Source organism: Hyperoodon ampullatus, assembly GCF_949752795.1.
Source record: "Hyperoodon ampullatus genome assembly, chromosome: 2".
NCBI lineage: Eukaryota > Metazoa > Chordata > Mammalia > Artiodactyla > Ziphiidae > Hyperoodon > Hyperoodon ampullatus.
Window position 1 is genome coordinate 156,535,973 of NC_136915.1, and position 288,358 is coordinate 156,824,330.

Genomic DNA, 288,358 nt, shown 5'->3' on the forward strand with positions numbered 1-288,358 from the left:
TCAACCTGTCTGTGGGCCTGCTTGAGTGACATGAAAAGACAGATAGCTTCTCTCAAAGTAAGTGGTCTAAGAGAGGAAGTAGGACTGTAATTAACGTGGCTTTTGGAAATGGGTTTTTGAGTTTATACAGTCTTGGTACTACTAAGTTGCTTCGTTTCTTCATGCCTGTAACAGCCACTATAGTTGGCAGTAGTGTGGACTTCACAAGAGTGACTAACTTGCTTTAACGTGGGAAGCAGATGAGTCCATGTTGGAAGATGTGGAAGGTGGGAGATGGCTCTGGCACTGAAACCAGGAGAAGTCTTAAATAAATGACTATTATACATTGCTGAAAGCAGTGGTAAATTATCCTTTTTTAACATTTGGGATAGAAGGATTTGAGCACGTGTTTAGCCCAAACCTTCCATTTCAAAGATGGCAGTTGAGGGCATGAGAAGGGTAATTTTACATAAATATTTCAGAGTATTTGTATTTAAAAGAGTCATCTATCTTTAATTAACCTTTGTTTGTGGGTAGATTATTACAGTACAGTATAGATAAGCCATCTCTGGAGTTTCCAAGCTCATTGTGAACAAAGACAAGGTAGTGGCTGGCAACAAGGAAACCAGAACTATGATTCTTAGCAACCTTTGAGTCATGTGAATCTGAATGCAGAAAGAGATCAAGATTATAAACCTAATTCTCCCACACATGAGTGGGACAATGGATTGTTGGGAAATTATAAAGAAAGTTTCTTCTTCTGAGACTCAAAGCTTTTAGAAAAATTAATAGAAAATCTTGGGTAACTTACTTAACCTTGCTAAGACCCATTTCCTCTTCTATCATGAGGCTGATGATAGCAACCCTATAGGATTATTGTGATGATTAGAAATAATCTATACTAAGTGGGTGTTCAATACATGGTAGCTGATTTTAAAATATTATTATTACCATCATATTTTTTCTTCAAGGCATTAAGCTCATAACCAATAGGCTAGGAGAACCTAGGAGAACTTTATCCCTTTGGTTCTCAAAACTGCATCAAGGTATCTGAAAAGTGATGGTGGGAGAAGGGGGAGATGCTCCAGTTTACTGCAGCCTTGTGAGGTAGTGTTTCCCGAGACCACTTGCAGCAGAATTACCTGGTTGTTTGTAAAAAATTCAGATTCTTGGATCCTGCCACAGATCTACTGAGTCAGTATATCTGGGTTTGGAACCATGTAGTGTGCTTTTTAAACAAGCAACCCAAATGATTCCTATGCCCACTAAAATTTGAGAACCACAGCAAAAGATGTTTTGAAACCCTTATGGAGCTCACAGAAGGCAAAGCAGCTGAATTGATCTTAACCAGAAGTTTCCAACTTTTAAAAAATTATGTACCCCATCAATAAAACCTTTTGTATAATGTAATCCTAATGTTTGTATCTTTATACTTTTATTCATAAATTATTTACATGTACCTCTATGCTAAATATCCTATACATTATAAAACAAAATAGAAATTTTTAAAAAGATGATATAAAAACTTTCTGGAGCTTCCCTGGTGGCGCAGTGGTTGAGAGTCCGCCTGCCGATGCAGGAGACACGGGTTCGTGCCCCGTCTGGGAAGATCCCACATGCCGTGGAGCGGCTGGGCCCGTGAGCCATGGTCGCTGGGCCTGTGCGTCCGGAGCCTGTGCTCCGCAACAGGAGAGGCCACAACAGTGAGAGGCCCACATACCGCAAAAAAACAAACAAACAAACAAACAAAAAAAAAACTTTTTGTATAAATTTTAGTATTTTCATCCCATATCCTAGTGGATCATATGGTATATCCTTTGGGATTCATACTCCCTAACCTGGAGACCAGCAGCTAAACCAGAAGTTGTCCCTATGGTTGTGTTTATTCAATCCCTTATTAAGCAAACATTTACAGTGTTCTTTCCAAATGCCAAGCCTGTTCTAGGCTCAAGGGCTCACTGTGAGTGATCATTTCCTTCTGTCATATTGAAGCAGTAATAACATCACTACCTCACCGTGTCTAAACACTTTGTTATTTCCAGGTTCTGTGGTTCAGAGCGTTCAGCTCATCTCCTCCAGGCAGTAGAGTGGTGCTGCATCTAGTTCAAGGCTATATTCAAGGTCACAAATATATAACTTAGAATATTTGGGATTGGGGGAAAGTCCAAGACAGTCATGGTAAGCCACAAGTAAAGGGGGTAAAGCCCTCCCTGAATTAAACAGAGCACCATCTTTGGGAAGGTTGTGTGGCACTGTGGAAAGAATACTGCATTTAGTTCCGGAAGAGCTATACATCTGGGCTTCATTCCTTACTGGCTGCATGACCTTCTGTAAATTATTTACCCATTGAGCTTCTGTTTGCTCCTTTGTAAAACAAGGATAATAACACCTTTTCTGCTTACTTAACACAATTGCTATCACAACCAAACTCTTCTCATCTTTGATAATAATCCTGTTGAATGCTAGGCTTGATCAATCAGTTGTCAAACACTATGTATTACTGAGTGCCTGATGGATATTCCAAAGCATCACCAAGTAAGTAGAATTTTACTTTTCCTGATTTTACTAGAACAAGCAAGTTCTTATTCTTCTGAATTTAATAACTACTCACCTTCCATCTGTCACCCTTCCACTTCCACAGAGGTTAAGAGAAGTGACTTCAAAGCCTGGCTTTGCCACTTTGACATCCCATTTCCTTAAACATAGTTCCCTCATCTGTAAAATGAGGATAATGATATTTACCCCCTAAATTACTGTGAGGGTTAAATGGGATAATTTATGTAAATGTTTGGTACAATTGGAACATAATACAAATTGAATAAATGATTGAAGAGGTGCTCTTTCAACAAATATGAAGAGGTACTCTTTCAACATTTTGGTAAATGCAAACTACAACTTGATACATCCATTCAGAAATGGATTTCACTTGGTGATTCTGAAAAAAAAAGTGATTTGACCTTACATCTTTTATATGATTAACCTTCTTACCCTGGTTATTGAGGATGAAGTTAAAAGATAGATTTAAGATTCAGTTGGAGAATGAATAATGACTAGCTTGACAGAATGGAACTTTTTACTATGTTTTAGACTGGTCTAGATTTAAGAACTGCCCCAAACATGAAGACTTAATATTTACTAGAAATAAAAATAAAAGGAGGGCTTCCCTGGTGGCGCAGTGGTTGAGAGTCCGCCTGCCGATGCAGGGGACACGAGTTCGTGCCCCGGTCCGGGAGGATCCCACATGCTGCGGAGCGGCTGTGCCCGTGAGCCATGGCCGCTGAGCCTGTGCGTCCAGAGCCTGTGCTCCGCAGCGGGAGAGGCCACAACAGTGAGAGGCCCGCGTACCACAAAAATAAATAAATAAATAAAAATAAAAGGAAAACGTATTGCTAATAATCTTATTACAGTGAGATGTGATCATGAAGTAATGAGCTGGTAGTCTCTACTATGTGTCACAACAAAGCTTTTTTTTTTTTTTTTGCAGTATGCGGGCCTCTCACTGTTGTGGCCTCTCCCGTTGCGGAGCACAGGCTCCAGACGTGCAGGCTCAGCGGCCATGGCTCACGGGCCTAGCCGCTCCGCGGCATGTGGGATCTTCCCAGACCGGGGCACGAACCCGTGTCCCCTGCATCGGCAGGTGGACTCTCAACCACTGCGCCACCAGGGAAGCCCCACAACAAAGCTTTGATCCTGACTTTTAAATTATGTGATACAAACCTTTCCCTATTATTTAATAACGGTGGATTTTTTTCTTGTTACACAAGCTATTGACATAGCTTAAATCACTTACTTAATGACTCATGATGTAATAGACTGGCATTTCCTTCATCCTTACTTATACAAAGATGATTTGATTATATAGGCACACTTAGCTGTTCATAACTTACCTTCATAATAGGCCTGCAGTTTAAAAAAAGCCCAAAGGACAGACCAGTATTTGTTCCTAAGTGAATTTATATGCCAGTTTCCCTTAAATGGCCTAAGTATAAACCTAATCTTTAAAACAAGGGTTCTTCTCCTCTTGCCTGAGTTTGAGGTTGATCTTCTGTTTCTAATTTCTCTTGATATCTTAGTCTGCTTTCCTGATCATTGTAGACTCACAGGAGCACTGGGTATTTGAACAGTGAAGAACCATAAAGATTTTCTGTCTATTTCCTCATTTTTTAGAAGTGAAAACCATGACCCAGGCAAGTCATTCATTTTCATCAGCTTCAGAGTAGAGAAGAGACTCCAAGTCAGGACTCTCAGCTCTGTTCCTGGTTTATTTCTCCTCAACTCAGCTTCTTTCAGTTTCCCTGACTCTGATTTGATTGTTTTGTTCAAATGTATAAAAGTGTGGTAAAATCAGATTAATCTGAAACATGGTGTTCATTTCTTTCCCTAGAACAAGCCTTGATGTGTGAGTGGAAACACTGGTATTTCCAAGTTCTAACCAGTGAGGTGTGGCAAACTGGGATATGGATGAGTCCCGGGTTCTGGCTGCACTCATCCCATTATATCTTTAGTATTGTGATTCTTATAAATTGGGTATAAAATTATCTACATTGTTAGTGAATATTCACATTGAGAAATCATGTTTATTTCTCCTTTTCCACTGCAGTGTGACTTAGATGAAGTATTCCTTAGTGAATTAATTACACCGGAGTCCCCCAATCAACTTCAGGATTTTACATATTCTAAATAGATTTTTTAAAACCTAAAGTACTGATTTATAAATCAGATACTAAAGAACCAAAACTCATTATTGAACTTTAATTGAAGAGAGGTACTACAAATGCTAATCTGATATCCTGGGAGTTGTAAATATTATATAGTAATAGTATATTTTATATTATTGAAACAGAAAATCTATTTAACACAAGTAAAAGTAATAAATTTAGCAAAAAAAGAAAAGTAGGTGTATGAGTGTGGCATCAGAATAATGGAAGACAGGCTCCCAGAATTATCTGTGTTATAATTTACTGGTGTATATTCATGTATTGCTTAAATACCTTTCTTAAAAAAAATCACACTGTTTCAGGACACAGAGAACTACAATTATATCTGGGTACTCAGTTCATTAGCATCTTTTCACCACTGGCCTTAATCAGTTTTACATCAGTAGGAGTTAAGAGCATAACAGAAATCTAACAAGTGTATGAGGATCATCATGTGGCCTGATTTTAGTCAACAGAGAACTGAAATTGTGCCAATTCAACTGAACCTGTGGCCACATTCTGTGTTTACTCAAAATAGATCATGCATTTGTAGTAGTTTCTAAGGAATTGTTTTAAATAAATAACACTTACAGGAATTGATTCTCTTCTCAAATGCACATTGAGTGATTTTTTTTTCAACTGACTTAGTATAAGAAAAAAAAGTAAGAATGAAAGACAAATTATTTTTTTTTAGAGCCCTTGATAACAAACATCCTTTCAAAGTAACTTTATCCTCCCTTTGTTCTGTGACTAAAATTTCTAAAATGGTATATGTTGATAAAAAGCCATGTTCTGGTGTATGTTTCTCTTTTCCTTCCTCACTTTTGAGCTCAGCACAGCAATGCATCTACCAGCAATACAGGCAGAAATTATTTTCTCCTTCAATTATTCCCACCCCAAGGAGGTAGACAAGGTATTCAAAGTAAAGAAAAATATAAACCAGACCAGGAAAGGACCACTGAAAACTTTGCTGAATGAAATTGGTTTAGGAAAGAAACAATATCCGAAATGTATTTGTTTTAGGGTTAAAACGTTTTCTTTTCTGTGTATTCATTCATTCATTCTGTGTGAGGAAACTACCCTGGAGGCCAGAGACACAGAAATGGAATGCACACATCTAATGTTCATATTCAAGAAGAGGAAGCAGATGCATACACCCAAAATCATAGTTCAATATAAAAGTGCTGGAATGGAGATAGGAAGAGAGCTATGGGGACCCATGGGATTGACCACCCCAGAAAATGGGAGGCAGGAAGGCTTCTGTGAAAGGGTCCATGGGACCCTTGAAGCATGAGCAGAAATTTGCCAGAAAGAAAAGGGGTTGGAATTCCAGAGATAGAGTTAATAAAATGTGCAAAGTCCCTGAGAGATAAAAAGCTATGGTACCGGGCTTCTCTGGTGGCGTTCGTGCCCTGGTCCGGGAAGATCCCACATGCCGCAGAGCGGCTAGGCCCGTGAGCCATGGCCGCTGAGCCTGTGTGTCCGGAGCCTGTGCTCCGCAATGGGAGAGGCCACAACAGTGAGAGGCCCGCGTATTGCAAAAAAAAAAAAAGCTATGGTACCTTGAGGACAGTGAGAACTCCTGTACTACAGATTAGGAGATAGGATGGGACCAGGTGGTTAAGGATTTTATTCACTATAGTAGAGAATTAGGACTTTATCCTGAGGGCAATCAGGGGCTGATAAGGATGTTACCAGGCAATGAAGCATGTTATAAACCATGGCCATTTAAAAATAAAAACATAACTAAGGAAAATTGGGAGGAAAAAAGTAGAAAATGAATACCTGTGCTAATTTCCTCAACTTTCATAGGAAAGGAGTCAATAGGTATATCTAAAAGTCAGTCAGAAAACAGAGGCCATCTATATTGTCTAGTCATTCCAGGCAACCTCTAGAACTGAATATAATGCTAGAGGTAACAAATATCAGGAGACAAAAGACAGTAATTTAGATAGAAGGTTCTATGAGAATTCTTCTCATCCTTTACAGCAAGAAGTCAGTACATATGGCCCAGAACTGATAAATCAAGAAATAGAAATTAACAGCAGAACTTAAAATAGTTGCCTCTGCAAAAGGAGGCTTGTCTGGAAAATACTTTCTGTTGGTTCTGATACCTGGAATCCCCTGTATTAGGTACAAAAGGCAAAAGGAGCATAGCTGCTCTTTCTTTCTCTTTCATCACTTTCTCCAACAGGGTATTTACTGGAGAAAATAAAGGGTATTACCTTTACAAGGCAGCTTCTTACCTCCTCTCTCAGGAGAAAGTCTCCAAGGGGATGTTTATTACTTTTCTATTCTAGGGTCAGTCAGTCTTCAACCCTATAATGAGAAAAACAGCCTTTAGCCCATGCACTAACGATAAAATACAGGCTCTTAAAGATTTCAATGAGCTTAAAATAATTAGTATTATTGTCGCTTCTCTACTTTAGATACAGAAAACCTAGGGAATAAGAAATGTAAAGCCAGGGCTTCCCTGGTGGCACAGTGGTTAGGAATCCACCTGCCAATGCAGGGGATACGGGTTTGAGCCCTGGTCCGGGAAGATCCCACATGTCGCGAAGCAACTAAGCCCGTGAGCCACAACTACTGAGTCTGCACTCTAGAGCCCGCGAGCCACAACTACTGAAGCCCGAGTGCCTAGAGCCCGTGCTCTGCAACAAGAGGAGACACCGCAATGAGAAGCCCACGCACCTCAACAAAGAGTAGCCCCTGCTCGCTGCACATAGACAAAGCCTGCGTGCAGCAACAAAAACCCAACGCAGTCAAAAATAAAATAAGTAATATAAATAAATTTTTAAAAAAGGAAATGTAAAGCCTTTAATCATAAGTTAATTGAGAAAAGACTATTAGTCATACCATAGGTACTAAATTAACACTTAATTGTTTTCTATTTCTTCACCACTTTTCATGATTACAGAAGGTTCAAACCTTATTAAAACTGTCTTAATGGCTTAGGATAGAAAAAATGTCAGGAAGGTTTTAACTTTCTCTTAGAAACAAAATCTTTTTGACAAAAATTCAAGCTAATTTTTTAGAAGCCACATTTAAAAAAATTCTACAACAACCTGCTAGAAGATTATGCTACAAAGAAAAGAGTCAGTATCCCTACAAAAGGAAAAGGTCATGGCATCCATCATTCCTCAGACAAAAAGAATGGCATCAAGTGCACTACACACAAAGCCAGTTTTTAAATATTCCTCATGGTAAGATCACCTACAAAAAAAATCAAGGCATAACCAATAGGCCTTTCTTCTTCTCATGCAAAAAATTATATTTATGAGGCCATATTCTATAATACTTAAATGTATAAGGTTGACTCTATAAGATCTGGGTTAGAAGCTCAGCTCTGACACTAACTGGGTGACCTTGGAGAAGTCATTTGCTCTAAGCCTTGGTTTCTTTTTTTTTTTTTTGTGGTATGCGGGCCTCTCACTGTTGTGGCCTCTCCCGTTGCGGAGCACAGGCTCCGGATGCGCAGGCTCAGCAGCCATGGCTCACGGGCCCAGCCGCTCCGCGGCATATGGGATCCTCCCAGACCGGGGCACGAACCCGTATCCCCTGCATCGGCAGGCGGACTCTCAACCACTGCGCCACCAGGGAGGCCCTAAGCCTTGGTTTCTTAATAATACTTGTTTCACAGGGTTGTGGTGAGGATTACCCTGAAGAACTGATGTAAAGTGCTTTAATACAGTGGATAGCACAATGTTAGCTATTCTAAGTAGTATTTTATTTATTTAACAGAAATATCTCCTATTTTTAAAAGTACCCTTTAACAGAAATATCCCAGGCTGGCAGTTAACTTTGAATAAGTGAAAAATCAGAATTTTGTTTAGTTAGATGCTATGGATCCAATAAGGGATACCTAAACAGTGTCCTAGAGAAGACATCTAGAACCCAGGAGGCAGGCTATGACATCACCCCGCCCCTCGCTGACGGCATGGTCTTTATCGGGGCCATCTCCTTCTGGAGGTGAGCCTCTTCCCAGGAGTGCCTTTTCATTGAGAAGCTGTTTTCTGACAGCAAGAAATAATTTGGTTGTCATCCATTACAGTGAAAAGAGTGGTTATGTGATCAAGGGTAACTCTTACAAAATACTTTATAAATCCAAATGCCAAATGCCAACAAGATTTTTCTTTGATGGCTTTATCCTAACATGTTGACAATTCCAGGGTCAGGCAGTTTTCTCTGGGCAGAAAGTGGAGGTGGTGGGGCAGAGGAGGTATGGAAAATAACACACTCACATGCAGACAAGACATGTGATGTGCAAAGTTGAAAATATCTGCTATCTGTCCCTTTAGCAGGAAAAAGTTTCCCGACCCCTGCTGTACAGTCTAAACACTAAACTTTGAGAAACTCTGCCTTAAGGACTTCAAACTAGAAGCAATAAATGAAAACCCTGATTTGTGCACAACTAATGATGTGACCATGTTCTTTTAGTTATGGTTCTGGGATATTGAATAGAAAAGGATATTTTCCTTCTTGCATCTATTTGCTTGAATTATTTATATTTATAGATTAAGTCATTCAAAATTAAATGATCGATTTATTGGGCGACACTGAGTTGTCATTCAATCAGAATCATGTATCATTTGTTCTATCATTGGGGTTGGAACTCCGAACAGGAACAGGAACTTTCCTGAAGTCAAAAGCCTTCTGGGTCATGCAGCACTTGAGTGTTACCACTCAGCCACAATAACACCCCCAGGCGAGGAGAACAACTCAAAATCTCTGAAAACCAACTTTTCCCATGCTTTTGGCGTCAAACTTATTTTTGTGGAAAAACCTGAATGGAACCTATGTGGGCTGTTAATGGTCCGTATCCTACCCAGCATGACTATTCAGAATTCTCTCTGCAGAAGTATTGACATGGTTGGTCAAGTCTGCCCGAGACTGCTGACTATGTAATGAATAAGGAAGCACATTCTACCTTCTAAAACCTGGGGTGAAAAGTCTGAATCCTGAACCCAGCTTCCTAAACGTTTTCAATAAAGAACTGTGGACCTATATTCTATTTGATTATGATTAAAGCAAAAATGGGAACTGTGTGCAGGCAAGTGTCACTACTGGTACCAGTCCCCGGCTTGTTAGGAGCCGGGCTGCACAGCAGGAGGTGAGCAGCGGGCGAGCGAAGCTTCATCTGCCGCTCCCCATCGCTCGCATTACTGCCTGAACCATGCCCCACCCACCATCCATGGAAAAATTGCCTTCCACGAAACCGGTCCCTGGAGCCGAAAAGGTTGGGAACTGCTGGTTTAGAGCACATGATGAGGCTGGGTACTGAGATTTGGAAGTGGTCAGCACTGACAGATGGAAAGAATTTTTTAAAGATTGCATGATAAGTCATTCCATCATATATTACAGTCATCCTATGTAATATATGGGGGCAAAATATACTAAATATTTTGGGACAAATTTATACTAACAATTTCTTTTGTTTTTCTGGAATTTACATTTAATTTGGCATTCTGTATTTTATCTGGCAATTCTAATCAGTATTCAACTGCCCTGAGAAAAGAGGCAGATACACCAGTTAGGACACAACGACAACAATCCAGGCAAGAGGTGAGGAAGCCCTAAAATTAGTGTTTCATAAAGGATCCTTTGCTTGCCTAGTATAAATGCAAATTTTAAACTGTAAAATTGAATCAATTAATTTGAATTGATTAGAAGCATAATGATTTCCTATAGAGGAACTGCTCCCTCAGGGTCAGGATTATACCTGTGTGCTTTGATTCATGAGGGGCCCCAACATCTGCTGTGGCTCAGCTGGGGGCTGCAGTAGCTCACCGAACACTTACTCCTGGAGAGGGAGTGAAGAGCTAACACCCTGCTAGGCTGTCCTAAAGGAACTTATCTGTAAGAGGAAAGTTCTATGTGCATCTTCGCTTCAGTAGAACTTGTTTACTGTGTTGAACTTGACATGAATAAGAAAACTGAAAGTCCCTATTGATAGTTGATACAGCTTTCCTTCAGGAAACGTTTTTTTAAACCACACAAATTTTCAATATAGACTCATGATTTGGCTTTAAAAATAAGCTGATGAAAACAAACAAAAAAATAAATCCAACAGGGACTTCCGTGGTGACACAGTGGTTAAGAATCTGCCTGCCAGGGCTTCCCTGGTGGCGCAGTGGTTGAGAGTCCGCCTGCCGATGCAGGGGACACGGGTTCATGCCCCGGTCCGGGAGGATCCAACATGCCGCGGAGCAGCTGGGCCCGTGAGCCATGGCTGCTGAGCCTGCGCGTCCAGAGCCTGTGCTCCGCAACGGGAGAGGCCACAACAGTGAGAGGCCCGCATACCGCAAAAAAGAAAAAAAAAAGAATCTGCCTGCCAGTGCCGGGGACACGGGTTGGAGCCCTGATCTAGGAAGATCCCACATGCCGTGGAGCAACTAAGCCCGCGAGCCACAACTACTGAGCCCGCATGCCACAAAACTACTGAAGCCCGCGAGCTTAAAGCCCGTGCTCCGCAACAAGAGAAGCCACTGCAATGAGAAGCCCGCGCACCACAATGAAGAGTAGCCCCAGCTCGCCTCAACTAGAGAAAGCCCGTGTGCAGCAGCAAAGACCCAATGCAGCCATAAATAAATAAATAAATAAATAAATAAATCCAACATATCAAAACTATTTCAAAATACGAAATATTTTCTTCTTTCAGGGCAGCTGTATTCCTCATGCATTATACACTATACACTGAATTCCATAGGCCTTGATCTATCTTCAGCAAACACTGAAGACCCCATTGTCCCAGGGCTCTGACTCAAGAGGGCTCCCGGGAGAGGAAGAAGCAAGCAACTGTATATGCACATACACATTCTCAAAGTGGACTGGTAGACCCTACACTGAAAGTTGCTTGGTTTTTCTTCAGGCTCAAGTTCCAGGATCAGATATATCTTTAATGGCAAATAAATTCTTTAAAGCCTGTAAAGAGATGTATAATAGAAATATGACTAAAGAAACATGAGTGACATTCGTGTCATTTAACTATAGGACATTTTCAACACCCAGATTTGAATGTAACTTGAGTGAGGGTAGTAATCTTAGTCTGTGCTCTGTTTGCTAGTGTGGTTCGCAAAAAGGGGGCAAGATGAAGAATCTGCAGCAGCCAATCATTATGTTCAAGGGGATGTTGAAATCCTTCAAAGCTTTTCATTTCTAAGCTTGTTCAAGAGCAGTTCAGTAACCAAAGGCAGACATTTCAATTCTTTCATTCACTCAATAAATGTCTGTTGAGGACCAATAAATTGCCAGGCACTGTGCTGGGCTCTGTGCTTCAAGAACAGAAAAGCCATTCATTTGTAAACTGGAAGAACTGCAGTGTAGAAATCTGCCCTTTAAAAAGGTGACCCTGGGCTTCCCTGGTGGCGCAGTGGTTGGGAGTCCGCCTGCCGATGCAGGGGACACGGGTTCATGCCCTAGTCCAGGAGGATCCCACGTGCCGCGGAGCGGCTGGGCCCGTGAGCCATGGCTGCTGAACCTGTGCGTCCGGAGCCTGTGCTCCACAATGGGAGAGGCCACAACAGTGAGAGGTCCACATACCGCAAAAAAAAAAAAAAAAAAAAAAAAGGTGACCCTAGATGCTATCTAAAAAGAAAGTTAGTATATTAAAAACTACTGGGGGCTTCCCTGGTGGCGCAGTGGTTGAGAGTCCGCCTGCCGATGCAGGGGACACGGGTTCGTGCCCTGGTCCTGGAAGATCCCACATGCCGTGGAGCGGCTGGGCCCGTGAGCCATGGCCGCTGAGCCTGCATGTCCGGAGCCTGTGCTCCGCAACGGGAGAGGCCGCAACAGTGAGAGGCCCGTGTACCGCAAAAACAAACAAACAAACAAACAAAAAAAAAAAATAAAAATAAAAACTACTGAATTGTACACTTTAAAAGGGTTAAGCCTATGTGAGTTATATCTCAGTTTTTGAGTGGAAAAAATAAACAATTAAAAGTAAAAAAAAAAAGTGGGAAATTAGAGTATAATTAGATACTATTCCTTTTATACCCAACAGGATAGAGGCAGTAAATCTAATAATTTTTCATTAATAAAAAAATTTTAATTAATTTTGAAAATGAAAAAATTTTTCATTAATAAAACTCTAGAAATTGCCAAGTTAGCCTAAGACATTATCAAAAAAATAAGCAATATAGTTTAAAAAATTTAAAGACAAAAGTGAGTGTCTTTCATTTCAAAGTAAAAACTGATTTCTTACTGTCCACGATAAACAAATAAAATGACTGATATAAGAGAAAAGAAAAGCAAAAGGTAGGGAGAGTCTCTAAAATGAAGAGTTTTTCTGGATTCTTGGCCAGCTATTTTTAAAGGGAAATGATTTTTATAATATTTAGGAGTAATTCGGATACAATTGATCTTTTTTTCAATAAAAGCTATTTAAGAGCTGTCAAATCTTTTATTCTACTACGTAGTAAATTTCAAAAAGACATTAGAAAATTGTTCTATGAATTAACAAGTCACTGTTTTATGAGTTATATCTGATTAATATAATATTATGAAGATTTCTCTAAGTAAATCAAACTGCTTCACAAGATTATCTAAAGCCCTACTGGAATGTTAAAGAAAAAATTATTCATGATACTTGTTAAAGACAGTAAGGAAGACTTTATTCAAGGTGGGCTACTACAATGGGTTTTTTTTAGTAGGGAAGAGACATGGGCTCCCAACACAAGGAAAAGCCAAGGAGCAGAGAAAGAGGTGGGAGTAGAGAGCAGGGGAGGATTGGTGAATGGAAAGGTACTAAGAGGAAACATGAAGGGTTCAGGATTCTTGCTGCAGGCAGGCCAAAGTGATGAGATATTATGTGGGGTGGACGGAAGATGAGGAAAATAATCAGAAACAGTTTATAAAGGCTGAGGTTTCCTTTTTAATCCTTCCCTTAATTCACATACTCAGCTGACCAAGTCTCGTACAACTGAGAATGCTTTTGTGGTAGGGGGGACAAAAAAAAAAACACTAAGAGAACTCCACTCTGGTTCCTGGGTCTTTTGCTACGTGACTTTGGATGGCACAGTTAATTATCTGTAACAAGATCTCCAGGAAGATAAACTTAGGTAGCTAAGTTGACTGGTACATTGCAAATATTCAATATTCAAATTTCCAGGCCTAAGTTAAAAAGAGCAATCAAACCTACCAGCTGGGGTGAATAAGGGGGTGTAAGACAGTGGTCTTCAAACTGGGGTGCCCATAACTTAACTGGGGTATGTGTGGACACATAGACACACACACACACACACACACACACACACTCACACACTTTGGAGGGTTTCACAGGCAGGGATTGCTTGAACAGAATCAGTGTTCAAATCCTGAACTCCGGGCTTCCCTGGTGGCGCAGTGGTTGAGAGTCCGCCTGCCAATGCAGGGGACATGGGTTTGTGCCCCGGTCCGGGAAGATCCCACATGCCGCGGAGCGGCTGGGCCCATGAGCCATGGCCGCTGGGCCTGCGCGTCTGGAGCCTGTGCTCCGCAGCGGGAGAGGCCACAGCAGTGAGAGGCCCGCGTACCGCAAAAAAAAAAAAAAAATCCTGAACTCCCACGTGTCCTCTCATAACATTGGTTTACTGAAGAGAACACTGCAGTGGCATGGCCCGTGTTTCCCTTTTCCACAACCCCTTTCCCAACCAGAGGCCCTGCCACCACTTTACAAAAGAAAGTGAAAGCAAAGCCCCACTGTGCAAATAACCTTTGTGTGTTTGCTCCAGGGGTAAACAACTCCAGGCCACAAACCCAGGGACCATGAGAGAATGGAGATTTCCTGAGGAGATTTCTGGAGAGAGAGAGCAAAGCAAAGAAAGACACCAGAATGCTCCAAGCCTTCTCTCTCTCAACTTAATCTTAACTTGAATTAAGGAGTAACATTGCACAGACATGCATTTAACCACACTTACTTGCAATAAAAAAGATAAAAATGAAGTCAGCCTTCTCCTGACCAAAAAAAGAATCATTCTACTTTGGCCAGATAGTTTGCTCTCTCATTTTACAATGAATAACGTCTGACCTGAATGAGGCAAACCTGCAACTCCAGGATTTTGAGGAAAAGTATTTAAAGAATGAAGATGTTATAAAATAGATTCTTTGTACAACATGTTCAGATGTTGACTTGATAATGCATAAAGAGATACAGAGTTTTACAAAAAGTCTTTTAAAGCTTTTGAGAGCAGAAAGTTTGAAGGCCAGTGGTCCAAGGACCTTAAGGAAAGAAGTTCTATGCCAGTCTATACCCATGCTTAGAAACAGGTCTTCTGACAGAAAAGGTGATTTTGAATGCAGTTGAATTGTTCCCAGCCTGATCCTCAGAAGCTTTTGTCCATCCTCGGGAAAGGACACCTGCAGTAGTACCGGGAAACAATAACCTGGGGCCACATTACCCAGACCTCATAGTCCACTGTAAGGTGGACTATGACACAGTGAGGAGTGAGGTACTACGCTCATGATGGTGTGCATCTCAGGAGTCTCAGGGCACTGGCTATATCTGAAACTACAAGGCAGCCAGAGAGACCACAGAAATTCCAAATCACTTGTTTGACAAACCTTGGGGACTTCCTGCAGCAGTTGCGAGGGGATTCGGTGGCGGGGGGGATCTCTCTATTTCTTCCAGTTTGTGGGATGATCATCTCATTGCTGGTCTCATGAGCCCATTGGGTGTTGTCTGGGGAAAGCAGGGAATTCTTTAGATAAATTATCTAGAATTTATGAAATATGAAATCCCTTTCTTCACTGTCGCCACCTCCAGCCTTCCTCTCATCCCAATTAAAAATATGAGGACACTGGGCTTCCCTGATGGCGCAGTGGTTGAGAATCTGCCTGCCAATGCAGGGGACACAGGTTTGAGCCCTGGTCTGGGAAGATCCCACATGCCGCAGAGCAACCAGGCCCGTGAGCCACAACTGGTGAGCCTGAGCGTCTGGAGCCTGTGCTCCGCAACAAGAGAGGCCGCAATAGTGAGAGGCCCGCGTACCGCAATGAAGAGTGGCCCCCTTGGGCTTCCCTGGTGGCGCAGTGGTTGAGAGTCCGCCTGCTGATGCAGGGGACACAGGTTCGTACCCCGGTCCGGGAAGATCCCACGTGCCGCGGAGCAGCTGGGCCCGTGAGCCATGGCCGCTGAGGCTGCGTGTCCGGAGCCTGTGCTCCACAACGGGAAAAAAAAAAAAAAAAAAAAAAAAAAAAGAGTGGCCCCCGCTTGCCGCAACTAGAGAAAGCCCTCGCATAGAAACGAAGACCCAACGCAGCCAAAAATAAAAATAAAATAAATAAAATTAAAAATTAAAAAAAAAAAAGAAAAGTATGAGGACACTGAGACCCAGGGAAGGTGAATTGTCAAAGTTTCTGAAGTAGTGCCTGTTCAAGCTGGGAAAGGCACAGAGAACTTTCCATTTCTGTCTTTGCCTAGTCTGTACTCAGCTCTCCTAATTTCAAGTCCAGAATTTTAGCCACAGGCTAGACACTACTGGAAATAAACTGTCTCAAAAGGGCATAACTTTCTTTATATTTTCCTCAAGTTGTTTTTTATGTCATTTGGCTAAGAAACAGAATTGGCTCCGATTTGGGCAGGAAGCTGGGTGTGAAGTTGTAAGGGGTCCTGACTCACCAGGTGCATCACTCCACTTGAGTAGCAGCTTGTCTGCCAACAGGGCAAGCCCCCTGCCCCTGCAGGAGATGGTGGTCAGGATATGTCTGGACTGTGTGATCAACAAGGACATACTACTGTTTTCCTTCTTTATTCCCAGTGAAATATCCTTCCCTTTGACAGTGTCACCCATTGCAGGGACTGTGGGATACCTGTGGGTAACAGAGGCCCCATTTGCTAAAGGAAAGAAAATCCTTAACTCTTTATATTGAGAATTTCATTAAGGATTTACAGTCCTGCTTGGCAAAACAGAATAATGAACACAAACTCAATGTACTCACAGAAAAGACCAACCATACAGCCTCCAACAGAAATTTGCATATAGACACTAGATTAAATTTGAAGACTTGCACATCATGCGGTAAAAGAGATTTGTAAACTTCCTTGTCAAGGACCCCTTTCTATGGGGTCCATTGTTGTATCACATTTCTGCCAAGTTCACATTTTTAACCTCCATCAATGTAATATGGTTCTCTTGGACACCAGCTTCTTCCAGACCTCTGGGGTTACATACATTGAATGACCTGACAAGATCTTTTTTTTTTTTTTTTTTTTTGCTGGTTAAAAAATATCTTTTATAAAAATGAATAGTTTTCCTACATACAAGTGATATTGAGAGAAAAAATAATTAAACAATATCTCAAAAGAGCAAAACAAAAACAAATAATTAGGAATCATCTTAAGAGTGAATGATAAGATCTTCTGAATCATTTTTAAATAGCCTATATTTCTCAAATAGTTGTTTCTCATCCAATCCAGCTTACCAGCACACTTTATGACCTAACATACCTCCAAGTATGACTTCAAAAGTGGATGGAGACTCTCAACTCTTCACAATCTAATACTTCAAGCAACACTGCCGACTAATTGGAATTGACATCTAAATTGAAGTCTATTTGCAATTCGAGGGTTAGATTAAATCACTAGAAAATCTATTTTTGAGAGGTTTTTTTGAACGTCCCAAGTTTTATGCCTGGCAACCTAATGTCACATTCCCAAAGGTGATGTTCTTTAGATGACTCCAAAATTCCATTTCTCTGTTAAAACTACGCATTAGAATTCTAATTCCCTCTCTGAGTTTTGAATTGCTGTCAGGAAATATCTTTATGTGGAGGGATGAGGGACAGCTTATCTATTCCCTGTTGTCTTTTAATTTTTTGAAATGAGTATACCTTTGGTTTCCTGAATTGTCTACTAAGTTGGCCCTTAGGAGGGGCCAAACTGGCGGTCCAGTGGTTAAGACTCTGTGCTTCCACTGCAGGGGGCACAGGTTCGATTCCTGGTCAGAGAACTAAGATCCCGCATTCTGCGCAGTCAAAAAAAAAAAAAAAAAAGTTGACCCTTAGGATTCTAGTTTGATTTGAGTTTAAGGCCAGCATATATGCTCATATTTTATCCAATTATATCCTAAAAATAAGGGATCTAAAAAGTAGTCATTGCCTAGTTTTTATTAAATTTTGACAGACTTGCTTGAGAACTGTAAGATCATGGACTTGTAATGGATAAACACTCTGGAAAAGTAATTCCAAGTCTTAAATACTTTTTAGGATTTCAGAACCTAAGGGAAAAATCTTAGAGTTGGTAAAAGAATCAAATATATCTGGTTCATTATTTTACCAAGTGTTCTCTTTAGAACAGAAGACCATAGGGGTCCTGTGATAAATTAAGTTTGGAAACCCTGAATCCAATGTCCCACTCAAAGATTCACAAGGCACATTAGCATGTTAAAGGCTGTAAAAAGTCCTACAGCAAATAGATAGGCCTCTCCAGCGCGCCCAAGCCAAACTTTTGGAGAGCAGTAAAATTTTGTTTTCTGTTCAAGGAACATCTACTAACAACTCTTCTAAAGAACATACTTTAGGAAATCTCAGCATATGTAACCTCTTGCCTCAAACCAGACACATATTTTAAAATGTGAAAGATGACCATCCTTTATAAAACATCTTCAGGTCTTCACAACCTCTGTCTTGACCACAGGGTCAAGTTCTTTGTCTTATCGAACTCTCTCTTGCAATGATTCAATCCTTTTATCTCATCTTTTTCCTTCTTATTCTCTCTTGTGGATATGAGGAACTCATTAGCTTTTTCCTTATGAAAACACTCCACAAAGCTTTTTTTAATGCAAATATGATAATGTTCCTCCCTAGATTAATATCCTTCGGCCACTCCCCATTGCCTTTAAGACAATTCCAAACTCTAAAGAATAAGGAGTAAGGTAACTGCTTCTCTTCCCACCTTCATTTCGTTGTCCAGTCTTCTCCCGTCTTACTCCCTCCCTATCATAATCTACCCAGGAATCCTCAGACACACTTTTTATTTTGCATATGCTTTTTAAAATGTCCTTCCCTATCCACCAGGAAAACTCATACCCATCCTTCAAGTCTCAGGTCAAACCGCACCTCATGAGGTTTCTCTGGTCGCTGCCTTTACAGGCTCACCTGCTCTTCTTCCAGACTCCCATAGGGCCTGGATCCTCCCTCACTCCCTCAGCGTTATTACAGTGATTATAGTCACTTATTTCATTGTCTGTCTCCTACTCTCCAGGATGAAAACTCACCATAGCGCCTGGTAGACAGTAAACATGTAATAAACATTTGTTTAATGAACTAATTTATAAACAAGCAGACATAAGAATTTGAGATCAGGGCTTCCCTGGTGGCGCAGTGTTTGGGAGTCCGCCTGCCGATGCAGGGGACACGGGTTCGTGCCCCGGTCTGGGAGGATCCCACATGCCGCGGAGTGGCTGGGCCCGTGAGCCATGGCTGCTGAGCCTGTGCGTCCGGAGCCTGCGCTCCGCAACGGGAGAGGCCACAACAGTGAGAGGCCCGCGTACCGCAAAAAAAAAAAAAAAAAAAAAAAGAATTTGAGATCAGCTTTTCTTTTTCAGTAAAGAACCACTGGATCTTACTTTACCAATCCTACCCCACAATCTTTTCCTGTTTTTCTTAGGAACCTCTCTGTTATCTCCACATCCTATCAGAAGGAGGAATCCAAAACTAGACCCCGTGTAGTATTTTATGTTATCTGGAGCTCAAAGTTCCTTCTTTGGGGTGAATCTATAATGAATTTGATTTCAAATTTCCTCTCAATTTTTGGTACTTCTTCCCATAAACACTTTCTTTTCAGAGTAAAAACAGGAAATTAAAGTTAGAACTTTGGTGGGTGTATAAAATCACACCCTGGTTTTTATCACACTCTGAATTATGGCTAAAATCTGAAATTAGCAATAATTTCTGATTTCTTCCAGAAAATTAATTCTCCCAACAGCAACATTGCTAAAAATTCTCAAAGATGTAAACCACATTGACTGGGTTATATATTACTTTATAAATCTCTTTATTAGAGGAATATGTCTCAGGCACTAGGGAGAATAAATGAATGTTAAAGGACTTTAAGTTCCTTAAAGGATTATAGTAACTTTGGAGTTAGGTATATAACTCATATTTGAATATAAAAGATTAATAACCTAAAGATATTTGTATGCTTTATCTAAAGACTAACTAATGCAAATGATGATTACCAAGAAGATGAGCCTACTTTGTTGGATTATTATGGAAAATAAATAAGAAAATATTTTCTTCAGCCATATGTCGGGCAATATAATTCAGAACCGCAAACACAACTATGCATCCAAACATAGCATTACTGAATTTGTCAAAACAATTACTAACAATATTTCTTCTATTGTGCTCTGTGGCCAGAAGAATTCGAGAGTGGGACATTAATAAATCCTTTCAATTATCAGCACTCCCTGGGAAAAGTCCAACTTGAGAAAATATGCCAGGAATGTAGCAACTCTGATGACAATACACAGGCAGCAGTTTAAGTAAAGAAATGGCATGGGGACAGCCAGGACTGTTGGGTGGCAAGTGATGAAAAGCCAAGTCACCTGGCTTAAGAAAAAAAGAGAAATTAATTGATTCATATAAAAAGTCCAGGCATTGACTTTAGCATGGCTGGATCTAGTGGCAGTATCACTGCATAACCAGTTTTAATTGCTTTTGAACTGTGTAAATGCCTAGGTTCCTATTTCCTAAAAATTGGACATCCTGAATCCATGGAGCCTCTTGCTCATATCACAACGGTTACCTCAAGTTCAAATGTTCTCTTTGTGTCAATTAGAACACACTAGATTGTGAGAATGTTCTTAGTTAACAGCATGTTGAATGAAGTTTTACTTTTCATCTCTATATCTGAGCTGAAGTCCCAAAGCCGAGAATAATAAGAGACAATTGCCCCCATGTTCTAAAGAGAGTGCCTGACACATCCATGGCAGACTTAGTAAAAGAAGACAGATCAGTCCAGTATCTATGAAACTCTCACTTCCAGCTTCTATACCACAAGACCGAATTGTGAAAGTTGGTTGAAGAAAGTCAAGGAGAACAGGAATTCAAAGGAGCAGAGAGCGTTTTGGCTTTTCTTCCACTTCTTCTCACAAAGAGAGAAAGCTACACTAACTCCTGACCTGCCTCATAAAGACAGCAGGAGGGGAGATCCCAGCAGAAGTGTAATTTATCAGATGGTGAGATGAGAAACATAAAGCAGAGTAAGGAAGTGATGGGTGTGGGTGTGTGTCACTCGAGATAGGGTAGTCAGGGAAGCCTCACTGATAAGGGGACATTTGAGCAGAGGCTTAAAAGTGAGGGAGCAAGCCATGCAGATGGCTGGGGGAAGAGAGAAGAAGAGAAATAGGAAACTCAGGGCCCTTGGCAGAAACATGTTTAACATGTTCTGGGATGCAAAGGAGGCCAATGGGACTGGAGAGAATTGAGCAAGAGGGCACACGACAGGAAAACAGGGCAGAGATTAGAATGGGCAGAGATTACTCTCTATGCAATGGGTAGAGAGTAAAGGCAGAGTGAGAAAAAGATCACACTCCCTCCTCACGCCCACTGTGGGCGCCTGAGCCTTGGATCAGGCCTGGGCTGGGGGTGGGGAAGGCCAGGGGAAACTCTGAACTACATGTGAGATTAGATGTAATTGGATTAGAGAATTCAGTGTAAGGTTTTGATTTAGACTGAAATGTATTTGTCTTTAATACCTGAAAGTAAGCTTTAAATACTAAAAAGTGACCAAAAAACTATAGGATCTATCTGAAGGGTTACCTATAATGAGAGAATCCATATTTGAAGGTTAGAGAAAAATAAACCCATTCCCTATTTATAACCCCACAGAGTTTACCCCCATTCAGTAAACTGATTATTAAAGAATCAAAACCTTTACAATCCATCTGTGAACTCACTGTATACAGCACATGTTTTACACTTTATTATGTGTAAACTCAGTAAACATTTGCAGTTAAACATCAAGTAGGCTAATATGCCATTTGGCAGAATAAAAATGATGTGGCATTAGATCAGTGGTCAGATAAGAGAAAGCTGAGGTAGGGCCTAAAGTTCTAAATTGCATAATTCAAAACTTGAGGTTATTTGTAGAGTTTACATGTGGCCTCCTGACCTTTCATCAGAGTCACCTACAAAGGACTTACTGTGAACTTGTTAGATAGGATCAGTAACCAAACAGTCTATGACATAGAAATGATGTTTGCTGCTTGCTAGTTTCAAATGTGCAGCGTAGGTTCCAGGAAATATAAACATCTGCAGTATTGTAAAATGAAATAAATTGGACAGAAACAGAATAACACACAGGAGGGACACTGTTGCAAATGATGGAAATCACTAAACTGGCTATTTCCACTTCCACTTTTGGCTTAAACAAGATGGAAGTTTGTTATTCTTTCACACAGAGTAATTCTAGAGTTTGGCAGACCAGAGCAGGATGGCAGCTCAAAGGTCATCATCAGAAGCTAGACTCTTCCTACGGCACACTGCTCTGGCCATCCTCGACTTTTCCAAAATGGCTACTTGACTTCAACCCATCACATCTGAATCCCAGTCAGCAGGAAAAGGAAAGGCAGAAAGGTACTCCTTTTTCCTTGGAAGAGCACTTTTATGAAGTCCTCACATTTCAGTTTACCATAACTAGCTGCAAGGGAGACTAGGAACTGTGGCCTTTAGCACCGTGTTTCTAAGGAGGAAAAGGAGAATGGATGGACAACATAGGCAACCAGCCATGTTTGCCTCCCCTTGTTTCTCTTAGAGACCTGTTCACAGAGTTAGGTTAATGCTGTTTATCAAGAAGGGTTACTCCATTTCTTAGGTCTGCCTGCCAAATTGGTGTGTCTGCAGCTCTAGGTACTGGTTACATTGTGCTTCTGATTATTCTTAGTGGCTAATTCCACTAGCACCAAAGACAAATTTCAGTTATATAACCTATCAATATCCTCTCTGTTGACCCTTCCCCTAGATGAATTAGTTGTGCTAGCTGATTCGTTTGTCTCCTATGGAAATTAGTAATAAATCAATTTAGTAAACGTGTACTGAAAGGCAGGGTGTGGTGGTAGAGCAGGGGTAGGCTTCAGATCAGACTCTCCTGGATTGAACTCCTGGCACCAACATTCAAGTAACATGACTTCAGGCAAGCATCCCAACATCTCTAAATTCCCATTTCCTTACCCATAAGAATGCTAATATGTCTTCTTGAGGCTGTTGTAAGAAGTGAATAAAATAACATCAGAAGTGACTATATGCCCCTATAACAGTCAAAATTGCTATTCCGTAACTCCCTCAAGCATCTGCTATGTGCCCGGCATCATGCTTGGCACTGTGGCTGTTAAAATCTGGAGAAGACATGCAAGAAGCGTGTGATATAATGGAGGAGCTTAAGAAACCCAGAAACAGGCTCTGCAGAGTAGGAGGGGCTTCTCGTATGTGCAACATTAGAATAATGAGACCTCCCTCGACTGCTATCAAAATTGTGGATACATTACTTTCCAGAAAATGAAATGACTCAAACTGTTAAGAATTTGTGTGCTTGACTTGCTGTTTGGTGACTAATGTTGACATGTGGGCCATAACATGTAGGTAAACAGAGTCACATCAAAGGCTTGCAGTGGCCCCACTGATGCATTTTTCTGAAAAGTGACAGAGAAGTACCTACATGGTACTTCTTGACTACAAGCTTTGTGAATATCGTGTATTATTTTAGGTTAGAATTTTAAAGCTAAAACGAATTGATCATCACACTACAAAAATTCAGGCAAAAGTCACTTCTTGTCTTGTACATTTTCATGTCTTCAAAGCTCAAGGCAACAACAATAATGCATACCTTTCCCTTCTTCATTTGCTGTAGTGATGTGTTTTGAGGATCTCTACATGCCTGGCCCAGGGTAGGTACTGAAGATATGACGATGAACAGGATGGCATCTGTCCTCCCAAAGCATAGTATACAGATGGGGTGCCTACAGGTGGTACTTTCATTACTGTGTGATTCACGCTACAAAGAGGGGAGATGTCCCAGGATATCGTGTGAGTTCATAGGAGGGACAGTGGCCTAGCCTAGGCCCATCCAGGAAGGCTGCGTGTAAGAACTGAGTTTTCTACAGTTCTACACTGAGGTTTGGAGGATGAGTAGAAGTTAACCAGGTAAAGGGTGCTTCAGTTGGTGCCATGGTACACCCAAAGGGCATGGTGTATTAAGGAAGGGAGAGGCTCAGTGTGGCTGAAAAGGAACTTGAACATTGAGATTTGCTAGGGCCAGATCTTACGTCCTGGCATAGATGCACACAGGGAAGAACCTTGACCCCCACCGTGTTTCAGATCATAGGCTTCTCCTAATTTTCTAGGAAATACGGAGCAAAAATCAGGATGTATTTTGTTATGGCAAAGAATAATTTTATGTAAAAAATCTGAGAAACAGCTACAGAATGACACTTTTCCACTTGGAAGAGACACAGGAAGCAGTATTTAGGATGTTTGTATACACACTTCCCTAGGTGAAGGGAAGATGGAGTTGAGAATCCTACATCCCCTTCAGCACATTGGAGACCCCTTTGAGAAAGAGAAAGGAAATCAGCCAAGGAGATCCGACGTCCTTGTTCTGCCATTTGAGGTGCCTTTATTCCCTCTGGTTCCTGATATGCCTCAATAACCACTTCCGTCCTTATTTCCCTAGTCCTCTAGCATTCCAGCTTCCTCTAGCACTTATCTTCACTATTTGGAAACATCAGTCTGACAGAAAGAGGCACGAGAGGCACATGTGGTTTAGACATTCATTCATCCAACACTTCAAGGTGTCTGAGGGCAGAGGAACAACCTGCTTAAGAGCCTGGGTTGCTGCTATGCTTCAAACCACTCATCTCTTAACCCTGCGAGCATAAAAGTACCCCAAGGTAGATTAAGAGACAAATGAATTTTATAAGTGATGTGCCAGGGTTCAGGGAGATGGGAGAAAAGTCATGTATGCTGGAGTAATTGGAGGAGGCTTTTAAGTAAAGAAATATTTACTCATTGCCCACCATGTGCCAAGTATAGAATTCTGTGAGGCAAGTATTATTGTTCCCATTTTGAACAGTAGAAAACAGAGTCACCAAGAAGACAAGAGATTTTCCTTAAATAGTTAAGTAACAAAGCCAAGATTTGGACCTAGACCTCCAAGTGCAGCACTCTTTCCATTTATCTGAGCCCACTTCTTAGAAGTGGCAAAGTGCTGACTGGGTCTTGAAGGATTGGTGGGTACTGAGAGGAAGGGTATCTTACGCATAGTCACCTCTAAGGGCACTGGTAGACTACGTCACCACCAAAGTTTTTTCTTTCACATTTTTCTCTCTAGTAAGACATTAGAGATGACTGGGAAAGATAGCATTTTACTTGATAATTCTGTTCCCTAGGGTACCAATTTTGGAGAATTGTGGCCAGGAGGGATTACTCTCAGGGCAGGAATTCTTAGATAACAATTTTATGACTTTCCGTCTTCAGTAGTTTCGAAAGCCCAGTTCACAAGAATCTTGTAAAATTTCATCATTTTCTCATTGTACTTCACTCTGGTCTCCTTCAGACAGTAGAAAGCATTATAGAAGAAGGGAGAACTGATGTTACAACCCCACTGCTTTATCCTTTCTGATTTTTTTGAAGTAGTCTCTTGACTTCATATGTTAAGTGATCAGTTTACACTAGCAACAGTTGGCTGGCTAGTCCGGCTGAACTGTATTGTGTAACTTTCCTCCATCAGGTGTCAAATTTTGGATGCAAATGCCACAAAAGATCTCTTTCTGGATCGAACTGTACAGACTGTGCTATATGTTACCACACTTTTGTTTATACGTTTGATTTTAATATTTATATTAAAAACTCAGCTTAGTATAAAGGCTGCTTATTTCATGCCTTGCTTATTCTCAGCAATCGATTAAAAAAAAAAAAGCAGAAAAGGCTTTTTGGATGAAGCCTTTTGGAAAGGTTAGGTTGCATTTTCGAATTCAAGAGCTGAATATATATATGATTGCTGGCCACAAAGAGGCAGCTGGCTTAAAGGTCATATAACGTCACAGAAAGTATGTTTGAATGACATGAGAAGTTTTAATTCCTAAGAAATTGTTGAAAGAGAAAGAAACTATTAGGGGATTCTGGTTGTTGGAACAGGAGGCTAGAGTTGTTCTCAAAATTTTAGCAGTGATGACTTTAGAAAACTAGCGAAAGTAAAATAGTCAGCTTGGATAATGTAATAGCCAGTAAGGATAATGCAGGACCAAAATAATCTGATTTTATAATCTCTGGATTAAATAAATAAATAAATATATATATATATATATATATATATATTTCTTACAGCTTGCCTGTTCTCTATGGAAGTTTTATCAGGAAAATGGAAGATTCTCTCTAAAAGGGGATATTTAAAACAATTTTTTAGAGAGGCATCAAGTTCTCAGTTTGTCATACATTGAAATATATAACAGTGTCCAATGACCTATTTTTTTTTTTTTTTTGCATTACGTGGGCTTCTCACTGCCGTGGCCTCTCCCGTTGCGGAGCACAGGCTCCGGACGCGCAGGCCCAGTAGCCATGGCTCACGGGCCCAGCCGCTCCGCGGCATGTGGGATCCTCCCAGACCGGGGCACGAACCCGCGTCCCCTGCATCGGCAGGCGGACTCTCAACCACTGCGCCACCAGGGAAGCCCTCCAATGACCTATTTTAATGGAAGTTTTAAGATTTTTTTCCCTGTGCTTCTTGTGTCTTTTATGACTCTACCATTTTCTTGTTTCTGCTTTTAAGGCACCACTAATGTACCCTAAAAATATTTTCAAATGCCAGAAGTAAAGAAGAGAAAGAAATTGAGAGAAGAGCAGCATGACTGCAAGGGATGAGAGAAATATATGAAACAGACAAGGCAGGCACTCTGAGTACAGGAGAAACTAGTGGACTGGAGGAGGTGCAGCATTGCTTTGCCAAAGCCAGAGATTGGCAACAATTTTCATCAAAGGGCATCCAGAGGATGTAGACAGTTGACCCAAAATAATGTAATATGGTATAGAAATTTTAAAATAGAAACAAGTTTCCAGTACAGGAAGACATATAAATTGTGTGAATTGCTAAATTGTAATACTTAATTAGATTATCTTATCATAATTAGCATGGCTAATAAATAAGAGGGGTAACTAATATCTGGAACAAAATGGAGCATGCACATATGCCTAGAAAAGGTTTTTGTATATGCAGTGTTTCTCAAACTTTAGTGTGGGTAAAAGTAGTTGAGATGCTTGTCAAAATGTACGTTTCAAGGCCCCAGAGATTCTGATTTAGCAGTTCTAGGTTACAGTTTCTTTTTTTTTTCTTTTGCAGTATGCGGGCCTCTCACTATTGTGGCCTCTCCCGTTGCGGAGCACAGGCTCCGGACGCGCAGGCTCAGCGGCCATGGCTCACGGGCCTAGCTGCTCTGCGGCATGTGGGATCTTCCCGGACCAGGGCACGAACCCGCGTCTCCTGCATCGGCAGGCGGACTCTCAACCACTGCGCCACCAGGGAAGCCCTAGGGTACAGTTTCTTAATCTTGGCCCTGTTGACATTGGAGGTGGGATCATTTTCTTGTTGTGGAGGACTGTCCTATGCATTGTAGGGTGTTTAGCAGCAACACCAGTAGCACCTCTCCCCAGTCCTGTTTCCAGACATTGCCAAATGTCCCCTGGGGGCCAAAAAAATCACTCCCCTCCTTTGAGAATCACTTGTTTAGGGTGAAGCCTGGGAACCTTCATTTCTAATAAGAACATCCACGTTATTTTGATAAATGTGGTCCACGGACCAAACTTGGAGAAACACTGAACTAAAGTGGGTATGAGTTGAATTATGTCCCCTCCAAAATTCATGTTAAAGTCCTAACCCTCAGTACCTCAAAATGTGACCTTATTTGGAAATGGAGATTTTGTTAAGATGAGGTCATACTGGGTTAGGGTGGGCCTCGAACCCAGTACGACTGGTGTCCTTATAAAAAGGGAACATTTGGACACACAGACAGGCATATAGGGAAAATGCCATGCAAAGACTGGAGTTACGGTGCCACAAACCAAGGAACTACCAGAAGCCAGGAGAAAGGCTTGGAACAGATCCTTCTCAAGTGCCTACAGGGGAATCAGGACCCTACAGACGTCTTGATTTTAGAAGTACAAACTGTGAGACCATAAATTTCTGTTGTTTAAGCCACTCAGTTTGTGGTACTTTATTACAGCAGCCCTAGCAAACTAATACATAAAGAATAAAACACAAGCCAGAGTTTAGGAGTGGGACAACATTTAAAGCAGGATCAGAGAGGAAAACAGGCAGATTGCAGGTTGGCATCAATCCCTAATTTATCTTTCTCAGTGCCTGACATAAAATAGAAGTTGATAGTTTTTATTTTTATTAAACACTGTCCAAATATATCTTGTGTAATTAAAATATTGAGTGAAATCTTATAATTTGTTACTTTACCGGGTTGAAATTGTCCACGATGTTCCATTGTTAAATTTTCATCTGGATTATATAGTAATTGGAAAGATAGGCTTAAATCTGGAGTTGCCTGGAAGACAAATGGAATGCAGAAATTTTCATTATTCATAGAGAAGGTAATATGCAAATGTGAAATTCCATACAAGGCAAAAATGCATTGACTGATCACACTGTAGCTTTAAGAAAGTGGTGACTATTTCAGGTCACAGAGGCACTATTTAGAGTACAGTGAGTGGGACCATGTGTCCAGCAGGCCACAAAGTCATGTGCCTACCTGAAGTGGGCAGTTCATACTCTCTCTCTGGAAAGATGAAGTCTATGGTATTAAAGGAATGTAAAAGGTATGTACTTGAATAGTTTCATTTGCAATAAAAGTGAACACTGCTGTCAATTATTAGCAGAAGACAAAAACAAGAGGCCAGTGGCAAATGTCAGTCTTTTTCTCCTTAAGAAAGGTATAAGAATTATAGATATCTTAGATGCTGTTTCCTTCCACAACTGAATTGGAAACAAAACAAAAATCTCCTTGCCTCAATATTTTAGAATAAAAAGTTGTAAAGCTTCTATTGCAGATGAAGGGCCCCAACATTTTTCCTGCTCCCATAAGCATATACGAAATAGTTAATGATAAAGAATGGTGGGGAGTGATGACAAAGAGCTCCTAGAAATATGTCTACTAATTAAGCAGAGGGATCAGATACAAACAAGGTCAGGTGTAGATGGCTTAAGCGCCCTCACCAAATCAGGCCAGGCTAACAGGACATTAACCTGGAAGCTTTTGCCAAACTCTAAACACTTTTACCTCACAAAATCCCCTCACCTTCAATCTAGGAAGCTTTCCAGTGTGCCCTTCAGAGTCCCATGAAGTTGCTGTCAGCCTGCTATACCCCACGCTCCCCATGAACAGGTTTGTCTTCTGGGGGCAAGGTGGGTGAGTGCATGGGGATAATTAAGGTTGCTATCTGGTCTCAAGGTTATTTTCTTTTTCCAAGAGGGCAAGCCCAGCAAAGAGCTGACTCAGTGTCGCCGAGAGGAGAGCTGCTCTCAGACAAAACAAATCCCGGGGACGAAAAGTAGAAGTAAACAGTTTTTCAGAGCAACACTGATATAATATTAGGCCTTCTCTGACCTCTCCAATTGTTTTCTCGAAGTTACTGAATCCTCTCACCCCTTTTCGTCAGCGTGCCTCTGCTCTTCCTCACAATCACCACGCTTCCTCCTCGCACCACCCTCCTACAAAGGTGAGGGCAGACGGGCAGCTACGGACTCTTAGGTCCACTGCGGCCAGCTCCAGTCCTAGGGCTGCTGCCTAGATGTACATTTGACGCCGAAAAATCTAATCTCTCACATCTAATCTCTCTGGCTATATTGTGCCTCCAGGGGATGGCAGAACAGGTGAGGGCGGCTGGAGGGAACCAGTTCCCGGACTGTCTGAAAGGGCGAGGGCCGACGGCGCGACAAGTGGCGGGCCCCGAGCACCCGCTCTTCCAAAGATCACCTTGCTTTGACCTAGTTGAGCTGCGCAGGACGGAACCAAACAAGGCGGGGGAGAAGGGTGGGGAGGGCGGGGGGAAGGGTGGGGGCGGGGCCAGCGGTGGGCGGGGCCGCGAGCGCTATATTGCTGTGCTCGCTCGTCATTTGCCGACGCTTTCCAGCCGGAAGCGTCGGGGAGGTGTTGGCGGCGGCTACGGCAGCGGCGCACGTGGTGACGTGCGAGGGGGTGAGGCGCTAGCGGGCGGCGGCGGCGAGGGCAGTGTCTCCGGGACGCGCGTGGAGGTCGGTCGCTCGGAACTGCTGGGCACAGTTTCGCCGCCTGCGGCTTCAGCGCCGCTGTGCCAGCGAGCCTGCCAGTCCCCGCGAATTTCCGGTGCGCTCCCCTTCCTCGCAGCCTCCGTGGGCTGTCCGCTCGTCTCCCTGCTCGGCCGCTCCCTCCTCGGTGGCCTCGAGGCGCTTTCCGTTGGGCCGATTCCCGCCCGCTTCCTCCTGCTCCCCTTTGAAGCTCCAGAGATGAGTTTTTCCATCTCTTTAGAGATGAACCAGGTAATACGCGCCGGTCCCATCGACGGTGGAGGAGGAAGAGGGCGCAGCCAGACTGCGAACTGGGGGATGGCGCGGAGCGGTGCCGGGTGCCGGGAGGAGGATGCCCCAAGCCGCGGCCGCTGCCGCCGCCGCTCTCTGGGGGCGAGGAGCTGCAGCCGAGCGGCCCTCGCGCTCCCGGTGCTGCTGTGGTTGCCGGATCGCGTTAGCGGCCAAGGGCGGCGCGGGCCGCCTCGGAGAGCGCTGGAGTCGAGGAAGCAGGGCGTGAGGAACGAGAAGTTTTTGCACGAGGGGTCCTCGGGGGCCTGGGTCAAGACGCCGCGCGCGGGCCAGGGATGACCTCCCGGAAGGAGGGCGCGGGAATCTCAGTTCCTGCTGTCAGGAACCGATGCCTAGTGTTGGGGTCGGCCCGGGGTCTGGACTCTCTTCCGTGAGCCTTTCCAGGACCCGGCGAGTTGGGGCGGGGAGCTGGCCCAGGGCCCCATCGGTACCCCGGGCCTGGGGTAGGGTGGCACCGCGCCCCTGATCGCCGTGGGCCGCGGGGTCCTTTGTTCCCGCTCCACGTTGCCCGCTTTTCTTGCCAAGCGCGGGGAGAAGGGGGCGGGAGGAGGGAGGAAGGGAGCGGCCGCCCTGACGTGTCGCGCTGAATGACTGCGGGGCTGGCCAATCCTGGGCGGGGGTGTGCAGACGCTGGGCGCTCTGCCTCCCAGCCTTTGGAGTGGGCTCCCGCCCCGCCGCGCGGGGATGAAGGCCTGGGACTGCAGGACTCTCCAGTCACTCTGGGGCGCTCGCCACTTTGTTTTTGCCAAAGAAAATCGGCAGAGAGGTTTGCTTTTTTTCCGTCCTTCTGCGCATCTTGCAAAGGGACTCTGATTGTAAGCTCATGATGGTAGGAAGGTAGCAGGCAGTATCAGATTGAGGATTGACCGTAGGGAAACTTGAACCACAAATACTTTAGAAATAGATTTACTTTTTCCCCAATACAAAGTAGACAGATCTATTGTTTGAGGCCGCTGACGTTTCAAAAACTAGATAAGTAGAAATCAGAGGCCTAAAGGGTTTATTTTTGTTTCCTTAATGTCTGTTGTCAGTCATGGAGGATTAGAACACCCTGGCATCAAGCTGTTCTTTGAGAACTTGCGTGTGGTGATCTTCTGTCTAGTAGTAAATAACAACCCTGTAAGCATAGTACTACTCTAAACAGTTCAACAAGTACAGCATGGACTAGACTACCAGAGGCAATATTTTCTTTTACTAATTCTAGCACTGGTGGTTGTTTAAGGATAACAGTATACTGATGAGTAGCTTTAGGCATAATCATGCCAAAACTTCTGTCTGAAAGATGCTGAAGGAGCAGTTATTCTTTGTATATCTGGAGATGAGGTGTACATTGACTGTTTAGAATTGGATTGAGAATACTATAATTTAATACCAGCTGGCAGGCTACTTGTCAAATGTCTGTAATTTGGTAGTGAGAGGTAAAACTTGACTAGCATCACTGACCTAAAGGAGACCCAGAATGGTTTTTCCTCTGTTTTCCTAATAGATGAAATCTCTATCATTAGTTAATATTAATTTCTTAATTATCTTAATTTGTAGTTCTGTTGTTCTGACTTTTCTCCCCAAAACAAAGTGTTCCAGGTTTTGGTTTTAGTTTTAAATTAGTGTCTTTTTGGCCTCCCCAATACTTTGGAGTGGGGTTTTGTTTTTTCTTGATTGAAGGATATTTTAGGTGGCGATTGAATGTGTTTCACAAATAAGTGTTGTTGTTTTTTTTTTTTTAATGCAAAATGTTTTCCTGTTGGGGAACTGTCTTAATCATTGATATTAAGATGAAGTACCCCTAAAAATCATTTCATTGACTTTTCAACAGTATGATTGTATAGTCAAATCTACAAGAAGGTTGGGGAGCCTCCTACCTTGTGCTAGAGTGTAAATGGAGGAATTAATGAATAAAGGAGTATTTCTGAGTTTTTGTTAGAACCACTTGTAAACTTCAATTACCGCCTTGTAAATGATTTATAAACCGATACATCGCTCACTATCCTTACACTTTTGGTATCAACCTGGATGCCCAACAGGTACCTCAGCCTTATAATGTCCCAAAGCAAACTCCTCTTTTCCTTCCCAACTTTAAGCATGCAGCAAACTAAAAATGTCTCTATTATGCTTTTTGGAATTCTAATTTTGATATTGATGCCGCATATCTACTCTAAAATATCCTTATTACCTTAGTTAGGATAAGCAAGGGTTATAAATAATTTCCCTGCATCCATGTTTTACCCATTCCTCCAGACCATCCCCTATATTTCTGCTAGTGTCCTATGCCTCTGTGCTAAAACTTCTGCTCTGTTTAAACCTTAATGTTGATCTCTTTTACTTCCTCTCCTACTGTTTACCATATGCATTCTGCAAACTACAGTCTATTTAAACAGAGATTGCTGCAGTTTCTGGAATATGTGTGCTTTCATACCTTTTTCCCCTTTTGTTTGAACTGTTTTCACTGCTTGGTTTGTCTTTCTGATTGGTCTGTGGAGTGTTCAAGGCTGGGGAATGGAGTTAACTCCATTGTGTTATGAGCATCCCATTCCAAACTGTGCCTGCCATATGTTTGGAGCCATAAATGTTTGTGGGATATAAGAATTACAGAACAATGAGGTTAAAAGCATGGAGTGAGTGAGTGAGTTTGGTGAGTTTTGATATAGATGGATCGTTTCAGACATTGGGAATGTATAACTTCTGGTTTTTAAAAGATTCATTGACTTACTTTGTATTATAAAGTCTGTCCTTTAAAAATGGAGTTAGTTACTATTTTGTGAGTTGGCTACCCTCAAAAGATTGCCTTGAAACTTAAATAATACTTGTAATTTGCCTTGAGGTTTTAAGGATTCTTTGAAAGTTTGATAACATTTTATCTTGCTCTTACTGAAGGCCCAAGAAGAATTTGGGGGCAGGTCATATTGTGCCTACATTTTTTACAGCTACTTGATAAGGCTTACTGAATTGTATTTGGGTTCAGCTGATCTTTTGGGGGGCTGTGGTAACATGTGAACTTCTGGGTTTTACTAAAGCAATTCAATTACTCATTTATAAGTCGTCTGTATCCCTTTTCTTGCACTGGCCATATTAAGAAACTGAAGACTGTTTACCAGAATATATTGCATTTGATCTCAGTTTTAATTTTAAAAGTGGATTAGTCGAATGTGTTTTTTAAATATCAAAATTCTAAATTTTGTAATTTTATGTAAGCCTGGGATGTTGGGGCTTTCGGTTTGGCTTTTCAAAGATAAAAAATTCTCCCCACATTTTTATTCCATCAGTCATTGAGCTTGAGTTTCATAGAACTGAGATCTGTGACTCTTTGGAATGGCTTAAAACTCAATTTGTCCACACTAACTGTAGTGAAAGTGAATGTGAACTTTGAAAGACATGGTTTTGCAGGCAGAAGTTGAGGTGACCTCCTCCAACTTGGGGGTGGGTGAGAGTAGGGGCATATAGTATATGAGGACGGTAGTTAAATAAAGTTTGTTGCATTAACTTAAATGTCGAGTGGACTTGAGCTAGCTTTTGAAATCAAGTAGGGTTATACGGATCAGCAGGTGTTAAAGAGATGAGGTTCATGTTAAGACCTTGCTGTACGAGAAAATCGAGTACTAATGTAGTAGTACTCACTCTATTGCAAAACTAATAGTATTGTACAAATTTGTATGGCAAGAGTTGCTCCAAAAGTTCCCCAGTATTTTCTCCCAAAGGACTGAAGTGATTTTAACCATCCAGGTTTTTGTTGTTCTTGTTGTTTTCCAAAATAAATTTAAGGTAGAACTTTCAATTTATCAAATACACCCACAGAGATACTGTGAGTTTGGTTCTGGGCCACTGTGGTAAAGCGAGTCACGCCAGTTTTTTGGTTTCTCAGTGCACATAAAAGTTATGTTTACACTCTACCGGAATCTATTAAGTGTCCAAAGCATTATGTCTTTAAAAATAACATACATACCTTAACTTAAAAATACTTTATTGCTAAAAAATGCTGACCATCAGCTGGCAACTCAGGGTTGCCACAGACCTTCAATTTGCAAAAAAAAAAAAAAAAAAAAAAAGAGGTAGTATTTGTGAAGCACAAAAAGTGAAGTGCAGTAAAACGAGGTATGTCTATATGTTTATAGATGCCATTTTTATTCTTGGTAAGCTCAAGGCTAGTTTACAAATAAATACTGAATAAAACTGGTCAAAGTTTAAAATACTTGTAAATCTCCCTTTGTTTTGGTTTTCAGAGGGCATACATTTTAATCATATCCAACATAACTTGCATGGAGGGGTCCACCCTTTCACCCTTGTATAGATTTTCCCAACTTGAGCTAGGTCTTGGCTGAAAATGTTTGAAGGTTTCTTTTGGATAGTGTGTTCTCTCTGTACATAGAATTGTGTGTTACTTGGAAAACATTTGTTTTGTTAGAACCGGTTTCTTAAGAAAAGCTGAATTAACTAATCTGGATGCAAGTGTATAGCAGAGGAAATCAATATTACATAAAGGTATGAAATAGTTTCATTGAAGGAGTAAGCATTGACAACAGTCCCAACCTGAGTCAGAATACTCAGGTTTCCTTGAAATAACACCTAAGCTATGGAGAAACCAGTGAAGGCATACGGGATAGAGATTGTGCATGTGTTGCACTTAATACAATAGCTTGTTGAAATGGAACTGGACTAGCCTTCAAGTGGGTTCCGGGGTAAGGGACCATTCACATTAACATAATTGTTAGATTTAGAATTGTGGGCTTGATTGATATATAAGGAAAATACAGGTAATTTGAAGATGTCCATTTTAAAAAGTATGCACATCTTTCAAATAATTTCTTATTTAGTTCTGGTTTGCTGAATTAGTAGTGTAATAGCAGTTCAGATGATTAAAAAATAAGTACCATCTGACTTTGACACTTTTAGTTAATGACATGTGAAAATGGGGGGAGGACTGAATGTGATTTCCCTGAAGATTTGATTTGAACCAGAATTATTCCGTTGGTAGTTTATTACTGTATATGAGAAAAATGATCATACAAAGCATAGACATTAATATTTTCCTTTTTGTTTATTTAGTTCATTTCAACAAATTACTCATCTTTATATTCAGGTTTCTAGGCTAGTTGTTTTGGTGGGGGGAGATGGGAAGGATACAAAGATAAAGAAAACAGAGGCTCTGCCTTCAAGAGGCCTTGAATCAAGGAAGATAAGCCAGAACAGACCAGCTGGAAGGTCACACACACACACACTTTCAGAGAGGGTTCAGTATGTGGAGGATGGGGAGGAACTACTCAGCTGAAGGGATTTGGCAGGGGCTCTGGAGGTAAGATTTCAGCGGGCAGAGGCTGGGTTAAGGGTATTCCGAGAGAAGGAAACTTGAAGTTACAGAGGTGGGTAAGTACAGAGCACATTTTGGGAAACAGTGTATCTGGTTTGACTGTAACATTGTATACATGTCGGGGAATAATGATGGTTGCTTGCTGGCTGGTAACACAGACAGAACACATGTTTGTATATTAGTTGGAATCTAATAGTAAAGAATATTAGGATTAACCGATATTTATATTTTTCTCTAATTTTGTGCTTGTGTATCTCACTTAAATGAAAAAGTTACTAGCTCCTTCTGGGGAGGGATTTTATTTTTTTTAATCACCTGAGTGGTTGCAGGTTAAATGAAAATGCTTATGTATAGTTGCATTCGTGTTATTTTCTGTATTGTGCCATTTACCTCAAAATGTCTCCAAGATCAGGACTTTGCATGATCTGATCTACCTAGATCAATGGCAGTCTTTGATCATTCTGAATATCCAACAATTGTCATTATTACAGATTATGATGCATGATTATCACAGAAGAAGTTCGTGTCTATAGCTTTAAAGGACTTGATTACATCATTTTCAAGCCTGATAAGTTTTGGAATCACCATTAGAGCTTCAGACACCTCTGCCTTCACTTCAGCCACCTGTCTTCATACCTCAACAAAGTGCTGAGTTTCCTTTGTCCTTGGATTATTTAAAACACCCCGGAAATACATTTCTCACCAGTATAGTAGGTAAGTGGATAGTCAGTGCCCAGTGCACACATTTTTTGTTTTCTGAAGACTGTGCCAAGTACACTAACAGCCTTTCATATTTTTTTTAAAAGGCGAAGTCAGTAATATTCGTAGAAAAAAATTTTTGCTATATTTTCCTTTCTATAAACTATTTTGAATTTAAATAAATCAGTTACTTCAAACTGAAATCTTCTATTACCACTTTTTAATGATGCATTTTGTGTAGCCATTAGTCACTTGTTCACAGGAAACGGTGAAATGGAAAATTTTTTAAAGAACATACATTTCTATCTTGTATGTTTTTGAGATAAGTGATTTAAAATATATGAAACCTGCAAAGGGAACAGAATTTTTAAAATATTTTTATTTTATTGGCGTATAGTTGATTTACAATGTTGTGTTAGTTTCAGGTGTACAGCAAAGTGATTCAGTTATACATATACATATACAGTTACACATATATTGATTCTTTTTTAGCTTCTTTTCTCACATAGGTTATCACAGAATATTGAGTAGAGCAAAGGGAACAGAATGTAAGTTAGTCGTATATATCAGTGAGTAAAGGAATGACTGCAGCCCCAACCAAGGAATCTATATGTGATGATGATGACCACTTCACATCCTTCCAGGCTTTTCAGTTGCTTGTTATATGGGTTTGGGCAGGGCTGGGTTTACATTTTTTTTCCCCTTCACAATGAGTGTACTAATAGGAATAGAAACCTGGCCAAAATTGCTGGGACACTATAACACTACTGTATGAATCCTTGAAAAGACTTAGGACCAAAGTATAGGGGTACAAAGGCTTAGACGTTCAGTGCCAGTGGTGTTTTAGCAATGTTTTTGTATGATAAAATTTTTATGTGTTGTTGATAGGATGAAATTTGAAAATTAAAGATACTGCATTACTCTTTAAAATGTTATAAAAATCACCATTCATAAGTAAAAGTAACTTGGCTTTCTTTCTGCCCTTTAGCCAAATTATAAGGAAAAATGATTCCCAATGGATATTTAATGTTTGAAGACGAAAATTTCATTGAGTCTTCTGTTGCCAAATTAAATGCCCTGAGGAAAAGTGGCCAGTTCTGTGATGTTCGACTTCAGGTATTTAAAACGTAATTGGAAACTTACAGAATTGATCTTTCATTACTAAAAAACCATATGTTCTTGGATTGGCTTGTTTTGTTTTTCGTAGGAGGCATTTAATGAAATAAGTTTAAAAAAGAATGATTTACCCAGAAATGTAAGATGAAGGATACGATGTAGTAATTAGCTAGAGAAATACATAGTCCACAATGCTTCTAATATTAATTCCTCACTTTGCAGGTCTGTGGCCATGAGATGTTAGCACACAGAGCAGTCCTGGCTTGCTGCAGTCCCTATTTATTTGAAATCTTTAATAATGATAGTGATCCTCACCGAGTTTCTCACGTTAAGTTTGATGATCTCAATCCGGAAGCTGTTGAAGTCTTGTTGAATTATGCCTACACTGCTCAGTAAGTTCTTGAAAGTACATCATATAACTAGAGAATGAAATTCCAAGTCCCTCTAAATTTATTTAAATTAAGTATCTGTGTTTCAAGGCCTTGGTATGATAAATGATAAAGAACCTTTTTTCTAATAGGTTGAAAGCCGATAAGGAATTAGTCAAAGACGTTTATTCTGCAGCAAAGAAGCTGAAGATGGACCGAGTGAAGCAGGTAGAGTAACAGAAGTAATATACAAGGAGTACTGTTACTAGGGGGTCTTATTTTATATGATTAGTGTGTACAATTTGTTATAAGACATCTGTTGGACTCAAGAACTTGAAAATGTCCCTTTTTTTCCCCTAGAGAACCGAATATTTATGTAATTTTAACTGTTTAGCCAGTGTAACACAGCAGGGTCACACTTCCTCTCAGATAATTCAAGCTACAATCTTGCTCTTTCAATAGTCTTCTCTGACAGGGTAAGTCTTGATTTTCTCAGTTAATCATATAACTCATATCCTTAATTCTCCGTTCTTCTACACTTCTCGGTTGTTCTTTAGAAGTATTCTTTCTAGAATTTAATGCCACTGAGAAGTGCTTAATAATTTACAGGAAAAAAGGCATTTAATCCTCTAATGTGGGAGTCAGAAAACTGCAGGCCTGAGGCCAGCTGCCTGCTTTTATAACATCTTATGGTAACATAGCTTTCATTTACATACGGTCTATGGCTGCTTTCCACCTGCTGTGACAGAGTTGAGAAGTGGTGAGAAAGTACGGCCCACAAGCCTAAAAACTTTCTGTCTGGCCCTTTGAGAAGAAGTTTGCTAACCCCCTCACTCTGCTTAAAAATCCTTTTGTGGTCATAGCACACGTCCCTCAGGTTAGAATTCCAGGCTCTCCCTAATATAGTTGCTGTTCTTCCAAAACTATTTCCTGATTGTCTTATCTTTTGTTCTGGCCAAACTAAATTGTTGCAGCATCTTCCCTAGTTTCTATGTGCATTCAGTGTCATCTCCCCTGTAGAGCCCCATTCAGATTACTGCCTTCATGAAGCCTGATCTATCATTCTAGTTGGAAATACTTGTCCGAACATTTCATGTGCATTTTCATAGCATTTCAGTTTGTTTCATTTTTCCTTAAGCATCCTATATATTTGAATGGCATTCTTTGATGTTTATCATTTGTATACATGTATTCTTCCTACTGTTAAACTTGTTCTAAGGCAGTGATTTTTGGTTAATCTTTATATATTCACATAGTACTTACACACTGAGTATTAAATATTTGTTAAATAAAATGTATGTAAATGTTGGCACTCGTGTATTTCTTTTCCAAGGTTTGTGGTGACTATTTACTATCTAGAATGGATGTTACCAGCTGCATCTCTTACCGAAATTTTGCAAGTTGTATGGGGGACTCCCGTTTGTTGAATAAGGTTGATGCTTATATTCAGGAGCATTTGTTACAAATTTCAGAAGAGGAAGAGTTTCTTAAACTTCCACGGCTAAAGGTAAAATCTATAAAGATGAAAGATGTAAAGGTTAAATAAAGAGGTACATACTACTTAGTTCCAGGAATGTAATCTTTCTTCATGTTTCAAGCAAGTGAGTAATGGTTATGAAAAAGACAATACATTGAAACCATATGGTTATTTTTAGCAGTGTAATGGTTTTCTGCCTACCAGTTTGTTTACTTTCTTTTCTTTTTCTTCTCTCTCTTTTTTTTTTTTTGGCTACTGGTTTCCTTAAAAATTAGAGTAAACGTATGGAGTGCAGTTGGGCATCTATGACCTCTTTATTATGAAATTGAGAATTAGAGGCTCAACACTGATCCATGTGTCTTTGTTCTTTCCCAACTCTAGTTGGAGGTAATGCTTGAAGATAATGTTTGCTTGCCCAGCAATGGCAAATTGTACACAAAGGTAATCAACTGGGTGCAGCGTAGCATCTGGGAGAATGGAGACAGTCTGGAAGAGCTGATGGAAGAGGTTAGTTTTAAAGTAAATGGGATTCAACAATTATTAAAAATTATTTTGCTATAACATGAAGGATTCCCTTTCACTTTTATTTTATAACCATGACCCTAAAGAATTTAAATTTTGCTATAGGTACCCCTAAGCTGAGAAACAGGGGGGGTGTCCAGGTGAGCTGAATGAACTGTTCAGTTTGGTCTTCTGCTTTTCTTTTTTTATTTCTTTGCTTATTATGTGCTGTTAACTTTCTTTAAAGTAGCATGTAATTTGCTTTAGAAATGGGAGGTGGTACTGAAATTTTCTGTAGATTCTTAATTTTTCTTCACAGGTTTTTGCTTTAAATTGACAAGTAGGTAAAAGCTTCTAATGGTTGTTCCTCCCCATTGATTTATCTCCCCATAGGTTTATTAACAAAACTAGGATACCCAAGACTGAAGAAACAAGAAGAATCCTCAAGTGTATTGACACGTAAAGAAGCAGCAGTCCTGCCCCAGTTCTCCTAAGAAAAATCCGCTGTGGGCAGAGAACGATGATGATTTAATGGTGTTTACTCCTTTACAGGATTCTTGTCTTTAAAGCTTTGTGTTTTTCAATGGTGTTGTTCATACATATAGTCACTCACTTGGGCTACTTTTTGAAAAATACGCAAGAAAAAAATTGATGGAGAAATGGTGGGAATTAAGCATGCAGATGGAACAGTGGAGTGACCTTGAGTTTATCCCTCCACTTAAGCCTTTCGGATTCACTAAAGACTTACCAACCTGTTAGGCCTTTAAAAACACAGTTATCATTATGCTCTAAAAAGGCTAACAGGTGATTTTAAAATTCTATATGTTTTCCCACTTGAAAATCAGATGCATTAGCCATATGTTTGCATCTGTTAAGGGAGGTGTCTCTGAAGCTTGTTTGAATTTTTGCACTTGTTTTTTATCTGTTTTTCTTGACATTGCTTGCGCAGGACAGAAATATGTTTATGCACATTAGACCACTTACTCTTCAAAGGTGTAAACCATATTCAGTATTTTATTATAAATATGTGTATTCTTTAAGAGCCTATATATTGTAGTAGTGCCTTTTTTTCTTAATGCTGTATCATAGAAGCTATGAAAAAACGAAGATTTCTTTCAAGCCACCCAAGCCAAGGACTCTTCAGCCAGTATTAGAAGATTCTGTATCTTATTTTTGTTTTTTACATTTTTACCACCATGACATGTATTTTCTTTACTTTGGGATCCTGCCAGAGTAAGATGTCAAGAAGCTCAAGAAGCACACTGGAGGTTACCTTGAGGCGTTTGTGTGATCTGCATACTAGTGGAGTAGCCATGGAGACAGTAGCCACATGGGTGTTCTGTTGCTGTTTTGCAGGTTCAAACCTTGTACTACTCAGCTGATCACAAGCTGCTTGATGGGAACCTACTAGATGGACAGGCTGAGGTGTTTGGCAGTGATGATGACCACATTCAGTTTGTGCAGGTACACATTGCACATCTGAGGTAACCTCAGGTTGAAATTTGATTAGAGCATTTTATAGCATACTGAGATTTTCCTTTAATAAAGGAAAGTGGAAGAGCTTCACTGGTATAACTGGACAGAAACACTTGTGGGAGAAAACAAGCATACCTTTCATACCATTACTACCATTTTTGCCACATAAAAAGAAATTAACAGAACAAAGTAGGAAATCCCACTTAAGATTTTTTTCTCAAATAGGATTTACAAGTAGTAAGAAAAAGGGCCAATAAGAGAAGATGAAGCAAAATAGAAATTATTTGTTATTTTGGTCAGATTATAAAAAATAGTTGTTTGTAATGGGAATAACTGTTAGACCCAATTTTTTTTAAAAAAATGTCAGGTATAAACTTTTTTAGTTTATGGATAAATAACAGAGAGAAAAGAATACAAAGAATAAATGTCACATAGTGAACCCACTGGTTTAAACACTACCTGGGTCAAGAAGAGACTTCTAGCATTCTGGAAGCCTTCCTCTTGCTGCCTTCCCAGTCACTGCCCTACACTACCCCAAAGGAAGCCATTATATCCCAACTTCTGAAGCATTAGATTAGTTTGCCTGTGTTTGAAATTTATGTAAATGGTTATACAATATGTATTCTTTTTGTTTGGCCTTTAGCTCAACATTGTATTTGTGAGGGATAACTATAAAGTAGGCTGAATCGACACAAGTTAATGGGTGTTTTCCTTTAATAATTAGACGGTAAATGATAGACTCAGAAATAACGTGTATGGTGATACTATCAGGTGTTCTGTATTTTCACAAAAAGCTTTTGGTGCTGAGTTAGTTGAGAATTTTGTTCATGTTTGTGCATTTTGAACACTGAGGATATTTTCCCTCTTATCTCTAAACATCTCTAAACTGTAAGTTAATGGTTTTTTAAAGTACTCTTTCAACAAGCAGTGGTTGAGTGCCTGATAAGTGGCAGGCCGTGGTGTTAGGTAAGAGGGCCCAAAAATGTGTAAGAGACAGTTTCTGCTTCCGGGACCTTACAGGAGTGGGTAAAACGGAACAGACGTATACGAATTACCTACGGAAGACATTAAGGGGAGGGTGGAACCAAAAGGAGAAAAACTAGGGAAATTTCACAAAGGAGGCAACATTTGAGCCATCTGAGGATGTGGAAGAGTTTGCATAGCAGATAGAGGTGTGTCAGATAGCAAAGGATACCTGTGAAAGGATGATACTGTTGGAATTGCAGGTCACATGACTGGGAGAGTAGGTAAATAACATCTGATCGGGGATCATACTTTATTCTACAAGTAGTGTGGGACTTTCAAAGAATTTTAGACAAAGGAGTGGAGTGATCTGAACAGATATATTTCACAACTTTAATAATAGTGAAAAACTGGACAAGAGTCCAACAGTAGGGGGATTGGTTAAATTATGGTATTTCCATACAGCAGAGATCTATATGTTCATTATCATATTTTAGACAGATAGTTAACTATCAGGTGGCAGTCTCTGGGTCGTGGGATTCCAGCTGATTTGAGGGGTTTTTTTGTTTGTTTGTTTTACTTTACTAAATGCATCGAACCCTTCTATTTTTATGACCAGGTACAGAGGGTAGATTAAAGCTTGTGAGACCAATTTGTAGACTATTACAAGCAGTAGTTCAGGTGAAAAGATGAGGGCTTGATCTAAGGACGAGAAGGGGAAAGGGTGGACTCTAGACATTTATAGTTGCAAAGGTCTTTAGTGATTGTTTAGATTAGGAAAATTAAGGAAACGAAGAATTTGAGGGTGAGTAGGACTCTGACCTGTGTGACTTATTCCAGGGAAGTGCCATGAATAGAGATGATGAAGTAAAAAGGATGAGGAAACACTAAGCTTCAGGAAGAGAAAAAGTTGAGAAGCTGCCATTGGAATCAAATTGTGTTGTACAAGCTAGCTAACATAGGAGAAGAAAGTTTGAAGGAGGACTAGATTGTTAACTGTGTCAGATCATCCTCTGGGAGGTCATGTAAAAGAAGATTAGGGATATCTCTTCTACATTGGTTTTAGGAAGCCACTTTCTAACCTTTAGTGGGTATAATTTCCAGAGAGTATTAAGGTTAAGAAACGCTTAGCTTGAGAAGTGATGGTGGCTGAAAAAGAAAGAGCTACCAGGGACCACCCCTTGGGGAGGTCAGCGGCAAAGAAAGTGTGGGCCAGTGGGTGGGCTGAGTGGGAGGAGTTGATAGGGTAAAGTTTGAAAATAAAGGAGAGTAAAGAATTAGGCTTGAAAATGTTCTGGAAGGAACATAAAAGAGTTAACCAGCATTTCTATAGAAGGCTGGTTAGTTACATAACACTAGGTAGTCTTCATTGTTACTGTGCTTTTTTTTCACATTTGATTTTCTCTCAATTAAAGCCATACATTAGAACAGTTTTCTTACTACGGTAAAAGCTCTTAAGCATCATCAACTTGTGTTACTTTGGATCCCTTCTTCCCACAGATTGGGATAGGGTTTTATGTACTTTGTAATTCCTAGTAGCACAGGACACACAGACTGTCATTGTATAAAAGAGTGGCTTTATACTCAGAATTCCTAATCCTTATTTTTCTTGCATTGCCTTAGGCAATGCATATTTTCTCTCTCATTTTCAGTATTTTTACCTATAAAATGGAGAGATATATTGCCCTTACTGGATTAAAAGAGACAGTGTGAATAAAGTGCCTAATATAACACCTAGGTACATAATAAATGTCTAAATGGAATGTAATTATAACCATTAGCATGGTACATTCTCTGCCTTTTCTCAGAATAGCCTACTTAAGCTATAACCACATTTGCTGAATTGCTTACACCAAACTTGATAGTTTTTTCACAGCTTCAAGTAGCTACCAAAATCTTTTTCTCTATTGTTTCATGGCCTTTTTCTTCCACTCGAAACAGAAATTTCCATTAGAGATTCTGTCTACCCATGAGGCTGTGGCCCTGGGGATCAAAATAAGTGGATGAGCAAACTTGGCCAGGTACTGAAGGTGGTACCTATTCATTCAGCAGGCAGTTCCTACCAGGGTAATCTTGACTCTTCTAATGCCATGTGATCATATCCTTTGGAAGTGTCAAGAGCTAAAGTAATTGGAAGAAAACCATCAAAGGGAACTCATACACGAGGGCACAATGTAATCTTCTTACAGTCATTTGAAAATTTGTAGCTTTGCCCATTTCTCCCTCTTTCATGTTCTCGTGTATTCGTTTAAAAATGTTTGGTTCTTTTAGTATTATTTCTTCATTAACCTCTGATTACCATTTTTACTTCTGTGTTTTGATGTAGTTTTACTTGTCTAGAAAACCACTCTATAATACCTTTAAGGGAATCCTAGAGAAATATACTTGTAAATATTTCTTGTAATTGCCACATTTTTTCCTGTAAAATAACTTTCAGAGAGATTGGATGGATATATATCTGCTAATATGAAGGATACCAGTACATACGATTTAGTTAAGTTTCACAGTTTCATGGAGATAGTGGGTTAAATGTATTCTCTCAGTTAATTCATGCTGTTTTAGATTTATAACATTTTGGAAGATTCTATACTTAATATAAAGACTATGTGGATTATGAAGGAGGAGGTTCCGTTTTTTCCTTTCTTGACTATTCTAATACTTGGCCCACAACATGTTTTTTTAATTGTTGAACTTTTTCTTGACCAGGGTAGGTGTAGTTGTTTCCTTATTAAGTGGAGATGGAAGAATGCCAGTGATGTGTGTCAGTCAGAAAGTGTTGTTTCGTGTTAAATCTAGGTGTGCTATAAATGTCATGCACAAGTGGAGGGTACTAAGGGTTTTCTCAGTGTTGTGGAATAGCTCAGGAGCAAAGGTACACCAGGTATGGTCTTTGGCTAGGTTTCTGTAGCTGCCTTTTGATTTTGCAGAAAAAGCCACCACGTGAGAATGGCCATAAGCAGATAAGTAGCAGTTCCATTGGATGTCTCTCTTCTCCAAATGCTACAATACAAAGCCCTAAGCACGAGTGGAAAATTGTTGCTTCGGAAAAGACTTCAAGTAAGTGTATTACACTTGTCAGATTGCCTTCAATTTATTTCTTTTTTAAGAAGGAGTTTTAAGTGGAACCATATAATACTTCTAAAGTGATTGAGGAAAAAACTCAGAAGCAACTAAATTTGAAAAAGAGTAGCAGGTCATCCCCTGTCTGGAATCTGTAGTCCAATTCAGGATCACACAGCAACCAAAAGTAATAAAAACTGCATCTTTAAACATGGAACTCTTGTGCTTACAGATAACACTTACTTGTGCCTGGCTGTGCTGGATGGTATTTTCTGTGTCATTTTCCTTCATGGGCGAAACAGCCCACAGAGCTCACCAACAAGTACTCCAAAACTCATTAAAAGTTTAAGCTTTGAGATGCAACCAGATGAGTTAATAGAAAAGCCCATGTCTCCTATGCAGTATGCACGATCTGGTCTGGGGACAGCAGAGATGAATGGCAAACTCATAGCTGCAGGTAAGAATAGAAGGATGAGTGACTTATCAGAAACCTTCAACTGGCTAAGCCTCTATAAGTGGACGTTTATGCTTGCTTGTGACATGCAAACTTTGGAAGACAGGGTTTGTTTAATATTCCTTCTTCTGTGGCATTCCACTTTACCACATTCTAAGAAGACAGAAATAAAAAGTCAATACTATAGTATTGCCGAGCCTTCAAGTTAATGTCTGTCTCTAATTCTTAAAAAACTGTGAAGTGGGTAATTGTTCTCTCCTAATTTTCAAGTCAAGACTAAGCAATTTACTTACACTCATAATTTTGTCATTCAGCTATTACAAGCACTTAGTTAAAACATCAACTAATGTGGTCTTATTAAGTTTGTGGACAAAGATTCTTTTTCTCATTTGTACAGATTACTTAAACCATTCTAGACCAGAAACCCTGGTCCAGTTTAATATTTTAAACATAACTCTTTGTGGTTCTTGTACCAGGTGGCTATAACAGAGAGGAGTGTCTTCGAACAGTTGAATGCTATGATCCACATACAGATCATTGGTCCTTTCTTGCTCCCATGAGGACACCAAGAGCCCGATTTCAAATGGCCGTACTCATGGTAAGTGCACTATATTGCAGGAAGAAGCAGCCCACGTTTAGCTTTTTCTAAGAACTTGAGAATGGCGGAAATATTAATCTCGCTTTTGGCATAGGGCCAGCTCTATGTGGTAGGTGGATCAAATGGCCACTCAGATGACCTGAGATGTGGAGAGATGTATGATCCAAACATAGATGACTGGACTCCTATTCCAGAATTGAGAACTAACCGTTGTAATGCAGGTAATACTTTTCTGCTGAGATCATCAGTATTTAAGTATGATAATTAAGTTATCAATTTATAACCTTATTTTATACTCACATAGGAGTGTGTGCTCTGAATGGGAAATTATACATCGTTGGTGGCTCAGATCCATATGGCCAAAAAGGACTGAAAAATTGTGATGTATTTGATCCTATAACAAAGTCATGGACAAGCTGTGCTCCTCTTAACATTCGTAAGTTGATTTTTTTTTTTTAAGTTTTTTTTTTTTTTAAGACCTCTGAATCAATGGTATGTGTAGTGCACACTTACAGTTTTGGGAGATAGAATAATAATTTTGGTTTGACTTGATTTTATAGGTAGACACCAGTCTGCAGTCTGTGAGCTTGGTGGTTATTTGTACATAATCGGAGGCGCAGAGTCTTGGAATTGTCTGAACACAGTAGAACGTTATAATCCTGAAAATAACACCTGGACTTTAATTGCATCCATGAACGTGGCTAGGCGAGGAGCTGGAGTGGCTGTTCTCGGCGGTGAGTGTTGGGATTTGGGAGAGTTGAGGAGTAGGTAGTAGCAAGAGTTTGTTCTAAAATTCCAAGAGAATGTCAGTGGTAACTATCCACTTGTATAATTAAGAATTCAGAACCAGCCTTTTCTGACACAGTGGGGATTGGTGGTTTGTCTTTTAGAAATGTCTTTTCTAATCACTCAGTACTGAATATATAACATAAATATATTAATTCATCTTCTTCCATAAATCATACTCATAATGCATCATCTTGGAATTTGAGTTTGTTTCTTTAGAGCAAGAATTTTTAAAAATTTGATTTGTAAAACAAAAGAGATGCAAATCATCTAAATCTAGTCTTTTCTAATTGTCTACTCCATGCCTAATATTTTTAGATTATTTTTAACAAGTGTTTGCAAATCATCACATATAGACACAGCTTTCTTTTCACATCCATTTTATGGATTTACATAATGTTTAATTACATAATTACAATAATGAATTCAGTTAGAATTGTTTTTAAAACAAAGCTTGTGGCTCAACTGGCAAGAGCCTAAGTGTGTAGGCATGCCAGTAAGTAGCCTACTGGCCTGCAACCCCTGGCCTACTATGAGCCTTGTCGGTTCTTTTATGGGTAAGTACATGGATGCAGGTAGGCTAAGTGACAGTCAGATGAGAAAATAATGAATTCGAGAATCACTAATAAGGTTTTCCTTAAGCTCCAGAGAATATTTAATGCTAACATTTTACTTGTCTGAAAATAATTTAACTATTAACTGTCCTGCATGTATATTTGAAAATAGTCATAGTTCAGTCTGTTTCCAAGAAGAAATTGGAAATGCCAAAATCATTTTATATAGTTGGAGAGCTCTAGAAAATGTTCAGTTATCTGAAACCTGCTTTCCTATAACTTACTTTGAATCTTAGTTCTTATGCACTGCACTAATAACAGAACTTCCAGTGCACAGAACTACTCTGGTTTGCCACTTACTAGTTGCATCTCTAGGCAAGTTGTCCAACTTCTTTGTTCATTATTTCTTCATCTGTGAAATGGCAGTAATAGAAACAACCACATAGAATTGTTGTGAGAATTGCACTGTAGTTAGATGGTGCCTCCCTTCCTTTAAATTGCCTGACGTAATACACACAAAGGGGTTCTTTTCAATTCTATTCCGTTTGTATCCCCAGCTTCTAGGGAGTGCTTACCACATTAGTAGGCATTCAGTAAATACTTTCTGACAGAATGAACAGGCTTTTCTACCAAGAACCACTGTTTTAGCAAAAGATCAATTTAAGGGTTTCTTTCTTAGCCTCTCTAGATTAACCTTGTCTCGTTTCTCTTTTAGGAAAACTGTTTGTAGGTGGTGGCTTTGATGGTTCTCATGCCATCAGTTGTGTGGAGATGTATGATCCAACTAGAAATGAATGGAAGATGATGGGAAACATGACTTCACCAAGGAGCAATGCTGGGATTGCAACTGTAGGGAACACCATTTATGCAGTGGGAGGATTTGATGGCAATGATTTTCTGAATACGGTGGAAGTCTATAACCTTGAGTCAAATGAGTGGAGCCCCTATACCAAGATTTTCCAGTTTTAACAAATTGAAGACCCTTTCAAACTAACAGGCTTAGTGATGTAATTGTGTTAGGTAGAGGTACACTTGTGAATAAGGAGGGTGGGTGGGTATAGATGTTGCTAACGGCAACACAAAGCTTTTGCATATTGCATATTATTAAACATGCTGTACATACTTTTTGTGTTTATTGGGAAAGGAATGCAAAGATGAAGGTCTGTTTTGTGTATTTTTAGGGCTACTTTGGTTATTTTAGTTTTTTGGAAGTTGATATTGTAAAAGAATAAACCAAGAATTGATTGGGCACATCATTTCAAGAAGTCCCCTCTCCTCCACATTTGTTTGCCAATTTGCACATTAAATGACTCTTCCCTCAAACGTGTATTATGGGGCAAGAGAGAGGTAGGGTTTTAAGATATAGGCAGTTGGGTTTTTTAAGGGCCCTTTTTCAATAACTGGAACACTCTATAACAAAGAGACTTATTTAACTAGATGACAATGACTATTTTTGTTTTTATTAAAAGAAAGCTTACATGCCTACCGAGGTTTAATCTTTTATGATGGCCTTTTTATAAATTTTTGTATTCTCAGCAGACTGCTTTACTTGTTGAAGTAAAATGTGGCAGGTTCAAATTACTGAAGCAGAGTGACAGTCTTAAAAGTATGCAGTGAGGTGTTTTACACGCCCAGAATGCAAGCTTCAGAGAGCTCTTGCCTCAGCTACAATTTTTTTTTTTTTTTTGAGAATGCAATACCAATGTTTATTGGAATGGAGTTGCTGAACAGTAACATGGCTGTGATTTTTATTTGATACACTGTTTTTAAATACTTTGACTTCTTGGGAGTATATTTTATATAGCAAAACACTCAATATTATATTAATAACAGTAAAGAACAGTGAAGTATTTTATCTTCTAAATAATTCCTATTTTTTATTTATCATTAAAAAAAACAATCCTAAATGGCAGCCCTCGATTGTAAAAAGAAAAAAAAAAAATTACCTTAAACTGTATTGGGTTTATGAATGCAGCCTTTATCAGAACTATGTTTTTGTTCAGTTTTCCTATTCATATGGATAAATACTGGTTGGGGTGGTGACTTGGTATCTAATGTGTAATGCTACACATATAACTTACGGTGCCAAAATTAGAACATCCTAATGCTTGCTGTTGATGCAAACATATTAAAGGTACTTTGCAGGAAATCCTTGCACCATGGGATTACTATCCAAATGTTGTTGTGTACTCATTCATTACTAAAAGTTTTGGGGGGAAATTTTTTTTTTCCAGTAAAAATGAGCTTAAGGTATTTGTGGGAAAATAGTTAACTGGCATCTTACATCTGAAATAAGGACTGATGTAAAGGGGGTTTTTTGGTTTTGTTTTGTTTTCTCTGGGAAGACAGAGGCACACAGGAATCTAATGAGCCACCTGGGACAACATGACTATCCACTGGCTAACCTGGGTGAGAAGAAAATTAGGTATTTTTTTACAAATGTTCCACTGGGACTTTGACACCTTATTTCACTCATCTATCCCACAGAGAACCAACAAGAAAGGAAATCAGTTCGTCTGGTGGCTGTGTAGTTCCTGTCACTGGTTTGGTTCTGGACTAAAACTGGGTTGGCAGATTTGAATTTGCCTAATACGATGAATATTTTTAAAATAGATCTGTATATGTTCTATTTATTTAGCACAAGGAAATAAAATTTTAGTGGGGGGAGTCAGTGTAAAGTCTTTGAAATCACTTCTCAATTCCTATGTAACATGCTTAATGCAATGATATGTGGGAATACTTTGGGTCAAAGTTTACCTATAGTACCATTGATGCCAAACAGGTAGTTTGGTAGCTAAAATTACGTTAAGTATGTTTTGAATATAAGAAGGTTTCATAAAGAAAAAAATAGTGCTCAGTGACCAGTTCTGTTTATCCACATTTAAGTTTTTTTTTTTTTTTTTTTTTTTTGAGGGAAGGAGAAAATGGCATAGCCTCAGCATTAATTAAAGAATTTTTTTTTTAAACCAGTATGGGTTTTGGAATAGTTTAGAAATGATATTGGTAATAACCCCTCTTGCAATCAACAGTAATAATGCACAAAACACACTAGACTAAATCCCTAAAAGAGTGGCAAAACTATAAAATACCTGTTTGAATTAACAAAACAATTGATTATACTCAAGCATAAATCACAATAAATTCTTTTATTGTGATTTTCAAGGATAGGGTTTTGATTTTTGGCTTCTAGTATGTCTTAAATACTTTACCATTTCAATGTTTTAGAATTCCTTACATAATCATATTTTAGGAAAAGACCTGGATTTGGGAATATAATTAGTGCTTAATATATTAGGTGTACACCCTATAATCCCTCCAGATCTCAGAATTCTTAACTTAAAACTGAAGTAGGCAAAGGAAAAAGTCTCTCTAGGACATTACTGTAATTCCAGAGTTGCCTTTAGAAGACTGAGTCACAGAAAACATGGTCTCTATAGTATTAGTCAATTTTTTGTACCCTACTTTGTTTCAAAAAAGGATTTGAAGAGTCTCTCATTGAGACTTAAGATACAGGGTAAATTAACTGAGTGAAAAAAGAGGAGGAAATACCAATATATGAATCGAATATATCAATCTCAAATACTTAGTAAGGCCAAGCCACAAATTTGGTCCTGTTAACAGGAGTCCTATTAAATAAATTATCTGAAGGTTAAAAAGCAATTACTGTGAAGCATCGGTTTTCTTAATAAGACCAGAAGTTTCTTAAGTCTTAAAAATGATAATGATACATTGAGCAGTAAGTAGAGTACATAAAGAGAGGGATGTACTCAAGTGCATATCATGGGTTCTTTAACTTACTGTTACTAGCACAATGGCCAATAAAGTACTTAGGCTTCACTGTTAGGAGCTCAATGCTCTGTTGGGGGTTTGAATAAGGGTGAGAAGCAAAAGCTCAGTTATTAAGCTGAGTATATACAGGGTTGATATCTTGTGGAAATACAAGATATTTGCTCAGAGAGAACAACAGGACTAATACAATTTTAGCCTGGAAAAAGGCACACAGAATACCAAACTTCAGTGAGCGAGAGACTGAAACTTCTTAAGAGATGAACTGAACTGTCCTGCAAGTTAAGAGTTGCCAAGTTTGAAGGCATCTATCAAATGTAATGGTGGTCATCCAATCAATAATTAACAGGGCCAGCTATCCATTAAGGCTACTCTCAAATCATAGTAAGATCTACCTTCTGCATTATGCAAGTGTTCTGTCTCTATCTTAACCAAAAGTGGTGCCAAATCCTTACAAGGTACAGGCTTGAAAGAAAACATAAGGGATTTGCATCCAGAGCTCTCTAAGCTCAATAAAACCAGTTTTCAAATGGGCAAAAGGTTTGGAACAAGACACTCCACCAAAGAAGATAAATGGAGTCAATAATAACATGAAAACATGCTTACTGTCATAGATTAGGAAAATGTAAATAGCAAAATGACAACTGGAGCTCTCAAATTGCTGGAGGAATTACAAAATTGTAAGGTCAGTTTGGAAAAAGTTTGACAGTTTTTTATAAAAAATATCCTATGACACATTAATCCCATTCCTAGGTATTTATCCAAGTGAAATGAAAACATGTTCTTACAGAAACCTGTGTATGAATATAGCAGCTTTACTCATAATCACCAAAAACTGAAAATTCAAATATCCTTCCAACTGGTGAATGGATGGAAGGGTACATCAATACAATGGACTACTACTCAGGAATAAAAACAGTGAAGTATTTATTGATAAAACAACATGGATGGATCCTCAGAAGCATCATGCTAAGTGAAAAGCCAGCTTCGAAAGCCTCCATTTGCATAGCATCCTGGAAAAGAGAGCTACATGGATAGCAGACACATCAATGGCTTCCTGAGATGGGAATGGGAGTTGGCTACAAAGGGGCACAAGGGAACTTCGAGGAGCAATGGAACTCATTACTTGAGTGTGCTGGTGATTATGTGATTGTGTTTGACAAAACTCAAAACTACAGTTTTACACTTGAAAAAGTTTTGTCTTTCTAGCTTAACCAAACCTTTAAAGGAAAAGCCTTTTTTAAATAGTCTAGGTGGGCTTCCCTGGTGACGCAGTGGTTGAGAGTCCGCCTGCCGATACAGGGGACGCGGGTTCGTGCCCCGGTCCGGGAAGATCCCACATGCCACGGAGCGGCTAGGCCCGTGAGCCATGGCCACTGAGCCTGCGTGTCCGGAGCCTGTGCTCCGCAATGGGAGAGGCCACAACAGTGAGAGGCCCACATACTGCAAAAAAATAAAAATTAAAAAATTTTAAAAACCTCTAGGACATGTCAATATTTTACCTGACTAGAAATCACATCAGGGAACCATTCATCCCCACTGGCCATGCAAGGGTTATGTACTGAGTTAATGTAGTTCAGCCGATAACAGTCTTATCAATAAGAGTTGCGAAGGCTAGGATATTGAATTTGGTTTGTAGTTAGGAACACTGAGCCATGTTGGTAGCTGAAATTTGAGTGTCTTATTGCCTTACCTTCTAGGTTCATAGCTGTAAATTCTGCTCAAGCTCATGGAGTTGCTTATTTTCACTGGAGTGGGGTTTTTTGTTGTTTGTTGGCAAAATAGCTTAAAGAGCCACCAACTGGGAGGGAGACTGGACTGTCAGTCCAATCTAAATCAGAAAAGGAGTATGGGTGGCAGCACTTCCTAAGTGGAAGATGCATTTCATTATTCAATAGTCAGGTGTATTCCCTCTAAGAAAAAGGTAACTTCACCCCAACTCACACGGTAGGGAGCTAAAAGGCTCTAATAGATAGGTGGGCGTGGGGAGATGTCACATCAGGAGTATGAACAATAAAAGCTAGGTTCTTAAGGGAGACCATGACACTAAATAATTGTGGATCAACCCTGAAAGAGTGAAAGAACTTATGTTTTAAGATGATGGCCAAAAGATCAAGGAAGTAAAGTTTCAGGTTTGTCTTGTGTCCCCTGTCTTTCATATGACAGGCAAAGACAATGATAGGAAAGTGAAATTACCTCATCTATGAAGTTCCAATCTGTGCAGTCCCAACTGCTCACTGCAGGTCCTAACAGGAGGACCCAGTAGGGCACAACAGACTCTAAGTCTTTAGCCAACTTTTCTTTGGCTCAGAGTGCTGGAAGAGCTGAGGCCTGGCTAAGCCAGAGGACGCTCCCTGGTCCCTTCCAGAAGGAAATGGACTATCTTGTGGAAGTAAGCTGGAAAAGCCTAGTGTAAAATGGTTCCAGGAACTTTGCTGTCAAAATCCTCAGGGATGCTTCTCAGGAAGTTATCACCAGCTCCTCACTAAGGCAAGACTTTATGTAGAGAGCCCTTGCCCTCATGTGACTTTTCCCATCAGTCCCTTCTGGCTCATGGCATGTTTATGAAGCTTCTGCCCAAAATATAATAGCTATGTATACTGAATGGAGATTTTAAAACCTGAAGTTCTAAAGATATGATAATTTCCCATGAAAACAAACTTATCAAGGTGGGGCTTAGGATCCTTATGTCAACTGAGTTACTCCAATCCAGAGGGGAGACCCAGAAAAGAAAGAGCAGGGGATGGGAGGAAAGGGATCCCTCAACTCCCACACTGTACTGTTAGAAAAAAAGTATAAATTAAAGTTTCAGGTAAGAAAAGAAGGCAACAAAAAGAAGAAAAAAACCCAAAAAACCCCTGACATTTCAAAGAAATAAACACTAAAAAAAATTTAAAGAATGTCTTCTAAAGATAAAAATAAGACTAGAAAGTTAAAACATTTTCACATATCAAAATAAATATTTAAAAAAGGTTGAAAATTGACAACGCACAAAGTGAAAGACACATAGATTAGGATAAAATTAAAATTCACATGTATAGGGTGAAATAGGTAGAAGTATTCAGATGATAGGAGTGAAAAGAAATTTCCTAAAAAGTATAACATATTGAAAAGATAAGAGACAAAAAAAAGGGAGGTAATGAAGCACAGCAGGGAGTTCCCTGGCGGTCCAGTGGTTAGGACTGTGCGCTTTCACTGCAGTGACCCACGGTTCAATCCCTAGTCAGGGAACTAAGATCCTGCAAGCTGCGACCAAAACAACAACAACAGCAACAAAAACAAAGCGGAGCAAAACTCAGTAACAACTAGAAGCAGCTGAGGGATAAAAGTCTGAAGAAATCTTTGGTAGGGGGAGGGGATGGAAAAGGAAAGAGGCAGACAGCAGAGGTGCTCTGGAAGCTTCTCCTTCTACCCAGGCTCATATCCCTGAGGGCACTTTGAGCCCCAGGAGGAGGTGTGGCTTTCTAAGCAAACAAAGCTCATTGGATCCTTCTTCCTGCTAGTGGGCATCCTGCAAAGTTCTCTTTCATTGGAGGTTCACTTTTATAATCATACCTGTATGCAGTTCAGAAACAAAATTTGGAAGTAAAATGAAAAGCAAAATCACTAAAAATAATTCGTTGCTTTTTTAAAAAAATAAATTAACATTTATAATAGAATGCCAAATTAGATTTAATCTAATGTATTAACAAAAGCATAATATACTTTAGTAAACAAGGATTTCCAACTTATGGTATAACTAAATAAGAAGTCAGTTAAACACCTGGTTTAGCCAGGGGCAAACATCAGCCACTGCTACCTGATAAATCCATGCTGTTTCACATTTAAGAGGACACTGAGCAGAGGGGTCTCCCTGTTTTTCCCATGAGAAATGCATTGAGAAGTGACAAGGCCAGGGAAGAAAAGAGGCTACTGTAGCAAGTTGGAGCTGAAGTCAAAATTCTACTTCCCTTACCTTGGGGGAAGTGGAAGGGATACGTATTACTTGATCAGGTCTACATGGAAGACAGTTTGATCATAAAACAGCCTAGGGGTAAGATTTCTCCTGTGGAATATGGTGAGCATGGTCATGTCCTAATTCTTTCTTGAGGTTTGGAAACGTCTCTGGTCACATACCCATATTTATTGTTGAGAGAGATGCTAACATTGTGTCCTGGGCCTTCCTCAGATGCCACAGTGGCTCTTGCCCTAAGATGACCAAAAAGATGGCTCTCCTTTCCTTAGACACACTGGCTCAGTATTAGGAGTAGAGGTAGGGAGGTAAAGTCAACTTCAGACGAGTTGAGTTCACAGTTTACCCACAATGGATGCATTAGAACCTCAATGAGATTGTCGGTAATAGGCAATCATCTTTTTGTATATATGAGACATTGACATTTGAGACATTTCTGGAGACATTTCTTGCAAGTCTCCCGGGTTTGGCACAAAAGGTTGAAAGCTACTCTGTTGTTCCTGAAGACAGATGCAGTTCCTTCTAAGTTACAAAATCAGCACTTAGGTTCTATAGTTGAGCATGTCTTCACACCATCCCCTGTTTTTGGCCTCCATATAGACGGAGGCATTGCACTGTTGCATGGTATGTTCCATCTCAACCAGCTGGTGGCATCCAATGGTTAACTTTTCCCTAGGGGATAAAGAAATTTTATATCACTACAAGACAGCTAGTCAGATAAATGAAAAAAATATTAAGACAACAGGAAAACACTGGGATTTGAAATACATTATTTGATATTTGAGAGCAAAAATGCCAAAGTTATGGATCCTTAGCCCAAACCAAACAACATAGGAGGATAAGCACTTAGCAGCACGGGTTCGCAGACAGTCAACATGGAGATGATTTTGGTGCAATTTCTTAATTCAGGAATAAAGGTGCCCATGGCAGACCCGCTGTCAACAAGAATGCTGTGGAGCAGATCACATATTTTTGTTTTCTTTGGCTTGGGAATTAGAGAACAGGTAAACTGGAGGATACTAAGAGGGTGCACCTCCAGACAGGGACAGACACTGGCGAGGGGATAGGAAGTTGACAGAGCTTCAACTCTTAAAGAGAATTGTCAAGATAGGTAACCTAGCCATTAACAAATGAATACTAGATAATTACTCTAAACCAGAGGTGGGGAAGCAGGGAGTAAAGGCCTGATACTTGCCATGACTACTCACAAGTTTATCTAAGATGAAGCCTGGCTGGACTCTCAAAAGCTGACAGGAGGCCTACAAGCTGTGAGGTCTTCAGGTTACTGGTTAGAGCACCAATCCATTATACATGGTGTCTATAGAGTTCAAATCTCATGGAAACCTATTTAAATCTACTGAGAGATGGTCTACATAAGTTCACGAAGAATACGCAGTACCCAGTACAGCATCTGGTATATAAGGTGTTCAAGAAATGGCAGTTATGAAAATTACACTGTTATGACTTCTTTGGCTTCTAAGATTGCTCTGAACCATGTCCAGAGTGTCGGGGAGGACTTCCAGCTACCTTTGCACACTGCCCCTCCTCTGCCCCTCCACCCTCACGGATCCCTTGATGTAGGGTACGAAGAAAAAAGAAGTCAATCAAGAGCTCAAGGACTAGGATGAGAGCTAGGAGCCGCAGCCAAGTAAATACACTGTATTTTGAGCAGCCTCACTGCCTGAAGACGTGTGGCTTCCCTGGGGCTGGATAAAACCTGACTTTTGGCTTTGTGTTACTCTAGTCCTGTTTCCTGTATTTGGAGTGCTTAAAATCAGTGTTATGTCGTTGCCAGTTCTTTACAACTGCTCAGAAAATGATTTTCCGAAGACCCTAAGAGGTCCAAAATTGGAGAGATGTAAAATGTCTTCTTATAAACTTGAAAATGAAATAAAAAGGGCAGGCCCCTATTCCTGTTCTTGGTTACTTATTCCACATGTGGAAGAAAATTCCTTTAGTAACTAGACTTTTAATCTATTTTGATGTCTTTTCTTTTTCTTCTCCTCTGATTTCCTCCTCTCAGAGTTAAGAGGAGAGCCCTATCCCCTCTCTTCATCCTAATGGCATTTGGTTTTATTTGTGGGAGTCAGCATTCTGACAATGGATTATCACCTACAGATTTTGTTTCCTGCATCAAGTTGTCATTGCTGGCTGAGGAAAGTACCAGATGTTTTTCATCACATGTGTTGGGTCTATACTAGACTATGAAGATAGGAATTCTTGAGTTCCTTTTCCCTGTGGATTATATGTAGAATGGCAGAATATTAGATATGGCAGAATATTAACACTTCTGTCTACCATTCTGTGGCATCCCCAATGAATCATCTCACCTTGGCTTTCACCTCTTGGTGATGAGGTATTTACAACTGAGAGAAAGGTCATTACATATTTTGATATCTCTTAATTGCTAGAAAGTTCTTCCTTTACATTGGGCCTTAAAAAAATACCTATCTGACCTGTCTGCCTAAATTAAAACAAAACAAAAAGTTGTTATCCTTATTTCTTCCAATAGTACAAATATTTTATGTCCCTTATAGTGACCCTATTTCTCTTTTCCAAACTGAACAATCCCAACTCCTAATCCTTTTTGGAACAAAGCTCGAGACTAGAGGTTGCTTCTAGTTCTGCAATTCTATATTGCTCATGAAACTTCTAGAGAACTGCCACTGTCTTTCTAAATTGTCCTATTATGAGTATCAAACTTAATTTGACCAAATCTCAGATGGGTCAAAATAACTGGAAATTTGATCAGATCAATTAAAAAATAATTCCAGTGGTTATCTGACTCATTTCCTTCGCTAGTTTTGTCAAAGTGGCATGGCAGTATTGAATTTAAGTGCCCTAACTCCAATATTTGATGCAGTTTTTCCAAAATCCTTTTTAGGTACAAGAAAAAAGTCTACAATGGATATCTGTTTTACAACTCTCTCAATGTTTATATACATTTGCAATGTGCATCTCAAATAAAGGAAAAATGGAATACAGTGTAGTGCATATAAAAACAGTATATAAACAGTTTCTGATTCAGAAGGTCTGGGCTGGAGCCTTAGAGTTTGCATTCCTTGCAAGTTCCCAGGTGGTGCTGACACTCGGGTCCAGGAACCACAGCTCTAATGTAATCTAGAAGATACTACCATGGAGCCAATTCCTGGAGTCAGAAAGCAGTAATCCCTGAAAGCACCTGCTGGAAGGAAAACAAAGCTGCGCCTGATACACATGCCTCAGGCGGCATATCATCTGGATACGCCAGGTACTTTATGGAGCTGATGTCACAAACTAATGTGCATTTCACATAGAAAAAATGACCTTAGAGACTTGTCTTGCAAACATGCCAGAACATTCTGTCAAACAAAGTGAATTAAATACTGTTCCTAACTTATTTCTCATATATGTAGAAGATATCACACAAGATATTTGTTTGACAATCTTGTTATAATTTACCATTCTGGATTTTCTGAGCAAACACCTCATCTGCTCAGGGTAAGCAGTGCTCAGACCCCACTGGCAAGAGCAAAAGCTATAACAAAGAACCTACAAACTGCAGAAGACAGAAAACACTGATTTATACATATAAACACCAAGGTTCTACTGTGTCATGGAATTCAACTTTTGATCAAAGCTACTACTTTCAATCTGAAACCTTAATTACTTGCTTTATCAGAACCTAAAAAATAGTTTTCTGTTCTTGAGCTACTTAATTTCCTCCCTATTGCAATAAATATGGTGTTGGGCACATCAATAGCCTCTTCCTTCACAAGGAACACTTTACAAATCAAAAAAAAGATTAGCAAATTCAGACAATCTAAGTAACTGTCTTTGCCAAGTTAAATCATTCTTCTATTTTCACCTCTGAGTCACAGGGAAACTCTGCTACCTCGTATCTATTGTGTTTGGCTCTGTGTCTAGTATAAACTACTGAAACAAAAAGAACCTCTGTCTTCTGGCAGCTTACGTGAGCTGTGGAGTACACCAGAGGCCAATATGGGAGGGAACATTCACTGAAGATATGGCAAATAATTTGAAAACAAACAACAGAGTAACAAATCTAAAAGCTAATAACCAAAAGCCCATTGAACAGCAATCCCCATTTTCCAATCCATTCAAGATATTAGATGTATTTGATTTCTCTTAAAACTCACACTTTTAGGATATAAGAGGGAGCTTATTAATTAATCATAATTCAAATCCCTGGCATAGTAAGTGGAAGGAAAACAAAGAAGAGAAAAAATGGGTACTACCACTTTAACTTTGAACATTCAAGCTTGACCCTCGCACCCCTCCCCCCTGCAAAAAACAAACAAAGAAACAAAAAATAAAAACCTCCAAAGTATTTAAACAGTAAGCTGAAGTCAAAATAATTTTAGACATTTGATTGAAACCATCCTGCAAGGGACTCTGCCCTCCAAGTTATATATGGTGAGCTTTCTACACCTTCAAAAGTATCACTAAGGTTGGAAGACATTATATTTTTGATACAAATCTCATTTTGATACAAATCCCTTTAAATGTGGGTTATTTGTAAAGATATATAAATAAGAGTACAACTGATTAATTGAGAGTCTGAATATCAGGGTAAAAAACCATTTTCACCCCCAGCTACAACAGATAATGCATGCCCCACTGGCTTCAGATTTTCTGAGAAAACTTATTTTAATCTAGTGAGTGAGTGAATTTTCATAGTTATGCTGCCTAGTAACAATCCTAGTGTCTTGATATCATCAAATATATTTATCAATCTAGAGTTTTACCAGTAGAAGCACCTTGATAATTAACTTTGTCACCATGTCTGCTCATACAATTTTATAGCTACACAAATGTATCTGCAAATTACAAATGACAAATAAACTGTGGTTTAGTAATACAGTGGCACATTACATAGCAGTGAAAATACCATCAGTTCTGTTACAGCTCTTGTTTAGAACACAAGAATTTGTTGCAACACCATTGATACATTGAGGAACAATCTGAGCACAACAAAAATTTCGTATTTTCTTAAACAGGATTTCAACAGTGAAAAATGCTAGATGAACAGAGAAAACTGCACCGCAGCTGAACCAAACTGCTTAGGAATACACACAATACACACATGCATGTACTTCAAATATGTACCAGTTACCTCAGCTTTACTCCTGTTATGAGCCACAACTATTCATATCTGGTGCTACACCCTTATATCCAATTTCAGATTCTACCCCATCACACTAATCCACAGGCTACAACCTTTCCTATGATCACATCCATAAGCAAACTTCACCTTCTTTTAAAGGTAAAGTGTTAGATTTATTTTAGGACTTATGTATTTTTTAACCATTTAACATGTGTAATACTGTGATACTATTTAGATTAGGTTCCTGTCTTTTTTTCAATGTCCCTTATTAAGTTGTTTTTTTTTTTTTTTTTTTCGGTACGCAGGCCTCTCACTGTTGTGGCCTCTCCCGTTGCAGAGCACAGGCTCCGGACGCGCAGGCCCAGCAGCCATGGCTCACGGGCCCAGCCGCTCCGCGGCATGTGGGATCTTCCTGGACGGGGGCACGAACCCATGTCCCCTGCATCGGCAGGCAGACTCTCAACCACTGTGCCACCAGGGAAGCCCTCTTTTTAAGTTTTTGAGTGATGTACCCCAACTCTACCTTTTCTGAGACCCGTGGCTTTTATTGCATGAATTTGCATAGTTCAGTATGCAGTATGCAATCTGCATAACAGTGATACTTAGGAACACATATGTCACGTTATAATAGAACTGAGTGTAAACTGACTATTGCTCCATGCCCCAACATGGATGAATCTCAATGTTGAATTAAGGAACAATACGAAGAAGGCAGACAGCAGAAGCAAGAAGAACAATTCTGCAGCCTGTGGAAGGAAAACCACATTCGCAGAAAGACAAGACAAAATGGAAAGGCAGAGAACTTTGTACCAGATGAAGTAACAAGCTAAAACCCCAGAAAAACAACTAAATGAAGTGGAGATAGCAACCTTCCAGAAAAAGAATTCAGAATAATGATAGTGAAGATGATCCAGGACCTCGGAAAAAGAATGGAGGCAAAGATCGAGAAGATGCAAGAAATGTTTAACAGAGACGTAGAAGAATTAAAGAACAAACAAACAGAGATGAACAATACAGTAACGGAAATGAAAACTACACTAGAAGGAATCCATAGCTGAATAACTGAGGCAAAAGAATGGATAAGTGACCTGGAAGACAGAATGGTGGAATTCACTGCTGCGGAATGGAATAAAGAAAAAACAATGAAAAGAAATGAAGACAGCCTAAGAGACCTTTGGGATGACATTAAGCACAACAACATTCGCATTTATAGGGGTCCCAGAAGGAGAAGAGAGAGAGAAAGGACCTGAGAAAATATTTGAAGAGATTACATTCAAAAACGTCCCTCACATGGTTAGGAAATAGCCACCCAAGTCCAGGAAGCGGAAAGAGTCCCAGGCAGGATAAACCCAAGGAGAAACAGGCCGAGACACATAGTAATCAAACTGACAAAAATTAAAGACAAAGAAAAATTATTGAAAGCAACAAGAGAAAACGACAAATAACATACAAGGGAACTCCTATAAGGTTAACAGCTGATTTCTCATCAGAAACTCTACAAGCCAGAAGGCAGTGGCACGATATATTTAAAGTGATGAAAGGGAAGAACCTACAACCAAGATTACTCTACCCAGCAAGGATCTCATTCAGATTCAACAGAGAAATCAAAAGCTTTACAGACAAGCAAAAGTTAAGAGAATTCAGCACCACCAAATCAGCTCTACAACAAATGCCAAAGGAAATTCTCTAAGGGGGAGACACAAGACAAGAAAAGGACCAACAAACACAAACCCATAACAATTAAGAAAATGGTAACAGGAACATACACATCGATAATTACCTTAAACGTGAATGGATTAAATGCTCCAACCAAAAGAAAACACAGGCTCACTGAATGGATACAAAAACAAGACCCATACATAAGCTGTCTACAAGAGACCCGCATCAGACCTAGGGACACAAAGAGACTGAAAGTGAGGGGATGGCAAAAGATATTACATGCAAGTGGAAATCAAAAGAAAGCTGGAGTAGCAATACTCATATCAGATAAAATAGACTTAAAAATAAAGAATGTTACAAGAGACAAGGAAGGACACTACATAATGATCAAGAGACCAATCCAAGAAGAAGATATAACAGTTATAAATATATATGCACCCAACATAGAAGCAACTCAATACATAAGGCAACTGCTAACAGCTATAAAAGAGGAAATTGACAGTAACACAATAATAGTGGGGGACGTTAACACCTCCCTTACTCCAATGGACAGATCATCCAGGCAGAAAATTAATAAAGAAACACAAGCTTTAAATGACATAATAGACCAGATAGATTTAATTGATATTTATAGGACATTCCATCCAAAAACAGCAGATTACACTTTCTTCTCAAGTGCACATGGAACATCCTCCAGGATAGATCACATCTTGGGTCACAAATCAAGCCTTGGTAAATTTAAGAAAACAGAAATCATATCAAGCATCTTTTCCGACCACAACGCTATGAGATTAGAAATCAATTACAGGGAAAAAAACGTAAAAAACACAAACACATAGAGGTTAAACAATACGTTACTAAATAACCAAGAGATCACTGAAGAAATCAAAGAGGAAACCAAAAAATACCTAGAGAAAAAAGACAACGAAAACATGATGATCCAAAACCTATGGGATGCAGCAAAAGCAGTTCTAAGAGGGAAGATTGTAGCAATACAAGCTTACCTCAAGAAACAAGAGAAATCTCAAAAAAACAATCTAACCTTACACCCAAAGGAACTAGTGAAAGAAGAACAAACAAAACCCAAAGTTAGAAAAAGGAAAGAAATCATAAAAATCAGAGCAGAAATAAATGAAATAGAAACAAAGAAAACAATAGCAAAGATCAATAAAACTAAGAGCTGATTCTTTGAGAAGGTAAACAAAATTGATAAACCTTTAGCCAGACTCATCAAGAAAAAGAGTGAGAGGACTCAAATCAATAAAATTAGAAATGAAAAAGGAGAAGTTAAAACAAACACCGCAGAAATACAAAGCATCATAAGAGACTACTACAAGCAACTCTATGCCAATAAAATGGACAATCTGGAAGAAATGGACAAATTCTTCGAAAGGTATAACCTTCCAAGACTGAAACAGGAAGAAACAGAAAATATGAACAGACCAATCTCAAGTAATGAAATTGAAACTGTGATTAAAAATCTTTCAACGAACAAAAGTCTAGGACCAGATGGCTTCACAGGTGAATTCTATCAAACATTAAGAGAAGAGCTAACACCCATCCTTCTCAAACTCTTCCAAAAAACTGCAGAGGAAGGAACACTCCAAAACTCATTCTATGAGGCCACCATCACCCTGATACCAAAACCAGATAAGGATACTATTAAAAAAGAGAATTACAGAACAATGTCACTGATGAATATAGATGCAAAATCCTCAACAAAATACTAGCAAACAGAATCCAACAACACATTGAAAGGATCATACACCATGATCAAGTGGGATTTATCCCAGGGATGCAAGGATTCTTCAATATATGCAAATCAATCAATGTGATACACCATATTAACAAACTGAAGAAGAAAAACCATATGATCATCTCAATAGATGCAGAAAAAGCTTTTGACAAAATTCAACACCCACTTATGATAAAAACTCTCCAGAAAGTGGGCATAGAGGGAACCTACCTCAACATAATAAAGGCCATATGTGACAAACCCACAGCAAACATCATTCTCAATGGTGAAAAACAGAAAGGATTTCCTCTAATATCAGGAACAGGAAAGGGATGTCCACTCTAGCCACTATTATTCAACATAGTTTTGGAAGTCCTAGCCACTGCAATCAGAGAAGTAAAAGAAATAAAAGGAATACAAATTGGAAAAGAAGAAGTAAAACTGGCATTGTTTGCAGATGACATGATACTATACATAGAGAATCCTAAAGATGCCACCAGAAAACTACTAGAGCTAATCGATGAATATGGTAACGTTGCAGGATACTAAATTAATACACAGAAATCTCTCACATTCCTATACACTAACAACAAAAGATCAGAAAGAGAAATTAAGGAAACAATCCCATTCACCACTGCAACAAAAATAATAAAATACCTAGGAATAAACCTACCTAAGGAGGTAAAAGATCGGTACTCAGAAAACTATAAGACACTGATGAAAGAAATCAAGATGACACAAACAGATGGAGAGATATACCATGTTCTTGGATTGGAAGAATCAATATTGTGAAAATGACTCTACTACCCAAAGCAATCTACAGATTCAATGCAATCCCTATCAAATTACCAGTGGCATTTTTTTACAGAACTGTAACAAAAAATCTTAAAATTTGTATGGAGATACAAAAGACCCCGAATAGACAAAGCAGTCTTGTGGGAAGAAAACGGAGGTGGAGGAATCAAGACTCCCTGACTTCAGACTATACTACAAAGCTACAGTAATCAAGACGATATGGTACTGGCACAAAAACAGAAATATAGATCAATGGAACAGGAGAGAAAGCCTAGAGAGGAACCCATGCACCTATGGTCAACTAATCTATGACAAAGGAGGAAACGATATACAATGGAGAAAAGACAGTCTCTTCAATAAGTGGTGCTGGGAAAACTGGACAGCTACATGTAAAAGAATGAAATTAGAACACTCCCTAACACCATACACAAAAAAAACTGCAAATGGATTAAAGACCTAAATGTAAGACCTGACACTATAAAACACTTAGAGGAAAATATAGGAAGAACACTCTTTGACATAAATCACAGCAAGATCTCTTTTGATCCACCTCCTAGAGTAATGGAAGTATAAACAAATGGTACCTAATGAAACTTAAAAGCATTTGCACAGCAAAGGAAACTACAAACAAGACAAAAAGACAACCCTCAGAATGGGAGAAAATATTTGCAAACGAATCAACGGACAAAGGATTAATCTCCAAAATATATAAACAGCTCATGCAGCTCCATATTAAAAAAACAAACAACCACTCCAAAAATGGGCAGAAGACCTAAATAGACATTTCTCCAAAGAAGACATACAGAAGGCCAAGAAGCACATGAAAAGCTGCTCAACATCACTAATTATTAGAGAAATGCAAATCAAAACTACAATGAGGTATCACCTCACACCAGTTAGAATGGGCATCATCAGAAAACCTACAAACAACAAATGCTGGAGAGGGTGTGGAGAAAAGGGAACCCTCTTGCACTGTTGGTGGGAATGTAAATGGATACAGCCACTATGGAGAACAGTATGGAAGTTCCTTAAAAAAACAAAAATAGAATTACCATAGGACCCAGCAATCCCACTACTGGGCATATACCCAGAGAAAACCATAATTCAAAAATACACATGTACCTCAGTGTTCATTGCAGCACTATTTACAATAGCCAGGTCATGGAAGCAACCTAAATGCCCATCGACAGACGAATGGATAAAGAAGATGTGGTACATATATACAATTGAATATTACTCAGCCATAAGAAGGAATGCAATTGGGTCATTTGTTGAGACGCGGATGGATCTAGAGACTGTCATACAGAGTGAAGTAAGTCAGAAAGAGAAAAACAAATATTGTATATTAACACATATATGTGGAACCTAGAAAAATGGTACAGATGAACCGGTTTGCAGGGCAGAAATGGAGACACAGATGTAGGGAACAAACGTATGGACACGAAGGGGGGAAAGTTGCGGGGGTCGTGGTGGTGGTAGGATGAATTGGGAGATTGGGATTGACATGTATACACTAATATGTATAAAATAGATAACTAATAAGAACCTGCTGTATAAAAAAATAAATTAAATAAAGTTCAAAAATTCAAAAAATAAAAACAAAATAAGCCTTGATTCCCCATTCATATCATCTGCGAGGGTCCCTTTAAAGATGGAGGCTGATGGAAAATTTGAAAATGGCTATCACTTGTAGAATATATGACCACCATTATTGTATGTAATTTTTGTTTGTTTTTTGGCTGTCTTTCTTCCCCATGCACCAGCCCCCTTCCCCTCCTTTAACATGAGCTAAAGGGCAGAATGGTGTGATGGGAAAAAGATAAGAAAAATATTGGTAAAGCTAGTATTTTGATAAGAACCCTAAATACTTCTTTATACATTTAATCTTCTGCAAAGGAGGCAAGAATATACAGTGGGGTAAAGACAGTCTCTTCAGCAAGTGGGGTTGGGAAAGTTGGACAGCCGCATGTAAACCAATGAAGCTAGAACACACCCTCACACCATACACAAAAATAAACTCAAAATGGCTTAAAGACTTAAATATAAGACAAGACACCATAAAACTCCTAGAAGAGAAGATATGCAAAACATTCTCTGACATAAATCGTAGCAATGTTTTCTTTGGTCAGTCTCCCAAGGCAACAGAAATAAAAGCAAATATAAACAAATGGGACCTAATCAAACTTATAAGCTTTTGCACAGCAAAGGAAACCATAAACAAAATGAAAAGACAACCTACAGAATGGGAGAAAATATTGGCAAATGATGCAACTGGCAACAGCTTATTTTCCAAAGTATACAAACAGCTCATACAACTCAACAACAACAAAAACCAACAACCCAATTGAAAAATGGGCAGAAGACCTAAACAGACATTTCTCCAAAGAAGACATACAGATGGCCAGTAGGCACATGAAAAGATGCTCATCATCCCCAATTATTAGAGAAATGCAAATCAAAAGTACAATGAGGTACCATCTCATACCAGTCAGAATGGAAATGGGTGTGGAGAAAAGGGAACCCTTTTACACTGTTGGTGGGAATGTAAATTGGTGCAGCCACCGTGGAAAACAGTATGGAGGTTCTTCAAAAAACTAAAAATAAGAGTTGCCATATGATCCAGCAATCCCACTCCTGGGCATACGCCCAGACAAAGCTATAATTTGAAAAGATAAATGCACCCCTGTGTTCACAGCAGTACTATTTACAATAGCCAAGACATGGATACAACCTAAATGTCCACTGACAGATGAATGGAGAAAGATGTGGTACACACACACACACACAGACATACACACACACACACACAATGGAATATTACTCAGCCATAAAAAAGAATGAAATAATGCCATTTGCAGCAACAGGGATGGACCTTTTAAGTGAAGTAAGTCAGAAAGACAAATACAGTATGATATCACTTACATGTGGAATCTAAAATATGACACAAACGAACATAACTTTGAAACAAAAACAGACTCACAGATACAGAGAACAGACTTGTGTTTGCCAAGGGGGAGGCAGGGTGGGGGAGGGAAGGATTGGGAGTTGGGGGTTAGCAGATGCAAACTATTACATTTAGAATGGATAAACAACAAGGTCCTACCATATAGCACAGAGAACTATATTTGATATCCTGTGATAAACCATAATGGAAAAGAATATGAAAAAGAATATAAATATATATGTATAACTGAGTCACTCTGCTGTACAGCAGAAATTAACACAACACTGTAAATCAACTGTACTTCAATAAAATTATTTTAAAAAACCAATATGGGTTGGGGGTTGGGGGCAGGGGGTATGGGACTGGAGGGCAACCCTGGAAGGGTTAAATGGGTATTTAATCCTCATGAATTTGTCTGACTTGGCCCAGGATTGAAGGGCTTTACACCTATACCCTGTGCGTACCAGAATCAGATTTATACTACTTCCCCCTTCTTATTACAAATGAATGCTATAAAAGAAACCATATATACATATATATATATATATCTATACACACACACATACACATACACACACACACATATATGTCCTCACTAAGGAGAAAATGGGAGGGAGGATACAAATAAGGGTGGGTAAAGGTCTATTTTATCAACTGAATGGCAGGCATATGAGTATTCTTTATACCAGCTGTTCTTCAAAACATAGACTGGGGAATGTAGACTCTTTCAAAGGGTCTGTGAGGTCAAAGCTATTTCCGTAAGACTAAGATGTGATTTGCCTTTTGAATTCTCGTCCTTATGAGAGTGTACAACAGTTTTCCATAGATATGTAACATGGGATTATTGAGACTAAATGCAAAAGAAGCTATAAGAATCTACCTGTCTTCTATTAAGTCAGACGTTAAGAGATTTGCAAAAATCTCTTGCAATGCCATGCTTGTAAGTAATATTTTGTGTTTGGGAAAAATTATTTTCATAATTATGTTACTTATCATAACATGTAATTAGCTGTTATTTTTAAATGAATAGTTTTAAATTTCTCAATTCTAATTTCTAATACAGTAAATATAGATAGATAAGACCCACATAAACAAAAGCTCTTAGGGGTCTTCAGTATTTTTTAAAAATATAAAAGAACCTTGATGCCCCAAAGCTTGAGAACCACTTTAAAACTTAAACTTGCTATGTGCATACCTACATACACACACAGCTCTTACGTATGTATATCTCATATTTAGAAAGGTTAAAAAAAAATCATAGTTTAGTGAAGACATAAAAAGAACCCTTCAGCACCACCACCAAGTAGTGCTATACATGGTAAAAGCGTATTACACTGATATATCTACACACAGATATGACTTACCGATACTCAGCCTGTGAAACACAATCATAAAGTTCCTGGGCAGTAAATCTGACATTTTTATTTACCTGAAAAGAACCAAGATATAGCTGTTTAAAATGCATATTAAGTCAAATGAGTGGAGAGAACACAATTAGAATGGCCCATATTCTGAGGAAGCAGAATGTCAAGTTTCTAGTTTTTGCATAAAAAGGACTAAATAATAACAATTAGAAGATCAGTGACCATAATACTAACACTGAACTATGTGTAAAAATATTAGTCCTATTGTTACAACTTAATCTGTTCACAGAACCAGAAGAAGTGAGATGGTCCTGGGGTTAGTGGGAATCTCAACAAAGCAGATGATCATTTTATACATCAAACGGACAGAAAAAAATGTGTAGTACATGAAACACTAAATTCTACCACTACTGGCTCTTATCAACAGATTCATGCATCAATTAGCCTAGCCCTAATGTACTTATTCAATATTTATTTTCTGGGAAAAGTAAATAAATTGTTAAAAAAAATTTTTTTAACAGCTGTACTTAAAAGACTAGAGTAGATTTGGGGTTCCATAGGTAGACTACTGTAAGCAGAATCAGTCAGCTCTTGTTTATTTCATGAACAATAGAAATAATGCAAGCTGAAAGAAAAAGTTAAATATTCAACTCTAACAACATTTGAATACTATGATTGACACTTCTGAAAGTTATTACTAAATAACTTTCATTTAAACACTAAGGTTATAAACTGTGTGGAAAGATCTACCTGTTTAGGAAAAAGCCTGATTTATAGACATTTTCTAAAGAAATGTGTTTTTCAGACTACTGAGGTCTAAGTATTTAAACTAATATGTTTAAGTTTATAAATATTATAATTCAGAGATAATTTACAACACTATAAATATAAAAGTCCTTCATCATACAAAAACTTGTTGTGGCACACATGTGGAGAACACACTGAAGGAATCCTGTATTTCTTGCGACTTACCACTGATTTAGACAGTATTCTACTTAAGTTGAAAGGTAGAATCTGGAAATTTGTAGAAGGAAATTCTTTTTATCAGATTACTCAAGATATAATCTAGTGTCTAAGTTTTTAGAAATTCTGTATTAGTGAAGGGAAACTGAGACTATCTTCTATTCAATTTACTTTTAAAAATACTCAAGCTATTATTAGCCGTATGCAGTTTTTTGATGAGGAAAAATGCTCCTACTCAGATTTAATTAACACTACTTTAAAGATTTATATCATGAAAGTCTTCTATAGATTTTAGGGTTTTGCTTATTTGCAAAAGTTGTATGAGCTTCCTCAGTATTTTCATAAGGTCACCGTATTTGTATAGAAAATGTTCCATTCACTGAAGGTTAAAAACACATAGTTTTTAAATATAACATTTGAAATGTATATAATCCTAAATTTTCACTTAAAATTAGGATTATATATTTATATACAATTTAATGTTATTTAATTATACATAATATTTACTATATTTAATGGTTTATGAAATTGGTATATAATTGATGATTAATTTTTTAAGTACTTTATAATTTTTATTAAAAGAATCTTCCAAAAATGTTCTAAAATATACATTTAGAGTTAACTTATCGACCAGTCCAATTCCTATTTCTTTATATGTTCTGCCCTGGTCTCAAGGGCCTTTGATATTTTCACTATTGCCCCAACATCCTAGGACCTATAATGTATCCAAACTTAGGCCAGCAAATTTCAACAATCAACACTGCAGATCTTTGATCAGAAGATGAATGGAATAATCTATTCTCTATCAACTGCTAAGAAAAATCAGCTGAAGAACTGATTTTGAACCTGATATAATATGAATACAAAATAGTTTTTGAAGCCATTAGTAGATTTTTAGCAAAAAGTATCTAGATTTATCTTTACTTTAAAAAACAATCATCCACGTATATTTAGACACTTATCCCAGAACGTGGCTGGAGTGTAAGTGTGATGTGGCTCCAGGTTACAGCAGATGACTTATAAAGTAGGCAGTTAATCTACTACTAATAAAGGAAAACTGAAACACAAATTCATGACATACATCACAGGTTCTAGCCTGAAATATACCATTTCATTCTATTCGTTAATTTTGATACAAGACATTCTAAATTACTCATATTGGGACATTTTAAATTACATTATTAAATATCATTTAATAACTCCCAGAAAACAAAGAGCTAAAAGATGCCTCCCCGTCAGTAAACGTTAGAGTTGTGATTGTAAATGGATTATGGAATTGGTGTCGTTAATTCTTAGCTGTACTATTTACAGTGAATGCCAAATATCAGAAATGACTATATTATTTTTAATTCTTAAAAAATCAAGATCAGAAGGCAAAGGTTAAGTATAAAAATAGCCAAACATCTTAAAAATTTTAAATGGTTGTATCACTGTTTATGATGTGAGACAAATATATCCAATGTAGTAACTGGTATTGGGGAGGAAGTTGTGCTAAGAGAAATACTTTCAAAATCTGGGACTCAGATCCACATATTCTTATAAATAGCAAGTTGGATATTTTCTCCTAAGGCTCTCAGCAACAGAAAGCACTAAATCCAAAGAAGACCTATATATCAGATTTTTTCAGGATATGTGATTTTAAAATTGTCCCCATTGTTTCCACAAATATATTTTTATTGAATTTGAAATTCAGAAAGTATAAAGAAATAATTATTTCACTGAATCATCTCAAAAGAGATGATTTTAAAAGTACATGTAACTTTAAAAAAGTACATGTAAACAACCACTCTTTCCTTAAATAAAATAAGTAACACTTATTGAACACTTACTCTGTGCTTGGTACTGTTTGGAGCACTTTATATATATTAAGTTATTTAGTCTTTAAAGAATAGCTGTAGTTTATCTACTTATGTTATTCCCATTTTACAGATGAGGCAACTGAGGCAAAGAGAATTAAATAACTCATCTAAGATCATACAGTTAATAGGCGGCAGAACCAACATTTGAACATGAGTAGTTTGACTTCAGAGTCTCTGTTCTTAGTCACTAGGTTCTTAATGTAAGATGTGGCATAAAAAAGTTAAATAAAGAGCTAACCAGGAATAAAAGTGAAGAAATATATTTAAAGAAGTTTGACTCCATAAGAAAAGTGACACATGAAAATATGTCATATTCCTTTATTTAGAGTATTTTAAAAATTAAACACACACACACTTAAAAAGAAAGAATATATGGGCACATGAGTAAAGAACTTTAGGCAAACAAAAACTTAAGATCAACAGAATACTTTCCTTGGATCAACAAGGATAAGAAAAGCATGCAGATTAATTTACAAAATACACTGGAGCCTCACGAGAACTTTAATTCCAGGGTCTATGCTGCTGCTATGGAGGAAACTAAATTATAGCTTTCTTTTTCAGTAATCAGTAGTTCTCAACCGGAGGTGGTTCTTCCTCCCTAGGGGCCATCTGGGTATGTGAGTGGGGTGCGGTGGGAAGGTATTTTTGCTTGTCACACTGACTGGGGGAGCTACTGGCATTTAGTATCTGAGGAGCAGAGATGTTAAAGCATCCTGCAATGTTCCACACAATGAAGAAATGACCTGTCCAAAATGCCAACAGCACCCCTGATGAGAAACAATTCTGTGTTGGAGAAAGTGTATTATTATAGGTCTCTACTGTATGTTTTTACTTAGAGAATGAAAAAAACAAAAAAAACAAAAAAAACCTGACTATCACTGGCAAACTTCTGCGGCATTCAAGAATTTAAAGCAAATATCAATTAAATAGCATTTGATTACATTTTAGAACACCTATGTTTGTTTATATTAAAGCTTGATTATAATGGAAATATGATAAACATTTAAAAATATTTCTCCTACCTCATACTTGATTAGGAAGTTATAGAGGGTCTCAACATCTTGATAATCACTATTGGGTGCCAAAATCCTAAAAAATAAAATAAAAACAAAGGAGGGGGAATGAATGATTTAAGAAAAAACAATACCTTGAACTTTTCTCCCAGCACATATTCATACTGTGAGAGATACCTTATTGTATAATAAGCTTATTAAAATGTTTACAACCTTTTGGGGGTTTTATTTATCAATTACAGTTATAAAACCATGAGCTTATTTCAACAAATATCGATTATCAATTGATATCAAATATCAAATTATTAAAAGATTTTTGTTTGCTTATATTAATATTTACATCATCAGTTAATCAACAACCATTAGCATTCTAACATGAAATTATAGTTCACATTTTGAGTTACAATGATATAGATTTTTCAAAAGGTAGGTAGAAATGTGAAGTACCTTTACACTCCTTATCTTTTTTTTTTTTTTTTTGTGGTATGTGGGCCTCTCACTGTTGTGGCCTCTCCCGTTGCGGAGCACAGGCTCCGGACGCACAGGCCCAGCGGCCATGGCTCACGGGCCCAGCCGCTCCGCGGCATGTGGGATCTTCCCAGACCGGGGCACGAACCCGTTTCCCCTGCATCGGCAGGCGGACTCTCAACCACTGCGCCACCAGGGAAGCCCTACACTCCTTATCTTTTAAGCTGCAGATAAAGCTTAAAGATTTTCCACAAAAATGTGCAACCAATCCAAGTGGACAACTGATATAAACTATCAAACACATAAAAAACAATCCTAATAAAGATTTTGTGACTAAATTCAAATAATACTGTTTGAACTAACAGCATAGCAGTTGATGAAAAAGCATTAGTAACCAGACTATGTCAGTTGTTAGAAATAACACTGACTCATAAAAATAACATAAAAACAGGGCTTCCCTGGTGGCGCAATGGTTGAGAGTCTGCCTGCCGATGCAGGGGACACGGGTTCGTGCCCTGGTCCGGGAAGATCCCACATGCTGCGGAGCGGCTGGGCCCATGAGCCATGGCCGCTGAGCCTGCGCTCCGCAACGGGAGAGGCCACAACAGTGAGAGGCCCGCGTACCGTGAAAAAATAAAAATAAAAAAATAACATAAAAACAAAAAATGGAAACAAGAAATAAAAAGAAGGAAATGGAAGACCATGTTTCTCCCTCTAGCGGTAAAGTATTAATTCTCATTTTCTTATACTAAGTATTTTTTTTAATTCTTTCAAGATGATTTTTTTTTCTTTCCAAAAAAGGGAAAGAAAAGGAAAGCAGTCCTTTCATTATGGTAAAGTGGTTAAGAGCAATGTCTGCCTGGGTTCTGTGTTCTTGAGTGAGTTCTGTGCGACTTATTTTCCTTATGTGCTAAATGAGGATGGTGATAGTCTTTACTTCATAGGATTATAGTGACAATTAAACAAGTTACTGTAAAGTCTTTATAACAGTGTCTGATATACAACAAGTACTATATATATGTATATATAAAATAGTAACAATAATAACTATTACCATCTAATGCCTAATAGTCTCAAGCCACAGAATAAGTTCATGATGATTTAACTAATGAAAAATCAATCCACCCCAATTAATTCTTAAATTCCAAGTGGCTTTTAATTACAACAGTGTCTCGAGGTTCTCACATCCTTGCCAATGCTTGATGATGTCAGATATTAGAGTTAACTGATCTCAATAAACTTAATTAGATCTTTAAACAAGTTGGCCCTCATCAGACTTGTGGGAGAGCTTTTATAAATAATTTCTCAGGATATAGTCAAATTTTTAAATGGGTCATACTCTTTTGGAGGAGACACATACAGAATATCTTTAAGAACATACAAATACCTGCCTATGGGTCTTCCCTGGAGGTCCAGTGGTTAAGACTCTGTGCTCCCAATGCAAGGGGCACGGATTTGATCCCTGGCTGGGGAGCTAAGATCCTGCATGCCTCACGGTGCAGCCAAAAAAAAAAACAAAGAAAAAAAATCTGCCTAAAAATGTTTCATAGAAAAAATTATTCTCCCAACAAGTAATTTTAAGACACAATCTCAATACCAAAAAAAAGAAAGAAAAAACAAGAGGATAAATACATTGGAGAGGGTCCATAATTTGTTTTCAAATATGAGAAGAAATCTATATAGATAAGCTAAACCAACCTTCTAGAAAAGCAATGGAAAAATAGTGTGTTCCAACTTTGTAACCTAGTGTAAACATACTATAAGCAATGTAGAATAATTTACACCCATTCTTTTTTATAGCTTTGGAAATAATCCAAACTGTCCATAAAGAGGGTAAAAAAATAGATAAAACAAGATGTTTTACAAGAGAGGCTTATAAATTTCAGGCAAAGTACACTCTTTGCCAGAGAATAAATTTAATATTTCTCTGTCCTGAAATACTTTGCAAAGAAACTAGTTTTAGGTAAGATAGTCATTTATCTATAGCAACAAGTCATAGCCATAGTATGAAATAAAGAAAATAATTACATCATCCTAGTTTTCCAATTAGCAAAAATTGAAAAAATTTTTAACTCCCAGCATGGTTTTATTTTTTTAAGTCTTACTGTTCAAGACTGTAAAACCATTTTTTAACAGTCTTACTGTTTATTTTTTTAACAGTCTTACTATTCACTCATTTTAACAATTCAGTGACTTCTATAAATAAATTTACTGAGATGTACAATGATGTACACTGTACAAACTTAAATACTTGATTATTTGACAAAATTATCACAGAATTATATTCTAACGAAAAAAGGCTTACTGAGATGTCAGCATCATTCACAAATATATTACTATTATAATCAGAATAAAATTGTACATGTTATTTTTTAAAAGAAGGATACACATTATAGGATTTGTTATAAAATTTGCTACTCTTAAAAATGTTTTGATTCACTGTACAGTAGAAACACAGCACTGTAAAACAACTATACCCCAATTAAAAAAAAAATGTTTTGAGGTAAATTGAGCCCCAAAGAGACTAGACAATATTTATTAAAATACACTCAATTTAGGGTTGAATTTAGACTTCATTATGTCCAATGAACTTTGAGTTTATGAGAATGGAATTTGGCCCGGTATAAACAAAAACTGCCAACTTTTACTAACTAGAAGTACAGCTTGTTGAAAATACACAAAAAAATGAAATGGAGAAAAATGGTTTATGGACTTTCATGCCTTAGTAATTCCCCACACAAAAATTCTTGAGAGGTCAGCCTTCTCTATAGCTTTCTCATTTCTTTTTAAAATACCAGCACAAAGACAAAAGACTCTTAGAATGAAAGTCCTAAAATTACCCTTCAATGGCAACTTTTAAAAAGAATAATAGAAAGAATTAGTCCTTAGAGAAAATGGCCATTTTTTAATTTATAAATATATCCACATCTGTTTTTCAAGAGAAATTCCTAACAATCAGTAAGTATATATCAAATGCATAATATTCTCTCAAATGTATATGATACTAAGAGCTATGGAATATGAAAGAAAAAAGACATGGTTGCCTATCTTCAAGTTGTTATAATCTTGAAATTTCACTTTAGAATTTTGGAATCAGAATTAGGAAATAGACTGAAGTAGGATTTAATCTGCAGCTCGCAGATTATTTACAAACCAAGTTGATCAAGTTACCTACTTTTCTGTACCCCAGCTCCTCACCTGTGAAATGAGGAGAAAGTAGTATTTACTGAATAAGGTTATTATATGAAGTAAATAAAATAATGTATCTAAAATACCAAAATGTTTATTAGCACAATGCCTGGCACATGTCAATAAATATTAGGTGCTATGAAAACCAGTTTTCAGATGTAGAAACCAAGGCTCAAGGTTGTAAAAAACTTGCCCAAGATTACAGAGTGGTGGTGGGTACCTAAATCTCTATTGGTTTGACTCTGGAGTCCATGCTTTTTCCACTAATAAAAAAGGATAACCCTCACATCTTCTTGCCTTAAATGATTTTATGAAATCAAATGAAATAAAGTTCTTTAAAATCTTTTAAGAATTTCATATGTAAGCAAAAAAAACCTCTTTAATTTGCCTTGTATCAAATGCTTCTGGCAAACTATTCTGTGTATGTTCAAACACTAAACCTTTGTAGTTGTTATATCTTTTTCAAAACCACAGAGGAAGTCAGTAGCAGAACCAACAAGTCCTGACTCTTAACCATATAAGCACTTTGAGTTTTCTATTTATTTACGAGCAATTAACATTAAGTAAGCAACATGTTAATCTGAGTTAAACAAATTTCATTTCCATCTCATCAATATTAGATAAATATTAATGTATCTCACCAAGAAAAAAAGACTATGCTACTCAAAAATTTTAAAAAGAAATGAAAGTTAATATAATCTGACTAAAATTAAAAAATCAAATAATGCATTAAAATGGACTAATTTTTAAATAAGGATTTAAAAAATTGAAATAAAACTTTTCTCCTATATAGGAGAAATAAAGCACCAGACTCAGGAGTGGGGAAATAAGTCTAGAATATTCAAGTTTAATATCTAATTCTAGAAATTCAAAAGAAGAGAGAGCATATTCTTGGGTATTTATAAGTCTTAACTTACAACCCACAGAACTGAATAAATTATGTTCCCTGCTGGCAAGGCAGTTTCACATTAATATAATATTTTAAATAGTTTTTCATGTTTGAAGAAAATTAAAAATAAGTTTAAAACTAATTATATGACTTATTTTACTTAGCATACTGTCCTCAGGATTCATCCATGTTGTAGCATATGTCAGAATTTCCTTCCTTTTTAAGGCTGAATAATATTCCATTGTTATCCATATACCGCATTTTGCTTATCTATTCATCTGTTGACAGACACGAGTTACTTTCATGTTTTACTTACTGTGAATAATGATGCTATGAACATAGGTATGTAAATATCTCTTTGACACTATAATTGCAGAACCAGCCCAAACTGGCCCTGCCCTGTATCTAACAAGATACTGAGTTGTTTTTCAGAGACAACAAAACAAAACCACAAGTCATGTAGCCGAAGCACATGCAGAAGAGAAAATTTTGACCTCAAATAACACCTGGAACCAAAGTTTCTCCCCTCCAGAGAACCAAAGGACCGGATGTGACCAGAACCCTTTCAGAAGTGAAGGGTCCATTGTTCAGGAAGATCCAGTGCTGAAGCCCCTTTACCTAACCTTACCATAGATGGCCAAGTTCCAAAGCCCTCCAATGGAAACCTGCCCCACCAGGGCTCAAACCAACCTCTTCCCCTAACTCATGAAAGTTTGACCAAACCCCAGATTGATGAGACAGATTTGAGAGCCGTGCCTCCTTGTTTCCTTGCTGGTCAACCTCACAATAAAGTCTTTCCTTTTCTCAAAAGCTGGTGTCATAGTACTGGCTTGTATGCGAATTGGGCAGCAAGCCCTTTGTACAGTAACAAGACTTTATTTTCAATTCTTTTGTGTATATACCTGGAGTAGTCAAAATTATAGATAGGCAGAATGGTGGCAACCAGGGGCTAGAGAGGAAGCGTAAGTGAGGAGTTACTATTTAATGGGAATAGAGTTTCAGTTATACAAGATGAAAAGAGTTATGGATATGGATGGCGGTGACAGTTGCACAACATTATGAATGTATTTAATACCCCATTAATACATTTTTAAGAACACTTAAAAATGGTAACGGTAAATTTATTTTACATGTATTTTACTACAATAAAGAAGTTAGATTAAAAATATGTAATTAGGGCTTCCCTGGTGGCGCAGTGGTTAAGAATCCACCTGCCAAGGCAGGGGACACGGGTTCGAGCCCTGGTCCGGGAAGATCTCACATGCCGTGGAGCAGCTAAGGCCGTGCGCCACAACTACTGAGCCTGTGCTCTGGAGCCCAAGAGCCACAGCTACTGAAGCCCGTGTGCCTAGAGCCTGTGCTCCGCAACGAGAAGCCACCGCAATGTGAAGCCAGCGCGCTGCAACCAGAGAAAGCCCGCACGCAGCAACGAAGACCCAACGCAGCCAAAAATAAAATAAATGAAATAAATAAATTTATTTTAAAAAATACATAATTACATGAAGTAAAAATGTTTGTTTACATTATTTTAAAAACTCATTGTACACTCTCAAAAGCTAAGAACTGACTTAGAGCTTAAATTTTACTATGAATCAACTATTACATCTTTATTGAGGACAATATTTATTCAGCATCTACCAAGTGCCAGGGATGGAACAAATGCTGTCTCCTTTAATTTCTGCAATAAAGCAATTATTATAAACTCCATTTTATAGATTAGGAAACAAATACAAAAAAGGTTAATTAACATATCTAGGTGACAGAGATAGTAAATGAATGGAACTAGGATTCAACTTCAGATCGTTCTGACCCTAGAGTTCTGTCCTTTTTCTTCTTCTTTTTTTTAAAAATAGTAGTTTGTATCTGCTACCCCCAAACTCCTAACTTATCCCTCCCCCACCTCTTTTCCCCTTTAATAACCATAAGTTTGTTTTTTATGTCTGTGAGTCTGTTTCTGTTTTGTAAATAAGTTCATTTGTATCATACTTTAGATTCCACATATAAGTGATATCATATGGTATTTGTCTTTCTCTGTCTGACTTATTTCACTTAGTATGATAATCTCTAGCTCCATCTATGTTCCTCTTATTTTAATACAGTGACATGCAAACTGAATTTTGCTGATGATGAATTTAAGTTGTATTACTGATAAACTGGGTGAAAATTTATCAAATTAACAATAGGATATACTCATCAGGAAAAAGGTATTGGATCTTAAGAGTACCTTTTTGGGAGTCTTTATTACAAGTAAAATTAAAATCATATGTTTTCTATAGTTAATTTGGTGAAATCAGCTATGCAAGTGGAAGATATCCATCAGCCCCAGATTTTAAAAGAACACCATATGCAATTTAAAAAGGTAAAAAGCAAAAAGTAAAGTTAAGCAACTTAAACAAAATAAATTATTTTATGTTCCTGTTTCCCCTTTAGAGCAAAGAATTTTGTAGATATAGGTATTAAATGTAGGAACTTTGGACTAGTTTGGATACAATTAATAATTAAAATTTGATCTATTCAGAACACTGGAGATTTTTTTTTCAAGTTGGTGGTAGGAACAAGGAGAGTTTATAGGTAATTTTAATGACTACATTTGAAATTTAATTATAAAAGCAAATTCTACAGAAAGAAAATATCATTTAGATTAAGGAAAGGATTATACGGCTTACATGTGTGCTACACATAAACATACATACAATTAGAACATAATGGCAAATACTACAGCTTTCTGTTAATTTTGCAGAACGGTTAAAACACCCTATATCCATACACTTTCCACTAATTCTCTTATATGGGTCACCAGCCTCTTCCACCAATGTATTTTCTACATTGGCATTTAAGCATAAGGATATAATGATTATGATCATGGTCTCTGGACTCAGTCTGCTTGAGTTCAAATCATAGTTCTACCACTTTCCAGCTTAGTGGCATCAGGTATGTTACTTTACTTCTCTGCACCTATGTTTCTCATGTATAACATGGACAATAACAGTACTTATCTCCTAGGACTGTTAAGAGGATTAAATGAGTTAATATATATAACATACTTGGAACAGTTCTTGGCTCAACAAAATGTTAGCTATTATTATTATTCTACCTCTTACCTTAAAAAACACCCCCAATTATCACTGTAGCTTATCAACTGAGAACTAAATAAATATTTAGTTCAAACCCTTTGGGGACTTGTTATCTCCTTGTAAAGTCTGTCCAGCAGTGAACTTTTATGTGATCCATATGAACGGTGACAATCTTCTCTTTAGTCTTGGATGTTGATGTAAACATCAATAAGGAATTCCAGAAAAATGAAAGGCAAAGAAGATGGCCAATATGTAACCAATAACATTTTCAATCCCTAATTATTGCAATTAAGGTAAAGGTGGATCCAAACTCTTAACAAAAACATGATTATTATCAATACAGAACATAATCTATAAAATATGATCTGAACATGGAGAAACAAAGGAACTATGCCCTACCCATTGGCTACCAACCAGATGAGAGCATACTGTTTCACATTACCAGGATCCAGGAGCACCCCTAGAAATAAAAGGTGTTACTATGATAATCAGCTACAGCCATATTACTGAACTTTGCTTAGCTGTGTTGGCCAAACCCAGATAAAACATGCATATTCCTAGTCTCAGTTTTATCTTTATGTGACTTCATATGAATTATGGGAACTGACATCAGTACTACAATTTATTCCCACAAAGGTCATGGAAATGAACCTAAAATAGTTAGAATCTCTGACTGACGAAAAGACCGCTTGTGGTGGTATCAAAAATCCATCTCACTAATTAGGTTTAGTGTTCAATTAAAAGCCATCTTCAGAAAAATCTTAACTATGTTCACAAAGCAGCATATTCTTAGCTTAGCTAATGAGTCTATGATAAGGTGCAATCCAAGCCTCTGTCACATCTTCTTTTGTGATACACTGGTCAAGTACTGGATGGATGGCTCTTCATTCATAACTAAAGAGACATTTTTTAGCAAAGGGATCTGGATTGGTCTAGTGAGGCTAGGTCAGAAGACCCTAGGATCCTATACCATTATTCAGGAAATTCTGAAAAATGCCAGCCATCATGTGTCCCAAAAGTTTTATCACAACACTCCCAGTTTCCTCAAATCCAGCACTTATTTTTGTTATTGGGCCTTGTTTACTGTTATGGGCTGAACTGTGTTCCCCCAAAATTCATATGTCAAAGCCCTAATCCCCAGTACCTCAGAATGTGACCATATTTGGAGATGCCTATAAAAAGGTGATTAAGTTAAAATGAGGCCATCAGGATGAGCCCTAATCCAATCTGACTGTCCTTATAAGAGGAACTCTGATACACAGAGACACCAGGGATGCACGTGCACAAAAGGATGATTATACGAAGAGGCAGCAAGAGGGCAGCCATCTGCAAGCCAAGGAGAGAGGCCTCAGAGGAAGATAACCCAGCCAGCACCTTGATCTTGGATTTCAGCCTCCAGAACTGTGAGAAAGCAAATTATGCCACCCAAGTCTGTGGTATTTCCTTATAGCAGCCCTAGCAAATGAATACAGCTGACATTCCTAAATACTGGGGGCTCAGCTTTGAGGAGCCATGGTCCTCAAGGTTAGAAGCAAGATGGACCACTTCCCATAATGTGAGACCGTTGTGGAATTCATTGAGTAGTTAGCTGCCAAAGAACTACTTTGCTTTGCTTCGTAGCATTATGCTTCTTGCTAAAAGATAACCTCACTGCTCGAGACGGTGCTGCTGGAGGCCAGTTCCAGGCGTAGTACTAACAATGTACTGAAAGGGGCCAGAAGTATGAAAAACCAACTCATTTCTCTTCTATAGTGTTGAGGCCCCTATCGGGGCCCCTCAACGATGTCTTCACAATTTAGCTCTTCACAACTAGGTCTTCAGTGAGTCCTATGCCCACTACATGCCAGCTAAATCTGCATAAGACTCAATCACAGTTCCTCCTAATATTTTATGAATGTTATTTCCTAGCTGATTAATCACACCTCACTGCCAGGTACCTACTATCTTTCCACTGTAACATGGCACATAAGACCTCTCTAGATCACAAGGGGCAGAGCCAAGATACGAGCTCACAGTGAAAGAAACAGAAGACTGAGTTAGCTTGTGCTCCCGCCATTTAGTGCTGTAAGATCTCAATACATCCAACTGGGGCTGAGACACAATTTTATTACTGCCTTATTATAAGCACACCTCACTATATATAGACATTGATAATAGATCAGAAACATTAGAGAAATGTTCTATTTAGAATAAATCTGGGGAAAAAATGTGAAGATAATAAAACTCTTTTGTAATACAAATACATTTAACTAATCAACACTGAAAGAGCTTTTAAAATGCATTAGACTTTTTATAAAAAGAAGGCAAACCAAATCAGGAGATACCACCTCACACCCATTAGGATGGTTATTTTTAAAAACACAGACAATAACAGGTATTGATGAGGATGTGGAGAAAATGAAAGCCTAGTGCACTGTTGGTGAGAATGTAAAATGGTATAACTGCTACGGAAAACAGTATGTGGTTCCTCAAAAAAATTTTAAAAATAGGATTACCACATAATCCAGCAGTTCAACTTCTGGGTATGTACCCAAAAGAACTGAAAGCAAGGACTCAAAGAGATATCTGTACATCTTTGTTCACAGCAGCATTACTCATAATGGCCAAGGAGTAGAAGCAACCTAAATGTCCACCAACAGATGAATGGATAAACAGAATGTGGCATATATGTGGAACATTACTGAGCTTTAAAAAGGAAATTCTGGCTACAACAGGCTATAACATGGATGAACTTTGAAAACATTGTATTAAGTGAAATAAGCCTGTCACAAAAGGACAAATGTTGTATGATTCCATTTATAAGAGGGCAAATCCTAGCAGAAAGGCCTTTTTGAGGAACCAGAAGACTTCAGAATTACTGCAGTGAAGGGGTCAAGAATAACTTCATGTATTGTTATTACAAAATCACTGTCTTTGCTGTAACTCTGATGTTTATTGTGAATGGTTTTATCTTTTCATATATTGATATTATCTAAGAAACATTTACACTGACTTGACTGTTTTCTCAAGGAAATCTGGAACACAGTCTCTTCTCCTGGCCTCATGACCTCCCACAGTTTCACAACGTCCTTCTGCTGCCCCCACTTGTCCTACTGATGTTTAATGTCTGCCCCCACACTCTCATGAAACTGCCAACAAATTCACCAACAACTTCTATGTTGCTCAATCTAACAGACAGTGTTTTTTTTTGGCCTCTCAGTAGTGACAAGACACTGTCAAAGATTCCTTCTCTTTTGGAACTCCTTCTTTCCTTGATTTTTTTTTTTTTTTTTTTTTTAAACTTGGCCGAACCATGAGACTGGCAGGATCTTAGTTCCCCAACCGGGGATGGAACCCAGGCCCCAGCAGTGGGAGTGCCAAGTCCTAACCACTGGACCGCTAGGGAATTTCCAGATATTTGTGTTGCCAGTCTCTGGAACTTTTCAGTCTATCTTTCTGATAATTCAACTTCAGTCTGCTTTTACAGATCTGTATTAATAAATTGGGCTAATCCACCCTTGCTACATAGGCATGGCCAATTTAAAAAGGCAGGAGCACTCCAGCACTGTTCAAACAAGAATGTTTTGGATCTTTCATCCTGTTTCCTCCCTTGTCCTTTGTTCTCTACTCATTTCCAATGTGTTCCAGGTTTCTTTCTTATGCGTTTTTACCTCAAATTTCTAGCATCACATTTGCCCCTTGGGCGTAAGGATAGTTTCACATATCTTTATTATCCCTCTGGTACTACCTAAGATACCATGTGCACTCTTCCTCTAAAATAAATAACCATTGTTTTCCTTTCTCTTCTCAATCTTAGAAATACTGTTTCCAATCCAACTATGCATCGTAAATTCTAAGGCATTTCTAAAATACATAATCTAATCCATTACAAAGTAAAAAATGTAGGCAAATGACACATTTTAAAATGCATGAAAACAACAAATTTACCTATTTGTTTTTCTATGAATAACCCACTGTGTTGATACATGGATGATAACTTAATCTTGACCTAGTCTGAGCATTCCACAGGATGGAATTTTTTATTCCAGCTTTAAGACACGTCTTAACCACTCTTCCAAATTGCATAGGGCTGACTGTCAGCAATATAACCCAGATACAGTTTTCTTTCATGCTTTTGTTACCCCAGTTGTTTCATTTGTTAACATCTGTCTCTAGAGACAAGACCATCTACCAATGGAAACCTTTTTTGGGATATTCATTTCAACCAAGGTAATTGGACTCACTCTCCTCCCAGAAAAATGAAAGGTAGAAAAGACAAATTTGGAAAAAACAAAGAAGGAAAATTTCCTTCTAAGGCAAAGATATTTTGTATTTTTTTGATCAGTCATTTAATATTCTTTTAAATTAAACTTAGAAGTTTTCTAAAGTTCTATAAAATCAACTAAAGGGGCCTCCCTGGTGGCGCAGTGGTTGAGAGTCCGCCTGCCGATGCAGGGGATACGGGTTCGTGCCCCGGTCTGGGAGGATCCCATATGCCGCGGAGCGGCTGGGCCCGTGAGCCATGGCTGCTGAGCCTGCGCATCCGGAGCCTGTGCTCCGCAACGGGAGAGGCCACAACAGTGAGAGGCCCGCATACCACAAAAAAAAAAAAAAAAAAAAAAAAAAAAAAAATCAACTAAAAAATACCTCTGGAATATAACTAACTTTAAAGTAATTTTTTCAGTCAGAAAGTTTAGTGTATTTAAAAAGTGAGCCCTCTAGAATCAGACCAATTTCAATAAGTCATTCTGCCAAGTATAAACTGTGTGACCTTGGGGAATGATATAATCCCTGTGATCCTACTTCCCCATGTGTAAAATGGGTGTGATAGTGAAAGCCTGCCCCCCACAGGCTTAAAAAACCCTTCCTGAAACCATGCCCCATAGGTTTAATAGAAACTGGTGATTAACAGAAGTTCTTGAGCTTGTCTTACAGAAGAGCAGATAAGGGAACAGCTTGTTAAAAACCCCTATGCTCATAAGACAACAAAACTGGCTGAAACTGTGTGGAACCAATGGGGCCAATCAGAGTCTGTGCAGAAGAGACTTGTTTGTCCAGGGAATGACCTTTCCACATCAGAGGGTCAAAAACTCTATCTTCAGAGCATGCTAACGCTGCCATTTTCTGAACATGCATCCCATGAAGAAGCATGTAATTCAGATACGGCTGAGCAAAGCAGCAATTACCGCACCTTTTTCCTACCTCCAGTCACCTTCCCTTGCACTTCTGACCATGCTATACGCTTTGCCCATAAATATCCCAAGCCCCCCAGCCTTCAGGGAGGTGGATCTGAAATCTTTTCTCCCATCTCCTCACTTGGCTGCCTTGTAAATAAACTCTTTCTCTGTTGCAAACCTTGACATCTCAGCATTTGGCTCGTTATGAGAAAGGCAAATGAGCCTGGTTCAGTAACAGTAGCGTCTCTTGAGAGGGTTATGTATGAATTAAATAAGATCACATAGGTAAAGAGCTTTACCTATGTACAGTGACTGGGACATACTAACTACTTAATAAATGTTACTTATTTATTCATTTATTACTATTATCAAATAGTACTGGGTTCAAAGCAACATGCAAGATATCTCGGGAATACCAAGGATATAAGATATTGATCCTGCCTCATGGAGTTCGCAATTTAGGAGCAGAGATAAAACGTCTGCAAATAATTATAATGGGAGGCAACATGTGCTAAGAACCTTAAGGGTTCAATACAAACTGTAAAGTCTGTTTGTAGTAAGTGGCTTCTGAACTGGGATTTGACAAATGGATAAAACTTTGAAAAATACATGTAGATTAAGAGGTCACTCCAAGCTCTGAGAAGATATTGCGTCAAGGTTCAGAATTAAGAAAACATAAGGCCTGCATTGAAAACCACAAAAAAATTAATTTGGCTTAACTACAAAGTAGTCTAGAGGACTATAAGACTAAAAAGGTATGTTAGGACCAAGCAGTCAAAAGCCTTGTCTGACAAATTGGAAAGGCTGTATTTGAACCAGAGGGGAATAAGAGAAAATAAATGTTTTTGAACAAAGGAAAAAAATGAAATCATAAAATATGATTTAAGGAGTTTAAGGAACTGTCAAAGGAGCCTAAAGGCAAGGAGACCTATTAGAAGATGATCACAAGAGTCCAGGCATTAAGGAGTTAATGCTGGAACCAGAAGTTCTGCTAACAGTAGGAAAAAAGGATACTAATATGGAAAAGTAGTAAAGGGATTATCAACAGGATCAGTTATGGAATACACAGTAATCTAAGGTAACGCTGCATCTGAACAAGAACAGTTTAAGAATGATCCTATAGTTAGTCCACACAGAGTATGGTTTCCAAAGAGAGTAAACCTCCACAATTTAGAACCAAGGCAAAAAAAATTTTTTTTCTGAAATATAAATCAGTAAGAATAATAACAACAAAACAACAGCAATAGTAATAATTTATATACTATTTGTCAGGTACTGTTCTAAATTGTCCTAAGTCCTTTACATATAGTAATTCACTTCCTCATTAATCCTGTGAGAAGATACTTTTACTTCTCCATTTTTGAGGAAATGGAGGACAAAGGTTTTAAGTAACTTGCTCCAGGTCAAAAACCTAGGAAGTAGTAGAGCAGTGATATGAACCCAGGGAAGATGGCTCTATGACCACTTTCCTACCCAGTATACAAAATGCCTCTAGATATGTAACACATGAGATTAATACCAACCCTAAGAGATGGTGTGCAAACATGCTGCTGATAGACCTTAGTAATCAGCCAATTTTAATCAAAGTCATCAAGATAGCACCTTAGGGAAATAGGAATGTAATTTAAGCAATGCAAATAACACTGAAATCTGACCAGTTGTGTTTTGACATTTTCAGATAACTATTAGTTGACATAATTGACAAAAAGTAGTAGTTTGCACAGAGCTTAGAAAAGGGGATTAAAGAAAAAGAATATCCCTGTATAGGGGAAAGGCTGACCTGACTATTTGGCAAATAAAATTCCAGAGGAGAAAAGAGATTACTTTAGCTTGAGGTCAACATCCCCAGCAGTCAGCAAGAAAACTTGGTAGTAATCTAGTTTGCAGCGTAAACTTTCCTCTAGGAGTCACTTAATTTATAAATATTTCGGTTCAGCTGGGAGTTACTGATTTCAATGTAAATAAATAAATGGGCATTCTGATATATCAGCTTGCTTTCTTCTAAATTTGGTTAGAAGAAAGTCTGTTGAGTCTGGTAAGTTTTCAGTAAACTGGTAAAATAAAATTCCTAAACTTACAAATTTGAGGATGAACTCTTCCAAAACTATGAAATCATGGTGTTAAGATCCAGATGACCAGGCAGTTTCTTTCTCTCTATTTCTGTACTAATTGATTACTCATTATACATTAACTCCTGGGTGAGGTGGGGATATATCAAAAACCAAAACAAAGAGTTCTTGTCCTTATAGAGCTTACAGGCTAGTCTCACTTTAAAACAGGTAGCATAAGCAAAAGTACAGACAAGAGAGAGTCTACACTAATTAATTTTGATTGTCCTTGAAGATAATGAGCTAACTGAGGTAAAAGACATGGAAAGAAGAATTTTCACTCACTGTATATTCTTTTTCACCTAATGAATTATTTTTAAGCAATGTGAAGGTACTATATATTTTTAATGATTAAATAAAATTATTTAAAATTGGTAAAAATAATTAATGAATCAGAAAATAAATTTGAAGAATTATTCAGAATACAGCACAGAGGGATAAAAGAGATGGAAAAAAGGAGTCAAGAGATACGGCTGACAGAACGAGGAGAGTCAGAAATAGGAATTCCAAAACAAGAGAATTAAGGAGAATGAGGGGGAGAATAATCGAAGAGATAATAATTGAGAATTTCCAGAGTTAAAGATATGAGTCTTCAGATTGAAGAAAACACACCACATCTCAAGAAAGATAAATAAAACAAAACCTATACCTAGACATCTTGTGATAAAATTACCAAACATAAACGTTACAGAAGAAAATCTTGAAAGCATTCCAGGGTGGGACGGGGGTGGGAGGAGAGACAGATTACCAGCTAAGAAAAAACCAGTATGCTGACAGCTGACTACTCATTTCCAGGAAGATATAAGATAATGAAATTACATCTTCAAAGTGTCTAGGGAGGGACTTCCCTGGTGGTCCAATGGCCAAGACTCCACACTCCCAATGCAGGGGGCCTGGGTTCGATCCCTGGTCAGGGAACTAGACCCTGTATGCTGCAACTAAAATGATCCCGCGTGCCACAACTAAGACCCAGCACAGCCAAATAAATAAATAAATATATTTTTAAAAGTGCCTAGGGAAAATAACTGTCAACCTACAATCTACACACAGTTATGTATCAATCAAGAATGAAAGCAAAATAACACTTTCAGTCAGAAAGGCAATGTCATTACAGGCAATAGAGCTTCCACCTGTTATTTTGGGATGATCTTGGAAACCAGCCTTCAGTCTATGAGGAAGCCCAGGCTACATGGAGATGCTACATGTTCGTGTTCTAGCTGACAGCCAGCATCAGCCAGCCTTTGAGATGACTCCAGACACCATCTGACCACAACCACACAAGAACTCTCAAGTGAGAACTACCCACACGTGTCCAGTCAAGTCCTGGAACCATTAGAGAAAATAAATAATTGACTGCTATTGTTTTAATCTAGTAAGTTCTGGGATTTAGCAACAGGTGACCCAGAACATGAGGACTGAGGTAAGGGAAAAAAACATCAACTACATAAACTGCAAAGTATGAAATTTCTTTTGCAGCTAATCTTTTGATTGGTTCAGCACGAGGAATTGTTGAACTGCTTTTGTCTATTTTTTTTCCTTTTGCTTAGTCATATATTCATTAGCCTTTTAGTGAAGGTTCCTTCTATAAAGTCCTATGGTATCTTAGTTGAACTAAGAGAGAATATTTTCCATATCTCAGCATGAGAAGAGAAATTTGTACCTCTGTTGGTGGTAGACAGATATGATTGTGGCAGCAGGAACCAATCACCCCTGAGCCCAGGTAAGACGTAGACCTGAGGTGGAGTGTAGAAATTCATAAGGAGTAGGTGTATAAACAATGGCCCCTTCCTACATCAGTCATTCTGTCACAGAGGTATCTAAGTTGAAGAACTGGCAGTTAAATTTCTGAACATGGAGTTCTATTTTAAGCGACTTTTTAATGGAAAGTTGAAAACACATAGGTATGAAAAATGCATTGGCTCAGGTTATAATAAAATTTCTGTAACTTCTTTGAAAATTTACACATTTATGAAAGAAAATTAATTTCTGAATAAAGGTTCTGAAAATAAGTTAGATTTTCTTTGTTTTGTCTGAGAACAGATGGTTGCTTGTACATTAGGTCCTAAGCCTATATATGTAAAGGAAGCATAACAATTACACCTTAATTGAATGGAACACTAGACTGAAGAATGTTTCTACTTCTATACACAAAATATTTTATAGGATCACATCCACTTCTTGTAATTGTTTACAACTATTTCCAAGCAATCTAGAGGAACTGTTGTTTTAAAAATAAGTACAGTAATCATGTAGTACTGTGCTCCTATGGTACAGAGGGCACCAAGATACAGAAAATTTCAAAATTCATTAAAAACCCTCTTCTTTTTTGCCCCTCCAGATATTACCACTTTCTCCCCTTTGCTCTTCCAGTCCTTCCAATAGCACTGAAATTAAGTTTGTATATTAAATTTTGTTTGAAATACCTAGAGTGGCTTTTGTTTTCCTGACTCAGCGATGACTGAAACAGTACTTGTTAACAGAAGAGTTATTTGGTTTAATTGTGGAGAAACCATTACCACTTGCTTCCCTTGATTCTTGGATTTACATTCTGGGGAGAGAATGTAAATTCTCTAAGGGAGCAATTCTCTAAGGGAGAAACAGCATCATAGGACAGCACCTTAACTTCATAGGTTACAGCTGGTATGGAAAATAAGTCTTTTACAGTGTTTTACCAAGCCAGTTCCTTAGATTAGTATATGATAAAGCCAGCGAATTCCATGTAACCATAGCTGTACTTCTTTTGCTATAAAATTAGTTTTTTAGCTGTATGGGCTATCAAGACAGTAGCCAACAAATCCCTTAAATCAACAGATGGAGTTGCTGATAGAAGCACTGCAGTGAGAGAACTTAATTCCATATTTAAAAGAGGTGTCTATTCCAGTGAGGACAAATCACTGCCCCCTTCATGATGGAAGGGGTCTGAATCACTGCCACTAGTGACTTGATGGTACCCTAGGGAATGGTGCCTTCTAGACTGCTTAGCATTTGCCTCAGCTGTTGGCAGTTTGGGCTCTCAGCAGTGGTAGCATCCAGAGCAGCCTTCATAAGAGGAAGTCCCACGTTTGAGCTCATGTTATCCAGGCTGCTATTTATTGTCCCTTTGCATATGAGCTCACTGACCAAACACTGGGGTGGCTAGGGGAAGAGGGTGACTGACACCCACAGGACAGCTGATCTTGTCCATTTGACTACTGAGAGTCTCCACTGCAGTGGGAAGTCTTTGGTGAGTATTCACATGGGACACAAATACCCTTATACTCTGTGCCCATTACAAGATGCCCATCCACACATCTCTCATCTAGACTTTCCTGTCACCAATCCTCAAATTCTGTTTTTTCCGTTTCCAAACAAACCAGTAGTCACTGCTTATTAATCAAGGTAGATCTGTTTCCCTGATCATTTCTCCAACTACAGTCAAATTTTAGGTCCCCGGAGATTAGTATTAACTCAGAGTCAGTATCTAGTAACCCCCCAAAAGGTCTGAGTATTTCACTTTTTCTCAGAGTCACCCTAGTAAGTGGAGGCAAATCCTTTTAAAGAAAACTGATACATTGGGCTTCCCTGGTGGCGCAGTGGTTGGGAGTCCGCCTGCCGATGCAGGGGACATGGGTTCGTGCCCCGGTCTGGGAAGATCCCACACGCCGTGGAGTGGCTGGGCCCGTGAGCCATGGCCGCTGAGCCTGCGCGTCCGAAGCCTGTGCTCCGCAACGGGAGAGGCCACAACGGTGAGAGGCCCGCGTACCGCAAAAAAAAAAAAAAAGAAAAAAGAAGACTGATACAGTCTTTATACTACCTTACACTCCAATGCTGTACAAAAGTACTCACACTTTTTTATCTACGTTATCAAAAGCTTAAATAAAATCTGCATAAATTACTATATTTAATATAAAAATATAATGTTGATGATTTTACTTATTTGTCTTAGCTCAACAATCAGGTTGGGGAAAATATATAGCTATGTGCTGTCAAAACATAATCTATCTTAATGTTAGCAAAAAAGAAACATTAATTGGAAAATCTACAACTTATAGTTCCAGTTACATTATTACTAATGGTTAAGTAAATGTTGATTCTTGAAGGTTTATTATGCCTTATTGACAAGGATTGGACATTAAAATGTAAAAAAATTCCAGGGGTTTCTGACGTATAATAAATGTTTACTGAGTTACCTTCTAGGGAGAAAACATTGTCCTGAGTTGGACTCAACCTTTTATATTACTGGAAACAGCCTTGAGAACATTGATTGCATCACTTCTCACTATGGGCAGATGGCTGGTCTACTACAGTGTTAAAGTTCTTTAGAGGCACAAGAAGATATTTCTCAAAATAGATGAGACTAATCCTAGAGTCTAGGGTACACTCTAACGTTAAACCTTTTTTTGTACAACTACTCTGTAAGAAGGAATTAGAACTGATCATCCGGCTTTACCCATGTATTTATTATATACTAATTATTTAAGTTAAATTGAGGTGTTGAGCACCTTTGATCCCCCACTCCATTTCATTTATTTTACTGATGTCTAACCCCACTGATTTAGTCAGTCATTCATCCCATCTGCTTCTCTGAAAAATGTAGTGTTTGGTAGTTTTAGCATTTCTTAGGGTGACTTAATAGCAGGGATAGCAGGGAATTTTAGTTAAATTATCAGATCAATAAATCATTAGGCAGAAATAACCAGCTACAAAGGGAAAATTTAAAAGTATTGATTTTAAATAAAAACAACTCTATAAACAAAGTAAAATATTTGTTATCTTCAAGAAGTAATCTTCGGGCTTCCCTGGTGGCGCAGTGGTTGAGAGTCCGCCTGCCAATGCAGGGGACACGGGCTCGTGCCCCGGTCTGGGAAGATCCCACATGCCGCGGAGCGGCTGGGCCTGTGAGCCATGGCCGCTGAGCCTGCACGTCCGGAGCCTGTGCTCCGCAGTGGGAGAGGCCACAACAATGAGAGGCCTGTGTACCGCAAAAAAAAAAAAAAAAAAAAAAAAAGAAGTAATCTTCATTTATATTTGATTATTTGATTCTGGTGTGATCAAGAAGTTTATGATGGGAAACATTTAACTCCATCACCAAAACTGGATTTTACTGACTAAAACAAAAGGACACCAACACTTAGAAATGCTTTAGGGGTAGTAGGAATAACTGGCATCACAACGCTGACATTTAGGATAAAAATAAAGGTCCTTATTTCCTATTCTTGAATTACAAATGCTAGGAAGCATAGATAAGAGCTTCAAATGTATAAAATGAAATCTAGTTATTCTAAAAAGTAAGTCATGTGTGATCTATTACCTTCAGTAGCATTAAAGAGGAAGGTTAAAAAAATATCAGCTGTGTTGGATAATTCAGTCAGATTAATATGTGGATGCCATATATTTTGTCAGCTAATTTAATATAAATTTTACTATGTATTACATACATTTGATATATATGTTATGTTAAAGCTGTGTTTATCAAACTGTAATATAGATACCATAAAAAGCTTTTATTGTCTATATTTTATATACATTATATGTCTTATATAAGAAATGCCTGCTTATATTCCTTAAGTCTCAATCACTTCCATTACATCTCATCTTTCCTTCTACTAACCCTAATTTAGATAGTTGATACAGAGAGATCAGAATTAAGGATAACATGGGACCACAAGAGCCATTTGGGCAAATTACTGGAGGCTCCATCATCTGTTCTAGAAATAAATACCTTTTTAATCTCCTTAATCTCTTTGTTCCAGTCTTTCTCCTTCCTCCTGATTTTCTTTTTTCCTTTTTTTTTTTTTTTTTTTGCGGTACACAGGCCTCTCACTGCTGTGGCCTCTCCTGCCGCGGAGCACAGGCTCCGGACGCGCAGGCTCAGCGGCCATGGCTCACGGGCCCAGCCGCTCTGCGGCATGTGGGATCTTCCTGGACCGGGGCACGAACCTGTGTCCCCTGCATCAGCAGGCGGACTCTCAACCACTGCGCCACCAGGGAAGCCCCCTCCTGATTTTCTTATTCTTTACCCTTTCATAGCTTGCACTTCTCTCTTCTGTATCTTTTTTGGAACCTCTATATTACCTATTCATCTAATGTCATAATGTAGTACTATTAGCAGCATTCAGCGCTACAAGAAGTTGCCCTCCACCAGATAGACTATAAAAGACTCATTCAACCAGTCAACACCCCTCCCCCGCCTTTTTTTTTTAACCATCTGCTATGCGTCATACAGGTATAAATCTAGGTATAGAAAAGTAAAATGAAGAAAAGTAAGCAAAGTTCCTGCCCTAAAAGTGGTCAAAGTCTTAGGGAGCTGATTATGAAATAAATTATGAAAAAGGTCTAAAATGATGGCATGGAGGGTGAAGCAACTAAACCTTTTCATTTTAAAATAAAAGGTTGTATCATTTTCTCTTACTCAACATAGTGACTGATATACAGGACATGGGGTATATGAAAAAGCTGATAAAGAGGTGCAGTGATATCTGTGGAAACCCTAATGGGGGAGGGAAGGTGAAGTCTAATTATCTAAGGGTAGAAAGGCCAAGCCTCAAAGAAAGTAGGTCAGACCTAAACATGGATAAACCTCTCTAATCTAGACAAGGAAAATTTTTTATCAATGGCTGAACATCTTGCACACTGCAATGAGTCAAGATGCTAAAAAGCCACTAATTTTAAGGTCTTTATTTTCTACGGCTTTCATAAAAACTTTTGTTTCAACAATTGACCTAATCTATAAAACAGCCTAAAGAGTGTTATCTTTGTGTCAACCGAAGGATGACCTTTCCTAAATAACCTTTCTAAAACCTCAAGAGGTCAGCTATCAAAACATACAATATTAAGTTAATATTCTCTCAAATGCGAACTCCACACTCTTTGAAGCTACTAAATCATTAGTAGATATAAAAAACTGCTGTGATTGTAGGATTCCTTTTCCCAGGAATTATGTATGGTTATACCAGTATATGTTTTGTTCTTATGTTAAAATGGGGTAAGAGAGTAATAGGAAAATTCTTTCTTGTGAGACTTAATAAGAATTTATATATGTAAATAACACACACACACATAAGCATCCCCAGTTTCGTGATTATAATTGTTTTGTTTTAGAAAACCAGCTCTATAAGGTATTTCAAACCAAAGCCACAGGAATGTAACAGAGGTTACAAAGGTTTTGAAGATTACTAAAAGCATTTGAAGATGATAAAAATTAATCATCTTCCTTTCCTAAATTCAAGCAGAAGTCTCATTTTCCAAAATCATATACTATGATCACAAATGAATGTCCATCCAGAATATGACTGTGTCCAAGGCACCATTTAGCACTCAGTCTACATTTAAAAATAATCAAACCAAATATGACAGCTAGAGAAAAAAATCATCTAAGCTTAAGAGATAAAAATTAATTAATTAATTAAACTTGAGATATCCCCTCATATAAAAAAGTTCCCTCCCCCACAAAATGTGCCACGTTATTGATAACCCCCCCATAAGATTCAAAATATGAAATTGAGAAAACATTCATTATTTTAACCACTTCATCCAAGGCTACTTGAGCTGGAAATCTAGAGTTCATGAAATTGACACAGAAATACAAAGTTTTGCATATTAAACCAAGTGATAAAATGAATATACACACTTAAGCATGGTCTAGTTATAAGTTTTGGATTCAAATGCTACAATTGGCAGTTTTTTTCTTTTTAATAATTTCAACATTATGTTATAAAGGTGAAACACACAAACATGATTATAAAATGTAGGCAGACTGCAATTTCCTACCCTCACTCTCCCCCTTTCCTCTCCTCTGCTTCTAAACCAGGCAGCTCATCATCTACTTCACAGACACAAAAACATACATTCATTGTTGTTGTGAGTATTATCTTTCAGGTTAAAGCTGCACACATTTATAGTATGCCTCAGATTTGGATTACATGACCTGTTTAGTTAACTCTGTAGATATGTCAATCTAAGCACAAGACATTTAATGTTTTTTGATTAATGTACAAGTAGAAATTTTCTTAGTTTTAGAATTTGCCATATGACTCTTCGATTAATTTTTCACTCCAAATGAAGCTTTATAATCTTCATATACTAAGCAAAAGGTTTTTGTGATCTTGAGAGTAACTTGATCAATCTAGACATCAGTTCACTGAAGTATGAGACTAGATTGTACTGCCCTAAAAAATAAATCTGAAAACACTTTTGTTTACATGGAAAGAGTACTGACTAGTCCGCTAGTGTTTAGATAAGAAAACCATTAACAAAAGTGCTCAAATTAATCCTGTATATGTATAAAAGGAAAGATGAGAGAAGCAATCTCTAAACCAATAGCAAATAAGTTCACTCTCCTACCCAAGAAGAAAGTGTGCAGAAAGTATAGAAATCAGCAATATTCTCATCCCATTTTCAACTTCTACCAAATTAGGTATTCTGCTCCTAATTGTGTAACTGTGTGAACAACTGTCACATCAATATTTTCAATCTTAACTTACAACAATCATGTTTAGACCCCTATTAAAATTGAAATAACACACTTTAAAACATTTCAAATTTAACATACCAGCTTTAAAGAGAAAATAAAGACTAACACTTGTAAATATGTTACAGTTTAAAAAGTATCTTCATACACATCATGTGAAGAAGGGATGAGTATTCTCACTTATTAAGGAAAGAAACTGTAGCTTAGAGAGGGTAGATGACATGCCTGAAGTTAGCTACAATGGGAAAGATCTGGAACTAGAAGCCCAAACTCTTAGTTCAACAAACTCATTTTCATTCACTTCTTTAACTGAAGGAGCCAGTTAACAGGTCATCTATTATTGATTCCTAATGTAACACTATAAATGATCTGCTATAATAAAAAGAAATAGAGTTGACATATATTCACTGAGCATGCATCTCAAAACTAAATGAAACTATTTCATTTTAGTAAGCATCCGAAATACTAATGAATTTGTAGTCACTACAAATTTGAGTGTATTTTTCAACGTTTAAAAATCCACTCATAGTTAGCCAACCTTCAATTTTTTAACTGAACTTACTTTAACATGACTCTGTTTTTTAAAGGATTTTAGGATCACATATTCACTTGACAAAACAATATATATTAACCTTTACTACGTTTTTTTCAAATGTCCACTGTTTGAAGGTTTAAAAAAAAACTTGCAATTTTAGTAGTTTCCGTTGATTAATGAATGCTTAAACGGGCAAACTTTTTAATCATAATGCCCTCTGCTGGTAACTCAAGAGCTTCTAGTATATTTATTACAGGAGGTTGGATTAATTTCTTTAACTGTGGTCTCCCACCAACTGCATATAAATCTCTTGGAAAGCCTGTTAAAAATACAACTTCCCTCCTCTACAAAATACCTACAGATACTGTGATTTCAGTAAGTCTGGGATAAGATCTAGAACTCTTATCTTCCCCAACAAATAAGCAGAGAATCACTGGTTTGGTTAGTTATACCAACACCCGACTTTCAAAGCACAGTAACTTTATGAAAAGCTCTGGGAAGGCATTATTATGCCTCTTTTATAGATGAAGACTGAGGCTCAAGACAATTTACTCCAGGTCACATGATAAAAAGTAGCAGAACAACTAACATTTTTTTATTCCTGGAGGTATGTACACTTACAGGAAAGATTAACAAAACTGAATCAGCCTTAAAATTCAAGTATTTACTTCCTTAGATATAGTTTATGAAAGCAGTACATGCTATACCTTCTCAACCATGACTCCACATGAGACTCACCAGGGGAGTTTGTAAAAATGCATACACCCAGGTCCCTCTCCCAGAGAATCAGATTGAATAGGTTTAAGACAGCACCCGGCCATTGTTCTCTCTCTTTTTTTTTAAGCTCCCAAATGATTAGAATTGGCCACCAGGGCTGAGCACCACTTAGGCCCATGGTGCTCAGCCTTTAGTCTGCACAGAATCACCTGGAGGACACAGACTGCAAGGCCCTACCCTGAGTTTCTGATTCAGGAGGTCTGGTAGAGTTTGAGAATTTGCATTTTTAACAAGTTCCAGGTGGTGATGATGATGCTAGTTCTGTGCCCACACTCTGAGAACTGGTTAAGCATACTGGCTAGTGGTTCTCAAAACTGCCTACACATTAGAATCACCTGGAGAAATTTTTAAAATCCTGATAGCTAGGCACACCCTCAGACCAATTCCACCAGAATCTCTGGGGTGGGGTCCAGGGAACAATATGTTTAAAGGTTCTAAAATTAAGAAGCTTTCTCTACAGCAGTCTATAAAAGCTGTTAATGGATGTATAGTGATTTTCTGAGTGGGTAATATAGTATGCAATATTTCTGAAGTTTTTTGGACCAGAAACACTTCTGTCAAGGCACATAACTGACGGCTCTGGATGTGTGAAATACTAGCCTACAGGATAAAGTGGAAACTGCTTTATGCAGCTTATAAGACATTCCCCTCCAACCTCGATCCAGTCTTATCTTTTCCCAGACTCTCCCTGGCTCCACTGCCTGTATTCCTATTAAAATATCAATAACTCTCTATTGCAATTATCTGTTTCAATGTGACTGTTTGCACTATTTCTACAAGCTCACTGGAGTCAGAGTTTGCATCTCACTTTTCTTTGATTCCCCAGAGCTAGCATGATGCCAAGCACAGGCGGTGCTCAATAAACATTTGTTGAGTAATTGAATTCAGACTAATATCCCTACTTTCTGTAGAAAAGGGAATGTGTCAAGCATGGCTTTTATGCAATGTACCATGTGCAACAGCTTTTACACAGCTAACATCAGAACTAAATATTTCTTCTTCATAGAGCTACTCTTGTTTAATATTGCCTTAAATAAAAAAAGAGACTACATGCACTTAGAGATGATACTTAACTTGTCTTGGGATCTGTTACATCTTCAATTCATTAGTAACTTAAGAGTGGCAAAAAGCTTTGGTCATTTTTTATTCTAAGAATCATATTAGCCAAGTGATCCAAAAAGAGGTACAGATGCTTTGTGCATTAACAATGAGATGAAGTTTCCAAAAACCCTTAAAGAGAAGTGAAAACAAAACCAAAAGCTGCTATTGTTTTAAAAATCCAAGTTTTTAAAACTTGGACATGCTAAAATCAAATCAGTTTTGATTTTTCTTTTTTTTTTTTTGGTTTTTTTTTTGCGGTACGCGGGCCTCTCACTGCTGTGGTCTCTCCTGTTGCGGAGCACAGGCTCCGGACGTGCAGGCTCAGCGGCCATGGCTCACAGGCCCAGCCGCTCCGCGGCATGTGGGATCTTCCCGGACCGGGGCACGAACCCGTGTCCCCTGCATTGGCAGGCGGAGTCTCAACCACTGCGCCACCAGGGAAGCCCCCTCCTGATTTTGTTTTTTTAATTTATAAAGAACAGTATTCTTCTGTCAGCAAGCTGCATGCCAATTCAGGTCAAGCAACTTTGGTATATAAAGAAAAAATTGCAAGATTAAGTTTAGTATTCTTCTTCAGTGCCACAAAAGAAAACATGTGACTTCACGCTACACAGGTGGTATGGTCCATTCTGTACCTTTCTGGAACTATGTTTTCTATATACGTCACAAATATTTAAAATAATCACATATATATTGTCTCAAAGCATCATAAAACTAGGTTGCTTCTCAAACTTTTTCAGTTTGTGGTACTGTGAGACTCTATTGGATGAAATCAATCATGTTTACAAACATTAACATATATTTGTTTTTTTTTTTTTTTTTTTTTTTTTTTTTTTTTTGCGGTATGTGGGCCTCTCACTGTTGCGGCCTCTCCCGCTGCGGAGCACAGGCTCCGGACGCGCAGGCTCAGCAGTCACGGCTCACGGGCCCAGCCACTCCGCGGCACGCGGGATCCTCCCGGACCGGGGCACGAACCCGTGTCCCCTGCATCGGCAGGCGGACTCTCAACCACTGCGCCACCTGGGAAGCCCCATATATTTGTTTTTAAAGGGCAGTGATAATTACCTTAACACATATTTTTCATTCAACAAGTAATTACTGAGTGCCATTATGTGTCAGGCACTGTTCTTGTAGCTATAGTTATGCAATAAAGAAAATAGAGTTCCTTATGAAGCTTACAATCTGGTCTATTTTTTCCTAGAAAGGAAAAAAGTGGAAAGATTCGTGTGGTCCAAATTAGAAATAGGGATTCTTTGCAAGGGAGGGAAAGAAGTTAAATCTAAAAGCCATTAGTTTATAAAACTTGCTGGAAGACTCCCAGCAACTCTGAAAAAGCTGATAAACCTAAAAGAAAGATGAAAGTAATAAACTTTAAAATTAGTTAGTATTTACCTCTGAATTCCTTCAAGAATAACCTTAACAGCTTCCATTAACTTTTGAAGATATACAAATGCTTCTTCAAATGATGCTACTTTTGAAGACATCAGAGCTGAATTTGAGCCCAATCTTTGAAACACATCCATGCTAAAATAGAGAAAAAAATGCTCATAGGTACACATGCATATTTAGTGTAATTCAAGTATTTCGATTTCTAATGTATAACATTAGGTAATATTTATAACTCATCTCTCATAATGCTTATCTATTTAAATTAGAAATAAAAGACAGTGACTTGTGAATGTCCCGGCTACCATTCATGCAAAAGATATGGATCAACAACTATACAGGTCTAATCTAAAGTAATACTGTAAAAGCTATGTGAATAATGTTTCACTCTAAGAGACCATAAGAGATGGAAGTAATAATATCAATTTATATTCAAGTCAGTACGTAAGTACTGACAGTACTCCCGTACATAAGGATGAAGAAAAAAAATCAGACATCAGATTTAGAGTTTGCTGAAACTGGATGTTATAAGTGTTCATACACTTTACTCTGATAATTCCAATTTTAGAAATCTATCACATATTAATAATTATTCATAACTGGGTTACAATTAGTAATCACCTAAATGTTCAACAATATTAAAAAAAGTGTTAATTAAATAGTAAATTAGCCACCTGATGAAAGACCAAACAACTATTAAAATGATGCTTATGCCATCTATGAAACAGAAAAATTAAGGTATACAAAATGTACTCAAATAATAACAACCATATAAAAAATCAAAACATATGCTGTATGGGCTGAACAGTGTCCCCCCCAAATTCACGTTCACTCAGAACCTCAGAATGTGGCCTTATTTAAAATAGGATCTTTGTAATTAGTTAAGTTAAAATGAGGTCATACTGGATTAGGGTGGGCACTACCCTATGTGAAGACAAAGGCAGAGAGTGGAGTGATGTATCTACAAATACTGCTGGCAGCTACTAGAAGCTAGGAGACAGTCATGGAATAGATTCTCCCTCAGAACCTCCTAAAAGAACCAACTCTGCAGACACCTGGATTTCAGACTTTCTAGCTTCCAGAACTCAGTGAATAGATTTCTGTTATTTTATTTTATTTTTCAATATTTTTTATTGAAGTATAGTTGATTTACAATGTTGTGTTAATTTCTGCTGTACAGCAAAGTGATTCAGTTATACATATATGTACATTCTTTTTTTTATATTCTTTTCCATTATGGTTTATCATAGGATATTGAATATAGATCTCTGTGCTATATCGCAGGACTCTGTTGTTTATCCATTCTATATATAAAAGCTTACACCTGCTAACCCCAACCTCTTTAAGGTTGTGCATAGGTGCTCTAATAATAGTTTTATAAAAACTATTATTTTTATTTTATAAAAATTGTGCATAGGGCCTACCAGATCTTCAAATGAGCATCTCTATGTGAAAGACTCAAGCATGAATATGTTGAGAAGTTCTACAGTGACTCTGGTACACAACCAGGCATGGGAAACAATGAAGTAGGCTTTAAAAACTATATACCAATAAAATAATATAAGCATTTTTCACTTACTGAAGTACTATAATGTAAAGTCTATTATCCAGAAATTACCAAGAACTCTGTAACATCCAACACAAATGTATGTATATTATAGGTCAGGTCTAAGGTACATAAAGTACTCAAATGTTTTCTAAATGAAAGGAACATTAAAATATCTTAGATATTGTTTTAAACTACCTTATTTTTAAAGTGATCATTTCTGGCATATACAACTTTCTGCTAACAAAAATATCTGATAAGCCACAACATTAAAAATACGTTAAGGGCCTCCCTGGTGGCGCAGTGGTTGAGAGTCCGCCTGCCGATGCAGGGGATACGGGTTCGTGCCCCGGTCTGGGAGGATCCCATATGCCGCGGAGCGGCTGGGCCCGTGAGCCATGGCTGCTGAGCCTGCGCATCCGGAGCCTGTGCTCCGCAACGGGAGAGGCCACAACAGTGAGAGGCCCGCGTACCACAAAAAAAAAAAAAAAAAAAAAAAAAAAAAAAAAAAAAAATACGTTAAGATTGGACAAAACAAACAAAACCTTTGCTTTATATGAAAATACAAAATTTTAAATGTTTTTTTACCTCACATGTCAGATATCGTTATTTCTTTAGGATAACAGACTATATATTTGTTTGAATTTCTTTAGGATAACAGACTATATATTTGTTTAATTGTTGTCAAGGACTAAAAATGGGTCCCAAATCTATGACTGACTGAGAATAGATGTTTAAGTGGAGAGCTAATATTACTTTGCTGCTCTTGTAGACAACTAGAACAGATAAGTGATCTTAATCCAAAACAACAAACTGGGCCCTCGAGGCAAAATCATACTACAAAACATATAGTAAGATTAACATATTAATTATATAAAGACTATGGGCTTGGGGAAAAGTATGGAAGGGAGCGTCGGCCTACTTTAAAACCAGTTGTTTTCAATTATTTTTTAAGTTACTCTAGCAGCAGCCTATTTAAAGACTACTCACAAACGGTCTCTATCTTTTCATTTTACCAAGACCATAATACTTCATGTGTATGAAATAAAAGTATTTCTCTGTTTTAAGTAAAAGTATTTATCTTTCTTTTAAAAAAAATTTACATGAATTTTCCCTAATCCAGACTGATGTTTTCTTTACATTATTTTAAATCTGATTAAGGCTTTGTATCCTGCTAATTTGTTTAGCTAATCTTGGTGACTATTCATTGGTTTTGACATAAATAGGCAATGATTCCCATCAAGGTTTCACATCTGAATCACCTGAAGAGAAGCACTAGTTCAGCTTCACTTCAGTCCTACTGAATCAGCACTTCTTAGAACCTAGGCATATATATATTTTAAACTCTCCAGATAATTGTAATGTGCACCCCTAGTTAAGCATCACTGTTTCTAAGGGTACAAATTTGACAAAAGGCCCTCTTAAGATAATCTAGTACAAACTATATTGTTAAACTCACAACCCAAACACTAACTATTTAATGAATAACAGTAATGATGGAAAACCCTAAAACTCAAAAATTCTTGGAAATTTAGTACCTGTTTTGACATATTGTAATCCAAACATTCTCTAGGATAGACCAGATCTCTTGATGCCTGTTGGGTTGGGGAAGATGAGAACCTGAGAAAACGGTGATTTCTTGGTTATTAGATCTCATCAAAGAATTATCTTCTTGCCTTTCACCCGCTGTATTTTTTGAAGGATTTTGCTTAAGTTTTGCCTTGACCTGGGGAAATAAGAATTACATAATATACAGCTAGTCCTTCACTAGTAAGTGAGAGAAAAAGAATGCTAATTGTTGCTTACAAATGTTCTAGCTTTCTGGGAAGTGCTGATTATTCTTTTTCCTTGATTATGTATAGAATATTCCCAGAATAGCATCAGAGCTAAAAAAAATTTTCCTTTTCCATTTATATCAAACAATATTTCCAATCTATTTATTACAGAGTATAGAAGTAGAATTCTACTTGTAAGGGATGAAGAAATAAGTGAGCAAAGAAATGGAAACAACTGTTATAGACTGTTCTTTTAAGAAGTTTGGTAGTTGATGGAAGGAGATGGTACAGTAAATAGCATGACCAATTAAAAGTATTTAAGAATAGATCTGAGCATATTTTTAAGCAAGGTAAAAGAGTGATACTACTGGTTCAAGTGATTTTTTAAAAACATCACTTTGGGGGAAAATATTAACTTAGGTGAAAAATATATCTGATAGAATGGAAAAAAGTTTTAACTATGATTTTAACTTGGGTGTTTTGACTTGGCACTACTATAACTTCTTTGTGAACTTAAATAAAATCTCTAGGTTTCCTTTGTTGATAAAAGTATGATTTCAAAGGTTAGCTTCATGGATTATTCATGGTTTATTAGTTTCATGTTTATCAAATTTTTAAAAAAGGAAATTTCCAAAACTGTAACAGTTAATATTTATTGAGCATTTCTCATGTACAAGAATTTCTAAGAACTTTACTTATAATTTTCTTAGAACTTTATATATAAAGTTAATCCTCACAATTACTCTATGAAGCAGATGCCGTGATTATCTATATTTTATAACTGAGGCACAGAAAAGATAAGTAACTCACGCAAGGTCACACAGATGCTAAGAGGCATGAACAGAATTTGACCCTTCAGTAGTCTATGAATGGGGTTATAATCTCTCTCCAACTGTAAAGAGAATATTTCCCTTTTATTTCTTTTGAGGCAGGAAGAAAATTGCCTGTTTACATTAATTATGAACTTAATAAATACACATGAATGGAAAGATGTATTTTGTTCTGAAATAAATGTTTGCTCACCACATAGTGCTTTTCCTCAGCTCTCAAACAGCAGTGTATACAACTATGCAAATGGATTGCTTTTTCAAACACTTATATAGCACTTACTATATGCTAGGCACTAAGTGCTCTGCAAATATTAATTTATTTGTCATGAAAGGTCTAAGGCAGAGATCATTATACTCTTTTTACAAAAGAAGGGATTAAGGCTCAGAGAGTTTAAATAACCAGAAGGTAAAAACACAACTAGTCAGCATGGGAAGTCTGAGGCACACAACCCTAAAGTTTATTAACGAGACTTATTTTAATTATTCTATCTCCTGGAAGAGCAAGTCTTCTTTTTTTATGGTGGTTAAAAGGCTTATAAAAGAAAAAAATACATATCCTTTTCTCCACCCCATCTATATAAAAATCTGGAAAATGATGCTACTTAACTTTCCATTTTTGTTTCTCAGAAGCAAACAAATAATGAATATTTCTCTTTTCCAGATTTTCTATACTTGGTAAGTTCAGATACGGGGGATTTTTTTTTTTATAGTTACTATATTTAGATATCCTATTCCTGGAGGTAATCTATTTCTTGTTGTTGCTCATGTTAGTGACACATGACTAAGTATTCAGGTCATATATCAAATCTAATGTATTCTACAAAACAAAACCCTATTGAAAGTGTATTTCAAAAGCCCAAGCTAAATCACAATGTTCCTGGCTGACTTGGACAATGAATTATTTCAAACATGAAAATAAAGCAACACTTGAGAGCTCTAACTGTGGAAACAACACAGGTTGTTTCAAGCAATCAGACTAATGCCAAGTGTTGAGGGAAATGCACGAATGAGGATACTAGATTCTTTGCCACTTGCCTTCTTGAAGCTTACTAATGTGACAACTGGAAAATCAGGATCCAAGAAGAAATAACTTACTAAGCAATAATTCAATATTTTTAAAAGGGGGCAATATATCTTAGGCATACCATTATGTGATAAACAACACTAAATTTTAACATCACATTTTCATGGTAACTCCCACTGCTAGGTTTCCAATTGATGAAAGAATCTTGATATTCGTTAACATTTTTATCTCAGTCAATCCTAATTTTTTTTATTCTCCATAATTTTAATTCAAAAACTGATAAGCCTGTGAGTATCGTGAACTTTTCATCTTGTTCACCATGTCTGTTTCAGTAAAGATGGGGTTTAGGGCTCAGTTCTGTGAGGGAAAAGGATAATGTATTTTCCCCTACACAGTTCAAGTACAGTACTCAAGCTGCAACTCCTACATTTCCAGGTCCATTCTTCCCTACTAAAGGTTCTAAAAGTCACACTTGCCATAGAAAAATATAACTACCGATGTTTTGGTCATCTTAAACCAAAAGATCATTCACCCCTTAAATCAATTCTTTCCTCAAGAATTATCACATATTTCCTATGAGTTTATCAAAAAGATGCTTCTTTTACTCCATAAGATACTCTCTTAAGCAAGTAAGTTCTTTCCTCACCAACTATGACTAAGTTTAATATCATCTAATCCTTTCATTACTTCATAAGTAGTGGGACCTATGTTACCAGAAAAAAATCACTGAGACAAACCTGGCCAATTCAATAACTCAAAAGAAAAAAAGAATATGATATATACATACTACATGAAAGTACCATTAATAGCTTATCTAGTAATTGTGATGCTGAGTTTTTTGAGCTATTTCGGGCATATAAACTATCCAGAATTTTCTAGATTTGAACTTAGAAGACTGTAGAAATACAGTATTACCAGGGACAAAACTCCCATAGTTATTTTAAAGGGGCAAAAAGGCCATCAGTGCTAGGTGGACTGTGTAAGACTCACATGAGGAGACTTGTGAAAAAACTGGTAGGTCGATTGGCAAAGTTTGAATAGGGTCTGCAGGTTAGATAATTAATTATGTCAATATTAATTTTCTGATTAATTATTCTAGTTACATAACATATCCTTATTCTTTAGGATATATATATATGGAAATATTTAGGGGTAAAGGAGAATGATATCTGTAACATCCTCTTAAACAGTTCAGAAAAAATATTTTGGTTAGATAAGTAGACAGATAGGGAAAACAATAAAGCAAATGTGATAAAATATTAACATTGGGAAATTGGGGTAAAGGATATATATGAGAATTCTTTATATTACTCTTGTAATTTTTTTGTAAGTTTAAAAATATTTCAAAATAAAACATGAAACAAGAAAAAAAAACATTACTGGGCACCACTGCCAGAAGTTTTATTCAGTAAAGTTTGAGAGGGGCTTGGCATCTGCATGTTTAAAAAATCTCCAAAGTATCTTGATGCATGTTGTGATCCACTGGTCAGGAGTACTGAAAAATGAGTAGTCAGCAACAATGCATAGCTTTCCTCTATTCATAAATGAAATAATATAAAATCCCAACAACTGCTGTGACACTGCTTCCACAAGAGGATGTGTGTTTTATAACTTGTAATAAGGATTGCTTACTCACCATTCAATTCACTTAATATTTACTTTTAGTACATTAGAATAAGTTAAAATCTTTTACCTACTGTTGTCTGCCCAATACATTTTTAGAATGCATGTGATTAGCTACTCTAAGTGGCATTCCAAAGGTCTCTTACCTCTATAAATGTTTGGAGTAGTTTGTTTACTTGAGCAAAGGCCTGTGGAAGAATACCATCATAATTTGACCTTGTACTGAAAGCATGCAGCAAACTTTTAGAATCCTGAAGCAGCAATTTCACTGTTGTAAAATCCACTGCATTGTTAGCTGGTAACAGAAAATTAAGAAGGAAAAAATAAGTAAGAATGAGTATACAACACAAAAATGTTTTTGGAAAACCAATGTAATAATAATTATGAAATTTAAGAAGTGTACGCATTTACACCTATAGGCCACTCCTAATTTATCTCTCTTGTGTAAAAAGCAACAATTAGACTTAGTTTTAGACAAAGTTCTTGGGGATGATTCTGGTATTCTGTACAGCCTGCCCTCCATATCCACCAGTTCCACATCTATAGATTCAATCAACCATGGATCGAAAATATTTGGCAAAAAAGTTCCATCAAGTTCCAAAAAGTGAAACCTGAATTTGCTGTGCACTGGCACCTATTTACATAGCATTTACATTGTATTAGGTATTACAAATAATCTAGAGATGATTTAAAGTATACAGGAGAATGTGTGTAGGTTATACACAAATACTATACCATTTTATATAAGGCACTTGAGCATTGAGAATTTTGCTATCCTTGTGGGTCCTGGATACCAAGACTACATTCAGATTCCAGAATGTCCCTCAACAAGGTCAACTTCAAAGTAAAAGTAAAATGTGCAACATACTATATATAAAATAGACAAACATCAAGGTCCTACTGTACAGCACAGGGAACTATATTCAATACCCTTTAATAAACCATAATGGAAAAGAATATGAAAAAGAATATGCATATATAAATATAACTGAATCACTCCGCTGTACACCAGAAACTAATACAACATTGTAAATCAACTATACTTCAATTTAAAAAAAGTAAAAGAAAATGAAAGAACATTAAACTCTTCAGAAAAGAGATAACCACCAAACGAGTTAAACTACAGATTTTCAAAACTGAGGTTGTTTGTATACATATTACTGTTGAGGTATCATAGAGTCACATTTTGGCGGTAAGCACTTAAATTATATGCAGAACCTTTCATAATCAACTCAGTTACCATGTAGTGATTTACCTTCAAACTTCATTACATGAAACGTAATACTAGATTTATTGAAAATGTGTTCTCTCTGGACACAATATAACCTCAGCGAAAAGTAAGCAATTTGGGTAACAGTGAGCTGTGGGCAAGAGACGCTAGTAGAATTTTTTTGCCCCATAAATTAGCAAAGTGAGTTAATCTACAAGTAATAATTTAAAGATATAACAATTTTCTCTCAAGGAACTAAAATCGCCTACATTAAATTCTCAAACCAATTGGGAAAAGTGGTGTCAATAATTTCAGATTCAAAAAGTTATGAACAATGAAGTTGAATAACTTTCTAATGTCACTAAAATTCAGAACAGAAAAAAAATTATTTCTATTATTAAGACAGAATACTAGGGCTTCCCTGGTGGCGCAGTGGTTGAGAGTCCGCCTGCCGATGCAGGGGACACGGGTTCGTGCCCCGGTCTGGGAAAATCCCACATGCCGCGGAGCGGCTGGGCCCGTGAGCCACGGCCGTTGGGCCTGCGCGTCCGGAGCCTGTGCTCCGCAACGGGAGAGGCCACAACAGCGAGAGGCCCACATACCGCAAAAAAAAAAAAAAGACAGAATACTACATAATAGATTTTGAAGGCATTTAAAATAACCATGCTACAATGTGTTTGTTTTGTTTTCTTTTAATGCTCAGAGCTTCAGAAATTCTGTTATATTCTGAAACACTGGCATGGTTTTTCATTGGCACTATGAGTTAAAAAAAATAGTTTCTCTGTGTAACTTACACAACAAGTATTTGCTTGTGAAATATTGAAAGGTTAAGTGAAAATAAAAAATAGATTTTCATAATTAATTACACAAATTCAGAAATTCTAATCTAATGTGATGGTTATAGCCAAGCTTCTGGCTTCCCTTTTATCAAGCAAACAACCAGTCTATTTCCTTACAAAACACTTCTAGTTATTTTATTTTATTATTTTTTTTTGTGGTACGCAGGCCTCTCACTGTTGTGGCCTCTCCCGTTGCGGAGCACAGGCTCCGGATGCACAGGATCAGTGGCCATGGCTCACGGGCCCAGCCGCTCCGCGGCATGTGGGATCCTCCTGGACCGGGGCACGAACCCGTGTCCCCTGCATCGGCAGGCAGACTCTCAACCACTGCGCCACCAGGGAAGCCCCTAGTTATTTTTTAAATCAATGACTAGTTTAAGTTCCTGTGGGAAAAGAAGAGATGAGAGATGCTACAGAAGACAGAATGTAGGTAAATCTCCTCAGAAGAAGAAACTGGGCACAACTTCTCTTAAGGGTGCTTCTCCAGGGTAGGCTATGTTTGGTAGGGCTTACATCCTTGAATTAATCATTTGATTTCTGTCTTACAAGAATTCTTTACTAAGATTATGGGCAAAAGTATAATAACAATGATCAATTCAGTACCTAGACACAACATAAAATCTATATAGTTGAAATAATTTAATGCTTATATAAGATCAATAATTATTTAGGTTAAAGTTAATAGGGACTACAAAGTCGGAAAAAGCTACTACTCATCTTCTACACAATTTTCTACAAATTGATCTAAAGATACATGCTTGGTATACTGTAGTTAAACACATGTATAATTCAAAGGCTGAGGATACTATTAAAAGATTATAAACAAAATCATAAACTCTGATTTTTTCTAATTCAAATTTATTTTAGAGCAGAAGGCATTTTTATAATTCTATTATATGTTCTTCACAAGTCAGTAAATATTAGGCATCAGATTCTTCTAGATCAAGGATCAATAAATTATGCACACAATAATCCTCAAAATGAGTTTTTACCAAAAGGAGCAGTCACCATCTCTTCAGTTTTCTTGTTACTAGAAAGAAATAGTTAGAGCTGCTGACTACTACCTCTAAGCTGTGTGTAAGAGCAAAACAGTGCCCAGTCCTGGAAAAAAGGACAAATGGAAGATGGCAACTAGATATCCCATTTTTGAAAATCTTGTTCAAGATGATTTATGGACTTTCTCTTTTTTTTTTTTTTTCGGTATGCAGGCCTCTCACTGTTGTGGCCTCTCCCGTTGCAGAGCACAGGCTCCGGACGCGCAGGCCCAGCAGCCATGGCTCACGGGCCCTGCCGCTCCGCGGCATGTGGGATCTTCCCGGACCAGGGCACGAACCCGTGTCCCCTGCATCGGCAGGAGGACTCTCAACCACTGCGCCACCAGGGAAGCCCTATGGACTTTCTCTTTTGATAGAATCAACTAAATCATGCCCCTAGTAAAAGATATGGACAATGTTTCTATATATATATCTTGTAAAACTGCTTTGGAGACATGTCCAGTATGTCATTCCATGTATATATATATACATATTTATATTCCTTATATAATAATACCCCAATAAATATTTTCCATAGTTAAAGATCAATGCCTGGAAAGCGTGTCTTTTTTTTAAAAATCAGTAGCTTTTAAAAATAGATACTCAGGGCTTCCCTGGTGGTGCAGGATATAACTAATACATAAAATAATAGACAGAATAGATCACTTCATGTTAGAAGTTTAAGAAAAGTCAAGAACCAACTGAACATCCTAACAATGGTTATACTTTGCTTTTTAAAGGTATAGCAAGACAAATCTAGTTGTTCACTTTGGACGAATCACTTACCCTCTCGAGTCTTGTTTCCTTAATCATATCAATAAAACACAGACTTTAATAACATTAGACCAGTGCTTTTCACATCTTTTGCTTCTTAGCAGAAAAACTTTTTCTTTTTTAATCATACATGGAATCTCTATATATAAACAAACAAAAGAAAGCTGAATGGCTAAAGTTGGGGTTGAGGGCCAAAGGCCTGCTATTATCAGGCTCCCCATCAACCTTTCCACCTCCAATCTGTGGCAACTCCAGAGGCACTTTAAGAAGGTTCTGTGCAACATAGTTTAAAAACTACCAACTAAGTGGTTGATTTTAGTCTCGTCTTGGTTCTAAAATTCACCAGGCACCAAAGCCAAAGGTTTCCTATTCCTTATCCATGTATTTTAAATAGAAACCTTGATAAACTAGTTTTTAAATTAGTACATGAAATGTAGTCAAAGTTTGTGTGTTAAACACGATGAGAAAATCCACATAATTCTATTTGCATACCTAAATAAACTTTAAAAAGTTTTCAAACATTATTAAAAATTATATATTCACAATATCCAGGAACATCAACAATGATACAATTAACAGTTACAAGCTCTAGGAACTGCATCCATTCATCCAGCTGCCATAAATTTCCTTAAGAAATTAGAAGTATAAATGGTTAAGAACTAACTGACAAATCTCTTATTAATTCATCTTCACATTCCATGGAGTATATCTATTAGTCTGACTTTAATACAACACTTCCAAAGACAAGATAAAAGATTCAAACCTTTAGAGAGATTTTCATATAGGCTTTCAACAGTTAAAAGTAAGTTCTTTTCCATAACTAATCCAAATACAGCCAACCAGTGTTTTCTAAAGCACTGTAATAAATGTATTAGAGTCCATGGTGGTTTCAAGTACAGCACCTAGAAAAAAAGAGCATCATTGATTTACTTATTATTCCTATTATTTAAAAGTACCTATTTAAGAATTCCTACATATATTTCCAGGCAAAACATAGTTGAATTCTTTTTAAACTAAAAGATGTTTTATTAAACGCCAATCACAATCTTAAAATGCTAATTCCACTGCAAATTGCTTTTGTAAAATTCATATTAGTATTAATCCTTATAGCTTCAGAAACTATGTGTGCAAAAAGAAAACACAGTTCTAATCAGAAGAAGCATAGTTCTAATCAGCAAAAGTTGTCGATCTACTTTTCAACATGGTCACTTCTATGAGGAAATCAATCTATTTCATAAAACTAGAGAAAATAATCTATATAGAAAAAAATTGTCAACTATAATTGACACTTGTTACACTCTTGTAAAGACATGTTTACAAAGAAGATTGATCATTTAGTACTACAAGATGTCAGCACATCCTTTTTTGAATCGTTCATATGCAATGACTTTCCTAGACTCTATTATGAAATCTAATTTACGTCAACCTTCCTAGAAGAATCTGATCATTCTTCATCATCTTGGTTCAACACTTGATAATATAATCAAGCTACACTGGCAAACATTAGAATCTCACTGAATATCGGGAAGAGATACAATTGATGGGAAACAAAGTTTCTCCTAATGATAAATGTGAATAGCAAACAAACATTAAACTAAAAAGGCCACTATTGCCAAATGTGGTGTTTTACTGATTGCAGAAAAGATGTGAACCTAAAGAAAATTCAAAATATTTTACTAATATCAAATTTATACTCTGATTCTCATATTTACATAAGTCAACGTTTAACTTCTCTTTCTGAAAACATATTGCTAAGGTAATTCCCTATACTGGACATTTTGACTCAAATAAACTTAAAATGAGGTTTTCTGAATTCAATTTAAGCTCCATGGAGAGAATGTGTCTGATACACTGTAGACACACAATAATATTCGTTCACTGAAAAAAATGAATGATAAGATGTAGAGAACAAACGTATAGACACCAAGGGGGGAAGGGTGGGGTGGGGTGATGGTGGTGGTGTGAATTGGGAGATTGGGATTGACATGTATACACTAATATGTATAAAATAGGTACCTAATAAGAACCTGCTCTATAAAAATAAAATAAAATTCAAAAAAAATGAATGATAAAATATAGTCCTAATCTTTAGGAAATGCCCAACACTTAGCGTTCAAAGAGTTATTCCAAAATCTTCAAGAAAAAAATACAATGTGATGTAGATTATTACAATGAAACTTACACATCTTTTATATAAGTAATATTTCTTAAAATAAGGTAATAAATCTTTAGCAATAAAAAGGAAATTTTCAACTAAGAGTTGAAATAATCACCTCCATCCAAAGGTTTCCAAAAGCAATTTTCATTTCTGTTTCTAATATTGAAGATAAAGCTGTTCCAAGAGATTTTTCGAGATCAGATACAATGCTTTCAAGTAGAATGCATAGCTCAGAGTCTGTAGATTCCTCCTCACAGCTCTTCTCTAAAGGTGTTGCTTCTTTAAAACAAATAGTTACAGGCTTTATTTAGGACACTAATAGTAAATATTTTACATATATAATTAGTATTTAGCCATAAATTATAAACATTTAATGGATATAATTAGTATTCGATCCTAAAAAACAAATGAATACTTTATTTTTGAAACAGTATTCATGGGAGTTCCCTGGTGGCCTAGCGGTTAGTATTCCAGGCTTTCACTTGCCGTGGCCGGGGTTCAATCTGTGGTTGAGGAACTCCCGCAAGCCATGCGGCATGGCCAAAAATAAATAAATAAATAATTTTAAAAATAAAAATAAAACAGTATTTAGAAACATTTATTTCCAGTATAGTTGTTTTAGACTCAACATAAATATATTACATTAGCAAAAGCTTTATCTTTTGACAAAAGGAGATGAAATGCTTTTACTAAAATAGAAATTGGAGAAATGTGTGTGATATTTTAACCAAAATTTAAATTTTATTATTTTCAAAAAAAGTAACAATTAAAATAATGCTTTGCATCTATTTATAATAGAAAACCAAGAACTATGGATCAAAATGTGTTTTCTTCCAAAGATAATATATTCTTCCAATCGCAACTCACATCAATAAATTGCTTTGAAAAGACTAAAAGCTCTGACTTAACCACCTTTATTCCTCCCCCTTCTAAAATAAGTTTTGATTATTTTAATTGATATTATTTCAATATAATTACTACTTTGACACCTCCAAACAACTGCAATTTCTTTATGGCAAAATTCAATGTATTAAGGGGCTTATCTCTACAAATACAAACCAAGGATTTAAAATGACAGTAATATAATGGGCAAACCAAACGCATGTTTCCCTTGAAAAACCATATACTAGAATATTCTGTTGCTCCCTCTAAATGCCATTTTGAATATTATGACAAAAGAAATTTTATTACCAAAAAGGTCAAAGAAGTAGCATGTGATACATGAATACATGAAGCATATACATATGCTTTTAGAGACTTCAATAATTATTTTTCCCACAGAGGGAAATGGAGGGATATATTTTTAAATTATGTAAGATTTAATATATTTCAACAAATATCAAGCCATAGAACAGATTATTCTGGTGGAAAAAAAGAGATAAAACAGCAGTATTGCCTTTAGCTTTCTTAAATATTCGTTCAAATTAAAAAAAATTATTACTAGAGTCCTTCAAGTTTCTCTATTACTGAGTTTTTACTGTATTAATAGAAAGTTATGAATATGGAACTAATTTTTAAAATAAACTAAAAATTTCTCTTTACCTCAAATGAATATTTCCTGTAGCTACTATTAAATTTAAAAGGTATACACTAAGGTAAACAATATGATGCACACAGTGATTATAAATATATAAAAATGTATGTGAGTGTGCAGACAAAAATTCAAATTAATTTGTAAAAGTATATGTAGAAGGCAATAATGTTATATTTTCTCTTGGATTACCATTATAATATTCATTCATCTCTACCATTTGTGCCAGAAAATACTCCAAACAATGTTACTTTCAATGTACAAAATAAAAATTTACTATTAATTCCAACTGTTATCAATATTCTTAGTACATAAAATAAGATATATTTCTAATTATTTGTAGTAAGAATACTACCTGCTTTCAATTGTTGTTTAGATATACAAGGTTGATGACATACAACTGTGTTCAGAGATAAGTTTAATAATTCTGCACTCATTTCTTCTTTACTGAGTGACTTCACACCACTTATTAGGCCTTTGTTTCTTAAATTTCTATCATCCCTAAGGTTGGGTTAGGAGGAAAAAATATTTTATTTTTTATAAGATAAATCACATGGCAACTAAAAACACATGGAATCTAATCAGAGGTTGGTGATTCTCAGCATATATATTAACAAACGATAACAATTTTTTTAATATAGAAGATAAATAAATATACACTAGAATCAAATCATCTGAGCTTTTGAGAATAATTATTATTATTATATATTGAATGTTTCCCAGGTACCAGGCACTGTTCTAAGCACTTTATATATATATCAATCCATTTAACTCTCACAGCAAACCTCTTAGGTAGGAGTGGTACTAATTTTTATCCTCATTTCACACATAAGAAACTGAGGTATGGGAAGTCCCTGGGGGTCCACTGGTTAGGACTCCACGTTTTCACTGCTGAGGGCCTGGGTTCAATCCCTGGTCAGGGAACCAAGATCCTACAAGCCATGCGGCATGGCCAAAAAAAAAAAAAGAAAGAAAGAAAGAAACCGAGGTATAAAAAGGTTAAGTAACTTGTCCAAAGTTATACCCAGGAAGTGGGAGATGGACTTGGACTTGAACACAAGAATATGATCATCCCAAGATAAACACAGAGAGCCATAATAAGATAAATAATTTACACAGGGTAAGCAATTATAAATTTACTTAGAGTGAGCATAAGACAAGTGATGTGAATTTGCTATTTGCTGAAAGAGCCAGTATGATTAGAGCATAGTGCATGAGACCAGTTTATGTGGCTACAGAGAAAGGCAAGAACATTAATAAATGGAAAGAGATTTAAGGGCTTCAATGGGGAAATGACATGATCAGATCTGTGTTTACCAAACTGTTGTTCTTGCAACTAGCAGGCTTCCAGCTTTTGTTAATGGCAGAGTAGCTTGGTCAGACTAACCCTTCCACAACAAGAATTAGAAAATCTGGACTAAAAGCAACAAAAAAAGACAACCCCCAAAAACCCTATTTGAAGGCACTAGAAGGCAATCAAATGTAGGCAGAAGGTGGAGGGGAATCTACATTCAAGAAGCAGATGCTGCACTGTTAAGAGCTACAATTTTCTATCCTTTTGCCTGAGGGTATTCCCCAATTCATCAATGCCTTACAACAGAAAGCCACAGCCTTTATGGCTTGAAATGGCAGAAAGCACTGTTCAGGACTGGCCAGAGCATATAGAAAGTTAAGGGGGAACCTGAAGAAGGGAGGAAACCACAGAGAAGGTAAGTCCTAAAACCTGCGTATAAATTCTGCCCAGAAAAAAAAGCAACATACTGCCAAAAGACAAAGCAATCAACAGAACCAGACTCAGACATGACACAGATGTTGAAGCTATCTGATAGGAAATTTTAAATAATTTTGATTAATCTGTTACAGGCTCTAATGAAAAAGGTGAATAGCATGTAAAACCAGATGGAAATGAAGAATGCCTTCAGCAGGCTCCTCAACAGACTCAACACAAGTGAGGAAAGAAACAACATACGTTAAGACAGGTCAAAAGAAATTATCCAAACTGAAGCAAAAAGAGAATAAAAGGTTAAAAAAATACATAAGAGCTGTTGGACAATATCAAATGGTCCAATATACATGCATGGATTGGTTGTCTACTGCTGTGTAACAATTAATCCCCAAAATTTAGCAGCTTGAAAAAACATTTATTATCTCACACAGCTTCTAAGAGTCAGGGATCTGAGAGTAGCTTGACTGAATGGTTCTGGCTCACGGTCTCTCACAAAGGTGAAGCGTGCTGTTGCCTGGGGTTGCAGTCATCTCAAGATTTAATTGCTGCTCATTCATGTGGCTATAGGCAGGGAGTAGCCCTTCATTGGTTTTTGTCTGGAGGCTTCAGTTTCTCAGCATGTGGGCCTCTCCACAGGGCTCCTCACAGCACGGAGCTTGCTTCCCCACAACAAGTGATCCAAGAGAGATGGAAGAAACAAGAGTGCCCAAGAAGGAATTCCCAGTCTTTTCTAACCTAATCTAAGAAGTGACATACCATCGCTTCCGATGCCTGCTATCTGTCACACAGACAACCAATCCTGGTACAATGTAGGAAAGGACTACACAAGGGCATTAATACTAAGAGGCACAGGGAATTCCCTGGAAGTCCAGTGGTTAGGGCTCTGCACTTCCACTGTAGGGGGCCTGGGTTCCATCCCTGGTCAGTGAACTAAGTAAGATCTCACAATGCAGTGCAGCCAAAAAAGAAAAAAACAAAAACAAACAAACAAACAATACTAAGAGGCAGGGATCACTGGAGTCATCATGGATGCTGACTACTACAATGTAATTCTGTCATACCAGAAGGAGAAAAGAAGGAATGGGGCAGCAGAAATATCTGAAGAAATATTTGGCTGAGAATTTTCCAAAACTAAAAATGAACACCAAACCATAGATCCAAGAAACTCAGAGAATGTTAAGCAGGATAATGTCCTCTCCTCTACCACAAACAACTGGCCATAACTGCTAAAGACTGCTAAAACAAACTGCTAAAAAAACAAAAGACAAAGTCTTGAAAGCAACGAGTGGGAAAAAAAAAGACACGTTACACACAGAGGAAAAAGACAACATTCACAGCAGACTTCTCATCAGAAACTAAACAAGCTAGAAGAAAATGGAGTGACACCTTTAAAATACCAGAAGAAAAAAAAAAAATCAACCCAGAATTGTACATCCAGTAAAAATATCTTTCAAAAATAAATAAATAAACAAATAAATACACTATCAGACAAATAAAACCAGAAAATTCTCTGCTAACAGATTTAACATGTCAAAGAAAGTTGTTTGGGCAAAATGAATATGACCAGAAATCTGACACCAGACAGAAACTTGGATCCAAAAAAAGAAATGAAGAGGGCTAAAAATGGAATGCAAGATTAAAATATTCACTTTATTTTTAATTGCTTTAGATGGTAAATGGCTGAAGCAAAAATATTAGCAAAGTATTGTGTTTATTGTTTCTGTAAAATATATATATGACAATGATAGCAAAAACGGACAGGGGGAGAAATTCGAAGCATATTAAAATCCTTACAATACACATGAAGCAATATAATATTATTTAAAGGTAGACTTTGATCAAGTAAAGCTGTATATTATGAACACTGAAGTAACCATTAAAAAGTTTTTTCAAAAAGGTATAAAGTCAATAATGGAGATAAAATGGCACCACAATTAATCCAAGCAAAAAAAAAAAAGGAAAAGGAAGAAAAGAATAGCTGAACAAATAGAAAATAATTAGCAAAATGGTAGATTCTGATCCAACCAATTAACTGTGAATAGGAGAACCTCATCAATTAAAAAGACAGAAATTGTCAGAATGGAAAAAAAGAAAAGTACCAACTACATGCTATCCACAAAATACTTACTTTAATATAAAGACACAGGTTAAAAGTAAATGGATGAAAAAGATATACTATATAAATATTAAGCAAACAAAACTGTAGTAATATTAATACTAAACAAAGGAAACTTCAGAACCAGGAATATTATCAGTAACAAAGTGAGACATTGTATAATGAGAAAGGTGTCAATTCACCAAGAAGACAATCCTAAATGTGTATGCCTCTGACTACAGAGCTTCATAATACATGAAATAAAACAAAGAGAACAGAAAGGAGAAGTAAACAAATCCACAATTACAGCTGGGAATTTCATTACTCCTCTCTCAGTAATCACAGAACAAGTAGACAGATAATTAGTAAGGTTATAGAAGACATGAACAACACTATCAACAAAATTGACCTATTTAAAATTTATGGAATACTCTACCCACAAGAGCTGAATACATTCTTCTTAAGTGCACATAAAATATTCACCAAGTTAGACCTTATTCTTGGCCATAAAACAAAGTTTAACAAATTTAAAAGAATAGAAATCATATAAATTATGTTCTCAAGTCATAACAGAATTAAAGAGCAAATCAATAACAAAAGATAACTGGAAATTTTGAAAATATTTGGAATTAATTGCAACAAATATCTAAATAACTTATGGGTCAAAAAGGAAATTATAAGGAAAATTATAATTTTTTTTTTTTTTTTTTTTTTTTGGCCACGCCGCATGGCTCCAGGATCTTAGTTCCCCGACCAGAGGTCGAATCCAAACCTGGGCCCTGGCAGTGAAAGCATTGAGTCCTAACCACTGGACTGCCAGGGAATTCCTGAAAATTATAAAATATATTAAATTGAATGAAAATAAAAACACAACATATCAAAATTTGTGGAATGCAGCTAAAGCAGTGCTTAAAGGGAAATTTACAGCAGTCTCAAAAAATGGTCTAAAAAAAAAAAAAATGGTCTAAGCGTCCACCTTAAGAAACTAGGAAAAGAGCACAAAAGGGGCATGAGAGTATTTTCTGGGGTAATGGAAATATTCTATGTATCAAGAGGGATGTGGGCTACACCAGGGTATCCACTGTCAACACTGTATAGTTAAGATTTGGGCATTTTAATATTATACATTTTCCCTTAAAATAAAAAGAACTGTATAAAAATAATCATATAGGGGGACAGGGAGTAGATGGAAATATAGATAATAGAAGAATGGTAGAATCTTGATAATTGTTGTAACTGAGTATTTAGGAGTTTATTAACTCTTCTTCATTTTGAAAGTTGTTGAAAATCTTCATCACGTAACTTTTTAAAAATTAAAAATACCATTATTACTTTTTGAAAAATACATGGAAAGTAAGTATTGAAGTAGAGAGCATAATGGATCTTAGAGCAGAAAAGGAACAGGAAAAATAACATCACTTGACATCGGATGGTGGCAGAGTAGACAAAGAAAAGAAGACCATACAAGACCTGCTATTTAACTGGATATAGATTACGAAGGAAAGGCAGGAATAAAAAATGACTCCTAGGTTTCTGGCTTTAGCAAATGGGTGGAAGATGGCACTTTTTATTCAGATGGAGAACAGTTTAGAAGGAAAGATCAGGAGTTCATTTTTGGAGATGGTGGGTTCCAGATGTCTATGAGACATCCAAACAGAGATATCAAATAAGTAGATGAATATACTAGTCGAGACTTTAGAAGAGAGATATGGACTGGAGATATTAACTGGGGGTTGCTGGCCCATATTTAGAATGGTAAATGTGAGTAAAGCACTTAGAATGAGGTATAGTATATAGTGTTTATAGAAGGGTTCTCCTAATCACCGTTGTTATTAATATTAATTATTACAATCATCATCCATTTAAGTAATATAAATGTATCCTCACATTAAGGATGTGTGACTTAACACAGTATGATTACCACACTTTATAGGAAAAAAAAAATATAAAACAGGCTCACCTGATGATGTCAGTTAAAAGTAAAGTCTGACTACAAATTTTCATTTCACTAAAAACTGTTACATCTGTTAATTCCAAAACAGTGACTGCAGAAATAATGGAGAACTGATAAAATCTCACCAATTTAATTTTCATTCTAAGTTGAACTAAAAAAATAACAATTATATAAAAATTATCTCTCAATTTTAGTTTATCTCAAATTCAAAATGATTAACATATTACTAATTCTATTTCAGCCTTCAACAAACTCCAACATGATATCTTATGTCCTAGATTAAAAAATAATTTGAAACTAGAGATAGAAATCTCTAATATTTCCTTTAATATAAAAAAATAACATTATCTTTGAACACAGCTAAAATGATAATTGACCAAGCCCCCTTACAAGAAAATCTTACGGCTATTCATTTCTATAATCACTCCATTTCAGAGAACCTAGGCATGATCATGAAACTGTAAAAAGCCCATTTTTCAGTGAATACAATTCAGACTAAAACTGCAAATTAAAATTGCTCTTATCAGTTCCTTTAAAGCCTTTTCTTATACATGATGAATACAATTTTGCTTAACATTATGATACTTTTACCTTAGAACTAAGTTATGAATACATTAGTTGGGAATGGAGGAATGGAATGAGGAAGGGAGGAGGAGGAAAAAACTCTTATTGAGATAATTTTATGTGCTAGGCACTCTTCTAAGTCATATATATATATTTTCTGACTAAATACTCACAATAACCTTATAAAGGCAGGTATTATTATCCTCCCTATATTTTACACATGAGGAAACATTAGGCAACTTTCCAAGGTCACAAAGCTGATTAAGTGGTAGAGCCAAAATTCCAACTCTAACTCTATCACAGGCATCAAGGATATAACTGCAACATAACTTAGCCCTTCTCCACAAATTAATTAATTAGTTAATTAACTCTCCTGCCTCATGACCAAAAATGTCAGATTTTTATTTCTATTTTGGGGGGATGTTAAATTGACTTTCCTTGCTTTTTCAAAAGTTTTCTAAATATCAAATAACTTAAGTTGAAATGAAACCATGAGATTCAAATCTCATTCTTCTATAGCTTGCACATTATAAGAATATGAGATATCACTGAATATACTTACTGGCAGATTTAGAAAAGTATGTATGTTTTTCATCTTGGTATGGGGGACACAGTATGATTTTAAAAAATTCTTTAATATAAGTCACTATTTTTAAAAAAAGAGTAAAATGATCATGAAACTCACGTGCACAAAATAACAAGAGAACAAGGGAATAATTCTTGGTACTGAAGACAGCATTTTAATACACGATCATCATTGTTCTCATCACTCAATCCATCTGCAAATTTAGTAAAAGCAACAATCAATAAGCACACTAAAAATCTGGGAACTGTATGAAGAATCTAGGCCTTATTTACAAATCAAATCATCTATAAGAAAGAAAACTTTTTAAATAAGAAGAGGACGATAAGACACAACAAAAACAATGCCTTGAAAATTCTGGATCTAGAATTCAGGCAGCATATAGTTGTGGGTTTAATAAACTGATTAGTTTGCTACTATCAGTAAAATGGAATAGGATATGCCTATTAATAAACCCAATGGAAAAATCTGATCAGTAGGTTAAATGCCATATTAGAAACCAAAAGCTACAAATCTAGTCTCAGTTCAGTCACTTAGTAACTTAACATAAGTAAATTATATGATTACATCATGCTTAAAATTAACAACTTAAAAGAGGTCTGTAAAATTATAAGCAACTGTTCTGCCAGCAACAGAACCACTTTCATGTGTCTCCTTTTTCTTAAACTCTAAGCAATAACATTTAGAGAGAGATGTACAGGAGAAGGCAACACAGGCGCTAGGCAGAGAATACAAAAAGTAATTTCTAACAAATGCTAATATGTGGCTGACAGAGTGTCCTCTAGCATTCTCCAAGCCTTAAAGCATGTAGTAAGTTTGTTTTTTTGTGAAAATAATGTAATGTGTAGGAATAGGACCAAAGGCAGCATTTCTTATAAGTCCTTACACTACCTGCCTCAGAACTCCCTGGGGTACTTACCCAGACCCATTTCTGGAGAAGAATCTTTGGAGCCTGGACCCAAAGATTGATTTAAGCCTTTGGCAACTCTCTTACGCACTGAAATTCAAGATGTACTGGACAGTGAGCCTCAACTTTGTTCCCAGATTATAACCTTTTTTCCCCTCAACTTTTAGCCTACAGTTACTTAGTCCTCTAAACTTTCAAATTAGAAAATTCATTCATGCATTCAATAAATATTTATATAGGGTCTAATTTGTACCAGGTGCCTATGCTAGGTAATTGGACATTCAAAAGACAAGTTCTTTGTGGTCTCACAATCTCGTGGTGAAATCTAGACAGAACTCAACTGATCTCACAGCATGAGCCTTAGGGAGATGTGATTCAGTTCTTTAATCAGACAACAAGCCAGATAGACAGACATATATTATAGCAGTCAATTTTCCTTCTTTCAGCTCACAAATACCACAATAATGCAAAATGGGCAGCTCAAAGTCACTGGTTAACTTTAGTAACTCAATTTGACCAAAAAAAGGATGTTTAAAGGCTACAGTACATGCTCTAAAGGTATCAAAGTTCAAGGTTACCTGTTCTGTCATTTTTTCTAGGACACATGGGCTTGGAAGATATACCTAAAACTACAAGAATATTCATGAAATATTTTATCAACAAATATTTTTGAGCACCTGCTCAGGTACTATTCAAAAGTGAACAAAACAGACTCTGAAAACAGACTGATCTGGGTTTGAATCCCTGCTTTCCCACATACTGGACATGTAATAATGGACAAACTGCTTAACAGGATGATTAAATGAGAAAATTTATATGAAACACTTGGCCCAATATATGCTTATATCATGTGTTCCTTAAGTAGCATATATTTATTACTTAAGACTCAGCTTAAATGGCACTTAAACAGCAACGACCTCTACTCACATTCAATACCAAAATAAGTTCTGTATAAATTATAGTTAATATAATTTTTAACATTTAATAGAATTAAAGCTTCTCAACAGCAGGCCTTGTATGTCTCATTCACTGCTGCAGCCTCAACACTTAGAAGTGTCTGGTACAAATATTTGGCAGATAAATGATTCAACAAAAATATAATAAAAGAAAATATAAAAATGATGGAACAAATGTCTCATGTGGGAGGGGTCAGATAACTTTATTTTTGCTTTTAATTATTTTTACCTAATTATAAAAATAAAATAATTATAGAAAATCTAGAAAATTCAGCAAATATTAAGAAAATTAAAATAACTCATAATTCCATCAGCTCAATATTACCAATATCCACCATCTATAAGTATACATGCATAATCTAAGAAATTTGGGATTGTACTTCATATTCTTTTAAATCCTATTTTTGTTTTTTATTCTTTTTGCAAGTTAAAGTGAGTCTATTAGTGTCAGCCCTAATCCAATAGGACTTTGTATTCTTATTAAAAAGGGGAAATTTGGAGACAGATATGCACAGAGAGAAGACGATGTGAAGAGACATAGGGAGAAGATGGCCATCTATAAGACAAGAAGAGCAGTTTGGAACAGATCTTTCTCTCAAAGCCCTCAGAAGGAAACAACCCTGCTGACACACTGATTTTAGACTTCTAGCCTTCAGAACTGAGACAAATTTCTAAGTGGTTTTTTGTATTAATTTTTTATAGAGTCCACATATAAGTGATGTCATATGATATTTGTTTTTCTCTGTCTAACTTAATCTAAGAAATTTGGGATTGCACTTTATATTCTTTTAAATCTTATTTTAATATCACACGTCATTAACATTTTTCAAAATACAATATTCTCTCATATGGCTACATCATTATACGTAACTTCTCCAATTGTTAGACAGTCAGATTGTTTCCAATTTTTTTGCTGCAGAAATCATGCTGTGATGAACATTATTTATATAAATCACTGTGAGCATCTCTGATTATTTCTTTAAAATAATTTCTAGAAAAAGAACCACCTCTTTTGGCTTCTTAATACACACTAATAAATTGCTCTCCTGAAAAGTTACTAATTTATATTCCCAATGCACTGAGCACTGTGTTCCTATCAAGTGCTGGGAAGGAGTAGCTTTCTAAACATAGAAGCAATAAAAAAAAAAAAAACAAAGGAAAAAGTGAAAGATATAAACTAAAACTTTATACATAAGAAATTAACAATATTAAAAATAGCAAACAGACAGGAAAATATTTGCCTTGAACAAAGGACTGACTAGTTGTACTTCTTCTTTTGTGAATTCCCTATTAATAATCTATGTCCCTTTAGGGGAAAGGGATTTTTAGTTTTTCTAATCAATCTGTATAACCTTCTCATGTAAAAGGACACAAAGGAATTATCGCCTATTCCAGACCACAAATCATTAAGTAATATATTAGCTCAACCAATCTTCACAACCATTTTTTTCAGGGGGAGGTCATTTCCCCCCATTTCATTTACTCAGTTTCCTCACCTTTAACTTTCCCTAGGTCAGCTTATAAACCCAGGTCAATCACATTTCAAATCCTATTCTCTTCTCACAGTAATGCATACTACATCAAATAAACACAATTTTGAAAAGAGTAAGGACAACACTAAAATTATGGTCAACTAAGGCTATTTTAACACGGACTATCTGCATTCAGTTTGTGGCATTTTTCTTTTTTTTAATGGAAAATGCTTGTCTAAAAAAATACATTGTTATAATACTGGGATTACATAAAAGAAAATAATACAGCAAGATAAGCAATTATTAGAGTTAGTGGCAAATGTGCTAGACAGATATAAAGTGTAAAGACTGTTTTGTTCTTGCTTTTCTCCAAGCAAGTACTTTAATTTCACTCAATAATCCTGAATTAAGTTTTTTCATAAGAATTTCAATTTACCATTAGAATATAAAATATAATTTTATTATGATAAACATGACTAAGGATATTGCTAAAGGATATCATAAAATCACTATCAACAGACTAAATGTATTGAGTACATTAGATTTTATATAAAGAATGTTTTAAATAATCAGTTTGACAGATAACAATAATACAGTGAAACAAATACAGGATTTATCTGACACAGAGAATTACACAAATAATCTATCTACAACCTTATAACTAAAAGCTCAATTTAACAAAACAAAGATCAAATAATACCAATTTAAGCTTTAAAGTGAAATATGGATTTCAAGGAAGACCCAGAAATTGAAGCAGCACAGAAGTTTGAGACCACTACTATGATTTATCCTCCTTAATAACCCATAGACTGAAGAAGTCAAAGTATCAAAAAAGCACATAAAAATGGAAAAATCAAAAGAAACATAAAAAGCATCTATAAATAATAAATGAGGCCAAAATATCTATTCTAAAATTAGCTCTTCTAAAATAAGTCTCAAAGTCAACCTATTGAAGAGATAGATATTCCATTTAGGACAACTTTTTAACATCTCTATGTCTCAATTTCCTCATCAATAAAATGGATCTAAGAAGAATTTATCTTCCACAAGTACTATAAGGTTTGAATGAGATATTGGCTGTAAAGCACTTAGAAAAGGGTCTGGAGAGTAATGGCCATGTAAGTGTTGTCTATTATTATCATCATCTATATAATTATATAATAAAACACAATTTGTATCAACTAACAAAGAAAAACAATAAAAGATTAAGAGTAAAAAAAAATTCCCACCTCTTCTTAAGGATTGGGGTTTTACTGAAATGATGGATTAGATCAGAGGTTTTGTTAACTGCATGGCTGTTTTTTTAAAAAGTCCTATCTGTTAGCAATACATATCAAAGTACTACAGGAGTTCCAGGAGTTGGGGGAGAAGGGGAAAAGGAAATGAGAGAATAAACAAGAATGACAAAATGTTGAGAATCACTGAAAATGAGTGAGAGGTACATAGGGATTCATTATATTATATTATATTATACTGCATTTGAAAGTTTTCATAACAGAAAGTAAAAAAAAAAAAAGACCATCTAAAGTGTTCAATTTAATATAATGTGGTTTTTTTTTTTTTTTTTTTTTTTTTTTTTGTGGTATGTGGGCCTCTCACTGTTGTGGCCTCTCCCGTTGCGGAGCACAGGCTCCGGACGCACAGGCCCAGCGGCCATGGCTCACGGGCCCAGCCGCTCCGCGGCATGTGGGATCCTCCCAGACCGGGGCACGAACCCGTTTCCCCTGCATCGGCAGGCGGACTCTCAACCACTGCGCCACCAGGGAAGCCCTATAATGTGTTTTTAATTTTAATATTTTTAATATTTTCTTAACTCTAATAAGTGATTTTTTTTTTTAGTGGTTTCCTTTAAAAGCTCTTAAACAGCACATGATGTTCCTACTGAAAATGCATAAACATTGTATTTGGAATATACTAAGAGCTAATAAATATTTGTAAAGGGAATAAATAAAGGAATTAATGGGAGAGGCCCTTTTTCTTCAAAGATTTAAGACTAGACGGCTGTGCCAAAAGCCTTCTCAGGGTTAATTTCATGATTAGATTCATCTAAAGATGAATTCTTTCATATCCTATGGTAAATATGGATACAGTAGACAACATAAATCCATATTTAAAATAATATAAATCTACATATACAAATATTTCTGAGTTGGAAAGAAACCAGTTTTTAAAGAATGAAATATGTCCTCTAAATGTATGTATAAACTCTGCAGAGGCAACAGTGTCGCTTTACACACAGATCTTTTTCCAAATAAGTTATATAAAACATGAAGAACAAGGGGTGGGATAGGGAGGGTGGGAGGGAGACACCAGCATACCACTGTAAAGCAATTATACTACAATAAAGATGTTTAAAAAATCTTTTTAAATAAAAAATAAAATAAAAACATGGGGGCTTCCCTGGTGGCACAGTGGTTGAGAGTCTGCCTGCCGATGCAGGGGATGTGGGTTTGGGGCCTGGTCTGGGAGGATCCCACATGCCGCAGAGCAACTGGGCCCGTGAGCCACAATTACTGAGCCTGCGTGTGCGATGAAGAGTGGCCCCCTCTTGCCACAACTAGAGAAAGTCCTTGCACAGAAACGAAGACCCAACACAGCCATAAATAAATAAATAAATAAAATTTGTATTAAAAAAAATAAAAACATGAAGAACATACTTAGGTTCTAAGATTTTTAAATGACTAAAAAAAAAACTAATACGGAAAAAAAATCAGGAGAAAATCTATAGACCTCTATAATAAAAATACCTCCTTATTACAGGTTCTGACAAACCAGAGGAAAACAATGCCTGCCTCTGCATTATATTAACTGCATGCAGTGATGATTAGAAACATAGATCACTCACTGGCTTCATCACTCAACACGGTATTTTAAAAAAAGAATCCAAAGTACTGTAATATAGACAACTATGCATACAGAACTGTACAGTCACTCTCTGTGAAATATGGACATAACCTAAGAAGGTCTAGGAGAAGCAGAAAAATAAAAATCAAAGGTCTCCAAACAAAGCCTAACAGAATAAGCCAAAGCATCACTATGCCCTGCCATTTCACACTGTAATACTGCTAATTTTTTTTAAAGTTCTGCACCATTTCCCTTCATTAATGAGTCAGCATCCAAACAAATCTTAATCAGGAAGCACCCTGAGAGAACAATACTTACAAAGTTTTTGAGATGCAAGTTGTATTGACTGACCCCATAGCTTTCCATCTTGATTTTTGAGACTGTCATTGATGAAATGAACTGCAGGTATAGCTTTGTGCTGGGCATGTTTCAGGAATTTTCCTGCCTTCATACGATCCAGCTCTTGCACAACAACCCAGGGAATTATTAACACAAGCCTGTCAAAGCCTAAAAAATAAAAAGATTCCTTAGACGTCAACAAATATGTATTGAGCTACTAAATCAAACTGCTATAGGAGAATTAAAAGTTTTAAAGAAATTCACAATCTAAATGAAGAGATAATAGATAAAAATAGGAACTACAATCAGATATAAGTGTCAAGAGAATGTTACAAAAATAAATACTACTGGAAATCACAGAAGAGTAAGTTTAGAAGCTAGGTTAACCTGTAAAGGCTTTTTTTTTTTTTTTTTAAACTTAAGTTGATTGTGCTTCATATATATATACACACACATACTTAACAGCATATCCAAATGGAAATAAGTTTGTGGGGGGAAAATACCCACATCACTGTTAATATAAAGTATCAACTCAAATAAGAAAATTAGAATTGGTAAATATGTTCTATAAATACCTGAGATTTCTGTTGTCTTCAAAATTCTAACAAATTTGAGATGATTCATCAGTATATTTGTGTCAACAACAATTAAAAGCTTTTTGTCTGAAGCAGTATTTGCTAGAGAAAAAGAGCAAAGTGAGGATTTCATGACATTTGATAACAGACTTGTATAACAACTACAATTTTGATATCACAGAACTTTGATAGCATTCTTAAGGCAGTACTTTAGACAATAAAAACAAAAATGCATTTACTCCAATTCTTAAGAGAAAGAACAGTAATCAGTGTTTAATTATCCACCAGTAGAATATTGTATATTGCTTACAGGTGGATTTTAACTCAAATTAACTTGCACCAGCAGTAACTATGTTGCCAAACCCTGTACTCTATCACTGGTAGTTATGTACTTAGGAATCATAAGCTAATTTTAATGTACTCTGAAATACAACTGAAAAAACAAATATGTGTAAATGAAAGAAAAAAGATAATACTAGCACAGTTATTTCATAGGGTCATGTGAGGAACAGGTAAGTTGATGCATAGGAAAACACTTAATAAATTGAAAAATCCAATGTGAATGTAACATAGCATTACTATTTTTACAAATACAATTCAAAACAGTATACTAACATATTTTGGGTAATATCTATCATTATCTTCTCCAAGGAGTGAGAATAATCACAATTTTACTCTATAAATAAGAAATCCATGAATATAATACCTTTGAGCAATTTGCATTATTTCTGATCAGTGCTTTACAAAGCTGAAATTGTTAAAAGTTATGATTAAGAGCAAAAATAAAAGACAGCTCATAACTCTGATTACTGCCCCTTGGCAAAAGGAGAAAGAGAAAATATGTCTAACTGCTTAATAATGTGAGATATATAAAGCAAATGATGATAAGACAAATCTTAGACCTGATTCCTGTAGCTAAAAGAAATATACTTTATTATTTCAAATAAGCACATTTTAACATTTTTCCTCTAAATATTATAAAAATTGAATGTCGGCACATTAATTCTTAAGAAAATATAGGAGATCATAAAACTCTCAGATGCATATAGGACATACCAGAAGAGGAATGTACATCATCTTCCACCAAGTCAATCTCCATACTTGTTAACTCTCCAGAAGGTGGAACCACAGGTAAATCCACACTTTTTCCCACACGTGCAGCGTGAAGCTCTTCTACAATCTGCATCTAAATTGCAAAAGACCCGCAGTAAAATATTTTGAATTATTTTCTCTGCAGATTAATAAGAGAAAAAAGCAATTAATTCTTTTTTTTTTTTTTTTTTTTTGCGGTATGCGGGCCTCCCACTGTTGTGGCCTCTCCTGTTGCGGAGCACAGGCTCCGGACGTGCAGGCTCAGCGGCAATGGCTCACGGGCCCAGCCGCTCCGTGGCATGTGGGCTCTTCCCAGACCGGGGCACGAACCCGTGTCCCCTGCATCGGCAGGCGGACTCTCAACCACTGCGCCACCAGGGAAGCCCTAATTCTTAATTAATTCACTTAATATGAGATAGTTTGTGGAAAGAAAAATATTTACAAAAATATGAAAGCCACATGATAAAAGAATACAGATTTATAAACATACACAAGGTTTCTAATATAGCTCTTCTCTTCTTACTTTATTATTTCTGCAACCTTAGGCAAGCATATTATTTAACAACCATGGGTCTCAGTTTATCTACACAATAGGAATATTAAATATCTGTATCCTTTTAGTATTCTTCGTAAGGATTAAATGCAATAATGTGAAGAACCTCACCCAGAGCCCAGTACAAAACAGACTTCCAAAACAAGTTAATTCTCATTCCCATTCTCACTTCAAACTATTTTAGGAGCCAAATATGTTTTTATCTGGATGATGAGCACTTTTCCTAAGATTTCTAAGATTGTTTATGAACCATCAAAAGCTGAAATCCAGATCTTAATACCTTTCTCACTTCAGGGAAGTAGTTCCCTGATGTATTCTGATGCAAAGAAATTAAAGTATAATCTAACTTTAGAGCAGAGGTGAGAAATCTTTCTTCTATCAAGGGGCATTGACCCAAAAGACATAAAAGTATAACTGACTGTCACAAATAAAAAGCAATCAGTATGTTTTTAAAGTCTCCTTTAAATAGAAAAACACAAAGTGTTCTATGAATCTAATTTTTTTTTTTTTTTTTTTTTTTTTTTTTTTTTTTTTTTTTTTTTTTGCGGTACGCGGGCCTCTCACCGCTGTGGCCTCTCCCGCTGCGGAGCACAGGCTCCGGACGCGCAGGCCCAGCGGCCATGGCCCACGGGCCCAGCCGCTCCGCGGCATATGGGATCCTCCCGGACCGGGGCACGAACCCACATCCCCTGCATCGGCAGGCGGACTCCCAACCACTGCGCCACCAGGGAGGCCCTATGAATCTAATTTTAATTTAGAAGCAGGGAAGATAAAATTGTATGCAATAATTCTATGAGGTTCAACCAAGAGATTCTAGCTGAGAAATGAAGCAACAGGTAAAAAATAAATATGTATGTGCCCTCATTTTCATTGAACAAATGTTCATCTTGTTGCTAATTAGAAAAATGAGGCAAAACATGCTAATATCATACTGCATTTTGGCAAGCCAAGGCATAAGCATGCAAAAACATAACATTAATTTAAAATTCACGTAACTTGTGGGCCACAGGCTCCATGCTCTTTATTCAAAACAGATTAGAGGGGCTTCCCTGGTGGCGCAGTGGTTGAGAATCTGCCTGCCAATGCAGGGGACACGGGTTCGAGCCCTGGTCTGGGAAGATCCCACATGCCGCGGAGCAATTGGGCCCGTGAGCCACAACTACTGAGCCTGCGCATCTGGAGCCTGTGCTCCGCAACAAGAGAGGCCGCAACAGTGAGAGGCCCGCACACGGCAATGAAGAGTGGACCCCGCTCGCCGCAACTAGAGAAAGCCCTCGCACAGAAACGAAGACCCAACACAGCCAAAAATAAATAAATAAATAAATTAATTAATTAATTAAAAAAAGATACTCTGTCAAAACAGATTAGAGGTTATTAGAAAAAAAGCCCAAAAGGTGATAAAGTAAATGTAAATACTTCTCCAAATAGTTTTTCATGGCTTCATAAAAACTTACGTATTGAATTAGGCAGAGACATCCTGTTATTTTCATACTATCAAGGTTTTCATACTCATTATATTTTATTGAAATAGGAACCCTTTGACTTAATTTCATTAAAAATATTCAAAGTAAATAAATATATCAGTAACCTCTTGATCTGTATCTTGAATACTTTCAAGTGACACTGAAGAACATGGTGCTTCAAAACTCTGAAATGAAAAGTAATTTTATTAGTTACGAAGCATATACCTAGAGTAAGGTTTTTCAACCTTGGCACTACTGACATTTGGGATCAGGTAATTCTTTGTTTTGGGGGCTATCCTATGCGTTGTAGGATGTTTAGAAGTATCTCTTCCCTCTACCCACTAGATACCTACCCACTCCCAACCTTGACAATCAAAAATGTCTCCATTCCTTTGCCCAAGCAATTTCAGTGGAGTAATAGAGATAAAATCTGATTGTAAATGGAGTTGAAGAGAAAAGGATTTATACTTCAGTTTAAAGACAAGTAAACTATGTTGTTTGGGGGTACATACTTAAACAGTCACAATAAAAAGAAAAACAATGAACTGAAAAAAAAATGTCTCCATCAAGTCAGTTGCCAAATGCCCCCCTAAGAGGCAAAACTGCCCCCAGATGAAAAATTGCCCCTAGTATAGAAAAGCCTCATTCTATTAAGTTATGAAACATAGTAGAAATTCTTTAGGGTTTACTCATCTATATGTATACATTCCTAAAAATAGTCATATTCTAGGATAAAACATGTCACCCTAAGAAACAGAACAACCATGGCAAAGGTAAAAACAGCTGGCCTTTGGTGGTGGGAAATTTTTATCCAGGAGTAAATGAGCCATTCATAAAAGTGACATAACAAAACAAAGGGAACTTGAAGATTATTATATGGCTGAGGGAGGAAAAGCTGAAAAATGTTATCATTTATGGGTGCTTTATTTTTTGTCTCCTAGCAAAGATTGAAAATCTCAATTTTTCACTGGCACTTTTGGTGAGTGGATGAGACTTACTCAGCCCTACATACAGGTGACAAGGAACTCAGCAAAAGCCACTACTAAACCAAATCATCTTCTAAGAATTCTCCAAGCACCAAACTCACATGTATTTTACAAGACACTGTATAAAAATTACAGACCCTCTTTAAACAAGTGTATCATATGTTGCTTTATTGGGAATTCAGCTTCTACCCAAACTACCCAACATCAATCTTCACCTGATACAACACCACATACATCACACACGTAGGCCCATTATAGCTTTACTATTCCATGACCCTGGGTTTTATAATGCCTTTTCCACCTAACTTTAAATCTCACTAGAGCTTTAGGTTCTCTTCAGCTAAGGAGTGCCAACCAAGCTAGAGATTATTATAGAACTTCCTGAAACTCGTGGCATTTGAAGTCTTTTCATTCTTTTACTACTACCCTTCACTCTCTTTGACCACAGGTCACTTTCAGTGATTTCAATAAATTTTCTGTTACCTCCAAATCCAGAAAAGTTCATGTCAGTTGTCCTGGAAAACCTCCTCCTTATTATAAAAGAAAGTCTTAGTGGGTGTTAAATGTTTGCCTTTCCCTACCATGCTTTATTAAATACATGGACCGGGACAAAGCCTTCCCTAGAGATGACAAAAGGGAATAACAATAATGATGGTATAAATGGTTTTATCTGCTAGAGTGATTCCAAACTAAAAACCTGATTATACTGCTTCCGTGACTACATTTCAATGGCTCTGTACTATCTACAAGATAAAAAACAACCCTTCCCATGAGAGATAAAGAAATCCATTTTCTGGACCCTCGCTTCCTCTCCAACTTCCTCTTCTATAGATTCTCTACACATCTCAACTCAAGTCCAAATGAACAACTTAAGTGCCCACGTAGGCTCTTGCCATGCAATTTCGTAACTCTGGGCCATTACACAACTGCTCCTCTCCCCTGACAGGACAACACTTCTATTCTTTGCTCTACACATTTTTCAATACCAAGCTTAAGAACCTCCACCTTAATAAGCCCTTCCTTAACTCACTCCCACATTTATATTAATACCAGCCAAATTCCTAGGGCTCTAATATTTACTTCACTGTATTTGCAATTGTATTTTACTAATCTACCTCCCTGGGAACTTCTTGAGGGTAAAAAGCATCTTATTCATCTCTAAATGCCTAGAACCTAACACATAATAGGTATCTTTAATTAATGTTTGATAAACTGATGAATCTCTATCCCAAAGACTCATGAGAATTAAGTGGGATACCGTTTATAAACGTGGCCTATAAACCACAAATCTCTAGAACATTAGTTAGCAATGGTGAGGGGAGGGTGCAAACTGAGAAGGTCTGTATCAAAGGACTATGAAACCTAAGACACAAAAGAAGTCACTTTCTCCTAGGAAAGCATAACAGGAGTACTAAATCCAGAAAATACAGTTATTTCTTTGTAAAGTACACTCATTATTTTAGGAACATAACTATCTACTGAGGAACATATGAGGAAAACAAAACAACAAATATAATATTAAGAGGATTAGCTACTGTCAATAATACGCTAAAGATAATATATTCAAGATAAGAACAATATTTACTTGATGCTCCTGTGTCTACATGACTTTGAGTCAGATAAGACTGCTATCAAAGGAATATAAAGAGTTTTAATTCCAATAACTGAAAAGTAATCATGCAAAAATTGCTTCCCCTACAACTTAATATTCATGCTATGTATCTCTTTTGGTTTGTGTAGCAATTCTACACAGAGAGCAAAAAAACCTGTAAGATGCGGTGCAGGGATTTCTCATACTGTTCCTCAGATGTACAGCACGAGGGGAACACCAAACAATGATACAAAGATGTTTGGTAAACATACTGGAAAATTCAGACTCCTTGCTTGCATGTTACTCTACAGAACTGGTTATAGAGCACAAGAAGAAAACTGTAGCTTTCCTTTAAGAAAGCAATAAAAAGAACAAACTCAATTCTTTCCTTCTTTGGACTCCTTCAAGTTCAGTGAACAAAGAGTACTATCTCTCAAGCTCTTCTGGCCTGCCTAGTTACGATCCCTCCATTTTTCAAAGGAAGTATCTTATACTACACTTTGTAGTCTTGATTCCTAAAAGTAGGTAGGTTCCACCACCACCTGTTTTTAAGCAGTCTCTAAATTTCAGAACTTCTCAAGTTCCAAAGTTCTAAAAGTTGTCTTAAAGGTATCAATAAATAATTTTATTTGCCATAGAAAACAAGGCTGTAGCAATTAGGTTCTCAAATTAGTCCACAAATGCTGACTTATTACATAATTTAGAAGCAAAACAAGATATGCCAAGCTTTCTAGCCTGGATCTCTGTACACATAGTTCCCTTTGCCTGGAACATCCCTGCTTCTCCCATCTCACTCCACCTTGTCTGCACCTGAATAACTCCTATTCAATCCTCAGTTCTCAGTTTACTTGTTAATCCCCTCCGGTAAACCTTCCTGAATTAATCCCTCCACGGTGCACCAAGGCCATGTTAATCCCCTGCTGTGTATTCCCATATTAGGTGATAAGTACTGATCAGACCTGAGGTGGCAGTTTCTGTGTCTCCTCATATTAAGTAAGTCTCTGAAAACAAAGACAGTGACTGTGGTGCCTGGCATATAGGGCATTCAAAAAATAATTTGTTAAACGAATAGCTATTTGGAATAATAACCCCTGGATGTTCTATAGTTCCTGGAGTTAGAGAAGAGCCTAATACTGTCACAGTGCTTTTCTGATAGAACGATCTATAATGGCTTCTTTCTGTATTTTTACACATTCCCTCCTATTTTGGATCCTTGATACTTGCCAGGATAGCCTCCTAAGGAAGTTGGAATTATCGTGGTAAAATAAAAGAATCAACATTATCTTCCTGACTAAATAGAATCAGCTCTCTATGATCATTATCTATAATAGAAACAACACAAACCTAAGTACATTAAAACTCTTTGCTAAAGCCTATATTCATTTTGCACTACCTTACCTTGGTTAGGTTTTCACTAGAACTTGAATCATTACTTCTTTGATGCTCATGATATTTTCCTTCCCACTCACGAACAGTCTGCTTATACGTGGAATCTGAAAATAAATGTCCACTTTTGTGCCTTGTCAAATTTAACGAAACTTGGGAGCCTTCCAGGCATTCTTTTTTCTCCTGCTTAGTCTTTAACTTGTTAAAATCCAAACTGAAGACATTTTCTTCTACAAGCTTCTGAAGGGTTTCACGGGATTCTCCTAGGATTTTGAAATTGATCTTTCTTCTTCTAGATTCGAGGGGTTCTTTAATTATCTTGTTGGACTTATAATCCTGAGAAAATTGGATTCTCTTGCATTTCTCCAAAGCACATTTTTCAGAACTGTCTCTAAATTTATTATACCTTTCTTTCTTGAGTTCCTTCATCTTCTGCCTCTGAGCAAGTAAATGAGGCCATTTTTTTTCACTTGCCTGGCCTTCAGCTTTAGGTCTCACATCTTTGGCAATCTTAGGACTGCTGAAGTTTTTAATTCCATGGTTCAGTTCACTCTTAACATTTGTCAATTTAATATCTTTAACTTTAAAATCTACACATTTACTTATACCTTTTTTAGTTCCATTTGAAGAAGGACTCTGAGAAATAATTTGATTATCATTTGAGTATGATGTTTCTTGGAGTTTAACAAGTCCTTGGGATGAAGAACTAATTTTTGGTCTCTTTCTTGGAGTGTCAGTTTCTACATTCAGTCTGTAAAGCAGCACAGAAAACTAGGTTACATTACAATTGTACCTGATAATATGTAATATTGCACTGTATCATTTTAGTGAGGAAATGAAAGAACTGGCCTGATAGGAACTTCATAAGAAGTAAGAAATGGCTACATTAAGAATGAAGTGGAAAGGATTACTCAACAAACAGTTATTGGAATAACTGGTTTGCTATTTGGAAAAAAACCCACAAACGTACAGCTTTATATACTACCAGATGGTATAATTTCAAAGAGATTAAACACTTAAGTGCAAAATAATTATTATTTCCATAACTGCTCTACTTCATATTAAATACTTAAAAACCATAGGGGAAAAAGGGAATATTTATCTGATTTCTTAATAGAGAACTTCCTAAACTTAATAGCAGTGGGAAAAATCACAAAGGAAAACAGTAAACGTAAATGACTATTTACTTTAAAACTTTAGCATATTAAAAAATAATAAAATTAAAAGAACTTGGAAATGGCATTTACTACTTATGTGACAGCTTATTAGCCTTAGTAAATAAAAAGCTCATCAAAAAGTACTAAGACTCGGGCTTCCCTGGTGGCGCAGTGGTTGAGAGTCCGCCTGCCGATGCAGGGGACACGGGTTCGTGCCCCAGTCTGGGAGGATCCCACATGCCGTGGAGTGGCTGGGCCCGTGAGCTGTGGCCACTGAGCCTGCGCGTCCAGAGCCTGTGCTCCGCAACGGGAGAGGCCATAGCAGTGAGAGGCCCGTGTACCGCAAAAAAAAAAAAAAAAAAAAAAAAGTACTAAGACTCTAAACAAACATATGGACACCAAGGGGGGAAAGTGGCGGGGCAGGGGTAGTGGTGAGATGAATTGGGAGATTGGGTTGAAATATATACATTAATATGTATAAAATGGATAACTAATAGGAACCTGCTGTATAAATAATAAATAAAATAAAATTCAAAAAAAAAGTACTAAGACTCTAGAATAAGGCATAAACAGAAAATTAATGAAAGAGAAAAAGGGAATAGCTAATAAACACTTTGGGGAAAAAAGTCTGACTTCCCTAGAAGTCACAGACATGCTAATTACAACATACCATTTTCTTCTATCAAATTAGCAAAGATTTTTAAATAACATTAAACACCAATAAGAAATTGTAAAATGGACCCTCTCATATGTTGCTAGTGGAAATGCAAAATGATTTAACAGTTACACAAAGGAACCTGATAGTATAATTAAGAATTCTAAAAATGTTCTTATCCTTTGACTTCTTAGTAATTCGTACTTTAGAAATCTATACCAAGGAGGAAAAAAAGCAGAAATGGACTAAAAAATAATAACAGCAAGATATTCAATTCAGGGCTATTTATAAGAGGAAAAAATTAGGTACAAGATAAATGCTAAAATTTTTGAAATGACTAAAAAACATGTCATTCTATCGAATATGATAGAGTGTCATAGTCATTTCAAATGATGTTTATGAAAAGTCTTCAATGACATAACGAAACATTGATATAATATTAAGCAGAGAACAAGTAGGGCACAAATCTGTACATGTAATGCGGTCTCAACAGTTTTCTAGCATAGTAAAAAAGCTAGAAAGAAATGTGCTAAAAAGTTTTAGAAGCAGCAATAGCTAGAAGTGATAACATTTTCCTGCTTAATAAAACTAGATATTACTTTGTAGTCAGAAAGAAAGGGGAAAAAAATTCAACGAACCACAATCCATTCATTTATATCAGTAAATCCTTAAGTGCCTTTTAAGTACCTGTCACTCTGCCGGGCACTGGGAGGCAGCGGAGGACGTAACAAATACAGTCCGTACCCCCAATTAATTTACCGTCCAGCAGGGGAGAAAGAGATGGTAAATAAGTGACTTTTCAAATAATTAATTATGCAAGAGCAAACTAGAAACATCTCAGAGTTTCTATAGGAGTTTCACCTGAGTCTTCATCTAGTTTTACTTTCTTTACTATCTCTTTCTACAAAAAGACTGCCTATCATTATTTATCTGTTAATAAGTAGCAATAAAACAAAACTTTAATAGGACCCTAGCTTGACACTTAATAGTATATCATGTAAGACATCAACTGTATTAAAGAAAAATCAGAAAAACAACAAACAAAAGAAAAATTTTAACAGGACCCTGTAGTTTTCTGAGCAGTTTAAAATTCCTATTTTATTTTTTTTTTCACAACAGCCCTGTACTGCATATTTCACAGCAATCTATGCACCATGGTCCATATGGTCATAATTAATAAAAACTCAGCATTATAATACCTTTTAAAAGACCAACAAAATTAAATCTTAAAAGTTACCTCTTATCAACTAGTTTTGCAAAATGCTATATTGTGATAATGCAGTTGTATATTTGCAACCCAAAATACTAAAGTTCTGAGATCTTTTTAGACATGTTAGACATATAGCAAATACTTCTTTTTTATGACTGACTTAAGCGTAAACTCAATATCAGCTGAAGCTAAATATCACCATCCTATATTGAACTCCTGTTATACAAAAATAAATGTGAAATCTTGTCAAAAATTTAATTGTTATAATTAGATTATTTAAAATTTTAGTAACCAAGGTTTTACTTTAATTTTTTTGGCCACGCCACGCAGCATGTGGGGTCTTAGTTCCCCGACCAGGGATCGAACCCATGCCCCTGCAGTGGAAATACGGAGTTTTAACCACTGGACCACCAGGAAAGTCCCAAAATTTAGTAACCAATGTTTTAAAACATGATATACAGCAAGAAAAATAACTGCTCAACATTACTAGTGGCTAGATTACTCCATTAGCCATCATAATGCACATTTAGGATATTAAATCACATACTAAACTTTCAACTTAGGTCAAATGAAGAATAAAGTACTTTTTAGTTAATTCTGCCAATAATGGGTACTGCTGATGGCAATAGTACCATCTCTCTAATACTAACTGAGATAAAACTTATCTCCTTTCAACTCCTAGACTTAAAGATTTGGCCAGTGGGGTTGTGATGCAATTTTTATTGAAGAAATCCCACAAACTGTGTGCAACTTGACGAAATGCTTTCTGAATATTTTCAAAAGACTGCTGCCTTTGCTTATATTTTTATTGCTAATAAATTCATGTATATGCACTTAAACCAAGGATCTGGAATTGTGGTAACAATACAGTGTAACTGGCTTTCAGGATGACAAAATTCTCTCTGATTTTCCACCTACATCTCAGCTTTCAATGTTTGCACATCAATTTCGGGACCTTTCCTGTAGTTGAATAGGGAGATCTTTCCGGAAGATGTCATGTATCATAAAGAAATATTTATAACCTTAAGGCAAATAAGTTTGTTTACTGCTCCAGGAAGTAAACAACAACCTCAAATGAATCATTTTCTCTGCAGGCAACCAATGGTCATGAGAAATCCTGCATTACTGATATTGATATCTACTAAGCACGGTATTACATCTTTCTTTTGTCCAATCAACATTTCAAATATATACCACATTGTTTAAATGCACAACAAGGTCGTTCTGAAGTATACTGTATGCCATATACTTTTGTCTTTGACAAAAGAAAATTTCACTACGAGTTACATCTAAACTACTCACCAACATCTGAAAGTAAATAATCAGAGATTAACAATAAATCTAGATGCTTTGCACTGTTCATATTACTGATATTGTTACTCTGATTAGACATGGTAATAACCCACACAATAGCATGGTCATTGATCACACTTGGGTTCAGAGATACAGAAATGTCATTGAATAAGACATTCAACTATTCAGTGATGCAAGGGCTGAAGCCAAGTAGCAGATTTTGAGTAAATACTGACGCCAGGTTGAACTTCATTGCATCCTTAGAATAATTTTGATCCTATTCTCAAAATAATTCAACATTATTTTTTCCTCTTCCCAGAGACTATATGAATAAGTCCAAGGGGGTTGAGTATATAGATCAGAACTCCATTTACACTCTTATACATGGATATAAAATCAAGGCTAGAAAATGTGTTCTTAAGCAAAAGGTAACTAGTGAAAAATCAGGCAGTGTTTTCGAACTTAAATTTTTTTTAAAAGATACTAGTACAAAAGGCATTAAAAAGCTGAAAAATTTAGAAAGTGATAGTCAATATAACATGAAATTTGTGACAGAGTATACTTCAACAGATAATAATATAGAGACAAAAATTCACACAAAAAAGAAGATGATTCAAAAGAAAAACTGAAAAAGAGTCAGAGGCAAGCTGGATTTTTTGATTTTAGCAAACATTAACTGAGCTTGTCAGGGAAGCATAAGTTTTATTCATAGATTTAATGCCACTTTAATTGTTTTCCTGTAACTCCTTGTTTTCAGAGAAACTTTGATCTTACCAACTTTTATCATGCATTATACTTATTTACCCCCATTAGTGGCAAGAATTCCTTCACCACAAAATTCTCTGAATTTTTTACCCAAAGAACACAGAAAACTAAGGAGAAATAATCTCCATTATTTCTAACACTATTCTCCAAGTTCTCTAGTTGTAGCCATGACCTGTTTTTAATTAACATGGTTTTAGACCCTTACCAATTCAATAAGATACATATTCTCTTCATGGGTAATATGCAAAGATAATTTATCCAAAATTATTAAATCAGCCTCATAATCTCTTCCATTACTATATATAATGAAGTTATGTATCTTATAAGGGTGCGTCAAAATCAAATTACTTGAGATAAAAATTTACATTTTATTTGAAAATAGTATTTACATAGCATAGAATTCTGACAGATTTCTCATTTCACTCAACTTTTTCTTAAATTTATACAAATATTAAGAAAATTAATCATAATCTGTGATTTAGCTATATTTGCTGCAAAACAGTACTAAACAAAGGATTTTGTGAATCTAAGTATTTAGTCTCATAATTAAAAGCTAAAAAAAGTGAAAATATATCAAGAAAAAGAGAAAACTTACCTTTTCAGTTCTTGTCTTCTTTTTACATTACAGTACAGAATATCTGTATGATCTGATTTCTGAAAGAAAAAGATATCATTTAGGAAATATAAATTGTGCACTGGGGAAGGAGATTGGGAGACGGTATTTTTTCCATACCTATGTGTTAGTGAATAGGTTGACACAATAATTTACTAAATCTTTCCAATAATCTTGTGAGACAGCTATTATTATCATCTCCGTTTTACAGATAAAGTACCCAAGGCTCAAACAGAGCAAAAATATCCTCAACATCACAGAGCAAGTTAGTAGCAGAGCCGTGATCTGAAACCAGATCTGTCTACCCTCTCTATTCTACCACCCTGTCTCTCTATGTATTCTGGGGACAAGAGCTAGGCACAAGAAAAATAATAGAGAAAGAGGGTATAGTCCCTGTCCTAAAGAGTTCAGAGTACAGTAAAAGGATAAAGTAGAAAGAAGTAGAAGGATATGTACAAATAACCTAATATAAAGGACATAAGTGTCAAAGCAGGACAATAAATAGTAAGTTGTAAAAAGAGTTCAAAACCTCAAACACCAAAAGTTGGAATGTATCTAGGAAAAATAGGTAGACAAAAAATATGCTAAAAATTGAACATATATTGAATAAAGATTAACAGGTAAAAGAAAAAGGCATTCTCAGTTAGAAATGCTTAGGCATTCTAAGAAGCTGGAGGCTACTGGTGTAAATTCAGCAGAGAGAAAATAAACTTGCCTCGCTAGAAGCAGGACTGTTTTGAGGAAGAAGAAAAAAGAAAACTGGATAGTTAAGGTGTGACCAAATTTAAGAGGGTCCTAAATGATAAACTAAAAAAGTAAGTGAAGATTTTTCAACAGAGGAGAAATATGATGAAATTAGTGTTTTAAGAAGTTTAATAAAGCAAGAATAAATTGCAACAGCAGTTTCATTATGTGAAAATAAATTCTTAAAAACCCAATTCTGCATTCATGGAACTTTCACAACTACCTTCTCTTATTACCTACAACAACTGTGTAGCTATCCTGATATACACCTAACTCCCACTTGAATATGATGAGTACTTCACAACCACCCATGTACTAGGTTAATGTGTTTGGTCTGCTGTCACTGTTTCAAATTACTTGTGAGACAGTGGAAAGAAATCTGGACATGGCTCTGTTGCTGCAAATAATTTTGTGTACTTTGACAAATCACTTAACTTTCTGGATCTCTATTTCTGAATCGGAAAGTGCAAACACTGTATGTGCCTTGGCTATCTTAAAATGAAATTGTAAAGATAAATACAACCATATATGGGGAAAGACCTAAAAACTGTCTAAATTTATATTCATGCTGTCTAATCCCGCATAATAGGGTCTATTAGCACAAAGAAACAAAGAACTTGATAAATGCTTTTTAGTGAGCAGCAGAAAGAAAAAACTGGTTTTCTGTGTATTGGCTATCAAAAAGTAAGAAAAATATAAAGAAAAAAATTAATGGAAAAGTAGTGGGGGAATTTATATCATAAACCTTCTAACTGCACATTAAAACTTAAATATAAATAATTTTTAGAGTTAGTTACAGTATCTCAACACTCACCAGTTTTCTCTTCTCTGTTGAAACTGATATTACAGAACAAGCTGAACTAGTAGAATGTGCTGAGGTTTTTTTCTCTTTCTTATCCTAAAAATGCCATTTGGAAAAAAAGGAAAGAAAAGCACAAAATAAGCACAGCATAAGAGAGCATTATTTCATCACTTACTATAAATCAAGATTCTTTCTACATTAATAAATTTCAGAGAACAATGTTTAAGGACATACAAACATTGGTAAGAGGAAGGAAGACCCAACTAGAAATCAGAAGATGTAGGTGCTCTTGAACTAGGGATGAGATGGGATACAGGCGCTACAGCAGAAGGCTGCAGACGACTCAGACAAGGACACTGAGAAGTGGCACTGCCATGGTGGAATTCCGTCTTCTACAAAGCAAAACCATATATCCAGTTATTTTTCAGTGGATCCTGAATTCAGTAGACCCAGGACAAACATATTTTGAGTACCTATCATGTATCAAAGACATTCTTCTAGACAGTGAGGACAGATTAATGGAAAAACAATAAAAGTCTCTGCCCTCATGGAGGTTAAAAACTAGTGCAGGTATTTACAAATAAGCAAATAATATATTTAGTGTGTCAGATGATGCTATGGAAAAAAAATAAAGCAGAGAGGGCTTCCCTGGTGGCGCAGTGGTTGAGAATCCACCTGCCAATGCAGGGGACACGGGTTCGTGCCCCGGTCCGGGAAGATCCCACATGCTGCAGAGCGGCTGGGCCCGTGAGCCATGGCTGCTGAGCCTGTGCGTCCGGAGCCTGTGCTCCGCAACAGGAGAGGCCACAACAGTGAGAGGCCCGCATACCGCAAAAAAAAAAAAAATAATAAAATAAAATAAAGCAGAGAAAGGGGTCAGGAAGGGCTGACAGGCAAGGGTGAGGCAGTTGCAATTTTAAACAGAGTAGTCAAAAGAGGCCCCACTGGTAAGTTGACATCTGAAGAGAGACCTAAAGAAATGAAGGAACAAACCCTGTGGATATCTAGGGAAAATTTTTCAATTCAAAGGGAGTAACAGCAAGCACAAAGTCCCTGAGGCAGGAATGTGTCTGGCTTATTGGAACAACAAGGAAGCCAAGAAGTGGAGAAAGCAAAGAGAGAATGTAATGGAGATGAGATGGGGAGAGTAGTTCACTTTGTCAGCCCCAGCAAGGACTTCAGCTTTTTCTCTGAAGTGGAAAACCACGAGAAAATATTGAGCAGAGGAGTGACATGATCTTACATCTTAATAGGATCACTCTGCTGTTATGTCAAGAACACAAGAAGGCAAAGGTCAAAGCAGGGAGATCAATTTAGAAACTACTGAATAACCTAGGAAAGCAAGTTGATTGCCTGGATCACGGTGATAGAAGTAGAGGCGGGGGCTTCCCTGGTGGCGCAGTGGTTGAGAGTCCGCCTGCCGATGCAGGGGACACGGGTTCGTGCCCCGGTCCGGGAAGATCCCACATGGCACGGAGCGGCTGGGTCCGTGAGCCATGGCAGCTGAGCCTGTGCGTCCGGAGCCTGTGCTCCGCAACGGGAGAGGCCACAACAGTGAGAGGCCCGCGTACCGCAAAAATAAATAAATAAATAAATAAATAAATAAATAAAATTAGAAGTAGGGGCGGCAATCAGACTCTGCTGGTAGAATTTGCTGATAGATGGGATGCAGGTAGAGCACGAAGACCAGGGTTCCGGCCCAAGCAACTGAAAGAATGTTATTGAAGTTTACTACGCTGGGAGAACTGAGGCTGGGCACTTGAAAGATTATAGTTTAAGAAGATGAGAAGGGGGCTTCCCTGGTGGCGCAGTGGTTGAGAGTCCGCCTGCTGATGCAGGGGACCCGGGTTCGTGCCCCAGTCTGGGAAGATCCCACATGCCATGGAGCAGCTGGGCCCGTGAGCCATGGCTGCTGAGCCTGCGCGTCTGGAGCCTGTGCTCCGCAACGGGAGAGGCCACAACAGTGAGAGGCCCACGTACCACAAAAAAAAAAAAAAAAAGAAGAAGATGAGAAGGAAGCACAAAGGACACCGCCAAGCCTCAGTTTCTTCATCTGTATAATTGGGATAAAAACAGTACCTACCTCATAGAGCTGTGAGGAATAAACAAAATAATGCAAGTAAAGAATGAGAATAACAAGTGACTTTTCCTGGGTCAGAAGGGAAGAACAAAATATTTACATATCTCATTTTAAAACTGAGGTGTATTTTTTTCATTTTACAAAAATAAAGTGTAAAAAAGGGTATCTTTAGGTCAACAAACCAGAATTCTTACTTCTTCATCAACATTGGGTGATGGGGCGGTGCCTTTTCTCTGAGATTTCTCTTTTTTTTCGTAAGATTCTTTGCTGGACATTTTGAAAAGCTAAAATAAATATCAAAAGCACATTATGTTTTACCACTGCCACAACAAAAACATTAGAAATTATTCTTTTTTCAGTTCCTTGAAGACTGGAGTTTTACAAAATAATCTCCATATTTTGTCCATTCTCAAGGTGACAGGATTCTCTCATTGTTCCACTTTATTTTACTTACATTCTCCCTCATAATGATCTGTTCCCCTCCTTCAGCTTCATCTATTACCTTTTTAGGAATGACTCTCAAAACTATGCCTTTAGCCCTGACTTCTCTCTCAAGCATCACAACACCATTATCAACTGCCTGCCAGACTGCTGTATTTTGCCCCACCTATATATACCTCAAAACTAACTAGTCAAAAGTCTTCATTTTTCCCAACACACCCTCCGTCACTCACTGAGTGAGACTTCAGGCAAAATACATACGTTTTTTGAGCCCTTGTTTCATTATATGTAAAATAGAGACAACTCATCTGAGAAGGTTTTTGAAGAACTCAGATGAAACTATGGATGTAAAAATACCTTGTACAGGATAGTACACAGTAGGGTCTTAACAAATGCTGGCTTACGTGGTTGTCTTTCTTCTACCTGAGCTTCGTGAAGAATATGCTGTATTGAAAACCGAGGAGGTGTTCACAAATGCCTGCTGAGTGAATGAATGAGTGAATTTTTCTTCCCCAGAATATTCATTGTTCATTCTGAGCCACTTCCAACTCTTGCTGATCCAGTCCCTCTGTCCACTTCCCATCCCAGTCTCACTTTTCCAGCCCTGTTCTGGATCAAATCTATACTGTTAGTTACTGATAGGAAAACAAACAAACAAACACACAAACATAGTCATTCCTTATGGTCATAAACACTCTCAAGATAATGTATACAACCATCCTGTACTGGAACGTAGAGGCCAGAGATTGGGAATATCACCAGGTTTGTTGGGGCAAGAGGATGTAAAAGGGGTCCAGAAGCAAAGTCCAAAGGAGAGTTTATTGCTGGCAGTGATATGTATTGACACTATGAACATAACAAAGACTAGAAACCAAGCAATTGCAACTACTCCTGGTCAATCATGATCACACTAAGTGAAGTTCTATAAAAGAATGATCAATTACACTAAATCAAACTTTTAGAATGTTTTGATGATTATGGAAGAAAGAATAAAAATGCTGATAGCTAACAGAAATCTAGTAATAATAAAAATTAATAAAAGAATAGCCAACATAAACTTCTAAGAACAATTCTAAATTACCTAGAAATTTTGCTTTGTAAGATAATTTATGGCAATAATTGAATTCACAGTTCAGCTTTCAGATTAGAAGAATAATCTTCATTTCTCTTTCTTGTTCCAAGGATCCCATTCCATGGGAGTCTTGGGGGGTGAAGCAGGGGAAGGCATAATGAAAAATAATAACTTCCATGAGATGAACTGCTTAGAGGCAATGGACTGGTTATGTTACCTCTTACAATTTAAACCCATTCACATTGTGCTGTGAATACAAAAAAACACAATTGAACCTGTTACCCATAAGACAAACTGAAAAAAAAAAACACTGCAGATAGTGGACTATCAAAGGAAAAACACCCATATGTGTACTATGACAAATGTTTTATACTCATATTAGTGTGAAATTCATATTGATCCTATGGAAATCAAAATACAAACTAAATGAGGGGAGACTTCCTGTGCCGGCCAGTCTCCAAAATGGCTCCTGATGAACTCTGCTACCTGGTAATTACAGCCTTATGTAGCCCCCTCTCACAGTTAATACAGACAACCCACGTAACCAGGATATTGCTATATGGTAGTATGTGGCTAGGTCTAATAAGACATTATGGCTTCTGCCTTACTCTACCTTGAATTGTTCACTCTAGGGAAAGCCAACCACCATATCATGAGGACATTCAAATAACCCAAAGAGAAGCCCACCAAGGAAGAACTGAGACTTCTTGCCAAAAATGAATCAACTGCCAGGCATGTGAATGAGCCACCTTTGAAGCTAATCCTGTAGCCCAAAGAAAGCCTTCACATGGCAGCATCCCTGGTAGGTATCTTCACTGCAGTCTCATGAGACCCATTGCCAGATATACCCAGAAAGCCATTTCTGAATTCCTGACCCATACAAACTGTGGGGTAATAAGTGTTTTTGTTGTTTTAAGCCACTAAGTTTTGAGATAACTTAGGCAGCAACAGATAAGTAATATACTCACTTAATATGATTCTTCCAAACTCTGAAGACACCTTCTTCAGGATGTCTCAAGAGCAGGGACCATGCTTAGAAAATTAAAATTCCCACAGAATGCACAGGCTAAAAATCTAACCCATTTCATCTCTGGTTTCCAGCTGGTATTAATGAGATTGACATACCGAATCAAGCTTTCAATGAACCATCTAGTCTTTTAGAAATTAAAAAATCACTGGTTCTTGGATTATGCGCAAATATCTACTACTCATGTCTGTAAGTTATAACGTGTTATGCCATTTTTTAATCAACTGTTACGAGCAGTGAGGCAGCATACATCCAGGAATAATAGTTAAAACTTGGGGATGGGGCCACGAAGAGGGCTTTAGAACTATAATTCACGAAAACTTCCAGGGGATAAATTGTGTTTCCATTAAATTGGGGAGGAGGGGGGGAAAACCCTCCAAATATACTTCCTAGGTACTGGGGGGTTGGAGGGAGGACCAGATCTTGTTTTGAGTGTCAAATTGCCAAATAATCACACTCGCTCTCCCCTGCGGACTGAAACAAATAGAAAATAAATAGACCAATGAGATAAGCATTAAGTATCAGCTTTATTAACTAGGAAAACCAAACTGAAGTGCGAGAACCTGAGACTAAAAAGAGTTTCCCTCTCCTGCCCTGCTGCCTGTAACATTCGGACCAGTTCCAGGCAGAGTAGCCAGAAAACTCAAAAATTTTCCCCTTGCCTACCCCAGCGGGCTTGAAGGAGCGCGGCTTAAGCTCAAGCAGGCTCAGAGAGTAAAGGCAAGAGAAGTACGGGGGCCGGGGAACTCACTTCCATACGCCTTGAGGAATGTGAATCGCATCAGTCAAGTGCCCCGAAGCTCAACATATTAACGAGCTTTGGGTATTAACAGCCTAAATATAAGCACAGGGCACTCCCCCCGCCCCCACCCGGCCAAATTCCCTATCCACAGGAATCTTACAGCCACGGCGCAGCGCTGATACTGGGAATACGTAGGTTAGGGCAAAAATAAAAACAAAAGGAAAAGAGTGTTCGGGTCACGGTGTGCGTGAAGGTGCGAAATGAGGAGCAGACCCCCAACTCGAAGTCCACCTGACTGACTGGCGAGCTTGTCAGCGTCCTGTAAACCGCCTAGGCCCACGGGCTCGCGTACTCACAAACTTGACCCTAGCCGGGGCGAGGGGCAGCCTCAGAGGAAGGGCCGGGCCAGAACCCCACCCTCCACAGAGCAGGCTCAACCCCGGGTCCGCCCCCAGAGTCGCCCAGCCCAGGCTCGAAGGGACCCGGAATCCTCCGTCCGTCCCGCCGGCCGCCCGCTACGGTACCGGAGTGAGGCGCGGAGCCTGCCCAGCGTAACGTCAACGATTCCCACCCACCCCGCCCCGGCTCCCTACCTTATTCACCAGCCCTCGCGCCGGTGGCGACTCGTGACGCCCAGGCCAAGGGAAAAGGACCCCGAACCCGATGCCCGCTGGGAAGTGTAGTTCTGCGCTCTGAGGCAGGGTACCGCTCGAACGCTCCCGAGCGTTTGTTTAGCTTTGCGTTCACTTCCTCTGAGGACTTGGAACTCCGGCTCCGCCCCCCCCGTGCGGCGCGGTGCACCCTGGGTATTGCAGTTTTGGCTGGATTCGGTGGTTGACGACTGGGACGGAGACGCACCGCGGAAACGGAACTCTCTGACCTCATTGGACGCCGTCCCCAGCCCGCTCCTGCGCAGTCTGGGCTGGCGTCGTAACGTCTCGGGGAAAAGGAAGCGGATGGGACCGCGAATCGCTGTCTGTTGCTTTTTATTTTTCTGCTGACTGGATTTGGTCCCTGGTTCTTCGTCTTTTGTCTGTTGCACGCATCCCGCCCTCCCCATTTGTTTCCCCACTCCTCGGATCCGGCCCTCTGGGCTTTCACGCCAGTTGTCTCACCCCGCCGTGAGCCCCTCCTGGTCCCCGGTCGGGCCTGGCAAGGAGGCGGTAACTATGGAGAATATGGCGGAGGAGGAGCTGCTGCCCCAGGAGAAGGAGGAGGAGGTGGAAGTGGCCCAGGTCCAGGTCCCGACCCCGGCCCTGGACTCGGCTCGGGTCCCAGCTCCGGCCCCGGATTCGGCTCCGGCCTCGGCCCCGACTCCGGCCTCGGCTCCAGTCCCAGCCCCTGCCCTGGCCCAGGCTCCGACCCTGTCCCCGTCCCTAGCCTCTGCCCCTGATGAGGCTGAAAGCAGTAAGTGCAGGAGGCCCAGATCTGTCTGCCGCAGGAGAAGCGAGAAAGTGCGCCTTGCTGGGAAGTAGGGGAGGCCCTTCTCCCCTGGGATGGTTTTTGTGGGGAAAAGCAGTTTTAGAGAAATGGGGGGAGGAAGGAGGAACCCGTATAGCTGGTAAAACGGGTGTAGGATGGGGGAAGGCATCTCCACAAACCTTGGGGACCTCACAGTGAAGGATCTGTGGGGGGCAGGTGTGCTGCAGATAGAAGGAAATAATGAGGTTGTGGGCTTCTTCGTTAAAGGGAGTCTTTTTTTGGTACAGAAATTAGAAGTTACACCTAATTTGGTAGTTTCCCTCTCAGCCCCGTCTGCCATGGTTCACTAAGTCCTTTAAAATAGGATAGAGTAACCGAGGCAGCCTGTTTACTGTAGTAGATGCTAACTGCCAAGATTTAGCAGCCGTTGCTGTCAATTAGCTTTTGTGCCTCGACAGAGGCAAGAGATGGGTTTTTCTCATTATTTCATTTTCTTTAGCAGCTTGCTTCCAAAAAGAATTTGAGGCTGATGAATAGTTTAAGAAAGAGTCGGCTAAATTACAGATGTCTTCCCTCAGACATAAATACCAATTGAATTTTGTACGTTTTCCCATCAGAAGTCGGCTGTTGAAAATTAATAGCCCGTATTATTGTGCTTCTGAATGTGCTTGCATGTTTTCTAAGTGATGATTTATTGGACCATAAAGGAATTTAAAAGATTGATAAGTAACACTTTCTTAAGAATCTTCTGAACATTTTCAAATGTAAGGTCTAAGAAAGTTTTCTTTAAAAATTTAGTCCCAAAATTGACCTTTATGCTCTTTCTGAATCATAACAAAATATCTTAAATTAATTCGTTGTCTTTCCTACTTCTAAGCCAGTTGTGAGATTAATGTTTATAAAACATTTGGACAGTTATAATCTAATAGAATTATTTTACAATTTTAAAACAACATATAAATTGTTATAGTAGATTTAAGAGTAGGGCAGATCACAGAAAAGACAAAGTCAGCAGGCCTCTGGTAGGCTCCTCCTCATCACAGAAGATCAGAGCTAGTAGGTGCAAAATAAGGCCAGTTGTTTCTTCATCCACAACTACAATGAGGGAGGAGGAGGAACACTCCTGAGTAAGGTATCCTCCCTAACTCATCTCTAGATGGGATATTTTTATGTTTATCAGAGGTGATTGAACAGCTTTAGGGAATGCATGCCTTCTCCACCTCCCCACCATGAAGAATATGTTGAATATAGTTTGGAAAGATTTCTTCATATATTCCAAAATTTACAAGTATGTAATCTGAAGAATGCATGATGTTTGAGAAACCTAAAAAATGCATTGCTGGGACAAGTAGGTAATGACTGAGAATCTGAAATGCATTAGAAACATATTAATCACATTTTAAAAATTATTTTTAGATGGTCTAGTTAGCCCTCTGAAATCAGTCTTAACTGGGCAAGATGAAGATGGCATATCTGAAATAGAATTGAAAACTGAGGAAAAAGAAGTTTTAAAAGAACCTCCTAGCATCTTGGACTCATCTGATTTAACAAGAGGTTTGCCTATTGACTTCTGGATTAGTGTGTTACAAAAAGATTGAGTGATTTTAAGTACAGATTGACTGATAACTACTGTGTTGAACCAGAAAGTGATTTCAGAGATGTACATAGGCATATCAGGACTCTTTAGACAGATCTTTTAGAGCTTACTTCAATAGCGGGCCACAGGATTTTCAGTTTTCTAGCTTACCAGGCCCCTTTCACTTACTTTGTACTACTTAGTAGTTGGAATGATTTAAATAAGCACATTGTTATGTAGCACTATATATCTTGTTTTACACACACAGATCTTTGAACTATGGAAGCCAAAAGCTTTCATGATTTCAAATTATATAGGTTGGTTTGTACACGTGGATTCATTGCCTGAATCTTACTAGACAGTAAGGTCAGACACCTAACAATTAAAGGTTTTTGTAATGTGGGAAAAATTTTTACCTGTTTATAGAAATCATCTCATTGTAAGTCATTTGAACAATACCTGATATAAGAAGTTAAACAATAGCATTTGTTGCTCCTTGTTTTTCTCATTTTAGAATTAGGTAAAAATTGTTTTTTTTAATAAATTTTAGCAGGAATGTCTGACAGTGCTGAATTGAATTCCAAAATTATTGACTCAGTGTGCTACTGCATCCAAAAAGACTAGTGATTTTTGTAAAAAATTAGTTTAAAACTTTAGTGCCTGTGGTGTGCAAGTTACTGCACTAGGCACTTAACCGTTACAAAGATGAATAAGACATAGCCCTTGCCTACTTACTGCTTATTTGTAGGGGAGACAAACAAGAACACAAATTATACAGAAGGAAAACAAAGCAACTGGGCATGAAGCTTGGAGAGGGATAGGCAGGAAGACAGCAGTGCCGAGAAATTGTATAATCTAATTATATAATTAATACTAGAGAGCCTTGTGGTTTACCCCCATTGACTCCTATCTCACTGGGGATCCTTTCCTGTCAGTTACATCTCCTAGTCTTGCATATTCAGGATTCCACTTTGTAAATGTTCCTTTCCTTGGGGCTACACATATTCAGGTCTCTCTATCCTTAAAAAGAAAGAAAAAACAAGTTACAATCCCATCCATCTCCTTTTTTATACTACCAAACTTCTTGAAAAAAATAATCTATGCTGATTTTCTATACTTGGTTTCTCCTTCCAATCCCATTTGTACTCTGACACCTCACTGAACCTTCTTTCTTAAAGGTCACTAGAGACTTGCTAAATACTAAATCCAGTGGTCTTTTCTTGATCTCTGCAACTATTTGTGATACTTAACTGTTGAGCATTTCTCTTTTACAGTCTCTTCTCTCTTGGCTTCTGCATTATCTTGATTCTCCATACCATTTTTCCTTTTTGAATGTACCCTCTTGATTTTCCTCAACGTCTCTTACAAATATCTACATACCTCCATACCTCACTTACAAATTGTATCCATTTATATTAATCAGTAGTGGGTTCAGTAGCATTGGGGAATGCAACCCACACATGACTTACTCAAGAATGTTAAATATATTTTGGAAAGATTTATTCATATATTCCAAAATTTACAGGTATGTAATTTGAAGAATGTATAATATTTGAGTAACCCAAAAATGTGTTACTGGGACTGAGTTTTGGCTTTTTTCTTCTCTGTTTCACAACATTTTTCCCTTACGCTTTCTTATTCATGCTCATAGTTTCACCTAATGTGTATTTATGAGTTATATCTATTCAGAATCCCTCCTGAGCTCCAAAAACAATTCAACTGCCTACTGGACTTGAGTACCTAATACCAGTAGTAATCAAACACACTGTGTAAAAAACTAAATTCCCTTGTCTCCTCTTTCTTCTTCCTTTCTGCCAAAAGTGTTTTCTGCTTCCTTTATTGGTTAACAGTATTATTAAATCTCAGGATCATCCTTTAATCTTCACCTTTACTTTCACATCCCAAGTTCTTTGCTTCTTTTTTTACCTTCTCTTCTCCAGTACTTTTCTGTTACTAATTTCTCACCTCAATTATTGATCCTTGGTACTACAGCCAGAGATACCCTCCTGAAATGCATTCAAATCATGTCTTTGATTTCCTCGGAAACCTGAATTAACATTGCCTGAAGAGTAAAGTCCAAACTAACTTGCATAGAATTTATGTCTTCCATGATACATTTTTGGCTGCATATCTTTCTACCAACTCTATCCCCCAAACATACTACTTTCCGGCCAGGAGTGGTATAGAGGTGGCTGTGTATTTTTACACCACATGCCTTCGTTTATTAGGTTACTTCAGTTTATAAGGCCTGACACCAAATCTCTACTTATTGAAATTCTATTCATACCTTACAAAATTCTCTTCATACCCTAAATTTCAGTCAAATGCCACTTCTTCAGTGAAGACATTCCCAGGGGCACTTGTTGGAATGAATTACTTCTTCCTCTGTAGGCCACCATTATATTACCTTTACCCCTAATGTTCATTTCATCCTGCCTTGTGTTCTAGTTAGTAGTTAATGTGTTAATCTCTCTCACCTGGTTGAAAGTTCTTTGAAAACAGGAAACATGGCTTCAGTGTTTTGTACAGACTAGAACCTTTCTTTTGTAGAATTATATTGAATAATAAGATAGAATTTGAAAGCTGTGAGGTTACACAGCGGAGTTTTTTCCCCAACTCTGCCTTCTTAGGCACACTTGTCATTTTATAAACTGAGTTTCCCATCTAGGTACTAGGGCACTGAGCTATAGGAAATAAAAGTGTAAAATTCCATGTGACATGATCAAATAAAAATGAAGTTGCAATATTGTTAAAGCATAATTTTCTAACTCTTAAAATTTCCTTTCAGAGAGACACATCTCAATTCAAAGGCAGCTTGCTGATCTAGAGAAGTTAGCTTTCGTAACTGAAGGGGATTTTGACTCTGCCAGTTCACTGAACTCAGATAATCTTGATGCAGGTATTTCCATGATTTGAAAATGTGTTTTTTCTCAGTTTCTAATGATTTGTCATCTTTCAACACATGAAAATTTTTCTAAGCATAGACTTGTTTATTTTCACTGAACTAGAATGGTTTTTTACTTAGGAAATTATAGCCTTCTATATGCAGAGGTGCTATGAGATAAGTTATTTCACAACTTCTCAAGGAAATTACAGTCTCATGGATATATAAGGGCTTTGTATGCTAAAAGTTAGGAATTACATTTTACTATGAGTAACAGAAATCCAAAAAGTAGTCTGGAGGCTTATATTCTCTCATGTAAAAGAAGTCCCAAAGCTGGCAATTTAGGGCTGGTACAGAGTTTCACAATGTTGTCAGCGCCCCAAGCTCTTCTCTTTATACTTTGCCATCCTTAGTGCTTGGATTCCATCCTCAAGATCTCCTCACAGTTTTTTGAAGTAGGCAGAGTATATATATATATATATATATATATATATATATATAAAAATAAATAAAATTGTGCTTATACTTGCCATGTGCTATGTGTGAAAGATATTTGTTGGATTAAAAATTGAGTTATTATTTCTGTATATTTTATTGCTTTAAACCTGGATTTGAGATTTTCTTTTGTATACTATCAAAGTTTTTATTAAGATACATTACATTTCTAATTAAATAAAACTTATTTAATACATAATCTTTCCAAGAATATGTTAATAAAGAAGGAAGAACTTACAAATTTAGTAATAGGATACAGTGGTTGTAACCATGACCCCAGTCTCAGAATAGCAATTATATAGGATCCAAGGTACTCCTTCCACTTCCTTCTTCCATTTTTCTAACTCCGCACATTAACTATTTTTGTTGCTGCTAGAGTAGAAGAGTATCAGAGCAGATACTTATACTCTCTGCCCAGCTCCTAGCCCTCTGGGAGTGTGACAACTGCTGCCTTTTCTCCTGCCCAAAGTACAGAATGACATTCTCTCTGGCAGGCTCTTTGGCTGGAGGGATATCATGTAGTTTATCACTTCCTCATCCTCTCTGTTCCCAATGGCAACAAGGATATCTGCTAGCCACAGAGAGGAGAGTTTTAGGTAAAAAAATAAGTCACTAACCATGTGCTAAAACAACTATTGTTAAGTACCTGCTGAGGCAGGAATGACTTCTCCCTAATGTTAAGAAAGATATTTTCTAAGGTGTGTGAGTGTGTGTTTTGGGGGGTGATGGGCAGAGGCAAGAGAGGTTCCCCGTTACTTCTTTTGTAGCTAAATTTAAGCATTAATAGCTAGTATATTCTTCACTTTATTCGTTTCTTTTCCTTTAACAGGAAACAAACAGGCTTGTCCATTGTGCCCCAAGGAAAAATTCAGAGCTTGTAATAGTCATAAGCTTCATCGTCACCTTCAAAATTTACACTGGAAAGTCTCAGTTGAATTTGAAGGTTAGTATTTTTGTGCTTGCTAAAAGTGATGTAAACGAAATTAAAGATTTGGTACCAGTTTTGGAATTTTAATGAAAACATAATCAAATATTTTCAGTTTAAAATTATGAGGGATTAATGCCCCTCTTTTAATGTATTTATTAATAAAAGACCATATAGCTCTCTAGGCAATAGATAGATGTGACACCAATAGTTTTGTGTGGCAAACATTTATTAAGCATCTCTTCTGTATGGGGTACCTGCTTGGCGCTGAAGATCCACATTACTTATTGAACCATGTTTTAATAAGTTACACTTTTCCTTTTATATTAGAACAACTACAATTTTACACATATTTTTGAAGATATAATAAATGTAGTAAAACAAGAAAATAAAATAATTGGTATGAATATTGGAAAAAAAAAGAAGCATCTTTTTTTTTCTGCTGATGACTTAAAAAAGCCAGTTGATGAGAGTATTTGTAACAGTGGTGAGATACAAGATTGATCAGTCTCTCTACTCTAGACAAATGGAAATTAGAAAAAAAACAATTATAATAGTGACAAAAATGACACAATTTGAGGGAGTAAGTTTAACAGGAGGACTCAAAGAAATGAATAAGTTGAAGAAAAAAAACATCTCACCAAGTTAAAATACTTCTTAGAGACAGTGAATTATTAGATTCTGAGATAGTGAATTATATATTACAGCATTTTTGGAAAGAGATCTGGCAACATTTTAAAAATTTAAAATATTCATCCACCAGGCACTCCCTTTCCTAGGAATAAAAGCAGCAATACACAAGGATAGGTGTACAAGAATATTCATTGCAGCATGTGCTTAGTGACAAAAACTTGGAACTAAAATAAGAGATTGAATAAATTATGGTATGTACATACCACGAAATATTATGCAGCCATTGAAAAGAGTATATTAGATCTGTACCAGTTTACTTGGAAGGATTTCCATGGTAAACTACTAATGAAAATAGCAATATATGGGATAAAACCAAAAAGTACCCCCCCCAAAAAGCCCTAAATATCAATCTTAAACATGTATATACTTATATTTGTATATGATTATATAAGTATAGTCATTGTTAAATGTGCTTATCTGGGATTTCAACCAGACTGAATGAAATAGCCATTATAAGACACCCAAAAAAAGAAGCCAGAACTATACAGAATTATTTTCTTAGATTATAACTAATTACTTAGAGAAAAGGGAATTAGAGACAAATTCAGAAGCCGTATGTTTAATTATTTATAAGAATGTATAGTAAACCATATTGACTTCTTATCAAAAAGGAAAGATCTCATTTTAATTACAAAGGTCTCTTTCGTTTGCTTTATTTAAGCCATTGTTTAATCTTTAGGTTTGGTCTCCCTCCTCCAAGTTATTCTTTTCTCTTTGATGGCTCATAGTATTGCTTTACTCTGTCATGTACATTAGGTTGTTGGGTTCTTTCACATGGTGGTCATCTAGTAGATGGTGAACATGATAGATTTTGTCTGTGAGCAGGCTTCAGAGTAGTTGGCAAATATGTTGAATAAGATCTGCTGAAGGAATAGAAGTGAGATGAGGGAGAAAAAGCCAAGAATGCTTGTGTTTGAGACTTGAGCAACTAGAAAAATGCTGTCCTTTACTGGGATGGAGAAGACTGCATTAGGTATGAGAAAGAAGGACAGGTCCTCAGATTTAGGCATGCAAATGTTGAGATGCATCTAATGGAGATATCAAGTAGCCTGGAGGCTACATGAATCTAGACTTTGGGGAAAAGGTTTGGGCTAGAGATACATATTTCGGAGTTGTCAGAATATAGATGGTATTTAAAGCCGTAAGACTGGGTGGGATAACCTTAAGAGTACATAGAGGTGGAAAAAAGTTGTTGTCCAAGGTCTGAGTCCTGAGACACTTCAACATATACAAATAAATGATTGGATGTAAAGTATGAGAAGAAAGGAGTTAAAGATAACTTAGTTTTTGAATTGGGAGTAACTGGAAGGCATTATCATTCATTAAAAAGGTGAAAAAGAGACCTGGTTCAAGAGGAAATGAAAATTTTAGTCCTTGACAGTAGATTTTTTGGAGTTCTGTTGTTATTGGGTTTTTATTTGTTTTTGTTTTTTTTTACTTGGCTGTGTCACACGGCTTGTGGGATCTTAGTTCCCCAAACAGGGACCACGGATCAAACCCATGTGCCCTGCAGTGGAAGCGTGGAGTACTATCCACTGGACCACCAGGGAATTCCCGACAGTAGCTTTTGAAATAACCAGTCATATGTCTTCAATAGGCAATTGGAAGTAGAGATCTGGCCCTCAGGAATGAGTTGGTAAGAGAGCTATAATTTGGGATTCCTTCTCACAGGGGAGATAGTTGCAATCATGAAAGGCACTACAGTTACCAAGGAAATGAGAAAAAATTTATGCAGCACATCAAGCATACAGAAAATCTACATTTTCGACTATGAGAGAGGGAAAAGAATCTGTAAAGAAGATTAAGTAGGAAAGATGGGAAGAGAACTAAGATAGTGCCGTATCATAAATGAAGAAGAGGCTGTATAATGGTAAATGCAGCATAAGGCAAGAAGATGAAGCCTAAGAAAAAGTCAAGATGGCAGAAAGACGATAAAACTGAGTCCCAAAGAAGCTAAATGACTAGACCAAGGTAACACAGATATTTTTGGCGGAACCAGATTTTGACCCTAGATCTCCTGTATTTGTTTTTATACTGTGTCATATACAGCAACTACATAAAACTAAGGCAATCTCATTCAAATAAACTATGACATTACAAATATAAGAATAATCTCAATTATTCTTATAAAATAAAATTTGCTAGTAATTTTTAATAATAATTGAATACTTAATGAACAGTGATAGACAAGCAGCAATTCTTCATTTTTCATTCTAGGTTACAGGATGTGCATCTGTCACTTACCTTGTCGACCAGTGAAACCAAACATTATTGGAGAACAGGTAATCACATGGTAGATTTGTTTTTTTAGATTTAGCTGTCCCTAAAGAAAGTGCAATTTTGACTTGCTTTAACAACTAAAATGTGCATATTCAGCAATGAGTTTAAGATTTTTTTTACAAGGGCTTTCCGATTACCATAGTAGGAAAAATATGAAATGTATGAAAGAAGTTGCTGTATTGAACTTTTCATTTTAAAGTTTTTAATTTCAGTCAGATCATCTGCTCTCTTGTGTTCAAAAGGAAAATTAACCCACTTACTAATTTTGCAATGGAGATTTTTAAATAGTAATTTTTTTCTTTCAAAATAAATTTTGATCATGGAATAAGAGCCTTTAATTTCTGTGGTTTAGTAAATATCTTAATATGTGTCGATTCATACTCATCCTCCCTATGTTCTTCCTCTTAATTTGTCAAAGGACAGAATGAAGAAACTTTCTGAAATCTCACTAACTTTTTTTAAAAAAGTATGTGTGTTTACTTTTAGGATAGATTTGACCTTTGGGGAATACAAATTATAAAATATTTTATAGTGACACTATCCTGAATGCATATTAGTTTAATGGGTCCTCATTATTAATTTTCCTTTCAAGTCACTAAAAAAAGTAAAGAACTGGGGGGGAAAAAACAAACATTTCTTAAGTAGTTAGGATAATGCTTAGTCCATTAACCCTATCTAAGATATTTTGAATATGATAACCACAATGCCATAAGGAACCTTGTGCAATGTTCTTGACTATTCTCTCCTTGCTCTATGATCCCGAGTAAATAGGACATAAGAGTAAAAAGGCATCAAAAGCAGGAAAGAGCTGTTGGAGTGGTGTTTTTGTTCTTAGCTAAATAAGGAACTATAAAGTGAGAATTTTTACTTGGAAAAATAGACTTTTTATTCTGTCTCTAACATTTAGTAGTGTGCTAGAACTAGCTCAATTTTCCAGAAATCTTAAAAGCTCGTTGTTAAATGTGGCCATCATCAAAAATTAAATTATATAAACTTAAAAGTAAATAAATTATATTAAAAACAAAGGTAATGAATACTCACAACTCACTACTTCCCATTTATTTTACTACATTTTACTTTTACCTGTGCTCTTAACGTTATTTATGTATTCTGTATCTGCACGGTGGCAGTGTTCTCTGGTATGATATTGCACATCTCTTCCCAAATTCATGTTCAGTGATGTCACATTGGTAGCTTCACATGTCACAGTTGTAGCTTGACATCGGCCATGGTAGAGTACATAAACCACAGACAGCTGCAGACACTACAACTCAGGGCTTTATTTTCCTGGAGAGCCAGTTGCTATACATCTACCAGCACATTGCTGCTAGTGTCATACCGTTTGTTAAGTGCTGCTTATAGAAGATAGAGTACAGTTATTTGCTGATTAGAATGAAAGGAAAAAGCTAAGAAATTAAACTTGTGGCCTATTGTAAAGTAAGATTAAAAAGCATATGTAAATATAGGTAAGGAAGTAAAAATCCTTTCAAAGTCACATGGCAAAATGAATACTATCTTCTATACGTTAAACCCTAAATACACTAACATACATAAATTTACAACATTAAATAAACTTTTATTTCATTGACTTGGTAACTTATTTATGTATTTAAATTAAATACTCTGTTTGATAGATATCCAGTAAAATGGGAGCCCATTATCATTGTATTATTTGTTCAGCAACAATCACCAGAAGGACGGATATGCTAGGCCATGTTAGGCGCCATGTGAATAAAGGAGAGACTAAATCCACGTATATTGCTGGTAAGTTGAGCAATCTTATTAACATGTTAATAAGTAAATTCTTAAACAATGGTCTAATTATTCTTTTCAGATATCAGGCAGACAAAATACAGTGACTTAACCAAATCATTTAGTTAACTACTAATCTGTCAGGTTTTGTTTTGTTTCTGTGAGACTCCCAACAATATTCAACTGTTCTCAATTTAACAGATATATTTAATATCTGGGATAGATATTAAATATGGGTAGAAAAAAGTAACTGATGTTCAAGTAAATATAGGTATCTTAATGAAACACTATAGAATTTTATTACGAATGACGGCTCCTGTACCAATAACTGTGTTATACTTATTATCGAAAAACACTGGAAAAAGGAGGTAGAGTGATATATAAAGACTCTTTATTATCCTGAGTGATATCAAGTTATTAGTAGCTTGTTAATACTGAGACAGTTCCTTCTCAAGAGTTACGAATTAAGCCCTCCTGCCCTAAGGCATCCATTATATGTAATGAATGAACTTCTCTGTTATACATCTAGAATGGTACTCTGGACCTTCCCTTTAAGAATTGAAAAAAAAAGTCACTGAAATAATTATTTGAAGGGCTTAATTTGCTCACAGAACCTGGTTTGAGAAAGGCTGATCTTGTGAGATATGTGACTTGACACTTTGTTGAGTATAGAAAGATATATAACACAACACTAGGAAAGATTACTTTTATTTGGCATTGTAGAAAGGTAAATATGGTTCCCATTTAGTTAACATTCTGATAGTAATGTTATCAAGAAATCCAAACATAGAGAATCTCAATTATATTTCCCCCACACATATTACATGTCTCCTTTCTTAAATATTTAAAATATATTCACACAAACACATCACTGTTTCATTTGGGTTTATAGCTAAATGATTCTAAATGTATATTAAATGTAGAATTTTTTTTTACATTAGCTTATAGCTGTTTGAATATAATTTGTGATTTAAAATCATAATTATGAGAAAGTGTTCGGAAGTCAAGCACATTCAGGAAATATAGTGACTCTTAGTCATCCATGCCAGCTAATGGAATGTAACTACACAGAAAGGTTAATTTTCTAATGTTTAAACCACAATAAAATATATTTAGCAACCAACCTGTATATATAAACACAATGTAGTGTTTGATGAGTAATAAAGGTATTTTAGGATTTTGTGCTATCTTAGGTTGATTATTCTTAACCAGGTATACAGATATATTGATGTGCTAGACAGTTAAGATTTTAAGCTGACAAACTTTAATTCACCAAATACTTAACTGAGTACTACTCTTTTCCAGAGACAGTGCTAGGTAGGTCAGTTTGGGGGGACTTTTTTGGCATCTACTCAACTGATTTCATTAACATGAAATATTACAAAGGAAGGTTATTTTTTTAATATATATTGTTTTTGATATTTAGAATTATTTTGTATTTCACTGGAAATCTTTTTTTTTTTTTTGTAATTTTAGCTGCTGCTGCCAAACCACCTAATGAAATTTTGAAAGAGGCAGACACAGATGTACAAGTTTGTCCCAACTATTCTGTACCTCAGAAAACAGATTCCTATTTTAATCCCAAAATGAAACTAAATCGGTAAGATACATTGAAAACAGGGTTATGGGATGTTTCAAATAATTACAGATGTACCTTTTCTTAATCTTTTTGTTCTAATATATTGAAACTTAAAACTAGGTATAGATTGAAAATCATTTATTTTAGAATTTCCTCAGAATGATTGTTTTCTCTTTTATTTTTCTGCCAAACCAATTTCTTTCTCAGAGAGTAAAATAGGTCTAACTTTATATAATTAAATGAACATGTTGGGCAAGTTTGTGGGCAAGTTTTATTTATAAAATCATTATTCATCATGAATACTTGTTAAAAAAACCCAATTCGATTTGTAGTTTAATTTCACAGATTTTTAGTTCTTGTACTGTTAAGTAAGGAATATAATATTAGGTCTCTTTCCAAAATAGTTTGCATAGTAAATAGGAGCCCCATTTCTCACTATTCTTAAAATAAAATCTACAGTGATGAAACCATGGTGCTGTAAAATTATTTGATTGTTATACTTCCTTCTAGGCAGCTAATATTCTGTACACTGGCTGCTTTGGCTAAGGAACGAAAACCTTTGGAATGTCTAGATGCCTTTGGAGCTACTGGTATGTAATGAAGCCTTTTTGGAACCCCACTTTATCAGATCTGTACAGTATCTTTTCTTTCCCTTTTTTTTTCTTGTTGTTTAGCCACTTTGAAAACTAAGGGTTTGTTTATATCATGTGAACCTGAAGAGATTTTTTCCCCAGTTTTATTGAGAAATAATTGGCATACATCACTGTACAGGTATACACGTTTGAGGTGTACAGCATGATGATTTGCTTTACATATATTGTGAAATGATTACCACAATAGGTTCAGCTAACATCCATCATCTCACGTAGATACAATACCATAAGAAGAAAGAAGAAAAAATATTTCTCCTTGTGATGAGAACTCTTAGGATTTACCCTCTTAACGTTCCTATATACCAGTGTTACCTATACGTAGTCATCATGTTGTACATTTCACCCCTAGTACTTATTTATCTTATAATTGGAAATTTGTACCTTTTGCCCACCTTCCGGCACAGTACCTTTTCTTAGGAAATTTATATGGATATCATATGTAGCAAAATATTTTGATATAAAAAAAAGATCCAAGGTAAATTTTTTTATTGTGGAAAATTTTCAAATATATACAAAAGTAGAGCATATAATAAATGAATCCCTTTATATCCATCACTCACTTCAGAAATTACCAATTCATACTCAGTCTTGTCTATGTATTCCCATGCACTTTCCCTCATACCTCATTCCTCCATTCTATATCCCCATTATTTTGAAACAAATCACAGATCATTTCATCTGTAAATATTTCAATGGGATATGTAAAAGACAAGGACTTTTTAAAATTAAACCCATATACCATATCACACCTAAAAAATTAAGAGTAATTATTTAATATCATCAAATGTTTAGATATGCCTATTTCATAATTTTTTTAAATTCAAATCAGAATCCAAAGACTATATATTTCAATTGTTTAGTATGTCTCTTAAGTCTCTTTTTAATCTATATTACCTTCCATCATTTTGTGTGTATGTGTGATAATTATTTGTTGATATAACAGGTCATTTGCCCTGTAGAGTTTCCCACAGTCTAGATTTTTGCTGATTGCATTACCATGGTTCATATAAGATGAACCATCACATGGTTCCTCTATCTCTCGTATTTCTATAAATTGGTAGTTGGATCTTCAGGTTTGATCAGATTCAGATAGGATTTTTTTTTTTTTGCAAGAATACACATTTACTGTGATCAGTTATCAGTTGGTGTTTGGTTGTCTCTTTTTTGTGGTGCAGTAAATATTGCATAGTCATTAGGCAGTAGGGTAAGGTGAAATTTTAAAGATTGAGAACATTTTTCCCAAAAGGACTTAACAGTAGAGAAAAGATAATGGAAAAAGTAGAAAATTTCTAAGAAGCCACTTGTACCCAATCCACGTCTTACTTCTTAAAGGTTATAGGAGAGTATTCTTGGGAAGTTTGTACCAATAGGATGAAAGCATGACTTAGCTCTCCTTAAGTTCCTCTCCTCAGGGAGAACTAGTGGTTAAAAACATGGACTGTGGAATCAAACTGGCTGCATTCAAATCACAGCTTTATAACATGGCAGCTGTCTAACCACAGGAAATTTATGCTTCAGTTTCCTCATCTATCTAAAGGAGGGTACCCACCATAAAATAATGTGAAGATTAGGTAAATTAATACATGTAAAGAAATTGGAACAGTGTCTGGTATATAGCAAATGCTATAAAAGTATTCAGTATCATCATTATTGTATTATTACTACTTCTACTACCATCATCATCATCATTAGTAATGTCTCTTTAAATATGGTAAAAGTGATGAAGTAGTGATTTTAAGCTGATCACATCCTCTGAGCCAGTTGGATTTTTTTTTTTTTAACATTTGTTTGTTTATTTGGCTGGGTTGGGTCTTTGTTGCAGCATGAAGCTTTGTTGCAGCATGAATATGCATGAAGCATATTCATTGCGGCATGTGGGATCTTTTGTTGTGGCACTCACTGTGGCGCAGGCTCTTCGTAGTGGCACGCAGGCTTCTCTACAGTTGTGACATGCGGGTTTTCTCTTCTCTAGTTGTGGCGTGGGCTCCAGAGCACATAGGCCCTGTAGTTTGCAGAACGCAGGCTCTCTAGTTGAGGCGGGTGAGCTGTAGTGTGGCGCACGGGCTTAGTTGCCCCACGGCATGTGGGATCTTAGTTCCCCGACCAGGGATCGAACCCACGTCCCCTGCATTGGAAGGCAGATTCTTTACCACTGGACCACCAGGGAAGTCCCACCAGTCGTATTTTAAATTTGAATCAGTTTTTACTCCTTTTCCTGCCACTGTCCCCACATACACTCAACCACCGATCTGTTCCAATTTTTCTTTTTTATTATGACTCATACTCCTTTTCGATTCCATATCCACCAATGTCATGATTTTTGGCAATGATACCTCTCCCACCCAGTCTGTCTTGTATGCTATTGCAAACAGCCCTTCCTCTGAAACACTGAATTGATAATATTACTTCTCAGTCAAAAAAAATCATGCATCTTTATTGCCTAAATAGAGTTCAGCATCTCAGATTGCAATTTAATATCCTCTATAATCTGACCCAACCTACTTTTCCAGATTTATTTCCCAGCATTTTCCCTGACACAACTTCTCTCTCTCTCTCTTTTTACATTCAATAAAATTTATTAAATGTCTATCCTAGACTGGGTACTATATACGTTTCTTGATAGTGGAGTCATTTTTTTTCTTTTTTTTCCTCCAGTTTTATTGAGATATAATCAACATATAACATTGTATAAGTTTTAGATATACAACATAATGATTAGCTATATGTATATATTGTAAAATGATCACCAAAAAAAATTAACATCCATCACCTCACATAGTTACAGATTTTTTTTTCCGCTTTTATGAGAACTTTTACGTTCTGCTTTCTTAGTCACTTTCCAGTAAACAGTACAGTATCATTAACTATAATCACCCTGCTATACATTATATCCCCAGAACATATTTATCTTATAACTGCAAGTCTGTACCCTTTGACCATATCCACCCAGTTCTCCCACCCTTCCAGTCTCCACCTCTGGCAGCCACAAATCCGATCTCCATTTCTATGAGTTTGGTTTTTTTAGATTCCACATATAAGTTAGATCATACAGTATTTGTCTTTCTCTGATTTATTTCACTTAGCCTTCAGGGTCCATCCATGTAGTCTGAAATGGCAGGATTGCCTTCTGTTTTATGGCTGAATGGTATTCCACTGGGTATATATATATATATATATATATATATATATATATATACACCACATATTCTTTATTCATTCATCCATCTGTGGACACTTAGATTGTGTCCATGTCTTGGCTACTGTAAATAATGATGCAATGAACTACTCATTTTTTTACCTGAAATCACTAAAACTATCATTTAAGTAAGATCTTCTCAGCCTTTTCTTTTTAATGTGCCTTAGTAAACTTAAATCAAGCCATAGCAGTCATTTTGCATGTTTCCCCATCTCTAAAATGTGGATAGGGACTTCCCTGGTGGCACAGTGGTTAAGACTCCCCGCTCCCAATGCAGGGGGCCCAGGTTTGATCCCTTGTCCAGGAACTAGATCCCACATGCATGATGCAACTAAGAGTTCGCATGCCACAACTAAGGAGCCAGTGAGCCGCAACTAAGGAGCCTGCCTGCTGCAACTAAGGAGCCTAAGTGCCACAACTAAGAAGCTGGTGAGTCGCAACTAAGGAGCCCGCCTGCCACAACTAAGACCCAACACAACCAAATAAATAAATAAATATAAAATGTAAATATTAGAACTTACTTCACAAGCTTGTTATAAGAATAGGAAAATATATGTAAAGACCATGGCACATAGTAAATGCTAACTTTTTACATTTATGAAGCACATGTAGGGAGAAGATGGTTAATACTTCCCGTAAATAGGGGTTTTTCTACTCCATATTGGCTAGGCTTGTGTCACCATCTCCCACTGTGTAGTGAATGTCCCTTATGACTCAAGTCCAATAGGAATAGAAAGCCTGTGAGAAGGGCCCTCTTGGTCTCAATTCCTCTTGGTCATTTGCTTACACATACAAAGTTGTTCTTTTTCATTCACAATGATGCTGTTGTGCAGTATTTGAAAAGCACTGATCCAGGAAAGTTGTTTTTATATTTTGGTACATTAGGGTAAACTTCAGCAGGAGGAGTTCCAACTACCCATCTTCCCTTCAAGTAGAGTAACTGCACTCTTACTCATATTGTATATTGGGTTTCTCTGTAAGATTTTGTTTCAAAAAAGTATTCCATTGTAAAAAGAAAGAAAAAAAATCCTACCAAAGCCCAAATAAAGAACATAGATGGATATTTTATTTGAACATGGATTATAGAAAAGTTTTTTACAAACTATTAATGGAAATCTGTTGGACACATTTTCTTGTGGTAAATTTTCTTCAGAGGCATTTTAGTGAGGAAGTAGAATAAGAATCACTAATGAAAGTATTAAGATTTTGAAAGAATTGTTTTTGTTTTTTATAAAATTATATTCTTTATTATTATTATACTACTTTTATTCTTTATTACAATTTAAAAACTCATTTTTCCTCCAATTTCTCCCAAGGGATAATGGGATTACAATGGGCAAAACACCTTGGAAATGCAGTCAAGGTTACAATTAATGATTTGAATGAAAACTCTGTGACGTTGATTCAGGAGAACTGCCATTTAAACAAATTGAAAGTGGTGGTGGACAGTAAGGAAAAGGAAGAGAGTGATGATATTCCTGAAGAAGGAGAGGAAAACTTTGGTAATATTAAGGTGACCAAAATGGATGCCAATGTACTGATGCATTTGAGATCTTTTGATTTCATGTAAGTGAAAAAAATTGTGTCGCTTTCTAAACTGACTTGGATTTGGCGGGAGGCAGGGTAGGGAGGGGGCTGTTAAAAATTAGCATAGTTTGTCACTGTTTGTTTGTTTAAATTAATACAGTTTTTTGGCATTGGCCTAAGGAATGCAGTAAGAACATTTTCTAGCATTTGAAATAAAATGCCTGGGCATGACAATTTCCTTTAAGCCTGATTTATTTTTACATGTCTTACATATCATCATTTTATTGCTTACTTTAAACACATAATTATGTATTTAAAATAGATTTATGAAGTCCTTTTGAATCCATGGAATTTTGTCATTAGAAATAATGACAATGGTATTATTTTGGATACTAGTATGATTTTAAATATGTCTATATTCTTTGTGATTTTAGACACCTAGACCCTTTTGGAACATCTGTGAACTATCTTGATTCTGCATTCAGAAATATAAGAAACCTTGGCATAGTGTCGGTGACTTCTACAGATATCAGTTCTTTATATGCCAAGGCACAACATGTTGCCCGGCGTCACTACGGCTGTAACATTGTCCGAACTGAATATTACAAGGAGCTAGCAGCCAGAATTGTTGTAGCTGCAGTGGCAAGGTACCAAATGGCCAACAGTGTACCTCGTCTGGGTATATGATAAAAAGAAATAATATTACAAGAAGTGTTTATTTCATTCTTCAAAATATGCACGAAATACAAATTCCGTATTCCATATATGTAATCTTGATTTGTTTGGTAATCTTATGTTATGTTAGAATTTGATTTAAAAGCTTGTGCCTAAAATAGTTTACTCTTCAATTTAAAGTGTTATTAAAATAATTAAAGTAGTAAGAAAGAAAACATTGAAAGTTAATTTCAAATCAGTTTATTTCAACAATGTAGGGGACAGCACCATGAAAAGGGAAAGCAAAGCCTGGTTTTAGATTTAGAAACAATCATTTTTTAATGTCCATTTCATCTTTTATTTATGTAGTTTAAAAAAATGATGGCTTATAAACTTGATTCAAATCAATACATATACAAAGTCTAAGTTAGTTTAGAACTGTAGAGGGAAAACTAAGTACATAAATGGTGTACCAAGTAGAATTTAATCCAAAAGTATATAAAAGTAATAATGGCAAGGACTTTGCTTATTCATTTTTCACTGACTGTTCAGTTCCTGCATGTAGTTAGTACTCAATAAACACATATTGTTTAGAGGAAGATTTTATAGAAAAAAGTAGATAAAAAGAAAGAAAGATGGTTGTGATGACAAGAAACAAAGTGACACTGAAAACCAGAGAATATTGAGAAGATTTCATAAGGGAAAATGTGTAGTTACTAAAATCCTGCCAAGCATCCTATATATCCTGTGTTTCAATTTGTGTAGAAGTTATAATAATGATCTTTTAAAATCACTGCTACTAAGAATCGAATTTTCCTTATTTTCCCATAACCCATCCATAGTTTAGTGTCCAAGTTAGTATTGTCAGTATAATGCCAAACAAAGGAAAATGATAAGCTCCCAAAATAACTTTAAAAAATTTTTCCAGAGCTGCAGCCCGATGTAACAAAGGCATAGAAGTACTGTTTGCAGTGGCTCTGGAACATTTTGTATTGGTTGTTGTGAGAGTTTTGAGGGGGCCTACTTCTGCAGATGAAACAGCCAAGAAGATTCAGTACCTCATCCATTGTCAGTGGTGTGAAGAGAGAATTTTTCAGAAGGATGGTAATATGGTAGAAGGTAAATTCAAGTTTCTTTTGACTGTATATTCTGTTTAATTTATGTATAAGCCTCCAATGAATAAGCCTTTATCACATCCCTAATTATACATATTGTTGTCCTTTGATTTTAAAGATTACAGTGCTAACTTTATTTCCTATACTGGATTTCCTTTCATCAACAGACAAGACATTCGTGTGAGTTCATTAAAATCATTTACTCATCATAATTTATGCTCTCTAGCCCTGCCCTCTGTTGAAACATCTAGAAATAACTTAGTTTCCACTGTCACTAATTTTAGGAACATTAAGTCAGATTACCTCTTTGTCTAGGATGTTTCAAATCATTAATTCTATAAAAATAATTTTCATGTTTCTGACTGAATATAAAAGCCATCAGTTATAAAATTCATTCAGTAAACATTTATTGAGCCTCTACTATATGCCAGGCCTGGGGAATCAAGGAAAAAGATGTGGCTTGTGCCCTCATCAAGCTGTTTTTATTTTGCTTTTCTGGGACATAGAGTTGCCCATTGTTTTCTGTTAGGTTCTTGGCATTTTTTAAATATGGATTTTTAACAACTCCTTTATATACTAGAGTTTAACCCTTGTGATATGATACGATAGTTGCAGATATTTTTTCTCATTTTGTCACTGTTTGCATCTTTTTTTTTTACCTTTTCATGCAGAAGTTTTTCATTGTTGCTGTTGTTAAGTTAATCAGACTTTTAATGTACTCTGAATTTTCTCTGTAGTTGGAAAGAGCTTTCCTATCCTATATTATTCAAGGAAGGTTATGTTTCATTGAATAGTTCACCTCTTCACTGATATGAGACTACCATATTTATCTTATACTAAAATCCCACATGTATATTTGAGTGTGTTTCTGGATTTTCTATTCTTTTCCAGTGGTTGGATATTCATACACCTCTATCCCACTGTTTTGATTACAGAAGACTTTTAGTGTTGTTTAATATCTGTTAAGACAATCCCTTCTCATAGCTCTATTTTCAGTGTTCTGACATTGGATCCTTTGTTTTGGCTTAACAAAAAAATAAATAAATAAACCAGTTGGTGGTTTATCTTGATCACATTGAGGAGGATAGAGATATTGTTACGGTTCTGAAGCTTCCTAAGAACCCAGTATGCTTTTCTTTTGTCCAAGAGTTAATACTTTTGCTACAGTGTTAATTGATAGTAGGAATGGAGGGCATCCTGTCATGTTCCTTGTTTTAGTTCGCTCTGGTGCTTTCTGATTCATACTTGAATCTGAGATACCTATCATTTATCAGGTTGAGAAAGTAACCTTCATTTACAATTTTACTACGTTTTATCACCATGTTGAATTTTGTCACGTTTTTTCAGCATCTGTGGAGGTGATTATATGGTATTTCTCCTTAGATCTATTAACTTGATTAATTGTAATAAAATTTCCCAATATCAAATCATTCTGACTTTCTAGAATAAACTACTCTGTTAGGAAGTATTCTTTTATTATGGATTCTGTTTACTAATTTTTTAAAGGAGTTCTGTTTCAGTATCATAAATAAGATGGTATATAGTTTTCCTTTTTAGAATAATTTTGGTTGGGCTTTAGAATTAGTTTAAATTCCCTTCAAAAAGAATTTGGAACTTTTACATTTTTTTCAATGCTTGGGAACAGTTTAGCTAGCATCAGAATTATTTGTTCACTAAAGGGTTAATAGTATTCACTCAGCTTTTCTAATTTATTTGCATAGAGTTGAGCCAAGTGTTGTCTAATGATTCTTTCTAATTTCTTTGGTTTCTATGGTTCTCCTTATTTTTTAAAGTTTTAGTATTTGTCCTTTCTGCCCTTTTCTCTTAACTATATTAGATACTGATTTATCTAGTCTGTTGTTTATTTTCTTAATGTTTACTTTTGTAGTAGCAAATATGTGTATGTTTCTGTAATTTGGATTTATCGGTTTTAAGTAATATACTTTGGATTTTTGGTAACATAAATGAGGTAACAGCCTGCCATTTTCCCTTCCTAGTTTTTGTCCATTATACCATTTTTATGTTATATGTAACATTTATATTCTATTTTGCCAGTATAACCCACACATTAAATATATTCGGTGCTCATCATCAGTGTTCTTGCCATAATTTCTTGAATTATGTGTTGGTTGGCTAAATTTAACTTTCTGAGTTTAGTCAAGAGGGTTCATGGGGAAAATACTCTGATTTCTTGCATGTTTAAAGCTCCTTGTTTATAGCTTTATACTTAAAACGTTTAAAGTTTGAGTGCCTTCTCGAAATTCTTTTATTGTGTTCTATTACTGAATATTACTGTAACTTTTCCTTCTTTTATATGACATAATATTTTGCCTGGCTGCCCAAAGGAATATTTATTTTTGAAATACTATGTTCTAACCTTATTTTTAGGATCAGTTTTCCTAATCATGGCATCCCCTTTCATCATGTAGCTTCAAATATTCTTTCATTTCAAGAAAGCTTTCTTAAATATTTTTTAATTCTAATATTTGTCTTACCTTGTACTATTATGCGTGTGCTCTCTTCAACCTGTCTTCTTTAACTATCATTTTATCTAAAAATATTCGTATATATTTATAATTGTTGTATCATCTTTGGCTTTTTTTTTTTCCTGCGGTACGTGGGCCTGTCACTGTTGTGGCCTCTCCCGTTGCGGAGCACAGGCTCCGGACGCGCAGGCTCAGCAGCCGTGGCTCACAGGCCCAGCCTCTCCGCGGCATGTGGGATCTTCCCGGAGCAGGGCACGAACCCGTATCCCCTGCATCAGCAGGTGGACTCTCAACCACTGCGCCACCAGGGAAGCCCCATCTTTGGCTCTTTTGTCATTATGAAATGTCTGTCTTTATCCCTGATATTTCTTATCTGAAAGCCTATAGTCTGATATTAATACAAATACCACTCTCATAGTTACTATTTGCATAATATATTTTTTTATCCTTTTAGTTTTAATCTGTAAGTGTCTTATTAGATCTTGCTTTTTTATCCAATCTGATTGTTTCTGCCTTTTGATGAGTGTGTTTAGACCATTCATATTGAATGTAGTTATTAAAATGTTTGGCTTTTCAGCACTTTTACTATTTGTTTTATATGTATCTCATGTCTTCTGTGTTCCTCCTTTGCTGCCTTCCTAGTGTTAAATATTTTTTTACTGTGTCATTTTAATTAATTCCTCTGTTGGTTTCTTAGCTATGTTTTTTCCAGTTATCTTCTTAATGGTTTCTCCAGGGATTATAATGTATACCTTTAACTTATCTTGATCTACCTCAGGTTAATACTGACTTAAGACTGGCAAAATGTGGCAACTTTGCTCTAATATAATTCTATTTTTCTCTCACCTCCTGTGCTATTTTTGTCATATGTTAATTACATCTACAGACCCAATCCAATAATATAGTATTATTTTTTAAATCTTATGAGTTTAAAAGAAAATTAAGAGACACACACACATATGTTTCATAGTTACCCACATAATTACCTTTCCAGTACTCTTTATTCCTTCCTTTGGATTCAAGTTACTCTGTAAAATTTCATTTCAACCTGAAGAACCCCCTTTAGTATTTCTTATAGGGTGAGTCTGCTACAACAAATTCTCCTAGTTTTTGTTTACCTGAGAATGTCTTTATTTCACCTTCTTTTTTGAAGGATAGTTTTGCTGGATGTAGAATTATTGGTTGATAGGTTTTTTTTTCCTCTCAGCACTTCAACTGTGTCATTCCAGTGCCTTCTGGCCTCTATTATTTCTGATTAAAAGTCAGCCATTAATTGTTTTTTTGTTTGTTTTTAATTAATTTATTTATTTGTGGCTGCATTGGGTCTTCATTGCTGTGCACAGGCTTTCTCTAGTTGCAGCGAGCGGGAGCTACTCTTCATTGTGGTGCGCAGGCTTCTCATTGTGGTGGCTTCTCTTGTTGCAGAGCACGGGCTCTAGACACGTGGGCTTCAGTAGTTGTGACTCGTGGGCTCTAGGGCACAGGCTCAGTAGTTGTGGCGCACGGGCTTAGTTGTTCTGCGGCATGTGCGATCTTCCCAGACCAGGGCTCAAACCCATGTCCCCTGCTTTGGCAGGTGGATTCTTAACCACTGCGCCACCAGGGAAGTCCCCATTAATTGTATTGTTGTTCCCTCATACTTGATAAGTTATTTTTCTCTTACTGCTTTCAAGATTCTCTGTGTAGCTTTCAGCAGTTTGATTATGACGTGTCTGAGTGAGTCTCTCTGTGTTTATCCTACTTGGAATTCAGAGCTTCTTAGGGCCCTAGATAATTGTTTTTTTTATCAAATTTGGGGCACTATCTTGCTTCTCCAACCTAAACCTTTATCACTTCAAACTGAAGACAAATATCTTGTGTAATTACTAATCATGGATTAGAGGAGTTATATAATCATAAGCTGCTTCAAGTACAGTTTTCTAACCAATCCCTTTAACAGTTGTCCTAGAGCTACTCTGGTGTCATTCATCCTTGCTTTTTAGGTTCATATAGCCCCTAGGCTATTTCTGCCTTTAATAGCTATTCTCCCCAGTGTGGTTTTCTTCCAGTAGCATGATCTCACAGCTTGTAGACTTTCAGAAAGCCCTGAATGATTTGGGATGTGTGATGACTCATCTTATTTTCCAGCGCTACTTAGGAATTTTTCATAAAAATATATTTTCTATCATTTCTAGAGATTTGGAATAATAAGAGAAGACAGGTTTAAATGCTCAGTCCACCATCCTAATCTTGGTTTCAATGCAACAAAATCAGAGGAGTTACAGAATCCACTCTGGCTTTTTAAAATATAGATTTCATAAATATCTTTGATGAAACTTTGGAAAATTTTGGTCCTCCTGGATAATTGGTTTAGTGCCCTATGGTTTCTTTTCTGTTTTTTCCTAATTCAGTTTTCCTTTATGTAAGAAATAACAGACCTCTTCAGTGTTTAAAAGGGTATCAGTAATGTGAGTTTCCCTCAATAAAAAAGAATCTCAGTGTTTTTTACCTCATACCACAGTGTTACTGATGGTATTCCTGCCCTTAAAATTATGAATCAATTCTTTCTTACATGGAGTTTATTATCCTTTCATATCTCACCATATGTGTTTTACAGGATCAACAAGTAACTAAATTCAAATATACTCTGTTCAGATTTGATCCTGAATCCATAAAAACCTAACATCTTTCCCTCTCCATCAGAAGTGCTTCATATTGCTGTATAATTTTGGACTGTTACTACAGTGGGTTCTTTTCTTTTTTTAAAATATTTTTTAATTGACATATAGTTGATTTAGTGTTTATTTTTGCTGTACAGCAAAGTGACTCAGTTATACACATATATACATTCTTCTTTATATTCTTTTCCATTATGGTTTATCCCAGGAGATTGGATATAGTTCCCTGTGCTATACAGTAGGACCTTGTTTACCCATTCTAAATGTAATAGTTTGCAACTACTAACGCCAAACTCCCAATCCATCCTGCCCCCTCCCCCTAATTAAACATTTTAAAGGATTTTTTACCTAATAAATTGCTATAAAGCAATATGATTTGTTGTCTGCATTTTGTTTGTAATCATACAGGACTTGCAGAGTGTAAATGATTATGTCTTTCAAAAATGTCAGGTCACTTAGAATTTTTTATGTTTATCAATTTGTAATACATAATTTAAAAAGTCAAATAGTTCCATAAGTCTTATTAATAAAATAATGATATCTGCCCCACTCCCTAAAGTCAACAGCTAAAACCTCATAGCTGTTTCTTCTAATATTTAAAGTCTTTAATGTTTAGTGTCTTCCCTATTTCTAAGTAGCATGCTTATACTGCCTGTAACTTCCTTTCATGGAAGAAGAGTATTCAGCATCTCAAGCCAGCCCAGTCACATGCATGTAGTTCTCCTCTCCAGTGTTGGCTTAATCAATATTCAGTGTTTATATTTTTATAAATACAAAAATATTGTTCACAAGTCGTATTGGTTATCTATTACTGTGTAACAAATTACTCCAAAATTTAGTGGCTTGAAACAACTTTTATTATCTCATAGTTTCTCTGAGTCAAGAATCTGGGTATGGTTCAGTTGGGTCCAGTAGCTGAGGGTCTCTCACAAGGCCACAGTCAAGGTGTTGGCCAGGGCTGCAATCATCAAGGCCTGACTGGGGAAGGATCTGCTTACAAGCTCATTCACATGGTTACTGCTTGTCATGCAGTCCTCTTCATACTCACAGCATAGCAGCTCACTTCGTCAGAAGGATTAAGCAAGAACCAGAGAGAGAAAGGAAGAGAAGGAAAGAGAAAAAGAATATTGCCATATTCTAGTCCCTAGAAATGAGTCTCTAGATCCAGTGATCTCACATTCAAGAGGAAGGGATTATAGAATGGTATGAATGCCAGAGACAGGAATCATTGCTGCCTATCTATCTTAGAAGGCTGCTACAACACAGATAAACCAGTTAATATGCTGTAATAACATTTTTTATATGACTATTTGCTTACTCTGGAATTAATAATTACTATGTATTTGTCACCTTTTGTGTATATACTTCTCATAATCCATAATCCAGTTTCAGTGTTCCTGTGATTTTGGTTAAGAACATCAAGTAATCTTTGGGTTTCATTTCATTCCCCTGGAGACAGTCCTCCTGCTCTAGCTTGGGTTGTTTTTTAGGTCTGCTGAGAGCTGTTGCCCTAGGGCTTCCTTTTAGACCATCATACTGGAAATTTTCTTTGGCTTTCTCCTTCTGATGAATTTCCTATATCTTAAATCTTATGTATTTTCCACTTTTCCTTCTTTACTTTCGCCTTTTGAAACTACACTTTTTCCCATAGCTTCCTGAGAAGGATTGCATGGCCAAGTATAGAAGCCTAGGTTGGAAATTGTTTTTCCTCAGAATGCTTAAGATATTATTCCATTGTCTCCTAGCCTCCAATATTGACAAGTCTGCTATTGTTCTTATATATATGGTCCTTTGTGTTTTTGTCTCTGAGTGCTCCTAAAACATCTCTTCTTAACCCAGTATTCTAAAATAACTTCATTTTGTGTGTGAATTCATCTTTTTTAATTCAATGTGCTGGACAATCCGTGAGCACTTAAACTTGAGTTCTTCAGTTCTGGTAAATTTTTTTCTATTATTTCTTTGATAATTTTCTTCTCTCAAAATATCTCTTCTCTCTTCCTGGAACTCATTTTAGTTATATGATGGATCTTCTAGATTAATTCTAATTTTTTTATATCTCTACTATTAATTTATTTGGCATTTAGTTCTACTTTATAGATTTCCTTGAGTTTTATTTTCCAACTTTCCTGCTTAAGTTTCTCATACTTGGTTCATTTCCAAGAGTTATTTCATATTTTTTCATTGCTCCCTTTTTAGTAGTATCCTATTCTTGTTTCAGAGATGTAAAATCTAATCTTACCTAAGACTATTGATTATAGTTGGGTATATTTTATATTTTAGGGGAGGATAGGGTTTTTGTTTTGCTTATTTTTGTATTGTTGCCATTATTTTTAGTTCTTCTCTTTCCTATTTCTCTCTTTTGTAATTTTGTTCTCTGTCATAGTATATCTCAAATGTCTAGTGGTCTTTAGTTTTCCATGCTGAAAGTTATGTGGAAGTACTTCTGGCAGGGCTTATAAACAGATAGACTTTACTGTAATGAGAAGGCAGTCTGCCTTTTCACTACAAGAACCCCCAAATGCCAGTCAGTCAGTCAGTCAGTGTGTGTGTGTGTGTGTGTGTGTGTGTATCTCTTTTCTCTTGGATTGGTAAGTATTTCTACAGAGGAATCTTGCAGTCTTCTATCAGCTTTCTAGGAACCATGTTGAGGAAGGAGACTGGAAGGTCTTAACATTTGTACAGACTTTTATTTAGTCCCTTTCTTTTCGTATGTCTCCTCACTCTTAACTGTGACTAATATCCCTGGTTCCAGATTCTCTGTGGTTCAGCCTCACCCAAGATTAACTTCCTCTTTTGGGATGGGGAAGATGGAGAAGCCTGACTGTTGGTATTAGAGAAGATCCACAAGTCTTAAAATTTTAAACAAGGCCTTTTTTGTGTGTGTGTGGTACCACCCTATTCCCATCTTCAGAGACCATCAATACCTTCAATTCTGAAGCCTTTCCAGGTCCCCCACACCAGTGGGCTTGCTGTTTATTGGTAGCCCTTCTACCCATTTCAGGCTTAGGCTTTAGCTTTCTCTGACCTGCTAAATCCCCTTGTGTATGTGCTTCCCACTTCTAAAATTGTATTGACATCTCTCATCATCTTTTGTTATCTCCTTTCCGATTTTATTTATCTTTGGGGTTTGAATTTTATTCCTTTGTTCTCATTTTAATAATGCTTTAAGAAACAGCAGAGACGAAGTATGTGTTCAGTCCATTGCATTTAAATAAAAGTCTCTAAATATGTTTGAATTCCTTATCTGGAATTACCTTCATAGCCTGTTTTACCAGTGACATAGAAATACTAGTTTTCTTATTTTTTTACCCCTTCATTTTTTGCTACTGGTAACTTGAAATGAGAGCCCTGATCCCTCAAGATGCTGATGCTGACCAGGCACTGAGAAATCCTAGGTGAGGGGCTTGAAAAAAGATACAGGTTTATATGATGGGAGCATTTTGCAAAATGCATCAGGAAACAAATACAAATTTATATCTGTGCTGTCGGCGGTAAGTTGGTGTGACTGACAGAACCGTACTGTAAATCGCCCTAATTTCAGTAACCCTGCCTGTAGTATTTGTAGTTTAGTTATTTAATGGTTTCAGGGAGAACTTTTTGAATATATTAATATAATAACTGAGGAACATCATTCTCAACAAAGCTAAGGTTAATGATAACCACACCTTCTTTTAAGGCTGAAAGGTAGACCTAGGAACGAACAATGAAGGAAGGCTTTAAGTAAATATAAGATTTTACAACTGTGCATTTTGCCATTTAATTGCATTGAATGACAGAGTGATACCAGATAGCAAGAGGTTATAGACCCATGTCCCTACCACCATAATTCCTGGGTTCTGGATATATCTAGGACCCACTGATCAGATCAGGCCATTCCAAGAAAGTGAATGATCAACCCAGGAATGGCCTGGGGGAACTCAGAGTCTGATTTAAAATGACTATTCTGGGTCTGAAGTGAACTGAAAAGTCCATGGTAGAATATCACCCTTTTTTGGAAACTAAGAATAGCTCTCGTACCTCCCCAGTCACCTTGTGATTACATCAGGCCCCTCATTGCTCTTTAAACTGAATTAGTTTCTAGCCTAGATTTTTGGGGCTGAATATGCATCGAGCCTAGGGAATAGAGTAATTCATTTTCTTCCCAGTTACAGAAGAGTTAACTTATAAGAAATGTCTTTAATTGATGGGCTGTTAGTTACCAGAGTATATACATTTGTTAAAGCTCATCAACCTTTTCACATAAAATGTATACATTTTACTGCATGTAAATTATACCCCAATCAGTTGATTTTAAAATATGGATATCTTGTGGAATTTACAGGACTTTCTCCTACTTAAATTATTTCAGGTAGTATACTGACTAAAAGCTATGCCTCTAATAAGTTGTTTGATGTGGATTTCTACATCTTTCTTAAGCTTTAATCCTCTGATCTATATAACTGAGACCTTAACAGTACCTACTTCAGAGTTGTAAGGATTAAATTTTTTTAATGCATATAAAATACTTAGCACAATACCTGGCACATAGTAGATCCTCAGTATATTGTAGCTGCAAATTATTGTTAATATAATACTTACTACTGTTTACATTGTCATTTCCCCTTTGACTTCTCTGTTTATTATCTTTTCACAGAAAACCCATATAGACAGCTACCCTGTAACTGTCATGGAAGCATGCCTGGAAAGACAGCAATAGAACTTGGACCTCTATGGTATGTGCCTAAGCATAATATATTCAAAATTGATGTATGTATTGATTTGATTGTTGACTTTTGATTATGTGGTAAAAGACAAGCAAATTAAGGTTCAATTTTTTTTTAAGTATAGGAAAATAATTATGATTCTTTTCCCCCTATGAACCTGAGGTGTTTTGTTTTCAGATTTTTCTATACCATTATTCTTCCAAGTTCATGACAGGGCTAAGATGCAGTAGGATCAAAGAGAAGCCTAGCTGATCTGCAAATAATTTATTTCTGCATAGTAAGAATGAGGCTTTTTTCAGTTAATAACTATAGAACTAGGGTGTGATTGTAAAGTGTCACTTTTATAGACCAGTCAACTAATATATTAATAAAAGGTCTTTGAGGAATTGGTTTCAAGTAAGAAGGGCATGTGAAAGTAAACGTCTGCTTTTGTGTTAGGTAAAGCTGTTTAGACAGGACGCAGCTGCAGATATTTAATGTATGTGTGCTTTTGCATCCTTAGTAACTAGTTATTGTGTTTTTAATGCCTTAAAGTTGAATTGCTTTTACTCAGAATCCTTCCCGTAAGCGTATGTTACTAGAGATTCTTGTAGAAATTTGAGATTCCTGACAGCATCGTGACAAGAATCACTGCAAACTTCAACCTCATTACTTTACCAGGCCAAGGTTTGGCCATCTACTAAGCCTAAAAATTAACCTAATAGTAAACATATTTGTGCTGATACCCATTATTTTATCTTCATTTCATGTAGATACTTGTAGATTAAGAATGACCTGGCCAGCCTTACCTTCTAGTACTATCTTACTTATATCACACATTGATGCTACTGACTGATCTTGGAACTAGGGAAATTAAGAACAACAGGTTGTTGGATCCAGAAAGATCTCCTAGGCCAACTCCCCCCTCATTTTACAGATGAGCAAATTATGGCACAGTGTATTTAAGTGCTGGCTAAAACTGACCCCCTAAAATTTAGTTAGTAGCACAGGCAGAGACAGAACTCAGGTTTTCTGACCTCCAAAACTGAGGTCTAAACTGTGACTTAAGATTTTCTCACTTAAAGCCATTGTTCATGTCTTTACACTCATCCAGTCTCTTACCCCTTCCTCACCTCCAGTTTAAATTATCCATCCTCTTTGAAGTTTCTCCTTAAGTGTTTAAACCCAAAATAATCTTTAAATTGTCTTTTAGTAAAGCTTATATTGATCACTCCTTTGACACTTAAAATCACATATCCTTTCATAATTTGCTAACCTTAATAATAACAGCTTCTCTTCCTTGAGGATATACTTTGTACTAGGGATCGTAGGTGTACTATCTCATTTAATTCCCATAACAAGTCTGTGAGAGGTTTTATTTTCCATATTATGATGAGGAATATGAGACTCAAAAGCAGTAGTTATTCAAGATTTCATAGCTAGTGAGTGGTGGAGCGAGGACAGGAATTCAAGTTTATCTGACTTGGAACTGATATTCTGTCCATTATACCTGTGACTCTCAAATTAAATGGGAAGCATATCAGACTCAGCCCTGGGCCATTTTTTAACTACATCACCACCAGCATAGTAATTCTCATGTATCTCACCCTGTCCCACCATATATACACTGGAATTAAGGTTTACTATTACTGGAATATGCATTGTGAAAACCTCTGCCTTACACTATGTCCCTGTCTAGATTCTGTCTAGATTTATAAGCTTTCATAAGGTAAACACTGTATTTTATACTTTGGTATATCTTACACCTCTATTATGTACCACAGGACTTATACACCTTATAAGGGCTCAATAAATTCTTGTTGACATAATGTGAATAAAATATCCTTGACTAATCCCACTAGCTTAGAGAACTGACATGATAAAAGGTGTGGGCAAATTATCTTACTTGTTAAATTATGAAGACTTATTTTTTTTTAAAGAAAACATTTCTCAAACCCAATTCTATGTTCCTTTTTCAGGTCAAGTTCCCTTTTCAATACTGGATTCCTCAAAAGAATGCTATTTGAATCTCTTCACCATGGTTTAGATGACATTCAGACCCTAATAAAGACATTAATCTTTGAGTCAGAGTGTACTCCTCAAAGTCAGTTTTCAGTTCATGCATCTTCGAATCTCAACAAGCAAGGTGACTAATTGAACACTAATTTACTGGCTTACAAATTGGTTATCAGAAATACTCCATCTTTTTATTTTTATTTGATGTTATAATCAAAAGCAGTATAAGTTGTGTGCTTTAAGTAAATCCTCTCTAATGAGTCTAATCATAATCTGGTTAACTTTTTTTTTTAATTGCATAGTTTTCTTCAGGTTTATATTAGGGGCATGAAATAAATAATGATTTTGTTAAGACAGATGTATTTTTTAAATTTTAGTAGATTAAAAGAACTATAAAAGTCTGTTGTGATTTTATTACCCTACATCTGCTTCCTAGAAAGAGAATTCTGAGATCACTCTGAGAATAGTGTGGCCAAAAATTTTGTAATATCCATTAAGACATGGAAGCTAGCTTTACACTTATCACTCAGTAAAGCTAAGTTTTTTCTCCTTTGTTTTATCTGGCTATTGATATAAGGGTGGGCTTGTTAGACATCCTGGCATTGTCATGAGTCATTAGAAGAAGTAGCTCTTATTAAAGGGTTAAAAAATGAATTCTTGTAGCCTGTTTTGGTCACAGAATCTCATATATTCATAAAAGTAGTGTGCATAGAATTAAGTAAGCTTTTATTTAAACTTCGAATTGTTGCTTACCGTCATTCTGTAAAATATTTTATCATTTCCATTTGTTTTTATTTTAGAAGAATATGGTGTATTTATTAAAACTACAGATGATACCACAACAGATAATTACATTGCACAAGGTATGTATGTATATATGTGCGTATATATGTATGTATGTGTCTGTGCAAAAGGGCACAGAGCAGAAGGGTAATTGGAAGGGAAGAGATTGCTTTGGTAGCATACTTCAAAATGTGTTTTCATATTATACCAACAACAAAATTATAATAAACCTTGTTTATCTGGCATTTGCACAGTTCAAGGTTTCTATTAATATGTACTTAGTTCACATCTCTAATATATGGTGATCCCCTTGCAAGAGCTATAAGATCTTAACCATGTGAACCAAAATAAGATCAAATTATATTTGATAAAGGTTATAGAGTTAAGATTAAATTTTATTCTAATTCTTATAAACTTTCTCATCAACATATGATTTATAGGAATTCCATTGATTAACCAGAAGACCCGACACTCTGGCCATAAGAATTTATTACATGGCCTTTCTTACAATTTGGGGTGTGTGCATACTTTAAAATTTACTTATATTAGATGCTGCAAATTCATATCAAAAGGGTATTAAGGTTTATAATGTAAATGCCTTAATGTCTAAAGTTTTTAAAAGACAATGTTAGATTCTAAATGTGTTTTGTATACAGGTAAAAAGAAAACAGTGTTAAGACTGAAAGAACAGGACTATAATTACAAGCTATAATTTTGTATTAGTTGCTCAACATTTTAGTGTTGATCTTCAAAGACAAGAAAATTTCAACTCCTGCTAATAGCTTACGGTTTAGTAATTACTGCATACTCTTTGCAACAGTCATGTTCATTTGGCATCTTCAACTAATTTGAGAAGATTCAAATCACTTAAATGATTTATTCTCCTTAATTTCTGTTGGAGAAAGAAAAAGGCGTTATGGTATACTGTGAAGCGCATTAGATTTAAGAGCATCATTCTACTTCTTTGTGTCGTTTGTTGTATAACCTCAGCCAGGTCCCCCACCTTCAAAAGAGTTGTCATAAAACCTTTTTAGAATAAGGTAAAACATGTTTTAAAAATATTTAAAATCTCTGAGCCTTTCTCATGTATAAATTAAGGAAATTAGACTAATCTCTTTGGGTTCTTTTATAGCTCTGAAATTATATGATTATTCTAAACCAGTATATCAACATACAGAATCTTCCATGATAGAAAATATCAGGCAAAAAAAAAATCCATGTACTGCTGATGGTAGTAATTATTAAGGTTTGGTATCAGATTTTTAGTCTCAGATTTTCCTAAATCTTCTTAGATTTAATGTGAGAGTATAATCAAGTTTTAATTATTTGATTTAATGGGGGAGTCATGAGGCAACAGTTCAACAATAATTTATATTTATCTTTGAATGCAGTTTATCATTTTCATGCATCAAATTTCGCTTCTGAATACTTTTGCTTAAGTGAATGTTTTCATAAAAATTTTAAATTTGGCCATAATAACATCCTTGTAGAAATAATTGAGTTGAACATTCAGAAAGAATCTCATAGTAACTTGGATATCTCAGTTGTCTTCCTTTTGTGATTTTCGGAAGGATACACTGCTAGAAACTTAACTTGCTAGCTGCCTTTCACTTAAAATGTAAAGGCTAAGTACTGTGGTAAGAAGTAGGCAATGAGATCATACATTATACCTTTTTAAATTCCTGTATCCAAGCCCTTGAGACTCATTTTGTGTTGGTTTTGTTTTGTGATCATTGAAGACCTACCGTATATCAAATACAGTTGACCCTTGGAACAACCCCAAGGTTAATCCATGTATAACTTAGCAGCCCTTCATCCACAGATTCAACCAACCATGGACAATGTAGTACTGTGGTTTTTACTATTAAAATATATCCATGTTGAAGTGGACCCACACAATTCAAACATGCATTGTTCAAGGATCAACTGTATTGGCATTCAGTAGAAAATACAAGTATAGAAATAAAGGACATTATTCCCAGGAACTTAGAATATAATTTGGGAAGAAAGGATTTATACACATAAAAGACCTAAATATGTGAAACAAGGAAAACAAAAAATGACAGAACTTAAACTCTGAGTAGTGTAGTATGGGATGACTGGCCCAGAATTCATAAATGGCTTTCTACAGAAGGTGGAAATAGACTTGAGGCTTAAAATTGAAGAAGGTAGAAAAGAAGTTCTGATTCAGCAAACAGTTAAATATTAAAATTACATGGGTGACAGATAGTGAAAGTATCAAGAATATATATCTTACTCTTACAGTAAAAGCCATCTAGAATTAAGATTAGATAGATAGGTTGAAATGGTGTGTGTCAGAGGATTTATACTCGAAGACAGTATGTAGTTATAAAAGTATTTGGCTTGTAATTTTTAAGAGAATGCTAACTTTCTGTGTTTATATATGTATGTTTCAGGAAAGAGAAGAAGTAACGAAACAACCACAAATTTAGCCAAGAGGCAAAAGACTGATGTCAATACTGAACATCCTCCCTTTTATTACAATATCCATAGACACAGCATTAAAGGAATGAATATGCCAAAGTAAGACAGTCAGTGAATGACAGTGTATATATTTAATATTTTAATGACATTGTGATTTAAATAAAAGTACAAGAACCTCATTATTTTTTTCCTTTCCTTGTTCCAGGTTAAAAAAGTTTTTGTGCTGTCTTTCTCAAGCAGGCTTTCGAGTAAGCCGAACTCATTTTGACCCGATGGGTATCCGTACAGATGCACCTCTAATGCAGTTTAAATCTATCCTTTTAAAGTACAGCACCCCCACCTACACTGGAGGACAGTCAGAGGGCCATGTCCAACCAGCGTCCGAAGATACAGTAGCCGACAGGGTTGAAATGTCAGTGAATGACAAAGCAGAAGCAAGTGGCTGCAGAAGATGGTAAATGTAAAAGAAGTTTGTTCCCAGATGTCTGTGTTGATGGCCTAATAGTTCTCTATATCAACTGTAGTGCTTTTTCTATTCTTTCAATTCAGTTGTGTAAAAATAAAAAAAAGTGCTGTTTTCATTCAGAAAATTAGCAGTTTCTAACTTAGCTGGTTTGGGAGCTATGCTTTCCAAGTTTTTCTTATTTTAAAGAAAACTTAAAATTTTAATGAAAACATTTCATGTGAAGGCCAAGTTTGTGACTGAGATCACCCTACTGTTTAATACTCAGAAATTTTTCACATGCAAAGTGTTTGGAATTTTATGTATGTTATTAATCACATCTCTGCTTAAACTGATTCATGATGTTTATGTTTTTCTGTTTGTAGTGTATAAGAGGAAGCCTTTTATTAAAATGACCATAAATAGAATAGGAGAAACAATGTCCTTTCAGGTCACTAATATATTTTTTCACAAATAGAAGCTAAAATATATTTCCAATTTCAAGAAATCATACCTCTCCCCACATTGATCTTTCATTACTAGCTTTTGAGAAATTAAATAGTTGCCTGAGATAGAAATACATTTTCTTTTAAGTTTAAGGTCTACATGACTAAACTTCAGAGTAAGATTTTGTTAAAGTAAATTCAGACCACTGTTCTTATATAGTGATTGTTCACAAGCACTAAATTCTGAAGAGAGGTTTTGTTATGAATTAAACAAACTGGGTGATCTCAAGTGCCTCAGTTAATGCATGTCTACCTCTCAGGAGTAAAACTTGTCACCTTCTGACTTTATGAAGTGAGGATTTTGTTTTTTAGGGGGTGGTTTGGTTTTTTTGTTGTTTTGCTTGTTTTTTGGTGTGTGTATGTGCTAATTTTTTGTACAAGTAGCTCAGGCTAACATGACTATGAAAATTAGTTGGAAAAAAATCTCGTTTCCATTAATAAATATTGTTCTTGCTTCATTTGAATGTAAGACTTTGGATGAAAAGATATACCAAAAATTTAGATTTTTGTCTCAAGGATTTAATACATATTTACCTTGTTAGAGGAAGTAACTTTTTACAAGCAGTAAGCTTGAGAATTGAGGGAGAGTAACAACTGAAAGGTTTAAATACACCATGTAAGCACTCCCATGACATATATAGAAATTCAGGGAGTCTAGGTTGCATCAACATAGAATATTAACTTAGAGGAAATAAAAGAAAATCTCTTTGTGTTATTACAGCATAGTCCTAGAAGGATGCTTTTTCTTGTCTCCAATTAATAGAATTTTAGTAAAATAAAGGAACAGGTGAAGTGCAAGTTAGTCTCTATAATGACCATTAAAATATCTTTATTATTCCTGCCAGTTAAAATTATAACACACAAAAGAGCACAAAAAGAAATAAAAGTTATTACTTTTTTTGTATACTTAAGAAAAATTACTATAAATCTGTAAGACAAACCAGCACATGGACCATCTGATTATTTACAATATATGTGTATGGGGAGAGGAGTCGAGGTGAAGGAGGAGGGGGATGTGGAACTCACGTCTCCCTACAAACAAACGCTTCAAAAATACATCTACATGTGGAACAATTCTCACTGAAAACTAACTGGAAACTGTCAGAAAGACTCCTGTACAACCAAGGCTGTAAGAAAGATTCACACAGAAACGGGTAAGAAGGGAAAACAAGCAATCAGGTTGGGACCTGTGACCCTGGGAGGGGACTTAGAGGAAAAGGGAGATTACATGGGCAAAGGCCCTCCCTGCAGGGTGAGTGGTTCAAGCCACATATTGGATGCCTCAGCCCTGGGGTCCAACAAAGGGAAGATGAGCCCCCTTGGCTGGCTGGAGGGCCAGTGAGACTAACAGGTGGGCTGTGGGAAGCCTGCAGTCCACTCATGAGCACATGGATACTCACCTGCTCTCAAAGCTGGGCGGAAAGGGAGACTGAAATTGAAACCTTGCGATTGGCTGACTCCTTTCCTGTGAACGCTCTGGTATACCCCCCAACCTGAGCTGAGCAGATACTCCAGCACTTCTTGCCTCACATCACATCTTCACATTGGAGCAAGGGTTGCCACAACCAAGGAAAAAGCTCAGCTGGCCATAAGATGCCAAGGCAGCTCAAACCCTAAGGGCTGTCTTAACAGGGAGGTGGGCAGCCATTACTGGTAATTGCACAGGCAGTGCTGCAGAGGCACTCAGAATCTCTGACAGGCCAGACCCCCATAGCCAGCACCTCAACCCTTGACCCTCGCTGAATACCCACTTCTGCACCTCTTGCTCCAGCACTGCTCCCCTCTGGTGTGAGGGTGACAGTGCTAGGAGGGGCAAAAGCACACACTTAAAGGTAACCAAGCCAGCTTAGACCTGACCCTCAGGGCTTCTGCTCCAGCAACTTGGGACCTGACCCCACCCTGATAGGCCACTGAGAACATGGGAAGCCCTGCCTCACACCTGACTCCAGCCCTAGCCCCTCCATCTCCAGCCCCGTCTCCCACCAAGGTGATAGCTGCCAGCACACGCTGAAGAAAGATGTGACCTGTGTTTATGTCAGATCCAGCTCTCCCACCAAAAAACATGCAGACTATACAGAGACACTCCCACATAAGGACCCCTTCAAGAATCCCATAGGTACCTGTCACACCTAATTTCATAGGGACAGAGAAAGATAAGCCAAATAAGGAGAGAGGAATGTGTCCCAATTGAAAGAGCAAGAGAAAATGGCTGGGGGTGGGGGGCGGACTAATTAAACAGAAATAAACAATTTACCAGATAAAGAATTCAAAGCATTAGTAATAAGCATGCTAACTGAATTAGGGAAAGGAATAGATGAATACAGTGAGAATTTTTAAAAGGAACTAGAAAATATAAAAAAGAACCAGTCAGAATTGAAGAACACAATAACTGAAATGAAAAACAAACTAAAAGGAATGAACAGCAGACTAGGTGATACAGAACACATAAGTGATCTGGGAAGATAGATTAATGAAAATTACCCAATGAGAAGAGCAAAAAGAAAAACTAAAAAAAAAAAAAACAGTTTAAGGAATCTCTGGGGTAACATCATGTGTACCAACATTCACATTATAGGTGTCCCATAAGGAGAAGAGAGACAGGGGTCAAAAATGTACTAATGAAATTACGGCTGAAAACTTCCAAAGCCTGAAGGAAACAGATACCCAGATACAGGAAGCACAAAGGGTTCCCAACAAGATGAATCCAAAGAGACCACAGCAAGATATATGAAAATTAAAAATGGCAAAAGTGGGGCTTCCCTGGTGGCGCAGTGGTTAAGAGTCCGCCTGCCGATGCAGGGGACATGGGTTCGTGCCCCGGTCCGGGAGGATCCCACATGCCGCTGAGCGGCTGGGCCCATCAGCCGTGTCCGGAGCCTGTGCTCTGCGACGGGAGAGGCCACAACAGTGACAGGCCTGCGTACCACAAAAAAAAAAAAAAAAAAAAGTGAAAGTTAAAAGAATTCTAAAGGCAGCAAGAGAAAAACAGTCATACACCAGGGAACCCCCATAAAGCTATCAGCTGATTTTCCTTCAGAAACCACAGGCCAGAAGGGAGTGGCATGATATATATAAAGCGCTGAAAGGGAAAACCCCGCAACCTAGGATACTCTACCCAGCAAGGTTATCATTTAGAATTGAAGGTGAGATAAAGAATTTCTCAGACAAGCAAAAGCTGAAAGAATTCATCAATACTAAGTCAACCCTAAAATAAAATGTTAAAGGGTCTTCTCTAAGTGGAAAAGAAAAGGCAATAACAAGAAGGAATTATCTATAGGAAAGGAAAATCCCACTAGTAAAGGCGAATATGTAGTAAAAGCTGAGTATCAACCACTTAAATAAGCTAGTACAAAGATTAAAAAACAAAAAAATTATAAAATCAAGTATAACTTGATATCCCAGTAAAGGGATAAACATGAAGATGTAAAATATAAGAAATACAAAGTGTAGGGGAAGGTAGTAAAAAAAAAATAGATCTTTTTAGAATGTGTTTGAACTTAAAGGACTACCTATTTAAAACAAATAGATATAGGTCAACATATATGAACCCCATGGTAACCACAAATCAAAAACCTACAATAGATACACAAAAACAAGAGAGAAAGGAACACAAACATACCACTAAAGAAAATCATCAAACCACAAGAGAAGAAACTAAAGAAAGAACAGGGAAGAAAATAACAAAAATAACCAGAAAACAAGTCATAAAATTGCAATAAGTATATACCTATCAATAATTACTTTAATGTCAATGGACTAAATGCTCCAATCAAAAGACACAGGGTGGCTGACTGGATAAAAAGAATAAGACCTTTCTATATGCTGCCTACAAGAGACTCACTTCAGAGCTAAAGACACACAAAGACTGAAAGTGAGGGGATGGAAAAATATTTCATGCAAATGGAAATGACAAGAAAGTGGTGGTAGCAATACTCATACCAGACAAAACACAATTTAAAACAAAGGCTATAACAAAAAACAAAGAAGGGCATTATATAATGATAAAAGGACCAATACAAAAAGAGGATATTACACTGGTTAACATACACTCCCCAAACAGGAGCAGCTAAATACTAACAGACACAAAGGGAGAAACTGACAATAATACAGTAACAGTAGGGGACTTCACCACCCCACTTACATCAATGGACAGATCATCCAGACAGAAAATCAGTAAGGCAACAGTGGTCTTAAATGACCGAACAGACCAGTTGGACTTAATAGATATCTACAGTACATCCCATCCCAAAAGAGTAGAATATTTTCTTTTCATGTGCAATGGAACATTCTCCAGGATAGGTCACATGCTAGACCACAAAACAAGTCTCAACAACTTTAAGAAGACAGAAAGTATGTATCAAGCATTTTTCCCAACCATATGGAACCAGAAATCAATTGCAGGAAGAAAAATGGGAGAAACACAAACATATGGAGACTAAACAACATGCTACTGGGGGTGGGGGAGCTCAATGAAGAAATCAAAGAGGAAATCAGAAAATCCCTTAAGACAAAAGCTACGGGATACAGCAAAAGCAGTTCTAATATGAAGTTTATAGCAATACAGACCTATCTCAGGAAACAAGAAAAATCACAAAGAAATAGCATAAACTTCCACCTAAAGGAGTTAGAAAAAGAAGAACAAAGAAAGTCCAAAGTCAGCAGAGAAGGAAGGAAATAAAGATCAGGAAGGAAATAAAGATCCGAAAGGAAATAAAATGGAGACCAAAAAAACCAAAAACAACAGAAAAGATCAGTGAAACCAAGAGCTGGTTCTTTGAAAAGATAAACAAAACTGATAAACCTTTAGCCAAGCTCATCAAGAAAAAAAAGAGAGAGGACCCAAATAAACAAAATAAGAAATGAAACAAAAAAATAACAGCTGATACCACAGAGATACAAAAAATCATAAGAGAATACTATGAACAGCGATATGCCAACAAACTGGACAATCTAGAAGAAATGGACAAATTTCTAGAAACATACTACGTTCCAAGACTGAATCAGGAAGAAATAGACAATCTGAGCAGACTAATCACTAGTAGTGAAATTGAATCTTCAATTTAAAAATACTCCCAGCAAACAGAAGTCCAGGACTGGACAGCTTCACAGGAGAATCTACCAAACATATAAAGAGGAGCTAATACCTATCCTTCACAAACTACTCCAAAAAATTGAACACTCCCAAGTTCATTCTACAAGGCCACCATGACCCTGAAACCCAAACCAGAAAAAGACACTGCCAAAAAAGGAAATTATAGGCCATAACTTTGATGAATACAGATGCAAAAATCCTCAATAAAATATTAGCAAACTGAATTCAATAATATATAAAAAAGGGCTTCCCTGGTGGCGCAGTGGTTGGGAATCTGCCTGCTAGTGCAGGGGACGTGGGTTCGGGCCCTGGTCCGGGAGGATCCCGCGTGCCGCGGAGCGGCTGGGCCCGTGAGCCACGGCTACTGAGCCTGCGCGTCTGGATCCTGTGCTCTGCAACAAGAGAGGCCGCGATAGTGAGAGGCCCGCGCTGCGATGAAGAGTGGCCCCTGCTCGCCGCAACTAAAGAAAGCCCTCACACAGAAATGAAGACCCAACACAGCCAAAAATAAATAAATAAATTTAAAAAAAATAATAATAATAATATATAAAAAGGAGGGCTTCCCTGGTGGTGCAGTGGTTGAGAGTCTGCCTGCCGATGCAGGGGACATGGGTTCGTGCCCCAGTCCGGGAAGATCCCATGTGCCGCAGAGCGGCTGGGCCCGTGAGCCATGGCCGCTGAGCCTGCGCGTCCAGAGCCTGTGCTCCACAAAGGGAGAGGCCACAACAGTGAGAGGCCCGCGTACTGCAAAAAAAAAAAAAAAAAAAAAAAATCATACACCATGATCAAGTGGGATTTATTCCAGGGATGCAAGGATGGTTCAATATTCACAAATCAATATGGTACACCACATCAGCAACAAGGATGAAACATCACATGATCATCTCAATAAACACAGAAAAGCATTTGACAAAATTTAACACCCATTTATGACAAAAACTCTCATCAAAGTTGGTATAAAGGTTGTATCTCATATATGTTGGTATGTATCTAAATATAATAAAGGACATTACGGCAGCATACATCATACTGTATGGTGAAAAGCTGAAAGCTTTTCCTCTAAAATCATGAACAAGACAAGGATGCCCACTCTTGCCACTTCTATTTAACATAGTATTTGAAGTTCTAGCCATAGCAGTCAGACAAGAAAACGAAATAAAAGGCACACAAATTGGAAGGAAAGTAGTAAACTGTCACTATTTTCAGATGACATGATACTAAATATAGAAAAACCACAAAATCTGCACCAAAAAACTATCAGAATAAATGAATTCAGTAAAGTTGCAGGACATAAGATTAATATGCAGAAATGCTCCCTGACTTCAAGCTATACTACACAAAGCTACAGTAATCAAAACAACATGGTACTGGCACAAAAACAGACACACATCAGTGGAACAGAATAGAGAGCCCAGAAATAAACCCATACAATCATGATCAATTAATTTACAACAAAGGAGGCACAAATATATAGTGAAGAACAGTCTATTCAGTAAGTGGTACTTGGAAAACTGGACAGCTACATGTAAAAGAATGAAATTAGAACACTCCCAAACACCATACACAAAAAAACCTCAAAATGGATTAAAGACCTAAATGTAAGACCTGAAACCATAAAACTCTCAAAAGAAAGCATAAGCAGAACACTCTGACATAAATTGTAGCAATATTTTTTTGGATCTGTCTCCTAAGGCAGAAGAAATAAAAGCAAAAAATAAATAAATGGGACCTAGTTAAACTTAAAAGCTTTCTTTCATACAGCAAAGGAAACCACTGACAAAATGAAAAGAGAACCTACTGAATAGGAGAAAACATTTGCAAATGGTATGACTGATGAGGGGTTAATATCTGATAACACATAAACAGCTCATACAACAAAAAAACAAAAACCCGATTAAGAAATGGGCAGAAGACCCAAGTAAACATTTTTCTAAAGAAGATATACAGATGGCCAACAGGCGCATGAAAAAAAAATCCTCAACATTACTAATCATCAGAGAAATGCAAACCAAAACCACAATGAGATACCACCTCACACTGGTCAGAATGGTTATCATCAAAGTCTACAAATAACAAACGCTGGCAAGGATGTGGAGAAAAGGGAACCCTAGGACACTGTTGGTGGGACTGTAAATTGGTGCAGCCACTATGGAAAATGGAATGGAGGTTCCTCAAAAAACTGAAAACAGAACTACCTTATGATCCAGCAATACCACTGCTGAGTATATATCTGAAGAAAAACACTAATTCAAAAAGATACATGCACCCCCAATGTTCATAACAGCATTATTTACAATAGCCAAGATATGGAAGAAACCTAAGTGCCCATCAGCAGATGAACTGATAAAGATGTGGGTAAACACACACACACACACACACACAATGGAATATTAGCCATAAAAAAATGAAATTCTGCCATATGCAGCAATGTGGATGAACCAAGAGAGTATTATGCTAAGTCAAATTAAGTCAAAGACAAATACTCCATGTTATTACATATGTGGAAATCTAAAAAATAAAACAAATGAACGTTTATAACAAAACAGAAATAGACTCACAGATATAAAGAACAAACTAGTGATTACCAGTGGGGAAGGGGAAGGGGGAGAAGATAGGAGTGTGGCATTAAGATATACAATTTATTATGTATAAAGACCTAAATGTAAGACCAGACACTATAAAACTCTTAGAGGAAAACAGAGGAAAAACATTCTTTGACATGAATCACAGCAAGATCTTTTTGACCCACCTCCTAGATGAAATGAAATGAAATGTAATGAAAATAAAAATAAACAAATGGGACCTAAGTAAACTTAAAAGCTTTTGCACAGCAAAGGAAACCATAAACAAGATGAAAAGACAACCCTCAGAATGGGAGAAAATATTTGCAAACAAAGCAATGAACAAAGGATTAATCTCCAAAATATACAAAGAGCTCATGGAGCTCAATATCAAGAAAACAAACAACCCAATCCAAAAATGGGCAGAAGACCTAAATAGACATTTCACCAAAGAAGATATATAGATGGCCAAGAGGCATGTGAAAAGATGCTCAACATCACTAGTTATTAGAGAAATGCAAGTCAAAACTACAATGAGGTATCACCTCACACTGGTCAGAATGGCCATCATCAAAAAATCTACAAACAATAAATGCTGGAGAAAAGGGAACTTTTTTTGCACTATTGGTGGGAATGTAAATTGATACAGCCACTGTAGAGAACAGTATGGAGGTGCCTTAAAAAACTAAAAATAGAACTACCATATGACTCAGCAATCCCACTACTGGGCATATACACTGAGAAAACCGTAATTCAAAAGGACGTATGTACCCCAATGTTCACTGCAGCACTACTTACAATAGCCAGGACACAGAAATAACCTAAATGTCCAACGACAGAGGAATGGATAAAGAAGATGTGGTACATATATATCATGGACTATTACTCAACCATTGAAACGAACAAAATTGGGTCATTTGTAGAGATGTGGATGGGCCTAGAGTCTGTCATACAGAGGGAAGCCAGGAAGAGATAAACAAATATCATATATTAATGCATATATATGGAACCTAGAAAAATGGTACAGATGGATCTATTTGCAGGGCAGGAATAGAGACTTAGACATAGAGAACAGACATGTGGACATATGAGGGGGGAAGGGGAGGGTGGGACAAATCGGGAGACTAGGGTTTTTTTTTTAATTATTTTACTTTTGGCTGCGTTGGGTCTTCGTTGCTGTGCATGGGCTTTCTCTAGTTGTGGCGAGCAGGTGCTACTCTTTGCTGTAGTGTGCAGGCTTCTCATTGTGGTGGCTTCTCTGGTTGTGGAGCACGGGCTCTAGGTACATGGCCTTCAGTAGTTGTGGTGCACAGGCTCCAGGAGTTGCGGCGCGCAGGCTCAGTAGTTGTGGCTCACTGGCTTAGATGCTCCACAGCACGTGGGGATCTTCCCAAACCAGGGCTCGAACCCGTGTTCCCTGCACTGGCAGGCAGATTCTTAACCACTGCACCACCAGGGAAGCCCAGGAGATTAGGTTTGACATAAATACACTACCATATGTAAAATAAATAGCTAGCGGGATACTTGCTATATACAGCACAGGGAGCTCAGCTCGGTCCTCTGTGATGATCCAGATGGGTGGGATGGGGCAGGGGGGTGGAAGAGAGGTCCAAGAGGAAGGGGATACAGGTATACATACAGCTGATTCACTGCATTGTACAGCAGAAACACAACATTGTAAAGCAATTATACTCCAATTTTTTTAAAGGAAAAGAAAAGAAAAAAAAAAGAAAGAAGCAACAAGGACATATTGTACAGCACAGGGAAATATAAGCATTTGGAATAACTTTATTTTTTTATTTTTATTTTTTCAATTTATTTATTTTTGGCTGTGTTGGGTCTTTGTTGCTGTGCACAGGCTTTCTCTAGTTGCAGCGAGCAGAGGCTACTCTTTGTTGCGGTGCGCAGGCTTCTCATCACGGTGGCTTGTTGCAGAGCACGGGCTCTAGGCACGCAGGCTTCAGAGGTGGCGGCTCATGGGCTCAGTAGTTGTGGCGCACAGGCTTAGTTGCTCCGCAGGATGTGGGATCTTCCCGGACCAGGGATCGAACCCTTGCCCCCTGCACTGGCAGGCAGATTCTTAACCTCTGTGCCACCAGGGAAGCCCCATTTGGAATAACTTTAAATGGAGCATAATCTGTAAAAATATTGAATCACTTACATATCTATATGTATTAATATCACATATACACGCAGATTTTCCAAAGAAAGTTTGGTAGGAAGTAGTCTGGAACTCTGTTAAGGTACTTTATCAACCTAAAGAGGAAATATCTTTTAAATTCTATCTAATTCTACATTAGCACCTTGTTACTATAACAGTAGTAGCAATTTAGGACACTGTAAATGTTGATCACATTGTAAAGTAATATCAGTTGTATCCCTCCATTAAAATTTGGTAAACACAAGAAACCAGTTCCTACGCCACCATCAGGAAACCAGTGTGTTGACTCTGCTAGTTGCTATTGTTAATACTCTAACCATACACTCATGAAATGAATGAGAAGTAACCAAGAGATGGGTTTAGGGGCCACTGTAGCAGATATGGGTTAAAACTCCATTTTATCACCTGACTTTCGTAAGCCTCCACTCTGAATAAATGCATGATGGTCTGGTTTCCACAAATTAGAACTAACTCAAGACCAGTTCAGTAATCCCAAAATGTCTAGGAATTTATTTCCTCGTTGCATAATTGCTCTGGTAAACGGCCACAGGTTACTTTGGAGAAGATTAAGAGGAACATACTTGTGATGTTAAGGCTATGGGAATAGGCATTAAATCGGGCCTGGAGGGTTTCCCTGGTGGCGCAGTGGTTGAGAGTCCGCCTGCTGATGCAGGGGACACGGTTTCATGCCCTGGTCCGGGAGGGTCCCACATGCCACGGAGCGGCTGGGTCCGTGAGCCATGGCCGCTGAGTCTGCACGTCCGGAGCCTGTGCTCTGCAACAGGAGAGGCCACAACAGTGAGAGGCCCACGTACCGCAAAAAAAAAAAAAAAAATAATAATAATAAATTTTTTTTAATTAATAAAAATTTAAAAAGTTGGGCTGTCCTTTGGATCACACAATCAATTAGCCAAACCCAAAAAAAACAGACTATACTGACCACCCTGTTAGTCCTACTGCCTATTATAGTAACTACACCACCTTTCTAGTCTAGCATTAAGGGAACTACTTGGTTTCTGACACACTGAAGTTTTGGCAATGGCCACTGCATCAAGGAGTCCATTTCAATGTATGCATCTCCCACTGGCATTCATGGCCTACAGACATACTGTAAAGCTTCTCAAGAGTGTAGTTCTCTGCTCAGGAGTATATTTCTCAATGCCTTGGTAAACAGAGTGAATCAGGCCCTCAGGAGGGATACAGTGAGATTTGGTTGAGCAGATCATATTATAAATCCTCCCCAACATTCCCCCTTCTAAGTCTTTGATTTTCCTTCTCTACATTATATCAATGAATTTCTAGCATCCTACTTCCAATTTAGATAAGCCATTGCTGAGTCAAAATAACAAGTAAACAGAACTATCCCCAGCTGTTCAAGCTGACAAATTGAGCCTTAACCTTGGGTATAAGTATACCCATATTGATAATTTGACCCAATTAAAAATTATATTCCTCCCTTCAGGAGCCAACATACTCAAAATCTATTTCCCTGGTATTCTCCGCATATCAGTATATATGATTAAAAAAAAATCTTTCAGGTCACACTTTGTTTTTGTATGTCCTGGAGACAATGGGGGATTTTAAGGATAACAGAACATATACACTTTTTCCCAGGTAACTAACCACTTGAAGTGAGGTTATTAAGCAGTCACACACCAAGGCAGCAAATATCTAAGGAGTTTCTTCCATTTTAAGTTAGGCTCAGTGGAGTTAAGGATTTAAGATACTCGTTCAACCAAATCTTTCCGAAACTCTTATTCCAATTCTGAGAATGCCAATCTTTCCTGCCCAGTGTCTCTACTCTCACTGAAGATACCCAGCAAGATAGCAAATTCAGCCAATTTGCAGGATCAAACTGTCTTTTATAACAATCTCAGCCTTAAAGTTACAAAGGAGGCTGGAAAAGTGGGCATCTCACAATGTTAGTCTCCATAAGGAGATTGACTCCCACACTCTTTAGGAAAGGGAAATCACAAGGCCCAGGAAGTTTACAAAAGCTGAACATCTAGAAAGACTGTCTACACTTGCCCATGCCGCTTTACAATCATAGCCATGTTCCCTTTCTCTGTTGCCTCTTTCCCCACTCTGCAAAGAAACTCCTCTTCTAGCCCAAGGATCCTTTTCTGGCTCTCGGGGGGGTGGGGGGGATGATAAGACTATTAACTTTAAAATGTGAGTAAATTGTAAATGTCAGTTATCCCAAAACTGTAAACTTCTTCAACCTATTTTATGCAATTGAAGTTGACTATGAAGAGAGAATTTTATTTTTATTATTTTTTTAATGTGCTGGGGTAGATTACTATATAATGGCCCCCAGTGAATCACTATTTTTTTTAAGAGGTCTAGGGGGCTTGCCTCCATCCCAGCCCTTTTTTAAAATTTTATTTATTTATTTTAATTTTGGCCGGCATTGGGTCTTAGTTGCAGTATGCGGGATCTTTGTTGGGGCATGCAGGATTTTTCATCGTGGCGTGCGGGCTTCTCTCTAGTTGTGGTATGCGGGCTCCAGAGCATATAGGATCTTTGTTGTGTGGCACACGGGCTTCTCTCTAGTTGCAGCACATGTGCTCTCTAGCTGTGGCATGTGGGCTCCAGAGCACATGGGCTCTGTAGTTGTGGTGCGGGTTCCAGAGCACGTGGGTTCTGTAGGTTGAAGCACACAGGCTCTCTAGTTGAGGCGTGCGGCTTAGTGTGCCCCATGGCATGTGGGATCTTAGTTGCCCGACCAGGGATCAAACCCACGTCCCCTGTGTTGGAAGGCAGATTTTCAACCACTGGACCACCAGGGAAGCCCCTATGAAGAGAGAATTTTAGATCATATAGACCAGCCGTCCCACACCTTTTTGGCACCAGGGACCAGCTTCGTGGGAGACTATTTTTCCACAGACCGGGGTCGGGGGGAGGGGGGATGGTTTCGGGATGATTCAAGCACATTACATTTATTGTGCACTTTATTTCTATTATTAATACATGTAATATATAATGAAATAATTATACAACTCACCATAATGCAGAATCAGTGGGAGCCCTGGGCTTGTATTCACTTGCCACTCACTGATAGGGTTGTTTTTTGTTTGTTTGTTTTTTGCTGTACGCGGGCCTCTCACTGTTGTGGCCTCTCCCATTGCGGAGCACAGGCTCCAGACGTGCAGGCTCAGCGGCCATGGCTCGCAGGCCTAGCTGCTCCACAGCATGTGGGATCTTCCCGGACCGGGGCACGAACCCGTGTCCCCTACATTGGCAGGCGGATTCTCAACCACTGCGCCACCAGGGAAGCCCACAGATAGGGTTTTGATATGAGTCTGCAAGCAGTTGATTTATTATGGTCTCTGTGCAGTCAAACCTCTCTGCTAATGGTAATCTGTATTTGCAGCCACTCCCCAGCGCTAGCATCACCGCCTCAGCTCCACCTCCGATCATCAGGCATTAGATTCTCATAAGGAGCGCATAACCTAGATCCCTCGCATGCGCAGTTCACAGTAGGGTTCGTGCTCCTATGAGAATCAAATGCCGCCACTGATCTGACAGGAGGCGGAGCTCAGGCAGTGATGCAAGCGACGGGGAACGGCTGTAAATACAAATGAAGCTTCGCTTGCTTGCCAGCCGCTCACCTCCTGCTGTGCGGCCTGGTTTCTAACTGGTCCATGGCCCGGGGATTGGGGACCCCAGATAGAGACCTGAGAATAAAATGTGCCAAGTAAAAACATTTCCTAGGAAGTGGCATGTTAATTTTAATAGCTTGTATTTATGTGAGACTTAGCACTACACATTGTTGTCTTTACACAGATTATATCATATAAGCTTACAGCAAAGCTAAATGAGATTTATCCAATTCCACTCTAAAACTGGCAAATGAAAGAGCCAGGATCCAATCCCAGGCTGACTTCAGTACTCATGCTTTTAGTCCCTTGGTGATCTACCTATATTAAAGGAAATATAGACATACGTAAAGTTTAATTGTCAACTTTTGACTAAAAGCAGTTCCATAGAAACTTCTGGAACAGAATTATTACAAAACTATGGTTAACCACTGGCCTACTGAACATCTTCCATATCTGAAACCGTCAACCATTCATTATACTTTGGACTCAATTGATAGCAAAATCATTGCAAACAACATTTTGAAGATAACAGGTAAACTTGCATTAAATTCCAGAGCTCTCTCAGTAATCTGTCACAACTTGAAAATCTCAATACATTTGATAAGAATCTATTAAGTGTGTGCTCAACCCTGTAAAGATTTTATTCCATACTTTCAAAGATAAAAGTTCATGTTTTAGAGATAGAAAGGACCATAGGCAACATCAACCCCTTCATCTTACAGAAGACACTGCTAATGGTGTAGAGGAACTAAGACACTTGGCCACGGTTACATCAGATTCACGTACAGAAATGAGAACAGATGGCAAATGTTTTCTTTTTTGTTTGTTTGTTTTTACCAAAGTAGTACATACACATTATTTCACAAGTTAAGTAAATTCTTAGAGGTGGAAGGAGTGGGCCAAAGATCCACTCCTTATTTCTATATAATATACTAACAGTCCTCTTATTTTCCATTTTGAATTTTCAATTCAGTCAATTTTAGGCACCACCTATTAAATTCCTATATACTAAATACCGTAGAAGATGAGGATATAGTTTTCTTATACTATCTTTGAGATGACTGGTACTATGGTTTTTTACCTCTTTGAACATGTGCATGTGTTTTCTCCTTTCTGGACCTTTCAGAATCCTTTTATCACATGCTCCTGTCCTTGATATGCAGCTTCTTACTATACTTTGTGCTAGGCACTCTTGGGGTCCTTTCAATCTGGAAACCCAGGTCCTTCACTTCTGAATCATTTTATTACGTTGTTCCTTCAATAATTTCCTCTCCATTTAACCTTTCCTCTCTTCCTAAAACTTTTTACAGTTAAATTTTGGGCCTTCTAGATAGATTTTTTAACTTTTTTCTCTATTTTCCACCTTTTTGTTTACCACTTTCTGTGAGATGCATCTGACTTGCATTCCAATACTTCTGTTGGTCTTAAACATTTTTCCTATTGTATGTTATAATTTCCAAGTTCTTTTATTCTCGCATATTTCCTTTCAAAGATATTACTTTTAATTTGTGAATGTAAGAGTTTGAGATTCTTTTTAAATAAATTTATTTATTTATTTTTGGCTGCGTTGGGTCTTCGTTGCTGTGTGCAGGCTTTCTCTAGTTGCAGTGAGTGGGGGCTACTCTTTGTTGTGGTGCACGGGCTTCTCATTGCGTTGGCTTCTCTTGTTGTGGAGCACGGACTCTAGACACGCAATCTTCAGGAGTTGTGGCATGCGGGCTCTAGATCGTAGGCTCAGTGGTTGTGGTGCACGGGCTTAGTTGCTCCGCGGCATGTGGGATCTTCCTGGACCAGGGCTCGAACCCCCGTCCCCTGCATTGGCAGGTGGATTCTTAAACACTGCGCCGCCAGGGAAGCACCAACTTTCTGTGATTTTAAAGTTGGTTTTCTGCTTCCTGCATTACCTTTTTCATTTTTTCATCTTTCATCAGTTTTGATCTGTTATAGTTTCAGCCTGTCTTTCATGTCAGAGGTTTTCCTCAAATGCCTGGTGACTTGGGCTAGCTTCTTATATTTCAGTGTGCAAAGGTCTATTCAAGTCTATTTACTGGTGCACCATACTGCAAGGCGACTGAGAAAGTGCAGCTTTTTTGTTTGGGTTACCCTCAAATGTCTTTGTGGGTTTCTCCAAGAGGAATCCTCCAGTCTTCTACCTAGTGGTCATCAGAATGCCAGCATTCTGGGGACTTTGTATGGGAAGGGAAGAGGGTCATCTCACCATTCAGGATGCGGCCCCCTCTGCTATGCCTGGTGTCCCAAGTCTCACACAGCTCTGGCTCATATTTTATAGAGCACCAATCACCCTTCTCCTGATGGGACAATGGAAAGGCAGTCTTCTAGTGGTGAGGATGGTTTCTGTGGATCCAAACACTCCTTATACACACATTTAACCAATCCAATTTTCATGCTCATTTTGTACCCTTATCTTTTCCAGCAGTCCAAGGGCTCCAATTTTTAAGGTTTTTGTGGACATTCCTGATCTTTCTTCATGCTGCTCTATCAGTTACCACTGACCATTCACCATCCATGTCAAAACATTCATCTTCCCAATGTGCTGACAGCTAACATCTGTCTCCAGAATCCTTATCTTTGACCTGTTGAGTTTATTCATTTTTTAAAAAATGTATTCATTTGGTATCATCTTAATGGAGTTTGGTTTAAACCAGGAAGTTTAAAATTTAATCCACTGACTAAACAGAAAAAGTACACTTTTAGAAAATAACTTTTACTTGCCAATTGAGCAGTACTTTCAATATACTTTTATTACTGGTCACCAAATGAATAAAATTTAGTCTAAGACTCCGGCCATCTTATGTTTTGCTAAAAGATTAATTTAGCATAATTTAGTAGTATACTTTCATCTTTACCTTAGGAATTGCCTGCTAAATTGTGTCTAGGCCAATAACAAGCATTAGCCACTGTTACGGGCTGAACTGTGCCCCCCTACCCTCCCCAATTCATATTGAAGTCCTAACACCCTGAGTACTTCAGAATGACTGTATTTGGAGATAGCATCTTTTAAGGGGTATAATTTAGATTCAATGAGGTCACTGGGGATGGGCCCTAATCTGGTATGACTGGTGTCCTTATAAGAAATTAGGACACACATGCACAGAGGAAATACCACGTGATAACAAAAGGAGAAGATGTCATCTACAAACCAAGGAGAAAGGCCTTAGGAGAAACAATTCTGCCAACACCTCGATCTTGGAATTTTAACCTCCAGAACTGTGAGAAAATAAATTTCTGTTGTTTAAGCCATCTGTCTGTTCGTTATGGCAGACCTAGCAAACTAAAACAGCCACCTGAAGTGGAGACTGGTATTAAGGGCTATACACAATGAAAGAATATCACTTCAGATTTTGAGGAGCTCATTTGAAAGAAATTTGGTATAACTTAAGAACACTGAAGAGAGCTCTTCAATTACATTCTGCTAAAATAATCACAGATTAGCTACACAACTCATTTATTTATTAAATCAATTCCTAATTAAATAAAATTACAAAAGGAAGCTTGTGGTTTCTAGCTGTAAACTTTCAAACGCATAGCAGCTACAGGAGAATTTCTGTAACAGTAATAAAATGTATAGCCATATTCAAAAAGGTCACAGTTTTATAACAAATAAATCATCTGTGATAAGAAAACATGCTGTTCGTAAGCATCAGAATGCATCATTAAATGTTTAAGCTGGAAGCAACCTTAGACACCATCTAAGATACATCTCTAATTTTAACTGGGCCCAAAAGGCTAGTAGGGTTAGACTAAGAGTATGCTGAATGGTACAGAAAGTTGTATCTGTAACTGAAGACCCATTTGTCTTCTATAAAGGAGTCATTTTAAAAAATAACCACCTTATTGAGATATAAGACACTTACCATAAGATGCACCCATTTAAAGTATTATTTAAGGAATTGTTTCAGGGGGGTTTAAATATTCAGAGTTGTACAAGCATCACCAACTTTAGAATTACTAATTTTCATTGCCCCAAGAAGAAACCCCATAGCTATAATCTTCAATCTTTCTCCAGCCCTTAGCAATGACTAATCTATTTTCTGTCTGCCTATTCTGGGAAAATACTACTCCATCTTCCTAGAATCAGATGTCCTATATTAATCATTTTATATGTTGTTGGATTTGGCATGCTAGTAGGGCTTTTTGTTGTTGTTGTTTGAGATTCATGTCTGTATTTATAAGAAACACTGATCTGTAGTTTTCTTTTCTTGTGATGCCTTTGGTTTTGGTACCAGCGTAAAGACTAGCCTCACAGAATGAGTTAGAAAGTATACTCTATTTTTTACGAGAATTTACAAAGGACTGGTTTTAGTTCTGTAAACATTTGGTAGAATTCACCAGTGTAGTCATTTGGGTCTGGGCATTTTTCTCTGTGGGAAGTTGTTATTTTTTTGTTTGTTTTTTTGTAACTAATTCCATCTATTATAAATCTATTCAGATTTTCAATTTGTTCTTGAGCCAGTTTCAGAGTTTGTGTCTTTATAGGAATTTGTCCATTTGATCTAGGTTACCTAATTCGTTGGCATACAACTGTTCATATTATTCCCTTATAATCATTTTTCTTTCTATAAGGTCAGTAGATATCCTTCATTGCTGATTTTAGTAATCTGAGTCTTCTCAACAGGTTTGTCAATTTTGTTGATGTTTTCAAAGAACCATCTTTTATTTTTTTGTTTTCCTATGACCTATTTCAGTTATTTCTGCTTCAATGTTTTCCCCCCCTTATGCTTGTTTTATGGTTAGTTTGCTCTTTACAGTCTTAAGGTGGAAGGTTATTAGTTTGAGATTTCTTTTGTTAATATCTACACCTGTAATTTTCCCTCTAAACACAGCATCCTATAAGTTCTACTATGTTGTGTCTTCATTTTCATTCACTTCAAAATATTTTCCAATTTGCTTTTTGATATTTCCTCCTACCTTTTTAAAGTATTGGTTAATTTCCACATATTTATGAATTAACGAAATTTCCTTCTGCTATTGAATTCTAATTTCATTTCATTGTAGCCAAAGTCCATAAACTGAATAATTTTTTCTTTTAATTTACTGAGGCTTATTTTATGATCTAGCTTATCACTGACCCTGGAGAACATTCTATGTCCACTTGAGAATATGTATTCTACTATTGTTGGGTAAAGTTTTCTCTTGCTGTGTTAGATCTAGTTGGTTTACAGTGCTGTTCAAGTCTATTTCCTTGTTGATCTTCTACCAAGTTAAACTGTCCACTATGAAAACAGGGTGTTGACTTCAACTATTATTGTTGAATTGTCTATTTCTCCCTTCAATTTTGCTGGTTTCTGCCTAATCTGGGAATGTATTTTAGGGTCCTGTTGTTTGGTGGACACATATTTACAATTGTTACATTTTCCTGAAGACTGGCTCTTTTATCATTATAAATGATTATGTCTCTACTAACAATTTTTGTCTTAAGGTCTCTTTTTAAATAAATTTCTTTATTTTTGGCTGTGTTGGGTCTTCGTTGCTGCACTTTCTCTAGTTGCGGGGAGCAGGGGGCTGCTCTTTGTTGTGGTGCACGGGCTTCTCATTGGGTGGCTTCTCTTACTGCAGAGCATGGGCTCTAGGTGCGCGGGCTTCAGTAGTTGTGGCACACGGGCTCAGGAGTTGTGTCTCGCAGGCTCTAGAGCACAGGCTCAGTAGCTGTGGTGCACAGGCTTTGTTGCTCTGCAGCATGTAGGATCTTCCCAGACCAGGGCTCGAACCCATGTCCCCTGCATTGGCAGGCAGACTCTTAACCACTGCGCCACCAGGAAAGCCCAAGGTCTCTTTTGTCTAAAATTAGTATAGCTATTTAGGTTCTTTTGGTTACTGTTGATGTTTTCCACCCTTTTACTTTCCACCAATCTGTTTCTTTGAAACTAAGCATGTCTCTTGTGGATAGCATATAGTTGCATGTTTTTAATCCATTCTGCCAACTGCCTTTTATTGGACTGTTTCATCCATTCACATCCAATTTAATTCATGGTAACAGGATTTGTATCTGCCAGTTTGCTTATCGTCTTCTCTGTTATGTCTTATTTCTCTATTCCTCTATTACAGCCTTCTTTTGTGTTAAATGTTAATTTCTTATATACCATTTTAATTCCTTTTACTGATTTTGGAGTTATTGTTTTAGTGGTTGTGCTAGGGATGATAACATCTTAATTTAAAATAATCTGACTGCAGATTAACACCAATTTAATTTCCAGTCTATAAAACCTTTGCTCCAATATAGCTCCTCCCTCCTTGGTGTTTTATGCTATTGCCATACAAATTACATCTATACACATTATAACCCATTCAACAGTCTCATATTTATTACTGTATGTGATTTTCTTTTAAATCAGAAGACTTACAAATAAAAAGTACTATTGCAGACTGAATGTCTCTTCCCCAAACCCATTATGTAATGGTAGCTGGAGGTTGGGCCTACAGGAGGTATTTAGGTTCAGATGAGGTCATGAGAGTGGGGCCCCCATTATGGGCCTAGTGTCCTTATAAGAAAAGAAAGAAACCAGAGCTCTCTCTACCATGCAGGGAAACAGTGATAAAGCAGCTGTCTACAAGCCAGGAAGAGGGCCCTCACCAGGAACTGAAGCTACCCACCCCTCGATCTTGGACTTCCCAGCCTCCAGAGCTATGAGAAACAAATGTATGCTGTTTAAGCCATCCAGTCTATGGTATTTTGTTATAGCAGCCCAAGCTAATACAAATATTCTGTCCTTTATGTTTAATTATGTAGTTAACTTTACCAGTGCTACTTATTTGTGTGGATTCAACTTACTATCTAATGACCTTCCATTTCTTCCTAAAGGATTCTTTAGTATTTCTTGTAAGGCAGGCAGGTCTGCTAGTGACAAATTTGTTCTGTTTTTATGTGTGAACATCTCAACTTCTTTCATTTTTGAGGAATAATTTTGTGGCATACAGAATTCTAGGTGGACTGTCTTTTTCTTTCAGTGCTTTTTATGTCATTCACTACTCTCTCGGCCTCCATGATTTCCCATGAGAAGTGAGTTGTTAATCTTAATAAAGACACCTTGTATGCAATCACTTTTCTCTCACTGCTTCTGAAAGTCTGTCTTACTTAGCATTAGTTAAGCTTCTGACATGTGCGGATTCTTTTTCATAAAATTCTAAAGTTTTGGACAATTATTTCTTCAAATACACTTTGTGCCCCTTTCTCTCCTCTCCTTCTAGGACCCCCATTATGCTAATACACTTGACAGTGTCCCACAGATCTCTGCAGCTTTTTATCCCCTTCACTCCTTTTTTTTTATTTAATTTTTATTTTATATTGGGGTATAGTTGACTTACAATGTTGTGTTAGTTTCTATTCCTTTCCCTTTTTTCTGAGAGGACACTCTCAATTGATACCTCTTGATACCTCTGTTCAAGTTTGTTGAATATTTCTACCAGTTCAAATCTGCTTTTGAGGCCCTCTACTGAATTTATTTCACTTGTTATATTTTTCAAATACAGGATTTCTGTTTGGTTCTTTTATCATAATTTCTCTTTACTTTTATTCTCTATTTAGTGAAAGATTATCCTCAAATTTAGCTTTTAAGATATAGTTTCTTTTAGTTCTTTGAACATGCTTTTAAAAGCTAACAGTTTTTGCTTAATAAGTCAAACATCTGGGCTTCCTCCCAGACACTTTGTTTCTTTGCATGTCTTGTAAATTTTTGTTGAGAATAGATGTTTAATATAATGTGGCAACTCTGAACAACAGAATCCCTTCCCTCCCCAGGGTTTGTTGTTTTTGCTATTTGTTAGTGAACTTCTTGGGCTAATTCTGTAAAGTCTGCATTCTTTGCTGAGTGTGACCACTATATTCTGTTTTGTTTGCTTAGAAGTCAGCTAATGATTGGACAGAAATCTCCTTAAATGCCTTCAAACAATAACTCTCCTAGCATTGAAGAAGTGCTCTGTGAATGTGTTGGGATAGGCCTTCAACACCCCAACACGCAGTTTACAACTCTGCCTTAGCCTTCACTTCCTACTTGCAGAGCCTCAAGTTCTGTCACAGGTGAGAATGGTGCCTTCTTCATTTTTCTCTTGGGCATGCATACAGCCTTGTGCATGTGGCCTTCTAGATTCCCAGGAATATGCTGGAGTTTTTCAAAGTCCTCTACAGATATGTCATTCCTCAGATTTTCCTTTTGTTTTTTGGTCAGTGTCTTTTTAGCCCCAATTGTTATCACTGCCTCAGGCAGCTTCTATGGTAAACAACTGCAGCTGCTTTCCACAAACAGGCTGAAGACAGAGCTGTTTGCACACAGCGAGTGGAGTCAGGTTAAATAAAGACAAGCTCTGAGAATAGAGCTTTTCAGTGAGGTACCAGACAGGTCAAATAGTGACAGTTCTCTGGGGTGGGCTTTTTGGTTAGTTTTAAGTCCCCTCCAGTAGCAACTAGGCTGCTGGTTTTAACAGCTACCATAGTTGCAAGGCTACTTGTTTTCAAGGCTACCCTGGAACTAGGGAAAGATAGGGCAATATAAAATGTTACAAACCAACTTGCCCATTGCGGGTGGGTGCTGGCGAAACAAAAAAAGAATTGCCCAAGGTCAAATGATGACCTTGGCATCACCTGTCCAAGGCTAGTGATGCATGGAATTTAAATCCAGGCAGATTGCATTGGAATTTTGGAATTTAAATCCAGACGCTAAAGCAGGGTTCTTAAGCAGTATAACATACATACATACATACATACATACATACATACATACACACACACACACACACACACACATGTTACAAAATATATTGTTAACGGTTTCTGTTGAGTAAGTGCTTTTTAGACTATTGGCAGCCTTTAGTTAATTTTTAGGGTTCTGACAAAGTTGATTTTGACAACTTTTAGTGTTCTCATTGCTTTTACAGAACATCAGATTTTCAGAGGTCCTTACTTCATTAAGTTCTCAAAGAAGCCATTTTTATAATTACAACAATGGAACACTAATTACTATTCCTTTCTAATAATCATGTTTCTAAGACTTAGAAAACCAAATATTTCTAACTAGAAATGTGATGGGAATTCAAAAGAGACACCGCTTCTCATCTGGAATTTTAATTATTTCTTGTTTAGTTGTCCAAGTCAGAATCCTAAGCCTCAATTTTCTTAAACGTACAAGTGAAATATTGTCTTCCCCAGCATTAAGATTTAGAATGATAACGTAAAACTAATTACAAAGCTACAATAATCAAAACTGACTGGTACTGGCAAAAGAACAGTCATACAGACCAATGGAATATGACCTCAGAAATAAACCATGACATATAATCATCAATTGAAAATTAATTAATTAAGGCTGCCAGGACCATTCAATGGAGAAAGGGCAGTCTTTTCAACAGATGTTGCTGGGGAAACTGGAAATCCAAATGCAAACAAAGGTGAATCCTTACCTTTCACCATATACAAAACTCAAAATGGATCAAAGATCTAAACTCTTGGAGGAAAACCTTCATGATACTGGATTTGGCAATGCCTTCTTGGATATGACACCAAAAGAACAGGCAACAGAAAGAAAAACTGGACTTCATCAAAATTAAAAACTTTGGTACATCAAAGGACACTACTGAAAGAGTGAAAATGCAACCCACAGAACGGGAGAAAATACCTGTAAATCATATATCTGATGACAGATTAATATCCAGAATATATCAAGAACTCCTACAACACACACAGAAAAACAATCCAATTAAAAATGAGCAAAAGACTTAAATAGACATTTCTCCACAGAAGATATATACAAATGGCTAATAAGTACATGAAAAGATGCTTAGCATCACAAGCCATTAGGGAAATGCAATCAAAACCACAATGAAATAACACTTCACATCCATCATGACAGCTATTAAAAACAAAAACAAAAAAATAAGTGTTAGTTAGGATGTGGAGAAAGTGGAATCCTTCTACATTGCTGGAAGAATTGCAAAATGGTGCAGTCACTGTGGAAAAGTTTGCAGTTCCTCAAAAAATTAAATATAGAATCACCACGTGATTCAACAACTTCACTCCCAGGTATATACCCAAAAGAATTTAAAGCAGGGACTCACACAGATACTTGTACAAAAATGGTCATAGCAGCATTATTCACAACAGCTAAATGTCCAGCAATCTAAGGGCCCATCAACAGATGAATGGATAAAAGAAATGTGGTAAATTTATACAGTGGAATATTATTCAGCCATAAAAAGGAATAAAATTCTGATACATGCTACAACATGGATGAATCTTAAAACCATTATGCTATGAGAAATAAGACACAAAGGACAAATACTGTATGATTCCACATATATAAGGTGCCTAAAATAGTCAAAAGTCAAAGAGAGAAAGTAGAACAGAGTTTACCAGGAGCTGGGGGTAGGAGTGGTAATGTGGAATTAACAGGTACAGAGTTTCTGACTGGGATAATAGTTCTGTAAATAGATAGTGGTGATGGTTATACAACATTGTGAATATATCTTAATGTCACTGAATTAATTGTATGGTTAAAATGATAAATTAGGTTTATATATATACTTTACCATAATAAATTTTTAAATGATAATGTATTATCCAAAGGTCCTATTTAGTGAGCCTTTTGTTCCTCAGGTGAGACGGTGGTTATAGAAGTTACTTAGATAATAAATACTTTATGAAATGGCTGGTAGTTAATAGTAAATAGTACCCACCCTCCAAAACACACACACATACACATACATACACACACACGACACTACACACTCAATGCTCTTATCAAATACCTATAATTATATTTTTCAAAGGATTACACATCCAATAAATTCACTAATGATGCAAAGAATTTACATCCTCCCATACTGACAGATAAAAACACATACATTCTATAAGCACAAAGCTTATATTCACAAATAACTTTTTGCTTAAAGACAAATTTCAGTTAATAATCACAATGGGAATTTAGTTATTTAATGCAACCACTAACCTAATGTCACCAATAAAATCTAAGCAGTTATACCACAAAACCAGGGTTATATTCAGTGGACATGCATTAATAATCTATACAATTTAACATTATACCAGAAAAGGAACTGAATACAAAATTTCCCTTGATTTTTGGTGGTTTTCAAATTTCATGGCACAGATTCCCAAGGTAAAAACAGATTTTAAATATTTTCAATAAAATGGTAAAAAATTGAACAAGCATTTTAATTTGCATATTGGGGTGAAGATTTAAAACATCAAGCTGGCCCCAATCTGTCAAAAATGACAGGTAAATATTTACAATGACTAGACAGGCTTTAGTTACAATGGTATTAGAGGATGACTCTCCCCTGGCAAAAACCTTTTATGGTTAATTCTCAATGCAAACATGTTTTTGTAAATACCTTGATAATATAAACTTGGAAACATACCTGGAATCAGGACAGGGACGAAAAATAAAACGCAAGTCAATCTTATTTCTGACCTGTAATCATAAAGCCTTTTGGCTCTAAACACCAAACACTGTCCTTCAATATAAAACTAAATTAAGAAGAGTAGAACAACTTTACCATGCTGGCTGACATTCTTCTACAGAATTATCTTTCACTACACATCAAGGCAGGGCTCAAGCTCCATTAACTTGCTTCTCTAGAAAGAGTATAATTAGCAGAGCACCAAATTTATAAACTGATATGGCAACCCAAAATGCTAAACACACTTTTCAAACAGAAGCAAATTTTTCCCCATTGTTACTTCTATGTACCATATTATTTTTGAAACTTATGTGGCTACCAATAAGAAAAGAATCAGGGAAGCTTTGAACATATCTTGTACTTTTCATCAAGGCTAAAGTGCAAAATATCTCCATGTCTCTGGTATTTTAATAGGAAAAAACATAACACATAATAAAGGAACTGAGGTGACAGTAGAACTAATGCAAAAAAAGACTTTTTTTAAATATACACTTGAAGACTACATAAAACCAATTTAATTTTTCTTTTTTCAATGAAATCTGTGAATGAACCAAGTTCTCACAGAACTTGAGATCTTGTTTGGTTCTCTTTCCCAGGATCAGAAATTCCAAAATTAGAGAGAAAAAAATGGAAGAAAATAACATTGCATGACAATGGACACTAAGTTCATAAAGAACTTTTTTTTAAAAAAATGAGATATTATGGAAGAAAACACCATGAAAATAATAATCCTATGAGAATTGTTTTTTATGCACAGTAAATTTGAGCCTTGGTCTTCATGAAGATACTACAGCTTATATAGAAAACTATAAATATACAAGACTCCAGGAAAAAAAGTCAAAATACATATTATTTAACATTCTGTAGGCCTAAAAAACTTTTGAGGGGAGGGGAAAGGACGGCCAACTGAATCTTCACTTAAGAATACAGAACTATGAAAAATTCCTGGGTCAAAAGCTCCAAGATGCTCCAAATGGAACCACACTTTGTGAAAACACACAACCTAGATATAGTTTTAAAAGGAAAGAAAAAGTACTGAATAACTGCAGTCCCTTCCAAAAAAGGGTATCTTAAATTAAGGGGAAAAGATTCTAATAGTGTAAACGAATCTGGCTCAGAAAGAAAACTGAACAACATATCCAACGTTCTGTCCATAAAAGTAATGACGGTACATCTTTCATATTAAAGAAATACGCTATAAAAAAGTTCATTCTCAGAATTGGTTTTAGTAAAAGCTCATTTGTGCTCCTTTGTGGGTGCATAATAAAGTTCCATGGGTTTGTTCACCTTCCAGTATTTCTCACTGACCAATTCCAAAGAAAAAGAGCCATTTAACACCTAAAACAAACACAAAAACAAACAAACAAAAAAAGAAAGAATTATGAAAACTGCTCAAAGCACAAAATTGTGAGATGGAACAAACAGAAAAGTCCATCTTAGCACAACACTGTAAAACAACTATACCCCACTTAAAAAAAAAGTCCACCTTAAAAAAAATCTTAAGATAAACTTGTTGTCACTTACACTATTCATAAAAGAACAAAGGATGTATCAAGTTAAATACCTGCTGCAATTTCTCCTTCTTCCAGGGTCTGTACCATTTTATTAGGCCCCACCCCACAACCTGCCACTCTCAGATGATCAATGTACTCCCAATTTCAACAGCCTATTATTTTAAATACTTACAGTGAACTGGCCACTGGCTGTTGCTATGTAAATGGTATACTGCTTCTCACTGGCTGTATCAAGGTTCATCTGGTTTGATTCTCCTTTGCTTCGAAGTTCTTCTAAAGCTAACCTCACAGCCAAATACTTGGATAAGTGATCAACAGTGGCATTACCTGAAGTCTTTATGTATCTGGAAAAATAAATCATTAAAACCTTAATTTCTAGATTAGTGATAAAATATACATAAATTATAAAACTAATACATTTCTAGGGGCTTCCCTGGTGGCACAGTGGTTGAGAGTCCGCCTGCCGATGCAGGGGACATGGGTTCGTGCCCCGGTCTGGGAAGATCCCACATGCCGCAGAGCGGCTAGGCCCGTGAGCCATGGCCGCTGAGCCTGCGTGTCCGGAGCCTATGCTCCGCCAACGGGAGAGGCCACAAACAGTGAGAGGCCCGCATACCGCAAAACAAAAAACAAAAAACTAATACATTTCTAAAAAGGTATATAAAATGTAAAATGTCTCAATTATTGACAAAATAATATCAGAAATTTATTCCTCTATTATCTAAAAATTTCTTATTGAAAAGGTACAGAAATGGGAAAAGTACAAGCTCACTATCTACCAGGCCATAAAAGCTCTACCTACCTTACCATCCATAAAATATGACATAAAATGACAAAAATCAAATAGAAATAACACTGTACTGAGAGGAAAAAAAAAGAACATACCCCTCAACCCCAATGATCAGAGTTTTGAGTCTACAGCAGCAAGAAGAATACTAAGAATATGAGCAAATTTCTTCTTGTCTAAGAATTAATAAATTTTAGGTTTTTAAAACTAAGCACTGAAGTGCTAATCGTTTTTTAAAGCATCATATACCATTTACTCACTCACTCAACAAATATTTGATGCTTATATGCACTTAAGGGCAGGCTCTCTAGAGTTATATAGTGGTAAAGCAGCCATCCTGGCCAGCATGAATTTTAGAGCCTACTGGCACCCTAGCATCACTGTTAAGAAACTTAAATGATCCTTTCTCCTCCTCTACCTAGAAAGGTCATTCCTTTCAGATATGCAACTGTGGGTGGGAAGCACATGAGGAAAGACAAAAACAACAATGCAGGCAGCCAAAATATCCAACCAAACCCTGGCAATCAATGGGATGACAAATATCACCCTTAATTCTTATCTAAAATTGCCTTTTAACTCCTTAACATTCTAAATTCAGATAATCTGAAACTAACCCACACGCTTACCTTGTCTGTGCACTGTCATCTTTTTCCATAAGTGTGGGATGAGGCCTGAATACTAATTCAATTTCACTAGCACCATCCATTACTGGATCAATTGCCACTGCTGCATTGTTATTATCAAGCTCAAGCCCAGAATCATCAGATGTTTTGGTCCGTTTGTTACTAGGTCCTGCTTCCTGATTGCTATGTGTGGATGCATTACTACAGTGAGAACTGTCTCCATTGTCTTCTGCTCCACTACCATTTTCAATCTGTTGTTTCTTGCCTCGCTGTAATCTAGTTAAGGAAAACAAAACAAAAAACATAAAATCTTCATTTAGGCCTTTTCAGTGCATCCATTTTGAAGTATGTTTGCTGATTTTACTAAATTCTAAGTTCCCTGGTGGCCCAATGGTTAGGATTCCGGGCTTTTACTGTCATGGCCTGGGTTCAACCCCTGGTCGGGGAACTGAGATCCCGCAAGCCACGCAGCGTAGCCAAAAAAAAAAAAACCCAAAAACTAAATTCTAAAAACATCTTGATAATTGAATTTGCTCCAAGTTGAATAATGTCATTTATTTCCCACATGTCCCTGAAAGGTCTGGGGAACGTCACTTATACACAGGCAAACATTTGAATAAATTAAACAAATGTTTATATTCCCTTAAAAATTTTCTTTATTGATTATAGGGATTATTGGCAAATATTTACATTTTAATGATTTCCTTTATTATGAGATTTTAAATCTAAAGAAAGGCATAATTCAGTTATGAAAAATTTACAGTTCTGAGGGAAGATATTTATGCCTTTTTAATTAGAATTTCTTAAGGAAACAGGATTTAAGAGTAATGGTAAGCACTACCTGCCCGCTGCTGACCTCACCCAAAGTCTGCTAATGCAATGCAAAATTATTCCAACGCAGAAGATAAGATGGTATCTGAATATGGAGCATAAACACAGAAGCAGCTCTCTAACAAGCTCAAATACTAAAAACCAGTAACTGGGCAAGGTACTTTGTGTATACATCTTATTTACCCATCAAAACAACTATCAAGGCAGTTAACGTTATTATTTTATAATTGAGAAAAACCAACGAAACTGAGGTCCAAGGCCCACGGTTATAAGCTAGTAAGCACCAGAACCAGAGAAAGAACATGATACACATTCTTTCTACCATATGTATTGCCTCTCCAGCTGTATACACAAGAAAAAAGGAGGGAATATGTGATGAAAAAGAAATGTGAAAAAACGAAATGCACTTCTAAGAATAGTGTCATTACTACATTTTTATTGCCAGAACAAGGAAATAATAGCCCACTGCTTGGGAAAGATGCTCAAGAACTTTTTTTTTTAATTGAACTATAGTTGATTTACAATTCTGTGTTAGTTCTGGGTGTAAAGTAAGTTATACACACACATACATACATACATATGTATATAAAATTCTTTTTCAGATTCTTTTCCATTGTAGGTTATTACAAGATATTGAATATAGTTTCTTGTGCTATATACAGTAAATCCTTATCTATTTCATATATAGTGGTGTGTATCTGTTAAATCCATACTCCTCTAATTTATGCCTCCCCCTCCCCTTTGGTAAATATGTTTGTTTTCCATGTCCATGAGTCTGTTTTGTAAATAAGTTCATGTGTATTATTTTTTAGATTCCACATATAAGTGATATCATGTATTTGTCTTTCTCTGACTTACTTCACTCAGTATGATAATCTCCACTTTTGCTACGAATGACATTATTTCATTTTTTATGGCTAATATTCCAGAGTGTGTGTGTGTGTGTGTGTGTGTGTGTGTGTGTGTGTGTGTGTGTGTACGTACCACACCTTCTTTATCCATTCATCTGTTATGGACACTTACGTTGCTTCCATGTCTTGACTAATGTAAACAGTGCTATAATGAACATTGGGATGCATGTATCTTTTCGAATTAGTTTTCACCTTTTCTGGATATATGCCCCGGAGTGGGACTGCTGGATCATATAGTAACTCTATTTTTAGTTTTTTAAGGAACCTCCATACTGTTCTCCACAGTGGCTGCACCAATTTACATTTCCACCAACAGTGTAGGCGGGCTGGCTCCCTTTTCTCCACACCTTCTCCAGCATTTATTATTTGTAGACTTTTTGATGATGGCCATTCAGATCAGAGTAAGGTGATACCTCATTGTAGTTTTTATTTGCATTTCTCTAATAATCAGTGATGTTGAGCATCTTTTCATGTGCCTGCTGGCTACCTGTATGTCTTCTTTGGAGAAATGCCTATTTAGGTCTTCTGTCCATTTTTTGATTGGGTTGTTTGATTTTTGATATTGAGTTGTATGAGGTGTTTATATATTTTTGAAATTAAGCCCTTGTCAGTCTCATCATTTGCAACTATTTTCTCCCAGTCCGTACGCTGTCTTTTTGTTTATGGTTTCCTTTGCTGTGCAAAGGCATATAAGTTTGATTAGGTCTCATTTGTTTACTTTTGCTTTTATTTATTTTGCCTTGGGAGACTGATCTAAAAAAATATTGCTACAATTTACATCAGAGAATGTTTTGCCTATACTCTCTTCTAGGAGTTTTGTGTCATGTCTTATATTTAAGTCTTTAAGACATTTTTAGTTTATTTTTGTGTATGGTATGAAGGAATGTTCTAACTTCATTGATTTACATGTGGCTGTCCAGCTTTCCCAACAGCACTTGCTAAAGAAACTCTTTTCTCCATTGTATATTCTTGCCTTCTTTGTCAAAGATTAGTTGACCACAGGTTGTGTGGGTTTATTTCTGGGCTCTTTATTCTGTTCCACTGATCTGTATGTCTGTTTTTGCACCAGTACCATGCTGTTTTCATAACTGTAGCTTTGTAGTCTTGTCGGAAGTCTGGGAGGGTTATGCCTCCAGCTTTGTTCTTTTTCCTCAGGACTGCTTTGGCAATTCTAGGTCTTTTGTGGTTTCATATAAATTTTAGGATTATTTATTCTAGTTCTGTGAAAAATGTCATGGGTAATTTGATAGGGATAGCATTAAATGTATAGACTGCTTTGAGTAGTATGCCCATTTTAACAATATTAATTCTTCCAATTCAAGAACATGAGGGGCTTCCCTGGTGGCGCAGTGGTTGGGAGTCTGCCTGCTGATGCAGGGGACCTGGATTCGTGCCCCAGTCCAGGAAGATCCCACGTGCCGTGGAGCGGCTGGGCCCGTGAGCCATGGCCGCTGAGCCTGTGCGTCTGGAGCCTGTGCTCCGCAATGGGAGAGGCCACAACAGTGAGAGGCCCGCGTACCACGAAAAAAAAAAAAAAAAGAACATGGGATGTCTTTCCATTTCTTTGAATCTTCTATTTCCTTTATCAATTTTATAGTTCTCAGCATATAGGTCTTTTACTTCCTTGGTTAAATTTATTCCTAGGGTTTTTGGGTTTTTCTTGACGCAATTTTAAACAGGATTGTTCTGTTTTGTTACTTTCTCTTTCTGATATTTTGTTGTTAGTCTAAAGAAATGTAACAGATTTCTGTATATTAATCTTGTATCCTGCTACTCTGCTGAATTCATTTATTAGTTCTAATAGTTTTTGTGTGGAGTCTTTACAGTTTTCTATAGAGTATTATGTCATTTGCATATAATGACAATTTTACCTCTTCTCTTCCTATTTGGATACCCTCCCTCCCTTTCTTTTTTTTTTGACTGCTGTGGCTAGGACTTCCATTGAATAGAAGTGGTGAGAGTGAGCATCCTTACTTAGGAAAGATGCTCAAGAACTTTTTTTTTTTCCCAAAAAAATAAAATACTGTTTATGAAATCTATACAGCATTTCAAAATTAAGAGGGGGTGACTAATATGTTAATTGACAAAACTATGATTCAAAAATATATGAACACTGGGACTTCCCTGGTGGCATACTGGTTAAGAATCTGCCTGACAATGCAGGGGACACAGGTTCGATCCCTAGTCCTAGAAGATCCCACATGCCGCAGAGCAACTAAGCCCGTGTGCCACAACTACTGAGCCTGCATACCACAACTACTGAAGCCCGCACACCTAGAGCCCCTGTTCCGCAACAATAGAAGCCACTGCAACGAGAGAAGCCACCACAATGAGAAGCACGCACACTGCAATGAAGAGTAGCCCCCGCTCACTGCAACTAGAGAAAGCCTGCGCGCAGCAACAAAGACCCAATGCAGCTAAAAATAAATAAATTTATTAAAAAAAAAAATGTGAACACATACAATGGATTAGTCTTAAAAAGGAAGGAAATTCTGCAGGTGCTACAACATGGATAAACTTTGAAGACATTAAGCCAATCACAGAAAGACAAATACTGTATGATTCCACATATATGAGGTATTTAAAGTAATCAAAACCACAGAAACACAAAGTAGAATGGTGGTTACCAGGAGCTGAGGAGAGGAGGAAGAAATGAGGAACTGTCGCTTAATGGGTATAGAGTTTGTTTTATAAGATGAAAAGAGTTCTGGAAATTGATTGTACAACTGTGTGAATGTACTTACAATACTGCACTGTATATTTAAAAATGCTGAATATGGTAAATTTTATGTTTTTTATCATAATTTTCTACTGTGATATGGAAAGACCAAAATAATGAAACAAACAAAAAACTCAACAGGGTTACTTGTCTGATATATTTATTTTTACCTCACACTTCTTTCCAAAGAACAGAGCTAGATTAATGTAATTTCAGGCAGCGTTCATAAAATCATGTTCAGATAATGGAGGTAGATCAATAGCCTATCATATCCTGCATTTATCAAATCATATCCATAACACTACATACTGTTCTAGAGGTAGCATTTCAAGAATTATACACCAACAAACTTGAATGTCATATGAGGAGTAAAAGAAATTAGGAATGTAAATATTTAGCCTTTAGAAGAGCATATAAGAATGTATATTTATATGAAACTATTTGAGGACTAGTAGATAGAAGCAGAATCTGAAATAAATATAGAATCCAACATAAGTATTTTGACAAAGACAGATCAAGACTGCTACATACAAAAGACTAATTTTAATTCAATATAAGGGAAGAACTTTAAAAATATATATATTCATACAAAACTATTTACTTATTTACTTTAAGCCAAACGTAGTTCTATGTACTGGTGTTATAAAAATCAGTATTACTCACACAGTCTCTACCCTCTTAGGGCTTATATTATTCTAGTACAGCAAATAACACACACATGTTCAGAGAATGATAAGTGCTATGAAGAAAAATGAGGCAGAGAGGGTAAGAAAGTATGGAGTCCTGGGGTGGAAGACAGGAACTTAGCAGACACCTGAAGAATGAGTGTGTGCCATGTGGACTATCTAGAAGAAGAGGGTTCCTGAAAGAGAGAACAGAAGTATAAAGGCCCTGAGGCAGAAACAAGCTTGCTAAGTCTCAAAAACAGCCAAGAAGCTTTAATAAAGTTATTAACAAATGAAAGAAGCTTCTATCACATACTCCCACCACTAGAAATGTTCAAGCAAAATCAAAGGTCTATCTATAAAGGATTTTATGAAGGGGATTCTTTCTCCTAGTAAAAGACTAAAAGTTTGCTCTTCAGAACCACTTCTGGAACCTTTAAAATACGAATGCCTGTACCCCAATCAAAGATTTTGATTTACTTAGTCTGGAGTGATGCCTTTGAGGCCCTAGGATTTAAAAGCTTTCCAAGTGATTCTGATATTCAGCCAAGGTGAAAGCCACTAGACTGGGATGTGGCTTTATAGGTGGCTGGCTTTATTGGAATGTGGCTTTGGAAGATGCTGACTCTCCCTGAAGCCTAAACATATCAGGAGATGTCAGAGCAGAAAAGAGAATGGGGTGAGGAAAGTGCTCAGATTATACAGGATCTTGGAAGCTATCATTAAAGTCTGTTAACCTGAATGTGAATAGAAGCTATTAGAGGCTTCAAAGCAAAGGAGAACTATGACCTGACTTCCAATTTACCACTCTGGCTGCTGTGCTGAGAACAGACAATGTAGTAGAGGTAAGCATGGAAAGTTGAAAAAGACCAATTAGGAGGCTATTTCAACACTTTCAAATGGAAGATGGTGGTTGCCTAGATCAATTTGGATATATTATGGAAAAAGCTAAAAATATATTTATTCACAAACTGGAATACAGACTGGGAATAAGAGAGGTTAAAGGTAACTCCAAAGTTTTTGGCTAAAGCAAGTAGGATGATGGAGTTGCCATCAACTAAAATGAGCAAGAATGAAGAGAAGTAGGGGATAAGAATTACAAGTTCAGTACTGAACACGTTAAGTTTGAGATAAGGAACAGCTAACGACACACAAAGTGAACCAGGAGAATATCATCTCTTGAAAGCCAGCAGAAGAAAACCAGTCAAAGAGAAAAGAGAAATTAACTGTGTAAAATGCTGCTAAGTAAGATGAGATCTGAGAATCAGCAATTGGGTTTTGCAATGTGGAGGTCAATGGTAACTTCAACAAGGGTGATACTCATATCACCTGGGGGATAAAGGGATAAAGGGATAAGCCTGACTGGGGGAGTTCAAAATGGAACAGTAGAAGTATTGTAGAAGTAGAAGTATTGGATATAGTAAGCACAGACAACTCTTTTAAAGAGAAGAGGAGAAATACAATGGTAAGTGAGTATAAGAGGGTATTCATCTTGTTTTGTTTAAGACTCCAGTACTTTAAATGGAATACCGTATTATGCCTAGAGACATATTTTATACCTTCAAGAAAAGGTAACCACACAGAACTACTATTTGTTACTGCATTTTATCTTTCTCAAAATGGAGGGTGTTAATTCAGTATTTAATAAAGTATTTGGAAAAATGGCCACCCTGCCTGGCCTTCTCTCCCATATACCTGTTCATGGCCTGTATCTTCAGTCCTTCCTCAATGCTGTGACTGAGTGCTTGCTGATTATTGTGCTTGTTGATCCTGGCTAATACTCTTTCTTGATGAGCTTCATACTCATCACGACTTGGATAAATTTTGCTGATGAGTGCATCAAAGTTTGGGTCTGGTCTTAGTGATCTTTTGGAAACTAGCTTTTTCCGACAGGTAGGGCATTCTTTATTGCTAAATAAAAAGAGAGAAAAGAAAATGTAAATAATGCCAGTATCTTTGGGCTAAAGACAAAAATAGCCAGCTTCCAGATAATTATCATCTTTATTCCAATAGCTTTACTAAGTCACAGAAATTTAAACTGATTAACCTGACTTTCCTTGAATATCTGACTAGTGACTAAGCAAGATTTTTGAAACCTGAGACTCTCCATACTACTTGCCAATAGAGAAAAAACTAAATACTTCCCCATGGTAAATTATATATAACCATTTTAGAAATAAAAATCTATTCCTTCCTAAATTTCCCATTTCTGATATCCATGCTATACATGGAAAAACTATCCACTAATATATATTAATTTATATGTTATGAATTATTTTATTAAAATAGCATTAATCAGGATATTATTTTATATAATTAAGAAGTGAGAAAATCATATCGTTTCATGCTTTGTAATTTCCTCAAAACAAAAACTCATCCTAAAAAGCTTCTAAAACTATATAAAATCAACTGTTTCAAAACAAAGATTCTCCAATAATTAAAACCTAGACTTTAGATAAATTTCCAATTCTCAAATGAACACTTATAGAAAATGTATTTCTCAAAACCCACAGAGCACTAGAACACTGTCCTCGTATAATTTAAGTACCTAGCATAATTCATTTTAACATACCCACTTCTGAGGGCTGTGATAATGCAGTCTGCACAAAAACGATGTAAACACTCTTTTGTAGTCATGGTGTTCTTCAACATATCCAAACAAATTGGGCACATTAATTCACTGTGTAGACTTCGAGGTGAAACCACAATTTCCAAGCCATCCGTTATTGCCTCCTGTAAAAGCATCACTTTAAAATTAAATGCTACCTAATTAGAAAAAAATTATGGACAAGTTCAAACGTAAGAATATAGAAAATGACAAAAATGAACATCTATATACCCATCACCCAGTCACCATCACTGTCAACTCACAACCAATCTTGTTTTAGCTATAATCTCCTACAACTCCCCTCAGCCCCAGCACCAAAGCATTATATAAATGCCCTTATTTTAATGCTAAAGATAACATATTATATATTTAAAAGATAACTAATGCTAAATTACCCTGGTATAGCAATAAGAAAAGCATTGAATATGGAATCAGATGGCTTAGGTTCTATTAGTTCTACAACTAGCTTTGTGACACTAAATAATTAGTTTTAACATTGTCTTCTTACATGCAAAATGAGGAAGTTAAGCTAGTGAACCCTAAAACTTCTTCCATCTGCAAAACTGCACCATTTTGATAATAAACTATACATTTCATGCCATCCATTAAAAGATTTTAAAATTCAAATACAAGTATTCCCTATTTATACACAGCTTAACAGGATTTAATTTTAAAGTCACCTTTTGAACCTTAAAAAGTCTTGATCCACAGAGCAGTTTTATACAAAGTGGTCAGGTTCTCAAGTTAACCTACAAACTGATTTAAACCATAGCACCTCTGAAGCATAAAAAGTATTAGTATTTCTAATTGTCATGTCTAAAAATGTTTTCAGTGCGAAAATGCATTTGAAGTTCCAATGTAGAATTCAGGACAAACCTCCCAAATACACTGATTAGTGACTCCTACTTTCTTTGCCACTACCACTACTCACCCTTCCCACAAGGTGGCACTGAGAACAAAGATTATGTAGCTCTAAAGGCACCAATACAGGCTCCTATGGATTGAGGAAAGAGGTCTAGCATGTGGTCACTGAAAAGGAAGATGCAGGCAGAATAAGGGGCTTCCCATATGTTACTGACACTTCCTGTCTCCACTGGCTCTCTGTCGTACTTGTGTTTTCTCTAAAGGGTCAAAGATTGATGACCCCACAAGGAAAGACATCAAAACTATAGATACTGTCCATTATCAAGTATCCATTATGTTTCAACCTCTCTATATAAAGCACTTTCTGTATTTTACTTAGTTTAATATACACACAAACTTTTGATTTAGGAATTATAACCTCGATTTTATAAATCACACAGAGAGTATGATGATGACTCAGCTAGTAATCAAGTCTAGTCCCCTCTTCCTCTTTAGAATTTGCCTAGCAAAATCTGAACCCTGGATAAACCATCTATCCATATTTTCCATGCCTATACCTGTGCATCTGCATAGCACTGCAGGGGGAAAAAAAGGGAGGAATCACACAACCAGACTGATATCACTAAAAACTCATTTTTCTTTTCACTACAATATTTTACAACTTTTCTTCTATCTGCAGACCTACCACCTAAATGTTCAATAGATTAATTACCTTACCTCAAATTTCATTTAAGGAACTCTCTCGTCTTCTCTCTACCAAATCTTTATAAAGCATCTTCCTCTTTCTTCTTACAAGGAGAAAGTACGCCTCTTCCTATCACATGTCCATTCCTTCCTACCTTCTCAAGTATATCCCTCTCTGGATTATTCTATTTGATCTCAGACTTCAGCAATCTCTCCCTCTTCACTAAATCAGCCTAGATTAATATAGGGTTGCTGCATAGTGAAATGTCAATGATGAGCTTAGAGCTGTGTGTAGAGGAGGGTGGGGTGAGGGTGGTTCCATCTCTCATCTTATTAACAAAACAAAATTTAAATAACTTCCCGATTCTATGTTGCCCTCAAGTTTTCACTCCATTTCTCTGTTTCTCTGCACAGCCAAACTTCTCTGAAACATTACCTATTCATTTTCACCTCCCCCTCCCCTTTAACACAGCAAAACCTACTCAAGTGAATCTACTCTGGTCAAGGTCACCAAGTATATACGGCCAACTCTAATGCTCACTTTTGTAATCTTCATCTTACTCATCCTCTCAGTAGTACTGAACACAGTAACTGCATCCTCCTTGAAACACTTTGTCCTATGTTTTGATCCCCTCACTTCATCTTCCATTTTTCCTTACTTTTCTTTGGCCGTTCCTTCTCAGTCTCCTTTGCTGGCTCCTTTTCCATTACTTAATTTCTAAATCTTGAAGCTCCTCTGGATGAAGTTCTGGGCCTTCTGCTCATCTCTCTCTAGGTGATCTGGCATTCTCATGCTTAAAATGTACTGACAAGTCCTAAAACTTTAGTCCAGACCCCTAGGTAGCATCTCTACTTGTCATATAGGCATTTCAAACTGAAAATGACTTCAGTTTTAAGCATGTTTATCTCCTTCAAACATGTTCCTCTCCCAGTCTTTCCCACCTTCACCTTCTCAAAATAGTCTTCCCTGGTTCTCCCGTTATTATTTATTACAGCATTAAGGACCTTCCCTTTACATAACTTCTCATATGTGTAATTTACTTGTTTGATGTCCATAAACTCCCTGGGCTTGTGCCACATCTGTTTTATTCACCACTTTACCTATTGCCTAGCTTAGGACCTGGTACAGAATATGCACTCAAATTATTTGTTCAAGAAATGAAGTGTCAACCAAACATACATAAATTAGAACTGTATATAAATTTATTATTACTGTTATGTTCTTTTAAGTTTTCACTTTCTAAAACTATATCCCAGTTTATATGTCTCATATTCCCTCTAAGTTATCTTAATCTACATTACCTGAGGTGTTCGTTGTAATTCATATAAACTGAGTTCCCATGTTTTGCTTAACGGTTGAGTTCCGTTTGTCTGCACAGCCTGAGACATTGCTAGGAATAAAGAAGAGAGAAAAACAATTTTAGTATCTGAAAGGGAAGTAAATCTCAAAACTAATTTTTAGACATTGTAAATCCTGAGAGTAAAACCAACAGAAATTACACACTGGCTCCTCAAGAATGAAGAAGAAAAGCTCACGAATCTTTCCATTTATAAATACAAGCTACTTGAGAGCAAGAAGTTATCACTGATCTCTGAATGCCTAACAGCTCGCACACAGAGAATGCTTAATTATTACTGATGTATAGGAAACTCTCTTCACCCAAAGTAAGAAGTATCTTTCTGAAACTGGTAGTCATGGAACTTAGAACTGTCGGGAAAATCTCAGACTCTTCAGCATGGCCATCTAGTCCAACTTTTGCCAAAGATACAAAATCTACTTTAAAGCACTTTAAGCCACAGGTCATTCTGCCTCTACTTTCACAGCTCCACTCATGAAAAATCCCCTTTCTAATAAGTCAGCTTATCTCCTCCTATTGATGAGCCCCAAACTGCTTCCTATTCACCTTACAGCTGTCCTCTGGAGGCAAACTGACTAAGTCGAATAATTTTTCTATACAACAGTCTTTCAAATATTTGGACACTGTTATCATATTCCACCTGATTTTTCTTTACTTCTGGCTAAACGTCCTAGTTCCTCCTACTGCTCACCGTGTGACACAATTTCAAGGTCTCCTCACCACTGTGACTTTCCTCTTGTTATGAATGAACAACGTACAGCCAACTTCTCTGCCTGTCTTTGAATAGGGGGACGAGATCTAGTATACGTGTAAGGAATATGGTCTTAGACAACTAACTCCTCTAGAGCAAAGGAAGAGGCTCCAATCATTCAATTATTTAGTAAGCATCTATTATTGGCCAAGCAGAATTGCTCTAGGTCCTTGCCTCAGAATTCATAGCCTATAAAGAAAGAAATGTGTGTAAATAGCTGAACTACAAACTGACAAGATAGTCTAAGCAACCATATGGAAAAAACAATATGGAATTACAGAGAAGGATCAGGAAATTTAAGGAGTCAGGGAAGGCTTAAATGGAGATTAAACAGCCTTAAAAAAAATACTACACTGGGATGGGAGTACAAAAGAAACAGGGTTCCAGGCAAAGTCGAGCAACACGTACGTATGTATGAGTTTGGAAGCCACTGGAAGTTTTAAACAAGAGAGTGACATGATCAAATAGTTTCAAAGAAATTCAAGCAGTAGGTAGAAGACAGAATAGAAAGCAACTAGCAGTAAGAACAATGAGGAGGCTGTTAAAAAACCTTAGTGATATTAACTATCTGAACCAAAGCAGTAAAGCACGGACAGAGAGAAAGAATCAGACAGATCACTACGTGACACATACGACACTGGTCTAAGAGGGAAGGGTCAAATAAGATTTTAGGAAAGCAACCATCCTTTACTGAGATAGAACACAGAAGGATGGTGTGGGTTAGAAGAGAAGTGGAGCTGCTACACACCCCGAGTTCCAGTTATTTAATGGAGCACTGAGGGAGGTAGAGTCGTCCGGTAGATAGTGAGAAAGAGAAATATCACACTTGCTTAAAGACACAACTTGCACAATCACAGTATGGCATATATTCTACACTGGCACATAAACAATGAAGGACATGATCTATTTGTATCCAGGATGCTGAATTTTGCACTTTTGGCAGCTACCATTTTAAAATACCTGCTCTTGGACTTCGCTGTTGGCACAATGGTTAAGAATCTGCCTGCCAATGCAGGGGACATGGGTTCGGGCCCTGGTCCGGGAAGATCCTACATGCTGCCGAGCAACTAAGCCCGTGCACCACAACTACTGAGCCTGCACTCTAGAGCCCGGGAGCCACAACTGCTGAGCCCACGCGCCACAACTACTGAAGCCCACGCGCGTAGAGCCTGTGTTCTGCAACGAGAAGCCCGTGCACCGCAACAAAGACCCAACACAGCCAAAAGTAATTAATTAATTTTAAAAAAAAACCTGCTCTCAAGAACCCACCCAATGAGAAATTAACTTACTTTGCTTTTATAAGTAAAAGCACTTCACTGAAATTTAACCTAAATTCTAGCCCCCTCTAAAATTCAATATACATTGTCTCTTCAACAAACAGCTACATTTCCACATGAAGTTTCTCCCTTGTACAAGCAAAAATTTGAAATAAATATGTTCAAATTTTTCAAATTTGAGTGAGTCATGGCTTTTGTTTATAATTTTGAGGCTGTCCACTGAGTCTACCTTGAAGACTCACTCATTTTGCTTATCAGAACTAGTGGACTCCCAAACAAGCAAACATTCCTTGAATCTTCTGTGCTTGAAATATAATTATCTTTCAGCTCCATCATGATTCCTGGTCAGTGTCCTCAACAGTAGCCTGAAACCTGAGCAATTTTTCACAGAGCTCTGGTCACTAATCTAGCTGAGTTTATTATCCTAGGATTAGTAGTCTGTGGTTCTCTGAGTATCTCCCTGAGTGCAAGAATCACAAATTGAAAGAATTTTGTGCCAGAAAACTTCTCCTTCATGAACTACTGTCTCTTCTCTATCATTCAATCTTCACAGGATCAAATGATGGCACAGACTCTACTAATTGCTATCTAGTCAAACTGATGGATACAAGAGACCCAACAGACCAGTATCTGCTCTCTGGAGCAAGAAACTTTGTCATAGCCTCTCTAAAAGCCTTCATGAAGAGATTATCTAAAAGAGATCACTTTGTTTAATGTAGGAGGACTTTCTCCTTCATTTCTGTACTCTGGGGCTAAAGGTTAACATTTCTGTACTCTAGGGACTAAATCATGGTCCCTAGCCACCATTCATTCATTCATTCATTCATTCATTCATTTATGGCTGCATTGGGTCTTCGTTACTGTGTGCGAGCTTTCTCTAGTTGTGATAAGCGGGGGCTACTCTTCATTGCGGTGCACAGGCTTCTTATTGCGGTGGTTTCTCTTGTCACGGAGCACGGGCTCTAGGCACGTGGGCTTCAGTAGTTGTGGCACGGGGACTCAGTAGTTGTGGCTCGCGGGCTCTAGAGTGCAGGCTCAGTAGTTGTGGCGCACAGGCTTCATTGCTCCGTGGCATGTGGGATCTTCCCGGACGAGGGCTCGAATCCATGTCCCCTGCATTGACAGGCGATTCTTAACCACCGCGCCACCAGGGAAGGCCCCCTAGCCACCATTTTATAAGCATCACTTGATCTTATTGTATGTAGTTTGTGTATTGATGTGGGTTTCTCTACATCTAAGATGCAAACTTCTCCTGGCAGAACTCCTGACCCTATATACACTCTTATTATAATCCTAGTTATTCTGCTTACCAGGCTAGATGGCACAATTTCTCCAAGGATGTTTATAATTACCTTAGCTATTATTGGTAATTTTGGACATGTCAAAGGTAATACAACTAAAAGAAGCTCTAGAAAAGAAAGGAAAAAAAGTACCAAATACACAATGGCCAGTCTTTTTGTCTGGTATGCTGAGGCCTCAAAATTAAACCCAAACTTCAAAGTAGCATCCCTTTAAAGTTCTCTAGCAAAGACCAAAGAAAAAAAGCATTCAAATTATCTGAAACCTGCCCTCCTTATGCATCCAACATTATCATGTTTTAGCATCACAACCTTTACCTATATTCCCTCTGTTCCCCTCTACTGCCACCCCTAGAATCCTAAATGAACTATCCTTACCTCAAGGTCTTCCCCCAAGAAAACAACCAATGACCCATACCCACTTAAGACTGCTACAATGGTAGGTAAACCAATGGAAACTAAGTTAAGGTACAGCTTAGGGCTAACAGTCACAATAAAAGACTTTCCAAAACCAAAAGGCAGACAGACTAATGGCTGCTACTGAATTTCATTCTATTAAGAAACTGTCCAGGAATCCCAGGCTTATATTAATGATTCCATTTACTTGTAGCTCCTCAGATGGACAAGAATAGCTGAAAAGTGGCTGGAAAAAAGAAAAAAAAAACTTGCAAAACGTTCAACAGGGACTAGAGAAAGCAAGAAAACCAGGGTGATAAATAAAGCCTTTTCTGGTGCCCTTCCTTTAAAATTTAGACGAAAATTCTAGGCTGCAAACAAGGAATGGACCGATAAATAGGAGACATAAGAAACTGGCTTCAAGGAGTTCAACCTGTATTGAGGGATAGACCCAAGAGACAATGTAAAAAGAACCTGCCCCCTCTTTTTCTTAATAGGCTAAAATCTAAAATACAGGATTTAAAAAAAAATGGAATAGAAAACTGCAAATTTGGATGATTTCCAACACAGAGCTGAAAGAAAATGTTAGAAAACTTTTAGAAAACTGACAAACTACAAACTAAAACAAACATATGATCCTTCAGATAAAAAAAAAATCAAAGACCCTTCAGCCTCTAAGTTTTAACGATCTATTCATAAAGATACCGGCAGATACAGCAATCAGAAAAATATCTGGAAGAGGCACTGCTCCATATTAGCAAATAAAGCGTGGTGTATGTGTGTGTAAAGAACAATGGCTCCAAATCTACCAATGATGCTGCTCTGAAGATGACTCTAGAATTCAATGAATTCAAAGTGAACTACCTTTAAATACAGCTTCCCTGTAGATACATGTACCACTATTTCTACCATAAATCCTACAATAGCATAATGAATTTATCAGAGAACTAAAACTACTAAGATAGGAGGAATTTCTAAGAATTCTAAATCCTAACTCATGTCTCAACACTGTTACCCTGGGGTCAACTATAAACAGAACACTCCTTTCATCTGTCTCTAGAAAGCTTCCCCAGCAAATTAATAGGAACTGTCAAATGAAATATTCTCCTAAAAAAAATATATATATATATATATATATATATATATATTTTTTTTTTAAAGTCTTCTTTCTAGAGATGCCAGTTCTCCTGAACACAGCCAAATTATATCCGATTTGTATATTTGTATTCCTGTGGCAACTAAGATTTAGGAAGTAATTCACAAGTTAGTTGTAGTTCCAGAACTTCCTGGTATCATCATTTGGAAAACTAGGATCTACACGAGTTTAAAAAATTTTCCAGTCTTTCTGTTTGAACCTGTATTACAATCAATCATATGTTCCCTGGTAGCTAGAGTCTTAAATGCTGCTGCACGGATGCCATCTTATCAGATAATACAGCAGGTAATCCTAGACCAAAAAAAGGATACAGTCTTGCTGATCACCAAAATTGCTATCTCAATTTTTTTTTTTTTTTTTTTTTGCGGTACGCAGGCCTCTCACTGTTGTGGCCTCTCCCGTTGTGGAGCACAGGCTCCGGACACGCAGGCTCAGCGGCCATGGCTCACAGGCCTAGCCGCTCCACACGAACCTGCGTCCCCTGCATCGGTAGGCGGACTCTCAACCACTGTGCCACCAGGGAAGCCCCTGCTATCTCAATTTTTAAGAACACGTGAGCAGTGTAAATCTGAACAATATTTAGTGACCTCTACTGTGACCTGGCCAAGGAGGGTCAAAAGGGGATCTGAGAATGAAAAATTCCATTTTTTGCCTCAAGACACAATCCACATATACAGAGGGAGCTGTAAATTCTACTCTGGCCTAAAGCACATTACCTACATGTATTTAGGAAGCTCAAGTTTCTACTTTTGGCAGTTACTGAACAGTTAAGCTCTCTAGAATTAGTTCCTCTTTGCTTTACGTCAATATATTTTTTCATTTAAATTTAACCTAAATTCTACCCTTCCACCAAATCATATATAACCTTTCCTCTTCTTTGGTTTAGTGAGAAGCTGCATTTCTGTCTGCAGCTCATTTTTGCCCAAGCCAAGAATGTAAAAGACATTTAGCTTCTGTTTTTCGGATGGGAATAAATTGTGATTTTGACAACCGGTATTTGGGAGTCATCTATGTATATAGACAGAGCAACGAAAGAGGAAAGGAACAAGAATGGATGGCCTAGGTAATAATTATAATCTGAAAGGATGGAGAGTAGAGTTGAAGCCAGCAAAGAAGGGAAATTAGGTGTCAGACAAAGTAATCTTAGGGATTCTTTCCAGCAACAGGAATGTGCTTCCCAGTTGACTACTGCCTGAAGATCCCTGCAGCACAACAGAAGATCTAGGTCTGCCTGTGGCCCAATACCCACCTAAATTATACTTCTGAATAAAAGATACCCCCAACAAAACAGAAATGTTTCTTGCATAAAGTAGGCACTCAAATTTGTGGAGAGAATGTTAGCATTATAGTTTGGACAAGATAACTTTAGTAGCAGTGACAGAAACAGAAAATAAATCTTGAGGAAAGATCTAGTCACAGCTGAATTTTGAAAGCTCACAGCTTCAATAACTGAAGGGGAAACAGCAATAGGATATTCAGAATGCTCTTTTAAGGACCACAAATACCTGGCACTCATGCTGACTTTCCACATCTTTGCACATGGTAGATCACAAAGTCCTTTTGTGGAGGCTCAATGTGGTTTCAAAAGCTTTTTCAATACAACACCCTCAAGAAGTGACTACCCATAAAGCAAAGAGCAGAGCAGGCAAAAGAGATGAAAACTCCTATGCATTCTACACAAAAAGATTTAGTAAGCTTATCTTTTTTTAAACAAGAAAAAGGTTAGACTTTCATTTCCAGTTCTGCATGTAAGTTACCATTCAGTCCTAACAAGTAAAAAAGCTGAACAGACTGAAAAATCAACTACTCTTCTGGGATCCATAAGCGAGAGGAGGACACAAGGCAAAATCACTGCCTCAAAACTGAAGAGACAGAATACAGGGAATCTCAACATACCTGAGCAGACTGAGGCACTGAAACCGCAGTAGGAAGCAGTGTCAGATAGGAAACTCTTGAACTATAACTGAAAAATGGTTGGAGGAAGCTCAGTGTGGACAAGTCTGAGAGTTAAAAACTCCAGGAGGACCCAGTCACAGGGAGGCCCCCACTATACTGTGAAATTTACCTCCAGCAGCCCAACCAGATTCCCACACTAATTATCAGAGAAAAATCCCCTCACACTTCCAGCAGAGGGAGGGGAAAAGGAACCATTTCTAAATATGCCAGAGTATTCTAGTTCTTCGTAACAAGTCCTGCCCTCAGGGAAAATTAGTTAACCAGAACCTAACCTGCTGGAATATTATCAGAACCTAAGTGACCTAGGGAAGGGAAATACCCAACTCCAGTCCATTCTAGTCTTCCTGTCCCACCTAAAAGGGGTTAGAAAAAAACTAAGAACCACTAGTGAAGTTCACAGCCCAGAGGCATAGGCTCTGAGACCAATTATAGGACTACAGAACCCTTGCCCTCCCCCCACACCTCACCACCACATTACTAAAGGCCTTTTTGCAGCAGTTCCTTTTACCCAGTACATCATGTCCGGCTCTAGAAAAAATTACTAGGCATTACCAAAAGACAAAAACACAATTTGAGAGACAAAGCAAGCATCAGAACCAGATATGGCAGGGATACTGGAATTATCAGACAAGAAATTTAAAATAACTATGAATAATATGCTAAAGGCTCTAAAGGATAAAGACCACAGAAGAACAGATAGGCAATGTATGCAGAGAGATGGAAATCCTAAGAAAGAACTAAAAAGAAATTAGAGCTCAAAAACTCTGTAACAGCCATAAAAAATGCCTTTGATGGTCTTATTAGTAGCCTGCCTACAGCTAAAGAAAGTATCTCTGAGTCAGAGGATGTACCAATAGAACCCTCAAAAACTGAAAAGCAAAAAGAACAAAGACTGAGAAAAACAGAACAAAATATACAAGGACTGTGGAATATCTACAAAAGATTTAACATAGATGTAATGGGGATACTAGGAAGAGAAGAGAGAAAGGAACAGAAGAAATATTTGAAACAATAATGACTGAGAATTTCCCCAAATTAATGTCAGATAATCAAACCACAAATCCGGGAAGCTCCGAGAATACCCAGCAGAATAAATGCCAAAAAAACCACACCTCAGCATATCATTTTCAAATTACAGATATTCAAAGACATTGGGCTTCCCTGGTGGCGCAGTGGTTGAGAGTCCGCCTGCCGATGCAGGGGATACGGGTTCGTGCCCCGGTCTGGGAGGATCCCACGTGCCGCGGAGCGGCTGGGCCCGTGAGCCATGGCTGCTGAGCCTGCGCGTCCGGAGCCTGTGCTCTGCAACAGGGGTGGCCACAGCAGTGAGAGGCCCGTGTACCGCAAAAAAAAAAAAAAAAAAAACAAAAAAACAAAAAAAACAGATATTCAAAGACAATGAAAAGATCTTGAAGAAGCCAGAGGAAAAGGTTATATATACTTACGTGAGTAGAAAAAAGGGGTGCAAAGTACAAAGTATTTTCTGTATTTTGAACTTACTTGTATTGCATTAGAGCTGCTTACATGTCTATCCCACTGACTTAAATAATTTGATACATCTTAATATTTTCTCCTACACCTAGAAATGAGCCTGTTTTTCAATAAAAGTTAAATAAATGAGTGAGGGAAGACATTTAGAAAGGAAAAAAATGAACTTTAAATAATACATAAATGGAAAGAATTTCCTAATGCTGATCTTTTATGATTTAACTAGGAATCTTCAAAGCAGGGTATGGGGCTTCCCTGGTGGCGCAGTGGTTGAGAGTCCGCCTGCCGATGCAGGGGACACAGGTTCGTGCCCCGGTCCGGGAAGATCCCACATGCCGCGGAGCGGCTGGGCCCGTGAGCCATGGCCGCTGAGCCTGCGCGTCCGGAGCCTGTGCTCCGCAACGGGAGAGGCCACAACAGTGAGAGGCCCGCGTACTGCAAAAAAAAAAAAAAAAAAAAAAAAAAAAGCAGGGTATGCATGTGTACTCCTGAGCTACACAAAAGTCTGTAAGGCTTGGATACTTTGAAAGAAATTTAATTTCCAGATTATCAATTTTCCTGAAGTATTTTTACCAAAATTGATCTGCCCTGACATAAGGCCTATATATCTGGGTAGGTCCCTCTCCCTGCCCCAATCCTTTCATAAGATTACGTATCATTTACTCACTCATTCAAATACTGATTATCCATTGCACCACATGCACTGTACAAAGTGCTAAGAATGATAGCAGTAAACACAAGTATGCACACAATCAATTAAAAATTCTTAAGTTCTAAATAAGAGATACGAAAAAGAGCACTGGTTTAGATAATCAAGAAGAGAAAAGGAGCTATTAAAAATAGAAGTTCAAGGAAGGACTTCAAAGAAACAGACATGTCGGAAAGACAGAAGGGTCAGTGTGACAGCTAAGTAAATGGGAAAATACACAAGAAGAAGTTACAGAACTAAAGAAGGGGCCATGATGGTGATCTTCCCAAGAATCAAATGGGGTTAAGCTGAGGGGCAAAAGCCACACTGGAATGGGTTAAAAAGGAAAGCAAAATTGACACTATATGTTCTTTATAAATTAATAAAGTGAAAATACAACCTTATCAAAATGTATGGAATGTGTAATGAGAAAAATGTCCTTCAGAAATACTTATAACCTTCAATTTTTAAGTAATAAAACCATGGAGAGTGGAAAAAAAAAAATACGAACCAAGCATTAGAAATTAGAATATGAACCTAATTAAGTAAAAGGAGAAAATGATCATTATAAAAGCATAAATCAAACAGAAACAACTGCTTTAAAAAAAAAAAAACGGAGGGCTTCCCTGGTGGTGCAGTGGTTGAGAGTCCGCCTGCCGATGCAGGGGACAGGGGTTCGTGCCCCGGTCCTGGAAGATCCCACATGCCGTGGAGTGGCTGGGCCTGTGAGCCATGGCCGCTGAGCCTGTGCGTCCGGAGCCTGTGCTCCGCAACGGGAGAGGCCACAACAGTGAGAGGCCCACGTACAGCAAAAAAATAATAATAATAAAAAATGGACTTGTTCATGAAAGCAAAATTATTAACCTGATACAGCTAATCCATAGCTAAATTTCTGACATAATCAAAAAGGGAAAAAAAGTTAGAAAATGCACATAGATATAAAACAGGTTTTTAAATTAGATTATATGGGAATGCTATATTCATCTTTATACCACTTAAGAAATTCAACTATTTCTAATTAAAAGTCTTAGAAAATTAGAAATAAATGGAAATATCCTTAACTTGATGAAAATACGCCAGAAGCCCCAAAGTTAAAACTTTTGAAGATGCCTATTAAAAAGTCAGGAGCAAAACACGACTGCCCTACAACATTCTGCTGGAAGCCCTAAATTATGCCACCAGAAAAAAAAAAAAAAAGAGAGACACACACACATACACACACACACACACACACACACACACTGGAAGAAGAAGTGACAAAATTATCAGCTGCAGATAATATAGCTACCTGGAACGTCCAGTAGCATCAAATGAAAAACTACTAGACCTAAAAAAAAAAAAAAAGGCAGTAACATGTTTGGCTTGAGGAGAGAAAACCAGGCCAAAAAGCCACAGGTTTCCTATAAACCAGGAATAACCACTTAGAAATGTACTTTTTAATAGCTCCCATTCACAACCATTCACAATGGCAACAAAAACTATGAAATATTTAGGAGTAAATTTCAAAAAATATTGACCAGACAAAACTCTACAACTTAACTGAAGGCCATTAAAGAAGACCTAAATTGGATAAACATAGAAATCCAATGTAAGGCAATCCCCATCAAAATATCAATAGACAAAGTGATTCTAAGGTTCACTTAGAAGATGCACAAGAACACCCAGGATATTTTAAAAGAGAAAAATAATCAGTGAGGCTTACCTTACATTAAACATTAAAGCCTAATAAAAAGCAACACTATGGTCTGAAGAAAAGATGAATGAATTAATGCACAAAGATGAATGAAATAATGCACAAAACAGAGGGTTCAAAAGCATGTGAATTTATGTAATTTAGGATACTTTAAATCAGAGGGATAACAAAAAGTTTTAAGTTTTTTGAATTAAATCAGATGTACCTACAAAAATAAATGAATAAAAAAATTCTAGGGCTTCCCTGGTGGCGCAGTGGTTGCGAGTCCGCCTGCCGATGCAGGGGACGCGGGTTCGTGCCCCGGTCTGGGAAGATCCCAAATGCCGCGGAGCAGCTGGGCCCGTGAGCCATGGCCGCTGAGCCTGCGCATCCGGAGCCTGTGCTCCGCAACGGGAGAGGCCACAGCAGTGAGAAGCCCGCGTACCGCAAAAAAAAAAAAAATTCTAGAAGGATTAAACATTTTAAAAATACTATATGAAAGAGCTAGAAGAAGGTAGAATGTCTTCATATGATTGGGATTAGGGAGGCAGCCTAAGCAAGACACAATACCCAGAAGGCTTTAAAAATAGTTCACATTTCACCTCATAAAAGTTTTAAACTTATATACAAAAAACAACAAAAGATATAAGCACATTTAAAAGATAAAAAATTGACAGAGAGAAAATATTTGCAACATACATAATAAACAAAGGCCAAAATCCATAATACACAACAAATCTTCCCCCAGGTCAATTTAAAAGACAACTCAATATAGGCAAAATGATAAATGGGTAATAATTAACAGAGGAATACAAGTGGCCAACAGAACTACATTGTGCTTAACTTCACTACAAATCCCTAAATTGCAAATCAAGACAATGTTATCAACATATGCTCTATTTTTTGTCTGCAATACTGACAAAAATTAAGATGACTGATAACACTGGGTGTTAAAAGGGTGTGCAGAAACAGGAATTCTCAAATCATTGGAAGTGTGCAGTGGCATGGTTTTGGGGACAGAACAATTTGGCATTTCAGGCATAACTGCGGTTTTTGGCATTAAGAATGTACTCTTTGAAATGGAAACTGGTTGAATCAAACTATACACGACTGTTACAGAAATCCCTATGGAAATGAATTCCCTACTTTTCAGTTTATTACCTTTCAGCAACATACAATTAACTTACTGGCTGATGTAATTTTATCCACATTCTTTATAAGTCTAATAGTAGACACATCAGCTTTTAGAACTTTAGTACAACATGTATTTTAACACACAAAGGTAACCTTAAACTATAAAATAATCCCATTCATTTATCCTTCAAAAAATTTAATAAAATTAACTTATGAATCAAAAGTCAGTATCTGAAAAATAGATGCCAATGAAAGAATACACCAAAATAACTCTCTGCTCTTTGGCCAAATCAAAAAATAAGGCTCACTGTACGGTACTGGTTGAACCATCACCACTCAGAGCAGCCTATATCTGTCAAAATTTTTAATGCACCGAAGTTTTGACCTCATAATGGTTCTCTTACGAAATCTACCTGACAAAAATTCTCATACAGGTATGCAATAAATACATATACATGAAGAGTCATCACAGCATTGTAATAGCAAAAAATCATGTACATATATATTTATCAATGGGAATATGGCCAATTAGAATATACCCATAGTACAAAATACTATGTAGCTATACACACTGACATGGAATTCAACATATGTATACATCATACATTAAGTTAAAAAAAAAAGCAAGTTGTAGAGCAAAATGTATAATGTGATTGACCTCTTTTAAGCAATTAAAAAGGAAATCCAAATACCTAAATATGTTTGTAATTTTGAATTCCGTTGACTGTGTTTTAGCCACATTTGCCATCTTTATCAATCTTGGCAAACACATTCTAATTTTAGAATCTTCTCAGTAGCCCATCCTTCTACCTGCAACAGAATGCTCTCTTCCCCCACAATATTCCCACAGCTAGCTCCTTCATGCATTCTAACAAAATTCTAACTTTGTCATTCTCTCAAGTCTTCTCTTGTTTGTTTGTTTTTCACCATTACACTTTAATAGCCTCTAAGCTCCTTGAAAGCAGGGTAGTTATCTATCTTATTCACCACAATATTCTCAGTACCTTGCAATGTGCCTAGCATATAATAGTTAATAAGTATTTGCTGAACAACTCAACAATGGTGATGACTACATAAAGAAAGGAGCTCAAATTAGGCAACCTTAACATTTCATATTTTCATGACTAAAAAAAAAGTCAATTCAAATTAACATGAGAAAAGATAAAACAAAAAGGAAGATTCATCAGTTGGTCTATTTTCTATGTGCAGAGAAAATAGTTCTATGTTTCTGCATGGTGAGGGCTTTCTGAGCAAAGAAATCTGTCCTTCAAAGGACAGGCTTTGAAAACTTATAGATGAGAGATTCACCTCTCTAGGATATGTGTTTATATTTCAGGGTGGGGCAGCTGTGAGACTAGAGAGACATTCCAGGGGTTGTAAATTCTGAGACTTGTCTAATTTTTCCCCCAGAAACATTCATTTAATAGTCCAAAGATTAAGAATCTAGGATCCTCCCCTTCCGTAACCAAGGAAAATCTGTTTATATTTGGGAGCAAAGGTCTCTCTCCCTCTCTCAGAAGGAGAGGTGGGCAACTTGTATACAAGCGCCTAGAGTCAAATTTTTGGGATTTATCACCTACCAAACGAACATCCCGCTCTCACTGCATCACTCTAGGGGTGAAGAACTGGGGCAAAAGGGAACTGATGTGGTTACTACTGTAAAATCTATCCTGGCCCCCGAAATGTTGTCTACTTTCAGGATAATATGAACAAATATAGATATCAAAATTTTATCCTTCTAACAGAATTTGGTTGGTAAAACATATCCTGTAATTCAGGCTTTAGGAAGAGTGACAAATTTTTTTAAATGAATATACAAATTATTTTGTCATTAATCCCCAACTTAGAAACTAAAAGTTCCACTTTAAGTTTTTCCATTAAAAATATATCATACTTAAGTTACATGTCTAAACTATTGGAAAATTTGTATTTGTATACTAATTCAATTACATTATGGATTAGTCTTTTGAAGACTCATCTAGGGACTTAGACACTAATCATAACATCGTCTCACATAAATATTCTCTTAATAGTACCTAGCAAAGTAATGTAAAGGCTCCCCAAAGTGCCATTTTTATCCCACCTCTCCTCTATAATCCTCAAATTGGCTGAGGGGAGTATTAAAAAAACGTGGTCTAGTCCATAGATGTTAGATGTGGCAAATAGCAGGTTTCACATGAAAAAACTAAGGACGATACTAATACAGATTCCATTCAACTCTTTGAGACCTCCAAGACCCTCAAATTCCTTGACTGGGCCATGCATTTGCTCCGAAGATCATTCTCTGGCTCCCCTAGAAGGAAAAACAGATCCACTAAACCATAAATTCTTCAGTCATAAAGTCAGAGAACTTCATATTTTAGGGATATCCTTGTTATAGTACAATAAATGAGACAACTAGAAAGCAGAGTGTTTTTTGGAACTGGATCAACCTGAGTTTGCATGTTAATGCTGGCTGTTACTGGTTATAGATCCACAAGAAAATTTCTCAGTCTCTCAAGGCTCTTTTTTTTTTTAATCTGCAAAATGACAAAACTTTTCAGTGTCATTGGTAAAGCTGAATGAGATGTTCATATAAAATGTCTGGCATTTTATAAATGATAACCCATAAAACTGAAAAGATATAATTTCCTTTATTTCAATAAATAGGAATTATTATTTCTCAGGCCCCCCCAATATGTAAAAGACTAGGGGAAAAAATGACTTAGCCATCCCCTAACTTATTAAAAATAAAAAATTTTACATAAAACCCCTTTCGAAAATAATAATTTTATTATTTTAGAAAGGAACTCAAGAATGCTTGATCATGTGCCTCATGTGATTAAAAAAAAAATCAATCAACAGGCTTATTTGTTTCCAAGACTACTTATTTAAGGCCTTTTCTATAACAAACAGAAGTTGCCAGAAAGGGCAGATATCTTTGTCAGTTGTTTACTGCTAGTCACCTGTATGTAACTGAATACTAAGAGCAGTTCTTGGAAGCTTAAGGGAAAAAAGAAGTATTAGATAGAGATATTTCTAGCTCAAATCCCATTAGAAACTTATGGATTCTTTATAAAAGGGGCACTAGGTGACATAAAGAAGGGCATCTTGAACCACAGCTTTGAAGAACATTTAGAGGCATTCAAATGGATGTTCCTTGAATTATCCTTCTCTTTCCCCAAACACATATATAATCTTTGAGAAGATTAATATAGGCCAGGTACACTGCTGTCTGATCATCAAGGATACAGGGCTAAAGTGTAGAGAATCTATACGGTCTTTACACTTTGGTCAGACTCCTAATAAACCAACGTGTCAAGTCTCAAAGACTCCCTGACACATGCTGGGTCATAAAAAACTCATAACTCCATTCTCAATAAGAGCCTCAAGTGTACATTTTCTGTAGTACAGGTGAAAGAAGAATTCTTATCAAACAGCAGATACACAGGCAAAAGGGCTGACACTGTGTTGTAAAATTTTAGGACTCTAAATTGTACTCTTACCAGAGTGTAGCTATTGAAAGTAGCCACCAGGGAGATTCCAGAATGAATAAAAACACTCTTCCCCAAAAAAGAGTTTTAAATGTAACTTATTTTGATCTAAAACCTCAAAGTTCTGCACCTAAAAATGTTTACCAGTTGTTTTAATCATAAAAATTACCTGGTCTATTCAGAGTATTTGAAATAGAACTAGAGTCTAACGTGCTTGACTATAAATATACCCCCCCAAAAAGAACAGAGTTAACAAAGAGTTAAGGTATATGAAGTTATTTAGAAATGTCCATTCATACTTTGAAGAAAGACTGATGTATTAGTTTCCTACAACTGCTGAAATAAATTACCACAAGTTTTGTGGTTTAAAACAACAGAAAATTCTCTCGCTCAGTCCTGGAGGCCAAAAATCCTAAATCAATATCACTGGGCCAAAATCAAGGTGCTGGCAGGGCTGTGCATCCTCCAGAGATTTTATGGGAGAATCTGTTCCTTTTCTCTTCCAGATTGGAGTAACTGCTGGCATTCCTTGACCTGTGGCCACAACACGCCAATCTTTGCCTCTGTGGTCCCATTGCCTCCTCCTCTCCTGCATGTAAACTCTCTCTGCCTCTCAATTACAAGGACAAATGTAATAACAGTTAGACCTCACCCAGATAATCCAGGGTAATCTCTTTATATCAAAAATTTTAACTTAATGACATCTGCAAAGGCCCCCCCCCCAAATAAAGTAACATCACAGATTCCCGGGATTCGGATGTGGATATCTTTGGAGGGTCCATTTTTCAGCCTACCACAACTGCCAAAAGTAAAAGTAACTATATAACTAACTCCTCACAGCCAATACTTCTGTCTTTATCCTGTATATGATTTGTTTCCTTAATTTGTTTTTTAAACTGTGAACCATATATCAGAAAATACAATCACTTTTAAATTACTTAGATTATCCCATTTTCCTATAAAGCATTTTTCTTCATTTGTTTGAGATTTATTTCTCTACTATGAAACAAAAACTATGAAACTCTTTTTTCTGTGACAAGAAATTTGTATTTTTCTTCCATAGTTATTGCCATCTCTGAACATAAAGTAAATAAAGGTCACATCAAATTAACTCTCCCAACCTTTAGCATTTTTCTTTTCCTCTTGCATTACATTATACAACATGTGAATGGGCAAACGATTTGTTCCTTAATTAAAACACTGCTTGCTCACAGGATACAGGTGTTAGAGTTTAGAAATTTATTCAAGACTAGGCAAACCAGGGTGCAATAATTCTGAGTAAGCAATCCAACTGCCATCATAACACTGCCTGCAATAGGCATCACCTCATAAAAGCCACTCACAGCAGTTTAATCTAAAGCTACAGCTGTAAGACAGACACTAATTTCTGTAAGCTTCTAAAAACACAAAGAAAGTGTTCTTTATTGGAAAAGTTGTCATTGTAATAAACATCTGGAATAAAAAGCTAAATTACTTTTGGTAACCCAACAGCTTTATTTTAAAAGGTAATATAATCACTTCCTAATTGGATTATATCTTTCCACGCTGTGGAACACAAAGCAGGAACCTTTCAAAGGTGATTTACCATATCTTCATTATCCAGTCTTAAGTTTCTGAGTACTATTGGTAACAGACTTAATGTTTTCTGGTCTCTATATAAAATTAAGTTACAGTTACAGGAAAAATAAATGTTTTAAGATTTTTTTAAAGCATTTAAAATGCAGATCTAGATAATTTAGTGTGATCTGTGCCCTCCTATAATACTTCTCATCACTATCTCATCTCCTCAAACACTACTCCTTCACTTTCCCCACCCCCACAGATACTTTCTTAATGGCCCGATTCAGTCTCTCCCCAAGACTTCAGAAAGCACCTATCAAGGGCTATTAATAGCCAACACCAGTTATATCAGCAGCAGCCTGGTTTTCCTTCTGTCCTTCTGCCTACCCATATGAGACGCTAGCAGACCCATAATGAAAAACAGTTGAGTTCAAAAGTTTAGGAAACATTTGAGAGCTACCACAGCACATGATGGAAATGAGACCCTCCGTGAGTTTACTGGCTAGTGGGCCCTGAACATATTTTCAACACAGTCTGATAAATGGTACAAGAGCACAAAGAAACCTAGAGAAAGACATTCCTCCTTGGAGGAGGAGAGTTGACAGTTAAGTGGAAGTTAACCAACTGAGGAAAGGAAAGCAGTCCTGAAGGACCAACATAAAGCAAAGGTGTTCGTGAAACTCCAAGTAGTTCACCATTAAATTGGTGATAAGAGGGAGAAAGGGAGTGGCACAGAGTGAGGCTGAAGAATTAAACTGTGGGTGAGATCAGGGAGGCTCAATATGTCATGCAAAGGTGTCAGGAGAAATTCACAGTGCAGTGACAAGATCAGATTTGCATTTAGGACAAAAAGACCAACTCTGGCAACAGTGGAGGATGAGGGAGGCAAGAATACTGGTTAAAGGCTAGTATCCAAATAAGAAATGCCTAGAATGGGGCTGGTAATAAGAAGAATGACTTAGGAGGGACAGAGCTGAAAAATACTGAGAAGGTAAAATACATGGGATATAGGAAATAAGAAGAGAGTAGAGCCACAAGCTTGTGGGTTTTTTAAGATGTTGATGCTAAGAAAGTGAGATAACAAAACAGGAAATGGTATTTTCACCACTTCTACTCAAAGTATTTTTGGAAGTTCTAGCCAGATCAATTAGGCAAGAAAAAGAAATAAAGGCATCCAAATTAGAGAGGAAGTAAAAGTATCTGTTAACAGATGCCATGATCTTATATGTAGAAAACCCTAAAGATTCCACCAAAAAATGTTCAAAACTGAACTGATCAATGAATTCAACAGTTGCAGAGGGGGGAAAAAAATCAACACAAAAATCAGCTGACCTTCCATATACTAACAATGAACAGTCTGAAAAGGAAATCAATAAAACAATTCCATTTACAAAAGCATCAAAAAGAATAATACTTAGGAATAAATTTAACCAAGGAGAAAAAAGATTTGTTCACTGAAAATTACAAAACATTGCTAAAAGAAATTAAAGACATAAATAAATGGTAAGACATCCCATCCCTTGTTCATAGATCAGAAGACTTTATATTGTTAAGATGACAATACTTCTCAAAGCAATCTACAGATTCGGTACAATCCCTAACAAAAACTCAACAATATTTTTTGCAGAAAAAATAAATTCACTCTAAAATTCATATAGAATCTCAATGGACCTCAAATAGCCAAAATAATCTTGAAAAAGAACAAGTTGGAGGACTCATACTTCCCAATTTCAAAACTTGCTACAAAGCTACAATATTCAAAATAATTTGGTACTGGCATAAAGGCAGACATACAGACCAACCAATGGAATCGAAAAGAAATCCCAGAAGTAAATCCTCATGTATTATGGTCAATTACATTGACAAGTGTGCCAGGATCATTCAATGGGGAAAGATCAGTCTTGTCAACAAAAGTTACTGGAAAAAAATGGCTATCTACCCGCAAAAGAATGAAGTTAGACCCCTACCTTGTCCCACATAAAAAAATTAACTCAAAATGGGTCAAAGATCTAAATGTAAGAGCTAAAACTATAAATCTCTTAGAAGAAAACACAGGGGAAATTCTTCATGACACTGAATTCAGCAATGAGTTTTTGGATATGACACAAAAAGCATAGGCAACAAAAGCAAAAACTGATAAATAGGACTCTATTAAAATTTAAAACTTTTGCACATCAAAGAACACTATCCTCCTGTTACTGGTAGTTCTGAATGTTAGATTCCCCCCCCCACACCCCTGCCCAATGAAGTCAAAAAGTACCTAAGTACATGACTGGAAAAATAGAGGACAGAAATCAGGTACTGGCAGTTTTTCCATTTTCATTTGTGTGTGAATTTTTAATATAAATGAGGGGACATAAAGCATTAATGCAAGTCAAAATGTCTCAGCAGTTCAACTTTATAACAATTATAAATAAACCTGTTAAATTTTTCTGGACAATGCCAGCATTTGGATTTTTTTAAAACGAGTAAATTTCTTACTGACTGCAACTAAATGGTGTTTGTAGCATTTTTATCATATAGTAGATTCCATCCATTCACTATGCTTTTCTGAATTGTCCTATATGCAAGTGCATGTTTTTAATGTTGTCTGTCTTCTGTGCTGTTCCTGTAAGTTTGCTATTAAAATACATTAAACTATTAAATAAATAAAACATTATACTAAGTAAAATAAGCCAAACACAAAGGAATGAAGATTGTGATTCCACTTATATGAAGTACCTAGAATAGTCAAATTCATAGAAAGTAAAATAGTGGTTACTAGGGGCTGGGGGCGGGGGTGGATTGGTAATGAGTAGTTACAGTGTGGGATGATGAAAAAGTTCTGGAAATAAATAGTAGTAATAGTTACATTAACAGTGTTAGTGTACTTAATGCTACTTAATACTATGCTTAATAATGATTAAAAATGGTAAATTTGGGCCTCCCTGGTGGCGCAGTGGTTGAGAGTCCGCCTGCCGATGCAGGGGATACGGGTTCGTGCCCCGGTCTGGGAGGATCCCATATGCCGCGGAGCGGCTGGGCCCGTGAGCCATGGCCGCTGAGCCTGCGCATCCGGAGCCTGTGCTCCGCAACGGGAGAGACCACAACAGTGAGAGGCCCGCGTACCGCAAAAAAAAAAAAAAAAAAAAAAAAAAAAAAAAAAAAAAAAAAAATGGTAAATTTTACATAGTATATACTTTACAGCAATAAAAAAATATTTTAAATGTTTTTTAAACAGGAAATGGTATGCATCTTCTAGGAAGGGATGAGAAGCTGAATTCAGTTCTGCATTTGTTGCACATAAGGTACATGCAAGGTCATCCAGAAGAATAAACCCATCTGAAGCAAGAAAGGTTCTGGTGGGAAATTTCAGCTTATATTAGCCAAAACTATAAGAAAAAGGAACATGCAGTTTAAAAAGAAAAAGTGGAGTAAGGGTCAAAGGAAATTCTGGGCTTGTTAACTGAACTCACAGGTGTAGGAACAGAAGTAGTTAAAATTATCCCACCATATATCAATCTTTAAGGATTATCTGCAGCTGGTTCGAAAACAACTCGTCACCAATAGGAAGAAACCTACTGGTGAACCTCAACCCTGCTATAAACTACTCTTCGGAGATACTACAAATATCAAAGTATAAAATCCTGCCAGGGTTGAAATAAAGTATACACCTATTTTGTACCATTCTGTGAAGAATATATGATAGCTATTATTTATTTTGTAATAGAAACAAGAATGCCTAGGCTATCCAACCCACATTTCTAACAATGAAAGAAAAACTGCAGATTGTTTGAGGGGCAATAAACATTAATCATAACTTACCATAAAAAAGCTAATTTCCTTTGGGCTGCAATATGGTATCAATTTAAAATACAATATAATATTCCATTTGTAAATTTTTAGTGGCTTCTGAATTAGGTCTCCAACTGTGGCAGGCTGAATAATGGCCAGCATTTGTGAACATGTTACCACACATGGCAAAAAGGACTCTGCCAATGTGATTAAATCAATAATATTGATATGGGGAGTTTATGGATTATCTGGATTTGGCCCAGTGTAATCACAAGGGTCCTTAAAAGAGAGAAGGCAATGTGATGGAGGCAGAGGTATAAGTCAAAGAAAGAAATGTGAAGATGCTATAGTGCTGGCGTGACGATGGAGGAAGAATTCATGAGCCAAAAGGGTGTAGGTAACCTCTAGAAGCTAAAAAAAAAAAAGGATATGAATTCTCCCCTAGAGCCTCCAGAAGGAACACGGCCCTGTCAACACCTTGATTTTAATTCCCCAAGACCCACTGTGGACTTCTGGCTGTCAGGACTGTAAGATAACAAACTTGTGTTATTTTTAAGCCACTATGTTGTGGTAGTTTGTCATAGCAGCGATAGGAAACTAACGTACCAGCTGAACCCAAATTGTAAGCGAAAGCCAAAGGCAGGGTGGGACAAGGTGGAAAAAATATGAACTTCAGCTTACTTGCCCAATAAAGTCTTATCTTCTGCCAGAAGAAAATTAATGTATTCACAGGAAAAACAATCTTAATCTAGAGACGTAGTTCTCAAATTTGGCTGCATACAGGAATCACCTGGAGAGCTCTGATACAATTCTGATACCAAGGTCCCATTTCAGAGCAACTGAATCATTATTTCTGGGGCTCTTGGTATGGTAAGAAAGTCAACCAGATGGTTTCTATGTATAGCCAGGGTTGAGAACTGTTCTAGCTAAAGATTAGTTTTAAGTGACCTTAGGAAACTCCTGGCATTTCCAAATGATACTATAAGTTCCTGAAATTGTCCCCCAATAAAGATGTGGTTTACCATTCATTCATTCATTAGTTTAATGTATGTTTTGTTGACTTTACATTTGACAGAAAATTATACTAGATAAGATGTTGCCTAGGCAAATTCCTAAAAGTGTAATTACTGGAACAAAAGGCAGGTAATTTTTTTTATTCAGACAAATATTGCTAAATTGCTAGACCAATGTACCTTTTTACCAATTAAGAATTAGCAACACTTTGTTAAAAAGCCTGCCGAATCTGATAGGTGGGAAATGATATTTCATTATTGTTTTAATTTGCAAGGCTTCAACCATGAGTGAAGCTGAGTATCTTTTCAGAGCTTTGTTGGCCATTTCTTGGGGGGTCTGTCAATTACTTATTCATATCCATTTCTATTAGTTTTTTTTAAAAATTAATTTGTAAGAGCTTTTTCTGTTAAGGAAATTGACCTTTTGCTTGTCATGACTGTTACGTATTTTCCCCCAGTTTGTTGTCTTTTGCCTTTGGCTTCTTTAGGCCATAGATTTTATTTTTTATATATTTTTAATGTATTTATCTTTTCCTCTATGGCTTCTTTGGAAAGCTAATTCATACTCTAAAATTGTACACAATATCCACCATCCACCCATACTTTATTCTAATACTTTCAGAATTTCAATTTTTACAAAGGTTGGCACCTGTTCCCCGCCACAGAGCGCCCCCCTCAACGTAACTGGCAATTGTCCCAACATCATTTATTGTTTAGTTCATCTATTCTCCACTGTTGAAGTTATCATGCTATCTTTTAACTCATTATAAAGATGGGAAAAGAGGGGAAAAAAGTATATATGTGAGTATATATGCATATATGCTTATATAATATGTGTGTGTGTGTGTGTGTGTGTGTGTGTGTGTGTGTGTGTACATGAAAACAGTACAAGCTTAACACACGAACTTCTTACATGGTCAACAATAAACGTGCTGCCTAATTCAAGTATAAAGAGTTTACAAATTCCTATAAGGTTACGGAAAATGTAGTAAGCATTAAGCACACTGTCTCCTCCTTTCCCTTCCCCAAAACAACACAACTGTCACCAGGCTGACTTCCTCAAAAGCAGTGAGGAATAAAGGCCCCCAGCAGTTTTTTTTCCCCGGTGGCTGTACTCAGCCTTGCAAAGTATTTGTTGCCACTAGGTGGAGACAATTTGATAATAGGAAGATCAGTTACTGAAACAGTAATAGCCACAAATCTTCTACAAATATACTCAAATAGTAAAGAAGGTCTGCTTCCAAATTCTTGGGTGAACTAAGGCTAGTCACTTTAACTGAGGATCTAGTTTCCTTATTTGTTAAGTTTAAGAATTTATATTAAGTAATATCAAGAGCCCCCTTAGCTCTCATATTTTGTGGATCAAAAAGCTTGCTTAAATATCCTTAATAGTACAATGCCTAACACAGTCGTGTCCTCTTGAGCTAAGAAGGTATTCTACCTTTAGCAACTTCTTTCAACTTGAACACTTCAACCAACCTCGACCAGTCGTTTCCTCCACTCTTTTCTTTTCAAAGCAGGTCAAAAAGAGGCGTATTGTGCATTAAAAGTTCACACGTCTAGCATTCCAAGTCATATACAAGGCTTTCTGCACTTTTTTCCTTGTCTTAGAGAAAAGAGCTGATACCATAGCTCTCCACATCCATCTGGTATGCTTGCATACATATTTTAAACAGTGAGCTAGCTATAGATTTTCCTCTGAACTGGTATCTTTGTGCTAGAGGCTGTACACATGGAGGGTTTTGTTTGCTTTTTCCTCCTGTTATTTTTTTCTTCTTTGCTCCATTTGGTCAGAACCTCCCATTTTTGTTGATTTCCTGAATTCTTAGTTGTCTGTCCCTCTGACAAGACAGTCCTTACAGTGGCACTTTACCTCCTGGTTCTCATCTGCCAGTCTGGATTTTGTAACTCTTCTAATATGTATCAACCTCTGCTTGCCTAAGGGGTTCCCAGTCAACTGCTTCAATCAATTATTTGAATCTAGCGACCTACTGCCAAACTACTGACTCATTAGTACCATAGTTTAAACCTCAAACTCTTGCATAATCTAGGTTCTCGGCCCTGAACATGCACCAGCTCTGTAACACAAACTAGCCACATTCTTAGAGAGAGATTAATTTTCATTCTCCCCATGCTACAAGACCAAGAGACACAAAGGACACTGATAATTTGCTGAGCAGAGCAGAAAAATTCTGAGTTCCTAAGTAGAGCAAGAGGGAGTGCCAACTTCATTTCACATCCGTACCCAGATTACAGGAAACTGTAAACAGGGGAGCATATTGATGGGTGTAACCAGCTTACTACTGACTGTGGACTGTTGCTCTATGCCATCAGCATACATGGTTGGCTCCCAATAAAAATCTGCAGATTTAACGGCAGAAAGAGATTTGTATTTCTCTTTGAGAGGGAGATATGAAACACAAGTAAAGCATAAAGCAAAGCTTAAAGATTTACATATGCTTATCATTAATGGCAAAGCTAAAAAGAGAATTCTAGTAACTAACGACTTTCAGTCCCAAACCCAACACGCCAGAATAGATGTTAACAACTTTTTTTTTGGCTGCACTGCACAGCATATGGGATCTTAGTTCCCCGACCAGGGATCCAACCCACGCCCCCTGCTTTGGAAGCGCAGCATCTTAACCACTGGACCGCCAGGGAAGTCCGACGTTAACAACTTTTGAAAAGTGGTATACCAAGGTTGTCATCCTTTCTTGGGAAGAGAAATGCCTATCAAGTGCAGATTCCTGTCAGAAGCAGCAGAAGTGCTGATGAACAAATGTTAGCTTTAGCAAGTAACAATGTACAAAGTAACAGCAACATTCCCTGTGTCACAGAAAATATACCAACAGGGCCTAAATTTCTGACAAGGGCAGAAAAGAAAAAATAAGATTGAGAAAGATAAGAAAACTGAAGGCTGATGCCTCCACATTCTCCCAACAGCAACTGGAATAACCCTTTCAGAAAACAGCTAGGCAATCCATTTCCAGAGATACGAAACATTCATATTCTTGCACCCAGTAATCCCAGTCCTAGAAAATAATGCTATTAATAATAATAGGTAACATCTACAGAGTATTTACCACTTTATATGAAATCTTGCTTAATCCTAACAACCCTATGAAATATGTACTATTACTGCCCGCATTTAATAAATAAGAAAATCAAGCCAAAATATAAATAACTGAATAAACAAACAAGCAAGCAACTTGTTTAAAGGTCTCACAGGGTCAGAGGAAAGACTCAAACTCACGTCTATTTGACTAAGAAAGCCATGCCTTTAACTACCACGCCAATTATTATTATTATTACTACTACTACAACAATAATGCCATCAGCACGGAGACATCTGCTGCAACATCAACATCGGGAAATTTCTTCAATCATTAAAAATAACAATTATTAATACCATATGCAGTAAGTAGTAATACTGGTAAGGTAAAGAGATGAGAGAGGCCACTAACTTGCATTTGTGCTACAATTATAGCTATGTAAAAGTTCTATTTTAGAAGATAACATGGAGTTGCTGGAGTTTGTAGAGGGGGTTTCCCTCCATTTTCCAACTCCTATTACTATTATTACCAAAATACAACAAGCACAGATTTTTAACAGTTTTAAAACAACAGATAAGATTGGAGAAGTAAAGAATGTGTTTCTGGTGTCCCTTTACTTAGGGTAGATTTTCTTTAGCAGAAAAGCAACTGTTATGGAAAACAGTAGCAGCCAGACTGGGATTCAGGAGACCTCAATTCTCATTTTGGGCTCTTGATACAATTTCAAAAGGTAAACTGATTTCTCTTCTGCCCCTATCTCCTGGTTTCTGCAACTTGCATCAAAAAAAGTTTAAAACTGGCAAAAAGCAGCTCCTGCAGTTTCAAAGGCCAGGGTCCTAGATGAAGAAAAAAGAATCCAGAAACTTTAAGGATAGAAAGATGTCTTATAGCTCTAATAAATATAAAGGTTAGCATAACCTCTAGATTCATCAAAGCAGCAAAAATCTGGCATAGCTCATATATACTAGAAATCAACATGACTGAGCAAGTCGATATATACCTCTTATTCTCTTTATCTGTAAAATGAGCATGTTTTAGGTGATATATTTTTAATGTCCATTATGGCAGAGTTCCTGGTTAGCAATTTAAAAAGATTTAAATATGTATATATTAAAAATATATAGACATATGTATATGTCTATAAGGGCAAAGTTACTTATTAGCAATTAGACTTTGAAAATCTTAATGTGAGTTCTTCAAATAACCAATGTTAAAAAAAGAAAACCATAATAATACTACAGTAAAGAAGAATTTAAGTAGCAAAAGCAGCAAAACCCTTTCTCTCCTAAGGAAAACTGATTCTATATTATTGAACAATAAACGGAAAGGAAAACTAACAGTAATTTGATACAACACACTGTCTTACTGTTTTCAGGCACTTTTTAAATAGTTTTCCCTCTACCTCCACTTTTTAAACAAAATCCTATAAGTCCATGTCCCTTAACTTTTCTGAGTCTATATGCCCCTTGAGAATCTGATGAAAGCTAGGAACTCTCATCTCCGGGGGGTGGGGCGCAGAATACAAAAATAAAAAAATACAAAAGAACACACAAGCAAAATTCCAGACTACTCATGGATCCTTAAGAGATCCTTGGACTGAAGGCCAAAAACACTTGCTACACACTGTCTAAAAAAGAATTCCAAATCTTAAACAGGGAAATGGAGGCTACCTTCTCTAACTGCTTCTCAGTTTTCTTCAGCTGTACTGCACAACAAGCCGCTGCCATCAAAGATAGGTTTATTTTAAGCAAAAATAAACGAATGGGACCCAATCAAACTTACAAATTCTTGTACAGGAAAAGAAACCATAAACAAAACTAAAAGACAACCTATGGAATGGAAGAAAATATTTGTAAATGATGTGACTGACAAGGGATTAATTTCCAAAATTTAGAAACAGCTCACACAACTCAACAACAAAAAAACAAACAACTCAATCGAAAAATGGGCAGAAGACCTAAAGACACATTTCTCCAAAGACATACAGATGGCCAAGAGGCACCCGAAAAGATGCTCAACATGGCTAACTATTAGAGAAATGCAAATCAAAACTACAGTGAGACACTACCTCACACCAGTCAGAATGGCCATCATAAAGTCTACAAATAACAAGTGCTGGAGAGGATATGGAGAAAAAGGAACCCTCCTACACACTGTTGGTGGGAATGTAAGCTGGTACAGCCACTATGGAGAACAGTATGGAGGTTCCTCAAAAAACTAAAAATATAGAGTTGCCATATGATCCAGCAATCCCACTCCTGGGCACATATCCAGACAAAACTATAATTCGAAAAGATACATGCACCCCAATGTTCACAGCAGCATTATTTACAATAGCCAAAACATGGAAGCAAGCTAAGTGTCTATAACAGATAAATGGGTAAAGAAGATGTGGTATACATATACAGTGGAGTACTACTCAGAGATAAAAAAAGAATGAAATAATGCCATTTGCAGCAACATGGATAGACCTAGAGACTATCATACGAAGTAAAGTCAGAAAGACAAATACCATATGATATCACTTAAATGTGGAATCTAAAATGTGACACAACTGAACCTAGCTATCAAACAGAAACAGACTCACAGACGTAGAGAACAGACTTGTGGTTGCCAAGGGGGAGGGGAGTGAGGAAGGGAAGGATTGGGAGTTGGAGTTAGCAGATGGAAACTCGTATATAAAGAATGGATAAATAACAAGGTCCTACTAACTGTATTCAATATCCTGTGATAAACCATAATGGAAAAGAATATAAAAAAGAACGTGATGTATACATATAACTGAATCATTTTGCTGTACAACAAAAATTAACACAATATTGTATATCAACTATACTTCAATTAAGAAAAAAAACACAGGTTTATTCTTGCAAAGATAAACTTATGGAGACAACAGGTACTACTTGTTAATTACTTCCATCTGGTTGCCACAATGAACGTTGTACTTCCCTACCATCGACATAAAGCTAAAAGGAACCTTAGGATCCAACTACAAGGAAGTGTATAATTACACTATGGTACATCTACCTGAAATATTATGCAATCAGTGAATTTGGTAAAGTTGCAGGATACAAAATTAATGCACAGAAATCTCTTGAATTCCTATACACTAATGATGAAAAATCTGAAACAGAAATTATGGAAACACTCCCATTTACCACTGCAACAAAAAGAATAAAATACCTAGGAATAAACCTACCTAAGGAGACAAAAGACCTGTATGCAGAAAACTTTAAGACACTGATGAAAGAAATTAAAGATGATACCAACAGATGGAGAGATATACCATGTTTTTTGATTGGAAGAATCAATATAGTGAAAATGACTATACTACCCAAAGCATTCTACTGATTCAATGCAATCCCTATCGAATTACCAATGGCATTTTTTACAGAACTAGAACAAAAAATCTTAAAATTTGTATGGAGACACAAAAGACCCCAAATAGTCAAAGCAGTCTTGAGGGAAAAAACGGAGCTGGAGGAATCAGACTCCCTGACTTCAGACTATACTACAAAGCTACAGTAATCAAGACAGTATGGTACTGGCACAAAAACAGAAATATAGATCAATCGAACAGGATAGAAAGCCCAGAGATACACCCACGCACCTGTGGTCAACTAATACCACATCTTCTTTACCCAAGGATATATACAATGGAGAAAAGATAGCCTCTTGAGTAAGTGGTGCTGGGAAAACTGGACAGCTACATGTAAAAGAATGAAATTAGAACACTCCCTAACACCATACACACAAAAAAAACCCTCAAAATGGATTATAGACCTAAATGTAAGACTGGACACTCTAAAACTCTTAGAGGAAAACATAGGAAGAACACTCTTTGACATAAATCACAGCAAGATCTTTTTTGATCCACCTCCTAGAGTAATGCAATTATAAACAAAAATAAACAAATGGGACCTAATGAAACTTAAAAGCTTTTGTAAAGCAAAGGAAACTACAAACAAGATGAAAAGACAACCCTCAAAATGGGAGAAAATATTCACAAACGAATCAACGGACAAAGGATTAATCTCCAAAATATATAAACAGCTCATGCAGCTCAATATTAAAAAACAAACAACCTGGGGCTTCCCTGGTGGCGCAGTGGTTGAGAGTCTACCTGCCGATGCAGGGGACACGGGTTCGTGTCCCGGTCCGGGAGGATCCCACATGCCGTGGAGCTGCTGGGCCCGTGAGCCATGGCTGCTGAGCCTGCACATCCGGAGGCTGTGCTCCGCAATGGGAGAGGCCACAAAAAATGGACAGAAGACCTAAGTAGACATTTCTCCAAAGAAGAAATACAGATGGCCAAGAAGCACATGAAAAGCTGCTCATCACTAATTGTTAGAGAAATGCAAATCAAAACTACAATGAAATATCACCTCACAGCAGTTAGAATGGGTATCATCAGAAAATCTACAAACAACAAATGCTGAAGAGGGTGTGGAGAAAAGGGAACCCTCTTGCACTGTTGGTGGGAATATAAATTAATGTAGCCACTATGAAGAACAGTATGGAGCTTCCATAAAAAACTAAAAATAAAATTACCACAGGACCCAGCAATCCCACTACTGGGCATATACCCAGAGAAAACCATAATTCAAAAAGACACATGTACCCCAATGTTCATTGCAGCACTATTTACAGTAGCCAGGTCATGGAAGCAACCTAAATGTCTGTCGACAGGCGAACGGATAAAGGTGTGGTATGTATATACAATGGAATATTACTCAGCCATAAAAAGGAATGAAATTGGGTCATTTGTGGAGACATGGATGGATCTAGAGACTGTCGTACACAGTGAAGTAAGTCAGAAAGAGAAAAACAAATATTGTATATTAACGCATATACGTGGAACCTAGAAAAATGGTACAGATGAACCGGTTTGCAGGGCAGAAATGGAGGCACAGATGTAGAGAACAAATGTATGGACACCAAGTGGGGAAAGTGGCGGGGCGTGATGGTGGTGGTGGTGCTGGTATGATGAACTGGGAGATTGGGATTGACATATATACACTAATATCTATAAAATGGATAACTAATAAGAGCCTGCTGTATAAAAAAATAAAATCAAATTCAAAAAAAATTCTTCATCTTTACCCACAAAGAAACAAAAAAAACTTTTAAGATCAAGGATACGAAATTAAATTCATTAGAACTAAACAACATAAAAAGAAACGAAATTGAGTTATTTGAAGTGAGGTGGATGGACCTAGAGACTCATTCAGAGTGAGGTCAGAAAGAGAAAAACAAATACCATATGCTAACACATATATATGGAATCTTAAAAAAAAATGGTTCTGAAGAACGTAGGGGCAAGACAGCAATAAAGACGCTGACCTAGAGAATGGACTTGAGGACACGCGGAGGGGAAGAGTAAGCTGGGACGAAGTGAGAGAGTGGCATGGACATTTACACACTACAAAGGTAAAATAGATAGCTAGTGGGACACACCCACACAGCACAGGGAGATCAGCTCCGTGCTTTGTGTCCACCTGGAGGGGGGGGGATAGGGAAGGTGGGAGGGAAGCACAAGAGGGAGGAGATATGAGGATATATGTGTATGTATAGCTGATTCACTTTGTTATACAGTAGAAACTAACACACCATTGTAAAACAATTGTACTCCAATAAAGGTGTTAATAAAAAAAAACTAAACAACAGGTATAATTTCTAATCTTGCTAAGGGTCTTTTTAAAAGCACAGAGAGGGACTTCCCTGGTGGTGCAGTGGTTAAGACTCCAAGCTCCCAATGCAGGGGGCCCAGGTTTGATCCCTGGTCAGAGAACTAGATCCCACATGCATGCAGCAACTAAGGGTTCACATGCCACAACTAAGACCTGACGTAACCAAAAAAATTTAAAAAAGCACAGAGATTTTCTGTAATTGGTATTATAAAACAACATAAATAAAACAAAACCAAAATAGTTAATTTCCAGTCAAAATAGTAACAGCATCTATTTCTTCTACTCCCTTAGGCCCTTGTCATTTAAACAATCTGCAAAGTGGTAGTTCTGTGCCTAAGTGTATAAATTTGGGGTGCTGTCTCATGACATAAGATATTTAGCCCTGGTGAAAGGAAATTAATGAAGCACATCAACCTTAACAGACAATTATTTAAGGAGATTGGGAATACTACACTATTGACCAGACTTGGGAAAAGTAGGGTTATAGGACATCCACAACTCCTCCCACACTCCATTTCACCCTAAAAATCTTCTTTTAAATATGGAGACTCAAAAACTTGAAAGTAGACACACAACTATGTCACAGATCAATCTCTGTCTTTCTCTCTCTCAAGATCCATGCCACAGATCAATCTGTCCCTCTCTCTTTCTTCAAATACACCCTCTTATATTTATAACGCTCTTTACATTACCTCTTAAACCTTTACAAATAACCTGGAAGGTCAACGAGAGTGCTATTTTTTTATTATTATTATTTTAGAAAAGAAAACAGAAAGGCCAAGAAACTTGCTAGTAGTGGAACCAGACCTAGAAACCAAGTCTCCTGCCTTCAATTCTGAAGCTCCTTCTACTACACACAACACTACCCCTTCTGTAATACAGGAAAGCCTTCTACAAAACATTTGGCTGGATTCCAAGACAGCCGTCCCAGACTGAATTAGACTCTATACAGACAGCCGTCCCAGACTGAATTAGACTCTATACAGTAAATAGTGTAAATAGTGAGGATTTAATGCAATTACTGGCATGGAGGAATACATCTTTTTATAAGTGAAAAATCAGTTGGTTTTAAGTTAAATCTACATAGTCTGTGTATGGTGGGGGAAACACGCAGAACACTCTTCTAAAAAAGAAGTCGAAATGAAGTATGCAGATTTGCACATTTTACAATAGCTAATAGAGGTAGTATAATCAACACAGTGAGTAGAAAAAAGAAAACAGTAGACAACTAAAAAGAACAATGTAAACAGAAACTGCATGATGTTTTTATTTTTAAGAAATAAAATGAGGGGCTTCTTTTCTTCCTCCCCCCACCCCAAAATAATTTGAGATTTTAGAACATTAGGCTCTAAAATGAGAAGTAGAAGAGGATTTTATTTAGCCATCAAACAAAATCCCTGCCAAAACTGCTGGATCTGGAATATAACACATCAGAAATCCAAAGTCCTATCTGTAGATCAGTTACTTGTACTATATAGTTCACATTAACCAATTATTTAAATCTTTCAATTCTCATATCTATAAAATCATAACACTCTAGCCAAACTATTTTCTAATGACCTTGGAAGGAGGAAACAATGTCTACAAAGGTAATGAGCAATACTTTAATTCCCATTATCCACTGCAAAAATAAATATTCCTCAAACATCTTCTGTGCGTGAAGTACTAGGCTAGGCTCTAAGTGCAGAGAAAATGATGGTCTTTATAATCTAGAAAAATAAAGCACAGAGAAATGCTTAGCTAATGACAATAACTGCATGATAAATCTGAGGCATCTCAGAGAAACAGCTTTCATAGGACACCAGTCAAACAGAATGAAGTTGGATTTGATCAAGATACCAAATAAAAACAGTAGCCATTAGGTTTAGCTGGGAAGAGAAGAGGCAAGTAGGTAGCTATGTCCTTTAGGTTCCCAAAGCATATCACTTATCTGTTACTGCATTTAACACACTGCATGGTAGTTTGTCATCTCTGCTTATTCAACTGAATAAGAGACCCTATTCGCTTCATTTTTCTATCCCTAATCCCTAGCAGAAGGTCTGGCACACAGAAGATAATCAATAAATGTTTTTTGAACAGGCAAGGTAAGGACAGGTTTCCCTATTTAAATTATTTTAATCTATACTACTTGTGCAGGTAATTTACTCCCTGTCTCTCAACTCCAAAACCACCACTCTAGACTGCTCTGTGGTGCTTAGGCTGAGACTGTGCAACTGTATTTCACCAACTCTTCTGCCAGGGGGCTCCCTGTTAGGCTTTGCCAATGGAGGTAATGAATGGAGATGGAAAAGCAGAAAGAGGGGTGAGGGGACTTCCTTCCAGTTACTGGCAGCAGCAATTGGTTCCAGCCTCCAGCTTCTTTCAGTATCCCCCAGAACTAATCAGCAGCTCAACAAGGCTGACCTCAAAAGTTCAGAACCAGGCCAGTAGAGCCTCTTCTCTGAGCTCTTTAACTGATTACTATAACGTTCTCTTTTCGCTCGTCTAACACTCGTCTAACCATCTCCCTATATTAAATCCCCTCCGTTCAAATTCCTATTGAAGTTTGTTTTCTCTGTTGGACACTAACACATTGTTAATCACAGTGATTCTAGCTGCTCTCCTCTGAGATACCTTGCTTCTTTACTGAAGGGAAAAGCAAAGGAACATTGGAGTTATAGGTAAAATATATTTTAGAAAAAAAAACACCAAACACTTTAAATTTGTGTCTATTAAATTGCAATTAAAAAATCATTTAACTTCTGTGATTTAAACTATTCAGCTTGCAAAGGAAAAAAAAAGAGAGGAAACAAGAAACATTTAAACAGTTCAGACTATTCCAAGCACCCCCCCGCCCCACGTCCTCTCACTAGAGCACATGTATCCTAGAGAAAATGTGAGATAGTGGAGCTGGTCTGCTGTTCCTCAGTGGTCTCAGTTCCCACAAGCCTCTCCTGGTATGAGCATGATGCCACGCTGAATGTGATTCTTATATTTAAAGACTTTTTTTTTTTTTTGCTGTGTTCAACACAGCCCATACTGCAGGCTGACTACTTCATCTAGTGTTCAACAAAAGAAACAACAATCTATTCCAACACTAAAGATGAACTGAACTTACTGGTATGTTTTCCTATCCTAAGGGATTTTCAAGCATAATTTCTTACTACATGTGTTTTTCATTTTACGCACTGACGTTAGAATCTAACTTCTTCATAAACTACAACTACACGCTACAGCATAGGAACAAAAAGAAATCCCTCTTGCAGGAGAGCCCCAAATCAACACAACTGTTGAAAACAAATGACCAAAATGCTTTGTTCAAATGTTACGGTTTGTTACTTCATTTAATAAAATGCCCTCATTAGACAATTTAATCTGAGGTTAATTTCAAAAATAATTTTTCAGGCTTCCCTGGTGGCGCAGTGGTTGGGAGTCTGCCTGCCGATGCAGGGGACACGGGTTCGTGCCCGGGTCCGGGAAGATCCCATATGCCGCGGAGCGGCTGGGCCCATGAGCAGTGGCCGCTGAGCCTGCGCGTCCAGAGCCTGCGCTCCGCAACGGGAGAGGCCACAACAGTGAGAGGCCCGCGTACCGCAAAATAATAATAATAATGATAATTTTTCATTATTGTACTTAATAAACTGATTTTTTTTAATTATGACAAAATGGCAGATACGTAGAGAGAAGGAAAACTCAAGCAATGAGAATCTTTCTCAGAATTCTTAGTAATATATGTATATAGTTCCTGAGCATACAAGAAAAGGTATCACTAGCCCCAGACATATTAGTCCACTTCGGCTGCCTAACATCCATAAGACAAAAGAGAAGTGAAAAAAATTTTGAAGTTTAAAGTCCATGCCAGTTCCACTGGGGTTCCTCCACAAAGCATAAAAGTGGAGAGTGGGCCACGTACTCCCTTAGCATAATTCGGGGACTCATCACCTAGCTCCTGCCCATGGACATACTAACACCAGTTGCTACTTAACTGCCAGAAGTCCCATTACCACGGTCAGTATATCCATGTAAAATCAACCAAGCTATACACCTTACAAGAGTCACCAGAGGACCCGTCTGACACATTAGGTAGAAAAAGTGAAAGTCTTGGGAGGGGTGGGGGGGGAATAGACAGGATATCTGGATCTACAGAGAATGGACAGGGTAAATTTTACTGTACCTCTGTACCCAAATTATATGGGGATCTACTCACTTAAATGCAAATAAACATTCAATAAGTTACTATAATAACATTGATATCTTGAAAGATTCCAAAGAAATGAAAAACATCAGGAAATTTAATAACTAATGTCTGACAACAATGTCTGTCTTCCACACCATGCGTAACAAACATTAATTAAAAATCAAGTGTAGATCTGTACGCCGTCTGACTGTGCATAATCTCACAGTATTTTTCCCTTTTTAAAAACTGCAAACTGTGATACACTGTCTAGTTTCCCCAGATTTAACAAATGAGTCGATACAAAGGTGTGAGGTGCTTTAAGTCACACCAGAAATGCTGCCGTAATTTTAATAAAGTGCATTTTAATGTTAACTCACTTTTCTTGCTAGAAGGAATTATGCTTCTGTGCTAATGTATAGAAATGAAACTGTCACTGAAACATCTGGTTATATATTATTCATTAGACATATATCACCTTTACTCCAAAGACTGCATAATATAAACACAAATCACGAATAAATCAAATTAAAGAGACAGACCTGACACCACATGCTGAAGGTCAGTAATAGACAAATGAAATTCCAAAGGTGTTTGCTGACCTGCTCCGTATTTCTATCCACACAAACCTGGGAGCTAGCAGTCTGAGTGTTCCACACAGGCAGAGGAAAAAACTCAAAATTCGCAGACTGTTGAATGTCTGCATTGTCTACATTATGTTAATGGTTCTAATTTAAAATCTTTCTATGCAGCACATTTGAGGACCATCAGCATATTTTTCTAATACTCAAGCGGACTAGCCTACTCAGGCAGTTTTCCTTCACAAATTCTCCATTTCACTCTCACAACTACTATAATTTACCTCAAATGTGTATTCCACAACGGTACCTGAAGGAAATTATCTCCAATCCTTAGAAAAAGTAAGGGGCCATATTTGCTGTGTTAGCTTTGGAAAATGGAGTCTTATATAACTACCCATTATTTTACTAAAAATCACGTTAAATGTACAAACAAGATTTTAAAAGATACCTGTTGATTGTGACAAGTAGAAATTTTAGGGGGAAAAAGGAATAACCAAGAGGCATATTGTTGCCATTTAAATGCTTTATAAATCAAAGGATGAAACACTCACTTTAAAACCAAGCTCTAACACCAATCTAAGTTATTAAAATATTGAACAACTACACTCTAATGCAAGTGAGGAAAGTAGATTATCTGCCAATTACACTAAGTATTCCAGCTGATCATCTTGGAACTACCAAAAGTAGACTGTGTGATGCAAATCACACATACATTAGTTTTCAACATAATTCTCAGTCTAAAACAATGAAACCATGTCTCAATTTTTTTTACTTTTTAAAAGAAGTAAACCATATTACTACAATACCGAATGCAAAGCTACCCTTTTCACAGCAAACAAGTATTTTTACACACCTTCGAGAAACCTGACATTTTCAAACCATTTTACCACGTAAAAGGTACACATTCTCTAAAACTTCTGACAGCCAGGCAATAGATACCCAAAAAAGATTCAAGGAGATAAGCCTATAATTGGTCTTAGGGGCCAAATAATCGGAATGAACCTCAAAGTTTTAGAGACCAATTTTTACTCACAGTATCTCTGGGAGCAGGGAGGCAACGTCTGTAGGAGGGAAATGATCCTGACAACCAGGACGAGGGCTCCCCGGCGACACTCGGTACCAAAGACCTCAGCGTACACGACTGGGTTCAAAACGCGAAGCTTCCATCAGAAACAAACCAAGACACCCCCTCCCCCCACGACTCCTCCGGGGCAACCTCGCGGTTTTAGAAAGCAGCAACAGATACTCCCGAGCAAGCAAGCAGCAGTCCAGGAATGTTTTCACCAGGAGGGGTCTCCCCGCAGTCTACAGGGAACCCCGACGCCGAGGAGAGCCTCTACGCTCGAACCCGGACTCCAGCACCCCGGGGGGAAGCGGGCTATTTGCACAAAGCGCCCCTACCTCACCCTCCACAGTGCGGACACACACCCCCGGCTGCGAGGGGGAAGCCCGGGGAGGAAAACCCTGCATTCCACGCGGTTCGCCTCCGAAGAGCGGACGTGGAGAAGCTGGGGCCCCCGCCCCGGGAGGCGAGGGGGCCGCACCGCAGCCCCGGCCTCCGCGCAGAGGAGCGAGCGGTTCGCACGAAGGAAGGAATCCCCGAGATTCGCCCACGGGGTCCTCCCCAAGTCGGACTCCCCATCCCCGCCAAGACCCTCGAAGAAACGGTAACAATGAGAAGCCGTCTCCCTCGCCATCCCCTCCCCGAGAGTGGCCGGGGGTGGCGGCGCCATCTCCCCTCACACCCCCGCGAACACACACCCCCCCGGCCCCGGGGCGGCCGTCAGCCTCCCGCAGCCACGCCGAGCTAACGCGCGGCCGAGCCCGCCGCTTCCGCGCCCCTCGCCTCCCCGCCCGCCCCGCTCACCGGCTCCTGCCCCAGTCCGGGGCTCCGCTAGCAGCGGCCGGAGCGAGACTCAGGTACAAGACGCCGCGGCTGCCGGCGCCGCCGCACAATATGGCGAGCCTCGGCTTCCGCAATGGAGCTCGGGAAATACAACAGGGGCCGCTCAATATTCATGAGAGACCGAGGGGAAGCCGGCTCGGCCGGCGCAGTGGGGAGGGCGGGAAGGAGCGAGTGGGCGAGGGGGCGGAGGCGCGGGACGGGGACGTGCACTGCGCCAGGAGCGCGAGGGGAGGGGGCGCCGCCGCGTGCTGCCCGGAGGGCCCGAGCCACCGCCCCGCCCCGGGCCGCCCGGCCCCGCCCCTCGGCGCCCTCCGCGGGGCGACGGAGCCCCCGGGCAATGCCCGGATGACGACTGCGCCACTTCGTTCTCGGCGTTCTCTCTCCTTGAGGTCTCCTGACCCTACCTGCGACCCCCATTAAGCCTCCCTGGCCGGCTGCTGGGGATCGGGTTCGGACTCCTGCTGTCGCCTGTGACTCCCTAAAACACAACCAGGTAGTCTACCAAAGAGTATATAAAATGTGTATAAATTAAGCTACAAACTGAAGTAACAAAGTGAAAGAGTTCCCTGAACTCAAGATATACTATTGGTGAGATGATCTGTTCTCTGGAAAAGGTAACCAACGCTACCAGATAGTTAATGTGAAGGCACTTGTGGCACGAAGGAATGGACTGCACTGGGAATTGGGCGAACTGGGTTTATAGCTTTCAATGTGTCTCTAAATATGTGACTTAACTAAATTATATAATTGCTCTGGACTTCACTTTCCTCATTTGCAAAATGAGAGGATTGTGTTGAATGATTCTTAGGTCCTTTCCAGCTTTTGAATTCTGTAAAACTCTCTACAAGCAATGCCAAATAAATGGTATGAATTTACATAAGATTTTGGAAAAGCAAAGGAACCGTTCCAGCTGGTGTGTTCAGGGGAAATTTCCTGAGGAGCTCGGAGTCGAGTAGGACTCTGAGTGTTAGCTTTGGATAGGTAGGAAGAAAGAAAGAAGACAGGCATTAAAATATTAAACACAACACACTGTGTGCCCTACCTAACAATCCATTAAGGTAAACAAGAGCAAAGACAGGGACTTCAAAACTGTCACTATCTAAAGCTTTAAATAAGAAATGACAATTCTCAGGTTCTACCAGCCCTTCAACGTTAAGGTCTTTTTCCAATGTGGAAAAAAAAAATCAAAATAATTAGGAATGCTTCTGCTTCTGCAAGGTCCACTTTCTAGAGACAGGGCAGTTGCAGAAGCATCTCCCTTCTTTGTTCACAACTGCACATGTCGTTCAATTAATGCTGCTCATAATTCAGAACGTTTTGCTCTAGTAAAAATGCTTATGAAAATAATGTGTGGTTAGGTTAAGAAATTCAATTAATGTTGAGGAAAGTGAGCATTTGTAAAAAGCACAGGAACATTATGGATAAAAGTTAAATATGGTACTTTAGAAAAATTCACAGGACAACTGATGGAAAACTTATGGGATATCTGGATTAAATGTGATTAAAAAGCTAGACCTCAGGCTAGCATCCTTAATATGAAAGACACTACTGACAAATTAATGGAACTCATATTATCTATTTTATCTCTTACTCAGAAACTTGGACTGAGAGTATTATGGGCCTTCCCTGACTACCTTAATCAGGAAAGGCTGTGTATGGTATAGTTACAAATCTCCATGCCTTAACACAACAGAAGTTTATTGCTTGCTCATGCTTCATGTGAATCAAACTCATTCTATTTCAGTCACTCCAGGACTGACAGAGGGCTCCAGATTGACAGAGGGCTCACCATCTTGTAGCTGTATCACCCAGAACACAGCAACTGAGTCTCTGTGGCAGAGGAAGAAAGTGAGTAAAGAATCCTTATGAACTTTTCACAGCCTTAGCTTGGGAAGGAAACAGATCACTGATCGCATGTCATTGGCCAAAACTAGTTACATAGCCTCCTCCATCTGCAAGGGGACTGAGTCCTTGAACTGAGGCTGAACCGAGTTCAGAAGAAGTGGTGATATTGGTGGCCAATACTGACGTCAATCACCCTGACCCCACCAGTCAGCTTCTAGATATTATGAAAAAACTCTAAAAAGTTTTATTTCATAACACTAGCTCTCTTGAGCGGCTTCAAGAAAGGTATGCTTTCAAAACATAAACTCTCTGTACTTGTTAAGAGTTGATTATCATATAAATAGAATGGACTTTCCATTTTTCTTCCCCTTTGTTTTAATTGTGTATTAAATCAATGTCAAGTCCATAGTCAGCCTGTCAATAGTGATTTGACATATCCAGCCTATATTCTTTTTGCTAATTTTTCGACCTGACATGAGGGATACCACCCTACAAAACATTTTCTACTAACACCCTGCTCCTTTGTTAAATGTACTAATTGGAAGTGATAACTATATTTTAAGCAGGAAAACATTAAATTAATACTATATAATACTAGATGAACTCTAGAAAGTTTCTTTTCCCTCAAAACGTCAGAAGTAGTACCCTGTTAATCACATGGTGAATTGGGTAGACATCTCTGATCACAAAAATCATCTCTTTACTGGCTTTCTGCTATGGTAATGCTACAAAATTAGATTAATTCAGCTCAGTCGACTTTTATTGAGCATCTACTATGTGCTAACACTTTGCTTAGTGCTTGGAATAAAGATATTAATGTAACTAGGACACAAGTTCCTTCAGAGCAGAAATCTTGTTCACCAGCGTATACCTAGCACAATGCTTGGCATGTAATAGATGCTCCTTAAATAGGCATTAAGAGAATGAAAGACTGGGAACCTTTGATCCCAGTGTGTATATGAAATAGAATAGTTCATATGAGCTTGGTTTGCCTCACTTTACCACTTAAAAGCAGACATTCCTATCAAGGTTGCATTTAGTCCCCCAGAGGCTTTCTCTGTTTAGGCAGTGTGTCTCAAATGGAAATTCACGCCTGTCTATTCTATATCCCCTCCATGGATTTCTTTTCAGCTGTGCTCCAAATATCTAATTGTTATCTGCTTATCTGGGATGAAAATTGCAGTCCACCAATAGTTTGTTAATAACAAGCTATGTATATATCACAGTTTACAGAACACTTCTATAGCCATTATTTCACTGGCTCTTCAGAACAGTTCTCCAAGTTATTATTCCTACTTCACAGAGGAGGGAAATGTGATTTCTGTGGTTAACTAACTCTCCCAAACATTGAGCTCATAAGTGGCAGAGCTGAGGCTCAAACCTAGGTAATCTGACTCCAGGTCCAGGATACATTCCATTATGCCACATGTGCCTTCCCACCCTGTGCTGTACACACAACTCCAGCATTTTTCTTCTTTCTAATGGGTAAGCAGTCTGAGGCAAACATCTCCAGAGCTTCCTCTCGACACTAGTATTTATTCCAGTCCTCAATGTGGTCTATTTTCAAGAAGCTAGAGATAACGCTAAATATAATAGTATATGAACCTGATCTGTTGACAAAACCATCAGGTTTTGTTTTTGTTTTCTTAGAAAAGTTACTTTAAGAAAACAAAACAGGGCTTCCCTGGTGGCGCAGTGGTTGAGAGTCTGCCTGCCGATGCAGGGGACGCGGGTTCGTGCCCCGGTCCGGGAAGATCCCACGTGCCGTGGAGTGGCTGGGCCCGTGAGCCATGGCCGTTGAGCCTGCGCGTCCGGAGCCTGTGCTCCGCAACGGGAGAGGCCACAGCAGTAAGAGGCCCGCGTACCACCAAAAAAAAAAAAAGAAAACAAAACAAAACAAAATTAAAACTTAAAGGTAGGTTAAAAGACTGGAATATCTTGGGATTTAATCACTTTATATATGTATATATATAAAAAATATATATATATAACTGTCAAAATATATCTTCTGGGCTTCCCTGGTGGCGCAGTGGTTGAGAGTCCGCCTGCCGATGCAAGGGACACGGGTTCGTGCCCCGGTCTGGGCAGATCCCACATGCCGCCGAGCGGCTGGGCCTGTGAGCCATGGCCGCTGAGCCTGCGCCTCGGGAGCCTGCGCCTCCGGAGCCTGTGCTCCGCAACGGGAGAGGCCACAACAGTGAGAGGCCCGCGTACCGCAAAAAAAAAAAATATATATATATCTATATCTATATCTATATCTATATATCTTGTACCAGAATCTTTATTTGCCATCTTTTAGATGTGTTGTGCTTTCTTTGAAAGGGTCAAATTAAGTAGAAACATTGTAGAAGGGCCTAAAGAGACCTATAATTCAAGGTGGCTTCAGGAAGCAGGCAACTCAAGATTTACTATCTCTTCAGCTGAAAAAATATAGCTCTAGCCACAAGCTTTAGTGAAGTTTTTTTTATTTGTATTTCAACATAGGGCATTTCCCTTTTGGTGTTTTAGTTCATTGTTCCTTTTTATATTCCTAAGACAACCAAAATAATTGGTGCTACTCTTAACTGTTCACCTCAAACAGATTAAATGAGATGGGCTGGTTGAGCTTTTGGGGAGAACTAAACAATATTGCTATTTCCCTTCTATGGAGACTTGGAATGGTACTTTATATGTCCCAGATGTGACCACATTCTGCCTAACATCTGTTAGTGCCTTTTAGCAAAATAATGAACTAGCATGTGTTTGAAAACAGTCAAAAGAATAAAAGTTTTCATTCTGATGCAGCACAAATAGCCAACTGTTTCTTTATAGTTAATAATGGAGGATATTATTGTGATATCCAACTTGATATATAAAATAAAGTATGATTTAATAATTAACTGGCTTTAGTTTTCTAATGTGAAGTTAGTTTATTCTATTCAAACAAACTTCGCAGGTTTTTTCCTTTTAAAATGTTTACTGCAAGAGATGAGAACTGTGCCTTGGCATTGATCTAGGAACACCAAGAATAATCCTGGAAACTAGCAAGGAATAGATAATTAAGATCAAAACTTAGAACTAAGATGGAAATTTCTCTGGAAAAGAAGGCTGGAAGATCCCTGGGGAAAGTACAGATGAAGAGTGCGAAATATTTAAATCAAGTTACAGCTTGCTCAAACTGCCCTTGTGGACAATTTAATTTTTCCCACTTAAAACAAGCATGGAAGAATAGTTTTTGTGGGTGAGAGAGTGGAGGGTAAAGACATCTCTTATCTAACACATTTCTTGGAAATGTTTTTCAGTAAAGAATTTAAAAGAACTGCCAGATCCCAACCATACAAAGAAAACGTTGTTTTATTTTAGACTACATCAAGATGTAGAAAACCCTGCAGTATCCATTAGCCTTTAATACTCCACAAAAGTAAACCACTGAAATATACATTGAATAACATACTGAAGTAGGTTACAATTCAGGTAAATCTGAAAACCATTCTGGTCAACCTAGAATACCAAGGTTTTATGTGTTACATCCAGGAAGAGATTTTTTCCTAAGGATTTTAGTCTGTAGAAAATTTTTTGTTTTATGTTTTAAAAAAAATTTATTGAAGTATAGTTGACTTACAATAGTATATTATTTTCAGGTGTACAACATGGTATTTCAATATTTTTATAGACTACACATCACAAATATTATACAATATTATAAAGTATTGACTGTCTTCCCTGTGCTGTACATTACATCTCTGTGTCGTATTTATTTTATAACTGCTATTGTACCGCTTAAGCCTTTCACCTGTTTTGCCCCTCCCCCGCCCCCTCCCCTCTGGAAACCACTAGTTTGTTCTGAGTCTGTTTCTGTTTTGTTATATATGTTCGTTTGTTTCATTTTTTAGATTCCACGTAAAGGAAAACGTACAGTATTTGTCTTTCTCTGTCTGATTTATTTCACTAAGCATAACACCTTCCAGGTCCATCCATGTTGTCGCAAATGGCAAGATTTCATTCTTTTTTATGGCTAATATTCCATTGTATATATTGTTTCATCATTTGTAAATAAACACATTTCATAAGTCATGCTTATAAGATCAGAAATGACTGTGGTTCCTTAAGAATTATGAGTTCTGCCACATATGGAGTAAGATAAGATACAGGTAGCTGCAAATAAATCTTCTTGTCATAGCATCCTGTTAGGTATATACGGGTGGCCTAACTCACCTGGTTGTGTCCCTCTCCAGTACTCACTCATCCTCTGATCTAATCAGCTTTTGTTCTAGAACAGTATTGATGTTCAGAGTTAGTGGATTTCCAATTTCTTGACTTCTTGACTCATACATCCTTAGCTCCAGTTTCACTTTTGGACTTCATCACATTAGCTGCCCTGTTTTGACTCTCCCTTTCCTAAAATTCAAAAGACTACTCTGGGCCTGAGCTCAACACAGCTGTCCTTTCTTCTACATGATCCAGTTCTTAGCTATTTGCCAACCTATTCATTTCCTGACTTGGCTCTTTAATTAGGCTTGGCCATATTCTCATCTAAGCCTTTAGCTTGTGGCTTCACACATAGTGAATGCAAATTACATTACAAGAAGATGTCACAAATATAACCCGTAGACACCATGTCATTCATGGTATGGAAAAAGAGCCATCTCTGTCAACAAACAGAAAATACAGACCTCTTCAGTGGAAGAGAACAGAGAAGCAATGAGGTTGCTATCTTTGGAAATGAATACTCCAGGAATGATCTTGGGTCAGGAGAACCCATGTTAGGAATGTCATGTGATATTATTGCAGCTACCCAGAGAAAAATTATGACCAACAGGAAAGTTTGTTATTGGTGGACTTTCAAATAGAACTGCATTTGGATGTTGATTTTAAAGTCTTGTCAAAACACAGTAACATTTCGTACCAAGAGTAAAAGTTTAAAATGCTATATATTAATCCGAAATTCCAATTGGGACTCAAAAAGTTTGACTAGTCCTCAAACCACATTTACTGTCTTTTCTCCCCAATTCACTTGCTTAGATTAGCAGTGTGCAAGTATGTTCCCCTCCTTGCAGAGTGAAAGTAGCAGGAGGGCAAAATGTCATCACTCATCTCTCAACACCAGTCATTATTCAGCACGTGAAACAAGGTTTTATATATTTGATGTAGATATAGATGTAGATATTGAATATATATGTGTATATATGTGTGTATATATATATATATATATATACACACATATATGTTTCTGCCTTGCTCCTAAGATACATTTGGTATACCTTTAATTAATGATAATAACTACAGTTTTGTAAAAGCAGTCAATAAAAATACTTAATATATTTTACAAAAAGTATCTAACTTAATCATTACCATAACATTTAGAGAAATGCAAATTTGAATAGATACAATTTTCTACCTATCATGTTCAGGCGATTATAATACTGTTGGTCAATGTTTATGAACACAGATATTGCACACTTTGTTGATGTTCATGAAAAATGACACAACCTCTTAAAAAAGCAATTTGGTCATTATCTCTCAAAATTTTAAATGTGTATGTTTCTAGCCTAAGAAATCCAATTCCGGGCTTCCCTGGTGGCGCAGTGGTTGAGAGTCTGCCTGCCGATGCAGGAGACGCGGGTTCGTGCCCTGGTCCGGGAGGATCCCACATGCCGCTCAGCGGCTAGACCCGTGAGCCATGGCCGCTGGGCCTGCACGTCCGGAGCCTGTGCTCCGCAGCGGGAGAGGCCACGACAGTGGGAGGCCCGTATACCGCAAAAAAAAAAAAAAAAAAAAAGAAATCCAATTCCAGGAATATATCCTACAGAAGTACTCACACAGTGTACAAAGAAATATATACATGAATGTTAATTTTTGCATTGATTGTGTTTGTAAAAAACTTAATATAACCTACATTTTTGGCTAAAAAATTTTGGTAAATCCATACAGTAATACATCATATACCCATTAAAAATGAGACAGAGCTACAAGTACTGACGTAGAAAGGTATCAGAGGTATATTATCAAATAAAATAGTTCTCAGCAATATGTTCCATATATCCCATTTTTGTAATACAGAAATATTTTTAAAATATACACCAAACTATTAGGAGGGATTGAGTATATTTTAGGAGAGGAGGACTTTAGAGGACTTTCAGTTTCTAAATTGTTTACTTTCTGTATTGTTTGAATGTTTCACAATGGAATAAAACATTGTGTTTTATCACAGCAGTAGTAAAGGTACAATTACATGCTTATCTGTTAAAAATGAGTGAAAATTTCAGCACATATCTACCTATTATTAACTGAAGGACTGAGGTAAAGAAAACAATTGTTATAGATCAGGCATCATCAACAAAACAAATAAGAAAACTAGAACTTGGGAATTCTTGACTTTCTAAGAGATCTGGTAGTGTAGTGGCCTTGAAACTCAGGAATTCAAATGGCTTGTTACTAGACCTCAGTCTCTATTCCCCTAAACATTCCTAATCCTACTTGATAAGAATTTAAGCTAAACAGGGGCCAACCAATGCTTATAGAGCCCTCAAAAAGAGTTCTAGGACCGATATAATTATTTTGGGATTCTCTTCTCCTACTACTAATTTATATCCCACAGTCTCTAAGGCAAATGTTAGGTGTCATTTGCTAATTAGACTCCTTAGTTCTCCTTCAAGAAATTCCTACTGATTTAGCATGTGATTGCAGGAAGCAAGTACAAATTGTAGGCTGAGAATCAAATATTTGAATTTTCCATCTTATACATCTCTATTCCAGGGAATTTTTTCCCCAGACTCTTTGAGATCACCATATAGTAAAAAGCTTGGGCAATATATTAGGATGGGTTCAGGAGACTTGACCTCCCTCCAACTATGGCTCAAATGACCTGAGGGGTCACAGCAAAAAGTGCTATCCACTGAAGTTGGGGTAGAGTGGGGATGGGATTGTGCAGAAATAGAGGGACTCAGGGACTGACTGGAAAGTACAGGTGGTTTTTCCAAAGTGGCCGAATGCCCAGAGCTGGAGCCAGCATACAATACACAGGCAAGGAGAAAGTCCAGGAAAGCAGGGCTTAGGATAAGTTTAAGGGGGTGCAAGGCACCCAACCTGAAAGCTGAATCAGAGGGTCTGAAGCGAAGAACATCAAGAGTAGTTATCTCTCTGTCTCTTTCAGTGGAGAAGATGACAGGTGAGGTGAGGAATAGGGGAGATGTACAGCATGGCTTATGTGAGCTGAGGCTGCAAATGGACACCCTGACCCTATGTCCTCAAGTTGCAGGTGGGCCAAATCTGAAGACAAAGGCAAAACAGAATTACTGAGTGAGGGTCATGAGAAGCAGAGGGGCAGATAGGAAAATTAGTGATAATGCCCTGAAGTTGGAGGAAGCTCCTGAGATAGATGAGAAGAATCAGAGTGCATGTTGAAAAGAGCCAGGGACAATGAGAGCTGAACATGTGATGACTGGTTTTCTCTTGGTTCTTCTAATCTCTCTGACCCTCTCTAGCTCAGTCTCTTTTGTGGCTTCTCATCATTACCCCAAACTCTAAGTTTTGGAATGTCCCAGGGTTTAGTCTTAGGACCTTATGTCCTCTTAATTTATATCCCCTCCCTTGGTGATCCTATTCAGCCTGTCCTATGGCTCTAAGTGCTACCCATATTGACAACGCCCCATTTTCTCCAAACTTATGAACTTCTGTAAGTTTCTGGAAACTTGAGGACCTCTCCAAACTTATGTCCAACTCCCTCTTCAGTCTCTCCACTTGGATGTCCAATGGGCATCTCAAACATAAAATGCCTAAACTGGACTTCATCTTTGAAATGTGAACAAAGAAAAATGTGATTGATAACTGTCCTTTTATTTGTAGCTGTAATGTCTGTATTGCTCTACTAGACCCAGTTAAAAGAAATTCTTCTTTCTAATTACTTAAAACCATTTAAATAACTCAAATTTAAAATAAATGTTTCAAGTATATTCACATACATGTTCATTTATACATTCCCTTAGCAAGAGTCGACAATTAACCAGAGTCAGTAATTCAGAGACATAAGACATAGACCCTATCCTCAAAGAACCCATCATCTAGTAGGGGAGACAGACACATAGTAAATGTGGTGAGGCCAATAATAAAAAGGCCACAGAAATAATTCTTCCTCGACCGCGATTATTAATTACACACTATGGAACAGCATTTTCTCTCATAAGACTCCACTCTTGGCAATAGTGGCTTTAGTCCTAGAAGCTGGAAGAGGTGTAGGTAGAGTCACAGCTGTGCTAATATCCAACAACCTCATAAACTTTGTATGTGTTAGGTACTGTACTAAGTATTTTATAAGCATCATCTCATTTAATCTTTACAACAAACCTATGAGGAAGTTACTACCATCATAACTACCATTTTATGGATTAGAAAATGGAAGTTTAGGGAGTTCCCTGATTGCCTAGTGGTTAGGATTCTGGGCTTTCACTGCCATTGCCCAGGTTCAGTCCCTGGTCAGGGAACTGAGATCCCACAAGCCACACGGCGTGGCCAAAGAAAAAAAAAGAAAAGAAAATAGAGGTTTAAAGCATTTCAGTACTTGCCTAAGGCACCTCAAGCAATAGGGTGTGCAAATTCATGTCCTTAACCATTATTTTAAACTGCCCTCTCACAACTGGTGGTCCTGCTTTAATTAATAGAAATGAGGATACATTTTTTTGAATATTTGTACTAAAATAAGAGAATAAACATATGAATAATCCAAATAGTGAATATCCATTACACTTTAGTAATAATCCCCAATTACTAAACATAAGTGGATAAAAAGGACTATAGCATAGGAAGTTGTGAAATGGTGGTTCAGTTTTTCAAAGCTCATAGAGACACAGCAGCAAGTATTGATCATTTCAAGTTTCCCACTGATTGCCTTTGGAGACAAGTTCTGAGTTCTAAAGCACATTCTGTGTGAGCTAAGAATGGAAAAATCATCAGACTTGCAAAGGCTAAAAGAATAGAAGCCAAAGTCTATAGGAATACAGTCTTCCAAATTTATTATCTGTTATGCATTGATTTATCACATGTGGCGGGAATTTAAAACAGATGTGTGTTTTGTGGAGGAGACTATCCCATGACGGGGAGAGGAATGTGACCTCAACTTGAAAGTAAAGAATCAGAACTCGTACGTGGTTCAGAAGTTTCCTTTTATGCTAGTCATATAATGAAATAAAAGTTCTCCAATCATCTTTTCAAATTAACTGGGACTTCATTTCTTAATCTGGAACTTGTTGAAACTTCTGGCTTTTGAAATGCAGTTATTTTCATTGAAATGCAATTATATTTGAAAAATATTTCAAAGATCTAAGATTTTCTGAGTAACTTTTACTTAATCTAAAGCAAAATATCCTCAGAAAATACAGCTTTGATATGTAAATATTAACATTTACACATCCCTATTTTCTCTGTTCTCATCTGTAATTTCAGACATCACATTTCAATAGCTAGAATTCAATAACACATCTTTGTCTGACATCGGCTTTTTTTGTAACTGAAGCTATAAAGAAGTTTATTCTCTTCAGATCACATTTAAGTACTGAAAGTAATTTCATTTTAAAGATTATATCTAAGGAAAAAAAAGATTCTTTTCTACATTAGCCTAACATATCTACCTACAGTTATATAAACTTTCTGTTTTTCAATACTTCGAAATTATTTGTAAAGATTTCTCATAATAAGTGTTTTAGTTTGTAAACAGTCTTGAGACAAAAAAATGCACAATATAGAATAACTTTATAGTCATTCGTCTAGTTTTGAGGGAAAATTATCTTAAAAATCATTAATTAAGCAAAAATGCTTTTCTCAAAAGTACCTGTGATTTAGCTTTCAGTTTATTTTTACTATCCATTTATATGATCAGATAAAATTTTAAAAATAATTCATCAATTTAGACAGTTTCTATCACAGGAGAAACACTCAAGACAATTGATCATACTGTGGAGACATCCACACGTGCACACATACATGTATATTGAACACCAAAGAGAGTTAATTTTCTCAAAGCTAAAGTGATCATTGACAGTCTAAGAAAAGCAGAGAAGGAAGGTCCCTCTCCCTGTAAGAAGTTATCGAAGGAAACTAGACACATGCCTGGAAGAAGCTACCTGAATTTCTCATTGCATGTCTATAAACTGCCAAAACGATTTGTTCATTTGTTTAACTTTCCTTAAACATGTATTGAGCACTCATTGTGTTCTGGACATTCTTCTAGGCATGATGGGGAAAGAAAATGAAAAAGATGTATAAATGATATGTCTTGCTTAACAAGCTTAAGGTTTCTTAAGGAGGTAAAAGTGACATGCAGTGAAATGCAATACCTGGTAAGTGTACAACTGGGTGAACTTTAACAAATGTAACCATGTAACCAACACCCCAATCAAGATATAAGACACTTTCATCACTCCTAGAAAGTTCCTTTATGTCCTCCTTCAGTCAATCTCCCTTCCCAAATAGGCAATCATGTTCTGATTTCTATCACCACGGTCCAGTGTTTTAGAGATTCATCCATATTGTTGTATTAGTAGTTCATTGCATTTTATTACTGAGTAATATTTCTGTGTTTAAATATGCAACATTTTTTCAAAAATCCATAATCTTGTTGATGGACATTTGTGTTTGTTTCCAGTTTTTGGAATAAAGCTGGTATTAATATTCTTGGTCAAGTTTTTGTGAATTTATATTTTCCTTCTCTTGGATAAACACCTAGGATTGGAACTGCTGGGTCACTAAGTGGGTGTATAATTTTATGAGCTCCCAAACAGTTGTCCAAAAAAGCTGTACCATTTTATACTCCCATGAGCAGTGTATGAGAGTTCCACTTGTACCACACACTTGCCAACAACTGAGGTTGCCAGTCTTTAATTTTAGCCATTTTAGTGCATGTGAAGTAGAATTTCAATGTAGTTTGAATTAATATTTCCCCAGTGACTAATGATGTTAAGTATCTTTTCACGAGCTTATTGACCACTTGTATGTCTACTTCTGTAAAATGTCTGTTCAAGTCTTTTGCCTATTTTTAATTGGGTTTTTAAATCCTTTTAATTTTTATTTGTAGGAGTCCTTTATAATGGTATAATGATATAAGTTCTTTATCAGGTATACGTATAAGAATATTCTCTCTCAGTTTTTTAATAGACTTTATTTTTTAGACCAGTTTTAGATTAACAGCAAAACTGAGCAGAAGTGTAGAGAATTCCCATATACCTCATACCCCTACACCTCCTCCCTCACCATCAACATTCTGCACCCATAGTCCATGGTTTACATTAGGATTTTCTCTTGATGTTGTACATTCATTGGATTTGGACATACATCCACCATTATAGTATCATAAAGAGTAGTTTCATACAGAGTAGTTTTAATGCCCTAAAATTCATGTATACTCTGCCTATTCATCTCTCTCTTCCCTGAACCCCTGACAACCACTGATCTATCTACTGTCTTTGTAGTTTTGCCTCTTCCAGAATAGTTGGAATCATACAGTATGTAGCCTTTTCAGATTGGCTTCTTTCACTTAGAAATATGCATTTAAGATTCCTCCATGTCTTTTCATGGCTTGATAGCTCATATTAATATTTCACTGTCTGGATGTACCAGTTTATTTATCCATTCACCTACTGAAAGATATCTTGCTTGCTTCCAAGTTTTGGCAGTTATTAATAAAGCTGCTATAAACATCCATATACAGGTTTTTGTGTGGACATAACTTTTCAATCATTTGGGTGAATACCAAGGAGCACAATTGTTGGATCATATGATAAGAGTATGTTTAGTTTCGTAAGAAACTGCCAAACTCTCTTCCAAAATGGCTGCATCATTTTGCATTCCCACCAACAGTAAGTGAGAGTTCCTGTTGCTGCACATCCTCACCAGCATTCGGTTGTTAGTATTCTGTATTTGGGCCATTCTAATAGGTATATAGTGGTATCTTATTGTTGTTTTAATTTGTAATTGCTTAATGACACATAATATTGATCATCTTTTTCATATGTTTATTTGCCATCTGTATATCTTCTTGAATGAGGTGTCTGTTTAGGTTTTTGCCCATTATTTAATTAGATTGTTCTAATTAAAGAATTTGGTATATGCACACATTGTGAATAGATTAACACTATCAAGCTAATTAACATATCTATCACTGCACATAGTTTCTATTTTTTGTGTGTGTGGTAAGAATACTTAAAATCAACTGTCTTAGGGCTTCCCTGGTGGCGCAGTGGTTGAGAGTCCGCCTCCCAATGCAGGAGACATGGGTTCGTGCCCCGGTCTGGGAAGATCCCACATGCCGCGGAGCGGCTGGGCCCGTGAGCCACGGCCACTGAGCCTGCGCGTCCGGAGCCTGTGCTCCACAACGGGAGAGGCCACAACAGTGAGAGGCCCACGTCCTGCAAAAAAAAAAAAAAAAAAATCGACTGTCTTAAAAATATGGACCGCTTCTCGAATTTGCATGTCATCCTTGTGCAAAAGCCATGCTAGTCTTCTTTGTATCATTCCAATTTTAGTATAAAAATTGGAATGCCGCTGAAATGAGTACTCAAGATTTATTTTTTCCAGTTGTTCCAACACCATTTGTTTAAAAGACTTTCCTATCCCATTGAATTGACTTGGCACCTTTGTATTGATAAATATTCAATTAACTGTATATGTGTGGGTCTATTTTTTTTTTTTTTTTTTTTTTTAACAGTACGCAGGCCTCTCACTGTTGTGGCCTCTCCCGTTGCGGAGCACAGGCTCCGGACACGCAGGCTCAGCGGCCATGGCTCATGGGCCTAGCCGCTCCGCGGCATGTGGGATCTTCCCGGACTGGGGCACGAACCCGCATCCCCTGCATCGGCAGGCGGACTCTCAACCACTGCACCACCAGGGAAGCCCATGGGTCTATTTTTTATTTCACTATTCTGCTTTACACACACACACACACACACACACACACACACACACACACACATTGTATTTTATGACTGTGTTGTATAATCCAGGCTGGATTCATTATTATATTTTTATTACAATTTACATATTATATTTATTATAATTATATTCATCTTAAAATTCCACTTAAAAAAACTAAAACAAAAACATTTTCATGGCTTCCTAAAAGTGTTGTGGGCCCTAGGCACTGTGCACTGTGATTAAGGATAATTGGCTGTGGTAGGGATAAAGCTAGCTTCTGCACCCATAGCCACGTCAGAGACTAGGCACAGGGGCCTATGAAATTTCTCTGTGAGTGCAGGCTGGGCTTGTAGCCCCCGAGAGCAGCAATTATCTAGTAACCTGTGATAGGTTACTTTTAATACAGTATTTTCATTTTGTTATCCCTGACCCTTCAGTAAAGTCTTTTAAATATTATGATCCTGACTTAGTTGGTCTATGGGGAATTAAGGAAAGTATCTTCATCAGTCAGGGTTCTTGGTTCTAAGCAACAGAAGCTGACTTTAGCTGACTGAGTGGGAAAGGATTTTTATTAAAAGGTATGAAGTAGTTCACAGAATGGTTAGAATATTTGCAACATTAGACCCAAGGCTAAGCTTTTAGGAAGAATGCCCAAAACCACATTCCATTAGCAGGTCTAATGAGGAAAATGTTGCCACCACCAGGCACTAGAAGTTACAGTTTACCCCATTACAATTCTGTGCCAGGAAAGCAGTTGTACTCTTACTGCTATAGTCATTAGCCCCAATGTATTATTTGTGCCAAGAATTCAATCTTGCAGCCCCTGTACTGCTAGTACTGAGTGAGAGACTGAATGTTTCATTAATAATTATGTAAAAACACTTTGCCACGTATAAGACCAACCAAAATGTCTGGAAAGCAGAAAGTCAGGAGAATAGGGAATTCTCAGTTTCTCAAGAATTTCTCAAGAAAACAAAAATACCACATAATATATATACTCAAGGAGCCCACAGTTTTCTGAAGGAGAGAAACATGCACAACTACTAGTAAAGCCACTCTCCTCTTTAATATAAATGAAATGCTGTGGGAGCAGAGAGGAGAAGACAATTTCAAACAAGGAGAATTTGAGTCTTAGATCTTGAAGAATAAGCAGGATTTTGGTAAGCAGAGAGTGAAACATTCTTGGATAAAGGGAACCAAGTGGGCAGATAAGCAGAGTTCAATTGCACGGTGTATTTGAGGAACTGTAAGTGGTCTACTGTGGGTGGTGGAGAGGCTGCAGTGAGGTGTGAGGCTGAAGAGGTTGATGACTATTATGTCGTGTGAGCCTTACTTAAATATGAGCTCCGGAGTTCAAATTTTACTTTGGAAACCCCATTGGAAGTTTTTGAAAACAGGAAGTAATATGGTACTCAACTTCATCACTGTGCTTGAGGTGGATTAATTATCCTAGGTTAGAGGAACAGTAAGAGAGGCTGGGGAAGTGATACAAGAGTTAGATGGACTTTGGACTAGCTTACTCCAAGGTGCTTTCTGACCATAAGACTTGATCATTGCAGAGAGAAAGACAATTGGCAGAGATAGCAAATACTGGCCAAAGTACTTCAGGAATAAGGTAATGAGAACCTGGACCTGGTGGTAATAGAGGGCGTGGAAAAGAATACACACATTTGAGAGACATATTTGAGAAAGAAAACCTGTGTTAGTGTCAGACTGAATGTGAGAAGTGAAAGGAAGGAGTCCAAAAATTCTACAGGGTGCTTGAGAACAGAATACTCAGAGTCAATGTTCAGGCAGAGCTTTGGCCCTGAAGTCAGTGGATTTGCTTGGATGCTTCTGAAAAGAAAAACTCTTGAGCTCTGTTGTATTAAAACAGATTTTTTTTTAACTAGTGGAGAAAGCTTTAGCCCACCAGGAAGCTTGTCCTTCCCCAACAGATGGAGTTACAAAGCTTGAACTTGGTCCGGGGCAACTCTGTTCCATAGCAACTAAACCTAGCAAGACATGTAGCCATGAATCAGAATGGGATGGGGAATGTAACCCTTAAGCCCTGGTGTTTTGCTTTGTTCCCTCTGAAGATTCTATTCTAGATATGTTAATTCTGTTCTATCATTCCTACTGCCCCCTTTGCCCTTACAATTCCCAATCCTCTCTTTTTATAAGGCTACCACTTTTCATGTCTTGCGCCTGGGAGAATACTAGTACCCATAAGGGAAGGTCAGAGAGGGTGTTCATTTGTGAAAAGGATAAAGAATTTTATTTCAGATGAGTTGAGTGTGAACTAAAGGCAAGAAATCTAGGTGCAAATTTCCAGCAGTAGATAGAAAACACAGATCTGAGCTCAAAAAAGAAATTGGAAATAGAGGTACAGATTGCAAAGTCCTGGTCAAAAGCTGAGAGTTAAAGTTGCCGAAGATTCCAATGGAAAGTGGTTATAGAGAGAGCCAGAGGGCTCTGCTGTGAAACTTGGAGCTTGGTCACCTCTGTGCAGTGTGGGGAGGAAGAAAGAGTGAAAGGATCCAAGAACAAAAGAGGCAGTGAAGACAGATGAGAGAAAATCCAGGAGACTGTAGCCTCATGAAAGCAAGGGAAACAATTTCCAAAAAAAGAGGATCACAGCCCATATTGGTTAAAGTTTTTTAAGTTTAAGGGGTTTGCCAATAACAGGGAGGCCAAAAGAAAGACAAAAAAATAATATAGAATTCAATTAGGCAGAGAGGAGATTCTTACCAAGTCACAGTAACATCTAAGGTTGTAAAATATGTTGCTTGTTTAAAAGGAAAAAGGGTCTGAGGGCGTATGCTCTGTCTGTTGGGATCTTCAGCAACTCGATAACTCTCAGTTTCTGACTAGGACTTTCCAATCTGTATTTCTTTTTCTAACTTCCTTTCTGATTTCATTCTGTGTTTGCTATCTATTTACTAGGTTGGAAGAAAATGGGCAGGCAGGAGAATGACCATCACTGCAAGAAAGGGCTCAGGAAAGAGCCCTAACTTCATAATCTCTGATAGACCTAAATCTATGGCATTTTTGTGCCCCAAATTTTAGGCCAAGTAGGATGGAAAGTCTGCTACCTTTGGTTGGATAAATGATTCTGTAACCCTGGGAATATATAGAAAATTATGATATAGCTCAAAAGTATTGAATTCCCATTTTTGTAGTAGTTTAGGGCTATGTTTTGTAATATTGTGATAATCCATATGTGTTTGTTGATAATTTAAATGTTTAGATAAACCATGCTGTTTATTCTGTCAGATATTTGAAGCATTTGAAGATTATATAAAATTTGAAAGCATAGTTTAAAATATTTTAGGGGAATTTAACTTTTTTTTTTTTTTATTGAGGTACGTGGGCCTCTCACTGTTGTGGCCTCTCCCATTGCGGAGCATAGGCTCCGGACGCGCAGGCTCAGCGGCCATGGCTCACGGGCCCAGCCGCTCCGCGGCATGTGGGATCCTCCCGGACCGGGGCACGAACCCGTGTCCCCTGCATCGGCAGGCGGACTCTTAACCACTGCGCCACCAGGGAAGCCCGGAATTTAACTTTTGAAAACATAATTAATTGAATATTAGCCTAATAACAAGTAAAAGTGACCTTTTATACTTTAAATTATTCGATTTATAAATAGAATATGTTGAACTTAAAAATGAGGTTTAACTCTTAAAAAACATAGGGTAAAATATTTATAACATTGGATTTGGCAGTGATTTTGTAGCTGGGACACCAGAAGCACAGGTAACAAAAGAAAAAAGAGATAAACTAAACTTCATCAAAAATTTAAAACTTTTGTGCGTCAAAGGACACTATCAAGAAAGTGAAAAGAAAAATCACCATGAGATACCACCTCACACCTGTCAGAATGGCTATCATCAAAAAGAACACAAATAACAAATGTTGGCAAGGATGTGGAGAAGAGGGAACCCTCACACACTGTTCATGGGAATGTAAATTGGTGCAGTCACTGTGGAAAACTATATGGAGGTTTCTCAAAAAACTAAAAATAGAACTACCATATGACCCAGCAATTCCACTTCTGGTTATATATCTGAAAAAAATCCCACTCTTTCAAAAGGATACATGCACCCCAATGTTCATGGCAGCATTATTTACAATTGCCAAGACATGGAAGCAATTTAAGTGTCCATCAACAGATAAATGGATAAAGAAGATGTGGTATATATATACACAACAGAATACTACTCAGCCATAGAAAAGAAGGAAATTTTGCCATTTGAAGCAACATGGATGAACTTGGAGGGCATTATGCTAAGTGAAATAAGTCAGAGAGAGATAATTACTGCATGATATCACTTATATGTGGAAACTAAAAAATACAAGAAACTAGTGGATATAACAAAAAAGAAGCAGACTCATAGGTATAGAAAACAAAGTAGTGGATATCAGTGGGGAGAGGAAAGGAGGGAGGGGCAACATAGGGGTAGGGGAATAAGAGGTACAAACTATTAGGGGTAAAATAAGCTACAAGGATATGTTGTACAATACAGGGAATATAGCCAGTATTTTGTAATAACTATAAATGGAGTATATCCTTTAAAAATTGTGAATCACTATATTGTACACCTGTAACATATAATATTGTACACCTGTAACATACAATATTGTACAGCAACTATACTTCAATCAAAAAAGAAAGTGAAAAGAATCTATAGAATTAGAGAAAATATTTGCAAATCATGTATCTGTTAAGAGATTAATATCTAGACTATGTAAAGAACTCCTACAACTCAACAGCGACAACAAAAACCCAATTAGAAAGTATAAAGATGTTTTAGGAGTGGAAAGGACTTGAATAGACATTTATCCAAAGAAGATATACACATGGCCAATAAGCACATGAAAAGATGCTCAACATCACTACTCATTAGGAAAATACAAATTAAAACCACAATGAGATACCACTTTAACCGATTATGACATTGTTTATCAAAAAGTGAGAAATACCATTTGTCATCAGGAATGTGGAGAACTTGCAATCCTTATGCATTGCTGGTGGAAATGTAAAATGGTGCAGCTCTGTGGAAAACAGTTTAACAGGTCCTCAGAAGGTTGAACATAGAATTAACTATGATCCAGCGATTCCACACCTAGGTATATACCCTCAAAGAATTGAAAGCAGGGACTCAAACAGATACTTATACAACAGTGTTGACAGATGTATTATTCACAATAGCCAAAAGGTAGAAACAATCTAAATGTCCATCAACAGATGAATGGAAAAACAAATGTGGTATATATACACAATGGAATATTATTCAGCCCTATAAAGGAACTAAATTGTGATAAATGCTATAACATGGAGGAACCTTGAAAATATCATGCTAAGTAAAATAAGCCAAGCACAGAAGGACAAATACTTATATGAGGCACCTAGAATAGTTAAATTCATAGAGACAGAAAGTAGAATAGAGCTTACCAGTGGGGACAGAGTGGAGCAGGCATACTTGTTTAATGGGTACAGAGATTCTGCTTGAGATGATGAAAAAGTTCTGGAAGTGCATAGTGGCAGTGGTGGTTATACAATATCATGAAAGTACTTAATGCCACTGAATTCTACACTTGAAAATGATTGAATTTTATGTTGCATGTATTTTACCACAATAAAAAATAAAATTAGGCTTCCCTGGTGGCACAGTGGTTGAGAGTCCACCTGCCGATGCAGGGGACAAGGGTTCATGCCCTGGTCCGGGAGGATCCCACATGCCGCGGAGCGGCTGGGCCCGTGAGCCATGGCTGCTGAGCCTGCGCGTCCGGAGCCTGTGCTCCGCAACGGGAGAGGCCACAACAGTGAGAGGCCCGCGTACCGCAAAATAAATAAATAAATAGATAGATAGATAGATAGATAGATAGGTGAGTAAATAAATGAAATAAAATAAAATTACATTTAAAAAACCCCAGGGTTTTAAGATTTACAACTTCAACAAATTGAATCCTGATTTTAATACAAGTAATTGTAGATGGGTATCCCTTTCCAAATCAATCTTCCCTGGACAGTGATAATTATCAATTGACAGAACTGTGAACAGGGTCCAGGAGCAATTTGACTTTAGGAGTCAAGAGATTAGTTTAGGGCTTCCCTGGTGGCACAGTGGTTGAGGGTCCGCCTGCCGATGCAGGGGAAATGGGTTCATGCCCCGGTCCGGGAAGATCCCACATGCCACGGAGCGGGTGGGCCCGTGAGCCATGGCTGCTGAGCCTCCGCGTCTGGAGCCTGTGCTCCGCAACGGGAGAGGCCACAACAGTGAGAGGCCTGCATACCGCAAAAAAAAAAAAAGAGAGATTAGTTTAAGTTGTCTGAAGGGGGCAGAAGGCAGAAATCGGAGGCCAAAGAGAATATCGGTGGTGAGGAAATTGAAAGTATTTGATTTTAAACGGAGGAAATAGCCTGTACTTAGAAGAAACATTTAGGTCAAGTGACAGTGGTGTTTTGATTTAGAAAAGACTGCTGCCTATCTGAAGAGACAGAATGGGAAGAGATTGTAGATGGTGGAAATAAGGGTAAATGAGGTGAGGAGGGTGGGGAGGACACAGGAAAGCAGTAGACATTGGAAGGAGGAGCACTTATTCATCTAACATGTGAAGGAAAAGAAAAAAGGTAAGGATGTGTTAGAGATGCAAAGGAAGAAAAGCCAAAGAGATCATTTACCAATAACTTTGATCTCTATACAGCAGGAGGTTGGAGTTTAAATTATCTCTGCATAATGAGGAGTTGCTAGAATGTAAGCCTTTGCGTGTCCTGTTTCCTCTGTCCTGCTTTTGCCCATCAAATGGCTCATTCCTCATCTTCTCAGTGAGCCCAACCCTCACACCACGTCTAAAATCTTCACCTGCTCCCTGCAGTCCCGAACTCCAGTACCCTCTCCTTTTTCTTTTTTTCCATAGCTCTTCTCACTTTTGGACATCCTATGTATTTTACTTACTGTATTTGTTTTCTCTTACCTATGACTCCCACTAGAACGTAAGGCCACTTGGGGGTTTTTTGGGTCCCTTGTTTACTTAAAATGATGCAAGATGCTCAATAAATATTTATTTATTTATTTTTATTTTTATTTTTTAAAATATTTATTTATTATTATTATTTTTGGCTGCATTGGGTCTTCGTTGCTGCACACGGGCCTTCTCTAGTTGCAGCGAGCAGGGGCCACTCTTCGCTGTGCTGCGCAGGCTTCTCATTGCGGTGGCTTCTCTTGTTGCGGAGCACAGGCTCTAGGTGCACGGGCTTCAGTAGTTGTGGCACGAGGGCTCAGTAGTTGTGGCTCGCAGGCTCTAGAGAGCAGGCTCAGTAGTTGTGGTGCACAGGCTTAGTTGCTCCACGACATGTGGGATCTTCCCGGACCAGGCTTGAACCCATGTCCCCTGCATTGGCAGGCGGATTCTTAACCACTGTGCCACCAGGGAAGCCCAATAAATATTTTTTGAATGAATAAATAGAAAGGTTGATGTTGAATGGGGGCAGGAGAAAAGGAGAGACAGTTTTTAGAACAGTCATAGTTGAAAGCGGGACTGATATTCAGTTGTTTCAAACCATACAGCTGTACTGGTTGTTTAAAATATTGACATGCTTTCATATCAGCTGGTAAATATCTGCTGCTCCTGCAACCTCGCTTCTCTCCCAAGTTGCCTCAATCAGCAACTAAAAGGTAAATACAGGGACTTCCCTGGTGGCACAGTGGTTAAAAATCCACCTGCCAATGCAGGGGACATGGGTTCGAGCCCTGGTCCGGGAAGATCCCACATGTGGTGGAGCAACTAAGCCTGTGCTCCACAACTACTGAGCCCATGTGCCACAACTACTGAAGGCTGCACGCCGCAACTACTGAAGCCTGCGCACCTAGAGCCCGTGTTCCACAACAAGAGAAGCCGCCGCGATGAGAAGCCCGCGCACCACAACGAGGAGTAGCCCCCGCTCCCCCCAAGTAGAGAAAGACTGCACACAGCATCGAAGACACAGTGCAACCAAAAAAATAAATAAAAATAATTTTTTTAAAAAAGAGGTAAATACACGGTGCAGCTGGGATTCTCTCTCAGACCTTGCTGTATCAGTTCAAGGATGGTGCCTCTGCTATAGTAGTTAAAATTTTTGAATATTATCCCCAATATAGACAGTGCTAAGGAATCAGTAAGAGATGACCCAAAAGATTCCTGGGCAGCAGTATGGGCTCTGTGGAGGTGACAAGTGTGAATTTAGAGAAAGCAACATCAACAAAGTTTGCTAACTTTTTCCAGCAACATTTGTCAGCTTGGGGACCAGCATGCAGAAAGTGACAACAGAGATAATCCAGGAAGGTCAGATGCAGTCAGAAGAGTACAGGGGCTAGAGATTTAAGGTGCTAGGAGGAAGCTTCTTTGGCATGGTTGATAACGGAATCCAGCTTAAGGGTTACATGTTCTTAGGAGACTAACAGGTTAGACAACTTGGGAGGGCTCTGGTGTTGAGAGAATCCAGAATGGGGGTCACCCTACCACCCAACTAATCTGAGCTTTGGGGCTAAAAGGGCAGAGAGATAGTGTCTACTTCAACGATTTTTTTTTCTTGCTGTAACAGATATGAGGAACTTGTCATTTCAATATATTGAGACAGAACCTCTTTATCGTGGGTTGTCTTGAACATTATAGGAAATTGCATAATCATATGATGTGGTGCCTGCCCTCAAGATGCTTATCATCTAGTGGGAGAGAAGAGATTGATATTCTTCAAACAACGTATGTCACTTGTAAGATTGTGTATTATAGATTATAAATATGATTTGACTTAAAATTCTATGAAACCAATGTAAAAACGGTGGGTAGTAGACAGTGCCTAGTAATCACCCAATGTTCTCTTGGACTCCGTCACCAGTATATACTATGGTTTCAGATTCCCTAGAGAATTCTGCCTGCCAGTGAAAGTGCTGCCTTGAAATTGTGTTGTAAAGTGTTCAGACCCATTTCAAATGTAGTGCATGTTATCATTGCTGTGATTAGCACCCATACAAGCTCCTGACCACCACCATGCCCATTCCAAATTTCCTCTTTGGAAAGAGCAGCCCTGGTAATAATTATTGCTTGGCCAGTAACCATTTCTGTACCTTTCCTTTCACTTTTGGCTTGTAGTTTGAATATTATTAGCAATCTGTAAAACATATTCTGCTTTAATTTCTCCTCTTGAATCATGACATAATCTGTGTGATTTTAATTTAACTAGTGCCTGCTTTTCAGTCTAGATACATGCTTGCCTTGCAATAATAGGTGATGCCATCTCTACATAGGAATGTGCTTATTAAAGCTCTCTGTGGTTGAAAGTACCATATTTTTGTGAGAAACTATGTAGCAATAGCTGTGCTTGTATTTGGGTGGGATGGAGGGAACGATATAGTTCTTCCTTAGCTTATTATAATTAGAGATATTTGTGTGAAAATAGAATCTCTGTTGCCTGAGTGTTGCTCAGCTCCTGCTGGTCAGTTCTCACTCACAGGCATATCTTCCTTTGTGGTGTAATAGTCAGTTGCTGCGGAGATGATTATCCTGTCATGGAGAAAAGAGACTTATGAATTTAAATGAAGAATGAGCAGCAGGAGCAAAAGAACTCTGCCAAAAGCCAGGATTTCATCCAATTTAGTTTTCTCTTGCCTTTTAAATATATATCATAAAGTTGGGTGTATCAACTTAAATACTACAGTTTCAGGATTAATTAAGAAAAATGACAGAAGAAAATTTAAAAGAAAAGCAAAATATAATGCTGACATTCTATAGGAAACAAGAAGGGGCTCAATTTAAAGAAAACTCAGCAATAATAAACATATACTATTGGACCATACCACCATGGTTTAGATGAACAGACTATTTGGACAGCTCTACTGCAGCATCAAAAACAACTGGTGATGAGTTGTTGAGATAATTTAAGCATGCAACAAGTAGGAAATAGAATGTATAGATAGAAGAGAACAGACTTTATAGCAAGAAGAGCTGGATTGAATATCACTTAGAAATCATTGATTCTAGGCAGGCCAGTTGACCTTCTCTGAACTTCATGAATTTCATCAACTATGAAATTGGGATAAGTTTGTAGAGTTATTTTCTGGGCTGTTCAACTGGTATGGACTCATATGGCCATACCAGCTGTGTACAGCCCATGTCTGTTCTGATTGTTCGTTACATCCATTCTGATACGTCAGTGCCCATTCTGTACTAGTTATTAAATACTCTGAATATTATCTATGTTAGTCAGGACAGGATAGGCTATGCTGAAGTTACAAATTGTGAAATCTTAGTTGTTTAACACAAACAAATTATATTTTTTGCTTTCATAGATTCCTATGTGGATGTGACAGCTGTGCTTCCTCTTGTGACTAATAGCTTCCAATCCAGGAATGTTATAGCAGGAGCAGTATGGAGGACCTCCATATCGGCTTTTAACTTCCTTGGCCTTTAGAGACATATGTTATTTCTACTCAGTCCATTGCCCAGAACAAGTCACATGGCCCTAACCTACCTGCAAGGGAGTTTGGGAAATGTAGAGGAGGTTATAGAGTCATTGTTGAGCACTGTCTTCGCCACATCACCCCTTGTTTTGTGAGGATTAGATGAGATGATGTATATTTACAATTGTACCTGATGAGGCAGGTCAGATCACAAAGGCTGATTCAGGTTTAAAGCTTGGTTTGAATGATGAGTTGGTTGAGATCATTTTCATTTTCACCTGTAACCAGCAAAGAAGCAGAAGAAAGGATACATGCGAAATTGATCAAGAATACAGGGTAGTGCATGTTGAACCTGCCTTGTTCCTTATGGAAGCATGTCTCACATTCAGCTCATGTCTCAGCAGCCCATGTAGGGGAGGAATTTGTCAGGTCAGAGGAGCCCAGAACAGAGGGTTGCTGCCTTTCCACTATTTTAGGCTGCGCTGGATCATGGTAGTATGACGAATGATGGGAGAAGTCAACATGTAAAGGCCCACTCTGTTAGCATAAAGGGATTTCTTGCTGAGTCATAGTTACCTATTACATAATTTATTCCTTACTGCATCTTTGGGGCTGCATTAATTAGAATTTCCTGAGTTCCTACTTTATGTCTGTGGTAGAATTACACTGGGTGCTATGGGGGATGTTAAAGAAAAAGAAATCCTAGTCTTTTCTCATAAGGAATTTATAATCTAGGAGATTAAGTCACTAACAGTAAAGAAGTCAACTCAATAAAGGGCAAAAATATACTGTGAAAGAAAGACAATTTTAAAATAGGGCAACATAAGACTCAAAGATATAGAGAACAAACTAGTGATTACCAGTGGGGAGAGGGAAGAGGAGAGGGGCAATATAGGAATAGGGTATTTTGAGAAAGGGTTATTATGGGATTATATGAAATCATGTGTGTGAAACTTTTGAAGATTGGGAAGCACTGTAGAATTTAAAGAATCTTTCATTCAATAAAATTTTAAAAAATAAAAATAAAAGGGCAGCATATAAGATTGATTTAGAGGTACAAATGACAAATAAGTAAATGAAAGGAGAGAATAATTATTAGGAAAGTTAGTAGAAGTCAGGCAGCATTAATTCTCTGTGGACAGTTAAAGAACATTTCGGTTTAATTTCAGATACCAAAGCCAAGAAGCGCAAAGAATTTCAGATCATATTTAATAACACGACTGGTCTCGGAGGCAGAAGAAATTTCAACCCAGTTGCTGTGGACTAGGTTACACCAGGAGTAGCCTGGATGTTGTGGGAATGTAATGTACACAAGATATACCCTGGGGCTTCCTAGAAATCCCGAGGAATACTGGAGAGACAGAGCTGAGGTCTTGCAGTTACCCAGAGAGGGGCTGATGAGAAAAAAATGTTGGACATTAATACAGTCATACCATAGGTTCAGGTATATTTGGATTATATTACAATTGCAATTGTTATCTGCATATAGTTCAAATCTTAATATTGTATTGTAAGCATTTTCCCATATTCTGAACTATTACTTTAAATATCATTTGTAATGGACAGAAAATAATATTTCTCAAGTGTTAGATAATGTGCTAAGTGTTTAGAAGCATACATTCTTTCTTTTTTTTTTAATTAAAAAATTTTTTTTTTATTTTTGGCTGTGTTGGGTCTTTGTTGCTGCGCACACTTTTCTCTAGTTGCGGCGAGCAGGGGCTACGCTTCTTTGTGGTGCACAGGCTTCTCATTGGGTGGCTTCTCTTGTTGCAGAGCACGGGCTCTAGGCGTTCAGGCTTCAGTAGTTGTGGCACTTGGGCTCAGTAGTTGTGGCTCGCAGGCTTTAGAGCGCAGGGTCAGTAGTTGTGGCGCACGGGCTTAGTTGCTCCACGGCATGTGGGATCTTCCCGGGCCAGGGCTCGAACCCGTGTCCCCTGCATTGGCAGGTGGATTCTTAACCACTGAGCCACCAGGGAAGCCCACATATGTTCTTTCATTTAATTTTTATATCTATATGAAGTAGGTGTAATTATCAACACTTTGTAGATGAAAAATATGAGGCTAGAAAATATTAAAGTCACACAGCAAGTAAGGATCAAACCTTAGTTTGTCTGATTTGGAAACTTCTCTAACTAGCATATTATACTGCCTTTCCTACTGTATGTTATCATGTCGATGTGCCATCAGTGAATAAAATAAAATCCTGAGCTTCCCTGGTGGCACAGTGGTTGAGATTCCGCCTGCCGATGCAGGGGACACGGGTTCGTGCCCCGGTCCGGGAAGATCCCACATGCCACGGAGTGGCTAGGCCCATGAGCCATGGCCGCTGAGCCTGTGCGTCCGGAGCCTGTGCTCCGCAATGGGAGAGGCCACAGCAGTGAGAGGCCCACATACTGCAAAAAATAAAAAAATAAAATAAAATAAAATCCTTATTGTTGCATTTAAGTTGCTTCAAATTTTTTTAATATCAATAATTTATGGTGAATATCCTTACACATAATCTTGTGTACATAAGATTTACATACATCCTTACACCTGAATCTCTTTAATAGTGAATATTTCTGTAGGACAAACTCCTTAAAGAGGAAATACTTCTCATCAAAACAGTTTAAACATTTGAAAGTTTTTGATAACATAATAAAATTTTCCAACTGAAAAGTTTTATCAACTATACTTTCACCTATAGTGTATAAAAGTTACTGTTTCCCTGAAATCTTCACACAATGGGGACTGTATCTTTAGAATTTTTGGTCGATCTAACAGCAAAACCTCAAGAACTCGGAGTCCACAATAATTGGCTAGATCTGTGGTCTTCTAGAAGCCCTAGGTGTTCCTCATTTGGTATTAGTATTTAATGTAATAACAAATGATGCAGTAATTAATCATAACCCATTTGCATATTTAACGTTAGCCCCTCTTGAACCACAAAAACAAATTTATATTAAGAATTTCATGTTAAGTTCCTGAAATTTATTTAATTCAGGTCGGCAGCATTGCTCAGCCAAAGACAATTACTTGTCCATCAGGAGACTTTTGACTAATCCATATCTGAAATTCCTTCTATAAAGGAGAGAAGAAAAAAAAAAAAAAGCACTATTCTTTTTTTCTTCCA

General features: G+C 37.4%; 3 protein-coding genes across 6 annotated transcripts; 2 read left to right on the forward strand and 1 right to left on the reverse strand.

Annotated features, from left to right (window-relative positions):
- Window positions 1-37,222: 37,222 nt before the first annotated feature.
- Window positions 37,223-48,823, forward strand: IVNS1ABP (influenza virus NS1A binding protein; the record flags this gene model as incomplete). The annotated part of the gene is given in 14 exon segments (XM_079698486.1): window positions 37,223-37,333; window positions 37,556-37,725; window positions 37,854-37,929; window positions 39,035-39,208; window positions 39,560-39,685; window positions 41,036-41,153; window positions 41,156-41,163; window positions 45,046-45,175; window positions 45,411-45,635; window positions 46,109-46,230; window positions 46,325-46,451; window positions 46,535-46,666; window positions 46,791-46,964; window positions 48,286-48,823. Coding segments are annotated over 14 exon segments (1,947 nt in total). The 3' UTR covers window positions 48,540-48,823.
- Window positions 48,824-55,850: 7,027 nt separating this feature from the next.
- LOC307049107 (E3 ubiquitin-protein ligase RING2) lies at window positions 55,851-223,116 on the reverse strand (the record flags this gene model as incomplete). Of its 2 annotated transcripts, XM_079698484.1 has the most annotated exons (20): window positions 55,851-55,980; window positions 68,913-68,977; window positions 72,757-72,823; window positions 99,886-100,017; window positions 102,964-103,151; window positions 106,824-106,972; window positions 111,298-111,436; window positions 112,808-112,971; window positions 114,579-114,724; window positions 121,248-121,341; window positions 127,643-127,831; window positions 128,239-128,340; window positions 129,295-129,424; window positions 131,472-131,531; window positions 135,322-136,060; window positions 140,985-141,043; window positions 142,561-142,644; window positions 144,823-144,912; window positions 211,208-211,379; window positions 212,449-212,483. In XM_079698484.1, 20 exons carry the CDS (start codon window positions 212,475-212,477, stop codon window positions 55,851-55,853), a joined length of 2,928 nt encoding a protein of 975 aa, XP_079554610.1. The 2 variants fall into 2 exon arrangements, with proteins under 2 accessions (XP_079554610.1, XP_079554611.1); XM_079698485.1 differs by lacking the exons at window positions 55,851-55,980; window positions 68,913-68,977; window positions 72,757-72,823; ... (13 more) ...; window positions 142,561-142,644; window positions 144,823-144,912 and adding exons at window positions 210,758-210,859; window positions 219,267-219,482; window positions 220,144-220,304; window positions 223,030-223,116 and having other exon boundaries at window positions 212,449-212,721.
- On the forward strand, window positions 149,045-184,401 carry TRMT1L (tRNA methyltransferase 1L; the record flags this gene model as incomplete). Of its 3 annotated transcripts, XM_079698620.1 has the most annotated exons (16): window positions 149,045-149,317; window positions 150,749-150,886; window positions 153,697-153,807; window positions 155,117-155,230; window positions 158,123-158,187; window positions 159,820-159,949; window positions 161,414-161,537; window positions 162,027-162,106; window positions 166,682-166,931; window positions 167,327-167,539; window positions 168,475-168,665; window positions 178,438-178,516; window positions 180,466-180,632; window positions 181,303-181,365; window positions 183,703-183,829; window positions 183,936-184,401. In XM_079698620.1, the coding sequence occupies 16 exons, from the start codon at window positions 149,080-149,082 to the stop codon at window positions 184,186-184,188; spliced, it is 2,343 nt and encodes a 780-aa protein (XP_079554746.1). In that variant the 3' UTR covers window positions 184,189-184,401. The 3 variants fall into 3 exon arrangements, with proteins under 3 accessions (XP_079554746.1, XP_079554744.1, XP_079554745.1); XM_079698618.1 differs by lacking the exon at window positions 150,749-150,886 and having other exon boundaries at window positions 149,080-149,317; XM_079698619.1 differs by lacking the exons at window positions 150,749-150,886; window positions 181,303-181,365 and having other exon boundaries at window positions 149,080-149,317.
- Window positions 223,117-288,358: the final 65,242 nt, after the last annotated feature.